Source organism: Rousettus aegyptiacus, unplaced genomic scaffold, assembly GCF_014176215.1.
Source record: "Rousettus aegyptiacus isolate mRouAeg1 unplaced genomic scaffold, mRouAeg1.p scaffold_m13_p_1, whole genome shotgun sequence".
Taxonomy (NCBI): domain Eukaryota; kingdom Metazoa; phylum Chordata; class Mammalia; order Chiroptera; family Pteropodidae; genus Rousettus; species Rousettus aegyptiacus.
In genome coordinates, this window is record NW_023416284.1 from 156,216,955 (window position 1) to 156,460,747 (window position 243,793).

The 243,793-nt window shown below is 36.8% G+C and overlaps 2 protein-coding genes and 2 non-coding genes across 14 annotated transcripts; 3 read left to right on the forward strand and 1 right to left on the reverse strand.

Moving 5' to 3' along the window:
• Window positions 1-87,337: 87,337 nt before the first annotated feature.
• Window positions 87,338-101,230, forward strand: HEY2 (hes related family bHLH transcription factor with YRPW motif 2). 2 transcript variants are annotated; one of them, XM_016161353.2, is made up of 5 exons: window positions 87,338-87,580; window positions 89,525-89,603; window positions 89,729-89,812; window positions 92,094-92,175; window positions 96,058-96,881. In XM_016161353.2, the coding sequence occupies exons 1-5, from the start codon at window positions 87,498-87,500 to the stop codon at window positions 96,741-96,743; spliced, it is 1,014 nt and encodes a 337-aa protein (XP_016016839.1). In that variant the 5' UTR covers window positions 87,338-87,497; the 3' UTR covers window positions 96,744-96,881. The 2 variants fall into 2 exon arrangements, with proteins under 2 accessions (XP_016016839.1, XP_016016838.1); XM_016161352.2 differs by having other exon boundaries at window positions 87,369-87,580; window positions 96,028-101,230.
• An 11,099-nt stretch (window positions 101,231-112,329) lies between these two features.
• TRNAE-CUC lies at window positions 112,330-112,401 on the reverse strand. The gene has a single exon. It is a non-coding gene; the product is annotated as a tRNA-Glu (tRNA).
• A 7,744-nt stretch (window positions 112,402-120,145) lies between these two features.
• Window positions 120,146-243,033, forward strand: NCOA7 (nuclear receptor coactivator 7). Of its 10 annotated transcripts, none has more exons than XM_016161327.2 (16): window positions 120,146-120,319; window positions 140,998-141,108; window positions 174,143-174,363; window positions 189,311-189,390; window positions 192,570-192,677; window positions 196,513-196,626; window positions 197,210-197,335; window positions 198,837-199,021; window positions 203,187-204,232; window positions 204,877-205,045; window positions 225,743-225,890; window positions 233,850-233,975; window positions 235,284-235,436; window positions 239,856-239,951; window positions 240,379-240,452; window positions 240,835-241,429. In XM_016161327.2, exons 2-16 carry the CDS (start codon window positions 141,059-141,061, stop codon window positions 240,968-240,970), a joined length of 2,832 nt encoding a protein of 943 aa, XP_016016813.2. In that variant the 5' UTR covers window positions 120,146-120,319; window positions 140,998-141,058; the 3' UTR covers window positions 240,971-241,429. The 10 variants fall into 10 exon arrangements, with proteins under 10 accessions (XP_016016813.2, XP_016016810.2, XP_016016815.2 ...); XM_016161324.2 differs by lacking the exon at window positions 120,146-120,319 and adding an exon at window positions 120,859-121,031 and having other exon boundaries at window positions 240,835-243,033; XM_016161329.2 differs by lacking the exon at window positions 120,146-120,319 and adding an exon at window positions 120,859-121,031 and having other exon boundaries at window positions 203,220-204,232.
• On the forward strand, window positions 150,905-151,023 carry LOC118606540. Its single transcript, XR_004952504.1, has one exon. It is a non-coding gene; the product is annotated as a 5S ribosomal RNA (ribosomal RNA).
• Window positions 243,034-243,793: the final 760 nt, after the last annotated feature.

Below are 243,793 nucleotides of genomic sequence, written 5' to 3' on the forward strand. Positions count from 1 at the left end.
GAAAGAATAGCTCACTCTCTTGCTGGTCCATTACACAGTAAGAGTTCGGATTCAATGTGCCACTGCAGACCGCTTTTAAGATCGCTATGCACTGTGAAGCATGGGTTCCCGCCTAATGACTTGCTGCCAGGAAAATAAAAGTATTTGTGAAATGAGAGGGTTTGGGGGAGGCAATATTGCCTACTAGAAAGTGGACAGATTCTCTACTTGAGCATCAGTGTCTTTGTCACGTGGAAAAAGTCATAGCCCCCTCAGAGGATTAAATATGTCGCATGCACAACATGGGTAATAAATAACCTGGCCCATGAAGGGTGTTCAGGTCTGTGGTTGTGCACGGCTTTGGCCTGTGAGGCTCTGGGATTTGTGACAGCTTACTGTATTCTCATCCTTTCCTCTTACAAGGCATTATACTGTGACTATTTGATGAATTTTATGAGATTACATATGAGGGTTGTAGATTCAGGTAAAAAATAAACAAAAAGGGGAAAGAAATGAGTCTGCACAGTACCAGCACAGTGTGGGGAGCTTTGTATATTGACTTCATTCGAATTCCCTGGAAACAGATTTTGAGATGGAGAATTGCATGGAGAAGGTATATCAAGGAGTGTTCTCGAGGTTCACCTGTAAGGAAGATAGGAGGCTAGGATCATGCAGAGAGAAGCTGACCTACAAGAGGCATCAGCTGAGACTAAAGCTTATCATATGGGAAGCTTGGGAGCTGAAATACCTTCACAGTTATCCCAAACTGAGGCAAGGGGCTGGATTTTGGATGTCCACATAAGCAAGTCATAGCCAGAGATCTCCTCCTGGGAGGGAATATAACTTTGGCTGAGGTAGTTCCCTGCTGCCACAGGCAACTCCTGTAAGGGCCCAGATGTGAGCCTTCAGCAGCCAATATTCCCAGAAAAGGAGAGAGGGAGGAATATATCAGCCCTGAAAAGGGGATCTGGGCAGAACGCCACAGTGTCTACTACAGTACATCCCTTGCACCATTCAGATCCACTTGCTTCTTAAATTTCTCCCACTTAGGAAAAGCTTCTCCAGATTCTGGCTGCAGATATTCCTTTGGGAGGAGATTTAACCTTGGATGAGACAGGCCTCTGTCACTGAGACCAATTCCTAGTGAGGAGAGTAGCTTTGAGCCCTTATCAGCTATTATTTCCAGGAGCTGGAATTGGGTACAACATCCTTGAGGAGGGAATGTTGGCAGAGCTTTACAGTGTATACTACTCTATGTCATTTTAGCTACATTACAGTAATGTGCAACCAAGAGTTTCGATTCTGATTGCTTTCCCTGCCTTCAGAAGGACAGTCTTTTTTTTATTCATTACAGAAAAGGAATTGAAGCTCAGAGAAATCAAGCCTTTGCCTGAGGTCCAATGAGTTAGTCAGTGACAGAGACACCAGGATCAGGCAGGCAAGTTGGGTAGGTCACCATCAAAGGATCTGAGCTACATACAGGAAGACTCTAGAAGAGCTTCAGCATTTGAAGTCCAAAAGTCTTATGACACTCATTGCCATAGCAACAATGGAAAGACTGGCACAATTTCTCAGACACCTGCAAGAGGGCTTCTGCTTGCTTTTAAGAGGTAGAAGCTCAGACCAAGCTACCCAACCTATCCTCCCTGGAGACACCTACTGTCATTAAAGTGCCCCTGCTGGTCTCTATCTTAAACTTTCCACTGTCCATTTTCTGAAAATATTATGTTGCCTCATGGCCTACAGGGCACCAAAGGAGAGTGCCAAATATCTAGGAATCTCCAGTCTCAGACCCTACTCTGTTTTCTCATTTTCTCAGCCTTAGGCAGACATCATGGTCACTCTCAAAGTCAGTGACAACAGCCATAAACAGATAGGCAAATCTGTTTACAACGTTACTTTCTTTTTCACCACTGTCTGGTGAGATGTTCTTGGAAGAAGATCTGCCTATATTGACACAACTACTATCAGATACTCCTTTGAAGCATATAAAAAATTTAAATTAGTCCCAGAGTTTGCCAGAAATCAAGTTTCAGTGACCAGGCTCTACTTCCAAATCACTATGGTTAGTTCACTTAGTCGGTACTAATGAAGCTCAGAAGAACTGATTTTGTTGCAATGTAGACCAGTTAGCCTGTTCTCATCTTTGACTATAGGTCTTATTCCTAAATCCAGGCAGCCTGGTCCCAGATGCAGCCTGGATTGTGGCGGAACAGACAGGGCATGCCGATAGACCACAAAGGATGATCACAGCCCACAGGTCACCCTCCTGATAGCAGGCCAGCTATCCTAACCTCCATAGGGAAATAAAATCACTGTGAGGGACTATGAGTGCTTAATAATTATTTATAAAATTAATCGACAAATTCTTTAAATAGAGTAATTGTTCTACATTTCACTTGCCTGCCCATGGCTTGTCTGTGTCTGTATTGAACTAGAAATTGATGCTGAGCAGAGCTTTCCCTCTACCTCATCTACTGGCAGAAAACATATCATGTCTCAGCACCCTAGGGGATACCCGGTGACCTGCAGGTTAGCGTGAGCTGGAGTAGTTCCTGTGACAGCATGTGCCACTTTGCCTTAATAAAAATTACCAAACTGAAAACAGATGATAACCACAAATGCTGAGAAACTGAAACTTATAAACAGTCTTCTTTACTTGGTATAGTTTTTTTTCATTTGGTCAGTCTTTTTCCGACCAATTGGCATGTGTATGTGTGTTGCCTGTCTATTACTGAAGACTGTGGGAGGCTCTTGGCCCAATGCTGTGCACAAGGCTGTAGCCTGAAGAAAAAGCTCCCTGGAACACTGACCAGACTTGATTAAATGGCAGGGTGGTCCGCTCTAGAAGAATCAAATTCACACAGGGGGCCTCCTTTGATTATTTCTACTTTTGTCATCAGAAAGAAACATGGGAATTTGTTCTATTTGCCTGAATCTTCCTGTATTGTACCAGTTCCCCTGTCTTACACTCTGTTTCCCATTTAGGTCACCCTATCAGTCAACAATATTTATTAAAACTCTGTTGTAGACAGAATACCATGAAATACAAAGAAATATGCAAAAAGATCTCTGTTTTGGAGAGGCATATAGACTAGTATAAAAGAAACCACACATAAGCATTAAGCAAACTGACATCTTGTGAAAGCACTAGTATGCCACAATGTAGAATGTCATTATAAACTGCAAAGCAATAAAGTACAGGCAAAAACAGAATAACAAAACATTCATGTAAACAGGCCTCCTAGAAGAGGTAAGTTTTGAAGAATTCCTTTTTAACACCTTCATGTACTACATCTTAGGTTGCAAATAATTCAAATTATCAAGTTTCTTTGATTCTACCTTTGAGTTTCTTGTTTTCCTACTTCATCTCTAATTTCAAAACATTATAATATTCAAAGATAATTTTAAATTAAGCAATAAATGTCTGAGAAGAAAATGTGCAAAAAATATTTCGTTGTAAACAGCAGTGAACCCTTTCCAATTTGTTTTATGAAACTAGTATTATTCTGACACCGAAACCGGGCAAAGACAGGATTAAAAAAATATATACAGACCACTATATCTCAAGAATATAGACACAAAATCTTTAACAAAATGTTAACAAATAAAATTTAGGAAAATCTGAAAAGAATTGTACTCTCTGATCAAGTGGATTTATTGCAGAGACATAAGGAAGGTTTGCTAAATATCTGAAAATCAATCGATGTGGTCCACTATAGGCAAAAGAGTTTAAAAATCAGATAACCATATCTATTGATGATAGAAAAGCATTTGATAAAATTCAACACCCACTGATGGTAAAAATTCCCAGAAAACCAGGAATAGAAGAGAACTTCCTAAATATGAAAAAGAATATCTATGAAAACCTATAGCTAATATTACACTTAGAGGAAAGAATGAATCTTTTCCCTTAATATCTAGAATAAGACAAGGGTATCCACTCTTATTTAACATGGTACTAGAAGTTCTAGCCACTAAATAAAGCAACAGAAGTAAGTGAAAGGCATACAGATTAAAAAGAAAGAAATTAAACTGCCCCTACTTGCAGATGACATGATTTTCCATATAAGAAGCTCCAAGAAATCTTTAAAAATTCTTAAAACTAATAAGGATATAAGATAAATATATAAAAATTAATATTACACTCAGAAAAAAATGAGATATTTAAATGTGCATCTAACAAAACATGTATATAACTTGTATGCTGAAAACTACATTAAGCCAATGCAAGAAACCAAAGATTTAAATAAAAGGAAAGATGTTCATGGATTGAAAGACCCAATGTAGTAAAGGTGCTAATTCTCTGCCAAATTAATCTAAAGAGTTAATACAATTTCTACCAAAACCCAAGTAAGATTTTTGGTAAATATAGACAAAATTATTATAATATTTACATAGAAAGGCAAAGGAACTAGAATAGCTAAAAACAATTTTGAAAAAGAACAAATGTGAAAAATCAATCTATCTAATTTGAAGATGACTATATAGCTATTCAAGACAGTATGGTTTTGATGGAGTAATAGACACAGCACTCAATGGAACAGAATAGATAACAGAAATAGATCCACACAAGCATGTCCAACTATCTTTCTACAAAAGTGGAAAAGTAATTCAATGGAGGAAGGAATGCTTTTTTAATAAACAGTGCTGGAACAATTGGACACCCACAGGCAAAAATATGAACCTCAACCAAAACTTCATGCCTTGAGCCAAAAATATTTTAAAATTACTCAAAATGGATCACAGACCACTTTAAAATATAAAATTTAAAAACATAGGAGAAAATCTCTGGTATCTAGAGCTAGGTAAAGAGTCTTTAAACTGAACCAAAAAGCAAGATACTTAAAAGTAAAAATAGATAAATTGAACTTCATCAAAATTAAAAACTTTTGCTCTGTGAAATACCCTGTTAAGAAGACAAAAATATAAGCTACAGGATGGGTAAAAAGATTTGCTACCCACGTATCAGACAAAGGACTAGTATGTAAGATAAAGAGCCCTCAAAAATTAACATTTTTTTTAAATGGTCCAATTACAAAATGGGCAAAAGACAGATATAGATATTTTATCAAAAGAAGTTAGATGGCAAATAAGCACATGAGAAGAAGTTCAACATCACTAATCATTAAGGAAATGCAAATTAAAACCACGATGAGAAAACACACATACACATACACACACCACACACCTATCAGAATGGGTAAAGTAAAAAATAGTGACAATACCAAATATTGGTAAGGATGAAGAGAAATTGGATCACTCATATATTTCTCATGAAAATGTAAAATCGGATGGCTACCCTGGAAAACAGTTTGATAGCTTCTAAATAGAACCCAAATATATGCTTACCATATGACCCATCTATTATACTCCTAAGTATTTAACCCAGAGAAGTGAAAAGTTATGTTCACAGATAAACCTGCACAGAGATGTTCATAACAGCTTTATTTGTAATACTCCAAAACTGGAAACAATCTAGATGTTTTTCATGAACAAACAAACTGTGCTTAATCCGTACCATGGAATACTACTCAGCAATAAAGAGGCACTAACTGTTGATACATGTGACAACTTAGATAAGTCTTCAGAGATTCATGCTGAGCAGGGGAGGGGAAACACTATCAACAGATTTCATACTATATAATTTCATTCATGTAACATTCTTAAAATGACAAAATTTTAGAGAAGGAGAACAGATTTGTGGTTGCCAGGGGTTAAAGAGGGGTTGAGGGTGGGAAGGAAGTAATATGGCCATAAAAGAACAACAAGAAGCTCCTCTGTGGTGTTGGAAATACTCTACATTCAGGCTGTGTCAGTGTCCAGAGCCTGGTTGCAGTGGTGTGCTAGAATGTCGTGAATGCCTCTGCTGGAGGAGACAATAAAGGGTACAGAGATCTCTCTGTACTATCTCTTACAACTGCATGAGAATCTACAGTTATCGCAAAATTAAAAGTTTAATCGAAAAATAACAGAATTGAGAAATCATTCTAAGTATGCAGTGAAATGCCATAAAAGAAAAGATTGATAAATTTGACTTTATAAAATGTATGTATGTATGTATGTATGTATGTATGTATGTATGTATGTATGTATTTATATATCTGCATGGAGAGCATCATATAGGTATAAAGTAACAAACAAATAAAAACCTGAGGGAGTGGAATTTTGGCACAGCATATCAGTTACAACTATGCCTACCTAATATAAATTTCCTTTTAATTCCTTACTAAAGGAATCCCAGTTTTATTTGGGGCAGCCATTTGTTTCCCCAACACCCTTTGCAGCTAGAGGTGAGTATTAGACACAGTCAGGCCAATAAAATATAACCAAAGTCTCTTGGAAAGCCTCCCTCTCATAAAACAACAAAGTCTAGCAGAAAAAGTCCCTCTGCTTTCTCCCTGCCTGAAACTTGCTCTCAGCGCCTAAAGGAGCATGACCACCTTGTGATGTGAGGACAAAGGCCATTTGCTGAGATGTAAAAAGATCTCACCAGTATTTTCCTCAGTCTGTAGAAGAGAAAGAAACCATCTAAGAAGTCGTTTAGTAATCCAGTTGAAGTTACCTCAGATTTGAGGAGAGAAAAATTTTCCATTAAACATGGTGAAATGCCATAACCAGACCAAAAGCCATTTCAATTATACAGTGAGAAGTAGAATAGGCTCTTTCCAAAGGTGGAACAAGCCATGTGCGAGCAAAGCATATATTTATCTAAAACATTAAAGCCTCAACTCTGACTCATCTTTGACAGACTCGTCAAGCCATGTGATTCACAAATACTTGACTTCTTCAATTTCTTTCTTGATTTTAAAATAATTGATATATTTCTACACCGCATTACATATAAAGGCAGTCTACACATAATGGCAAGATTTAAAAGATGATATACATTATTTAAAGAAAGATTTCAAGATATACAGAAACTTTATTCTTTCTTCATTCTCAGTCACTGCTTAGCCCCTCCTTTTGGCTGCCAGCTTAAAATACTTTAATTTACCATATATTTTCTTAAACTTGCCTTAAACCAATCAAGTCTCTACTACATCTTGAGGCCCCCTAGCACATTTCCTAGTACTGAAACCTATGAGCTTTTGTTCTATGCTGGTTCTAATGGCACTGGAAAAATAACTATATATGTATTCATTTTCTCTATATTCCAAGAAAAGCCTTATGCCTTTTCTGTACACGTAGCACTCATCTAAACAATCAGTTTTTCTTCAGTTTTCTCTTTTATGGTCAGAAGCCCTAAAAGAAAGAACATAACAAGCCTTAATTAGTGTTTGCCAGCTGGCCCACCTATGCCTGCCCTTTCCCCACAGGGCACACGTCTCTCCCCATCTCTGCCTTTCTAGTACTCTCAGGGCTGATTCTGGGCTTCTCATGTGCCTGTGGAATACACATTCAGCACTTTCCTGGGCAATACAGCCCATTTTCATGTTCACATTAAAGAGATTTGGTGTTTCTAAAATATTCTAGCCAATATTCAAACTTTGATTATTTTTAGTCAACCAGAACATAATAAACTTTTAACTATAAATATGGAAAACAGATTTATAGATTTAAATCTGGAGTGAAATTAGATATAAGCTATCATTTAAAAAAGAGAAAACTAGCCTGATTAAGGTCTCTCAGAAAGTTTACAGTAGGGTCAAAAGAAAGTTTTTTAGCTACACTATTTTCTGTTGCAAACTACTAAATACTTTATATTTCCAAGGTGTGTCTTCATTTTGGAATCTTAATAGAAATACTAGGTAAGTCTTTGTAAAGCAATAACAAATCTCTTTGGTGTTGGAAACGCTCTACATTCTTGAGAAATATATTAAGTATATTTTTGATTTTTCAATTTATTTTGATTAATATTACATTAACTTTCTTTTTTAATTATCTAATTTTACAAGTATGTTATTATGTTATTTATATTGTAAAATAAAACCAAAGCTGTTTATATAGTCATGTATACCTCGCATTGGTAGTTTCTGTGTATTTCTGGTATCTTTGAGATCTAAGATTATCTATAGGAAAACATGATTTACATTGAAAATTTCATTTTCTACTCAACTCTTCAGGAAGTTTAAGAGACAGAGAGAAATACCTGTAAAAACAATCTGTAGATTAGTGTGAACTATTTTAAAAACTAAATAAATAGAAAATTCAATGTTAGCTCAAAGAACTGGATACAAATATTATAGTTCATAATCCCTCAGTTGAAATTCATCCAGCCATATGTATTTCAAAGTTCAGATTTTGGGGATTTTACAAAGGTAATACAAGACATCTGCTGCTTATTATAAAACAAGCCAGCAGAGTCTGGCACTGTTCCCTATAATCAAACACATTAATATTTCTGCAGCGAAAAGCACGAATATTCACACTTAGTGAAGTGAATGATACTATATATAGACTTACGACAGTTCTAGTCAAGTTTTCTACCACATTTGTTCAGGTCAGCTCAAGTTTTGCCATCAAATAAAGTGGGGGGGAAAAACTAGTTTTCCAACCTTTTTGTATTTCAAGATTGAGTCTAAGAGATTATGGAGCTAATATATTGCCATTAAAATTAATTTTGTCTTGAGACTGTCCATATAATTAATTTACTAAGTAACTCTATATCATAGCACCTATGAATTTCTAAGGATCTCTTTTGGGTGTCTGATTTTGTCTGTTTGCTTGATTTGGGGGTTCTTTAAAAGATTACTATATACTTCACTTTAAACAGTAAATGTGGTAGGCAAATCAAATCATATTTTCTATGTGTTTATGAGGCTGCCTGTGTAAAATAACATTGTCTGACTATTACTCAGCCATAAGAAAAGATGGAATACCGCCATTTGTAACAACATGGATGGATCTTGAGATTATCGTGCTAAGATAAATAAGACAGAAAGAGTTGAGAACCACATGATTTCACACCTATGTGTGATATAAAACTGAAAGCAACAAACAAACAAGAAAAACAAACAGAGACTTATGGACACAGACAGCAGGTTAGTGGTTACTAGAGGTAAAGGAGAAGTGAGGGAAGCGACAAAAAAAAAAAAAAAAAACTCTGTCAAAGAAATGATCATTCTAGGTTCAATATTTTATAAGTAGGGATTTTCACAGATCAGAATTTCTTAAAGTGGACCTACCTATATGGTGAAAATCAGCACACTTTGGTCTCAAGTTCTCAGACTATAACTACTATAATTATTGTTATCTCTTATGGGAGCTTCTGACACTTCTGACTTAATTTTTTAAATTCTCTTCCTTTCTCTAAGGTTTTGATAACATGCACTTCATTTGGTTTGTGTTAGCTTTATATTAATAGTTTATTCAATCACCATAGATATACATTGTTAATATTTCATATATTGGGATTTTAAAAACAATGTTATTTTCAAATAGAATGACCAAGGGCTTGAATGACAACATGAGCTAAAAATATGTATCCAAAGAGCTTCTCATCCTCTGGGGTAAAGTGCTAAAAACTAGAAGAGACTGATCTCCTTTTACTAGAAAAATCTCATAAATAATCTCTTATATTTTATAAGACTAGCCAATTTTAAAAAATTATTTCACATATATATATAACAAATTTCTAACAGTGTCATCACCACTAGAGAGATTGATTTTTATAATGTAATAACAGAAAGTACAGTTTAGAATTAGAAGGGAATCTGGAGATCAACCCCTCATTGCACAAATGAGAGAACTACAGACTACTGAGGTGGAAGACTTCCACAGTGTCTTCCCAAGGGTGAGGTGATCAGGTAATTATAAAATTTCAGGAAAACCTCTCAATTGAAAGCCTCAGACATAGGTTTAAATTTACTCTAGAAGCGTTGCTGTTAAAAAAAAGATGGAGCGTGGAGAGGCCCCTTTGCCTCTACCCAGCACAAACATCGGAGTTAACTTCAACTTCAGTGCAGGATATGGCTTGTTGTTTTCAGTCACCACAGCATTGTTCTATGGGAGAAGAAGCACTAGAATGATTCATGGAAGCTTTCGAACTTTGTGATCTGTAAAATAAAGACAAACCCCATAACTGGTTTAAGATGATCATGATGTCACCATTAAGAAGTCACTGGGCTTTGAAATGCCAGAAACTTGACATATTCTGCATCTTTTTTCCATGTCCCATTCCCGAATTAAGCTTAATATTGAATGCCAGAATATACTATCATTAACAGGCATTTTCCTTTGCCTGTCAACAGAGAAACCAGTCTTTAACAGTAACTACATGGGGTGGGGGGCGGGGGGGGGGGGAGGTGGGGCAATACCTTCTAGATTAAAACATCACTTCTAAAAATTATCTTAAATAAAGACTTGTATTGTTATTTTTTTTTAAAGTTTATCTTTTTAAAAAAAATTATTTTGATATAATTTTAATGTACCAAAAAGCTGTAAGAATAGGTAGGACAAAAACCCTTTACCCAGCTATGCTAATTTTTTTAATTGTTTGTATTTTTCCTATCTTCACCCCCCTCTCTCTCTCACCCCTCCAATTTAAGAATAAGTTGGAGAACTAATGTCTTTTACCCCTAAACTTTTCAGTGTACATTTCCTAAGAGCAAGGATATGTTCTTATATAACTATCGTACTCTTATCAAAATATGAGAATTTGACCTTGATACCATGCATTAACTAATTGTAGTCACTTTTCAAAGAATAAAATGCTAAATCTATACATGTTTTTGAAGTCTGATAATTTTAAAATGATAATGGTTTTTAAATGTGATTTTTTTAGTTGATTGGTCCTGAATGTAAGCCAGTCATTTTTCTAAACAGCATGCCTAATAAGGTATAGTTTAAGTAGGATCTAGAAGTTTGTGCATGTGTAGACTCATACATTACCATGCACTCTGAGAATGCCTTATTGATCTTGGACTAACCACTACAGCTAATATCTATTAATAGACCCCCTAATAATGGGAAGAGTTGTTCACTAATACATTGGTCAAACCTTATTAACTCACTGGAGATCTGTTGGCATGATGATATGCTTGACTTTCCTGCTCACATTTTAAGAAGTAGGTAAAATTAAATAAGGGGTGTAGAAATTAACTAATAAATGGGAAAATATGAAGAGACTGCTTTATGTCAGGAAGAGCTGAATACCAACTAAGAGATAAATTTTAATGTAGAAAGTCAACAACTTTTTCTTTCTCAAATTCTAGCATACACTGACTCCAGTTTTTGCTTCCCCACTACTGTGTTTTTAAATTATAAATTATGCATTTACCTGGGTGATCCATTTATCAAATATTTAACCCTTTAAATTATTAATTAAAATATGACTAGAATTAGGCATAAGCATAATCCTGGCAGCAATATTCTTACTTAAAACTACTTTATTTCAAAAATAGTTTATAAATGCTTAGATAAATATGTAAAATGTAACAAGAAAATATAAAATTGTTAGATAAAAAATGTGACACATTAAGATATAACCCAAAGTGAAGCTAGGACACCGCTGAAAGCTCCCTTCCCAGCCTAGCATTCAGCATATAGTAAGTACTCAATAATTATTAATTGATAATAAAAGCAAAAGTGGATTGTTCTTCATGTACTAGATCCTGTCTCCAAGGGTGTAAAAAAAAAAAAAAAAAGCATTACTTCATTTAATCCTCACATTTGCCTCTGAGGTGAGTTTGATTAGCATGCTCATTGTATAGATGCTTACATTGAACTTCAAAGAAATTAATTGTTGATAGTGGCAATGGTAGGCTACAAGCCCAGGTGATCTAAGTCCTAGAATTTTAACCACTGCACATGCAGCCTCCAAAATCGGCTCTCTAGAATCCCTGTTGGTGGAAAAGTTCATAAAAGAAAAAGAAGTCCATCTCAGCATCACCTCAGCATCCAAAACAAAAAGGAAAACATATTTAATTCTATGATTCACTGTTCCTTTCAGGAAAAAAGAAAAGCAATTTATCGGGGGAAATATAAATAGAAACTTGTAGTTTGTTCGTACGTACAAGATCAGAAGACAAAATGAAAAGCCTAATGGTGGAAATACCAACTGTATATAGAAATATAACCAATTATATAGTTTTCTTTAATTATAAAGAATTTCAAGCAAATATTAAAAGAGAATAGCATAATGAACCCAAATGAATCTATCGCTCTTCTCAACCATTTTCAACACATGGCAAATCTTGCTTCTTCTGGACTCGCCCTCATCCCCTCACTTTTCACTCCCTCTATGTGATTTGAAGCAAATTTCAGACTTCATTTCATTCATTAATATTTCATTATTAATATTTCAGACTACATTTTATTCATTAATATCTCTTAAAGAAAAGCTTTATTTTTTAACATAACTACAGTACTATATCTAAAAACAAAATAATTCCTTAATATTTACTTAATGTTTAAATTTGCAACCATCTCTTGAATCTCATTTTTTAAAAATTGTTTTTTTGCTTCTTTGTTTGATTGTTTGTTTAAATCAGAATCCAGATAAGGTCTACACATCGCAATTTATAACCACTTTCTTTTAACACAGAGAAACAAGCTGATTTCACTGCAATATGTAATTAAAAGTACATTAGTCCATGGGTAAGACCCATGTGGTAAAAGAAATATGGTTCCAGGTCCAGTTTCATCCGCTTGACCCTGAACAAGTCATAGTCTCTCTGTTCAAAATGAAGGGGATGGGAAGACAATTTTCAGAGTTTCTTTCAATGAGATAATGAATGAGAAGCTCAAGACCAGATGGTTAAATAGATCACAAACTGAAATCTACAGTAGAAAAATTAATTATTTGATATAATTCATCAACTCATTCATAAATAATATCTCAAGAATCTTCACGCAACATCCCTCAAATTACTTGGAGTCCAGCAGTTTGTGTTGTTTTTCTTTGGTGACTAATTTTACCCATAAGTTTCACAGGCTGAATTCTTTACCACCCTGGTTTTTGTGATCAGAACCAAGTTTAAAGAACTTACTACTTTGATTACTCAAATTACAAATAGTGTTTTGCTTCAGCCTTCCAATCAATCTCTTTCCCTGAAGCTAACCTATCCAGCTGAAAAAGATGGGATAAAGAGGAAAAGGTGAGAGAAATATTTATTGAGGTATTATTATTATTATTATTACTATTATTTTATTATTTTAAGGTTTGTTTAAACCCCAGGGAGGTTAGGTGAGATGGCAGAACAGGAATCTGAACTACACATCACTTCTCCAAAACCCATGCTCTATATTTGTTTAGAAAATAAAAATATTAGTCTAAAGAACAACATCATAAAGATTAAAAGAAAAAAATGTTAAGTGCTTTGTAAATCATAGAGGGTAATGCCCATAATACAGCAGAATACGTGGTCTCCTAAGGGATATTTTACTTCTAACTTTGTAATTTTCAAGATGTCCAGACTCGGATTAGCATAGAGGATATATTTGGTTGCTTCTGTGGATTTTCAAATATAGTCCTGAAAAATACATGGGGAAATCTTTAAGCATCAGTTCCTTCTTCCTTCTACACATATCTCCATCCACAAGCAGCTGTCCTGTCCTGAACCACATTTGTCTTCTCTTTACCTTCTCCAGGATGGCCCAGTGCTATAGAAAAAGAAGCCCTGCATCAATTTTTACACACAACCAGCTGAGCATATAGCATGAGACATCCAGGAAGCACTTTTCAAGACATTTGATTGCATTAAAATCATCACCCTTCTATTTTCCTATAAATTGAATTTCCTACACAGACAGAAAGCAGACTGCCATAAAACTTCAGACTTCATCTGACAAAGTCAGCGTTATGCACGGATTTTATACCATAAGAGAAGGGTATTGCCAGATTTGAACCTTCCGCAGAGAAACTGGGATACCAAACACAATTGGAGACAGGAGCAGCACATGCCGACCTGTGGTGTTCATTCTAAATGGATGACACATGAACTTCAAAGAACATTTTACAATGCACTGCATAAAAGAATTCAAGTTAGGGGTGACTGGAATTGAAAGACAAACATTTCCATTTGCTAGGTAGGGAGCGAACCAATTGCAGTGAGACCCCCACCCCTCGTTAAAATCAAGGCCTGAAGTAAAGAGTGTAGTGAACATGCAGAGCTCATTATTGTGCTTCCTAGTAAAGTGAACAAAAAGCATATTTCTGAAAAGATGTTTATTACCATATCGTGTATTCTCTTAAGAGGTGAACAGCTGCTGTCTAACCACTGTCTTAATGGAAAGCAAATTTAAGACTTTGGAAGTTTTTGGTGGTGTTGGGGACTGGGGGCCTAATTGGGAGAGAGTTTCTTTTTTTTTTTTTCTTTTTTCTTTTTCTTTTTCTCTTTCTTTCTTTTTCATTTTCTTTCTTTGTTCCTTCCTCCCTTCCTTCCTCTCTTTTTATTTCTTTCTTTACTTACTCCTTTCTTTTCTTCTGTAATTTTGCAAAGAGTCTAATACTGGATTATTGACTGAGTTAATAAACTGAGTCAGTGTGTAAGCCACAGGTATACCAAGTCTAAAAATGGCTAGAGTTTATACACAGATGAGGAATTTTACTTTGTTCAAATAACTAAATCACTAATTGCTCCAATGCATTGTCCTCAAGAAAAATGGTGTGACCATCCTAGCAGAAAGAACAAGGAATTCAATTTATTTTTGTAGAACTTCCTTAAATTCACTGAACATGGAGTTTGTAGCCTCACTTTACAAACTCACTGAAATGTGGAATCATCACTAAATAAAACTATACAGCTTATTTTCTCATCCCATTCCATAGATAGAGATGCTTCAGTCTGACAGATTCACAACGCTAACCAAAAGCAACCTGCTCAGAGTATGCAACAAAGATGCATCAACCCAAGCCAAAAATAGATATGCAGAAGTCCAAATAATGTCACAGCACACAACAGAAGACTGGTCAGGTGACAGTATGATAACCAAATAATGCTGTGCAGCTTTCAGGAAATAGCTTAAATTCTCTAAAAGGATGACTGGAGAGTAAAGAACCCCAACTCCCTTTCTGGTGATATGAAGCCACAGGGTCAATACAGGCAGAAGTGGCAGCCCAGAAGTCCCCAAAAATGTTCTTTAAGGAACAAAATTTCAATCACATCTCAATAAAGCTGGAAAATTTTTTTAATTTAAAAAAGAAATTCTAGTCCACCAACATACAGAAAAAAATTAATTAAAAAAAAAAAAAAAAAAAAAGCAAGCACAGAATTTTGATCTCTGCTCCCAGGATTAAACTTGCAATTTTTAAGCGCTGAATCTATAAACCTATAATGTAAGATAAAGAGGCAAAGAAACAGAGCAAGGAACACATGAACCTAGTGCTACCAAAAGAAAGCTCTCGGGAAAAATCAGCATTTTAACCCAGAATAATTCTTCATATTACTACAGATGAATGTGGCGGCTACCATCAAAGTGAGAGAGTGTTTGAAACTAATTAGGTGTTATTATACACTTTGGGGGAAACTAATTGAGCCTCCCCACACCGTGGAACTTTTGGATTCATCCTATTTTCTGATCCCTGATGATTGGTTCTCATCATCCAATTGCGAAAATTTGGATCATCCCTATTACATTTTGCAGTTACAAGCGGTTAACCACATCTGCAGCACAGCAGTGAACATTACAGACCTCAAAGGAAAGTCATCCACATGAGATCCATGATGTGTGTTTTCAATGTCAAATGCAATTAATTTTTAAATAGATACTTAAGTTATAGGAGCATTCGCTCAAGGCTTTCACTGGTGATTGCCTGAGTGATGATTTCAGTTCTGCTCATCGAGGGCAGCTGCCCCTTCTATCCATTCACTCCAGGAACAACCTGACACCCATCCCAATCTGCTCAGCCCATATGGACAAGGGAATCAAGTTTGCGCTTATTTATTATCATCTCCCAAAATAAGAGGTCACCAGAAAGGAGAGACTGTGTTTGTGAGAAACATCTTCCATTACTTTATACCATGATTAATATTTTCTTAATTGCCTTTTGAAATGTATAGATTTTAGGTATATTAGATATCAGAGCATAGAGTTTAGGTTTCTCTATCTTCTTTATCATTTGTTCATCTGTTGCAACAATATTTGGCATTTTGCTGAGGTTTTCATTAAGTAGAAGACTCATTTATACTGAATGCAGAAAAGTTCATTTCTACTATCATTACTTTATCATCTGAAATTCAGAAATTGTTTAGTTCCTTTCATTTCTTTGCTCCCACAGAGGTATTATTTCATTCACGTGTGAATGTGTTAAGATCACTTATATTACAGTTAAGTGGTTTTTCCCTAAAAGTAGTATAAACAGTATAAAGGTAGTATATATAGTTTATTGTCCACTTGGGATCATGTAGTCAAGATAAGAGCTTGAGTCTAAGTAGGAACCAGATTATTTGGGTATGTATGGCCAACTGATGGGGAAAGACTCTTGGAAGCCATTTTCCTGGGGCTGGGGTGCCTTCTTGGTAGCACACACAACCTCATAGGAGAGGCAAGAGTGCTGGTTAGAGGATGGTCCTCACATGTCTGTTACTCCAGTTTTCCACGAACTCAGTACTCACCCTCCCCAACTCTGAAAGCAAGAAGTTATTAGTAGGGTATGGGGAGAGTTCTTGCTCTAAAAACTCTATAAAACTTTGGATCACAGAAGAGATTGCTTTAAGACATCTCTACCCAAGTACAACAAAGCGTTCTCCACCATCACCATAAGACATTCTATACCTGGACACCTCGGGGATTCAGAGCATCCAAGACAATACCAAGCAGAACAGGATGGAACCTGGAAAGAGCTGAGGCTGGACAAATTCATGGGTAAAACTCCCAGGACCCCAATTAGCTTTATGGGAAGAAGGAGGAGATGTGCATAAGCAAGTGAAGAACAGAGCCAGCAAAATCCGAGCTGTGATGTTGTTATGACTCATCTATACCCAAGCAGTAAGTCTGGAAAAGACCAGTATAAAAAAGTGGGTAGACAATCTGTAAGGGGTCTGCCTTGTACTTGGACAATTAAAATATTAATCAGTGAAATAGGTAATTAAAGTCAACTGATTTTGAAAATCAAAATTCAGGATTAAGATTCAAAATAACCATAAGAAATTAGTGATGATCTCATTACATTAATATAGTAGTGGGTAGATAGGTTACAGGGTTCCACAGTGCTCTAAAAATATACACATGTAAATGAATTAATTATGAAGAAAATGTACAGAAAAATATACACATATGAATGAATTAATTATGAAGCAATCCTGTCCTCCAGGTGATCTTATGGTTAAGAATCTGGTTCTTAGAAGTCTTTAAAGTTCACCCTGTCATTTATTTGTTGGCTCCCAAGCCCCCATCTCCAAGTGTATTGGATAAGCCTACACTGTCATAAGTGGCTCCCAGGCTCCTGCTGTTCCAAGCCATGAGGGAGAAAGTGCAGAGCCAGGCAGGGAGCAATTCTCCAAAATCCCTGGTCTGAAATAAAGCATTAGGTATGTGACTGGTGTTGAGTTTCAAATACAAATTTTAAATGGCAAAGTAATAATAATAACAATATAATACCAAAAGGAAATGGCATGGGATTTAGAATTCCTTTATTGAAAGAAAGGAGAACTAATCTGGATTAAATAGACCTCTTCGAGTAGTGTATATAAATGGCAGTCTTATGAGAACAGAGTAAATCAGCTGACAGTTAATTCCACTGCTTTTAGAATGTGAAAGAATTTAATTCAGCTTAACACATACTGAGTGTCATGTAAAAGCCCCAAGTTAGGCTGAGACTGCTCAAGTTTATGTTACATATTCATGTTGTACAAAAAGAAGGGATTTTAGTGCATGTATGTTATTAGACAATAAAACTGATTGTGAGGGAGCAAAACGATGATGAAATATCTTTTGGTGGTGATTTTTAAGGATAAATACCCACTCATCTATAGAACATGCCTTTTTGGAAATAGGGGATTGTACCACATCACCTCTCATCTAAATCTGTTACCCATCAAACTTTTAAAAAATTCTGTCGGGACATCTCTGGATAAATGATAATTACAGTAACCTAAAACTTTAGATTTGCCTAACATATATGGTGTTATATGGTCACTTCCATCCTTTCATCAATGAAAAAAACAAAAAGCAGATTCTAGAATGAAGGAGCTCTTGTTATAAACTGTAAAGCAAGCTTCACTAGATTTGGCAGCTGAGGACCTGAATTAGCATCTTGGCTCTGCTACTTATCAGTCACATAACTACAGGCAAATTATATTTGTAATTTATATTTATGTTTGCATACATTTATATATTATATATGTTACATAATTATATGACTCTTCAATTCTCATTTTTTTCCACATGTAAAATGCAGACAGATATTGATAATAACCATCTCTCAAAAGATTATTCCGAGGATTAAATAGCTCCTAGAATATAAGCTTTCAGCACTTAGATCCATGTCTGGCACATAATATATGTTTAATAAATATTTATAATTAAAGAAATGATCTAATACATATTGCTATAATCACTAGCAAAAAATGGAAACTGACATAACCTCCTTGGTCCTAAATGCACTTCTGTATTTTTCTCAAGGATCTTATAAGAATATATAATAGGCAAGCTTCATACTGTAGCTATAATCATAGTCATTCTTATTATTCCTATCCTAAGTAGCATTTGTTGAGATTTGCTATGTGCCAAACACTGTGCTAAGTGCCTCACATCCTTAACTCATTTAGTTCTCACGGTAACGCTGGGAGGCAATGAGAATTATTTCTCTCATTTACAGATGGAGACACTAAAGCTAAAAATGGCTAAGTAAGTTATGCAAAGCCTCATAAATAGTTATTGGTGGAGCTCAAAATGAGAATGCAGACCTCTAAGTCCAGAGCCCATGCTCACTGGAAAAAGCAGAAGCTTAGAGCAAAGAAGCCTAGGTTCGAGGACAAGCACCGTCCCTTATGAATGTGACAATATTATCACAAACTTAACTTCTCCCAGCCTGAATAATCATATCTGAGAAAAATAAATCCTACCTTACAAGGTTATTGTGAGGACCAAATAAATTACTGTAGATTGATCTTTGTGAGAGTGGGACCATATCTTACTAATAATTAAATCTTGAGTACCTGGCATACAGTAGACCCTCAGGAAGTTCTGTTAGATAAACAGAATTTAATAGAAATTTAATTTCATAGGAAAGTCTGTTGTGTAAATGAAGTTCTGTTGCATAAATTAATATTGACAAGTTGTTTTGTAACTATAAATCACTACAAATTCCAATTATCATCATTATCAATAACTTTACCATGAATTGACCAAGAGCCTCCAGATTGTAGAATCTAAGCGACTCCCAAACTCTTCCCATGAATCCATACTTCCCTACAATACAAAGATGACTTTGAACATCACTGCCCATGAAATTCTGATCTAGGCCTTATAATAGAAGACAAGTAGCTGGTCACCCTAATTACCAACAGATGATTTCTGAAATGAACTTTTTTTTTTTTCAAGGAAGTAGTTGAAAAGTCATTAGAAAAACATTCAAAATGTGGTCAACAGCAGGGACCCAGCGTGAAGCTTGAAGCAAACAGTGGAATCTTTAGAAGCCTACTTTGTGTTCCCAAGGTCAGGGCAGCAGACACAAAGCACATTGCAGCAGTTAGCCACCGCAGGAGACAGAAGCGCTCCTTCGGCCATCTTGGGTTTGGCAGGAAAAAGGATTATAGTAAAAAACAAAGAAAGTGGTATTGCCAATATTATAAATATCACAACCATCAGCCATACCAGATATGGTATTTCAGCTGCTTAAAATAAGCCATTTGCAAAACATAATTTGTCAAATGTCTCTTATTCTGACATGAGAAGATTTAAGCATGGCTGGCAGGATATCCTGAGAAGTACTGGTCACCTACCTTGAGGCTGCAGTAAGTACATCACTGGGCTTTAGTTTTTTTGAGCAGTAGATATTCTGAGGGCTTGGCAAAATCTAGAAAAGACCCAGCCCCTGACCATTCTACTTATGTGAATAAATGTGCCAAACAATAAAAGGCCTAAAAAACATCAGAAGGAGTTCAAATCTTAGCTCGTGAGAGGTAATTGATATGGTTCCACTTGTAAATCCATCAGTATTAGTTAATTCACTTAAAAATATCTTATGATGACTCTGAATACAAAATAGGGTAGACTAGGAAGAAAAAATCTTTATTATGGTCAGAAATTCATTTTGACCTGAATCTGAAATACTACTTAAAAAAAAAAAAAAAAAATAATACATTTACTTCTAAATCCTTTCTTTCATAGAAATAATTTTAGTATATATCAGGAAAAGAGAGAGAGAGAGAGAGAGTCAGTGTGTGTGTGTGTGTGTGTGTGTGTGTGTGTGTGTGTGTGTGTGTGTGTCTGCATGTACGCATGTGTTAGTAGAGAGAATATCAGCCTAGGAATCAAGTCTCTGAAGTTCTGTTCCTGGCTCTAAGTCGACACTTTCAGTTTCTTCATTCAAGATCATTATCATACCATCCAAATTGGACATGTATCATGTTCCATACCCTACCAAATAGGTTACCTCATTTGCTCTCCTCATTATTATCCCTACTTTGTGAACCAAAAAAACTAATCTATCAGAAGCAAACTCTTACATGCAGAGAAAAGAGCAGAGTATGTGGGGTGAGAAGCTGGGTTGAGTCACTGCCCCATCACGTATGGCTGTTGGGTCTCTAGTTTTAACTTTTACATAAAGTGCATCTTGGTGCACCCTAAAAATATAGATTTTGTTCCCTTCTCTCCCCATGCTCAAAGACATGAAAACTCTTAAGGGTCAGAGGTAGAATTCAAATTCAGATCTGTTGGTTTAAAAGTTAATAAATAATCTTCTTTTGAGGAGAGGGTGATCAGGTCTGCCCTAGATGCAAAAGTGACTCAGAGTGTGCCAAGAACAGAAAGTAAAGAGAGCTGATGGCAGGGAACCAGCAAGAGACTGCCGCTTGCCCTGGACAGTCCTGCCCACCTCCAATGAGTGGTGGTATAACAGCATGCAAGGCACTACTTATAAAGCACATCATTTTTCACATCTTTTATTATTATTATTTTTTTTTTTTTGCTGATTCTAAAAGTCTGCCTAGTTGCTGAATATGGAACAACAGGGCTTTGCTTAGGCTTAGAATAAGGAGATTTCTCACTCTAAATTATACTCAAAACATAAATTATATAGGTTATTTCACAGAGACCATATGTCCCCAGACAATGAAACATGCCATCTCTGGAAAAAGCAAATAAAAGTAATACCCATTAATAATAGGCAAAAGGATCAGCCATCATTACACTGTCCTTAGAGAGCCACTGTTAACATTTTTGTACATTTACACACAGTCTTTTCTTGATGCATATATATTCTCTTTTCCATAGAGTACATATACATATATGTATGTGTGTGTGTGTGTATGTGTGTGTGTGTAGAAACTGGGATTACACTGTGTATACAGCTTTCTACTCTGCTCTTCTAAATTAACTTAAATTATTTGTTAATGAAAATTTCTAGATCTTGATACCTTGTTGTTGGGCATGTTGATTGTTTCCATTTTTTTTTTTAACCATTATAATCAATACTGCAATAAACATCCTGGGACATAAATTTGGCAAAGTCTTTTTTAACTCGCAGAAAGGTGTTCTAGGTAAACTTAGGGCCTGTTATGAGTGTTTACTAAATGCTAAACACTGCTATACTTTAGGATCAGTACGTTAATCTTCACCAAAATCTTATGAGATAATCTTTGATTATAAATACTTCCTTTTACAGATGAGAAAACTGAGTAGAGAGCGATTAGGTAACTTGCCCAAGCTTACACAGAAGTAACAAAGCCATGATCCAAATACATCCAGTCTGCCTCCAGACTTCCAGTGAGAATGTTGACAGATTTGCTATATTTTCTAACATTCTTCCTTCTTGAAAGATTTCCCTCCACATCAGACATAGTGTACATGACTTGATGAATTAGAGAGTCCATCTTGGCATATGGACTCAGAAATCTGGAATTGCCCTTGGTTGCTCTGGGCTCAAGGTATCATCAACATGTAACCACCCAGCCTGTTAGATACAGCAAACAGCCCCTGAATCCATCCTGCTAGCAACAGAAAGGACGTATCCTGCAAGGTCCCTGACAATATACAACCTAATAAAAGCACACTGTGGACAATTCTACAGGCTCTTCCCGTAAAGCTGACTTTTGTCTTGTTCAAGATCATCTTTCCTTATTAAGGTTATCTTCCTTCTGTTACTGCATACATGAATTTGTTGCTGTCAAGTGTATTACCAAATTGACCTGTGAAGATTAAGCCTATTAAAGAAACACACATACGCTTAAAAAATAAATTTTTGGAGGAAAAAGGAATTACTAACATTACAAAAACAAATTTTTAATAACACCTCACTTTATTGTGAAAAGTAGACTTCTGTGCTCACATATGAGGAGAGATACAAACAAAGTATGGTAGCAAGAATCCAAAAAAATCGACCTTGCAGTCTCCAGAACCGAGGATAGAATGTGTAAAGGTGAACGAACAGCATGAAAGGGGGTTTAATAGATGGAGTCACGAAGGCGGGAAACAGCATGCAGCCCAGAGAGGGAGGCTTGGTACAAAGGCAGTGCCTGGCAGTAATGGGATACAGCTGAAGAAGGAAAAACTCAAGATGAATATCAGAGAAGACTTCCTGGCAGTGAGAACCGCTGAGTTTGAGAATGGCCTCCCCAGGGAAGGGCGGGAAGCTCTCTCACTCAAGACACTGGAAACCAGACAGAGCCAAACAGTAACGGCCATGCTGATGGAAGAAACCCTGCACCTAACAGAGGATAAACCGGATAACCTGCAAGGCCTTTTCTATCTGGAGTTACTTTGATTACAGTAATATAATCCTTCAGGGATGTAGGAAAGGTTGTAGGGGGTGGGGCGCTTTAAATTTTTGAGTGAACTTAATTCTGATGGAAGGTGCTGGACTGACATCCTAAGAAACAAAAGCTCTCTATTCATCCATACAACATTGACAGAGATATGTTTCCCCACTGGGCTTTACCAAATGTGTCCCAAGTCTAGGCATTAAAGGAGAAGGAAAGCTGTGTCCCTTCACCCCTTGACTCCTGGCTTCTCCTCATAGCTTCACAAAAACAAAGGGATTGTTAGTTTTAAACATTGGCCCTGAGACCGAATCCCTCGCTTCCCCACTCCACTCTAACAACCAAAGTGTTACATTTTGAAGGGACCACATAGAATTTTTTAAAGCATTCATCTGGGAAGCATTCAAATAAGAAAACCACTTGCAAAGGATGGTGTGTGACAGCAAGCATTGGTCTCCCTTATTCTCTTTCTTTCATGGACAGATGATCGGAATGGTAGATGGGTTGGGGTACAATTCCTACATACCCTCTACTTCAAAGTCTTGAACGAGAGCTTTGAATATAGCTTTCTGTTCCTTTCCCATTCTCTTTACCTTCCATCTCTTTCCACACTTTTTCCTTTCCAAAGAAAAATTTTTGTCCTTTAAATTTATTTGGAATGTGCCAGAATAAGGGATCTCAGCCATAGGAACTTGAAGCATAGACCTTCACCTACCAGATACTAAGCCAATCGATTCAGATCTCTTGAGTTCTCTCATGCATTCTCCTGAGTTGCTGCTTCCTTATTTTCTTTATTTGAATTTTTGAATAAGTAATCTCAAAGTACTGGCAAGTTTTTGCACATAAACCAAATAGCAACATTCATCTGAGACCCAGCTCTTCGATCTTCTCTGCAAAATAAGTCTAAATTTGGGTGTTTTGTACTCTATATCTCTCTTCCACCTGAGCCAGACATCATTAGCATATCCATGTAGTTACCCATCCTCCTATTATATGAAGCCTTGGTCTCACCATATCTCAATACAGATGTTGTATCTGTTTTTATAGAGAATGTGAAAGCTAAATGCCGTTTCATCGTGCACCATGTAGACCTGACCAACTATGTCTCCCATCCATGTAGATGTAAACCTCAGAGAACCACACTTGCAACTCAAGCAATAGTGTAGGAGGTATGATCAAGCTTGCCCTGGGTTTCAGCACTGATCTTTTGGATATTAAACATAAAATTCCAGTTTTGATTGCCCCCCATTTTGTGCAGTGATTGTTAACAAAATCCCCTACATGTTCTGACAAGGACATATTCAATTACTAATTTCCTATAGAAAGTTTATCTTACACTTGAATGGACTCGGGTGAAAACAAAGCTTCACAAGTGTCCCCAAGGGGTTCAGATGGTGTCCTAGCTCAGGCTTGCACACAGGGGTTGGAACTTGTTTTTATCCTCTGTTTAAATAATCAAATGAACGTCTACTCAATAAGAAAAAGAGATGAATTTGTCAGGAAGCAGTTGTTACCTTTGATTTCCTGCTCCTTCATTGCAGACAAAAGCCTGCTATATAGTTACCTCCAATTTGCGTACGGTGTACATTGCAGACCACAATGTAGGTGAGTAATGAATCCTGTAAGAATCTGAGTGAACTGACCCAAGACCCTACTTTCAAATGGGTAGACAACCTGGAGCCTGTAAAAACACTGTCTTCAAGTCAGTGAAAACCGTTTTTAAAATACAAAAATCACAGAAAAATAGAACACAGTGACTCTCCAATGACAAGTGATTATTTTCATGGCTAATAAGAAGCAAGTGATTCAATACACACAATGCCCAAGCGTAAGGCATGATCAAATATAAGAAATGCACCTCAGTGGATAATTACCTTCTTGTATCCACTTACTGCCCAAATGTCTCCTGCTTCAGCACTTGTGTATCTCCACACCTGAACCAGCTAGCAAGAGACAATTTCCTTGAAAAACTACCTGACGTAAACTTGTAATATAGTAAAGCTGTGATAACCTCTCCATGACCCCTGGAATAAATGTATCACTCTATCTGCAGACACTCAGCACATTGACTCTCTTGTACTTCCAACATTGCAGCCGAATTATCGCTTGGTTAGTCCTTCAGCCCTTAAACAGGAATGCAGTTTGCCAAGAGTGCCTCTTCTAAAGTACAGGACCACAGCCTTTCCAGGGTGTAGCAAAGCTAGTGCAGTCTGTGCACTGCAGGCTAACAAGATCTAGCACACATAGCAGGGGCCACGGCCTTGCATGGCTTTGTCTAGTCCACTGGCCATGGCATGGCTGAGGTAGTGTCCTAAGTCTTTTACACAAAGACCAGGCTCTTGGCCAAAAAGACCTGATGCCTTTCTTCATACTCAATCATTGTCATGTGGGTTTTACTTTTATTTATTTTAACTCCCTCATAAGGAGACCTTTCATTTAGCTGTATCTTCTACGTAGTAAAGAAACTCTTATTCTGAACAAATAAATACGTCACAGGCTAGTAGTTTGTTTATTACCTCAGAGCCCCTTTGGGTCCATATACTGAACCCACATCAACATAAACCCATTTCAATATAACTTGGAATGCCAGGGCCAATTCTGAGCTTGAAGGAGTTCTCAATGTTTCTCTCAAAGCCTTCTTGATTTGAACTATAAGAGGATCCATGAGCCTTCCAAGACACCACCTGTCCCATGCCTTAATTAAAAATTTCTTCCCACAGGAGCCCAAGTATAACCAGAAGGTCATGGTCAAAATGTTTGTAGCTAGCTAAGCAACCATTTACTTGTCCTCTCCCATTAGTGCTTGACTTAACCATTCCCTCACTCCTATGCATAATTTTCTATATTATTTTACAGAAATAGCTTTAAAACTTGTTTTCTACAACACTTCTCTCACACACACACACACACACACACACACACACACACACACACACACGAGTCTTCCCTTCCTCTTAAAGCCACGTTAGAGACTTAAAACAACCACTGTATTTTGCTCATAGTTTTGTGGGAAGAGCTTGGCCGGGTGGTTCATCTCTGATTCTCATGGCATCTTCATGGGGTAGCTGGGAATTGAGACTCTTATGATGATTTCTTACTCAAATGTCTGGTGCCTCAACGTTTCTTGGCCTCCTTCCGTATGGTCTTGAGATGAATTTTTTACATAATAGCTTACAGTTGCAAGAAAGAGCCTTCCAAAGGACCCAAATGGAAGATGCAAGGCTTCTTATGACCAAGCCTCAGAAATCCCTGAATATCACTTCTGCCACATTCTATTAATCAAACAAGTCAGTAGGCACAGTCTTATTTCAAGGGAATGAGAGAAGTAAACTCCATCTCTTGACATGATAATGACATATAGGAAGGGAAGGGATCAATGGTGGCTGTTTTGGATATAAAATACCACAGAGAGAATGCCACCCTTCTTTCATGAGTGTCACATTTTTAACACGAAGGTGTGAAAATTGTGCTGTTTGTCCCTCAATTTCCTGCAAAGTTTTATTTAAAAACATCTTTTTTTCCCACATATAGCTCCACTTATTCATAGACTTCAGGTGTAAATCCATGAGAGACTAAACTTGGAAATCTATATATGAGTGACAAACATTATGCTTCACCTAGAAACTCCTCCATGCTAATAATGTGTTATAAAGCCAAATTGTCTGTTGAACTTGTGCTTCCCTCAGAATAAGTTCTCTTCCAGGATGCTCCTCAGTTACCTCAAACTTCTGGAAGTTCCATTTGTCAGGCCACCAAACATACCTAGATGTTCTAGACTCTAAATGGCGACTATAGTCTACACTCAAGCTGGGACTCCTGCTACACAAGTTAGCCCAGCACAGATTCTGGCACATAGGCTATGCTCAATAAGTGTTTCAACCTCCTTCCCCTCTCTGACTATGTACTAAGATATGTTATATATAGAATTCTGATTCTCACTTATGGATGATAAAACCAAGGCTCAGTAAAGTGGTCTATACAAGTTATATAACCAACATGTAATGGAGTTGAAATTTGAGCTCAAGTCTTCTGATGCTTAGTCTAGAGTTTTTTCAGCTCCACCAAAGTTTATCAGAGTACGCTTATGCATTGAATTCAAAGATATAGAACAGAGAACAGATTCTTCAATGGAAGGGAATATAGCAGTAAGAAGAATGGGGTGCCAGGGTTGGTGGAGATGGGCACTGGAATAGAAGTAGTGTACTGTAAAATCACACCACACTCATTTACCAGTTCTGTCTAAAGCCAAATTTATCATGTTCCCTAAAAATACTATCCCAGAGGATTTACTTTTGCAAGTATATACAAAGGGTGCTCTTTTTGTATTCAGGAAAAAATATCAGTGACTCCAGTAGATAATTTTTAGCCTTGTGCTGCCCACTCCAACTCCTTTTTAATCCCTCACATCCTGCTTGCAGTTAATGGAATGCAAAATTCCATTTAGCCCTGTTCTGCAGATCTCCCAACAAGACGTCATTGCTGTGTATCAGTTACTAGGTGTGGGTTTCCTTTTGCACCAGCTTGTCTGCCTTCCCAGGGATGAAATGAAGATTTCCCCAAGGAGAGAACCCAACATTATTGCCTTTTGCCTGGTCAGCTTCCATGGAACGCAAGTGGCAACCTTTGCTTCCAGCAACAACAGGCTGCGTATCCATAACAAAGGCGGCAGGAGGCTGTGATCTGGCTGTCTTCAGCTCTGTCCTTTAGCCAAGATGGTTTCCAGAGCCTTACCCCAGAGCCCTAAGCCTCTGGTCTTTGGTGGCCTACCACCTGGCGCACGCTATGGGTCAGCAGACGAGATGAGCCTAGGTTCCCCTTTCTTTGACTCACCAGGTCCCTGTGACTATGCTAAATAAAGTTACTTCCTTTACTGAAATAGCCATAGGACATCTGCCAAAAGGGTAAGTGACAATACGCCACAACCATATATATCACTTCAGGGGGCAAAATGTATAAATACTGGCCAGAATCAGGGCATTATTATACTATCCTGGAGAAAGAAATAAGTGCTTTAAGTTCTGTGATGAATTTATTTTAATTTATAAAATAAAGTATACTATACTCATTAAAGTATACCATACATATTAAAATATACATGTTGAAATTCTGGAGAGATGTGTGAGAATTCTGTCCTTAAATTAACTGTTCTTTCCCAGGGAAATATACCTAGCAGGATATGGTGTAATAATAAAAGTAGATCCAACTCTGCAAACAACATAGTTAACATTACTGTCACCAAAGCAGGGACAGGTAAAAGGAGAACAAACATACTATGTCCACCTATTTAAAATAGACTGTAAAACATCAGTTGCATTTAATCCATTTTATTAACTTTAAATATTATAAAAGTTATCTATAGTCATTATAAAATGTTTTAAATAACCAAATAAAAAAGAGAAAAATAAAAATAATCTATAGTTATACTACTTTGACATAACCATTGTAAATGTCTTGGGAATGTATCCTTCTAGACCTTGCTCTGTGTGTGTGTGTGTGTGTGTGTGTGTGTGTGTGTGTGTGTAAAACCTTTTAAACAAAACTGATTCTTTCAGTTCATAATTTTTTATCTATACTTAACAAATAGAGCATGAACATCTTTCCAGATTGATAAGCATACATCTAAACTTCAAAATACCAGCCCCCTTTAATTACAAAAGGAGAAATATGACTTTAAAATAAAGGCACTTACTAGTCAAGCTTGGCTTTGCCAACACTGCGATTGCCTGATATTGTGTGCCTCCTAATACGATGTAGTGGGAGGTACATACATCATCTATAAAGAGTTCTTGCCTGAAATATTTAACCTGTATCTAATGATGAAGAAACACATTAATCTCGAATGTGCGGCATTCTGTAAGAAAGATTCAATGTCATGGAAAGACAAGGGAACAGTGTCTAGATTGAGAGGAACAAAAGATATATAATGATCACTGTCATGCATGAAACTTCATTGAAATTTGGGTCAGAAAAAAAGGAACAATAAAGAATTTTTAGGACAATTTAAGTATGTTTGTGAATGATGTTACTGAATTGATGATGATTTTCTTAGGTGTGATAATGGTATTGTGAAAGAGAATACTCTCACTCTTGGGAGAAGCATGCTAAATGAAATATTAAGAGGTGAAATGCCATGATATTGGTAGCCTACTTACACAAGGGTTAGCAAAATGGCATGCACATATATAGAAAGAGAGAGAGAGGGAGAGGGTATAGCAAGTAACAGATATTCAACATACCATTCTTTCAATTTTTCTGTGGGCTTAAAATGTTTCAAACATATATATATTTACATTTATGTATAAATATATTTACATGTATTATATATAATACACATATTTCATCCCATCATATTTAATGACTAAATGTGATTCTATTTTATGGGTTTACAATAATTATTTAAGAAATTCTTGATTTGAACACCTTATTTATTCTAATTTTTAACTAATAAGTTTCAAAGGTTATTTGTTTGTACATATTTTTTATTATTTATTTAGGATAAATTCCTAGAAGCAATTGTTCCACCAAGTTTATGAACTTGTTTAAGTTTTTGATATTCCTACCTACAACACAATTACTTGATCCAGCCCTAAAAATTGTCTGTAGCCCTCAACCCCTAGGACATAATAATTCTCTTTAAAATGATTAAATATGTCAAATAATAAGACTTCTAATGCTGGTGTTCTTTTTCTTGAGTTATTTCTTAAAATCGGTGCTCTTAGTTCCAAATAACACCTAGCCATTTTTTGTTCATAACCATGGACATTTAAATCTTTACCAAAAACTGCTTTAGTTATAACCTCAAGTCACCCTGTAGAACTTAGGAATTACCAGTCACATTTCTTATGCTTTCCATCTGTTCTAATAATGTCTATTTTTATTATTGGCAGCAACACATCTTAGGTCGTTGTCCCCAACAGATGTGGCACTGCCCTGGCTCTACCAGTGGCCGAATTGACCAGCATGTGGCAGCCATCAGCACTGTGTGAGACAACCTCTCGGAAGGAGAAGGAGTCTGAGTCCTGCCATGGAGATAACACAGCGATGATGATCATCATCTCCAAGAATCCATCTTCTAACACTCACTATGTAATACACTCATCACTAAAATAATACTTTTTAAGCAGCCCAAACCAAACCCTAGCCAGTCTCAAAGCTTAGTTCCTAACATGCTTAGTCTGCTGGAAAAGCCATGCTTACCGTACAACACATTCAGATGCAGCTAATTCACTTGTTTTCTCCCTCTCCACACCCTCTCCCTAGTGCACGTGCTCGCTCTCGCGCGCTCTCTCTCTCTCTCTCTCTCTCTCTCTCTCTCTCTCTCTCTCTCTCTCTCACACACACACACACACACACACACACACACACACACACACACTTTCCCCACACTTGAGCATGTAGAGAATATTTTCCAGGACCTCACTTTGGCTGACCAAAAAGGAAAGGAAAGTTAAGAAAAATAGACATAATCCTTTTATGTAGTATATTTTCTGCCACTAGATGTAAAATCGTTCTGCCCAAGAATCCAAGTAAAGGCTGTTTTAGCTGGATCCCTTTCAAATAATAATAATCAAGAAAGCTTCAAACAACTAGAATAAAAGTTACCATTTATGGAAGTGTTGAGATAAACTCATGCCTGCTTCATGTTTCTCAAAAGTTGCAGGATCAATATTTTCTATTATTGGTTCTAATGTGGTACCCAGCCTCAATCACGTTGACTAACAACAGAGCATTCATCCAAAGAAAACAGATAATGAGTTCTCTTGAAACTCTTAAGCCCTTTCCAGAGCAATTATTTTTCTTAGGCACTCATGGGAAATCAGAGTTCCAGTCCCTCTTTGCAGTGGTTTTGGCTGTTCTTCCCACACTGAAAACACACTGGCCCTGGTTCCTCCATTGACTCATATGGGACAACACACTGCTTCCTAGATACAGAGCCATGGGGACCTTTCCTCAGGCCGAGGCAACACATCGGGAACACACAGGAAATGTGTACCCCAGAAGGGTGTGCGGGAAGCCTGGATCACCTGCGCAGGCTGCGTAACCTCAAGCATATCTCAAAACCTCTCAGATCCGCGGATTCCACCCTTATGCTCTGGCTACCATATAACTCAAATCCACAAAGCCCCTTGGTAGAGTACATAGAAAACCGTAAACCACAAAAGTTCTACAACGTTATTATTTCCATGTACATTAATTCAAGGGAGGGTATTTAGTACATTGAGATGGTTTTCTGGTCTATTTTTAGGGAAAGTTCAGATAACATGAGACCTAAGAAGAGTCTAATTTGAGGCTACCATTAAGTTATAAATTAAAACAGAAAATCTTAGTGCCAAAGAAAATTGAAAATTTCATCAACAAAAAAAAGTTTTAATAAAGTATACGCTTTTACCTATATCTTATAAAACCAAAAGATATGCACATCAGATAATTTTAAATAAACTCCGAGGGACATTTATTTTACTTATTAGGTCATTGTTCAATGGAATACATATTCTGTACCCTCTGCCAGGGGTGATGTATTATCTGGCTGTAGTCATGGGTCTGGAGTCCGGCCACAGAAGAAATAGCCCCCGGCTATTCCACTTAAAAGCTATGTGACTTTGGGCATTTACTTTACTACTCTGAGCCTGTTTCTTTATATGAATAATAGGGATAAAATTTCTTTGTGCATCCCGTGACTAATTTTTATTAGGAACTGACATTCTCGTCCCAATTTGGGATAACGCTCAAAGACTAATCTAGCTCCAGAACTCTTTGTGAGAGTAGCCAAGGCTTTTATTGCAAAAATATTATAATTCAACATCTTCTCTGGCTAAATTCTGATTTCTTTACCCCTCAAGAAATGAGGGGTTGTTACCAAGAGAACTTTCCAATACACCTGCTGTACACAAATCTCAGAGTTTCAGAGTCTGAATCTGAGGAACCCAAAGAATGATCCATGTCTTCCATACACATGGAGGAAATATCTACATCACAGAGGTTTCTGATGCTAAGTTTGTACCCTCTAGAGATCATCATACCAGGATAAACAACAAGAAAACCTTAGTGGTCTGGTTTCTAACTCTTCCGCATCTTCTACTATGGAATCTTAACTAAAGAAACAAGAAAATATGATAGCATCTGCTATCAATTGGTGGCAGTCACTCTCAAAAGCAATTTTCAGTGATTATTCTGTTCTCTAGACTTGCTTCCCTATCCCATATCACTGTCTCTTCCTTTATCTTCCAAATATGCAGACCATGCATGTGATGGGATGTTGGTGTATCCTTAACTGCAAGCATGGATTACATGCCTGGCTCTCAGCAATACTTATTCTTATTTCTCATTCAAGCTCTATATGCTGTAATCAATATGATTTCATCACTGTCTTGATTCTCAACTAAAGATCAGAGAGCTACACAACACAGAGAATGGGAAGACTTCAAGGCTGACTTGAATTGGTTCAAGGAATAAGTACTTCAAACACTGGGTATGAATTCATTTTTCAAAAGAATATCAAGAACTCTCGAGTGGCATATAGAACCCTCTATCTGGAAATGGATCCTTTAAGACTGTATGTATTTAGCCCAGGACATTATGTTCTCCCATTTTAATGCTAGCTTATGTCTATTCTCCGGAATCTGGTTCTATCAGCTATCCAAGAAAATTATGGAAATGTCTCACAAATGCTGCTAAAATCCACCTTCGCCATTGTTTCTACATTCCTAAAGATTCCAAGTGCCTCAATTAGGTGATAGCAGATGTTAACCATCTAGACTCTCTCTGCCTCAGCTGCTGACTTGTTGCAACCCAACCAAGGTTCTCCAGATAAAAGTAAAAAACAAGGGTAAAGATGAAGGAATGCCCCCTCAGCAGTGCTCACCTTGGCAGAATAGGGCCTCAGCAACTGCGTGTTCCTGGCCGAACTCTCAAATTGTGAAATTCAATGACAGCACAGACAAAATGCTGACAAATTCAATTTATTTTTAAAAGAGCTTAGAATATATAAACTTTTAAATAAATGTCATTAAAGTATGATCTTCATTTCTGAAGTACCTTTGTGAACATTGACTTATTTGTTCCTCTTTTCTTGCTACACCAAAAGTGAGTTGTCCTGCTGAACTCACTTCATGACTGAGTTGGGTCCACTCAAGGAACGATACTTACAACCATCTTATTGTATGTTTTCCCTTGTGACTTTAAACAAAGAAATTCCAATATCTCTAGTTTCTTTTTTTTTCTTATTTGAATTAGTCTCTCTTTCTCAATAAATTTCTTAGGAAGTCAAAATTTATTATTACTCTTAATCAATAACAAAAGAAACCTAAGTGTACTTAAGTGAACAAGATATTAATTTTTATGTTGTGTACAAGTCATGGCACCTCTTTAATGAAAGTAAATACTTTCTGCCTCTATATGTGGCTCATTTTCCTAATCTGTCAGTATTATAAGATATTAAGTAATCAAGCAAAAAAATAATTACTTGAGTATAGTTTGAATAAAACTAAGGGGCCATTATTACTGTTTAAAATCACCTTGTGATCAAGAATCGAAACTGGCTTATGATTAATTAATGAGCTAACAGAAGTTTAACAAGCTGAATTTGTATCAGTAATGGGTTTAAACTGTATCTGACTCTCCTAAATTTAAATAGAACCTAACACCAAATGGACATTCCTAAATGTTTCAGTTACGATTTGCTTCTGGTTTGGCCACAAAACTTTTCCTTGATTCCTCTCCAAATCCTCTCTATGTAATTCAGAAAGTATTAAAAATTAAATAAAGATATAGCTCTGACTCTTATGAACATGACTTGAATGCATGTACAAGGTTTACATTTCCTTTTCCTAATATCTTTTAATGTTACTTTGATATTTTTAAATAATAAGTATTGTATTGTTGAATGAAATTTTGTGTCTTTATTTTTAATTAGGAAGAAACTAGAGGGGAAAAAAGTTTAAAATCTTTATCCTTCTAAGAGCTCCTATAATTGCAAGTTTACAATTATAACAAAATATTCTTAGAAATCAACATGGGTAAATCTTGGAGAGTTATAAAAATCTTTCACAATTTTTTGAAATGCAAATAATAATTAATTTAAAGTAAATGTTTGTTTCCTCATGCCTGTGTTTAAAGTATTTCTCTGTGGACAGAGCTATGGGGAAAAAAAAATAGGTTCACAAAGTTTAAAATAGCTCATGTAGGTAATTATAAAACCATTTTAAAATATTACCTATAACTAGAATTTAGTATTGTTTAATTCTGCATCTAGGATATAAGCTACCACAGTGGTGACTAAGAGAGGCAATATGGTATATCAGAAAGAGCAATAGAACAGGAGTCAGGGACGTGGGAACATGACAAGAGACTTGCCTGGAACAAGTTATGAAAGCCGGCTAAGTCGCTTAACTGCTCTGGGCCTTGTTTTCCCAGATTGCCAAGGTCTGCTCCTGATCCAGCATTCCTCAATTCAAACCTTACTGTGAGTCTATTAAATGTAAATTTGTTTTGTAGAGATAATTTTTTACACTGCCCTTTCTTAATATGGTCCCAAATATTACATGCTTATATAACACTTCCTTTTTATACATCATCTCCTTTAATCCTCAAAATAGCTCTATTCAGATAGACAGAGCAAGCATCATCAAGCTCAATTTTAAGTGAGTAAACTGAGCCACAGAACAACAAAATGACTTACCCAGCAACAGCATAGCTAGTAACAGAATTAATTCAAGAATTCAGGCCTCCAGAGTACAACACAATAACTTCTCTAACTGAATACTCTTCACACAAATAAAAGCACCTGGCCACATTACTGCCTTTGTTTCTTTCCCATAAAAATATCTTGCATCAGTTGTACATAGTTTTAGGAGAGCTGCTGATACTTATTTGCACAGAACTTGGGATCGGGGCTGTGGTTTGGTCCCAGCCTCTCCTCCAACATCCCAGGTAAGCTTGGACTAGTGATCCACCCACAGAATAAAGATCTACATACTTGCATATATTCTTGGCATTAGTCTGAGTTACTACATGGGTATGTTGTGAGGGGAAATGTCTGTGGATTCATTGAACTCATTAGGGAAGAGGGGATAGAAACAATAAACTTTATAAATAGGTTCCTATCAAAGATTTTTCAAAAGAAGAACATGAGGTTTCCAATCCTTGCTTTCTCAAAGCCATTTTTTACTAACATCTCTTGGTTGTCAAGGATACAATAAGGTCATGTAGACCATCAGCATGCTTATTTCCATACTATATTCCCCAAATGGCAGAGCTAGTGTCAGATTCCTGAATCTGTTGTGGGGAGGGGAATAATAGGAGACTTGAAAATGCTTACAAAGGCACCAAAACATTCTGTGTGCTTTTCATATTTTGAAAATTTCAAAAAAAAAAGTCAAACTTTTTCTATAACAAAACATTTCAACAGGAAAATTTTTTAGACTTTAAATTCAAGCTAAGATTTATTGCCCAGAACTCAACTCATACTTTCAGCCTATTTTGATCATGTTCTTTTCATGCCCCCTTCTCTAACCCCAAGTGGGGAAACTGATCAAACGCATTCTGCACATACCACTGAGCCCACAGATTCAGGCTCCCAGCTGCAGTGCTAACCTCACAAATTCACAGACCACCCCCCATTCTCAGAAGTGGAGTGGCTTTCTTGACTAGAGGAATACTGCAGGCACACCCACCATTATCAGCGTACCTAACTTTTGCATCTTTGTCTTATAATCACTGACACCATTCTTCTGCTGAATCAGACTCTTGGATAAAAAAGAATTCCCTTTCATACTAATAGAAAACTTTCCTTCACCACTCTTCCATCTCCCTCCCCACATCACAATTTCACCTTTATTATTACACTACAACAGAGAAATCAGGCGATTTCTCTATCAAGGTCTTAACAGTGATAAAGTGCCAGGACATAATCAGGTTTTCAGCTGAAATAAACATTGGCTTTATGGAGTCTGTATGTGAAGAGTTTGGCAAATAAAATTCAGAAATATTGCCAATGAGACAAATGTTTATTCTTGGAGAAAGCCCTTTACACAAATGTAGTTGACGCAGAGGAAAGGAAACCACAAAACAACAGGACAATAACATTAAAGACTGGTTAACACACACCAAAAGTAAAGGAAATTCAGAGCTGATTTCCATATCCCTTCTTATAATTCATCACAACAGGATGAAATATGTGGATGGTTTTTCCTCTATGAGACTTGAAAAAGAGCTCAAATTGCAAAATCAGATGAACACAAATGCAGTAAAATGTCTAGTTATTCTCTGCGCTTTGAAAGTTACTTTTCATTTAAAGTTCTCATAATACTATGCAACAATTACTCTCCTCATTTCATAGCTAGAGAAAGCAAGATCCAGGCCAATAAAGCAATTCTTCAAACACACAGAAATCAGAGACTCAAATTAAGTTGTAACTTTTTTTCACAGCTTATTATTATAAAAGTTACTTTCTTGATAGCATATTTTTCCCCCAAAAAACAATTGGCTTTTATTTAAAAGCATTCAATCAGTTAAATAAATCTACTATAAGGTAGATTGTTGTATAGTACTCTGAACAATATATGTTGTAAACCAAATTTTATTCCATTTGTAATAATTTGAAAATTACCTGGTGATAATTTCATTTTCTTTATCAACTCACTTTCTAGTTCCAATAGTTGATAAATTTTCAAGGCATAATCATATCTAATTACTCCAAAAATGATTTTTTACTTCATTTTTCCAAACGAATTTATTTTATTTATTTATTTTTGTTTTCACAAGTGTTTTTAATTATTTTTAAGTTTTGAGGTAACATTAGTTAATACAATTATATAATTTTCAGGTTTACATTATCATTTGACATCTGTATATTTTACTGTGTGTTTATCACCCAAAGTCCAGTTTTCTACAGCTACCATATATTTGATCCCCTTTACCCACTGCACCTTCCTCCAACACTCCTATATTTGACCCCCTCTTCCCTCCTACCCTCTGATAACCTCTAGTCTATTGTCCATGTTCCTGAGTCTCTGTCTGTCCTGTTCATTTGTTGCTTTTAGGTTTATTGTGTGATATTATATGATTTTCAACTTTTTCTGTCTTGCTTACTTTGCTTAGCATGATTATCTCGAAGTCCATCCAGGTTGTCGCAAATGGCAGTATTTTATCTCTTCTTATGGCTGAGTAATATTTCATTGTATATATGTACCACAGCTACTTTAGCCAATCATCTATCATAGGACACTTCGGTTGCTTCCATGTCCTGGCCACAGTGAATAGTGCTGCTATGAACATCAGTGTGCAAATATCTTTTTGGATATGGGTTTTCAAGTCTTTGGAGTAAATACCCAATAGAGAGATCATATGGTAGATCAATTCTTAGTTTTTTGAGAAACCTCCATACTGTTTTCCATACTGGCTGTACCAATTTGCAGTCCTACTAGCAGTGTATGAGAGTTCTTTTATCTCTGCATCCTCTCCAGTATTTGTTATTACTTGTCCTATTGATTATAGCTATTCTAATGGGTATGAGATGGTATCTCATTGTGGTTTTGATTTGCATTTCCCTAATAACTAGCAATGCTGAGCATCTTTTCATATATTTGTTGGCTATTTGTATGTCCTTTAGGGAGAAGTGTCTGTCTATTCAGGTCCTCTGCCCATTTTTTGATTGGATCATTTGTTTTTTATTATTATCAAGTCATATGAGTTCTTTGTATATTTTGGATATTAGGCCCTTATTGGAAGCATTGCTTGCAAATATATTTTCACATTTGGATGGTTGTCTCTTTACCTTGTTGATGATTTCTTTTGCTGAGCAGAAGCTTTTTAGTTTGATGTAGTCCCATTCATAAAATCCTCTTTAAGTTCAAGGTCCTTGAGTTTAGTTCCTATGTTTTCTTCGATGTATTTTTTTGTTTCAGGTCTTATATTTAGGGCTTTAATACATTTTGACTTAATTTTGGTGTGTGATGATAGACAACAGTCTAGTTTCCTTCTTTTGCAGGTGGTTTTCCAATTTTCCCACACCATTTATTGATGAGGCTTTTCTTTATCCACTGTATATTTTTGGGTTTTTTGTCAAAAATTATTTGCCCACATAAATATAAGTTTACTTCTGGACTCTCTTCCACTGGGCCATGTGTTTGTTTGCTGCCAGTACCATGCTGTTTTGATGACTGTCGCTTTGTAGTATAATTTGAAGTTGGGCAGAGTGATGTCTCCAGTATCGTTCATTTTTCTCATGATGGCTTTGGCCATTCAGGGTCTTTTGTGCTTCCATACAAATCTGATGGTTTTTTGTTCTATTTCTTTAAGAAATGCTGATGGGCTCTTGATGTGGATTGCATTAAATCTGTATAATGTTTTAGGGAATAAGGTAATTTTAACTATGTTGATTCTTCCAATCCAAGAACATAGAATATCTTTCCATTTCTTTGTATCTTCTTCGACTTCTTTTAATAAGGTCTTGTAGTTTTCATTATATAGGTCCTTCACATGCTTCATTAAATTTATTCCTAGGTATTTTATTCTTTTTGTTGCAATAGCAAAAGGAATTATTTTTTCCACTTCTTTTTCTGACGCTTCATTATTAGAGTTTAGGAATGCTATGGATTTTTGAATGTCAATTTTGTGTCCAGAGACTTTACTATATTTGCTTATTGTTTCTAATAGTATTCTTGTAGAGTCTTTATGGTTTTCTGTATAGAGAATCATGTCATCTGCAAATATTGACAGTTTGACTTCTTCACTTCCTATTTGGATGCCTTTTATATCTTTCTCTTGCCTGATTGTACTTGCTAGGACCTCCAATGTTATATTGAATAACAGTGGCAGTAATTTTTTACTTCTTTTTAGTGAGACAAAATCACAAAACATTACCCTGAACCCCTAATACAGAAAAACAGCTAAAGTATTAGATAAAATTCATATCCATTTAAACAAGTTTTTCTATAAATACATTGAGACTTTTATTTAGTTCAAAGTAATGTTTAAATATTTATCTTGATACACTATGAAGAAGCATCCCTTGTTTATCCCAAGATCATTTTTGTCCCTTTTTCCCTTTTTCTATTAAATGTGTCATCACCAGAATCTGAATTTTCTGAATCAACCCACCAAAGATTATACCCATAGAAATTGTCCTGAAGTCAGAGCATCCAGGATCCAAACCTAACATGGAGAGAGATCTATCCAGAATATCTAGCTAGATGCAGCATAGCTAGAAGAGAACTTAGATAATAATCAAGGAAGGAGTCAAGAGTTTAGCCAAGAAATTGTGCCAAGTCTGGTCTAAAGGTGCAAAGCAAGACTACTAAAGAGGAAATGTGAAATGAGGTCAAAGGCAAAAGGAAGAGAAGAACAAGAAAGCCTAGAAGATCAGGAGTGAACCCTCCATATGGAACAGGGCAAGCCAGGGAAGGAAGAAGAATGATTGTGGGACTGTTGAAAAGATGCTGAAATTCCCATTTCAGTGGAGCCAGATGGCTGAAATGTGGCACAAAAGAACCAGTCATGCAGGGCCAAATAGTTCCTAACAAATAACACCGAAAGTCAGGTGTAGGTCAATAAGTGTTCACACGAAAATTTAAAAATGAAATATTACTGCTGATTCTCAATGCAGAATAAAGATAAAATAAAAACTTTTAAAAGTAGTAAGAAGAAAACTAAAAGAGTTCGCCACTGGCAGACATACATAGAAAGAATTCTAAAGAGTGTTTTTTTAGGCAAAAGGAACTGGTTCCTTCCAGATGGAAAGATGAAGATGCAGGAAGGGAAGAGCATCAAAAAATGGTGCATGTTGGTTAACCTATGTGACTATTGACTATATAAAAGAATAATGATAGTGGTAGAATTAAGTTCAAGCTAAAAAAACAAGATGCAGGAAACAAGATAAAATTGAAGGAATTCTCAAAAAGAATGGTAAAAGGAGATCCAAGGAGGATAGCCATACTGGAAGGAGAAAGTAATTAAGGTTGGAAGGATGTGATTCAAGATACAGGCCCATGTTGGGTATTTCACAGTCACATCTCTTTTTCATCATAAGTTGAGAATGACGGACTGAGCCAGCACAGGCTTTTATCTGTACTTGGCTTCTCTTGACTACCTGCTGAGTAAGTTACCGCTCTCCACTTTGTGCCTTACAACTAGATCAGCTGAGGACATTCATTTCACCCCACAGAAGTGTTCTGCATTGATCTGGTCCTGAGAGATGAAGGTAAACTTAGTAGCTTATAGCAGTGTTTAGCTTAAAGGCGAAAATAAAGTGCAACTTACTCTCTTACCATTTTCCTACTAGATATTTAGAAACTATCTTATCATACAGTCCTGCTTGCTGGCCCAACTTCAGTATGCCAGTCCAGTGTTTCCCAAGATTCACTCAAGATCTTGCCCAAAGAATTCTCCAAGTGAGGGGCCTTATAAATGTTCAAGGAAGCTGAAACCAGATTGTGACCATACAGTTCTGTTCATTCATCTTATTCTGGAAGCCTCTATCATACAGTGGGCAGTATTATCCCGTTTCTACACATTTGGATTAGTACTTGCTACAGAGTTTTCTAAAACTAAGCAATATATTGTGTAGGAATACATATATCACAGGTAAATATAAAGAAGTATAAGAGGATAATCAAAACTATGCAGGATTATTGATTACCCCTGGGAGGCAGGGGGAAAAAATGTATTGGGGTGGGGATCACAAGGCTTTTAAGGTACTGGCAATATTTTTATTTCTTAACCTGCGATGAATAGTCAAGTGTTCATTTTAGTATAAATCTTTACATTGTTCCTATAATCAAAAATAAAAGTAAGAAAAATGACATGGTTGCTGTATACTTCCATTTCCCTCTCATCATCCCAAACTAACAGTATTTAGTATTTTCCTGCCCTTCTCTAGAACCCTGCTACCATCATGGTCCAATCAGTATTCTCCCTTGTACGGAATATTAAATGGTTGCCAAATTTGTCTCTCTGCTTCTAGCCATACCCCTTACATTGTGTTTTTCACACAAAAGCCAGAGTGATTCTTGTAAAGTTTACAGTGGATCTTGTCACTGCCTTGCTGAAGACTCCCAAGGCTTCCACCAGACTCAAAGAAAACTGAGAGTTCTTGCCATGAGCTGCAAGACTCTAAATGGCCTGGTGCTGTTACCTCTTTGCTTTCACCTGCTGGTTCACTTCTTCCATCACCAGCCATACGGGCTTCTTCGTTGCTCCTTGAATCCACCCCAACACACTCCTACCTCAAAGACTTGCTTTTTCATCTCAAAATATCTATATAGTTCACTTTTTACTTTGTTCACAATTCAAATCAATGATTCCTTACCAGAAAGACCTTACCTAACTGTATATTCTGTTTAAATATTATACCCCTGGACTATTTTATTTTCTTTCTTAGATGTTATTAACACAAGATATGCATATTTATTTGCTTACTTCTTTATTATCTTTCCCCTTAATTGGAATGAAATTTCCATAAAACTAGAAATTTTGTCATTTTTGTTCAGTGTTGAGTGGTGCCTGGCAACACAGTAGGAGTCCTTTTAATATTTGTTGAACAAATGAAGAATAATACTTAATTTATTCTTCACCTTTACTCTCAGCCAAATTCCCCAAGTAGTCTTAAGTTTATGGGGCTTTCTTATTCCTCACTCAGGTTCTTACAAATGATCGCCATAAGTAAAACAATGGCATGTCAGTAAGTCACTTGGACAAAAAAATTGTGAGACACAAAAGCAAGACATTGGTAAACTTTAAAAAACCCAAATCTGGATTATGTCCTTAAGAATAAAAATAAGCAGAGTATAACAAATATAATTGGAAAAAATAAATACAGCTATGAGTCAAGCATGAAAAGTGTGACCGACTTCAGTTTAATTTCACATCTCTAGAGAAAGAGGCCATTTAACTTATAGAATTTGAGAAACAGCTCAAGGCTGCTACTGGGCTCTAGTAGAGATGAGTGTCTGTTTTTGAGTCAGGAAACCTCAATTCTATTTCCGTGTGTAGCAATAACTAGTAGCTTTATCACTTTTGAAAGTCACATAATTTTTGTGTAACTTAGTTTTTTTCTCATCTGTAAGAGGGCTCAATGAGGACTAAGGTGGGCTACAGCTTTTAAACTATATGAGTCCATATATAGTTGTTTTATCTGGCATGAACTGATACATTCCTAATCTGAATTTGTACAATTATAAGTAGATATGCCCCTAACAACAGAGCACCATAATATATGGAGCAAACCTACCATAAATGAAGGGGAAAATTAAACAATAACAATTGGAGAGGTCAATACTCCACTTTCAAAAATGGATAAAACAACTAAACAGAAGATCAGCAAGGAAATAGAAGGCTTGAACAATACTATAGACCAACTCAACCTGTAAGTGCTTACATTAAAATTTTTTTTCAAATCAGTAACTTATACTTCTATCTTAAAAAAATTAGAAAAAGAAGAGAAAATTAAACCTAGAGCAAGATGAAGAAAATAATAAATATGAGCACGGAAATAAAATAGAGAATTAAAAAATAGTAGGAAAAAAATCAGTGAAACCAAAAGTTGGTTCTTTGAACAGATCAACAAAATTAGTAAACTTTTAAGTGGAGTGAACCTAGAAAAAAGAGAAAAGACCCAAATTATTGAATCAGAAATGATAGAGAGCATATTATTATCAGTCTTACAGAAATAAAAAAGATTATAAAGGAATTCTATGAATAACTATATGTCGACAAATTTATAACCTAGAAGAAATGGACAAATTTCTAAAGAACACAGTCTACCTAAACCAAGGCAAGAAGAAATAGAAAATCTACATGGACCTATAACAAATCAAGATATTGAATTAACAATCAAAAAACTTCCCACCAAAAAAAAAAAAAAAAAACACACAGAACCAAATGACTTCGTTGAAGAATTCTACCAACTGTTTAAAGAGAATTAATGTAAATTCTTTGCAAACTGTTCCAAAGAAATATAAAGGAGAGAACACTTCCCAAATCATTCTATGAGGCCAGTATTAACATGATACCAAAATCAGACAAAGATATCATAAGAAAAGAAAACTACAGACCAATATCTACTCTTATAAATATAGATGCAAAATACTCAACAAGATTCTAGCAAACTGAACTCAACAATATATAAAAATGATAATATACCATGACCAAGTGAGATTTATCTGAGGTATGTAAGATTGGTTCAACATATCAAAACTAATCAACATAATATACTGTATTAGTAAATGAGGGACAAAAAACATATAATCACTCAATAGACACAGAAAAGCATCTGACAAAATCTAACATCCTTTCATAATAAAAAATAAAATAAAAAAATAAAAAAACCTAAGCAAGCTAGGAGTAAAAAGGAACTTCCTCAACATGATAAAGGCTATCTATGAAAACCCACAGTTATTCTCACACTTAATGGTAAAAGACTGAAAGCTTTCCCCTAAAGCAGCAGTCTCCAACTATTTTGGCACCAGGGACCAGTGATTCTATGAGAATCTAATAATGCCTGATGACATAAGGTGGAAATGAGGCAGTGATGCTAGCAATGGAAAGCAGCTACAAATGCAGATGAAACTTCATTCACTCACCTGCCACTCAGCTCTTGCTGTGAGGCCTGGTTCCTAATAGGACATGAACCAGTACAGGTCCACGGTTCTAGGGTTGGCGACCCTTACCCCAAAGTCAAGAATAAACAAACAAGTTCACTCTTGCCACTTCTTTCGACATAGTATTGGAGATACAGACCAGGACAATCAGACAAGAAAAAGAAATATGATGCATCCAGATTGAAAAGGAAGGAGTAAAACTATCTGTATTTGTAGACTGCATGATTTTGTATATAGAAAATCCTAAATAATTCACACACACATATACACACATATACACACACACAGAGAGAAAAAAACTATTAATGCTGATAAGTGAGTTCAGCATGTTTGTAGGATACAAGATCAATATTTTAAAAAAATGTATTTCTCTACACTTGTAATAAACAATTCAAAAATAAAATTAAGGAAACAATTTCATTTAGAAAGGCATCAGAAAGAATAAAATATTTAGAAAAGATAAAAGAATCGTAAGACATCCATATTGAAAAATAAAAACATCAAATAAATTAAAGAATACTTAAATAAATGGAAAGACATTGAATGTTTATGGATTAAAAGACTTAATATTGTTAAGATAGCAATGAACCTCATGCTAATCTAGATTCAACATAATCATTATCTAAATCGCACTTGCCCTTTTTTGCAGAAACTGACAAGCTGATCCCAAAATTCATATGGAAATTCAAGAGACTCATAATAACCAAACAATCTTGAAAAAAATGTTTAAAAAGTTAGAAGACTCGCACTTCCTAATTTCAGCCTGCAGTACTTGCCACAATGCTACAGTAACAAAGACAGCGTGGTACTGCCATAACGATAACATACAGATCAACAGAGTAGTACAGAGAACTCAGAAATAAACCTATACATTTATGATCAGTTGATTTTTGACAAGAGTACCAGGTCATTTAATGGGAGAAAGAATAGGCTTTTCAAGAAATGGTGCTGAGACATCTGGATATCCACATTAAAAATAATGAAATTGAACCATATCTTATAACATAGAGAAAAAGTAACTCAAACTGGATCAAAGACTTAAATATAAGGGTAAAACCTATCAGATTCTTAGACTAAAACATGGGACTAAATCTTCATGACCTTGAATTAAGTAATTATTTCCTAGATATGACACCAAAAGCACAAACAACCAAAGGAAAAAATAAATAAAGTGGAGTTCATCAAAATGAAAATATTTTAACATCAAAGAACATTATCAAAAAGTATAAAGATAAACTACAAGATGGGAGAAAATATTTACAAATTATACAGCTGAAAGGCTCCAAAATACATAAAAAATTCTTACAATTCAACAATAAAAGACAAACCAATTAATAAACGAGCAAAGAATTTATGTAAATTCTTTGTATACATTTCTCCAAAGAATGTATACAAATGTCCAATAGGTACATGAAAAAATGCCTAATATTTAGTCATAATGGAAATACAAATCAAAACTGCAATGAGATACCACTTCATAACCATTAGATGGTTATAATAAAAAAAAGACAAATGATAACAAGTGTTGGCAAAGGATGCGAAGAAATTGGAAAATTCATACACTACTAGTGGGAATGTATAGTGGTGCAGCCACTTTAGAAAACAATTTGGCAGTTCCTCAAAAAGTTAAGAGTTATAGCGTTACCATATGACCCTGCAATTTTCCTCCTAGGCATACATACCCAAGAGAACTGAAAACATATGTTCACACAAAAACATATACATGAATATTTACAATGGCATTATTTATAATAGCCAAAAAGTATAAACAATATAAATGTCCATCAACTAGTGAAAGGCTAAACAAAATACGACCTATCTATACAGTGGATTATTATTCAGTCATAAAAAGGAATAAATTACTGACACATTCAAAAATATTGATGAGCTTTTAAAGAAGCCAGTCACAAAAGGCCACAGATATATAATTCCATTTATATGAAATGTCCAGAACAGGTAAACTCATAGTGACAGAAAGTAGATTAGCTACCATTTTGGCTGAGGAAAGAGAGAAAATGGGGAGTAATAGCTAATGGGTATGGGGTTTCTTTCTGGAATAACGAAAATGTGGAATTAGTGATGATAGCACAACCTTCGGAATATATTACAAATGACTTAATTGTACACCTTAAAAGGGTAAATTTCATGATAAGTGAATTAAATCTCAACTTTAAAAAAATCTGAATCTGGGGAGTAACATTGTATAAATTGAACTATATTCTGGAGTGTAGTCATGTGCTACACACAGAGTGACAATAAAATGAAATAGGACAGGTGGAGGTATATTGGTAGGAAAATTAAGAAAATCAACATATTTTTCCCCTTAGGGCACAAATACTCTTAGTGACTATTTCCAGAACTGATGAAGACTGTAGAAAATGAGATGCTGAGTGCATAGACATATCATTTATGGTTTAAGACCAACAAATGTAAGGTGTTTCAATTCCTAGATCATGCTTCTTTATTAAGCAAACAAAAGTCATGGGATACCTATAATTTAATTTAAAATCAATGCCCCTCTGCAATCAGGCCCTCTAGCCAAAGATGTGCTCTGACATTTTCCCCTGTCCTAGTTAGCGTAGTCTTTTTCACTGGCAAAGAGAAAGCAAAAATAACACTATATTTGAAAAGTCTCTACTTTAGTTTTTTAAAAATAAAACTTCCAATAATTTTATACATTTACTAAAGAGAAATCACAGAAAAGTACATTTTAGGATAGTAGTTACCTACAAAGAGGAAGAGAGGGAGAAGCAGTGGGGAAAGGGAAGAGTGGATGGGGGTCTCTATCTTTAACATTATGTTTTTATAAAGACAGAGGGATAAAGAAGTATTTATACTTGTTTAATTTTAGTAATAGATATAGTAGCATCTGTTATTTTAGTTCCTGAACTTTTCAATATATTTGAAATATCTCAAAATTTAAAAATTATTTTAAATTATTTGATATTTAAAATATAATATATTTGTCACTGAATAATATTTGTTCAACATGAACACATTTTATACTTTATTTTTTAAAAAGTTTCTGGTTGTAGTTAATAAGCACTGTTATCAGCTGAAAAAATTCCTTAAAAATGCAATTAGTCATGAAACATTTATTCAGAACCTAACATGGTACCATGTGCCAAGTGCTATGAAAGGTGCTCACTCATGAGACAAAGATATATAAGATGCAGTCTCTGTCCTCAAAAAGCTTTTATCCTACTGGGTAATTCAGACCACTGAATAGATAATCCCAATACAATTTAGTAAGTGCTATGAGAGAGACATTCAGGAAGTATGAGCTCAGAAAAAGGAGTGGAAAGAAAATCAGTCACATGTACTCCCTTATTCTCCCTGAGGAATTAAAAAAACACTGAATACATTAACCCAGGAAGGAGGCAGGGTGCAAAAGACAACAAAAGAGTATTTATTTTATTTAGCATGGGTACACAGGGGCGCAACCATTAAATAGAGGTCACAGAACTATAATTTTTCTCTCTGTAATTTTTAAAGCTTTAATTTTATACAGTTGTTTTAGTCAAATGCATGTAGCCAACTATGTAATTTCTGTATACTCCTGCTAGGGAAACTTTTATAACTAAAATTTATGGAAGTCATTGGGCATAGCTTATTTCATTAAATCTTCATCATATCTCTAGAAGATAGGTGCTATTATTATCCCCTTTTTACAGATGAGAAGACAGTTGTAGAGTAACTAGAAAATTTGTCTGAGCTTGAAATTTCTGTTAAACAGAGCCCTTAACCCTCTGTTCGTGCTACATCAATGTCAGTTACATAAGGGAAAAAAAATTAAAAATTCATAGCTCCATTAGCACACACACAAAAAAAATTTTACCATGATGTCTCGAATTCCATACAATTTTTAAGATAAAAAAAGTCTTTGAAATTATTTGGCTTATCATATCTTTGTAACAGAATGCTTGTATGTTTAATCTTTAACTCTGCAATGTGTGAAAAGTAAAACTAGTCTAAAGCATTCATTTTCATGATTGAACAACTGGATTTGGTTCTGGTCAATTAAAATGTTCTGACCAGGATTCTCAGCATAAGGTGGTTTATGTTAAGAGTCCTTATTGAGACTTATTAGCTGTTTTATAAAAAAAACTCAATGAGGATCCAATCCTTTAGTACTGTTTGTACTAGGGAGACATGGTGCCATTGGCAACCAACAGGGTGCTAGGGAAAAAAAAAGAAAAGAAAAGGAATGTATTATTTAATAGAGTTCAGCTGCTAAAAAGACATTTACCAGAACCCCTTTGCGCCCAAGTCGCAGAGGATTTGCTACAGATTCACCAAACAACAATCCAAGCAGTATTATACAGATGAAAAATACATCAGAAGCCCAGGAGACTGGAGATAGAACCACCTGTGAGAGAGAGTGCAGAGGACAAGTGTCCCAACAACTATCCAGCGTGAGATGCCAGATCTTGGGACAACAGGGGCAGAAGCTTTAGGGCTGCCAAGAGACACAGAACAGTTGCCTTTTCAATGAAGCCTGAAAGAAAGGGCCGTATTGCTGTATTTTTATTGTTTTAATAGGTTTTAGCTCAGGTCTGGACTAAGTGGGCTCCAGTGATTATCAGCACCACAGCCACCTGACAGATCACACACCTATGTGGACCCTCCCTATCCCAGCAAGTATGAGAACAAATTTGATTAATTCTCCTCCACAGAGATCTTGGCAATCACACAGCCTGTTGTGCCTCCCACACAAAAGTGTTTCCTTTTATTCCGATGACCTTTGCTTCCATCCCTTGCTTCTACCTCTGCTTGAGTTCCTCAGACACTGTGTTATATGTGACATTGCTTTGTGGACTTGCAGAACTCTTCCATTCTTTACTATTTGCTCAAGGCTATGGGTCACAATAATGACAGTGACAGTCCTTAAAGAGGCCAAGGCTGAGGGGCCATCCAACTTCCTGGCAATTTGTTTTGTTGGGACACTACAGAAAGTAGAGATTCTAACTGGGTGTCCTGGCTTTGAAGCTTACTTAGCTGCTCTCTTTTCCTGCTTTTAAAAATACAAATTAAACAGAAGCCTAATTTTGCTAGAGTTTCAGAAAGGAACGCTCAAATGGTAAGTTACATAAACAAAGTGACATATTTATTCATTGGGACAATAAGCGAGCGCTCTTATATGAAAAAGTATATAACATTATAAGTTTAAAAATTGAACTAAATATTTAGTTTACATTCTCTAAAATTCTGAAATCTACCAGGAATAACTAAGGACAGAATTTTAGTTTTTAGTTTACATGATAAGGCCACAATTCAGAAAATGATGCTTTGTATGTTCAGTAATCTCAGAGAAAATGGGGCCCCCAAGTTTGAGGTTTCTTACAGACATCTCTTCTGTAATGGCTTAGGATTCCATGTGGTTGTGATATTTCCAGAATGAAGAACTAAATCAATCCTGATGAGATTTTGAAAGATGCCACCAAGTCTAAATGTTTCAAAGCCAACACTTCAACTGTTAAATCATTCCCTCTGTTTTAAAGGACTGGTTGCTGGCAACAGGGGTGGAGAGAAATCCTTCACCAGTAATGCATATGGACACATCATCTCCATGATTACATATGAAAGAGAATGGGATCTGGGGAAAACCTCCTGATTCATTCAGACACACAAATCATCCAAAGGAGGAGGCTACCCCATTTTTCTCTTGAACTCTAGTAGGAAATTTCCCATGCCATAATTGTATTTGTTATAGTGCAATGATCAAAGTCAACAAATTCCTCCATCTATCCTCATTCAGGGAAACCATATGGCATTACTAGGAGAGTCACATGTAAAGCTGATTTGTCATATATGTGATTAAATACCCATGGGGAACACTGGGGAGAGCAAAAGCATTTAAAAGAAGAGACTAAAAGCATGAATTCCAAGAGACACGTGGATGTGTATTCTACTTCTGTAAGATCTAGAATGGTAGGTCTACACAGAAAACATACTGTGATGTGATTAGGAAAGGAAAAGAGGACCAATTCCTAAAAATAATAGGTAATTTTGCTCAGCAGCTGTGCACACAGAACCAGTTAGGTCTTCATCAGAAGTTAGGGGTTCTGGGAGGCAGCTATGTTCATTCTGAAGTCTACTAATTATCAGACAGCCCTATTACCCTCTGTTTGGTCATAAGGAAAATCATTAATAAAAAACAAGGAGGTAGTATTTTCTTCCCTTTCAGGCTGACAAAGATTAGAAAGTTTGAACTGGTGTGGATACAAGGAAATAGTAAGATTTTGGAAATGCTCGTTTGACTATATTCATTTAAAAAATATATATTTACATAAATAATAACCCCATGATTACAGGCCTAGGGATTTATCTTACAGAACAGGCACAAGATACAAAAACTTATGCCCGTGAATATCTATTGTAACATTTTTTATTCTAGCAAAACATGGAAAAAAATCTGAATATCTAGCTGTAGAGAAACAACTAAATGAATTAGAGTAATCCATTCAATAGAAGAATATGCATCCAATAAGAAGAAAGAATAAAATAAATCTACCTATTTCAGTGTCTAAGATTATTTTTTATCACAGAATACGAGTCTCCTAGTATAAAAGAAGGAAGGAAGGAAGGAACGAAGGAAGGAAGGAAGGAAGGAAGGAAGGAAGGAAGGAAGGAAGGAAGGAAGGAAGGAAGGAAGGAAGGAAGGAAAGAAGGAAGGAAAGAAGGAAAATTTTAAAGCATAGGCACATCTGACAAGTGTTTATTTATAACAAAGTAGAAATAACAGAAAATTTCTGGAAATTTACATAAGAAACTGTGCTTAGGAATACGTCCCAAATGTAAGAATTTGAAGAAAACTTTTACCTTTCATTTTATTTTATACCCTTTAGTTCTGTTCAATTTTCTTAAACAAGCATGCAAACATATAATTTATAAAAGCTAACTAGTAAACCATCATGCATGGTTCAAAGTTTTATTTTTTTAATCAATTTTTAAGTACAACGAAATTCACTGACTTTAAGTGAATGATTCAATCAATTATGATAAATGTATATAGTCATGTAACCATCATCATAATTATAATACAGAATACTTCCATTACCCCTAAAATCTGCTTCTACCCCTATCTCGTAACCCTATCCTTGGGTCCTGGAAACCACTGATCTGCTTCGTATCACTAGTTTTGCTTTTTCTAAAATTTTATATAGTTGACTCTTACTTACTTTTATCCAATATAACAATCTTCAACTTTTAATTGGAGTGTTTATACCTACAACTGTACAATATGGTAGCCACTGGCCATGTGTGGCTATTGAGCACTTGAAATATGGCTACTATAAATTGAGATGTGCTTTAATTGCAAAACAAGATTTTGAAGACTCAGCTCATTTGAAAACAAGGTAGAAAATGTCACAATGATATTTATCAGATTGCATATTTCAATGATATTATTTTAGATATTTTGGATTAAATAAAATACATTATCAAAATTATTTTCACATATTTTATTTTTATTTGACTTTTAGAAAAGTTTAAATTATATCCGTGGCCTATATTTCTATTTTAAAAGGCTAGTCTAGATAATTAACATTTAATATTGTCAATGTGGTTGGGTCTAAATCTATTCTATTAATTGTTTTAAGACTGTATATTTTTAGAGCAGTTTTAAATTCACAGTAAAATTGAGGGGAAGTTACAGAGATTTCCATTATATCCCTTGCCCTCAAATATGCATATGTAGAGACTCCTCCATTATCACCATTACTCATGAGGGGGTTACTTTTCTTACAATTGATAAACCTACATTGACACATCATAATCACTCAAAGTCCTTAGTTTACCTTAGGATTTACACTTGGTGTAGTTCTATGGGTTTGGACAAAAATATGACTCTATCAATTATTATATTATCACACAGAGTATTTTCACTGTCCTAAAAACTTTCTGTGCTCTCCCTATTCACCCCTCTTCACCCCACCTCTAGACACTACTGATCTTTTTACTGTCTCCATTGTTGTGCCTTTTCCAGGATCTCATATAGTTGGAATTTTAGAATATGTAGACTTCTTACATTGCCTTCTTTCACATATATATTTAAGGTTCCTCCATGTCTTTTCATGGATTGATAATTCATTTCTTTTTAAAGTGAAATAATATTCCATTGTCTAGATGTACCACAGTTTATTTATCCACTCACCTTTTACAAATGTTTCTTTTGGGAATATTTTCTGCCAGTCTGTTACTTGTTTTCGCATTCTCTTGACATTGTCTTTCACAGGGCAGATTTTAATTTTAATGAAGTCTAGTTTATCAACTATTTATTTCATGGATCATGCCTTTGGTGTTGCATCTAAAGAGCCACCATCATACCCAAAGTTATGTAGGTTTTCTGCTATGTTATATTCTAAGATAGTTTGCATTTTACCTGTAGATCTATATCCATTTTAATTTTTGCATGGGGTATAAACTCTGTGTCTAGATTTAATTTTATGTATTAAGATGTCCAAGTCTTTAAACACTGTGTTGAAGAAACTGTCTTTTCTTCATTGCATTGCTCCTTAGTCAAAGATCAGTTGACTATACTTATGTGGACCTGTTTCTTGGCTCTCTACTGTATTCCACTGATCTGTCTATTTCACTAATTCTTCACTGCCTTCATTACTCTAGCTTTATAGTAAGTCTTGAAGTTCTCTAACTTTATTCTTCTCCTTTTATATTGTGTTGGTTATTCAGAAAATTTTGCCTATCTATATAAACTTTAGAATCAATTTTTCAATATCGAAAAATTAATTTTCTGGGATTTTGATTGAGATTGCATTGAATCTATAGATCAATTTGTAAAGAACTGACATCTTGACAATATTGAATCTTTCCATTCATGAGCATGGAATATCTCTCCATTTATTAGTTCTTTGATTTTGTTCATCAGGGCTTTGTAATTTTTTAATATAGATCTTGTGCATATTTCGTTGAATTTATACTTGAATTTCATTTTAGGGGATATTAATATAAATGATATTGTGCTTTTAATATCAAATTCTACTTGTTCATTGCTGGTGCAAATGAAAGTGATTGACTTTTATATATTGACTTTATATCCTGCAATTATACTAGGATCACTTATTAGTTCCAGATTTTTTTGTTCATTCTTTTGGATTTTCCATGTAGATGATATGTCATTTGTGAACAGTTTTATTTCTTTCTTCCCACTATGTATAGCTTTTCTTTTCTTTTCTTTATTACATTAACAGTGATTTTCAGTACATCGTTGAAAAGGAGTGGTAAGAGGAGACATCCTTGCCTTGTACCTGATCTTAATAAGAAGTTTATAATTTATCCCTTTAAAGTATGAAATTAGCTCTAGAGTTTTTGTATATATTCTTTATCATGTTGAGAAAGTTTCACTCTATTCTTAGTTTACTGAGAGTTTGTATCATGAATGGTTACTATACTGATATATTTTTCTTTTGTCTCATCTGGTTTTTATTTTTTTTTCTTTGTCTTTCATTGCCTCCCTTTGGGTCCACTAGAGAATATTTTATTTCATTTTATATCCACTGTTGGTTATTAACTAAACCTCTTTATTTCTTTAGCGACTACTCCAGAGTTTGCAATATACACCTTTAATTTACCATAATATACCTTCGAATAATATTAATCATTTTATGCATATTGTAAGAAACTTACAAACATATACTTCCATTTACCTTCTCTTGATCATTATACTATTTCATAGTTTTACTTCTATTTAGTATAAATCCCAAAATAAATTATTTTTGCTTTAAACAGTTTATTATGTTTTAATATCCATATCCCTTTTTCAGTATAATCTATCTTAGAGATTTAATTAAAAATGTATTCAAAAGATATTCAATAGAGCAGTATTTATTAGAGCGAAAATATGATAACAATCTAAATGATTCATACTAAGGAAATTGTTAATTTATTGTATATCTTTATGTTGGATTATTAGGCAGCTATTAAAGATTATGTATAAAGACAGAAAAAAATGTTTATGATCTAATGTTAGATGTAAGAAAGAAATATGAATATTCTCAAGTGTCATTGAAGCTCTTTATATTCGAGAGAGAGAGAGAAGAGAAAGAGAGAATTATGCAAAGATACCACAAAATGCTTATCTATAAGAGCTCAAGTAATCTTTATTTCTTAAATTTTTTCCTAATCCATTTGCTTATAAAATTTTCTAATCTAATATTTATTATTGAATTAAAGAAATATCTTTCCACTAATACATATTATGTAATTTCCGAAAACGCTACTAAATTTTAATTTTATTTTTTTCTGGGCAAAGTTTAGTTTCTATATAGTTGTGCTTGCAGTTTTTTCTTAGTTCTTAGCATCTCCAAGATAGATTTTGGCATCTCTATCCCTCTACTCATAAAAGTCTATTATCTTTTAAAGAACTTTAAATTAAATAAAAATTGTCAATTTTTTAACACATCTCCAGAGCTCTTTATTCCTTTGTGCAGATCCATATTTCTATATAGTATCATTTTCCTTCTGTCTGAAAGACTTCCTTTAATATTTCTAGAAGTGTAGATATGCTATTAATGAACTCTCAGTTTTTGTAGGCTAGGAAAAGCTTTATTTCACCTTTGTTTTTAAATGCTCTTTTCACTGGGCAAGGAATTCTAGGTTGACAGTTTTTTCTTTCAAACAAGTTAAAGGTGTGCCATTATTATTGTTTCCAATGACAAATCAGCTGTCACCTTTATCTTTATTCCTCTGTAGTATTTAAAGATTTTTTTCCCACTATCTACGTTTAATAATTCCTCTTCATTGCTGATTTTTAATAATTTTAATATTATAGTCTGCCTGCTCTGCTGTATTTTCTTCATATTTCTTCTGCTTGTGGTTCATATGGCTTCTTGGATCCATGAATTTTTTAGTTTTCATAAAATTTAGAAATTTTTTCAATGATTATTACTTTAAATATTTTTCTGATATTTTCCTTTTGGGGAGTCCAATTGCACCTATGTTAAATGTCTTGATATTGTCTCACTCTATGTCTCACAAATAATTAATGCATTGTGCACTTTTTCTTAGTCATTTTTCATTCTATATTTCATTTTTAATAGAATTTATTATTACATATTCGAGTACATTAATCTTCACTTCTGTGAAGATTAACATGGCGTCAATTATTACCATTGCATTTTCATTTTAGATTTTGCATTTTTCAACTCTAGATGATCCATTTTGCCTTTTTTTCCTTTCCTCTTTTCATTGTGTTCATATTTTTTTTTATCATTTTAAATGTATAAGAGTATATTTATATGTAGTGGTGTTTTACCATCTTTATCTGCTAAGTCTAACTTCTGGATCATTTCTGAGTTTATTTTAGTGATCGAATTTTCTCCTCCTAATGGGTCTTATTTTTCTATTTCTTTGAATGTCTGATAATCTTTTTATTTGTATGATAGACCTTGCAAATATTATGTTTTAGTCTGCTGGATTTTGTTGTACCCTTTCAATATTGTGAAATTTTTGAGGGAGAATTCATTTAGTTGCTAGTAATCAGTTTGATTCTATTGAAGTTTGTTTTAAAGTGTGCTAGGGTAAGTCCAGAGCAGACTTTAGTCTACATCTAGTTTGCTCCTTTCTAAAGATTCTATGTAATGTTCTATGTATTAGGAAATCTTTCTACTCTAGCTGATGAAAACCTAAACTATTCCCAGCCTGTCTACGCTCCAAGGATTGTTCTCCCTACTCCTTTACAATGGTTATTTCTTCAGCCTGAATAATTTTCTCATATGCACATTCATATATTCAAACAAGTATTTAGTCAAAGACTTGAAGAAACCCTTCAGTAAATCTCTGGAATCCTTTCTCACTCTGTAATTTTCTCCTTCCTGGTATTTTACTCTGCAAATTCTAGCCATGTCGACCTTCCTATGCTACAAACTCTGGTCTTCTTAATTCACCCATGCTTTCTCTGTGTTTCCTTCCCTGGGTTGCAGTCTGGAAAATGTCCCAAGCTATAAGTCGTGGAAAGCATAGAGCTGTCCTAACTGTTTCCCTTCTCTCAGGAGCCACCCTCTTGAGCCGCTTGTTGAATATGTCTGAAAATCATTGTTTCAAATAGTTTCTCTGTTTTTCTAATTGTTTACTCTATAGTGGCCTACACAAAGATTTATAATTAGTAAATAATAGGAATGCAAAATACAGATAACATAAAACTTCCTGAATATATTTTACTTTTTATGAGACTTCAGAATCTTAGATTGCCTCCTATTCATCTAAGAATCAGCTATCATATATTATAGTTCTGCAGGATGACATCAAATATACATAAACTCCTAGGAGAGAATATTACATCTCCACTTCATATCTCAGTATTATCCTTGATGAAGCCAATATTTACAGACAACTACTGCAACTCTATTTTCACAATTCTTTAAAGTGCTGATTATATTCTGCTTGCCAGTCAGATTCATCTTTTATGCTTTTCTGCTGCTTTCTGCCTTCTGATTAGGTTTAACTAATGGAAGGCCCTGGCATGACATCCACAGGTAGGAAGAGACAGTGATAACATCCTTATATGTCTTTTTCCAGGCAAGGTTTTGGCAATAGCTGCACTTATTTAGTTGTAGTAAGAGCTCCTAGGAGTGATACCTCTCTCATAGCTACACCACCAGCCAAGTTCCAATCATACTACTCTCTCACTCTCCTTAATTCTTCAGGCCTAGGGATAAAAATGGCTTGGCTTTCTAGTACTGCTAGTTCCTAAATTTATTACCATCTCTTGTTTTTGCTTTTTGTTTTACCTGCTCATACCTGTGTAAACAGTCCCTTTGTTAAACTCTCTCCAGTTAATCCTTTAGTGAGTTATTTGTTTCCTATTGGGGCCTCCACAACTCCAGCCGCACTATTAATGCTCTGCCTCTGAAATCATAAACTCAACAACATACCAGTCTCTGACCACAACTTCCTATCCTTTCATTTCTCTATTTCCATGACTCTGCATTTGTCTGTTCTTCCTCCAAATATGCCTGATCCCTTTCTCTCCTGCTTCTCTTAATTGGTCAGCCTCTTTCTGGCTTTCTTTTCTTTCCAATCCAGACTAGTTTCAATAATCTTTCATGTCACCCACTCTTATGTTCCTCTTTTTTAATGATTCTTTCCATTTCTAAGAGTTCTGACTCCTCAGCTTGGTGGTCAAATTTTTAAAATACAGTAAGTCTTTATTTAATGTAATCAATAGGTTCTGCAACTTTAAGGAACACAACGTATAGTGAAATCAATTATACCACAGGCTAATTGATTTAAACAAGAGTTACGTTTCTACATCTCATTAATGTTATAATGAAACATTATTTGAGGACCTGCTAGATTCAGAATCTTTTTCTATAAAAATAAAGAGTTAGATAACATAATCTAAGTAGAATAATTATTGTCCAACCATGTCACTTTTGATGGTAAAAGAGGGAGCTATTAATTATTACGCCAGGACAACAGAACAGTTCCAACAAAACCGGGCATGTGACAATAATCTCTACAGCCTGTTCCAACTCTGGAATGCTATAATTATATTATATACATTAAAACCAGAAAATGGATATCGGCTTTTTTGTTAGAGTCATGAGATCACAGCTCACAATATGTTCTGTTTAGTGAACACAACAAAACATTTGGAAAAAGTAAAGATAAGATTAAAAAATCAAAGGCATAAAGGTGAGGACTGTGAAGTGTGAAGACAGGGCAAGAAGAAAAGATCCACAAGTAAATATTTCCTTTCAAACCTCTGGCTCATCAGACAGTAGCCCTCAAGGAAAGGTCCTGCTTTTTCTAATAAGTTAAGAGGAACTAACCCTGCAGAATAATCTACCCACTTGGGGATAAATGGAAAAGCTAATGCCCTCTTGCCTGCTTGTCTCTTCTCTTCCATTTTCAGTTTTGTTTCAAACTCCACAGAAGCTGATGCTCTGTCCTGTGTGCTGCCTACTATTCCACAACAAAAAGACTCTTCCAACTGAATAGGCATGGTCACCATGGCAGCTGGGGGTCATAAACTTCTGAGCTGTCGGTCTTGGCACAATTCCATGCATTATCTGCATCCCAGTGCAAATCAGTCCCTTTATCTAATTAGTAGACGTACAAATAGCCACCTGCCCCAGAGCTTAACCATTAAAGATGCAATATTGCTGAATAGCTTGAGACAAGGGGTGAGGATAACAGAAAACTGAAAGCTGATATTAGCGAGGCCCTTCTCTCCTGACTACAGACACCTGCAAGCCCTGGCCCACCCACATAGCAGGAGTTCAAAAGGAGACTGAGAACAAATTGCTTCTGTCCTCTTTCCATAGCTCACCTTGAATCTCTCCTGATCTGTTAGCCTCCCAGAAGCCAGGCCTGCTGCCCTCTGCCTACATGGAGGACCTGCTTGACCATTCCTGCTCAGGGTCCAGCTGTTTCCTGCCTCAAACGTTCCTACCTAAAATAACCGACTCTAGTTCTAGAACTTGATCAATTTTCCTGGCCTACCATAGTTCACATCCTGGTCTGGGTACTTCAGAGCTACCTTCTGATTCACTTGAAATACTGGATTTTCTCTAATTTGTTTAAATGCTAAAATATCATTTACTAATAAGACTATATTCCAGATTCCTAATATCTGGATATTTGTCAGGTTCATCTCTCTCTCTTTTTTTTTTCTAGTAAGTAATTCTAAGAACAAAAAATAAAATAACTTTTATTCAGTATATAAAATTACTTTTATATAGAAGCAAATATCTTCTTACATTATTTTACATAAAATCATAAATCTAAACCCTTAAAAAGTTGAAACCAATGCATTCTGAAGGTGTGCAGTGTGGTGAATCTGCCTTTTCATCCAGGGCTGAACAGCAGAAATGATAGCAAGTGCTAGAGATGGATGGGAATAGGGGGATAGCACAGGAATCCAGCTACAATTTTATAGTTGGTGTTGTGTGCCATCTTTGAATGTTTTTGTTTATTCCGAAAGCAAAAGAGGACTCCAGCGCAATATATCCACCACAAACCTCTGGAATTAAAACAGACTTAAAGCTCATCCAATATATATATTTTATTCTAGGGAATAAAGGGCAAGTACATCTCTCACTTTAATTTTATTGTCATGTAATGATTTTGAAATTTCCTGCTTTAATTATTGTACTATGTGTTTCTGAGATTATATATCCAATAGAAATCTATTTAACTAGGAAATGATTATCCTTACTACGTTGGTAATGATCAAGTATGAAAACGAGAGGTAGAAAATCTTTACTAAGTCTTTTCATCTATTCTTTTGTCAGTGCAAGCTATGATTTCTTTTATCTTATTATCAGATTAGTCACTCCAGTCTGAAATGGAATCAAGCAGGAGGGTTTCTCATACTTTCCTAAGCATGCTATTTCAGAAGCTAGCAGATATGAATGATATAGGCTTCTTGATATTCAGATATAGTTTCTTTTCTTGAAGTTACTAATTGTTCTTACTTATTAATTTATATCTTTAAATAAAATATCTTCAGGGTCTCTGAAAAGAAGTCACTGTTTTGAATCTGTGCAAGCAAAAACAAAGCCAGGCAGACATTTGCTCCCTGCCCATTGTGATTCCCTGGGCCAGTCCCAAAGTGACTAGACTAAACAGCTGTGCTCTGGTCCAGAGCCTAAAGGCCATTTTTAGGTTTCTTTTTGAGTAAGGGAAAAACAACAAACTCGGAGACAAGAGCTAATTTTTACTTTTCTTCTCCAATCCTCTTAAGTAAGGATTGCCAGTCAATCATCACTTCATTCAAAATAGATTGAAATACTCCTGTGTGCATTTATCATTTTGGTCACATTCAACAATTCTTACCTGGTATTCAATTGTATTTTGTTTAATTTTATTAAACGACTACGTTGAGTATTTAAGGAGACACATGTCTTCTTAATACATAATTGTTCAATGTCTGATTTCTCTCTAGACTTTAAATTTTATGAGGACAGGGATGGTTCATTTCTTAATCACCACTCCATTCCTGTGAATGAATGTTATTGTAATAAGGACAAAGTGTGAAATGAGCTCTTCCTTGTTTAGGAAGTATGAAGAAGAGTAAGTTAAAATTCTATGACTTTTAAGAATTACAAAGTAGCATTTACATTCCTAGTAATCTCTTAATAATATAAATCATGTTTTCATTAATTAAGGAGTGAAACCTGTGTTTAGGCTTCAAAAAACAATGGAAAACTCTGACTCTACAATGATGAATCTGTGACTCTAAAAATTAAAGAAAATCAACATTTCCCAACCATTACATTGAAAGGATATCCAACTTGAAACTTGAGTTATTCGAAAAAAGTATTAGCCTAAAATGTTTTGTTCAGAAACACCTGAGATAATCTGCAATTTCTCACTTACGTAGTCTTTGAGATACAGCTTTTGACTTAAAGATAACCTTCCAAAATTGACAAATTTAATCATTGTAATTAATAAATACAGAATCTTTTGTTTCCCCCAAACTGTCTCATTCTCATATGCAAATCTCACAGAGAAAACAACAGAGAGGGCAAGAAAGCAAAGGAAGTATGTTGTTTGGAAATGGCCCAAACAAACTGAACTGTTCTGAACATATCTTAAACTGTCAGCGAAGAGCACCAGTACCCAGAGTTTGAAAAAAGGGAAAATCCCACAGTCCCCTGGAGTCACTGGTTTCTGTGAGTTGTTTTAAGAAGAAGGCAAACAACCAGGGATTATTCATAGGATTAAAATGAGTCCATCCAAGACTTGGTAAAACTACCACATGAGCAGACAACTGGAATTATTTCCCCTTCTCTATCCCAGGTTAAGTGTACATTTCCCTGAGCAGGTCAGGTTTGAGAGCCCTTACTGGACCTATAAATCTCCACGTGTCCTCCAAGGCTCAGTATAGGGTTCTGCCCTCATCCTAAAAAAAGATCCTAGGAATCTGACATCTGAAATCTGAGATTGCAATATGTTTTGAACCTGAAAGCAAGCAATTGGCCCCAATTCTTCCTGAATGATTGCCTTATAGAAGCATCTAGCTAGTAGCGTAGGATCCCTGGCAAAAGCATGGGAACAGGGGAAAAGGAAAGATGGAGACAAAGACAGCCTCTTGCTTAAGACCATCCCATCTCCCCGTATTCTAAGGTGACTAATTGGGAAAACAGAAGATAGATGAGAACAGTCTACCCTTACGTGTTTATTAAGCTCTTAAAGAATAATTCCCTGGTGACAATATTGATTAAGTTTCATGCAACTTAATGAGACTTAAGATGACATGATTAACACAGGGAATAAAGAGCAGACAAGAACATAAAGTTAAACAATTTTAATCACCAGGGTTCTAGTGTCTGCTTAACTAGCTGTGTGAATATGAACAGCTTAATCATCTTCTGTAGGAACAATTTCTTTGTCTTCTAAATGAGGCAGATGAGGCCAAAAGTGTTTAAGATTACTTCTGGCTTTACAATTATATGGTTATTTATGTGAATACTATATGTAAACCAAAGAGAAAAAAATATACTATAGGATATTCAATAGTAATAAAGCAAGCATCATGAGGGACATGTGTCAGCAAGAATCTGGGGCTCTTTTTCAGTCATCCTGGATGAATTTATGAATGAATAGGATGTTTTAATGTGTAAGAATGTTTGCTGAGCTAAAGGATACAGGCTTCCTAGACATGTGTTATAGCACGAGAAATGAAACTTAAGGATGAAGAAGCATTAAGAAAATTTTTCTAGAAATAAATATAAGCATCAGGAGTAGAAAAAATGGACAGAAGTAAACTCATAAAAAGCAGAGAACTAAAGATCTTTGAAATAGAATGTGAAGATCCAGACATTTTTGAGAAGATATGTCATGGACAAAACAAATGACAGAAAAGATGAGTCAAGCCTACTGTGATGAATATATAGTGAAGGCCAATAGTAATAACCAGGAATCCATTAGGATAAGGAGGGTAATAAGAATAGATGTCATTTATTGAGCACTTGCTGAGTATTAGAACTCTTTGTGGAGAAATTTATAAATATCTGGTCTAATTTCTAGAACTCTCTCCAAGGATATTTGTAATACTCATCTGGAAAGCCCCTTCTCTAGGGGTTTGGGCAATCAAAATTGTTAAGAAAAGTAATTGGATATAACCATTGATAGATGAAACTATTTCTCCTTGAACAAAGAAACCGTCTTCTTTACCTACTTGTTCCCTGAACTTAGCCCAGGGTCTTGCACCCTATAGTAGACACAGAGATGTGCCACCCACCCAGATGCCCCTTCAGATGAGAATTCTCGCCCAGCTTCTGAGAATTCGGTCAGCCTCCAGCTGTTGGCTTCATCATTGTTGGCCTCAACCATAGATAGGGAATTGTTTCACCTGAAGTCATACCCTTATCAAGAAGCCTGCATCCAGTAACCATGCAAGGAGAGGGAAGTGGTATTGGAGAATGAAAGCCTGAAGCTGATCCAGGGCAGCTCTGATGGGAAGTTCCGATTCCAGAGCTCCCTGCCAAATGGGCCGAGAGTTTTTTCAGCCTTGCTTTGCAATTTGACTTTTCCCTTGGCCAAGTTTTGCTTCTGCCCCCTCTTTTCACATGTGTTATTCCATAATAAACATCTTGGACTCTAAATACCATCTCAGCAGCTACTTCCAGAGAACACAACCTGCAACATACCCATTTTATACTCAATTTTGATAAACAAATGAATGGATAAAGTGGTATGAGTTAAAGAGCGCTTTTAAAGATGCCTTTCCCCTCAAAATATGTTCCCATTAGCTGGTGACCAAGATTCTAAAATTATATATTTATTCCTTTGTCTTAGTGCTCTGCTCTTATAAATACTCATGAGGCAAATAACATGTTAAACTTTTTAGACCCTTATACCCTAGTGTCAAGAAAGTCCTAAAAACAGATGCTGAGAGAAAGAGGAGAAGGACTATGAGAGCACCGATGAAAGAGCATGAAGAACTAAGTGCCTAGATTTAATTCTTGTGCTACCACTTGCTAGTTGTGTATATTTGGACAAATCAATTAACCTTTCTGAGCCTCAATTTCAGTATCTACAAAATGGGAACAATAACTGTAACTACCTCAGAGGGTTGTTGTGAGAATTAAGTGAGTTAAAATATAAAAATATTTTTGACTAGTGAAAGGCATGAAGTAGAGCACTCAATAACCATTAACTATTTGAATTACTAAGTTCATACTTTACCTATTTGGCAGGCTAACTATGTCTAGACATTAAATATTGAGTTGGAAAAGATGGGAGAAGACAAGAAAAAGTGAGTAAAACAGAATTATATAAATAGTATTAATAATACAGTCAGATTTATCTAATATTTTTCCATCAGGTTCACCTCTAATCCAGCCTGGGAAATGGGTTTCTATAATCTCTTGGATGTATTTCCATCACTTGAATTACCACATTGCTTTAAAATTACCTGTTTTTATGTTTATTACCACCCTCACTCTACCATTGTGAGATCCTCAAGGGTAAGATTCTCCATCTTATTCATCTTTGTATTTCCTTTGTATCTATTTATTCATTTTCTTCATTCATTAAACAAATATTAAATATATATCATGTGTGAGCCACTGTTTCTTGGTAATAAAACAATAAACAAAGGTCCTGGTCTCCTGCAGCTTGCATGATAGTGGTTTACATGCGCAATGATAAAATAAATAAATACTCACTACACTGTTCAATGAAAGGTTCTATAAAGAATTACCTAGTGCTAAGCTCAGAGTTTTTATAGGTTTTCTATAAAGGTTTGTTGGATTAATGAATTTATAAAAGAAAAAAAATAGAGTCAAGAGGTGAATAAAATGCATTTTTATTGCTGTTACTGCTCAATTCAGAATGGAAGAGCTATGTAGGGCACAAATGGATGGAATAGAGGATATTTATTTTACCTTCAGCCATTTGGAAGTTGAGCAAAAGGAAGCCAACAGTGAAGGGTAAGGAACCATGAGGTCATTTAAAGGGGAACATTATTTCTTTACTTATGCTACCTTAGTGCTGCTTGCACATGGATTTTCATCCCTGTGGTGAAAGAAAGATTCCATCATACCAGCAGAAAAAGAAACTCAAGCTTTCCAGTGGGTCTTACTATTTATTATCATCATCATCTTCATTATCATTATAACAGGGAAACATTATATGCTCATTTTAAGTCACCATAGGGTCAGGGTCATACTGTCATTCTCCAGGCCTACTTCTCCTTTGAATATCATCAGTATTTTGAGTATGTCTTTAAGATGAAATGAAAATGGCACATCTACTTTCATATACAATGATTTACAAACTCAACCTTTTCTTGGTCAACTGAAGGAAAATTGTCTTCTACAACCAAATAGCTAAATAACATTATGTTGCTTCAAGATATTTTGCCTCTTCTTATAAATACCTTGATCTATAGAAGCTTCTCAATTCTCCCTTAATGTTTTTCTCCTAAATATGGCCTTAAAATAAGAATATATTTTTTAAATGCAGTATGTTTATTTCTATTTAGAAAATTTTACAGTTTTTACACTAAATTGTCATATCCAAAGTAATTTTTAATATGTATATTCAAAGCAGATGAAATTGAAAGAGGGAAAAATTACTCTAAGGATTTTGCACACTCCCCATAACTGCTTTGTTCCTCACATTAGAACATTGGCTGGTGATATTTTCTGTCATCTTATTCGTCCTTAAAATCCTGCGCAACTCCCTGAATTCATCCTCTGCCACTATCCCCATCCTTGCCATTCCCTATCTAGCCAATATTCCTTTCTATCAATGTACATTTTTGCTTCCCTTTCTGATATCAGGTTTTGAAAGGATAAAAAAAAAAATTTTTATTTCCTAACTCTCTACTCTTTTTAAAATTACCTTCCTTTTTCCCCTGTTCTCACCCACTTACCACATCTCCAGCTCACCTCTGACCCCCCACACCTCCCCAGCCATTTCATCACCAACTTGGCCTGAGTCAGAGGAATGACTCATGGAATCATAAAAGCAAGGGTGGAAGAGACCTTAAAGGTCAGCTAATTCAACCACCCAATTAAGTGGAAAAACCAGCTCTTATTTTTATTCTTTCTTCACTGACTTCCCAAACTCTACTGCAAACATAAGAATAGTGTCTCTAGTTGTTATGGAACTTCCTGCTTTGAATCTATTTTTATCCAAGGTTGATAACCATCTCTCTGAGATAGCTTAGATAGAGTCCTGTCATTGGTATACAATGGATTACAGATGAGAACACCTACAATCCTCTGAATGAAGAGTTGGTCACTCTTTCAAAAAATATTTAAAGGTAAGCATATTTATTTTACTTATTCTATTTATTCCATGGGACAACTAAATATTGTTCCCAGAAAATATAGACAATTTATTTTAAAAATATAAAAATAGCCCATAAACATATAAAATATACCAACCTCATTAGTAATAAGATATATAAATGTCAGTAAAAATTACAATAAGATAATATTTCTTATCTGTCATATGGCAGAAATTTAAAACAGGCACTTTCATATATTGCTGGTCAATGTGTACAAAACCTTTATGGACAGGGATTTGCAATAGCCAACAAAATTTCATGTGTGTCTATCTTTTGACCTATCAATCTCACTTCTAGAAATTTACCCTAAAAATACATTCAAAAATATAAAAATATATCTATACAATTATTTAGATTATTTATTACTATATTGTTTATAATGTTTAATACTTTAAACAACCTAATGCCCATTTATAGGAGAACAGTTGAATAAACTGTGGTGTATCCCCATGATGGAGTACTATGCAGCTATAAAAAAGAATAAGTAAGAGACTGAACCAATATGTAGTGCTCTCCAGGATATACAGTTAAATTAAAACATCTACAGAAAGTTATTTTTGTGTAAGTAAGAAGAGAAATTTAGAAAATACACATTTATCTACTCATTTGTACATAAGGAAACGCAGGCAGGGTAAAATTGAAACTAATGAGATTGATAAAGAGAATAAAAGGAATGGTTAGAAATTACACTACTTTTTATATAATTCTGACTTGTGGAACCATGCGAAGGCTTCATATACACAAGAAAACAAAGATGGCAAGGGAGGTGGGACTAGAAAATGAAAAACAAACAGAAATAAACAAATGAACCAAATCGAGGGGAGAACTAACTCAAATAACTTTTAAATGAAATAGTTGGACTATATACCTTCAGACAAATACAAGTGTTAACAATTATTAAAGTCCAATCAGTGAGGTTTTTTGTTTCCTCACTGACTTATAGGTTAGCAATTCTGAAACTACTTCCTATTCACTTTAGGATGAAGCAAATAAGTAAATGTGTTGTGGTCAGTGGGAGCCAAATTGCCCACTGACAAAGAAAGAGAGAATACAAGTGTGGGAAAGAGGAAGGTCTGAATGATCCCTGTGGCTTTTCCCAGCTCTGTCTGCTAAAAGGCCTGGAAGCAATGACACCCGTTCTCCACTTACAAAACAAAACACATCTGAGGCAGGGAAAGTGCAGCTTGAGTCTGAAATATCTTTTTGTGGCAGAAATAATGAAGTACTCAAATAATGATGGGGATTTATCAAAAGGACAAAAGAAGCCAGCTTGAAGGGCTTCCCATTAGTCAAATCTTAGAAATTTGAGCATCAAAATAATATGACAACTTATTATAACCCATTGAAAAAATAAGTGTCCATGGGTCTATAGTGGTATACATACATACATACATATATACATACATAATACATACTTACATACATACATACATACATACATACAAAAAACTCTTCTTTACAGTACAGAACCAATCAATAAATAAAAATGATGAACTTGGAAAGTCACCATTTAGCAACCATTATTGATTTAGGCAAGAATCATTAATGAATTCTAAACTAGTATATACAGATTTGATGATAACAGGATATCTACATGGTCTCAAAGTCTTTCCTATAAGGCATTTATTAATTACAGTTGAAAAAAATAGTAACTTTTCAGTGGAGAGTTTGGCAGACACCATCAGTTAAATGATCAAAGATCATCAATAATGGGCAATATCCATATCCCATGCCTCCTGGTATGATGTACTGAGAAGGACAAAGCATCTCTTCTGTGAAATGTTTGCCAAAATGTGTAACCTGAATCCAATCATAAGGAAACATAAGAAAAATTCAAATTGGGGAACATCCTGTTATATAACTGATCATACACTTCAAAAGTATCAGTGCTATAAAATATGTAGCAAGATTAAAGAATATCCCAGGTTAAAGGAGACTAAACTAAATGCAATGTGAGATTGGCAGGGTTTGTTGTTGTTGTTATTATTGTTGGTGTTGTTGTTTGTTTGTTTTCTGTTAGGGAATCATCTCTACAAAGGTGCACAGTTTGAAAACTCTATCTGCATATTAGATGATGGTTATGTATCAGTTAATTTCCTTATTTTAATGATTACACCTGATTACATAAAAAGAAAGTCCTTGATTTTAGTATATGCACTTGAAATATTTAGGGGGAAGTGGCATCATGTCTGCAATTTTCAATTTTTATCTTTTTGAGAAGCTAAGTGAAAGGTATATGGAATCCTTTGAAATCTTGCAACTTTTCTGTCAGTCTGAAATTATGTCAAAATAAAAACATATAAGAAAAAAACTATTATCTTCACGTGGTTGCTCCTTCTATTATTTATTGTGTGTGTATCACATGTTCTTTACTTTATTTCGTGCTCTATTCTATCGGGCCTTCTACTCACTCACCCTGCTTTGGGGGAAAAAAAAAGAGTTTGAGTAGAGTAGACAGCCTTTTGATTCACCTAACTCTCAAATGTAAAAAGCAGACGTATTTCCATTTTTGTTTAACATTTATCAAATCTATCCTTCACACACAATAGCAGTTGTTATAGGTACATGTGCTGCTCTCATTATGTCATCTACCAAAGGTGGCTGTAAGAATATGATGTGGGACATTTGGGCCAATTCCAAACCTTTTCTATAAGCATATTCTAAACAAGAACACTTAGACACCTATATAGTAAGTCCAAAAAAGACTTAGGAAAAACTAAAATAGGTACAGTTGTACTTTTTAAAAGTCTCTATATATTTGAAGATGAGCTTTGGTGCACTATATTTATTATACAAATATGTGTGACCCATTCATTCATTCATTCATTCGGAAGGCCTTCATGGAAAAACTAGTACTTGCCAGGTTTTATGGGTAAGCTGTGTAGATTTCAAAGCTAAAGAAAATATTCCTCTTCTGGAAAAGTATTTTCAAGAAAGAACAATGTAGTAACTGATGTAATCGAATTGTGTACTAGATATTAAGGAAACGCAAAGGAGAACACAACTAACCTCACACCAGTCAATGTTACATCACAGAAGCAAGAGTCAAAACACCATAAAAGACACTGAAGATAACTGCCTTTGCCAGACTGACATCCTAAATCTTATCTGTGACATTTCTAACCAGCGAGCATGGGGAGGGATGTAATGTCAGCCCCATGCCTTAGAACTGACTCAGAAAAAAAGTTTGGGTCGGGGGGGGAGGGAAAGTCAGGGCACTGAAGAGGGAGAGAGTGAACTAGAGCAGATCTTTTAAACTTCTACCTCCAGCTTTCACTTTATTTCTTTAAAATACAAACTTGTCACATAACAATATTTTATTTGATAAGAAGGTATTAGCGCTAAAAATATTGAACTGGACATGAATTTTAGCACATGATTTTTCAAATTAATATGTGTATGTGTTTCCATCTGGAATGTAATTCTCTCAATTCCTGGGACCTAGATACACAAAAAGATTGTTCAAAGAGGCTGTGCTAATAACAATTGGTTTATGTAAAAGGGTAATTATTACTGCAGTATTCATAAGAGTGATATGACTTCAATATCTAGCAAATGGTTCGATAAATGCTACACTGAGTCATTGGCTTTGTTTTCTATCAGTAGTAGTGTCCTAGAATCTACTCTCAGTCTGTCTGTCACCCATCTTAGGATCATGTGAGTTATCTATAACCTCCTCTTCTCAAGTCTGGCTCTCCCAGCTACTTCCCAAGAGTCATTTCATTTGTGGTAGGCTATAGGAAATTCTGAGAGACTAAGATCCAGTTGTCTAGACACATCCCAGTGCCATTTCTTCTGCTCCTGGTGCCTCGCCACCACCACTGTCTAAGGGTCTACCAGGAAAGCAGGCACAACTCTTCTACTTTCAAATTCCCTAAACCTTGCTTGAGTCCTATCTCTCCACTGCCAAGTTCATCTGAGTTAGAGAGTCAGGAGGCAGGACCTTCTTTCTTAGGAATGCCCAGCGAAGGATGCCTCATTCAGTTGTGTGGTTTAAATACTGCACAAAGATACTTGCTTATGCACGAAAAGTGCTGAAATCTAAAAAGTTGAGACCCTTGGGACAGGACTGAGGCTGCTGGAAAAACATGGGGCCTTTGTCTTTGTACAGAGGTGATGTCAGCTATCTAAGCCACAGTCCTCGGAAGGATCCACTCCACAAGGCACCATATGCATTCACCAAAATGTGGCCTTTTTCTAATTTTCAAAGAGAAACAGCATAAGCTGCCAAAGATCCTTTCTTCTTCTCTGAATCTCTCTCTTCTCCCAAAAACTGAATTTTTTTTTTAAATATAGTCTTGAAAGCTCTAAAATGTCTTCTGATTTATTATATATTCTTCCAAATCTCTTTTCATTCCCACAAGGGCTAGAAACGAAAATTTGACACTCAAAAGTTGCTGACTTTTTTTTTTTTTTAATGCATTCAGTTGGGTCACCTTTTCCCTGAAGCAATGAATGCAGAATGTGCTAGCTGATGGAATGGGTGAAAGGCCAGGACCACCAGGAAATACAGTGTGCCGGGGAAAATCTAAGTTAATATTTCAAAATGTTATCCTGCCATTGTGTGTGCATAGACTAGCCCTGGAAGGCTCCATACTTGTCTAAACTTGGCAATAATTCCCCCAAGGAGTGAAATTTGGAGATGAGACTTCCATTTCTTTGCTATATAAATTTTTGAATTTGAATTGTTTTTACAAAGAGCTTAGGTGACTTTTGCAAATTTCTTGAAAAACAATCTACTTTAAAACTGGAAAAAATTTCTCCATTTTACTTTCAGTAGTGATATTCAGAATAACTCGTTCTCCCTTCTCATGAGTGTTTTGTGGTATACCTCTCTATGGTAGAGTTAACTATTTTTAAGTTCCTGCTTATTGTTTAAATGATGAATAATGTGAGTTATGGAAATGGTAGCATTAACTAGTGAAAATAATAAGGACCTAAATGTACATAATTTGCATAATATAATGTAATTTCCCTCCCAGGTGGGGCCACAGATATCGCGAGATTTCATCACAGACTGGCGCATATTTTACAACTTAAAATTGTTTATTTCTGAAATTTTCCATTTAATATTTTCAGACCACAGTTGACCTTGGGTAATGGAAATTGTGGAAAGTGAAACTGCTTTATGGATAAGGGGTACTACTGTATTTGTATGGTTGACAGTTACTTACGGAAAAGTTACTGCCTCTATCCCAGTGAAGGTGTAGGTTCCCAAAGTCCCCTTAACCGCTTACCGTGTCAACGTTCCTGGTCTGCGCAAAAGTGCACAGCCAGAGGCTGATTCCTATGTCACTCAGCTCTGATAGCATGTGGTGGCACAAAGATGAGGTTGAAACGTATGGAGCCAGGAGCTAAACTGTAGAATATTAGTTCACTCATCAAGTGTGTAAAATTTTCACAGAGGATTTGGTTCTCATCAAGAACTAATCAAAACAGATGTTTGCTCCCATTAGGCATATATTTGAGAATGCAGTAGTTTTTGCAATTATAAAAGCTCCATATTTTTCACAGTTTCTGATAACTGGGTGACACAGAATTTATCAGAACAAACCTGTAACTACTAAACACAGAGAGCAGGTCTCTATCTGTTCAACAGCATAAGATATAGCAACAGCTATAAAAATTTCTGACATTACTGATAATGATGATGCTAAAATTTTAGAACTGTCAACTTTTTAAAAAATATTCAATCAATACTGAGTAGTTATCTTTCTAGTCTCTCTATAGACCATAAAATTTATTGTTAAGAAAGGAGCGATCAAAGAGTACACAGCCAAAACAGTATTTTTTTAAAAAAGCATTATAGAGACGTGGCAGACAATTTAAAAATTACTCTTTCTGGGATTTTTTGGACTTTATGACTTGGTGAGCTTTCATAAATGTGTAATTCGTGTGGCCTTTTTGTATCTAATTTTGCATTCTTCTTTTAAAAGAGGGCTCCTCAACTTACATAAGCTTCGGGAAGGCATTAAACTCAGATTCGCCCTTACTGATGGTGTAGTTTTAGCTTTTCTTTTGATGCTTGCCTCTAGCAGCTACATTTAATACCTGCATTTTACCAAATTCCCATCCCACTGACCCCTACTTCTTTGCTTCCTCATTCTTGAAGGTAACATAACAGAAACCTTCCCAATATACCCAGTCATAATTAATGATTCTTTTTTTCAATTTCCATAGTTGCCGGTGTTTACTTCAGTTAGAATACTCATCAGAGTCTGCCCTGTATTAAATTATTTATCAAGTATGTATTCAGCACCAGTTATATACTGGGTCCTGCGCTAGGTTTCAGTACCCACCTTAGGCCAAGCCTTGCCCAGGCTCCTGTATTTTAGAAGGCCATCCAGCCACGCTCCTCCAAATGGGCTGAGGGTCTGCGAGGCCAAGGGGCATGCTCATTCAGAGCCCTCCTTTCCTTCCCTAGATCACATTCTGGGTACCTGGGACTCCAAAATGCCTTGTTAAGTCCACATAGAGTCTGCTTTTTCATGATCCTCTTCCCTGATCCTTCTTCCAGAGGGCTAATTTGCTTCTGGTGTGCTCCCTCCTAAGACCACAAAGAAGCTGTTATTGCAGTGGGGGAGATAGGGTACAGAACTAGGATGTAAAGCTGGAGTGCCCATGTACATGTGTGTGGCCCCACAAAAGTAGGAGTTGAACTGGGAAAAGAAAGGAGCACACTAGTAATTCCATTTGTACTCAGGCCCTGGACCATACAAATCAGTTACTGGCCTGCTAAGACTGTAGTCAGATTTCTATATCTTGTTATTATCCCAGAAATTCCTAAACTTTCTCTATAATAATTTTCATGATGTATCTAGGATGAAAGAAATGCCTAACAGTTCCATTTATTAAATAATTAGGTCCAAACAACTTAATAGGAGTTATTCTAATCACATGCTATCTGACAGAAGTCACATCGTTCCCCTCAAAATGCACAATATCCTGCAGCTACCCTGTAAATTTGCCTTAGGGTCCTGGTTCTAGAATCATGGTTGCGTCCATGAGATTATGAGCCTCCTTAGAAAAGATCATGACAAGTTGTATTTTCCGAAGATGACCACATTTCCAGTCCCACATGCTTTTCTAAAAATTTACCACTCCCTCAATCAGACATAAAATCTAATTCTCCTCTCCTTCAATTTGGAGGGACTGGTGGCTCATATGTAATCAATAGAATACAGCAGCAATGGCACTGCATGACTTTTCTTCTAGGTCATAAAAGGTAATATAGCTTCTACCTTTTTAGCTGAAACAGTTGCTCTGAGCTGTCATGGAAGAAATCCAACTGCACCACGGCTGCCCTACTGTAAGGAAGTCTACACTAGCCCACTTAGGGATATCAGATGGACACTAGACCTTGAAGCTACATGAATATAAGAGTCCTTAGCTCTTTGAGCTTTCCGCATTTCCAGCTTCAACTACTAAGTGCAACCATGTGAGATACTCCATACCATAACCACCGATCTGAGTCCTTCCTGAATTCTGGTCCCACAGAACCTATGATAATAATAAGATGATTGCTGTTATTTTAAGCCATTAGTTTTGAGGTGATTTCTCAGGCAGCAACGGTAACTGGAAAACTTTTTTTATTGCTTCGACAGCACAGTATTTTGAATACTTTTGGAAGATCAATAAATGCTCAACAAATTGAATGGAAAAATCAAAAATCTCAAAATACTAATGATTAATCTAAACTTCAGTGATGATTCAAAAGAACATTACATCTGTACGACTATTTAGGTTAGATGTGTACTGATGCCAGAGTAAACCTTGGATATTAGGGTTTGAGGTCTTTTTAGTTTTAATAAATCCCTTAGATGAGTCTATTTCCTTGCCTTTTGTTTTTGTCTCCTCACAGCAAAGAAAAGAAAAATAATTCTATATACTCATTTGCAAACTCACTACATCATGAGGTCACTGTAGGGATCATATATGCTGATCTATCAATTCCAGTTAATTGAGGATTTTAATTAGTCAATTTGGGTTAAGCAAGGTACTACTATAATTGGCGGATTCCAAAGGCAGCCATCTGTTCCCTTTGTGAGTATTAATATTATGTCATGTAGAGTCTAGCAAGGAGAATTTTTCAAATAGAAATTCTCTTAACATTAGCAAAAGGTGAATGCGTAGGAAACAAAAGGGAAGAGCTAGGGGAGCAAACAGGCTAAAGATGGAGAAAACAAAAGAAAAAGAAAAGAAAAAGCCTAGGAAGAAAGGAAATAGTCCAATTATTTGCTATGTTAAGAGAATCAAACTGAATATAACCTTAGACATCTGTTTGTGCCTGGTGTTGTTTTTCATTGGAGTGGAGGAAGGTAATTAAAATGCCATGTAGCTGCTTGCCTTGTATGCATTTCTAAGCATAATTCAAACTCTTATGAATCTGCCCTCTGAAAGAAATAGCTGATTATAGAAACAGAACAAAACCTCTTTGATCCCTCTTGTGATACAACTAGGTCATGAGAAGTAGAATTCCAAATGTATTCTCAGTTTTGGATGACTCTTCATGGAAAATCTGACTTAAGGAGATTTTGAAATGAACAATGATGGAAACCAAGGCAGAATATAAAGTAAAACACTGGTTGGAATGAGAAAGCACCAACTCTGCAAAGGTTACCTAAATGGGACTTTTTGTTAACAAGACTAGTTTTTGTAACTTCCTTCGTGATAGGGTTTTTCCCTAACAAACAGAGCCTAAAAGGTGTGTGTAAAGATGAATGAATTGATAATGCCAAAAAGGACATCCTTCCTTTCTAAATTATGTTTTAAAAATGCAGAAATAATCAATGGGTTTGTCAAAAACAAATCAAGAAATAAAATTAGCAAGGATTTCAAATCAGGGAAATGGTTTTTGGCAGTGGTTCTGATTCATTTAGTGAATATTAATTGAGTGCCTTACATGTTCCAGGAGCTGAGCTAGGTTCTAGATACCAAGGATCTCTATTATTTTTCTACATTAATTCTGCATTGCAAAAAATAATAATAATAATTACCTATCAAAGAAACTATAAAATATTAACTTCCCCCCATTTTAAAGAGTAATCAAAGATACTTAAATTATGACAATCTAATGGTAAAAAATGACCAGTGGTGAAGCTTTGCAGATGGTTGACATTTTTGTTAGTCTATTCAGTATCATTATGCTATAGATAAATAAATATATTATTTTTGGTAGCCTAAACAGCATTATTAAAGACTTAAATAATGTGTGTGATTTCTTTTAGAATTTTATAAATCCAAACTTAGTTATTACTACTGCTGTGAATCACTAGTGATGCAAGGACCCCAGATTAGGAACAATGATCAAAATAAAACAAAATAAAAAGTGTAGATACTGATCCATAGACAGATGTGTGTGTGTGTGTGTGTGTGTGTGTGTAATATAAATCCCAAATTTCTTATTTACCATTTAATTTCCTACAGGAGTCAGATTGAGCCACCCTGACTCAATCTGAGCGCAACCTGTGGTTATTTCTACATTATATGATACTGAGCAACCCCAGACCTGAGGGTGCCACTGGGTAAGCAATATGCATAATTAACCTAAGAATTAATATCTTTAATATTCAAGTAGCTCATACCAATCACAAGTGTCTCTATAACAAAGAATAGCCTGTGTTTTATACATTAATAAAAAACCTAGCAGAAGTTTACACAGGACCAGCCAAGCACATAGCTGACTTCATATCGGCAATGAATGCATGCTAAGAACTCACATCCTACTTTTCATATTCCCATCCTGCCCCACACAGCCAAACTCCATTTAGATAATCATTTTTACTAAACACTTCACCTCCCACAAAGCAAAAGTGTGTAAGATTTATATAATTAACGTTTGTAAGGGATTGTTAGAGCCTTGTCTGAAAGATGGCTTTGAAGAGGAAAGAATTGTTGATACTATGATGTCCTGGATTTCTTATACTTATCAAGACTGCTTCTATGAGGAAAAGCGACAGAAATGATAGATGGGACCACTTTTATTCAGCACAGTTACAGGTGGCAAAACACTGCTGCAGGACTCAGGCAAGAATATGTCCCAGGCAACATCAACTATATAAACATGTATCCTGTCAATCACTAAGATGCAGGTACAATACTTTATAGACCAAGGATAATGTTAATTCCATCCTGCTTACAGTGTGCTTTGTACTAGAAAAGTTCAAGGCACTTTGCGAGAACCATAATTTAGCAAAGCATGAAATGATAGCTACACATAGGAAAAATGAGGCATTTTTTAAAAAGTTAAGACATTCTCTTTACTCAGCAATTAACCAAGAAGGTTTGATATTCAATGCTATACTTGCTTTCTACCATATAGACTACTTTTGTTGTTATTTAGGGAAGGAAGGAAAAGGAATTGACCTTTATGGAGTATATACAATGGGCTCTATGTTGCTAGGAGGCTTCACATTACTTATTTGCTCTTTAAAACAACTCAGTGAGTTATAGTTTACAGTTGATGAAACTAAAGCTTAGAGGAACAATTAACATGGCTGAGATAACATTGACTATTAAGTGACAGAACCAAAAACTTAAGCTAAGTCTGCACGATTGCAAAACCATTGCTCTTTCCACTATCCATGTTAAAAGTAAAAGAATAAACACCACCAATCAAATGGTTTCTTTCTTCTAGGAGCTCATCTTCACTTTTGCAAAGAACAGAAGAAACGTAACTTTTTCAAATGAGTTTTTCTTGCAATGTCCATGAAGTTGTCTCATACCATGCTGGCCCTCATTTACCTTGTCTATCCCTGAACTGTGGACTAGAATACACAGTTTAGCATTTGATTTTTTACAGAAAGTCTCTGTTTTAAAACAGCACCTGACTTAGTACCTACTGCCAACCAGACACACAAACGACTTCCAACACTTCCACCATCACTGGAGTCAGTAATGTTATTACTAAGGTAGAAATTCCAAAAGGAAAGAAAATTAATAGGTTCATCAGTGAAAAGAGAGAAAATACCTGACAAAACAGGAATGCTTTAAGATAGCTTGCATAGGCAGGCAAACTCAAGAAGCTAGCCCTCAACTCAAAAATACATTACCTTCCTGCAGACTAAAATTTTAAAAGATATGATGTTATACTATTGAAATTTGAAAAAATAGCAAATCATTTAAGTTCACAAACATCTTCTTCCTAAAGTACACATTTCACTAAGAGGGCTAAGAGACATCTAACATTCACAACTTAAGGTCAATTCAGATTGTTTCCCAATATCTCTACGAGATCAACTACACTGAGAATCTGCTCATTTTTATTAGGAAAATGAAGATGGAAGTAGCTAATTTTGAAGGAAGGAAAGTTTCAAGGATCAGGGTACAATGCTGGACTTGAGCCAGTATGAAGATGTTAAGCACTAGTAACCTGGGGAGATAGGATTAACAGAATGAAAGGTAGATAGAAAGGGACCTGAGAGGATATCAAGAAGACATCAGAGGATTTGGGGGAAGTAATTGACAAAATGGTTCTAAAGTTCTTCCAGAAGTATAAATATAAGGGACACCACCAACAGGTGAATGAACACACAAAATGTGGTATTACATACAATGGAATATTTGCAGCCACAAAAAAGAATGAAGTTCTGACACATGCTAGAACATGGATGAGCCTTGAAAATTTTACGCTAAGTGAAATAAGCCATATGTGAAAGCACAAATATATGATTCCACTTATATGAAATGTCTACGATAGGAAAATTCATTGAGAGAGAAAGTAGATTAGAAGTTACCACAGGCTAGAGAGAGGAGGTTATGAGAAGCTAATGCTTATTGGGTACAGAGTTTCTGTTTGAGGTGATAAGAAATTTTAGAAAGATATAGTGATAATAGGTACACAATATTGTGAATATAATTAATGTCACTGAATTGTACACTTAAAAGTAGTTAAAATGGCAAATTTTATTTTGCATTGTACACTTTATTTCACAATTAAAAATAGTAAAAAATAAATAAAGAGACAAGTCAAGAAAAAAAAAGCAAGAGAAGTAAAATAAGTTTTTGCCTTACTATTCAATAAAATGCATGATTTTAAAATTATAATTACAACAGTGAGATAGTGGCACAGAAACAGAGAAACAAATAAATGGATCAAATGGAAAGTCTATAGGCAGACTTTATTATATACAAGGTTTGACATGTCATGAAGAAGGAATTTAAGTCAATGAAAAAGTAATGCGTGAACATCAACAAGTGTTTCTGAGACAACTAAAGAGCCATTTGAAAAAGCTGCCTTTTGGGGGCAGGAATTCTGACTGCATTGTGTGCCATTCATTCCCCAAGCAAAAACATGATACCTGATATATTTTAGGCATGCAGTTAATGTTTGTTGAGTGAACTGAAGTTAATTCGTATGTAACAAAATATGCCAAAATAAATTCTAGATTTAACTTTTAAAAATTTAACTGGGAAAAAAACATTAAATACTGATAAACTTGAAAAAGTATAAACTTCTACACATACACATCAGAAGGTACATAAATAATATTTTAAAAGAAAATGACAAACTGAAATATATATATATATTTGTAATACATGAGACCAGTATTAAGAGCCTTGATTTATAAGAAGCACTTTTAACTCAATAATAAAAAGACAACTACCTCAATAGAAATATAAAATATATTACAAATAGCCAATTACAAAAAATTACAAAAAATTACAAAAATTACAAATAGTTACAAAAAATTACAGATAGCCAATTAGACTATGAAAAAATGTTAACATCATTAATAATAACAAACAGCTATAGATTCATTAAGTGTTAGTGATGATTCAGGGAAATGATTATTCTTATATATTGTCAGCATGGATATAAATTGTCCAACTGTTATGAAAGGTAATTTGGCAGGAAACATCAAAAGTGTTTAAAATGTTAATACTGTTTGGTCACCTGATTCTACTTCTAATAATTTAGATTTAAAATAATTTAAAATATGCACACTTTTTTTTACCTACAAGGTTATTTCAGCATTGTTCACAGTAGGAAAAAAAAATCTAACTTAAATATCGCTTAATAAGGACTAGCTAAGTAAGTTTATGATACATCTATAACAAAGAATGCTACACTATCAGAAAAAAAAGATTGGATAGATTATTTAATGAAATGTGGTGATTGTTTGTGATATGTATTTAGGTTCAAAAAGCAGTTTACCAAATAATAGTAGGCAAAAACTGGAAGGATAATCATCAAAATGATTATCAAAAAAATCAATTACAGTTGATTGTCTCTGTCGCATTAAATAACAATTAGAATGTTGTTACAGCTAATGCAACTTAATAAATATCTGCAATGAACATGCATTGCTACTATAATATAAAAACCACAGAAAACAATTTTAATAAAGAAACAAAAAAGTAACAGGGTAGTTGGTCCCCTGTTCTCAGGACCTATGATTAGTTAATCAGCTATAATATGTGTCCCTTTACATGTGTCAAGCATGTTACTTAGTACTTGACACCCATTATTCTATTTGGTCCTTACTTTTTTATTAAGTATCATTAACCCCATGGATGAGGTCCTGGGTTCAGAAAAAGGGGCATGCTCAAGGCCATGCAGCTAGTGACAAAACTGGGAATGTCCCCCACCCACCCCTGCCCCACTATCTAATGCCAAAATTTGTGTTCGTAACCACACATTTTCCTGGGGTCTGTTGTGGAATAATTAGGCTTTTGTGAGTAGACCCAAAAAACTAACCACCACATACTGCGCATATTCTAAACAGTGTACATACAAATGGCCTTTGCCAAACAAATTTTCCTAAACTGTATATCCGTTCTACCTGTTTACACCATCCGTGTCTGTGTCACATGCATCCTTCCTGAAGGCAATATGCAGTCGTCAGTAAGAGCAGTGGCCCAGAACTAGATTTTGTGGGTCAAGCCTAAGTCTATCCCTTAAAACCCATAAGACCTTGGGCAGTGATTTAACTTCACTGGGTCTGATTCCTCATCAGTAAAATAAAGATTTGTCCTACCTCTAGGAGTTCCAGTGAGGATTAAATAAACTAATCCACACAGTGCTTCGTTAGCTAAGTGCATTACACATAGCAAGCATTTGATATAGGGCAGCTATTCAATCGTTAAAGTATTTTCTGGACAGTAAATTCCCCAAGGGCAAAAATCACATTACATTGCTTTTGAATTCCCTCAAGAGCTCACTTAGTGATTGATCAATGGATTGAAGCTGGACATAAAGTAATACCTGATGGGATGTCTCAGCATTGCAAGTTTTCCACTCTGATTCAAGAGCCCTAGCCTTGTTAACCTTTGTTCACTAATAGGAGCCTTGTTTTATTCTTATCACCCATGCAGTGACTAAAAGGAAATCACTATTTTAGGGCTGTCTTGCACATCTTTATTAATCATTACAGTTCTTTACTGATTGCATATGCAATATTTAAATGCAAGTTACTTTCATTTCAATAGGCCTTTCAGGGAAAGATGTAACTTTACCAGTCTAAAAATAGTTAAATTGAAACATCCTTGAATGTTTATTTATGGCAGCCTGTAGAAAAGTAACTGTAACTTATTTCCTCTTTTAGTAAGAAAGTAGCATGAAAGAATCATGGCTCAATCTTTCACCGAAAGTATTTAATCTGGATGAATTCGGGATAGCTAGCTAGGAGTGTCCATGTACTATGTGTTACCTTTGAAGTCAGTGAAGCTGAAAATCTCACTTTAGAAAGTTCTTTTAATCCTTGAGTGTATAACAGTGTGCTGATTTTAATTACATGGCAGATTTTAAAACAAATGTGTAAATATTGATGTGCAAGTCCTGGCATAATTCTATGAATATGCCAGAAAACAGGCAGTGAGCATGTACTTTCATCTAATTCAGGTCACACTAAATAAACCCAAGGAACCCAATTAAAAGCTGAGTCTCCCAAGGGCTGAGACAACAGTCCTACTTAACAATGATCTTCTACTGGCTAAATGACTTATACTAAGAAATAAAGAATATCAAAAGTTCCATTTATGAAGGAAAACTGTCCTGGAAGATTTTTTCTGCTATAATGTTTTCAATTCAAATTAGTGGTGACAACTGAAACAACGAAGAAACTTGATTAGATCAACCTAATGAATTGTAGCACTAAACACGTCATTTCTCTTAAAAATTTCCAGCGACTCTCAAATAACTTCAAGAAAACACCCAGCTTGGCATCCAAGCTCCACCAGGATTTAGCTATAGTTAAATTCATTTTCCCAAGACAACTCTCTCCCTTCTACCCATATCCTTCATTCTAGTTAAGGATCACCCATCTTTTCCTAAGAATCACCTATACTCTTTAGCTTCAGTATTCTTACAAATACTGATCCCACTCTAATAGAGCATTTTTAAAATTGTAGCCATTCTGGATATCTGGCTTTGCTCAAATGCCACTTTTCCCCTTAATATTGTGATTGCACCGAAAAATAAATGAGAAATTAGACCTCCCATTCTCATAATATTTAACAGCAGTAAAAAGACATCACAATAAACCATAGTATGTAAGTTAAAATGGTGTCCTTGTCATATAGATTAAAAAATGAAAATTCCTGAGCTACCCCCACCCTTCCAACTGGATTGTTACCTCTAATCCTGTATATATTAAAAAAAAAAAAAAAATGGAGCTACCACTGATAAAATCTCCCTTGAAAAATGAATCTTCTTTCTCTTCGTGCCCACAGAATGCAGTTTTCCTTTTACTTTTGCTCGTGTGTAGACTCCTATAATATTTCCCCCACTATTTCCTGAGAGTAGGAATTGAGATGTATTCACCAGGTATCACCTACACTACTTAACAGGGAGCAGTGCTCAAAACAGATGTAGCCCAGAAATGAGAAAAGACAAATTAAGAGAGAGCCACAGTCTGAAAAATAAGGCCCTGATTAATGAGAGTTTTACTTTTAAGTACACACACTAAGAGTTCTGTCAGTGATCTCTGTCTATAACCTTTTTGGTTTCATTTTTAAATCATTTTTCCCCAGAGTTCTGTTTATCTGGTTCTTACCGTGATGTTCCTAACACATCAGTTCTCAAACTACATTTTTCAGTGAGAATAAAGTATTTCATTATTAAAATTAAAATATGGCCATTCTTCTTCCAATTCACACTCAAAACAAATTTATGGTTAGAATTTTTTAGTTTTAAATTTTGCTCAACCCTTTGTTATCTCAACTAGAATTTATGCACCCAAGTATATAGTTAACTTATCAATATTTCATGGGTTTATGGGGGGGGGGGAACTCCATGATTTTTCAGGTGTTCCAGTTGAACACCAGAGTCACTCTTCCAACCTTCAACATAACAATCTCATTCTCATTTCACCAAGATGTAGAAAATATTAAAGTCTGCTTTCTAAGGGTCGACATTTTAAAAACTGCATAAAGAAACTAATGTAAAATGTAAATATAGAATAGACAAAAGGTAAGGTATTTCAGTACCTAAAATAAAATAAACTGAAACTCAGTGACTCTAATTTTCAAAAATAGAGAAAATGCACATAAAAATATAAATTTTGTAAATTCCATTTTATAAATGCTGGTTTAATTACAAAATGTAGCATTTTTCTGACTTCAGCTATTGCCCCGTGCCAGATATAACAATAGACTTTTATATGCTAACAATCAAGTCATGTCAATTCGAAAACCTTTAATTAATTTGCTTTTCATATCTACCCATATATTGATACTTTCATTTGTAGATAGATAGATATACACATCCCTATCCACATTTGTCATTTATATTGTTTTTTTTTTCATTTTCTAGTCATATTGTGGTCTTCTATTTTCAGACTTTATTAATGTTCCTGTTGAGATAGTTATTCGAGCAAAATCCTGACAGCCAGCCATGACAAGTAAATTCATAATTCGGTCATGCCCTAGGATTCTCAAATTAAAAGTGCTATGGAAATGTACACTGCATTTCTTACATATTCAAAGCACAATACACAACCCTTCTCCATGCCACAACTGAGCTTAGTGGCTCTCTGTTAAACACCATGATATTTTGTTTCCGAAGAGATTTCATTGCCCTGATAAATATTACAATTCCCCAAATAATTATTATTATTTTTTAAATATTCACTTCCTAGAAATGGAAAGGACTATTAAAACCAAATCTTTAAGATTTTAGTCCAATGTTCCCAATACAATATTATATTATTAAGTTATTATGAAGACTAAAGCCAGAAAAAACAATTTTCTGTGCTGTGCCTTTCAACCAAGAATGTTAAACTCTTATCTGCTAAAAACAAAATGGTCCTGTCTAGGAAAGGAAAGTTAGCCTTTTTTCTATGTTTCTCATAAAGTACATACTTCAATAGGTTTGCAAAGCAAGAATGTTCAATAATAGCCTGTATTTTTTCCAGAGAAAAGCTAAAATTAGAAATATTTTTTAATCTATGAGGGGTCTTTAGAAAGTCATCTATCAATTTAAAAATAAGCAGATACAGGCATAAATATGCACTTATCTAATAAAAAGTTATAATAAAAGTGTTAAGAAAATAGAGATATTTATTAAAATTTTCCATAGCACTTGATAGTTCAGAAACCTATAAAGCCTCTCTCTTTTCACTTTCATCAAGTAATGCCAACCAATCAGATCCAGGTATGCTTGATTTAAATTTTTTTTCTGAAATGCAAAGCAAAAACTTTTTTAGGAAGAACCCACATTTTTATAGTTCTGTGAGGCACTATCCTATTAATGTCAATTAATTAATCTTGAGAGCTTAGCAGATGGCTTATTCAACTGTCAGGAGATAAACTACTCTTTTCATTTCTGCATAATATGTGCAATTGTTCATGTAATAATACAGATACTTGGAGAATTTTAGATAAAGAAAATATTTGCTTTAAATAAAAATTTTTAAGTCTGTGAATAAAGCAGTAGTTCTTTTGGAATTCAGTGACCAAATAAAGTTTCCCCTTTTTAAAAGCAATATGCTTCATCTTTTCTGATTACAAGAATTAGAAAACTCACTATGTTTCTTTCTTACTTGGCTGTTAGGAGCTCAGCGCTGAACAAAGGGCCTATTCACAATAAATGCTTTCCTGCTCATATTTAAGCATATTATCTTCTATTTTTCATGTTTTTTAGTTCATGGTTGTTTATTTCTATTTTATTATTCCAGTGTATCTAAATTCTATATATACAGAAAGAGGCAGAGAGTTCATTGATTTCAACAGGAATTCATTCCAAATCATTTATTGTGCATCTACTATGTCATTCTAGTCTAGAAGATAGGGATGTATTGGTTTTAAAAGATGAGTTTCATAAGGGAAGTGGATATATCTGATTGTATCCTTAAGACAGAAGGAAAAAAAGCTGTTAGTCAACCAAAGAAAATGGAAGTTTAAAAAGAATTCCCTTAAAAGAAAATTCTGCCAACATCGATTTAACCCTCACAAAGCAGAAGTTAATAGTGAGTGTAGTTATCTTCTAACTGTTGCTCACAGAGGTGTGGAAAACTGGTTACTTAATTATACAATCCTCTTCTCAAGGTTCCTACAATAAAACCATCCTTCATCCTTGGGCATATGCTAAGCTCTAATAACACCACTCATGAAATAAAAGCTTTTAAATAAATTACCCCTCAACAGAGATCAGTTTAAGCATTCTGAATTCCAAGAAAGGTGGCTTTGAGTATTAGATTTTCTTCCTTGGAGCTTCTGATGTAACAAGTAGCACCTACTGGAGTAAGCCAAGAAATGCAATGCAGTTTGTGTGGTTAACCAGCCAGGAATAATTGTTAACTGGAAAAGCAGGTCTCTTTTATAGATGACTTCAAGGTTGGTGGGCCTAAATTTGCTCTTGCTTTCAGCTTTGTTTGGCTTTACTGGCTTGCAAACATGTGTCACATGGTGACCGTAAGTTGGCCCGACTGCTGCCAGCATGTTGCTGAGAAAGGTATTGAAATTTACAAGGATTTTGCCCCTGGCCTCCACCATCTAGGTACAGTATTCTCACACACACTTTAAAGCGTTGTCAGTTCACAATAGCCTAGTAGTTAGGTATGCACATGCATGTCACCTGTCCCGGTACTTGCAAATAGACTAGAAGTTCTCAGGGCAACCTGCTTGCCTTGCCTTTACATGAGAAACTGTAAACAATTATAGTATTTCAGATAGGGCAAAACATTGAACTTATTTGAACTATGTGCTTCTCAGACTAACAGAGTTCTTTAACAGAACTTCCTGTATTTCACTGAGAAACTAAGTGAAAACATTTTTTAAAAGTGTTGTCATGCCTTATTGACTTTCTAAGAGAACCCAAACATTGACGTGGCTGACAAATTGTAAGTAATTGGAAGCAGCACCTCAGAAGACTCAGAGAAGCCACAAATAAAGTGTGACAATTGATCTTGAAAAATCAGAGTGAGAAATCATTAGTGAAGGAAAAAAGCAGAACAAGAAGAATAAAAAAAGATCCAGATCCCTTCCCAAAATGCTGCAAGGGAGATTTTAGAACTGTGGCAAAATAAACACTTCATTAATTTGTACAACAAAACTCAAATTTGATAGGACAAGACTAGTTCAAGATTGCCATATAAGATTGCATCTTATAAGTGCAAAAACTGTAACTTAATATTAAACGGGTTGAAGGAAAGTTGGGGACAAGGATCAGGACTACTGAGTCTGTTTCTAGATCTCGACATTGAACATCTCATTCTTACACCTTTAAGCGAATTAAATCCCATAAGCACAATAAGAGGGCAAGACGACCAGCTTCAGGAAGGAGCCTGATTCTCCCGTCTATTCCCTTTAGCTTGGTCGTCCTGGGCTTTGTTTCCTAACGGCATTTCGTTTCTAGGAAAATCTCTCGTATCTTTCTAATTATCTCACTGTACAAAATTCTGAAAAGGAAAGAACTGGGGTTTTCTCTACGCGGGCATCTTTTCTTCTGTTCTGTCTCTTAAGAAGCCTTCAACCAACTTTGGCTGAAAAGGATGTCGCGACGAGGCTTGAAATCCCCAGGTTCTCTCATCTTGTCTATGCCACCCCTACACGCCCCACCCCCAACAATCCACGAACGTTTTTATGTACTCTGGGGCGTTTTAAAGAATTTTCTCCGTTTTTCCCTCTGACCCAAGAGGAACCTTTAGTGGAAGACTGGGCATGCAAGGCGCCTAACCGGGGGGTCGGCAAATAGAACACTTGAGAACAAAAGACCTAATAGATAAATCTCATGCTGCCTAATTGCCGTTAAGTGATAAGTGAGCATATTAATCTTTTCATGGTGTTCAAAACGCCGAGGTCTTTTGCCTTATGCATTGTTTATTAAACAGACTTCCGCACCGCTTACTATGTACCGGCATTGTTTTGAATGCTTGTAGAATATGACCTTCCTTGCTTAAAAATATATTTTAATGAACATTAAATCCACGTGTGCTTTTCTAATGTCCCTACTGTATTTTTCTTTATAACGCGGTACAACGGTTAAGTCTTCAAAGAAAACTATGGAGAAACTATCCAGGTACTACTTCATCGCAAGCAAATCGTTTCCCTCTTTGCGATTTTTCACAATTGTTGTAATCATTTACACCAGTATAGTGAGAAAGAACTCTTAATTTTTTTTTCAATGACGATCTCAAGTTTTGCCCTGGTGTTTGGAAGCGCCCGCTAATTTGCTCTCTTGGCAAATGTTAATTGCACCTGTAGGTGTTCCCTTAACGTTGTGAAGGTCGAGTTCGCGCCAGGCAAGCATTGGCGCGTTCCCCTGTGGCCTGTGCAGACTGGCCATTGGCGCATCTTCCCACCAGACGCGGTGGCCGACCTGAGAGCGTGCGGTTCACGGTTCGCCGAGCGGCAGGGACAGGGAGCCGAGTTGCGTAGTAGGAGGTCGGAGCTGGTGTGGTGCCAGCCGGCTCGGCTCCGCGCAGCGCACTCAGGACGCCGGTGCTACAGCCAAGCAGAGGCCAGGAGACCCGCACGGGCTGAAGACCCAGGCTGGGGACCCGCCCTGAAGCCGACAGCCGAGCTGGAGGGAATCACCGCTCCTGGCAGCACCACCGTCCTGAGCTGACCCGCTTCAGCCCCGCCAGGCCCCGCCTGGCCCCCACCGTCTGTGTGCTTTGCCCCGGATTAAGTTTCAAAAGTCAGGATGGAACGTTTCGGGTTTCTGTTCACACGGTTATTGAAGGCACCGCGGTGGGGACTGTACAAAAGAGACGAGGGCGTGTGGGGAAGGGGTTTTGTGTTTTAATGAGGGCTTAACAAGCTGGCTGTAAGTCCTTCCCGCTCTCCTGCCCAGCCCCCGCCCGGGCCCGGTCTTTCACGTCGCATGCTTTCCTCTTCTCCCCGCCCCGCGTGGGTCTGTATGGGAAGAGAAAGGAGTGTCCAAAGAACACCCTGCGCAGATCCCCCGAAAAATATGAATCGGTCCGTGGCGAAGAGTGATGGTGATTGGCAGACGCCCCTTTCTCAAAGGCTTTTCTCCACTAAGCACGGAGCTGTCCCGGTGCAACGACTGGCGTCTCCGGCTGGACATCGACCAAACCCACCGCCCACCTCCCGGTACCACGGCGCCCGAGAGAGCAAAGCGACCGCCGCGGCCCTCGCCGAGGCACATCGGCGTAGCGGGTTCAAAAATACCAGAGCACGGAGAGAAAGAGGAAGCTCGAAAACATGTTTTGAAAGCACATCTAGACTTTTTACAATCCACTTTGTCCAGTGCACTAAAAGGTGGACACGAATTCGAACTTTAGAAAACAAATTCAATTTCCAAGAGTGATCTTTTTCACGTTTGGGATTCTAATTAAATCTAGTGCAGTGACTGCAAACACCAGGGAGAGTAGGAAATTGAAATTATCTGGATTATCCAAGCCCGAAAAACTCGAAAAACTGCTAATATTGTGTCCTGAATTATCCGTATTATTGCTCTAGACCTTCCTGCCACCAGAATAGACACAACTCCAGCCCAGCAGGATCAGCTGTCCAAACCCCAGTGGCCATATGGTAATAACTGATTTAGAGCAAATCGAAAATCGTGTGGGGGCCAACCTCTCAGACCCTCCGACCGCCAGCGGTTAGGTACCTGGTCGGGGAAACTCACGTCCTTATCTGTTCACAGCCCAGAGGCCGCGGGAGTAGCCTCGAGAGCTGCCAGGTAGAAAAGTAACTTTGATTTAAAGTTTTCAAAAACCCCAGAGGGCAAATGTGACCGCCAGGGTCAACCAGTCAGCAGTTTTGGTCCAGACAAAGGACAGCCGAGTGGGGAGGCTCGGTTTCGCCACGGCGCCTCCCGACGTCACAGACGCTCGCTCACATTCAGCCACGCGCTTGGGGTTATTCTTTAAACACAGGACTGAAACTTTACCCGCAGACGGCGGGATGCGAAGGACAGCCAAAACCCAAGGCCTAACAGCCCGCCCCGCGCCGGCCCGCCCTCGCCGCGCCCGCGCCCTGGTCTGCCGACTCCCTAGCTAGAGATAGCCTCGCGCTCACGCTCGCGGCTGCGGATCCCCGCCCGCGCCGAGCTCCCAGGCCCCAGGTGTGAGGCCGGGTTCCCACGCCTCGGCTGGAGCCTCGCGGCGGGTTCGGCGAGCGCGGCCCCGCCCCTTCGCCCCAGCCAATCGCGGGCCACGCTGGCCCCGAGGAGGCGGTGCCCGCCGGGGCGGTGGGGGCCAGCGCGCGGGAGGCGGATGAAGTGACCCCGCCCGCGCAGGGGGGCGTGGCCGGCGCCTGCTCTTGCGGCGGAGCTGGGCTGCGGCGTGGGAAAGAGCCGCGAGGAGCCGACCGCGCCGCCGCCGGAGCCGCGCCTGCCTGGGCCGTGCAGTGAGGGAGGGAGGAGGCAGACAGGGTGGGCGCTGCGCGCCTCTCGGAGTCCGTGGCTCTGGCCCGGCTGCGACCCGCGCCGTCTTTGCCGCGATGAAGCGCCCATGCGAGGAGACGACCTCTGAGAGCGATATGGACGAGACCATCGACGTGGGAAGCGAGAACAATTACTCGGGGTGAGCGCGGGCTCGGCGGGAGCTGCCCGGAGCCTAAGGCATTGGGGAGCTTTGTGCACGAGCGGCTCCTTGGAAATCCCGAGGTTCCCCTCCGCGGCGTCCTAACGGAGTTCGGAAAGTTTTGCCCGAGAAACTTTGAGTAGTGGGGTGCTCGTGGAGAGTTCGTTGGGTGGGGCGAGGGATGGTTTTTACTTTAGGGGTGGGGCGCAGAGGACCAGGGACGCGACTGAAAAGTGTGCAGAAGTTGGCGAGGGAGGGTCCCCGGCTGTCAGCGTGGGGCGCGCGGACAACCACGTCCGGGCGAAGGGCGACGCCCCCGCCATCGAAACTGTATTTGGGAGCACTTTCAAAATGGGCCAGGCGAAAAGAAAAATAAATTGATATTTTATTTTTTAAAAGACTAAAAAGAAAACCTCCTTTCTGGGGAGCTTAAAGCAGTTTGCGATGTCAAGACTAAGTAGGTTGAGCTTTCCAGGTTGACCGTGTGTGACTTGGCTGATGGGAGAGTGAGTGACAGATGTAAGGATCCTTTCGGGCATCATCTCTTTGACTGCTTGTTCTTAAGTCTGGAAAAGATCTAGGTCGTGATCACAGAAGCCAGACCTCCACTTTCCAGTGACAGAGGGAGATTACCGAGGCATTTTAGTGCCAAGGCAGGTCAAATGATAATTGCTTCTAATTGGCATCCCCACAAGCACCTTAATTATTTATCTGCAGCTGTCACTCAAAGAGCAAAATTCTTCCTACCTTTAAAAAACTTTCAGTAGTTTTTTTCTTTTAATACTATTATTTTAATATGTACAAACCAAAGTCTGAATTCAGCAAGAGCAAAGATATTTACAGGAAACATTATTTGCAAAGTACCTTCTAATTAAAAGGTTGTGTCATCTTTAAAAAATGAGATCAGAAAAACAGAAGATGTTATGTGAAAGGCGAAACCAGTTGAGAAGGGGTGGGAATGAGGGAGACAGTTAATTCAGAAATAAGATCCAGAAGTGAGAAGGTGAGGTAATAAGAACCTGGTGTTTGAAACATTTCTAAAATGAAAGAACAAATAACAGGAACCCGGGGAATTTGAGAACATAAAGAAGCATAGAATCCATGAATTATGAAGAGTAACAGATACAAACTAGAAAGAATGGTAAAAATTCAAAGTGACAAAATAATGATTTGATTGAACTTTCAACATAAAATATCTTTTCATTAGGAAACTCAAGATGAGTTGCAGCTCCTAGAGGTTTAAGTTTATATTGAGGACACAAAGATACCCACATTTCATTGTCAAAGCAAAACGTTTGTTTACCTAGAAGTTGATCTAATTTGAATTTTTCTATCAGTGACATTATGGGGGCATTTTTAGATTAGTATACAAAACATTAAATTTGTCTTTTTTCAGTTGTAGATATGACTAGTTGAAGTTTTGAAATAGTAAAATAACTTCTATTTATTTTAAAGATTGCATCTAGTGACAGCAGTTTGACATGTGATGGTTGTGAATCTGTTTGATAGTGGTGCTAAACATGGCTTTTATTTTAAAATAACTTTGCTTTGTTCAGAGTATCTGACTGGACTGAGGAGGATGATGCTATTAGATATTAGCTGACTTTTAAGAAACATTTATGAGTGGAACTAAGAAGTACTAATAATCTAACTTTTCACGCTACCCATAATTATTTCACTGGGAATAAAAGTTTAGGGATGTTTTCGTCAGTGGATTTGGCATCTGGATTACTCCTTAAAAATTTTTTAAAAGGTATAATTCTTACCTAAAAAGAGATATAAGGGCTAAAAGCAAATTATGTTAAGAGTAAAGCAAGAATTAAGAATAAAATAACAAACCTGAACTGTGCAACTACTCTGAATATTTAATAGGTACCATTAAGTACCCAGAAGAAATAATTGTTATGTTAATATAGCACCTGACATACTCTTTTTATTTTATAGGCAAAGTACTAGCTCTGTGATTAGATCAAATTCTCCAACAACAACATCTCAGATTATGGCAAGGAAGAAAAGGAGAGGGGTATGTGATTTTTTTCTTTTTATTTCATATAATCCAGCCTAATGTATAACAGTTTTGTTTTTCTACTTCGAATAATTTTATTAATGTATTAGTAAACTTTTGTTGCTTTGCTTTCTTTGGGATAGATAATAGAGAAAAGACGTCGAGATCGGATAAACAACAGTTTATCTGAGTTAAGACGACTGGTGCCAACTGCTTTTGAAAAACAAGTAAGCTACCCTCACCCCTGACCACCCCACTAAAAAGCTCAAAAAATCTGATTCTCTCATCTGGGAATGTGGGTTCTTATTAAACTTCATTAAAATAATGGCGTATGTGCCCTGATCTGGCATAGAGCAGTGATTTCAATAAAATGCTTTGTTGTGGCAAAACTATTAAAACCATAATCCATCGTGAAGTTGAAAAACATTTCCTTTCTTGAGCTTATTTTCCCCTTAAGGGTAACAGTGCTCATGCTTTCTCTGTTCTTTCTATGAAGACCAGTAGTGGTTTTGTTTAAAACCGAGCTGTATATGGTATTCTTTAAAAAAAAAAAAAAAAAAAAAAAAAAAGATAATATATGTGAAATTTCATTTTTGTCTCAAACAGTAAAAAAAGAAAAAAAAGAAAGTAACCTTTTCATTTTAAAAATGACCAAAGTCTAGGAAGTAACATCTCTAACTTTGTTTTCTAAATAATAGTACTAAAAAATTTATTTACCAAGCCACTTGGTTTCATTTTTAATCTCTGAGTTAACAGAATGATGTTCAATTTACAGTATGTTTTTGGAAGTTCGGTAAAAATCAAACTACCTATATGCCCCATTTCAGAATTCAACTATTCCTTTACAAAAAAAAAAAAAAAAAAAAAATCTGCATACTTTTAAAAGAGTAGGAAACCAAATATCTAAATAAGTCGTTTTGGAAAAGTTGTTTCTCCTCCTGCTGCCATGGCTAATGGCACAGATTTCTAAGAGCATCCTTCAAAGAATATGGCATCATACCCTTGTTGAAAATACTTTCAATTTAATTCAAATAGAACATAAGAAGCAGTTGTTTGTTTATTTCATTTTGTTGTTTATTTCATGAACCACTAACATTATAAAGCAAGCCCTACAAAGCCCTTGGAAATTATCCAGGCTGCAGTTTTGTTATTAGTCACTTTCACTGAAGCTACTGTTTCTTCATGGAAAAATAGAACATTGACAAAAGTACAAGATGTAATGCGTTATTGATTATACATTTTTAAGAGAAAAAAAGCCACCCATTCTATTAGTTGAAACTCTTTGATGAGATAAGTATAATATGGAAGTTATTGTTTTGATTAGTAGCATTTTCGATGATAATAGACTGAAAATGAAAATACCAGTAATCAATGATGTTTTACTTTGAGTCCTGAAATATCTACAGTTTTAAGGAAAAATCAGTTTGGTGATTTTTTTTTTCTTAGTATGTTAGATTTTTTTCTTAAATGTAGACTTAAAAGCAAAAGTCGGTTGTTTGGCATTTAGTTACCATAAACACAGACTTTCTCATTTGCCGAGCTTGGCTACAAACCCTTAGTGAGCTGGCCCTGTCACAATATGATTAGAAGGGCGTTCTTTCCAGCAGTTTAAATAACTGGCATTCTCACCATGTACTGGTGCTGATAATTTTCACAAAACAAGTAAAGCATAGGAACCTGAAGTAAACTTCAAAAAAACATATTGATTTAATTATTTAGCTCTTTCAGGAAATTAAAAGACACCAACAGCACTCTGAGATAGTTCAAGGTGGCACATTTTTATTTCAGTTTGTTTCTAGAGGTTGCCTTGTTTTAAAAAGGGGACACATAATATATTTTCAAGGCAGTTTTTTTAAGAACTATTTTAAAGGATTCAACTATCCTTAAGCATTTCTGATGCTTACTAGATAAATAGTAAATTATGCCTTCTTGTTTATGATCTTGGAATTCACAGTGACACCTGCTGGTAATTATTGGGAAAAAAAAACATTAAAAGTCCCCTTTTTTTATTTTTGGTTTTGCTTACTTAAAGACTTATTAGAATTTTCTATTTTTAAAAAATCTACTTTCAGCAGTAATTTGCTAAGATCTTATCTCTTTTTTCCTTCAGAGTTATATTCTAGACCAGCGCTATATAGGACTGTTGTATGTCCTACATAATTAGGTAATAAAGTATATTATTAACCAGAGTACTGATTGGATGCAAAATTTAAGATTTTCTCAATCGTAATATTTTTGGTGGAGTGATCTTGGGAGCATAGTTATTCTTATAATTAAAAATTTGTGTATTATGTCTTTTAGTTTTTAAAAGTTAAGAAGGGAAATATCTGTCATTTGGCGCTACATAGTAATTTGTGCTTTCATGTAAAATTCAGACAGAATTCAGATTTTTATGTGAAAAAATTAAACTTACAATATTTTAATGAGAGGGAAAATTGAAAATTCAGTATAAAATGTTTCAAATTAGTTTCCATAGGACTTACAAGACTTTATTATTTGTTTATGCAGGGATCCGCAAAGTTAGAAAAAGCTGAAATATTGCAAATGACAGTTGATCATTTGAAGATGCTTCAGGCAACTGGGGGTAAAGGTAAGTAGGTGACTTCATTTTTTTTCTCCCTTTTTCATCTTTCTGTTTTTCATTTTTTCCCTCCAGGATTATAAGGAAGTCATAGTTGAACAGTTCTTTAACAAGCTAAGATAGGAGGTCTCAGATTAAAGCCATGGAAATCAATGCTAATGGCAGGATTGAACTCGTGGGAAAGAACTTCTGGAACAAAAGAAGCACTTGACCCTGGGCTTGTGTTTGCTTTCATAATACTGTGGGAGTAAAGCTTCATTTACAGCAGCCTGGTCAGAGATTTGTTTGGGACTTTAGAAGCACATGCTGGAATCTGTACAGAAAGACAAACACACAAACATCCAAACATAAACAAGAGGTTAGAGGCAATCTTTTTCTTCTTTCCCTTCTCCCTAACCCCCCATTAAACCAGATCTAAAACTCACTCTAATGCAGCTATCCCAAAAGAAGTAACTTTAGAATTACTTTCATGGCTGTTTTCAGATTTTGGTTTGTTTTGGACTTAGACTAGACAGAACATTTGAAGTACAGATAGTGAATCTCTATTGGAAACTGTTAACAGAGTAGTCATTCCTGCAAAGAGAAGACTGGAGCAAACAGGTGCCCTGGGCCCAGTGACCTGGAGAGATGTCCTCTATACCAGATACTGATTCAGGGAACAATTGTCCAGGAGATCTGGGCAGACTCTCACTTAATGCTAAAAACAGAGTCAAGCTCCTGAAAACTATAATATTTATTCAGATTTCACTGTTCTGTTTCTCACACATCACTCAGACTGGATTTTGCCCTTTTGTATCTTTTTCACCCTCAGGCAAGCCTTTACTATTCATCTTACCGAAGGGTGTTATTTAATATATTTGACAGCTGGGAAAGGACAGAGTATCACAAGTTGCTAAGTGCTGCTTCACCTACCCACTGAAGGCTTCTCTGTGCTCAGCGTCAGCCTTTTACTACGTAATGTCACAGTTTGTCATAGATCAAGGCAGAAAGAGGGCATTGGAGGGAAGTAGCTAGTTCCCAACTGGTAATGGAAGTATTTCAGTATTTAACTCTTCTATGGCCATACTGCTGAGGACATGTGAAACACAGCCCTAATCATCACCAATCTTTCTCTGTGTCAGATGGGGGGTGATCATCATACATTGAAGCCCACATGGTGTGAGTTACCCTTGGTTACACCTTCTCAAGGAACTTTCCTGAATGAATGGGCATAGGATGCAAACATTCTTATGTAATGGAGAAGAGGACTGGATGAAACCTTAAAAGCCAAGCATCTAACCCATCTTGGCCACTGCCTCACCTTTGATCTGAGGTAGAAGTACACCACTGCACTGCGGAGCCTGTTCTAGTGCTCTGAGGAGTAAAGGGCCCTCCAGCCCCATGATTCTGTCTCTACACCTACTACTTCAGGATTTTGGGAGACCTATTGAGTTAGCAATGGTGCAAGAGACGTTGCTTGATGATGCCGCCTCCCTTGGTATTGCTAGCCACAAGGCTAAGAATTCTTATCAGGGTTTCAAATATTTGGCATGAGCTATACTTCTAAAAGAGTAATATTGTTCTTATGCCCTGTTATAAAAACTAAGTTCCATCTCAGTTGCTATTCTTGGCTACCTGAACAACTCTGAAATTCATCCCAGAATAGTTTATGTACAGACATTTCCGAGCAAGCTCCATACAAGTAGCCTGACTGCCAGGTTGTTAGATAAATCATCGAGCAGGAGAATGTGTGGGCCTTGGGGAAGGGGGACTGGCAGTGTAGGCTCCCATTGTCCAAAATTCACAACTGCCATAGGGACCTCATAGTGTAGTGGTGAAGAGCATGGACTTTACAGTTGAGTTACCTGGTTTCCTATCCTGTCTCTGCCATGGATTAACTCTGTGACACTGAGTAAACTGCTAACCCTTTCTGAGCCCCAATTTCTTCACCTGTAAAATGAAGACTGCTAGTGTCTACTTCACAAAGTCGTTGTGAGTTTATTCACTTAAAGCTGTAGAACAGTGATGGCACAGACTATGTGGTATGGACCCATGTGCTATTATTTTTGGCCTAATATCCATTCATAAGAGACAGCTGCTCATCATTTCCCTCTGTATTCACAAACAGGATAGGAATTACATAATTTATATTCCTTAAACTACAACAGAGGACTCAGCCATATACAACAACAAATAGCTAACTACAAATTTTAGTTATTTCATGCCTGCTCATGAAAATTCTGTTTCATCCTTTACAGTAATTTCTAAAGAGGACTTAGGAGAGTAACCTAAATTTCTAAATCCCTTTGGGTTTCTGAACTCTCTCTGCTCTGATGATCACGTCCTTCCTTCTCTCATGGAAGTCAGAATCTGCAAACCCCTCACAGAGAACCCTGCAGACCCTCATATGAAATCCCTCAGTGGAGGCCGCAGCTTTAGAAAGAGTTTTTCCTCTTGATCCCAGGGACTTTGCTGATAACTAGGCCAAAGTCCTAGGATACCTATTTTTGTTGATCGTCCACATTTCATGATATTCTCTTATATCATCTTTGTGCTGTTTTGTTGCATTTTAATGGTATATCTTTTTGCCCCAAATGTCATTTTGACTTCCAAATTTCCATTGGAATTCTAGCTTTAGGATTTTGAGTATTGTGACTACTGCTTTCCAAAGTGCTTTGATTACAGAATAAGATAGTCTAATTAGTAATAGGTGATAAAGTAGGCAATGCTTTGATCTGCAAAATCATAAGAAAAGATAAATGTAAATGCCTTACATGAAAATAACCTTGTTTGAGTGTGGTATTTCTCATTTATGTTTACACACATTTCAAAAGGGAGTAGACTAAACTTATAATTCGAAAATTGTTAAAAATACTTGCAAACGAGAAAGAATCTGAGGTCATTCATTCAAAATAGTGACATTTTCCCAAATGTCTGATTATTATTATACCCTAATTTGGCACTGATAATAATCAGATATTACTGTTTCTCTATTCTAACATATTAATTTTGGATAAAAATAGATTCTCATAAATATGACCCAGCTCCAGACAGTTTTATGGTAGTAACTTTAGGCATGAATGCATATACACTGACACAGTTAACGAACATTTTTTTCTTGGGGGATGCCAAAAAAAAATTAACCAATGAAAAAAATACATTTAATCTTCAGGAAAACTATAAGTTATAATAACGTTATATCAGTAAACCAGCCTTATATTGCCTAATAGAAAAATAAGATCTTCAAACTGAGAACCCCAAAATTTTTTAATCATTTTGTTTTTGTTAAATTTTTTCATACAAAGTGATGATAAGATGTTTTTACTTTGTTGATAAAAAACCCACTATGAGTCAAGGAGCATTTTTGAATTTGTTAAGATATAATAAGTGTTGTTACAAGAAAATTCCCTGTTTTAGAAAGTCCTAAGGCTGCTAAGATTAATTTCACATCTCTGTTATAAATGCCAAGAGAGTTAGGATGTTTCAGATAAGCCCTTTAATCTCTAACTTGTATGACAGAGACAGAGAGACTGGAACTCTCTTTTACCGATAAAAAGTTTACTAGGAATTTCATTATTCACACTACAGAAAGAGAGACATCATTTTTTTTTTTCTGGAAGTGTTTGAAATGAGGATGTTCTTAATTTTTCCCCCCGCTGGTGCTATTTGGTTGCAAGAACAACTGTAGTATATGTGTGCCAGAGTTGTCACACATGTGAATTGCAAAGTACACTTTCTTAACTTCTACAAAAATTACAACCATAAATAGCTGGCCATGTTTTCAGAAAGGGTCGTCATTCTACTTAAATCTTCTGAAAGATGGAATAGAACATGGTGGTTACTCAGTAATTGGATCATTTTTTTCTCTCGCTCTCTCTCCTGGCCCCCGACTCTGCTCAAACACCCTTGTAGGCTACTTTGACGCACATGCTCTTGCCATGGACTTCATGAGCATTGGATTCCGAGAGTGCTTAACGGAAGTGGCAAGGTACCTGAGCTCGGTGGAAGGCCTGGACTCCTCGGATCCACTGCGGGTGCGACTGGTTTCTCATCTCAGCACGTGTGCCTCGCAGCGGGAGGCGGCAGCAATGACGTCTTCCCTGGCACACCACCACCACCCGCTACATCCGCACCACTGGGCGGCGGCCTTCCACCATCTCCCCGCAGCCCTGCTCCAACCTAACGGACTCCACGCCTCGGAGTCGACGCCTTGTCGCCTCTCCACAACTTCGGAAGTGCCTCCTGCCCATGGCTCTGCTCTCCTTACAGCCACCTTTGCCCACGCAGATTCTGCCCTCCGGATGCCGTCGACGGGCAGCGTTGCCCCATGCGTGCCACCCCTCTCCACTTCTCTCTTGTCCCTCTCAGCCACTGTTCATGCGGCTGCAGCAGCAGCCACCGCAGCGGCGCACAGCTTCCCACTGTCCTTCGCAGGGGCCTTCCCCATGCTCCCTCCAAACGCAGCTGCAGCCGTGGCAGCCGCCACAGCCATCAGTCCACCTTTATCGGTATCGGCCACTCCCAGTCCCCAGCAGACAAGCAGTGGAACAAACAGTAAACCTTACCGACCCTGGGGGACAGAAGTGGGCGCTTTTTAAGTTTTCACTGAACTTCTTGCAATAGTAACAGAATGTCCTTCATTTCAGAGTCAGCTTAAAACCTCTCTGCACCCTGAAGGTAGCCATACAGATGTCTACAGATCCACAAAGGAACAATAAATCTATTTGAGACACAAACCTCACAACTCGGAAATGTGGTATTATCTTTTTTTTTTCCTCTTTTTAAGGCAGCTTGGTAACTGACATCAGCAACTTTTGAAAACTTCACACTTGTTTCCGTTTAGAATTTTCCTGGAAAATATGTAGACTGTACCATCCAACAGTGCATCAGTATGTCTCTGAATTAGAGAAGAAAAATGCCCTCATTGAATTCTCTTGAAACTAGATGGAAAAAAAATATATATTTGTGTTTCATAAGTGCCTGAGCTAGTAAAGTTTTTTTCCTGAACATATGACACTACACAAATAAAGAAGAGCATAGTGGTTAGATTAAGAAAGGAAAGGGGCAGAAGTGTCCTGTTAGGCGGCAGATGTACAATTCCAGACAAAAGTACTCATTTGAAACTAACAGGATTTTATTGGCCAAAAGGATTGCTGAAAATAATTTTCAAATCGAAAGACCTAATTTTATCTTAATTTGCTTTCTTTTTACAGACTTGCCAAGTGGTGACATTCAGTAATGCATTGGTATAAGCAATTATTTCATCAGTGCTCAGATTAACAAGTATTTCTGCCCTGTCTGTAAACCCCCAGGCACTTTTTTTTTTCATGGCTCAAAACATGGTGCTTCTTTATATAAACTGCACATTTAGAGAGTGCACCTAGGAACACTTGCCCACAGAGGCTGTTTGATTCATGCCAACCTGAAAACTCCAGTTTGTAAAAGATTAATATATTCAGTTTTATTTGGACTGTTTTACATATGTATCCTCTTCATTTTGTCCTGATAATGAGTACTGTCTATTCTTGTCACCTTTTTGGAAGAAATTCCATTTCTGGAGGTAATGAGACAGGGAGAGAGCATTGGGAAGAGAAGAACCACGGTTTTTAAAAGCTCTTTGTAAAGCTCACAATTGCCTTTGACCCCAAATCAAGATGAATGTATGCAATGGGATGTATATAAGTTATTTTTGTCCATGCCTAGACTAGTGCTACATAAAGGTGTTTTGATTTTGTTTTGTTATTTTGTTTAATGACAAAATAATCTCTTAATACGTTGAAATTAAGCACGGAGATTTTGTTTGAAAGATAATGACACAGCATGTATTGTTATGCACTTCATTTCTCTGCTGTGTGGAGAAAGCAATAAACATGAAAATGTTAAACATTATGGAAAATTATACCTTTAAATATTTGTTTTAAAATTACTGTACCTAGTCTTTTTTGCATTATTTTGTAACCTTTTCTATGCAAAAGTCTACATATCGCTAATTAAATGAAGTCCTTCTTGACTATTTTTATGTGGATGAGTTGCTTTGCAGAATGGAAAGTTGTTATGCATTTCAAGCAAGACCTTCCTTCACTAACAAGTTTAGCCATGGCTTTTCTTTTTCTCTTTCAAAGTCATTTGATGTAATTCACAGCTGGCTTGAAAATAGCATTTATCTAAGCTTATAAATCAACTAAGCATAGGTAGATATGACATTATTTGGAGGCAGGAAGTGATCAGTTTCCTCTGCCTTTATTCTTAACCATGGTTCTTGGAAAAGTGCAAATACAGGATATCTAAATAATAGTATACTGAACATAGGCTAATAAGCAAGAATGTGCCATATATTTTGTAACTCAAATATCTGTAGAGTGTTTTTAAAGGTAACATAATCTATATATATATATATATATCACACCTCCTGATGATAAATTCTCTGTACCTACCTCAATGAAAATTTATTTTGAAACTGTACAGATTACACAGATATCACTCCTTCAGTGAAGGCTGAAAGAAGCTATTTCACAGTTCCTGGAGCTAATGGGCCAAACATATGAAAAGAATAAAAGTGAATATTTTTATTACGCATATAAATTATGCTCAAAGGTAAAACTGGGAAGCTTCTTAAATTAGTTTTGAAAAATCAAGCATATAGTTTATTTAATTTGTTCTGTCTGGAAGTGGGTAAAAAAAAAATGAACAAAAATATCACCTTGTTCCTCCTTTCTGAAGCTCTGTGGTTATTATATCTGTTAGCTCTGATGGAATTAGGTAGCAAATAAGAAAATGGATTAATAGTATTTGAAGTTTGCTTTTTAATCATGATTCGTGGTCAATTGGCATAGCAATCATTTTTATTTAGGATCTAATAGCTGATTCTGTGCCTATTATAATGTCAGCATTTAACAAACTTCTTTTTTGGAATGTAAACCATTTTACAGATCAGAATTTTTTTTAATTTTAATTCAATATTAAGATAATACACCTTCTTTCCTCCTTTTCTCTCTTTTTCCCCCTGACATTTTTCTTCTTCCCAGGTACACATGTGGTATTATTTTTCAGTTTAATTGATTAAAATATTTACAAACCAACTTGCCACATAGTTGTTAGGGGTTGTCAGTGTTCCTAAATATAATCATTGTCAGTAATTTTAGTCATTTAAAATTAATTGATCCTCAGTCAATGTTTCACATTATCAACTTTTAACATTACATTTCATTTGTTCTGTTAACTTTACCATTGAGTTTTCCATCTCTGTCAAATGTTTTGTGAAAGTGGTGTTCTACCTTTAGGTGTGGTGATTTTCATATTGCTACCAACATGGCAAAACAATTTGTTTTTTATATTTCAAGGGAAAATGAATGTTAGGATTTGATTTATTGGTGGTTTTTATATGTGTAAAAGTTAGTTGCAAAATTAACTCAGGATTTTGGGTAGAGGAAAAAAGGATGGGGAGAGAAAAAGAGAAATTTTTAGAAATTCAATCTTCCCCAAATGTTAAAAGCTATATGTATGCCTCATTAGTACAGTTTTGTATTTCACATTCGTGAGCCATGAGGTATGTATTGAGTAATAGCTGTGTACCCAGCACTGTGCTGTATATGTCACGTTTCAAATGGTATGTAGTAACACATGAAAGTGTGATCCTACCACCTGACAGTGAAAGGTATAGCTGACACCTTACCTTTCCCAGGGACCCTCAGAAGAGATCCATGCCCCAAAGGTGAGGAAAGGGGTTTTGAGAACTGTTTGATAGGCTTTTTGATCTTGAACTCTGCAGGGCTTTTAAAGTGGTGTTGAAACATGAAAATGTCCAAATAGTAATGTGAGTGACAGCTCTATGATCCACATGTACATCTGTATTAATCATAATGAAGCTTTCTGAATTCTCTTCTTTATATATTCAACTTGCTCCTTTTGCCATTAATTAAGTTAGCAATATAAGAGTAATCACCTTAGGTGACATCAACACAAAGCAAGATGATTTTAGAATTCCATGTTTTTATAAGTCTAGGATTCCATCAATTGCAAGATGTACTATTGGTTTAAGGTCAGTTTTTATGAAAAAAAAAAAAAAAACCACAATGTGACTTTACACATTGATCATAAGATATCCCAATTTCCAGAATGTAAATGAAAAAAAAAAAAAGTATCTTGGATTTGAGAATACTATAACATAATCTTGTATTCTTGAATGTGATTTTTAAAATCCATAGCTAGAGATGTACATAGATTGAAATGTGGCTGATTTAGCTTACTTTAAAAATATCTCATCAGGATAGAGTCCTAGTCAAATCAGAATCTGGATTGACTTTATAAGTTTAATGATATAAATATAAATGTATTTTTTAAGATTTTAATGTTTTTATTGCCCAGTGGGACTAATCTTAGCTGATCTTTCACTGAAGAATGGGATTTGACTTTCCTTGTAATTCTTTTAAGATCTAAGCAATAACTGAGGTTGTGAATGTTTCAGCAGCTACGACAAAGCATTATTGCCAATATGACATCATAAACTGTGACTATAGATCATATTTTTGAAAGGATAAGTTTTTGAACTCAGAAGGTCTTTAAAAGAAGACAAGCTCTCTAGCTTCCATAGACAATCTTGTATGAGGGATCAGAGTCATATGAGAAATGGTTCCCTAGGTAACCAGGTGGCACTTTCTCCTTCACTTCTAACTTCACAGGGATGGGGTTGGTCAGGGAATCGGGTCATCCTGTTTAACTGACAAAACCAGCACCCACTGTAAGTTACAGATCCAAAAAGTAAAATAAAATGTAATACTAACAGCTAATACTGTCCCATTGTTCTCTATGCTAAGTGTTCGAAATACGGTGTCTCATTTAAGCCTCATAACTCATATAGAATACATAGTATCATCATCTTTACATATTAGGAATTGGAGAATAAGAGGTTAATTGTCCAAGGTTACACATAACAGGTTGAGCTATTATGTAACCCTGGCCTGTCCGATTCTTAAACCCATACTTTGACCTCTAGGCTATGGCTTTAGATAGTGCTATTTTGGTGTAAGGCTCATTTAGACTAACCAAGAATATTTCAATCTGGGATCACTTTGAACTAATAACAAGGGTAAATCTATCTGTAGTATTAGTATAAAATCCTCTACCAAATCACCCTTTTAATATAGGATGAAAAAAGAACAACTCTACTTTATTTTACAACATAAAAAAAATTAAAAATTATTTTGACAATTATCTAATTTTAACCTTCAACTTTCAAGCAGGTCATAGCTACCTTATCTAATCTGTGAACCAAAATGGTGAAGTATTAAGACTAGATATTTGAGTAAATTGAGCTTGAAAAAAAATCTCAGTCTTCCATTGGATATAAAAGATAGATTTTTTTTTTTTGAGGGGAGACTGCTGGATTATATTGAATGCTTATACATTCCTGGTCCATCATGTCATAAAATAACATTCTTTATTTGGTCTATGAAGACCTGCCCAGTAACCCATTCACTTTCATAATTCTCATTCTCAGGAAGGACTTTTTAATTAACCTAAACTCCAGGCTAGAGTTAAGCATGTTTCCTATAGCAGTTAACAGTTTATATGTGTATAATTTTTCAAAAGTCTAGAGACATTTAAATGTGTCTTAATTCTTAGTCTTCTGAGAGCTGAATTTTCTGTTTCCTCAACCTTTTGTCATTCTCTTAGTCTGTGGGAATTAAGAGATGCATGCATATGAAATGGTATATGCATGTAATAGAATACTTTATAAACTTTTCTTTAAGGGATAGAAAGAGGTTGAGTATCTTTGGCAAGCTAACCTAAAGTTTCTTTCATTAAGTTTGCACCATAATAAGTTTGTGTTTTTATTGGGTGAAAACAGAGTCACATTTTCTCATATGGAAGAAAAAGTATTTTGCAAAGAATGTTTATTATTCATAATGTTTCACTTAAACAAATGGGGTGATAAATTTAAAATTGCTAGTAAATTGAGTAATTGAGTTAACCCCTTCTTTCCCAGTTGTAGCTATCAAACTGAATATTATTTACCATAGTGTAAAACTCAGCTTCCTAGATCTTTCTTCACTTCTTTTTAAACTTTTTCCTTAATTATAGGGAACCTAAAAAAAATTTTTTCCCCCACAAACAATAATGCTGGAGCTTCATGTAACTAAGTTTGTGTAGACATTCTCTTGGACTAGCAATGGCTGGCCTCTTCCCATGTCCTAGCCAGTCTGTCCCAGCATAGCTGCTTTAAATAGCCTTCCTTTGGCATCTGGCAAGATGATAGAGCTGTGTTTTCAATCAGGAGGGCAAAACAGAGGGGCACGTAGACTATATTTTACTCTTGTCATATATGTCACAGTCACAAGCCACCTCCTAAACAGGAACTAAGCCAGTCAGTTTTTGTCTCACAATCAGCCATTGTTAAGTTTATTTTATTATTTTGACATATTTCTAAGAGCAGAAATACATGCATAACATAGTACACAGATAGTGGGGTGTGGTAACATCATCAAAACCCACATACAGACTGGTGGCCGTCAGATGAAGATACTGCCAAGCTCAGTGCTCAAGTGTTGCCTATGGTAACAAATATCCTTTACAGCTCTAGTAAAGGAGGCTCGATGGGCCATTGTGCCCCCTTTCAAAGGTAAGTAAAAGAAATCTATGAGTTCATTATTGCTGAATCATTAGCAGACTGAAGGCATATGTGCTGCCCAAAGAGAACAGACTTAAACACCATGTGCCTCCCAACCATAACTATCATGGGAACGGGGCTCAGTAGTAAATCCATGAATTATCTGACCTACTCTGACCAGTTCTCACAACAGAGCTGCTTCTTTGATGTGACCATCAAACCCATAGCATGCCCAAGAGCAGGAGCCACAGACAAAACAACACAGGAGCCATAACTCAATATAGATACATTTAGCCATTTCTTCAAATACCAAAGTCCGGCAGGCAGCTTCCTTGCTCTGGGTATCAGGAGCTTGAAAAAAAAAGGAGAAACGAAGTTCACCAGTTTGTCTTCAGGATATGACACAGTGACAGAAGTGGTGAAAGTCTTTTGTGTAATTATTCTTTTTAACTATATAGCTTAGAAGTTAGAATTCTGTAAGAGTATTAAAGGGGATCAAATTTTTGCTACAACAAAACTGTGGCTTTTGGGATATTGATTTTAAGTTGGTTGTTAAGAAATAAAAAGACCCCAAAAGAATCTTTAACTCTCCCACTTTCCTGCCTAACTGATTCAAATGGAAAGGCCTGCTCCAGAAAGGGAAACTTAATGTATTCACCTTAGAGTGTTAGATGATTCCAGGCAGGAGTCCAGTAGCTAGATCTACTCCCCCCACAGTGTCCCATTGTTTCTGGGTTGCCCAGTAATAATTTGCCTGCCATGTATGTTCTGCTCTTTCTCAGCTACCTGTAAATTGCCTATTTCCTTCTAAATCTCAGACCTATGTCCCCTTTCTCCTTTGTTCATAATGGCGTATAAACAAACCTCAACTGCTCACTGTGTTTCGGGTCTCATAGCTTATGACACCCCCAGCATGTATGTCCATAATAAACTGTACAATCCTCCTTTCATGTTTCTGTTAATCTGATTATTAGCCCAGCTAGAAGAACTTAAAAGGTGAGAGGAAAAGAATCTTTTTTAGCCCCCTCAGTATTCTCTACTGATGCAGTAAAGTCATATTAATATGGAGGTTTACTTACTGATAGTGCAACTTCATGGCCATATCCAAGATTATGCATGTTTAATTAGTCAAGTCTGTTAAGCAGTTTTGTTTAAGAAGCAAGAGCTTATTGAAATTCTTGATACTTATTCAACAGACCACTTAGAAAAAACTTAAAATCCATATTTATAATCCTAGTGAATTTATTTCTACTCTATTTAATATACAAGCCATTTTTTAAAAAATCTCAATTCTTCAGTGAATATAGTAAATACAATAATGACTGAAAGAACGAGTTCTGAAATCAGATATATCTGTATACAACTTAAGATGTATTAACGTTCGACTTTGGACAAATTACTGAATCTGTATAAGCTTTGTTTTTCCAATTAGTAAAATAAGATTAAAAAACAACATCTGTGTCTGTAAAATATAAGTACTATTTGAATGATTGTATAAATAGTTCATTGAGTTAATGTGGAATAATTGATCGATTTATCCTTTTGTTGAAATTTAGTTTACAACTTTTACTATTAAAGATAAGTTTTAATGAAAAAAAGAACACCTATCTCATGAGGATTTTCTGAGGATTAAATGAGATAATCTTCAAAAGACTTGGCACATATGACACTATTAATAAATAATAATGTAGCTTATTCCAATCTAGTTCACTGAAAATGTTTTAAGATCCAAAATAAGTCTCATTGTTTTATTCACCTTTATTCAAGTATGTACCAAGGTAGTCCCCCAACACCTGCTCTCGTTACATTAAATCAGTTGCATGACATGTTTTCAATGAATCTATTTACAGATTCATGGAATTTCAGAGTTAGAAGAACATAGCCTAAACCAATGGTTCATTTTGTAGATGAAAAAAACCGAGGCCCAGCTAAGTTAGATAATCTTTCCTGTAATCATGGAACCAGATCACCTAACGTTTGTGGTTCTTTCTAAGATGTGACCATAGAATAAACATTTTCTTTCATGCCTTTTATATTTTAGGTGCCAAAAGCCTTTATTTTGTTATAGATGAGCTAAATAAATCTTTCCCTCTTTTTGTTTTTGTTTTATTTAGGATAGCATGCTTTGTTTCTGGTCTTCATGAGCAATGGTTTGTAGTCTGATCCAAAATATATACGATGGAGTCATATTTCTTTAAAAGGAAAAAACTTAATCTAATGAATATGGCTGAGATTGAAATTATAACACTATCTTTAAATGATGCCCTTCATTATCAAAAAGCCCCACACATAGGCAAACAGAGTTATGATCCAAAATAAGATCGAGCACTTAAAGCAGAATCTTTCATATATACTGATAAAACTGCTGACTCACCAATGGCTGGGCATAGACTCCAGCTGCGGCTGTGCCCACCCTCCTTTCTGTGGCTCCCCGAAGCTCTTAATATGAAAGCAAAATTCTTCACCTCAAGCTACAAGGCCATGCATGATCTGTCCCCTGCCTACCTTGTAGGCATCTCTTCACCTTCCTCTGCTATCTCTGACTTGCCATCCAGCCATCCTGCTTTCCTTCGACCCCTGGCATTCTCCTAACTCTCTAATGCTACAAAGCCTTTGCCCGTATTCCTTCTACTACAGATGTTCTTTTTTTTCCCTTTTCCCTACGCGACACATCTTCATTTTTCAGATCTCAATATATATGACATTTCCAACTGGTTCAAACCTTATTATGGAACTTTGTGAACCACATGCTTCTCCTTCACAGAATTTGTCAGTTGCAATTCACATTGGTGATTACATGATTGCCATCTGATGTCTCCTTCACTACACTGAAAGAAAAGCAAATGATAGTGACTAGGTTCTGCTCACCAGTAAGTCTCCAAGGCCTCTTTGCCCTGTTTTATACAGAAGGGAAGCTCAGCAAATATTAGTGGACATTCATTAAATGAATACATGAATGTGTGACTGGATGAGGAATGAATGAATAAATGTCGCATGCTGGACCTGCGTACTTGTTGTATTGAATTTATTTGAATTGCTTCCCCCAAACTTTAATCTAATAGCAGAGTATACATCAAGTCAAAGTAAGCATAACTGATAAAATGAGGGGAAGCTAAAAAAAAAATCATCTGCCATTCCCTATAAATACAAAAAACTCTAGATTTTAATTATACTCAACATTTCCCAGGTAAGTATGGGTTGCTTAGATTAAATGTGTTCAAATGAGACACATGAGACTAGGATGCCACCTTGTGGTTTATTTTCACATTTATCATTTTCAATCTGCTTAGAACTTTCCCATTTTAGAAAAGCACCATTATAAGCTATGCAATGGAGAAGAGGGGAATTTTCCTCAGCTAAATATTGTTTGCATGCCATGATCCCAAAGAGTTTATTCAAATATTATCATTTATTTCTTTCTGTTTTTTATTTTAATTAAATATTGAATTGGTACAGAAATTATATAATATATGTATAAGTTATAAATTATCAAATCGAATTAACACCCGTGTACCCACCACCCAGGTTAGCACTACCAGTACTTTAAAAGACTCCTTCAGGCTTCTTGCAAATCCTTTCTCCATGTTCTCTATTAACCAGCAATAACCACTACCTTGCTTTTACTCGCAGTTTACCATCTATGTATATATCAATGAATAATATTTTAATTTAGCATTTTAAAACCGTATAAAATGGGATAGTTCTGTATTCAACTTTTTAAATTAAAATTTGTTTGATTCATCATGTTGATGAAAGGAGCTGTGATCCGTTTATTTTCACTACTCTGCAGTATTTCATTGTATGACTATACCACAATATATTTCACTACTCTAATCTTGGTGGCCATTTGGGTGGCTTCCAGTTGGGTATATTATGATAATGTTGCTTTGAATATTCTTAATCTCACAGTTCTCACATAAAGGGTTTCCCAGGGTTTAAATTGCTACTATGTGCCAAGTACTGTCATAGCCTAGTGTGTACAAAGATGAATGAGATATAGGCTCTGCCCTCACGGGACTCTTGGCATACTATCACCTAATTGCCTTCAAAGATCATGCTAATCATCTAGACCAAAAAACAGGAACAATTTTTTAAAATTTTTATCTGTTAATTACAGTTGACATTCAATATTATATTAGTTTCAGGTGTACAACATAATGGTTAGACATTTATACAATTTAAAAGTGATCCTTCCCATAAGTCTAGTACCTATCTGGAACCACACACAGTTATTACAATATTATTAACTATATTCCCTATGCTGTACTTTACATCCCCATGAATATTCTAACTACCAGATTTGTACTTCTTAATCCCCTCACTTTGTTCACCCAGCCCCACCAAAACCCCTCCCATCTGATAACCATCAGTTTGTTCTCTGTATCCATGAGTCAAACAGCAAAACTTGACCACCAATTATATGATTATTACTTTGCAAAACAAGAGAAATATATTTTATAAACTCTGACTTTTTGTAAACTCAAATTAAAAAACAGAACACACAAGACAATAGCAAATTCTTTAAAGTACTATATGTTGTAGATATTCAGAGGATGTAATAAGCAGAAAAAAGCAAATTAATCAAGTAGGCCTATGGTATAAATTTAAATTGCTTTTCTTTTATGTAACTAAAGTACAAATATTTTTTCTACAGCCTACTCATTAAAGGAGAAAGATTTTAAAATGAAGCATTTTTAAGTCATAAAATAATGATGAACAAGGAGATGTGGTAAAGATTATTTTTAAATACATAAAAATTGTACTTAAGAATAAAACACTTTCACAAATCAATATGCTTACTCATAAACACAAGTACACTATGTTTACTGTTAAATTTATTTCTATTTTATATACATATATAGTGATATATATATATATATTTTTTTAAAGCCTACAGGACCAGTCTTCCTAGGTGGTCTCCCATTACAAGTACTAAGCATGCCCAACCCTGCTTAGCTTCTGAGAAGAGGCACATTCAGGGTGGCATGGCCATAGACTAAATTTGTCTCTTAACTTAGATTTTCCATCTTTCTATGGAATCTGGTAACCCCCCCCCCAAAAAAAAAAAATTAGTTGCTAAGATCGACTTTCACCAAATTCAATTATATATTTGAAAGAGAACATGAAATGTCATTTAATTCCTCTTTACTTCTATGTGACATTCTCCATGAACCCTATATATAAAGACTGCTCTAAAGAAAATACTGTAGGGTCACCTGAAAATTTGTAGTGTGGGAAGTCTTAAAGAATACAGGACTTAGGCTGGGCAAATCCAGGATGGAATCCTGGTTCTCCCACATACTTATGTGACCATAAATAAGTTATATAAGCTTTCTGAGTGTACGTTTTGGAAGGGGACCAAAGTTTTGCTATTATAAAATATGCCTTTTGGGATATTGATTTTAAACTGATTATTAAGAAGCAAAAGACTCAGAAAGAATATTTGACCTTCTCCCCTTACCTGCCTAAAAAATTTCATATAGAAAAATCTACTTAAAGAAAAGGAGCACCACCTTGGCAACATAATATAAACTAAATACGGTAGACAGGGAGCAATCTAGCAAGGCCTCTTTTTTGGATTTCCCTCTGTGTCTCGTTGTTTCTGGGTGGCCCAGAAAGAATTTTTTTACGTGTTTGCTTTTTCTCATCTACCTGTAAATTGCCTGCTTTTCTTTTGAAATCCCAGACCCCTGCCTCCCTCCCCTTTGTCTAGAATACAAGCCTCAACTGTCCAATGCCTCCTTGGGTCTCATATTCTTATTTCATTCCCTCATATACATTCATAATAAATTGTGGACACTTTCTCCTATTAATCTGTCTCATGTTAATTTGATTATTAGCCCATCTAGAAGAACTTAGAAAAGTGAGAGGAAAATTTTGGATTTTTTTTTTGACCTCCACATTTTCTAAACTACAAAACAAGGACAACTATTGTAAGGATTGATTTGATTATTGTGCATAAAGTGCTCAGTTCAGTGTTCAGCATCTAAAAGAACTCAATGGATGATAGACATTATTCAAAATGACTCGCCTTAGTTCTTCTTACACTTGTTCTTGTCTCTGAAAATATTGAGCTGTGGTTTATACAAAAATAGCATCGGGAGGGGCTTAATATGTTTATGACTGTTTTCAAGTGAAGTTCTAGCAATCCCCTTTTTGGTTTAACTGATGATGTAATCCATTCATTCAGCACCAACCGTATGTTAAACACTGTAGTGGCTACTGGTGAAAGTCCTTCACTCCCTTTCTTTCTACTTTTGGTTATTCTCAGGCATCCTTATAATTCTAGTATGCATCAGCCCAACTCAACGTTCACTGTAGTAGCCCAACCCTGGATGAATGATTATTTTTTATTTAAAATAAAATAATCTGACAAATTTAGAAAAATGTTTTTGTTATACAGCAAATAATCCTTGCTTTCTTTTAAATAATTGCTACTCCTTTACCTTTAAAGAACCACTTCATATGTGGAGTATTTCTGCAATCAGTTCTTTAGCATTTCCCCATTCTTCACGAGCACAGAATTGAGCACAATATTTTGACTGTACAAAGCAGCAACTTCATGCTTTGTGTAGGTGATGTGACCTATTGCTGTGTCTAACAATATTATGTAGAAAAAGTATACTTCTTTGACTAAAAATAGCAAATGAATAATTAAAACATCACAAAATGATACTAAAACCAAGTAAAATAAAACTCTATTAACAAATTAACCTAACAAGAGAAATATGTATGCTATATGTTATTAATGACTAAATTGCAATCTCCAGACTCTTTTTTCTTGACTTCCTTGACTCTGACTTGTCCTGACTCTCCTTCAGATTTTCCTCCTTTCACATCCTCTAGATCAACTCATGCCTGCTAGCCTTGGTTCTTCTTTGTGCTGCATATAATCTCTTGGTAAGTATTTCCACCCTTGAAGCTTCAGTTCTCACCTCAGAGCTGAATCGCCTCCAAATTTATCATCCTTAGTCAAAAATTTTAACCTATGTACAGAACAGCTTCACTCGGATAACCTCTCTTCAGTCCACACCTAAATGCGACATGACTTCCTGCTTTGCTTCATTTCCAATAAGCACCCTTTTCAAATTAATGGGCCATAATAAAAACCTTAATTATTTTCTCCTTTGATTCATATTCACCAGTGATAAACAGTCTTATCGCACTTTCTTACCGGTGCCTATAACAGGGACTGACATGGAGTAAGAATTCCATGAGTGTTTGCTAACTTGGTGAATAAACAAATGAATGAATGACAGTAACTCTGTGACGCATTCATGGCAGGTATTATCATTGCCATTGTACAAAGATCTAGAGACTCAGAGAATTTGAGTCACTCGTCCAGGATAACCCAGCTGATAGTGTCAATTAGGATTAATTCAGTCTTTGGCTCCTGAACAAGAGTGTTTTCTTAGCTTTCCTAAGACCTCTTTTTCTTCTCCTTATTTGGTCTTCTGTAATATCTAGCTGTTGGTAGGTTTGCTGTCTCCTCTCAGTAGTTTAGACTCTCAGTTCCATGAATCATGTTTATAGTAATGACCTCTTAGACTTGTTCACTGTGATCTGTTCCTCCATGAGTCTATTCTGCACTCAACAGTTGTTGTCTCACCACTCATCTTTGTTTAATCTTCTTCATTTTCTTGACCTTTTTTTTTTTTTTTTACAATATTCTATCCTCTTCATTGCAACTTTGTCCTTGAATCTCTCTCATCTTGCTATGACCTCTCTTACTGCTCCTTTACTATTTCTTTTTTAGTTATTCTACTTCTCATTCTCTTATACTGTATTCCCATTTGGGTTTATTTCTTGATATTCTGTTCTTTTTATAGGTTCTTCTTTTTAGAGAGCTCAAATCTTCTCAAACTTTTAAACTAATGTCTCCAAAATCTATATCTTCAACCCTAAATTCCATCCTGTAGATCTAACCACCATTTGGCTGTGCGGCCTCTGTGGGGATCTAGTTAGCTTAAGTTCTCTCCCCAGTCTATGTTCCCATCTCAAGCTCTCTATTACTTTTTATGCCATCCCAACTTTACTAACCACACAAAATACAAATTGTGGAGTCATTTCTTATTGTTCTTTATTCTTAAACCTTTATACTCTATCAGACACCAAAGCTACTGGAGTTCCCTTTGCAACTCCTTACCTTGTTTTAAGGTCCTCTATAATCTGGCTTCAGCAACTTTTTTGACCTCGTAGTGCACCGTTCCGCAGGAAAGGTCTCCTTCTATAGCCAGACTAACATAGTGATCCTAGGTACAGAGCAGGCTTTGATCATCCTGGATCCCCTTAGATGATATGTCAGTCTTTCCAGATCCTACTAGCCTTTAGTTTGGCTTGGGAACCTGTTTTCAAGTTCTATTTTGATTCTCGTACCCATTTCCTTCTCCTTACCTTCATCATAATTATTTGAAGTGCCTATCACATAGCAAAAAGTCAATGAATGATGCCTATTATTTTGTTAATGGCAATAATGACAAATATACTTCTGTCATTTTTTCACTGTGAGTTTCTTTAAATGCTAGGATCACAACTTCTTTTTTTAGTCCCCTGTGTCATTAATAAATATTCACGTTTTTCCTCTTCCAAACCATTCTCAACATAGCTAAAAGTAAAATCAAGCATTAGTCCATTTCTATGACATTGTGAAATTTCAGATTTAAAATAAATGTCAAGATAAAAAACTGAATAGCTCAAAAAGTTACAAAGGTTAGAATGTTTTTGAAACTGCAGAATTTAAAAAAAATAATTGATGTCTATAGGGCACCATTTTTCTTCTCTTTGACTCCAACATTTCAGAATTTTTGAGGCCATGGGCAGGCAGGTGTGATTCCCAGAGTCTCACTTTGTCCTGAATGTAAGAATTCTCAATTATACTTAATTTCATTTTTTGAGAAGCCTATATAATATTTACATACTTGGAATTGACACATTGGATGAAAGAAATTTGTCATATTTGTGTAAATATTAGAGAAAATTTAAAACATAGATAAAAGAACTAAAATGAGTTAGGCTTATTAAGAGAAAGTATAATGAACCAGCTATTTGGTAACTAACCAACAACCTCTCATGAAAAAAGATCTTAGATTTATAAAGTAAAACAGGATAGGAACAACTCTGATATACATAAATAATCTACAAAGCACATAATCTTGAAAATATTGAACTTGTCTCTAAGCATGATGCAAAATAGATATAATCCCTCTTTTTGGTAGTAAAAGCTCAAGATTAAACAAAGACTTAAAGAAATTATTGCTTCTATACATAACCAAATTATCTCCAAAACCTAGAAAATGCAATTTTAGAAGTGACTTAAATTTTTGAACAAATATATTTAGAGTATTTTAGAATCAGGGATCTTTATGTTGTTTATTTGAATGTAAATAATATATGTAAATAGGTACGGGACATTTTAAATCTTAGATAAAAAAGAGAAAAACACACACAGAAAAGTACATCTCAGATTAGATAATATTTAAAAACCAATGGAATTTTTATGATTGATAAAAACAACAAGCACCACCCAAGAACGATTTTTCGGCAGCCGGAGAAGAAAAAAAAAAAAAAGGCTAAGCCTGTTCCCTGACCGGGAATCGAACCCGGGCCGCGGCGGTGAGAGCGCCGAATCCTAACCACTAGACCACCAGGGAACCTTGTGGAGCTGTTTCCTCAGCACTATTTGTTGCTTTGCAAATCGCCACATAAACCTGGCCAGTACAAAACAAGATGGTTGTCTCTAAACTCCACCCACTCGTTCCTGGTCTGGGTTTCAGTCTCTTAAACTGGGGCAAATTCACAGCGTCCCCAGCCAAGCTCCCCCGAAGCTCCTAAAGAAAAAGCTCCACCCTCTAAATTCATATGTCTTTTGATGCCGGAAAAGACGTTCTGAAATTGCATTACAATTACATAATTACGTAGACAAATGTTAAATTACCGCCCAGCACCCTGTAATTTGATTTATAATTTTTCTAATCATCTTGCTGCTCTTCCTAAATCTAACCTCAGTCTCCCTTTATGTCGTTCCCTCTAATACAGATGTTAAGTTCCATTAAACATTTTACTAAATCTAACGAAAGACTGCAACTGGCGGGGCGCATTTCACGTAGTGGAGCTGGGTGCGACACCGCACATGTCTTTGGAATATATATATTTCTAATAATGATTACTTATTTGGAAGTCAGGCCGACAAAACTGAGAGTTGTGAGTGATGCCTACTGAACCAGGGAATCTGCAACCGGATCCAAACAAACCCTCAGACCCACTGTGCTTCCATTATCCTCATATTTTTCCAACAGTTATTATTTGGGCAATTGCTTCACCTCACATCATGTGGTATGATACATTGCCAAGAAATGATGCAATTACCAAATGAGTCAAGAAACCTTACAGCCCAGCCTCAATTCAGAAACGCTCATGAAATACTAGCAGAAGGCGATAGAATGTAACTCAGCTTTGAAAGTGCCAACCATTACAGTCTAACAAATGTAACCCGAGAGACCCTGCTTCTCTGCAAAATGGAAGGAGGCTTAAGTAAAACAGATATAAATTCGTAATGAACTTGTTCGAAACATCCGGCACCACTGTAAATTACTGCTGTCACCCATCGCCATAGAATTTAGGTGAGCTTTGCTTGCATATTTGTTTTCAGCAACTCAGTAGTATTTAGATTATTGATAAAATTTACCTGAATTTATTTAATAACATACAAACGGGAGTGTTAATAAGACTTACTAAGACTAATAAATAAAGATGGGAAAACCACCAGGAGAAATTTCTAAACTTAATTTTTATATTTTAGATGAGACACACATCTTTTTCCTACAATCAGGGAATTTTTAGGACATCAAGTTCAGTAGGTGGAGCTCTTACCTCTCAATTGGGGGTTCCCAGAGCTTAGTATTAGAGTACTTGGTTTTGAATAAAAAGATAAAGCAGATACTATTTTAGAATAATTTTAAGTTTTAATAAGTTTAGTCACATATTGTACAAAAGGTACAAAAGGGTGCGACGAAATTCACCATTTCTCTCTGATCATTCCTCATTTCTTCTTCCCAAAGGTATCTAGTGTTAAGTTTCTTCTGTATCCTCCTAGAAATAGTCTATGCATATACAAACTACTATTTATTTATCCCCCACCTCCAACTTTTTATCTTGAAACATTACAAACCTACAGAAAATTGCAAGCATAGGACAATGAACACGCATATACCCTTCATCTAGACCTGTGCTACCCGATTTAGTATCACCAGCAACATGTGGCTACTGTGCATTGAAACGTGGCTTGCACAAATTTAGATGTTCTGTGAGTGCTGAATGAAAGAAAAGAATGTAAAATATCTCAATAATTTTTATACTGATTACATTTTTAAATGATAATTGAATAAACTGTCAAAATATTAAAATTAATTCCTTTTTTTACTTTTTAAAATGTAGTTACTATAGAATACAGCATTTAAGATTATATATATGGTTTGCATTACATCTCTATTTTACAATACTGATTTATTGTTACTACTTTGCCATGTTTTTTTCTCTTGATCTTTTTTTCTGAACCATTTGAGGTTAGTTGCAGACATCATGATACTTCTAAATACTTTATCATATATTTCCTAAGAACAAACAATACAATTTTATAATTTTTTTTAATGCAGCATTCATTTAAGGATTACACATTGCATTTAGCTGTCACATTTGTAGTCTCTTTTACTCTAGAATAATTCCCCAATCTTTTTTTTTTTTTTTTTTTTTTTACAACATTGGCCTTTTTGAATAGTGGAAGACAGTTGTTTCAGAAAGTTCCTCAATTTAGATACATACTTCTTTTAGTAGGAAAACTACCTTAAAGTGATGTGTCTTTCTCAGTGCATTACATCAGAATGTGCATAATGCTGATGTATTGCATTATCTGTAATGGAAATGTGATAGGCAGAATAATGGTCCCCATAGAGATGTTCTTGTCGTAATCTCCAGAACCATGAATTTTGCTTCACCTGGTAATGGGAACTTTGCAGAGGTGATTAAACTAAGGATTTTGAGATAGAAGAGATTATCGTGGATTATCTAGGTGGGTCCAAAATCATCACAAATGTCCCCATAAGGAAGGAGGCAGGAGAGTCAGTGTCCCAGTGATTTGTGATCAGAGGAAGACTCAACAGGCTTTAGTTGGCTTTGAGGGCCGGAGGGAGGGAGGGAGCCATGGGCCAAGGAATACAGGTAGCCTTTGGAAACTGGAAAAGGCAAGGAAACAGACTCTCCCCTAGAGCCTCCAGAAAGAAACTTGCCCTGCCAACACCAAGATTTTAGCCTGGTGAAATGGGTGTCAGTCAGACTTCTGGGCTGCAGAACTGGAAGATAATACATTTGTGTTATTTTAAGCCATAAGTTTGTGGTAATTTTCCACAGCAGCAATAGGAAACTAATACAGTACATTTTGATCATCTGGTTAAGGTGGCTGCCATATTTCTCCATTGTAAAGGTACGTGTTACCATTGTAATTAACAAATATTGAAAAAAAGCAAATATTGCTCATGGAAGTAATATTTTGAGACTGTGTGAATATTTTCTGTTCAGCAAACCCAATGGTTTCCATTCGTTGATATTTGCCTGAATCTATTACTATGGTGACTACAAAAATGGTGCTATTTTATTTTTTTTCATTCTCACGTAAAGAACTTTCCTTTCACCCCTCCCTATTTTCATTTTCTATTTAATTTTTAAATATCAGTTTGAACTCAGTCTTATTATGTTTTTGTGTTTTTATTCGATGTGTCATAATCCGTTGCTGTTATTATTCATTTAATACTTAAATTATCCCAAATGTGGCCAGAAGGAGTCTCTTTAAGCTGGCTCCTGTATTCTTTGGACATCTCTATAAATTTTTGAGCACTTCTTTATTTTCTGGCACAAGATGGTCCAAGTATACTAGGTAGTTTATAGATTTACTTAGAGACAATTAATATCTTAATGCATAGATCTGTTTAAAAATTTTACACAGGGGCATATTCTTCTGTAACTCTTTAATATCTTTTGAAGGATGCTCATTATTTACATGGAGTTTTTTCATTATTTTTGATAACTGCATGGTATTCCACTGTAATTTTATTTAAGTGGTTTCATATCATTGGTCATTTAGATTGTCTCTAATCTTTTGCTGTTACTAAAGTACTCCAACAAATAACATTGGCCCAACATACTTTAGCATTAATTTTTATCAGTTTATCCCACAAGTGGTTCATCTTATAGAGTGCCAATATCTGATTTGAAAATGTTGTTATATATGTTAGAAGAAAAAATCATAGCACCCAATTTAAATTCAATTATAGTTTTAATTTAGTGACAATTTTATTTTTCAATTTGATTTCAATCTGACTCAGCTATTTTTTTTTCTGTTCATTAATTTGTTAATTCACCAAACAAATATTTATCGACCATCTATGTTAGGCATCAAAGGCATCGAAGTGAACAAAACAGGATCGCTAACTTTGAAACTTAGTCTGATGGGGTTCAAGTAAACAAGCAATTACAATATGGTAGGGTAGTGGATAGTAAAAGAAATATATGGCTAAACTTTAATAAAGTTTATTTAATAGATTAAAAACTCATCATTCATCCTGTATACTTTGTTGATGGGAACGTAAATGGTACAGCCATTCTTGAAAATAGTTTGGCAGTTTCTTATAAAACTAAACATGTACTTACCATACAACCCAGCAATTGTACTCTTGGGCACTTATCCCAGAGAAATGAAACTTGTGTTCACACAAAATCTACACATGAATGTTTATAGTAGATTTATTCATAATACCTCCAAACTGGAAACAATCAAAATGTCCTTCAGTGGGTAATACACTGTGGTACATCCATACCATGGATGAAATATTTATTAAAAAAAAAAAAAGGAAAAAGCTATTGAAACATATAGCGACTTGGATAGATTCCAAGGGAATTATGCTGAGTGGGGGAAAAAAAGCCAATTCAAAAGGTTACCTACTGTATGATTCCATTTACATAGCATAGCATTTTAACAATTATTAATGATTAACTGAGTGTACCAACAATCAATTTTCTGGTTTTGATATTATAATGTAATGATATAAGATGTTACCATTGAGGAACAAGTATGGAGGAGAAACCTGGGACTTCCCTGTATATTTTTTGAAACTTTTTGTGAATCTAGAATTATTTCCTTCTCTTCAGTTTATTGCACTGTAAATTTTTTACAATCCAAATAACCACCATCAGTTAATTTTACTTTGAATTTAGGGATTCATTTCAGAATTTTACATTATATCTTAGCACCAGTGTCAGCCCTAGTTTACTTGAATAAGTGTTTCAGAGAATGTAAAAAATATATAATGAATTCTCAAGTTATTGAAGGTACTATTTTTAGCAGAAATCAGACAGCAGAAATTAACTATCCAAGAGCGGATATTTTAAAATTAACTGTGAATAAAAGAAAAGGGTAAATCAGTTGTGCTTAGTCTATATAATTAGCCATACGTTCTATGCTCTGACAGGTACCTAGACAGCAATCTATTTCTATATACATCAGTATTTCTTTCTTAATACACTCTGGTTGGCTCTTCATTTCAAATGATAAGATTTCTACCTCCTCCTTAGACTTTATAACAAGCCAATAGAAGCGCTGAACCTAGGCAAATCCACAAAAGGACCTATTTACATTCTACTGGAAACTCAGGTTACTATCTATCATGTGCTGGACAAAGGATTCCAGTCGTGAAAATGAGTCACTGCCTTCAATACTATTAAATAGTGAACTCCATTCTACCTCTTTAGGTGCAGGATGGCTACTCACAGACCTCCACAGATGTATCTGTATTGACCTCCTCTGGAACTCTTATGTCAACCAGCCCAAGTCAGGTGTGCGAAAGGAGGTATTTCTCTGTGCTAGAAAAGGAGAGGTTCAACCACTGAAGAGTGAACTTTCTTGGTATTAGTAGACCGAACACATCATCTAATGTACAAATCTCCTCTTCAACACCTTTACAGAGAAGACTTCCAAAAAAATTTCTTCACTTTCAGTGGTTGTGAGCTCATTACTTATCCAGGAAGCCTTTCATTTTGGCCAAGTGTTAGAGCAGCATTTACCAGTCTCCTTCTATTTGCCAGGTATAATGACAGGTACTAGAGACACAATTTTTTTTAAAAAAGAAAGCCTTTATTATAATTATGTATATTGTTATGGTAATAGCTAACTTTTCTTGAAGGTCACATTCTAGACTTTCGTCTAAGTGTCATTCATGGATTATTTCATTTGACCCTTATGTCTATCCTGTAAAGTCGATACTATTATCACCCCCATTTTACAGATAAAGCAACAGGGGTTAGGCAATTTACCCAAGGTCAGCCAGTGGTAGTGCTGTAGTCTGAAGCTAGAGCCTGAATTCTTGGAGATTACCATGTTCTTAAGAAGTACACATTCTAATGAGGTTTGATCTGTAGCATACTAAGATTTTCCAAATTATTTTATGCATTATATCTTATCTCCTCAAATATCACCTTCTATTTAGAGCGGCTTTTCTTTTAGAAAAGTTTTCTGCAATAATAGAAATGTTCTATTTTTTGCTATCCAAAAGAACAGTCACTAACCATGTGTGGCTCTTCAGCAACTGAAGTGTGGCTAGTGGAATAATTTAAATTTAATTTAAATTTAGAGGATAAGGAAATGGTTTTATTTCTTCTGATTTCTCTATAAAGACAAGGCTTAGGCAAATCAATAAATGCTGAGTTAATGAAATAGTATGAATGAAGAATCTTTAAGGGGGAATTCCCCCTTCTTTAAACTGGGAAGCAGACTTCTTTATTATACTGGGACTCCTATTAATAAAACATTGCAATAAGCATATGATACAGCATGCAGTCCTAAAAGAGTTAATGAAGATAGTAAAGAGGATCTTGAAATTACACGCAATATTTTCGAAAGGCTGACATTTTATAACCGATGGTTACTACTTTTGAAATACATACTCAGTTATATCTTTGGCTAATAAAAAAGAATTATCCTGAATTTGGGGTAAAATATTATGAATAAGTATCTTTTGAAAGTAAACTAGAACTCTAGATCTATTGGAGTCCTTGGAAATAGCCAAGTGGTGGGCTTCTGTTTCCTGAACCCAGTGCAGTGAGGCTCCTCCCCTGCTCTGTACTGGCCCACCACTTTGCTTAAAGGAATTCATTTCAAAAAGCCTCAGCGATTTTATCACATTTTGTACTGCTTTGGAACATGTTTTTTCTTATGCCTGGTTAATTTTTAATTTTTATTTAAAAAAAAAAAACTGGCCACAGTAAATTCATCATTCTGTCCTTTCCGCGTTGCGTTTCGCGGGGGTCCCACCAACTCTTCCCACTCCTGCTCCAATCGCCGTGCGGCATCTCGCATGCTGCCAAACTGCAATCATTACAGCGAAAGGAACGCAGCAATTAGGCCCTCCAGGCTGACTCTTGGTAGAGACCTGAAAAGAGCCTGGGCTGGGAATATTTGCATCAGCAGCCAGGCATTGCCTGAGCTTCTCATCTCCTATGACCAGCAGCACGGAAAGATGACTAGGAGGATTTGGCTGTGAGGTTTACACTCACCTACAGGAAGAAAACTAACAACAAACAAAAAACAACACAAAAACTCAAGGCAGATAAACAAACAACAACAAAAACTCAGTGCAGACTCTGCTGCTGGTCTGATAACACAGGTGTGTCAGAGTTCACACACAGGCACACCAGATAGTGGCCTCTGGGTTATTAACGTTGCTCACGTCGTAAGAGCCTCTCACAGAAGTCACGGAAGTCGGAGCAAAGCAATCAACAGTGCTAGCTTTAGGATTTCAGTTGCAAGTGGTCATGTTATACTATCTTGTCAAGTATGAAATAATCGCCCAATTCTGCACTGAGCATGTATAAAACTGGCCCTCAGGTTTTGATCTTTATGGTTACAATGAGAAAAAAAAGTAGGTGTTTTTCTTTTTTATATATTGTGTTATTTGCAAATTACTTTCAAGGGAAAATTAGGCTCCTAGAATACAAAGAGCTGATTTCATTGAATCAGAAGAACATGGTTTTAGATGTCCAGAGAAACTGATTTGCTCCCACAGTTCTTTGATGAGTGCTTTTATGATTGTAAAATCTAAATCATCTTGCAGTGCTGGTCTTGGGTCCGTATTGGGGACAGCACCCAAGTGCGGATGGGAAGCTCACAGGCAATGCCTGACTACTGATGCAGATCTTCCCAGCCCAAACTCCCTCCGTCTCTGCCAAGAGTCGGCCTGGAAGGCCTAATTGCTATGTCCCCATTGCTGTAAAGATTGCAGTTTGGCAGCATCAGGGATGCTGTACAGGGGACTGGGGCAGGAGGGGGAGGAGATGGTGGGCCCCTTTGCGAAACGCAACGCCGGAAAGGACAGAAGAATAAATTTACTGGTCCCGGAGCTGGAAGTAAACTCAAGGCTTTAAAGCTTAAGGAGACGCTCTAACTCCAGCTCTACTCTTAACGCCTTACTTCCCACGAAGAGTGGTGGCCCCGACGGAACAGCTGTAAGGGATGCAGCCCGGGGCGAGGTAAGATTCTCCCAGGTTCCGCCGCCAAGCTTCCAGCCGCCGGGACAGCAAAGAGCTGGCTCTTGGGAGGCGTCACAATGGGCCGAGGCCTGCGGAGGCCGCGCGCGCAGCAATCCGAGGCGGGGCCACCAGGCCGCTGCTGGGGCTGTGCGGAGGCAGCGGAGGCTGAAACAGCCGGGGGCGGCTGAAGTGCCTAGGCTCCAGCTCCGAGGTCGCGGTGGGGAAGAGGATGCCGCAGCTGCAGTCCAAACCGCCGAGCCCGGCCTCGGAGCCCCCCGGCCTCCGCCGCTGCGGAGGGGTGCAGAGCGTGGCGCGAGCCGGGCGGAGCTAGAGGCGGGCATTTGCACCGCGTCGCGCCATCGGTAGTTCCCCGCCTCCGGCCGGGCCCGTGAGCCTGTGGCGGCGGATACCCAGACCGCGGGCTCAGCTGCAGGGCTGGCGAGCTGCCGCCGCTCGTGGGGAGAGGCCTGGGGGAGTCCCGGCGGCGGCCTGTCCACCAGTTCCCGACGCCGGGCCCCAAGGGTGCGCGCCTCGGCGTTGCTTCCTGCTGGCCTTGCTCCTCCTCGGCGCCCAGTCCCCCCGCGACCCCTCCTTCTACCCACCCTAGAGGATGCGCTCTCCCGCGCCGAGCAGCAGAGGCCACCGCTCCCAGAAATGCATGCGCCGGAACCCCTTCTCCCGGACGCGAGGAGCCAGCGCCCCCACCCTGTAGGTAGGTGGGTAAGGCGGGGACCAGCCCTAGCTGCAGCCCGCAGCTGATGCTGCTGCTGGGGAGAGGCGGGGGTCAGGGACTGGGACCCACAAAACTTGCCTCCCGCCGGGGGTCGGTGGAGCGTTCGCAGGTGTGCTAATGGCGCTGGGCGCAGCCCGGGGTTAACCCGACAACCTCTTCTAGAGCGGGGGTGGCCGAGCGGTGGCGGAGGAGAGCTTGACCCTTCCCCGCCCATCTCCAGGGCCCCAGGGTGATGTGGTTGGGGATGAGGAGGCCAAATTAGCGTGTAGCTTATTTATTTGGGGGGTGGGGGGTGTAGGGCAGTGGATTTTCCGCAGCTCAGGTAGAAATGTCACGGTATTTATTTCGGCTGCATGAGCAGATGCTTTCTTCTTGTTTTAGCCAAACGTGTAGACACGGAAAGCGTTATTTTAGCGGCATGCAGAAGTCGCTGTGGATTTTTGTTTATTTCAGAGCTGACTGGGTGGTATATAAAATTGATGACTCAGACCCTTACAGTCAACATTTTAGGGCCAGTTAGAGAAGGTCCTTCTAGAGGTCAAATTATGCCAGAGATACATGAGGTTGGAGTATTGTACTGCCTGCTTGGGAGCCTCCTGCTTATGTGAAAAGGATGTGTTTACGAGTGGCAAGTTTGATACAGGTGTAGAGAGTTGAGAATCTGCTGGACGGATGCAACGAGTTGGCCAGCAGAGGCAGCCTTGGGCACAACCTAGCTTCCAACTAGGAGTTAAGGTTTGTGTTTCTGAGAAACTGGTTATGAATTCTTTCTTTTCCCCCAAGCATAAAGTTCATACATCAGAGCTTTTGGCAAGATTATCTCTTTACAGGTTATCATTTTCTATTTTATATTTCAAGCAATAAGGTTTAGAATTTTGGAAAGTAGATGTTTGTAAGTTCTAATTTTATATTAACTTATTAAGATTTAGAGCTTTGGAAAATTAACCAGTGTAAACTCCAAGAGGACAGAGCCTTCATCTTGTTCAATCTTGTAATTTTCTACGTCTGGAATGAACTCGGTGCTTATTAGTTTTTGTTGAGTCATCTAAAGACAGTTTACTGTTAAAATACATTTGTTTTGTGGCCGTTGATGGTTTTACTTGATTTGAAAAATTGCTTATTTGTGTAGTCAAATTGCTTATCTTAACATCCGAGTTTGAATTTTGACATTTAAAGGACTGTATGGTATCCTTCTCTAATGTGTTATTAAAAAGTAATTCTCTCCTCCTGATATGTTTATTTCATGGCCAAGCTTGCAAATTTTCCAGTCTTAGTGGTTATCAAACTTATTTCAATTAAACTCAAACGCAATTAGAAAAAGTACAATTCATGTCTAAAGAAAATTCTGTTACTCCAGAAGTAACAGTGATTTGGTTAATATGTGACATATTAACTTGTTTTAGAGTTGAGTTGTTGTAGTTGATCTAATTATAATATTTTATTACAGGTAAAGGTAAAAACAAAGCATGTAGAAATATCTGATTCCTAAATGATTCAAAATATATAGCACAGATGTACATTTTTGACAGTCAGGCTAGTTGTGAAATCAGGGGTTTAGATGATTCAGTGCCTTTAAATTTTATGTTATCTTGAAAAAAACAAGGATGACTGCATCAAACATTATTTGCTTTATTTTTTGCACTGTGACATTTCCTGTTTTGATTTTGTTTTTATTTTCCTGTTATGTAAGTTTCATGAGTCAGTATTAACCTCTTTTCAATCACTTGTACAAAATTATCTGGGTGTGATCCAATCATTTATTTTCTTTCCTTTTTTTAATTTTAATACCTCTTTACCATCCTCATGCATATTACCCAAAAGACTAATTTTCACAAAATATGGTAATCCACAGTTTATTCTTACTGCTTTTCCTGCCTGCTTGACTTTTTCTAGATGGTGAGGCAATAACAGCTATGTGAAAGGTGGTAAGATTGAGGGAACCAACAGTGGGAGGGCACTTAAGAAAAATATGTTATGGTTCATTGGAACAAAGGAAATTCCCTTATGAAATAAAGATAATTGCATTTTACACATGTTAAATTTGTAGTCAAGGATATTGAACAATTAATTTATATTGCTTTTCCTTGCTCATTTTAAACTTCTCAAAAGAGCTCTCCCCTGTGGTTACAGTAAACTCTTTTTACTTTGTTGCAGATAATAAACACTTATTTGTTCATTTGACAAATGGAAATTGAGCAGTTAAACCATGCTGGTGCACTTGGCCTTGAAATCTGTGGAGTAAGAGTGGGTTCCTAATCTCAGAATAGACGATGCATTTTTCTGTGTGTCCTGCATTTAAATGTGCGATGCCTCTGCTATTGAATGGCTCACTACCTGGATCCTATTGGGTGAGATCCTAGCACCCCACCTCCATATGCACCACTGAAATGCAATTCTAAGACCCAGATTTACTCTTTCTGTATTTTTCCTAAGGTTTTATTACCCCTACCTCTTCCTCGCTAAATGTTGTTTACTGTCCTTTATCCTGACATAATTTTTTATCACAACACTTTTTCACCCCAGCCCAAATATTTCTTGTTTTTGTTCACATCTAATAGAATCTATGTAATTCACATATGTTAGAACCAAAATTGTTATAGTTTCCAAAAAAGTATAGAAAAAAAATTTGTATAACCTCGAATTTCAAATACAGGGAACTGGTGATTGCAGAATAATTGTTGTGTACTTATCTCCCCTCAACAGTAGTATAGAATGCCTTGTTTCTGCACATATCAGAGAACCTGAGTTATCTGCTCACAAATTTGATCAGAGCTTAATTGAGAGAAATGATGTTTACAGAGAATTGGCTGAATGAAGGCCATGACATCCACCAGTTCCCCTCTAATTCTAGATAATAGACCAGGAGTCTAGCCAGATCTTCAGAAACCATATACTTTGATTACCTTGTTTTGTATCTTTTGCAACCCACCCACCTTGTGCTCACACTGAGGTATTTTACTCATAAAGTCACAAGAAACTTACTGTTATGTGACTTAAGAAATGTGGTTATTAAGATCAGGGTCTCTTCTATAGCTACTGAAAACTCATGGAAGAAATTCCATTCAGTTCTAAATGCCAAAGAAAAGCTTTACTTCCTCTGAGCAATTATTGTGTCTTTTTTTCATCATACAAAACTAGACTCAGATAATTGATTATATTGCCCTTTCTGATCTGGCAGTGAAGAAGTGCAGAGTCAAATTTGCAACTCAATTATAATAACCCTATAAAAACCTGTGACTTTATGTTAATGTTCTCACTTTTCCTTTGGTCTTGAGCATCTGTTCTGCTTTATTTTTCTTGATTCTGATTTTTATCTAATTACATTTTCCCATTTATTGTGTTTATTATTTTAAGCTGACTCACATCCTTTGTGAAACAAGGCAAAATACAAAACATAAAACCAAATAAATGAAAACATTTGCAAAATCGATCTTTGAACACAGAATGTTTTTGATTAACAAGTTTAATCGGTTCCATTAGATACGTTTTGAACAAGTATTGCAAGTTTAATATATTTGAGGTTATAGAGACAAGTGGAAAACAATGTAACATAGTTTTATAAAACTAAATTACACTTATTTTTTTAGCTATTAAATTTATGTCTACTTATCACTAATTTAAAATTGGTAAAATCATTCAATTTAAGTCAATGCTTTATATACTGTATTAGGGTGAACGGAAGATTTATTCCATACAATAATAATAAAAAAAATCATTTTTAGCCAAAGGGCTGGCCTAAACTCACTTTGCACTCAGTACTGGACCTTATATCTGAGCTCTTTGACATCAATGATTTATATGACTCATCTGCATTTTAATAAATCAAATATAGATTCTTTTTTGAGCCTCTTTTATTAATCATAAAATTAAAAAAATTAAGCTCCCTGGTTAATTGTCCAGACTTTCTTCATTCTGATGTTTTGACAACTACTTGTTATGTTGATTGAATCCGACTAGGTAAATAGTTGTTTACACCTATATGTTGCCAAGTTTAGTTTGATACATTTATCATCCAGGTCAAAAGAGAGATTTTTCAAAAGGGTCAGTCATTGATACAGTCCAGGAGCCTTAGGTGTAAAAATAATCTGAATTCAAAAGCGCAGCTCAAAACAGTGAAGAGGATTTGGAGAGAGATGTGAGCAAATTTTTACATAGAGGCATTCATAACCTCCATGTCTTTAACCTCCATGTTCTGATAGCCTCCATATTTTTTAAAAATTATTTTTACAGCAGGTAATATCTTCATGTGATTCAAAACATACAGATGGATATACAGTGAAAAGATTCCTTCTCATCTTCTTACTCTAGGTACCTGTTTTCCCTATCCACTGGCAACCAGTATAATCAGTTAATTGAGAATCCTCCAGTGACATTTTATGCATATACAAGCAAACATAAACATTCAGCTTGCTGTTTTATCTCCTAACCATTCTCTAACCCTCTCTTCTCCATTCCCACCACTCTTGTTTGTCTCCTCACATGCTTTGGACTGTTGCCTACATTTTGCTTTCCTGCACATTTCAGCCAGTTTTCTTTCTAAACTGTCCTCTTCAAACCTTCTAAAGGTTTCATACTACACAGGAAGGAGTTCACTATGAATCTTGGTGGGAAGAAAGTTCTTGGGCCCAGAGGATTTCATTTCTTGCCCCCTTCCTTTCCTGCCATGCATTTGGCCCACAGTTGTTCTGAACTAACTGGTCACCTGCCCCTCCCCCACCTCCAACCAGCCAAATCATGGATCTTTTAAAAAAACTTAAAGTTCATGGTCTTATCACACACTATACACACCTTTTTGCTTACATGTCCTTATTTATGAACCCCGAGTTAATATTTTAGTGATATAAAAACTGATTGTCACTTCCTACACATGAATGGCATATGATTTTTCTTCTCCATTCTGTTCTTTCTACTCGGTGCACTCTGTCTCATTTTCATTAGCAAGCCACTCTTAGTACCAGTGTCATCTCTAGGGGCCATTCTTAGTTGAGATTCCATAAAGTCATGGAGCCTTGCACATGTAATTTAGTGTCCCATATAGGCATTTCTCATGAACAGTGAAATGGGCTTTCTAGTAAAAAGTAGCTCTAATTTTGGATAGCACACTAAAATTGGTAAAAAAAAAAAAAAAAAAGGGGGGGGGGGCCCAAAGTTGAAGCTTATATTAACCATTCATTTCTCTTCTGTGCCCCCACCTCAGTAGAATACATGTCTGTATCATTTTCTTTAGCATCCATTCCTTACTGTATAAATTCTCTCACTATATTAATAGTCATTAAAAATATCTTTTATATTTATTATGGCCCTCATCTGGGACAGAGTCTTTTATGCCTCATCCCTGGGTTTGCCTCTTTAGTTGATACACAAAGGGGCAAAAGCCTCCAAATGGGGTACCACTAAAGTTTAGGGGTCTGATGGGAGACAGGCTTACTCTTGAGAAATACAAACTATGAAATATTGATCTTGATCGATGACATGAATCATCTAGAGAGAGTGGTCCTTCCGAAAAATGACTCCTAAATATCTAATGAGGTATTTTTAATTCCAACTCAAGTAACAAGAGGGTGTCCAAGATGCTAGACTGGGTAGCTTATAAACAGCAGAAATTTGTTGCTTACAGTTCTGGAGGCTGGAAGTTTGAGATGAGGATGCCAGCCTGGTTGAGTTGTGGTGAAGGTACTTTTCTGGATTGTAGACTGCTGACTTCATCGCGGCTTCACATGGCAGAAGGAGCTAGGGATCTCTTTGGGGCCTCTTTTATGAGGGCACTAATCCCATTAATGAAGGCTCTGCCCTCATGAACTAATCCCCTCCCAAAGGCTTCCTGTAATACCATAACATTGAGCATTAAGTTTTCAATATATGAAGGGGCGAGTGGGGGTGGGAGGTGGTGGTAATGCACAAACATTTAATCTATAGCAGGAATAAAAAATTCACAAAATGGGAACTCTAGATGGCCAAAACATAAAACAGTTTTCAACCTAATTGCATCAAAGATATTGTTATTATAATCAGATTTTAAAAGTCTAGCACTGGTAAGGTTGAGGTTGTGTCACATTCTCTTTTTGAAAATGGTGAGAGGGTTAGGTTGGTATACTTTAGATAGAGAGTAGTGTAGCTCATAGCATCCCTTGGTACCAGTGAGTCTATTCTAAGAGTCTATTTTAAGGAAATCAGAGATGAGGCTTCATTTCATGATGAGTACATTGTTTTGGAGAGGCAGGTGGTATGGTAGAGGGGTTAAGAGCAGGGATGATGGAGCCAGTTGCCTGGCTTGGAGTCCTTTTTTTACCCTTTACCAGCTACATGAATTTAGGCAAGTTAATTTGTCCTTGATTTTCTCATCTGTAAAATGAAGATCATAGTATCAACCTTCCACATTGTGTCGAGAGTTAGCTAAATATATGTAAAGTACTTGGAAACCTGTCTGTCACAGAGTAAGCAACTATGTATTAGTTATTATCAAGGGCAATACTGTGAACATTTGAGACAAATCCAACAATGGAGTTTTTTTAAGTGATAGTATACCTAACTATATATACAAAAAGATCCTGATTTGATTTTAAAATGCATCTGTATAGAGAAAGACAGGTAAGTAAAAAAATATGAAAGCTTTTTTCCCCATTGATGGGATCACAGAAATGATGGCATTTTTATATTTTACATTTTTATTTGTTATGCATAAATATTACGGTGATACTTGTTAGAAATTATTAAAATAAATATAAGATTCTTACATTCTCGACTTTATCAAGTGTATATTCATTTTGACGTATTTTACTTTTTCTCCTTTCAAGGCTACTCATATTTCAGTTCCCCATCATCTTCACCCACATGCCATCTGCCTAGTATTTTCTTGCATTTTGATCTCTTGCTCTGTGTATAGATCAGCCCCAAGGCTAATTCCTGAAGAAAAGTAGACCGAGTGATATGATGCATGAGGTTTTATGGGTGGTGGCTCTCTCTTAAACAGAGAATGCTGTTTATGTGATAATGGAACTGTACCCTCTTCACATTTCAGGCACTCAGCTTTGTCTTCCACTCCCCACCTGAATGAACTCAGCACTCCGTAGGGCCAGAATCCTCAGTACCCCTCACACTGGGGGAATGGGAGTGGTGTGCTATGTGTGTGTGTGTGTGTTGGGGGAGAGTGGAGGAGGGCAGAATTCCTGCCTCCAGGCTCTCTGTCTGAAATTGCCTGGCACATTTCTTCCTTGAAAGCCATTATTCTGCATCAGATTGATTCTCAATCCCATGAACACTTTCCAAGACATCTACCCCTAATTTCAGTTCCTTTGGCTCTTAACTACCTGTGCTACAAATTCAATATTGGTTTGCTTTATCCCTTAGTCGCTCTTACAGTAAGTCAATGGTGTTGGAGGGGCGGGGTGGTGGTGGTGGTGGTGGTGGTTTATATTACTCTACACCCTTTAGTTTTCTAATGCAGCGTATCCACGTTCATGCACATGGAACACAAGTAGATTGGATGTTGTGTTGAAAACATTCTTAAGAGATAATTTATGAGTTTTCCATTCCATTTTCCCCTTTGTTCATCCTGCTCTTTTATTTTCAAGATCAGAATTTTATTTAATTTGGTTCTCTCAGTCTTACAGAAGTTTGCCTGGAAATATGATAATAGATTTTCATTTCTAAAGTCAGAAAAGTAAAGGGTTCAAGGTGCAGAGACCCCCACAGTTAGCAAATGAATTTACACAGGGGATCTACCACTATACCAGCTCATCCTAGTTTCTGGGATAACTCTGTCATCAACTCTAAAATATTAATTGCTTGATCGAGACTATTATATGACTCTGCCAGATAATGTGTTTAAAGTTCATAAATATGTTAGTTTCTTATAGATCTTGCATTTCTTGGAAGATCATGGGAAATGTTTTCACATATCTGCTCTCCTGGTCTGTTTCCAAACTAAGCTTCATGCATCCCATGAGGGAATGGGAAGAAATTGTTGGAATGTCTATTATCTTTTCAGAACTTCTGTTTTTGTTATGTTTTATAATTCATATATTAGTGCAGAAGACATGTTTTTATAAATAAAAAGTATACATAACAGGACTTTGTGCTCAGGTACTTTTATTGATGTAGAATATAAGCTTTAAAAATGGAGACCAGTAATTTAAATATAAGGTAAGTTTTCATTACTTTGTTCCATAAGCCAAAGTCAGTTTCTGTTAAGTATTTAGCCATAACAAATAAATAATCAACATATTAAACACAAATCCTGCATTTAGCCTACACTAGGAGTTATAATATGTGTGTTTATGTGTTTCTGTGCTCTCACACATGTGCTCACACATGTATAATAAGACACATTTCCTTAGGGAGCTTACAGTCTAGAAAGAATGTGGGCATGAGGCACAATTAGAAAAGAATAAAAGATAGCATAAGTGTACATGAGAAACATGGCAGTATGAGTTTGTTAGACTACAATCACTAAAGTGTGATGAGTGTCATAATACACGGTGATGCTCCTCTCAGAATATTTCAAACCCCCTTTTATGTAAAGATTGTTTCTTAATCAGTTCTTTAGTCCACCTATTCAAATAAGTTATGCTTGAATTATCTCCTGGGTACAGATGTTAACTGTGTGAGCTTTCTGCTCTAATATTCAAAATAATATTTACCAATGCTGTTAATTACATGCCTACATTTTCTTTAAATTATAAGAGAAAGTGACAAAATAGACATGATGGGAAAGTAATACCATTTTTGCTGCAGTAATACCTTTTGAAGCTGATAGTGTATAAAATTTTTAAAACGCAAATTAGTTTCCTAGGGCTGCTCTTACAAAGTGCTACAAACTCTGGGTATTTTAAAAACAATAAAAATTCATTGTCTTTCAATTGTGAAGGCTAGAAGTCTAAAATCAAGTGTGTCGGCAAGGCAGTGGTCTCTCTGAAACCTATAGTGGAGTTCCTCCTGGCCTCTTCTGTTTTCTGGTGATTCGCTGGCTGTCCTTGGCATTTTTTTTGGCTTACAGCTACATAACTCAGATCTCTGCTTCTGTCCACACGTGGTGTTCTCCCTGTGTGTCTCTAACTTCATATGGTCATCTTTTTAGAAGGACATCAGTCATATTGGATTAGAGACCCACCATACTCTAGTTTGACCTCATCTGTAATGACACTCTTTCCAAATAAGGTCATATTCTGGGGTACTGCAGATAAGACTTCAACATTTGGTGGGGAGGGTACACAATTCAAACATAATAAAAAGTAATGTAAAAGTATATAGATGAACATACCAAAATATGCAGAAGTCATCCTTGGTGTCAGATGATACCTTCTTATGAGTCTTTAAAAGAAAAAGTACTTGAATTTCCATAACCATGCACATTGGTTATAGGTAAATAACAACTGGAAGGAAAGGAAAGCTCCTTGGCTATTTGTATTAATTGGTTGCTTCTGTCTCTAGGCTTTGCTATTCCAGGCCTTGGTAGAATTATTCACATAGACAGAAATACGTACTATGCAGGTTTGATCTTCCTGGTAAAAATCCACAAAGTAATTTGTGCATCAAGATATTTCTGAGGGTATATTGGGTTTTTCGTTGTGATAATGTTACATAACAGCCTCAAAATCTTAGTGGTTTAGAACCACAAATACTTACTTCACATTCATGAATCTGCACGGTGACAGTGGTTTGGCTGCTCTTGGCTAGATTGGGCAGGGCTGGGCTGGACTCCAAATTTGAGGTTGGAGTTCAGGTCTGTGGCACATGTCTTGGTCCTGGAACTGATGCTGGAGAAGGAAAAGCAGCTACCTGGAGCATACCCTTCTGGATTGAAGAGATCAATTATATAAGTATGTGACAAGGCATCATTTTGGAGTTAGTGTAAATTGTTTATTACTACCTGTATTCAACATGTAAATGAATATGCTGAAAGTACAACTTCAGAAGTGGTAATTCAATTATTTTTTATTTTGCATTTTTGCAAGTATGAGTCTATGCCAATGTGTTTTGAAATTGCATTGAATTTCAGATACCATCCTTGAGAACAAAGCGGCACATCTTTTACTTAGTGAATTGGCAATTTAAAAGGTAGAGTGAAATTTGTCTCTTGATAGTATCAAAGGACACACAAATTTAATTCTTGAAAACCAGTGTTTGCAACACGTATACTGTTGTGTTCTTTGGAAGGGCATTCCATTATTACATCTTTATGCATAAATTTAATTGGTTTTGTTTGCACCAATTAACTCTAATTCAGATCCATCAAATAGACACTTCCCACCAAATGGTAATGATAATGGTAATAAATAATTAGTAGTAGAAACCACTGCTCACAGTTATTTTTCTCCTAAAGTTAAAGGATTTGGGGTCTGGTGCAAGATCAGGACCCATGAAGTAGAGATGGCACTTGCTATGAGCCCAGGAAGCTGACACAGTAATTCACATTGCCACCTGTTCCCCTGCAAGGCCTTAGTGAATGAATGAACTTGAGTTCTGTACCAGCAGAAAAACTCCAGAATAGTATGGAGCTTCTTCCTTTTGAGCCGGGACCAGAAGATGTCTGCAAAAAAAACAAAAAAGCAGACTAGAGGTCCTAGGATTTTAGCAGTGGGTCTGTCTGATAATACTGAAATGCATTTCAGAAGTAACTGAAGACAGACTTTTCTTTCTATGTCACCTGTTTCACTCTTGATGCTATTTGGAGCCTACCACTTTTAGATTCATCTCAGAGACCGTCTGAAGGTCATCTTATAGTGCTGCAGTGATAGCAGGGGGTGTTCCCCAGAAACCACATCTGTAGGTGATGCAGGCATCAGGTTTTCCCCAACTCTTGTCAGGGACAATCATACACATGTAGCAGATACCCAATAGACAGTGGCTAGTGGTGAGAAAGAGGAAGTTTTATCTTATGGTTGAGAAATGATATCAGCAGAGTAGATTCTGTTCTGTTTTCACCGCCTCCAATAACTTTCTGTATGACTTTCTGCATATTTCCCCCCTCTAATCTTGTTTTTGTGTACAGGTATAAAACTGTTCAAAACTGAATTCTTATTGTATTAATGAGAGAATGTATCTAATATATTTAAAAAACTGTGGCAGAATTTTTATAGAATCATAACTTTTAGTTTTAAAAAGTACCTATAATTTTAGTGCTGGGAAAAAAGGGACTTTTTAACTTAAAATCAATAAAGAAATCTTTTTTAAAAAGGTCAAAATTCTATTTTCTGATTTGGATTCTCCGTATTTACCAATTTTGTTTTCAATGAGGAAATCATCATATTAGCAGAAGATTACAAATTAACAGAAACCAAAAAATTGCCAAATGCTAAGAGAAATATTTCAGGCATACTCAAAGTTCTCTCATTACTTCTGTGCTTAAAACTTAAGATGTAATAATTAATTTGGTGAATTAAAGGAATGTGTTTCTGACGGCTTCTTTAAAAATCTAATTTGGTGTAGAAATATTTATTGAATGAATGGACATGTTCACTGAAGTACATTTATTAACAAATAGTAATGACTAATCTTAATACAATTCAGGAAGGTGGTACTTACCCTCTTGTTCTTTCCAACAGTGGGTAAATTCAGGAAGAACTAGGAAGTTGAAGTGAAAGTGCTGTAGTGATACAGCTTTAGCATCAGAGGTTGTTAGTGGTTCTGATTTTGGCATCAGACAAAGCTGATCATTCTGGCTCTGAGTCCTGGCTGTTCAACCTTGAATACGTTATTTAACCTTTCTAAACTTCCAATTTTTTATCTGAAAAGAATGAAAAACACTGTATTAACTCCCTCATACAGTCATGAAGATTAAACAGTGTGTTAACATCATTGAACAAAAAATTCGTTGCTTATGGTTAATGTTCAATAAATGTTTAACTGTATCTGCTTGCTGACATTTTTATATTCAGTAGAGCTGCCTAGCTTGAGTTAGTTCACTGTGTGATTTTAATATACAATGTAGCAGACACCCAATAAATAGTGGTTGGTAGTGGGAAAGAGGAAGTTTTATTTTATGGTTGAGAAATATTTGGGGTAAATTTGAATTAACTCTACAGGTGTTGAAGGTAGGAGTAATTTTCAAGAGCACTTGAACATTTGGGTTCATTGAAATCTCCATGGATAGAATTTCTGTTCCATGGGGCACCAGTTGAAGACACATTTAATCTCTATAACAGCCCTTTTACAGATGAGGAAACTGAGGGCTTGAGAAATTAAGTGACTTGCCCAAAGCTTCACACCTTAGAGTTAGAGATTCTGGATTCCAGGCAGAACTGTCCTGGTTTAAAGATGCTGCGCCGCCTTAATAACATGGACTAAAGGGGTTGGTCAGCTGAAGCACAATGCATCTTGAAAACAGAGAACTTCTCATGTGTAGAGTTTACAAAATCACAGCTTTGAAGGAACTTTGGAAATTGAAAATTTTTAATCGAAAAATAATTTAAAATATTAGTTTACCCATAGAGCTTGACTTTTCTCTATTTTAGTTGTTCCCAATGAGTGCATTATACCTCTAGCAGGGCAGTTTGGTTGGCACAGTTATTGGGGGGACTGCTGGCATTTAGGTGAAGGGGTGGGTGAAGCAGAGGTGCCAAATGCCCTGCAATTAGTGGGACACTTCTAGGCCGTGAAAAAGTGTCCCTTATATTTCTGAATTTCTTATCTTCTGTAGGACTTACGTGAATATTTATTGAGACATTCTAAAGAAAATCAAGATTAGTTCTAAATTACTATGCATAGAAATATCTGTTTGGTTATTATTTACAGTCCTAGCTTTTAGTCTCATGTTCATGCACCCTGGCATTACCCAGCCCTTCCAGTCCCCTTGCTTCTGCTCTTTCATTTTCTTGTACTTCTCCTTTGTAGTAAAATAGTTTCTGATCTCATTTCTCCTGTAGCTAAAGTTGTCCTATATAAGTAGGTGTAAGCAAGTATTTCATTGTGTCTTTTAGTGAGCTTATGCTTGAGTGTCCTTATTAAAATACCTATTATGAACCACTTTATTTTTGGCATTATACAGATTTTTTAAAACTTGAGAATTTACATATTGGAATATCTGTTATCAGTTACTTTCCTTTTGGGCATTGGTTTCATAAGATTAAGTGTGTAAGTAGGCTATTGTATCTGTGAACTTCATTTCAATATTATAAAAAGCGTATTATAAAATATATATTTAGATGAACGGTGTTGGTTTTGATAGGGTTGAGAACGCTAGTCTGCAGCAATCTCAAGAAGTGGTCTTTCTGCTTGTGCTCGGTCACTTTTGGAGATTCAGAAGCCACTCTAAATGGAAGCTCTTTGCATCTGTCTGTAAGACAGTTCTTCCTTATCTCGAGCCAAGGCCTCTCTCCCTACATATCTGTTGTCTGATTCTAGAGGTACCCCTTGAAGGTCTATGGGGATAAGCCTAAATCCTCTACCACATAGGATCCATGAGGTATTTGAAAATAGCTGTCATTTCAGCCCAACTCTTTTCAGGCTGGACCTGACCAGCTCCTTTGACTAATGTTCTTAAAATTTAGTTTTATGTCACTTAACCATCCTGGTTACTCCAATTTCCTTATGTTTCTCCTGTATTGAGACCCAGAGTCAATTGCAGTCATCTTGATATATTCTAATCTTCAAAAAGGATGGGACAGACTATTATAGTCTTTTTTCCTTCTGAGCTGATTGCAATAGTGTTTTTTTGGGGGGGGGGCGGAGAGGGGAGGGTGCAATGGAATCACACCATTGGGCATGTGGATCTTACTGTCGCCTAAAACTGTAAAATCATATTCACTAGTGCTAATAGTAAGCTCCATCTCTCTCATTCCTTAGCACCTTGCCCAGAGGTAGAACCTGGGATTCATATGGGGGTAAGTTCTACCTTTCTCTGAACCACTGAGGTCTGTCTAAATCTAAATGCCTTTATTCAGGATGTTATTTATCCCCCCAGAAGTCCGAGACCTCTGTTTTAATTCGAGTTAATAGTAAATTTGCTGATGAGGACAAGGCCTAAGGACAAATACTGTATTAAGTTGTTAACATCCACCCTCCAGGTGGAGGGTGGAGGTCAGCTCCCCGGCTCTGAGTTGAATCAGTTGGTCAGTACATACCTATTGATACAGTGGTTCAGTACTTTCCTTCATCTACTCATAGAAGTATCCACCCATGTCTAGCCCACATTTCTCCATCTTATCCATAAACAGATCAAGAGAAATTTATCAGATGACTTTTAAGTACAGTTACACTGTGTTTACCTCCTTTTCTTGGTGTGTTAGAATAGTAGTTATGTCCAAAAGTAAAACTAGGCCAGAATAATTTGGCCAAACCACCATTCCCTGAACTTCTGCCTCTCTACCAGCCCTGTACATCAGCCTCACCAGACCATCAGGATTCCCTGAGCACCACAAATTCCTTCGCAATGGCTTGCACATCCTCAGGCTGCCTAATGTTTCGAACTTTTTCTGCATTCATCCGGGAAACTCCTGCTGCTCCTTCATAGCCCAGTTCTAGCATTACCTGTGAAATTTCCCCAACACTTTCCTTCCTGGCAGAGTTAGTTGCTTCCCCACTGTACTCTACCGATATCAGAGCACTCACCACCTATCTTACCAGCTGATGGTTTCAGTTACTTGTTCCACCTGAGCTTCCTGACCCCTAAATACTGTCATCTTTTTATTTCCAGCAGAGTACTTGGTCCATGGTGGATGCTTCAAAAAGGGGTCCACTTGTTATTGTTCTGTTGAATGGTTAGCTTTCTATATGCATTCGAGGTCTCAGAGTTCACTGCCTCCTCTTTCTAAGTCCTTGCCAAACTGCCTTTACTGATTATTTCTAAAGTTTTGCTGGGGACTTATGTGATGTTCTCCAGTGTGTAATTTGCATAATCCTTCTTCTAACTTTTGTTGAAAATTAAAATGTATTTGCCTGTGGTCAGGTTTTTAGCACTTTCCACATCTTCAACAATTTTTGACCCTGTCAGTGACTTTTTAGAAGTGTCATTTGCACATTCTCTTCTTAGAGAGAATTTATAAAATGATCTATCTAGTGCAGAGGTGGGTCTTCATTTAGAATATCTAGTTACTTTGATGAAATCTCTTTACTCATCTTGGTAAGAGAACAGTGAAACTCAAATTTTGTTTCATTCTTTCAAGTATAATTTCAGTTCCCTCAGCAAAAAATAATGGAATACGAGTTGATGAGTTCTCCATTCATTATGCTATCCACTGGCTTCATCCCATTTTCCCAAGTAGCTCTCTATACTGGCCTGTCTTTGATCACCTTGATTCAGGCATAACTTTTTAGCTCCTTGTTGCTGTTAAATTCTGTTTTCTATTGTTTTGTTTCTGTGACACACATTTTTTTTTTTTATTTGAGGTTATTATCTCCTGAATGTTCCCCTTACATGTTTGTGGCATACCTTTGTATCCATTTCTATGTCTTTTTTTTTTTTTTTTCGGGTTTCTCATTGAACAGAATATTCAAATTTTTGACTGTGGTTAACACGTACATTTGAATATTCTTCCTTTGTATACAGTATGGCTTTGAGAAAGACTGAATGAATGCCTGTTGTATTTCTTTATAAGTGTTAGTATTTTCTAGGAGGAGATATCTACATAGAAAGGAACATTTTGGTCTATTCCTTCAATGGCCAATGTGACCAAGCATTATTTCATTTGTATAATAGGAAACATGTTTTGGGGAAAACAGTTGATGGGCATCATGAGTATACTGTGTTTTTCCAGTCTGGACTGTTTATGCATAAATGTACAAAGAGCTGCTGTGTGTTAGATGTGAAGCCAAAAGCCACCCTGGGCTGTCTGGGTCCACACTGGTTTGATATAGCAGGAAGTCTCTGATAGCTCTGTGCTTAAATTCTAAGTGGGGCTGTGGTCTCAAACAGGGAACACTTTGCAGGCAGCACAGAAAGCACTTGGCCTTCAACACAGCTCTTAACGAGGTAAGGATTTTGGATGTACCTTTTTTATTTGCATAACGAACTGAATTTAGATTTGAATTGACCATCCTGATTTAAGATCACAAAAATAAATATTTAGATAGAAGACTTTGCTCCCTCATAAAATTCTTTTTGGTCTGTAATATGTTGTAAATACAGGAGACTCTTGTAATTTGGTGTTTGGATGAGTCTAGAGTTTATTGATATGAGGAAAAGTCAGCATTAAGTGAAAGAAGAGCTTTTAAGAATCCCATTATAACCACTTATAATGGAAAATGTAGTTCCCATTAGAGATTGATTTAAGGAGCTCTGGATCTTCACTGAAGCATGAAGGCTGGTATGTGGTGCTCTGTGTAAATCATTTTTACAGCACCCTTTGCTCATCTCTTTCTGGTTAATCTGTTGGCGTGTCTAGATTGGAAAGGACAGAATCTGTCTTCTTTAAGGAATATAAAAATTCCCAGAAAATGAAAAAAAAACAAAGATTAACATTTTTTTTTTTATTTATCGAATAGAATATATTTTTTAAATATACTTCACCAGTTCTAAACAGACACAGCAGTACCAGATGTCAATTCTTGGATCATTTAATCTTTTTTTTCTTGTGTTTGTTTTTGTCAATATTTTTCCACTGGAACCAAATATTAGTTTCTGGCTCAGCTTGCAATATAAAAATTTTCCAATTAGATTGTTATGACTTCATTTTTATTCATGAGGGGAAATCTAATAAGCAGAGGTCATCACATATGGTGGTGTGTAGGAAAGGAACTTTAAAATAAACCACCTGGCACAGGGCAGGGTGGAGAGCTGGCATTCATATCCTTTCTGGAGTCTGAGAGAGGCTGGCTTGAATCTAAAGCTCCCATCCCCAAGTAATTTTTAATTCAGAAGGGATCCTTGGATTTTTATCAGTCTGCCATGTAAATGACCATACTCCAAGTTGAGATCCATTCCTTGCTTAGTTTTTATGTGGATTTCCTGTCTAGTTCTGTGGTAGCTATTTAAGGAACTATAAGGAAATTATGAATGAAACATAGTGGTTTCTGACTTGAAGGAACTTTTGGTTTGTTTGGGGCTGAAGAGGCTAAGTGAAATGGCATTGTCACCAATGTATAATTTTAAATGCCTCACAAGTAATGATAAATGCCATGTGAACTGAGATCCTAAGAAAAAAAAAGGGCACACAAGTGGCCAGGGAAAGCTTCAAAGCAAATGTGGGCCTTGTGCTAGGTCTTGTCAGATGGAGGAGGGTAGCAGAGTTATTTCAAGCTTAGAGAAAGATTAAAGATTAAGTTACAGAGTTGGGCAATTCATTAAGGCATGGCTTTCACTCTCAGTACTCTACTGATGAAGTCCTATTGGAGGTCTCGATGACCTACTCCTTCAATGGCCAGGTGCATTTTCTTAACCTGCAGAATCCATGCTGAGGCATTGGATGCTGTTGATTACAGACTACTTTTCTAGCTCACATCCAAAGGCTTTCTGGCCCCATGGTTATTGAAAGGCACTGAAGTGTACACCAAACTGGATTTGTGCTGGTCCAACAGCTGCTGTAGAACTAGGAAACTAGTATCTCTCAGCCTCATTTTCATGGAAATAAGGATACCTACTTCATAATGTGATTGTAAGGATTAAAAGAGATGACATGTAGATAATATGTTGTAATAAATAACTTATGGTAGGTAGGTAGGCATTATGGTTTGGTTTGCTTTTCCTACCTGGTAGCTACTCTGTCCTTACCTGAATGTGTTTTGCCCTTTTCATATCCATACCTGTGATCAGGTGTTCCCTCTTTCTGGAATGCTGTCTCTCCTGTTTATACCTATCGAAACCCTCACTTGCACTGAAAAATTTACTTTAACACTTCACTCAAAATTGAACTTTGTGCCTTTTGGATTCTCAGTATTATTCTTTGAGATAGCTACAAGTTACTAATCTTTCTTTTTAGTTATTTGCGCACATCTTATTTTTCCTACTGGTTGATAAACTCCTTGAAGGTGGAGCCCATGTCAGACACATGGGGATAAAACAGTAAATGGGGGACTGCGTCCCCTAGACTATGTTTCCATGCAGGGCCTTCTGCATAGTTATGGTTCCAGGGTGCTTTCATCGTTGTATTTTTTTCCCCCTTAACTATAACCATATACTGATAATTTCTAAACATTTTTCTCTAGCCCTGACTCTACTCCTGAGCTTCAGGCTTAATCACATGTCCAGTGAGTGTCTCCAGCTGACTCTCATGGGCACCTCAAAGACAACATGTCTACAACTTATCTTTTATCCGTTTCTGCTCCCCCACCTCACACATGGTCTGACCCCTTCATGTAGATCATGTCGTATTTATGGTATCACAGTCTACCCAGTCCCTGAAGCAGAAACTCGGGTGTTTGTCATTTCTTCCTGTCTCCTAAATATTTCATTCCCCCTCTTTCTGTGTTAAAAACTGCTAGTATGGGCCCTTCTCTCTCAAGTGGTTTTACTGTAAATTCTTTCTAATAGATCTACTTCATCCTGTGCTCAGTCCTCTCAGTTCATCCTCTGCACTCTGTGCACATCACACTCCCTCAAATGAAACCGTTTGATGGCTTCCTTTCATATGCACAAAAGATGAGAAAAGTGGTTTTATCTCGTGAACCAGCTCTGGTCAATTTGGTAATGTCTGCTGTGAGTACTGCTGTTGGGTTCAGTATGATTGCTTAGTAATGTCTGCAGTGAAGGGGGGCGGGGAGCAGCCCATAATGCTTAGCTAGGATTAAGTTCAAGCTCTTTAGCGTGACATAGAAGGTCTTCCATGACCTTATATCACCTAAAGTATTATACAGACTACCCATGTCTTCATCCTCAGCTCTGTTTCCCTGCTTTACATTTCATTTTGGCATATCGAGGAAATGCTATGTCTTCTTGCCTTTGTTCAAGCTGGGCCTGCTTTTCTGTACTTTTTAACTAGGAAACCCATACTCATCCTTCAAATCTTGGTGAGCATGAGGAGTGCGTAGGTGGGCTCTGCATAAAGCTGAGGGTTCTTCTTCTTCTAGGCTTTAGTGATACCTGTGCCTTCTCCATTGATCTGAAATCCTATATGTCTCCCTCACAATACTCTAAATTTCATCAGGGCAAATATCATGTCTTAATTTGTCTCTGATACTTACCACAGTACCTTTCATATAATATGTATTGTGAATTAAATTGTTTATTGAATTGAAATAAATTAGTAAATGATGAACATGCTTTGCTTTTACTTTGATACCTCTTCAGGGTGAAAAGATAGATTTTAGGAAAAGTTAATGCTCTGCAGAAAATTTAGATTAGCGAATCAGGCAGTAAGTAGACATTGGGAATTTTGAGCAGGAGTGTGGTGATGAAAGTGGTATTTAAGGAAGATTGATCTGGAGACAGCCTCTTATTATAGGTTTAAATCACTCCCGGGAAACAGGTGAAGATAGCAGGGGTGCAGAGGGAGAGGCAGAGGCAGGCATAGAAAGCCATTCTGAAGCGCAGCTTCCTTAGACTTTGTACTTTCATTTCCGCATTTGCTCAAGTGGTAGGGACTCGCAGGCATGTTTCCGAAAATAAAATAGAACACTCATGCTTTTATTTTTAAAGAAAGGACAGTCTTGTAAAACACCTAAGTTATTCATTTTTCATAATTAAGTATGAGACATATTATTAATTACCCAAAAAAGTGGTTATGAGTTGAAATTTTTTTTTTTAAATGATTAGCTTCTGCATAGCTAGCCTAAAATCTTCCGAAGTTAGTGGTTTTCATTCTAGGGCATTTTGAAAAAATGGTTAGTTATGAGGAAAATACTTCAGTTTCTTTTTCCAGCCTCCTTTCGTGTTGTAGTTTAACACCCTCACTTTAATTGTAGGTTTTCAGTCCCCCATGGGTATTTGTATTTCGTATATGACTCATGACTGTGTTTATTGGTTAAAGTTTATATTCCCTTTGTGGTTGGGCCTGTAGATCCATCTGCTTTATTCTTAATATTGGCCATTATAAGTGTCTTAATTTATAGTCACTTTGTTATTTTTATATTACAGGGTTATGACTCACTGATTAAAAAGGACATTCCCAAATACTTCGCATTTTTGATTGCATATTATGGATACCAAGGAGGAGAAGAAGGAACGGAAACAAAGTTATTTTGCTCGGTAAGCATGTGCTTTGCAAAATTTCATCAGTACTTAAAAAAAAAATATTTGAGTGGACTCTGTCCCCAAGTTTTACTTGGCATTCTGTGTCTTGTGACTATTCATAAGCAGAGCAGGTAGGCAGTGGAAGTTAAATATACTTTGTTTCCTGCTCTGTAACTTAATTGGTTGAGCTATAACTAAAAAGCTATGGCATATTTAAAACCTAATACCTTGTAAGGAATCTATTACTAAAAAGTATTTTGTAAATAGATGAAACAGATGAAATTCTCTCATTGGTGTCCATGTCACTTTTAAAGCTTATATACATTGGTTGGTATCTGGATAGAAATAATCTAGTGTATGATTGGTTACTGTTTACAAATTTTAACCTCTACATGGCAGCCAGTCACTAGTCATAATAAAATGAAATAATATGCTAAAACATTTATAAATCATTTTGATAGCTGGAATGTTTTCAAACCCAGAGTGAGAACATAGCTTAAAATGATCATTATGGGCTCCTAAATTGAAATTCTTCTTAAGGACTGATTCAGGCTCACCACAACCCCACCCAGAGTCTGTGCTCCATAAAGATACATTTCCTGTTTTCCAAATATAAGCCTTGGAAACTGACAACCAGAGTTTTTTGTTGATGTTTTTATCTAGAAATTAAGCGAAGTTTTAGATCATTAATGGGAAAAGGAAGGAAATGAATATTTAAGGAACTCTGTTATGTGCCAAGTACTTACTGTGTTATTTATCTTTACAGTAAACCTATGTCATAAGTTTTTCCCACTTTACCAATGAAGTAAAGTGTTTTGTCTGTTCCATGCTATGGAAGAGTCAGTATTCAATGGAGGTCATCTCCAAAGAGCATGCTCCAATTAACAGTAGTAAATCATGAATGGAAAGTTTTGGAAAGCAAGAATTAAACTATGAATTGTAGTGAAATGTTTTCCACTGTTAGGATTAGAGAGTAACAAGATTGTTTGGGCAAAGAAGAAATCGGGCATCTAATGGGTGAAACATTAGAAAGATAGGATACTTAGAATAAATAAAAACTATAGAGTGGTGTTTTATTTTGAGATAATAGTAGATTTACATGTAGTTTATAAGAACTAATACAAAAAGATAACCTATACCCTTCATCTTGTTTCCCACAATGGAACACCTAATATAACTATCCTATAATATCACAACTAAAATTGACATTGATACAGTGCACCAACCTTATTCAGATTTCACCAAGCTCTCTTTTGTGTTTGTGTGTGTTTTTATGTATCTTTAGGCCTATGCAGTTTTATCACAGATAGGCTTGTGCTACCACCATCACAATCAAGATGCAGAACAAATCTGTGAAAAAGATCCCATGTGCTACTTTTTTGTATTCATATTCACTTCCTTTCCTCTACATTCCACCCCTGACAACCACTACTCTGTTCTCAATCTCCATAATGTCATTTCAAAAATATTATATAAATGGAATCATACTCTATAGAATCTTTTGACATTGGATTTTTTTTTCGCTTAGTGTGATTCCCTTGATGTCTCAGTCCACTCAGACTGCTCTGACAAAATACCACAGACTGAGTGGCTTATAAACAAGAGAAATTTATTTCTCACAGCTCTGGAGACTGGATGTCTGAGAGCAGGGTGCCAGCATGGTTATGTTCTGTGTCTGGTGAGAGCCCACTTTCCGGTTCATATAAGGCAGTCAGTCCTCTTGCTGTAACCTCAACTGGTGAAAGGGGTAAGGAGCTTTTTCAGGCCTCTTTTACAAGTGTACTAATCTCATTCATGAGGGACCTACCATCATGACCTAATCACATCCCAAAGGCTCCACCTCCTATTGGGCATTAAGTTTCAACATACAAATTTGGGGGGAACACATACATTCAGATGAGAGCACTTGAGATCTGTCCAAGATGCTGTATATATTGTTTGTTCCCTTTTATTGCTAAGTAGTATTCCATGGTCAGAATGTATTACAGTTTTTTCATTGTTCATCTGTTAAAGGACATTGATTTGTTTCCATTTTGGGGCTGTTACAAATAAAGGTGCTAGGATCATTTGTGTACAAGCTTTTATGTGAATGTAAAACTTTAGTTTTACCAGAGAAATGCCTGAGAGTGATATTGCTAGGTCTAGTGATAAGTCCATGTTTAACTTTGGAAGAAACTACTGTACTCTTTTCCAGCGTGGCTGTACTGTTTCACATTCCACCCCATCAGCAATATACAAATGACTCAGCTTCTTCAAATCCTTGTCTACATTTGGTATTGTCACTCTTTATTTTAGCCTTTCTAACAGATGTACAGTGATATCTCATTGTGGTTAAATTAGCATTTCTTTAATGAACTAAAGAACTTGGACATCTTTTCATTTGTTTATTAGCCATCTATCCATCTTATTCAGCGTAATATCTTTTCATGTCTTTTGCCTACGTTGTAATTGAATTTCTTGTTGTCATAGAGGTTTGAGAGTTTTTTATGCATTCTAGATACTAGTTCTTCCATATATGGTTTGCAAATATTTTCTCCCAGTCTAGCTTTTTTCTCTTCCTCTTAATAGCGTCTCTTTTGGCAGAACAAGAGTTTTTAATTTTGTTGTGATTCAGCTTATTAGTTTTTCCTTTTATGGATTTTGCTTTTGATATCAAATCTAATAACTCTTTGCCCAGCTCTAATCTGTCTTGAATATTTTCTTTTTTTCCCCTAAAAGTCTTATAGTATTATTTTATATTTAAGTCAGTAACTAGAGTTAATATGCATATAAAATGTGAGTTTAGGTCAGGGTTTTGTTTGTTTGTTTGGTGTTATTTTGCGTTGGACGCTCTACATAGCGATTTCAAAACTATAGTGCCTGCTCAGTCCAAATCCAAACTGATTCCAGTAGTAAGAATTGACTGGTGGTTCATGAACAATCTGCTCAAAGTTAACCACTTCTTGTTCCTAAGATGTAGAGTTAGGGGAGCCCCTTAAACTGAGAATGCAAGATGAAACTTCTGAAAAAACAGCGCAGCTTTTTTAAACTCAGAAATGTCAAAGTTAACTGTCATGCTTGCTTTGACCTCGTATGAAAAGTATTCTAACAATTAAAAGAAAAACCTATCCTAAAATGAAATGTGTCCTTGGGAACATAGGGATAGCTGTATGAGGACAAAAATCAGTGGTGCTATTAACATAGTAGGTCAACATGATTGGTTACTAGGAAATGAGAGAGCTTGAGAGAGAGCTTGAGAGAGAGAGAGAGAGAGAGAAACAAAAACAAAAACAGACAAACCTGTAGTTTAGAGATTTTAATTCAGTGGCAGCCAAAAATGGTCAACCTATGATAAGCAAAAGGCAACCCCCCTGCCCCCCTACCCTTAATCCTTCCTTATCAGAAAAGAGCAAAAGTTATAAATCTTTTCAAATGCCTTCTGACTAAACTGTGGCATTCCATAAAGTGAATTACTAACAGGACCTACTTGAAAGCCAATTTCTGACAACATAGGGCTGATTTCTCTGGAGCAGTGTGAATGAGAGCAGTCCAGGCAAGATCTCCAGAGAAGAATGTGAAGTCAGGCAAAGGGTAAGACCAAAGTGACGCAGTCACACCACTGTAAACAAACCTCTAGAGTCTCAGAGGAGAGCAAAAGGAAGACTTCTCCTGATTTCTGCCTGCTACCAGAGTGTGTATCTGAAATCCTAAAAATTGCTTTTAAACTCTATTCACCCCTCCCCACACCCCCATCCCTTTTCCCTAAGAGTAGGTAAATAGCGTGTTTTCTTGGTGGGCTCCTCTACCATGTGGTTTCATAACTGTTGTGTGATTATGTTTGGTAAATAGTCCCTTATCCGCCTCCTTTGTTGCTGTCTGTTTCTCTCTCCACATCAGAGAAAGGTAAGTTTCAAAGAACCTATTTTAAGAATTTTGGATTGAAGTGAGCAATTTGAGGATTTTACCCAATACTTCCTTTTTTATAATTTCTCTTGAAATTTGCTTTTGTAACTCTAAAAGGGTGAATTAGCTTCACTAATAGGTGGATTTATTCCAAATAAGCTCTAAGGAGTTCGAGGACCTCCCACTCCTAACCCTCCTGGTTCTCAGGACCTTCAGTGTAGTTTTATAGCAGTTGCTTATTCCAGATGGAATAATTTGTGAGACCTTTTCCTGTGCTTTTGCAGAGAATTTGTATATACACATTTAGTATATTACAAATGTGTGTATTAATTCCCTGATGCTTGACAGGTTTTGAAACCAAATAAAAAATTGAATTATTATTAAAGCAAATTATACTCTCTGTACTACCGTACCCTCTGGAGTGATAGTTATTCATTATGGCCTTGTGCCCTCTTCCTTCCCCTTGCAATTAGAAGGCAGATATTTGTTCAGTAGTGCTACACAGGGCTCTCTTCCACACTCATTTTTACATTATTTGGCTTCTGTCCAATTTAGAACCCATTTCGTGATTTTGCTGTAGATCTCTTTATGTCTTCGTATGTGCGTTTGAAAATTCCTTGGGAACCTATTTTTCAGCATCCTGGGTTAAATTTAGGATATCAAAAATACATTTTTAGTTAAACCAAAGAGGTATTTTGCAGGAGATCTACTTTCCCCCTCTAATAAGATTTGAGAGGGCCCGTGAATAGATGAGTGACAGAGACCCTTCAGTAGACTGTGTGTGTTGTTTCAGTTGGTTCCTCTATACTTACTTGCTGGCTCCTCCCACTCTGTTTTGGTTGTCATGAAAAGCAGAACTGCCACCGCCACCTGTTTCCTTCTCTTGCCCACCCCCATCAGAGCCAGCAGTACATAGCAGGGAGGGGATGATGCTCTTCTGTCCACCTCACCTTCCACCCCCAAGGGTGCAGAGTATACCACACATCTTAGCTCCCATCCCATCTCACTTCTGTCTCCAGCCGTTACCCTGGCAATTCTTCAGCCTTGAACCTCTGACCCATCAGAAGAACACTAGTGTTTCAAAATAACATCGGTGTATGATCTTGGCCAACTTTCTAAACTCCCTCATACTGCATTTCTTCTGTTGTTAAATGTGGCTAATAATAACCCGTAAACAAGAAGAATTTAAAGAAGAAAGCTTTCCAACCCGAAACAGCAGCAGAAGCCCAGGTGGGGCACAGCAATGAGGACCAGAGCCGAACCAGATCTGGTCTCTTGTCCACGCTGATTGAGATTTGACCTCTTCATGATCTGGAGACTGATATTTGATCACTGGGATTTTGCTTTTTTTTTTTTTTTAAATTAAGTATACTATATAGTAAGCCGTGTAGCTGTCTTGTTCAAACAAAAAGAAACCAAGATGGCCGTGAACATTTAGGTAGCATACACCGAGTGCCAGTCACAGTGAGTACTTAATCACTCCTTTAAGAACAAATCATTACTGGCCTTAGCTTTGATGCCTACCTGCACCTTCATTTTCACCCCCAAAGAATCCTCATCTTGATACCCCACTCCTCACACATGAGCTGCTCCTGTGTTCAGATCAGGGAGACTGGAACAATTACAGCAGTGCAGAGTGGAATCATAGTTTCCCAAAGGCACGTTGTTATGAGCACAGCTAGATTCTGGAATATCATGAAGTCAAATTATACAATGCAAGTGCTTTCAGAAATCTAGGGCACCCTTTTATTTAACAGTCGGGCCTTAAGCCCATGAGGGGAAATTGTCAATGATGTGTTGTCCACACATCAGGACACTATATATACTGCTAATCAGAGCCTCACCACTGGGGTTGCTGGACACAGTCTCACGTCTCAGGTAGTCTTGCCAGAGACCGAGACCCCTCAGCCCTTGGGATGGCCAGAGACACAGGCTGGTCGCCTTTAGCGATGAGCAGCATCTACCTCAGGGAGCAGTATAAGTATTATCCTCTTATGTGTATGTTTTGATGTGATAAAGGTTGGGAGAACTGGTCTAAATTATCTTCATACCAAGCCTCTGATATATAAAATTTTTATCCTCAAACATGATTTGACTGCTGTGGAAATTTAGGCTCAAAGGGGTTGAATAACTTCAGTGAGCTTGTACAGCAGGTAAGTAAGTGAGGCAGGATTTGGGCCCAGCTCTGTACTTCTCCATCAGGAGCTTATGCTCTGTGATGCTGCCCAGAGCTGTGTGGCAAATTAGTGACAGAACGGGGCCTGTAAAACACAGGTTACCTGACTTGCTGCTGCTCACAGTGTGGGTTGAATAGATTTCTGTGGGCAGTCTTGGCAGCCTAACATCAGTTTACACCCCTGTGAATTCAATTGCAGAAATGCATCCCGGATTTTAAAGATTAATTTTTAAGTGACCTTTTCCAAAATAGCTTGTTTGTAACTTGAAGACATCCTATACTACATGTCTTGTCAACTTTACTCATTCATAACATAGTTAATTAATGTCAGAGTATTAACCAACCAAGACAGTAGGAAACATGCAGTCTGTACACCCCACTTGCCTAAGTCAGGGTTTTGCATGGCAGTGATCCACTTTACTCCCTAGGATTGCATCTTGTCTAAAAAGAGTAGTTGGCTCTAATATAAATAAATGCACAAATACATTTGGACAACTTCAGCTTGCCCTCTTGCTTAGATACAGAGTCCAAGATTCAGTGAGAAGAGTCACCTGCATGGGTGTGGCTGGTTGACATGCAGCACTGCTAAGGACACAGTGCATGGTCCCCTTCTCCAGCTCTGCAGAGGCAGCCTTTGACCCTAGGAAAGAGCTGTCTCTGTGGTACTCCTGTGCTAACAATTAATAACACCACATGGTGGAGTGTGATGTGAACTCTTGCCCTTCCTTTAATTAAGAGTCTGTAGATTGTTTTTTCCTGTTGGCCAAGGGCCATTAGAGAAGAACCTTAGTATATCCAAGATCTGAGGAGAAACATTCTTATTACCAGTTGTTGGATTCAGACATTCAGTCATATTGCAGGTTTTAACCGAGTTAATACTTGAAAAGCACATAGAACCTTTTGAAGTGCTTGGTAATTATTAACTCTATACCTTCTTAATATTTGGTTATTACTTTATCAGTTTCACTATGCCTACTAATTCTAATAAAACTTGATAATAGTATTTGTTAGTACTTTACAAAGTGCTTTCACATGCATTCTCTCACCTTATCCTCACAATGATCCTATGAGTAGATATGAATGCAGACAATGAATCTGTAGTTCAGCAGGTTAAATAACATGCCTCCAATCACTTAGCCTTCAAATGGAAGCTTTGAGCCTTTAAATGGGGAGTCTGCTTTGTTTGTATCTGATTATTTTCTTTAGTCCATATTGTCTCAGTTTAAATTGCATTAAGCATTAATTTTTACTTTGAGAGGGGAATTAGTAGGAAAAATTGTATGTGGGTGTGGAAGTAGAGTGTTTTAGTTGACTTTACTGAAAACCATATTTGATTTCAATTTCTAAGAACCATCCCAGAGAATTCTTGTTGCTGTTAGGAACATGTGCCTGTAGAGATCCACAGCACTGCCCAAGAATCTTTCCTGTGTAATCTTCATAGCTCTTGTTTGTTTGTTTATGTGTATATAGTCAGCCTCTCCCCAAATGGGCCATCCGAAGGGTGAAGATTCTGCAATAGTTTAGGGCTCCTTCCTTGTTTCTTGTTAAATAGTGGTTGGTATATAGAAGTGTTAAATATTTTTTGACTAACAGACTGAGAATATTTAAAATAGCTTCTTTAACGTAGAATATAAATGGTTTGTGAGTCTTAATTTTTATCAGTGCAAACTTCTCAGTATTCAGCAATTTTATTAATCTTAAAAAAAGATTAAGAATATTTTAAAACCATTTCCTGTGAAGAAGCTGCCTGTACATTATTTGAAAATTAATTACTAATTACCAGTTAAACTCTCGAGTTGTTAAGGCTTATGTTTCCTATTTTCTTGATTGAGTTCAGATTAAGCTGCTCTGAAGGGAACATTTACATATTGTTTGACATTCATTTATGGGAAAACACATTCACAGTCAAGTTTGGTCTGATAATGTTTTCAGGAAATAATTAACTTTTTTCTACAGATTAAAAAAGAGGCTATGGAATAAATCCATGCCTATATGCTCACTTAGTATATGACAAAGGAGGTAAGAATATACAATGGAGTAAAGATAGTCTCTTCAATAAACGGTGTTGGGAAAATTGGACAGGTACATGTAAAAAAAAGAAACTGGCCCATCTTCTTATACCATATGCAAGAATGGATTCAAAATGGATTAAATACTAAAATGTAAGACCTGAAACCATAAAACTTATAGAAGAAAATACAGGCAGTAAACTCTCTGATATTACTAACAGTAATTTCTTTTCGGATATATCTCCCTGGGCAAGAGTAACAATAGAAAAAATAAACAAATTTGACTACCCCAAACAAAAAGTTTTTTGTGCAGCAAAAGAAACCATCAACAAAATAAAAAGATAGCTGACTAAATGGGAGAAGATAATTCGCTTATGATGCATCTGATAAGAGGTTAATCTCCAAAATATATAAAGAACTCATACAATTCAACAACAACAAAAACAAACAGTCCAATTAAAAAATGGTCAGAAGACCTGAACAGATATTTCCTCCAAAGAGGAAATACAGATGGCTCATAGACATATGAAAAGATGCTCAAGGTAACTAATCATCAGAGAAATGCAAATTGAAACCACAATGAAAGATCACCTGATATGTGTCAGAATGGCTATCATCAATAAATCAAAAAACAACAAGTGTTGGCAAAGATGCAGAGAAAAGGGAACCATCACACATTGTTGGTGGGATTGGTACAGCTGCTATGGAAAACCATCTAGAGGTTTCTCAAAAAATTAAAAATGGATGTACCTTTTGACCCAGCAATTGCACCCTGGGTATTTATCCAAAGAAAACCAAAACAATAATTCATAAAGATTTATGTACCTCAGTATTCATGGCAGCACAATTTACAATAGCCAAGATATGGAAGCAACCTAAATGCCCATCAACAGACGATTGGATAAGGAAGTTATGGTTCATGTAGACAATGGAATATTACTCAGCCATTAAAAAAAAAAAAGAAATCCTACCATTTGCAATGACATGGATAGACCTAGAGGTTATTATGCTGAGTGAAATAAGTCAGACAGAGAAAGATAAATACCATATGATTTCACTTATATGTGGAATCTAAGGAACAAAAAGAACACATTAATCAAAATCAGACTCACAAATATAGTGGACAAATATAGGGGAGAGGGTGTTGGGAGCCTGAGGGAATGGGGTGAAGGGTTAAAGAAGTACAAATTAGTAGTTGAAAGATGGTCACTGAGATAGGGCGCATGGCATAGGGAATGCAGTTAGCATTAATGTATTAGCTAGGTAGAAAACCAGAGAAGAGAAAGAACAATTAGGGGAATCATTTTATAAACTATATAAATGTCTAACAAATGTACCATAAACTTGAAACTAATTAAAATAAATAAATTAAAAAAAACTTCTGGACATTTACACATTCATAGTTAGACTCATGCTTTTTGCTTGATTTTTTAATGAACAATTACTCGATTTAATTTTACGTAGAATACTGCTTTTCAATCTATAGGTTACCATCCCATTGGAGTGTCATGAAATCGATTTAGTGGATAGGAACCAGCATTTTTTTAATGGAATGAACAGAATAGATTTGTCTGTACCTATCTTATCAGATTGTTGAGGGAACTGACTGAATTAAATATATAAAGTCTTTAAAATAGGCACTAGTGAAAAAAACTCACTAAAGAATTTTAATGTAAAAAACACACTGCCTCAGTGACAAACACAAGAATAAATGAGAAAAAGTAAGAAAAAATACATGAGCACAGTCTATGGCCATGCCACCCTGAGCATGCCCGATCTCATCTGAACTCAGAAGCTAAGCAGGGTTGGGCCTGGTTAGTACTTGGATGGAAGACCACCTAGGAATACCAGGTGCTGTAGGCGTTAAAAAAGAAAAAAATAATAATACATGGGCACAAATTTTTAGAGAGTCTGTTTATCCCTTGAAACATGTTCATAAACATGCTCTAGTCACAGCCTTCAGTGAAAGACTCAAGATTCCAAGACACGGAAAAGATCAAAGCACATGAAAAGTAAATAATTTAAATTGCCCTCCTCCTTTTTAAATGTTGTTACTGATGGTTGAGGAATACTAGCTCAACTGATACCTGAATTTGGACTTAAACTTGGTACTGTTAGCTCGAGATACCTTTGTCACATGCATTTGAAACCTTTCCCTGTTGATGATGATATAGTGACTCTTCAGCCAGAGAAAATTGAGCTCTGAACCAGAAAATGCTTTGTACTCACAGCTCTAGAAACTTAATAGCTCATGATTATAATCTAGCTGTTTGGTGATTTTAGTAGAATTTTTCTCCCCCTCAAAAAAACTCATATCTGGAAATTCTAACAGTCTTCACCCCCTCTACCCTCATAAGTCAAATGCTAATTGCATATCCTCCTACTCATCTTCCCAGATTAGACTTCCTGAGCCACAGTTCAAATATGTCACTTCTGCATCCTAAACTCTTCTCTCAGACTTAAGGTCCTGGTTTATGGCTCATTCCTTCCTTTCTGTCTTTATCTCCTACTTTGATTTTCTTGCAAGCAAAGTGTAAATGTCTTGCACTTTGCTTGCTCAGAACTTTGCTTTCATTATACAAAGAACGGCTCTTCACTATCCTCCCCTTATATACCGTGATATATACCCATCACTCTAATAAACCCATTTTTAGTTGTGACACTGTTTCCTCGAGGCCTTTCCTATTTCATTTAATCCTCCACTTCCACCCTACCACCCAAAGTAGATGTGCCCTCCCCTGCCACTGGACTCAGGGCATTGCTAGGCTTCCTTATGCCTTCTCTTAGGGCCCTTAAATCAGTCTGTCTTTGGATACACCCAGTAACAACACTCTCATCTTCTCTGCATTATTTGATTGTTGTTATTTATTAATTTTTTTCTCACGTTTTTAAAATTAAGTTTATTGGGGTAACATTGTTTAATACAATTATATAATTTTCAGGTGTACATTACTATTTGACATCTGTATATCCTGTTGTGTTTACCACCCAAAGTCCAGTTTCCTTCACCTACCATATATTTGATCCCCTTTACCCTCTTCATCCTCCCCCTACTCTCCTATATTTGACTCCCTTTATCCCATCTACCTCGCATCTCATCCTCCATCTCCTACCCTCTGGTAACCACTAGTCTATAGTCCATGTCCCTGAGTCTCTGTTTGTCCTGTTCCTTTGTTGCTTTCAGGTTTATATCCCACATATAAGTGATATCATGTGATTTTCAACTTTTTCTCTCTGGCTTATTTTGCTTAGCATGATTATCTTGAGGTCCATCTAGGTTGTCGCAAATGGTAGTATTTCATCTCTTCTTATAGCTGAGTAATATCCCATTGCGTATATGTACCACAACTTCTTTAGACAATCATCTATCGTAGGACACTTCGGTTGCTTCCATATCCTGGCCACTGTGAAAAATGCTGCTATGAACATCAGTGCGCAAATATCTTTTTGGATATGGGTTTTCAAGTCTTTGGAGTAAATACCCAGTAGAGGGATTGCTAGATCATATGGTAGATCAATTCTTAGTTTTTTTTGAGGAACCACCATACTGTTTTCCGTAGTGGCTGTACCAATTTGCAGTCCCACCAGCAGTGTATGAGGGTTCCTTTTTTTCCGCATGCTCTCCAACATTTGTTATTACTTGTCCTGTTGATTATAGTTATTCTAACAGATGTGAGATGGTATCTCATTGTGGTTTTGATTTGCATTTCTCTAATAGCTAGAGATGTTGAGCATCTTTTCATATATTTTTTGGCCATTTATATGTCCTCTAGGGAGAAGGTCTGTTCAGGTTCACTGTCCATTTTTTGATTGGATCATTTGGGGTTTTTTTGTTATTGAGTCATATGAGTTCTTTGTATATTTTGGGTATTAGGCTCTTGTTGGAGGCATTGCTTGCAAATATATTTTCCCATTCGGTTGGCTGTGTTTTTACCTTGTTGACAATTTCTTTTGCTGAGCAGAAGCTTTTTAGTTTGATGTAATCCCATTTATTTATTTTAGCTTTTACTTCCATTTTGAGGTCAAATTCATAAAACCCTCTTTAAGTCCAAGGTCCTTGAGTTTAGTTCCTATGTTTTCTTCTATGCATTTTATTGTTTTAGGTCTTATATTTAGGTCCTTAATCCATTTTAAGTTAATTTTGGTGTGTGGTGATAGACCACAGTCTAGTTTCATTCTTTTGCAGGTGGCTTTCCTGTTTTCCCAGCACCATTTATTGAAGAGGCTTTCCTTTGTCCACTGTATGTTTTTGGCTTTTTTGTCAAAAATGATTTGCCCATATAAATATGGGTTTACTTCTGGACTCTTGATTCTGATCCATGTGTCTGGTTTGTTGCCAATACCATGTGATTTTTATTACCGTCACTTTGTAATATAATTTGAAGTTGGGCAGCATGATACCTCCAGCCCCGTTCTTTTTTCTCAGGATGGCTTTGGCGATTCGGGGTCTTTTGTGCTTCCATATAAATCTGATGATTTTTTTGTTCTATATCTTTAAAAAATGTCAATGAGATTTCGATGGGGATTGCATTAGTTCTTTTTCATTTTTATATTCCTCATAAGGTCTATCTTTATGCCTTGCATCTGGTAGTCATTGCTGTGAATGGTAATTAACATTTGTTGAACATTTACTGTGTGACAGAGATTTATTTGCATTCTCAAGTAATCTCATAATTACCCCCATAAAATAGATCCTGTTGTCTTAACTACAGATGAAGATGCTAAGGCTTATTATATAGGTGATATGTTATTTGCCCAGGATCACACAGCTTTGTAGTGGCAGATCCAGGTCTCAACTCCAGTGTGCCTGACTGTTGAGTTGAATTTTATAGAACTTTATCAGTAATCCATACAAGTGAGACTCACCGATCTAAATGATTAAACGTATTTAAGTAGTAAACATGATTGTCAGTGCACAGGTATTCTTAGGAACTTCAGAACACATTAGGGAATCGCTGTGTTTTGAAGGAAACTTTGAAAGTCTACATACTAACAAAAATGTCAGCAATCTCCTCACCTTCCTCTATATTTTTGGGGATGTGGCAAGAATTCCTCTATTATTTTCTCACTAGATTTGGAGTTGGAGGCTCTCAAAGCTGAAATTCTTCTAGCTTGGGCACTTCCCTTTTCTTTCCTTTACCATTTCAAATAAAATTTGCATAAACAAATGATTAACATCCCATTTTATTCTGTTGTCTGAAAGTAAAGCAGCCTACTCGTTTTAGCTTTTTGCTTCTCACACACAAATGAAAATGATAGTGAAAAGGATAACAGGCCAGGTTTGAGGAGACCAAGCAAGACATACCATGGTCTATGATTTGCAAATGTGATTCAGCATCAACTAATGAGACTGATGTGTCAGTACATAGAGCATGAATCTGAGTGTCCTGGGGACAAGAAGGGAAGATGAGTAAGTTGGTTTTGGGGGACTGCCTGGGTCGCTTCCCAAAGCATGACAGGATCTGCTGAGGCACACAGAAGGTGGTGGAGAGTAAGAAGGAGGTCTTTTCTCAATAATTTTGTTATTAGAGTCATGTAACAGATTTCTCTGAAGAAGAATAAAGACCACTTTGAGGTGGGGATATCATAGACTGAGATGAGAAAAGTAGCTTGATGGTTGTGAGCCAAGAATTGTTTAGATATAAATGGAGATGATAAAGTAAATTTAAAGAAAGAATATGGATTATGGATTATATCACAATTTTAAAATGATATATGTAGGAAACAGTTAAATTAGAGGCCTGTTATTCATCCTTTAAATATTCTTTTCTATATGGAAAAAAAAAAGAAACCTAATTATATTTTTAAATCACTCTATGGCATTTGAAAATGAAGCTTGCACATATCCTTTCAAGAATACATCTGTTGTACAAAACAGAATAGAATCAAAATTGATTGATCACACTTTTGAATAGATGGAATGATTTAAATCATATCACTGTTGTGGCTGGTTTGAGCTAAGTCATCAATCATTCCATTAATTTATTTCTGTGTATGTGAGAATATGTTACTGTTTATTATGACAACCGTGGTGCATGTTCTTCACACTTCAGAGCTGGAAGAGCTTTTGGTTTTAGAAGTTATATAATATATAATTTAAAGCAAATCAAATTTGATATTTCAGATTAATTTTGTTAGCACAGCAGAAAGCTGAATAGTAATTTGGTTATTTCATTTTCAGAAGGTAATTGAAGCAGATGCTGGATATTGGTGGTGAGGTCATTGCAGACTGAGCTATGGCTCCATCTCTTTTTTTTTAAGTGGGTGTATTTCCATTTACTCTGCTATTCTACCGCTTTCATTACATAATGAGAGAAATTTAATTATTTTTCATCATGATTTGGGGATTTTTTTTACAAGAGTAGATATGTTTTAAATGTAAAAATGAGTTATAGATACCTATATTTGCAAATACTTAATTTTTCTTTTATAAGAGTATATGGATTTTTAAAATATAAAAATTAGTTATAAACACAGACACATCTTTAAGTGCAATTTGCCCTCTTAACAGCTCACTGAAAACTTAAAATTATAAAATTTGGGGGTATGAACTAATATGTATGTTTAGCATCTTCCTGTTTATTTTTAATGCATAGGAAAACCTTTCTCTAATTCCATATAAATGACCGCTTTGGTTTTATGTTGCCCGATGCAAGTAGATGCTTAAGATGTCATCAGTTCTTTGACTTAGTCAAATATAAGGCTATTAGAGTCATAATAATGTTTATCCTTGGCTTTGAAATATATCATTGTGTTAAGGGAGAAACTTTTGCATTGCTAATCTCTCAGACAAACCTTATGTGCCTGCGCTTGTTAAGCCCAGAGAGTAGAGAGCTGAACACAATAAATGTGGGCCTTGCTCTTACGGAGATTACTTTGCACAGGACATTAAACAAGAAAACACATGAATGCATATATCATTAGAAACTGCAGCATTTTCTATGAAGGAAAATAACAGGATGTTATTAAATAATTGCAAGGGCATTATCCACTTTAGACAGGTGTGGTGTTCAAGGAAGACCTCTGGGGAAGGAGATTGCCAGATGATCTATGTGTTTAAGAGAAGACTTGGACTAGAGAAAAAGGAAGGGGGGACTGTTCTAACTAAGGAGAACACTTAGACTCAAAGATGTTAAGGTGAGAAGAAACTTGACAGGTTCTTGGATCTGCAAGAAAGCCAGTGTAGCTACAAAAGACTGCTTTTTGAGAGGATAGCACAAAAAGGGTGGAGGGGTCAGCTGGGGCAGGCATGCATTGCCTTGTTGGATTAAGCAACTAGAGGGATGGAGATGCCATTAAATGAAATGGGAAAACTAGAAGATAACAGTTTTGAGAGGGAATCTCAAGGATTTAAGTTGGGATGTGTTGAGATGACAATGAGGCATCCCAGTGGAACCACTAAATGCACAATTGGGTATGTGAATCTGGAATGAAAATGAGATGGTCTGGGCTGAAACAGAAATTGAAGAGTTGTTGGGCCTAGCTGTAGAAATGGATGAGATCACATACAGAGAAAGTGTACAGTGAAAAGAAAACAGAATGAAAGTATGGGTAGCAGAATTGTGCAACTCCAGTATTTAATAGTCTAGTAGAGTGAAATCCAGTAGAGGCGGGATCATGGCAGCCAGGAGAAGAGAGCATTTCAAGGAGAGAACAATTAGCAATTTTGAATGCAGTGAGAAGTAAATGAAGAAAAGGACCGAAAGGTATCCATTAGGTTTGACCACTTGGAAGTTACTGATGATTGAATAATAAGAGCAGTTTCAGCGCAGTGGTGGGAGAAGCTAATTTATGTAAATGGATGGAAAGAAGTGGAGACAGAGCTTCTAGGCAGTTCTGGGAATTTGGCTGGGAAGGGAAGCCAAAAATTAGGGTCATGGAAGGAAAATGTGGAGGTCAAGGAAAGGTAAATTTTTAAAAGACGAAAGAGGAAGAGGAGTTATTAGAGCATGTTTCTCAGCTGACGCACAAGATCTATCAGAGATGGTCCCTCAGAGAGGCCAGCTTAAAGACTGGCCTTTACGTAAAGTCAAGAGGACATTAGCAAGGTGATGAAGCAACAGATGAGCCCCATCAGGTTTCCTGTTCCCTGCCCACCAGGGCAGAGAACAAGTTGTAAAGCGTAGAGTGTTACTTGTATCAATTGGTGGTACCATGCTCTTTCTTTGATTGCTCACTGTGTCAGGTGTTTACAAATTTGATCTCATTTAATCCTCAGAACAAGATAGGCTGTGGTATTTTCTTTGTTGTGACAGGCAAGGAAACAGACTTGCTTGGAGTAATTTAGTTAACTTCCCAGGTTACACAGCTAGCAAGTCACAGTGCCAGGATTTCTTCCTATTTATGTCCAACTCCCAAGCCTTCATGCTTAACTACCTCCACAGTACCCTCAAAGTATATATACAAATAATTCGAATAAACCTGTTCCATAACATAAATTTCAATGAATTTCAGTTAATTTCATTAATATCTTTAATGAAAACACTATAGAATTTCTTTAATATTTTTTTATAACAGTAAAAAAATTATAACGTGCCCTCTTTGTAATACACGTCAGAAGGTAGCTGGAGAATTCCTAAGTGTGTAAGTTTACTGAGTAGAACTTTTGAATGTTATTTTAAGAAATAAATGTAAAATGCTAGGAATTGAGTAACCTGGTGGCATTAACTATTTTCCTTACTGATATGAATTTTTAAAATAAACTAAGTGACTGAATTTTTTTTGAGATATAATTGACATATAACATGTTAGATTCAGCATAATGATTTAATATATGTATAGATTATGTAATATCAGTGATTTGCTAGCTGTTCTAGCAATTAATTGAGCCCAAGGAGGGGGATGTGGGAAACTCTGATTTACAGCTAGAGATATGGGTAACAATTTGGACCGGCAATTGGCCTTCTGAGTTGGAGGAGGTCATTGGAACCTCCAGTCTGCAGTCAGTCGATCAGAAGCACAGGTAACTGGGCTTGTGTCTGCCTCTGAAACGTGTGTGTGGGAGAGAAGGGAGGGTTTCTTGAATAATTGTAGGAAAAAAATCTCAAAGAGTAGGTATGACATTAAGAATGGTGGACTTGGGGTTCATGTGCTCACTCTTTCTCTTGACTCTGTTTCCCTTTCATTCTCAGGTCCCCACAGCGAGCCCCTGGGGTGGCTCTAAATCCTTATTATGTGGGGAAAAGAAGACTGCCACAGCTCCAGTCTCTTATCTTCCTGGGTAGGAAAGAGCAAGAGTGTTTTGCGTAGCTCATTCAGTCCGACTCAGAGTTGCTCTAGTTGGACTGAAGTGAAAACTGTCCCTTGGCAAAGGGAGCACAGAGAAGCACACCCTGGCCAGTGGTCCTGCACTTACAGGATCTGGCTGAACAGGCCCAGCAGGTTCTCCCAGCTCTGGCCTTGGAGTGAGTTCCCTGGTCAGCTTTGTAGCAGCCACCAGTTCTGCTTAGAGTGGCTCGCTCTTGTCCACTGTCCTGGCAATATTGAGGAAGAGCTCTTCAGGGAGCTGGACTTTTCTAGCAGCCAATTTTTCAGTGGCCTAGATTTAGGGACCTAGGGATTACCTTCGGAGTTGAGCAATTACAAGTCCATTTTGTTTGACAAATCAGAGATTTCTCTGGCAATACCATCTCCGTTAAAAATTTAGCAGGTTTTCTTTCTGTTTTCATTGGTCAACACCATGGACTCATAACAAGAACCATAGATTTGGCTGAGTCTTGGTTTCCGAATGGAGCAGGATTTTAGTCTCTCTGCAGCGAACTGTCCGTGTGCGGCCCGTCTCCCCATCTTTCAGAGTAGTGTGACCCTTGAGTGTCTGCTTCAGGGCAGTGAGAACTGGTGCCCTGAGCTGGGGAGGCACCGCTTATTTGCACTTTGGAGCCCAGGACTGTACTGTGTCAGCATCAGTGCAGTGGTGCCATCATTCTGTGTCCGGCAGAAGGAATAACTGGTGGTGCCTGAGAAAGCTCAGCTTCACACAGATTCTCATCTCAGTACAGTGAAGTCCCATACTTCGCTTGCACTCACTTTAGTTTGGAGCAGATAATTTGGCTTTCCCACCTCTGCATGACTCCAGGTCACCAGTCTCTCAGCTGTTCCAAGCTACAGACCAAGATTTTCTTTCAGCAGAATTGTATTTTCATGTGGCTCTCCTTTCAGCAGGTCACTTACAACCCCAAGCTTGTTTCTTTCTTGTAAGACCTTATGGAAGGTTTAAAGAAATGGACAGTTTACTCCAGAATCCTAAAATTCTCTTAAGCCCCCTAATTATACGGTATTGATAGACATGAGATCTAGTTTAAAGATACAGAAGTAATCCATTTATTGTCACGTGATGAGGACAGCCAACTTCCCAGCTGCCACCCAAGGCCAGTTTAGCCAGTTCACATTTGGGGGTCATTCACGTGTACATTTCCATGCTAGTCAGGATTCTTTCCCCTTTGGGAAGATGCCAAGAAACAAGATCAAACTAGCTTAGGGAAAAAGGAGTTAGGGGATTTAGTCACACATGTAAGTTAAAAGTCTTGGGCTAGTTTGCAGATTTGACTTCAGGAATGCCTTGATATGGGGCCCAAATAATGTCATCATGACTCACTTTCTCTATCTAAGCTCTCCCATTCTTTTGTCTTCTTTCTGCCAACTTAGGCTCTCCCTTGTGCAACAGCAGGTAAAGCGAGTGTGTTGGCCAGTAGTTCGTACAAATCCTGAGGTTCACCCTCATTGGCCCAGCCTAGAACACGTGCCAGTTCCTGGCATAATCACCACAGTTGGGCAGCGGTCCAGAGGGGCCTCAGTGGTTTGATTGGACAGGTCTGGGTCAAGTATTTCATCCCTGCAGCTGAGGTGGAGCTCTACCCAGATATGATATTAAAAGTGGGGGAAGGATATTTTTGTTGAAAATTGGTCTTGGTGTCAAAACAAGGAGGAAAAAGATTGTAAATCAATAGAAGCCTACCCAACTAAAGTGTGTCAGACACTGAACTAGGTGCTGAGTTAACATTTAAACAAAAAGAGAATGGTATATGTTGAGTCTCATTGAGTTTCTAGGCACTGGCATGTTTTGAAAGAATCTGCAACTATATTAGTTAATTCCATCATTGGCTGGTTTGATGAGATAACTTTTAAGGAGCTTTATACCTGAGATTTTATGATTTATGCTTCTTGGAAAACGAAATGGAAAAGATAGTATATTACCTTAGGTCATTATTTTATCATTTTAAATTACTATTTTACCATTTCAGAATTTTTGATACTGTGACAGCTTTATGTAGAATTCTGAAAACTCAGTGCTTTCTTTAGCATCACAAGTCTGCTAAAACAGTATCTGAATACAGAATAATTAATATATTGATAAAGACTACCTTAGTTTTGTGTGTATAGTAAGTCTTACTAAGGATATAATAGTTGATAAATGCTGATTTTTAGCTTTTGCCTATGCCACTGTGAGATTGAAATGTATACATGGGTTAAATTTTGGGCCTTGCTTTTTATTGACTGGAGCTTCTTTACCCTGACCTAGGTAACCAGCACTGACAATTTCCTTTATTTGACTTTCATTTGAACTAGGGCTAATACACCCCCTGCAGAGAGTCTCAGTAATAGTTAAAAACATATTTATTTTTCCCCATCTTATGAAATATTGTTATCATTACATTTGGTTTTCTTTAGAAGCCTTCTTTAATCTCAGCCAAAATAAAGTCCTGCTGAGCTTTCTAAAAGCTTAATGCAGGAACATGGAAATCCACGGGAGATTTGGATGATTGTTATTCCAATATTGTAAAGGTTTAAAAAAGTCGTACAATGTGTATTAAAATTAAAAGGAATTCCTGAGAGCAGAGCATTTAAAACTATGTAAATATTTATGAGAAATTACCTTGCCTTTTATCAACAACTATTAAAACATCACAAAGAAAATATAATAAAGTCTAAGTGCAAGTTTCTTGGTAAAGATTGCTATTGGAGAGGATGTTTTATTTATCCAGTTTATGACGTATAAAGTATGTTGTTTAACCTCGGAGTGCCAGGTGATATATTAGATACGAAGAAGAGTTTATGAAAGGAAAGTCCAGTTCTCTTTTTCCGGAGTATGTGGGCAAGTGTTTAAGTGCTGAGGGAATTGTGAAATTTGACATAGATAACTCAGCTTATAATTAGCCTGCTTTATCATTCCAGCACTGAAGTTTTTCATGTCTTGTTTATCTGTTCATTCCTTCATTCATTTATTCATGCCCCACCTATTTCACAAAGATTAAAGGCACTTTTAAAAACCACACATATGTAACCCATGTGTAACCAGTCTTGTTTTGGTCCAGCCCCAGCATTAAGTCACATTCAGAGAAATAAGTGTGACAGAAAAAATAACTGCAAATAATTCAAGTGTATACTTTACCTCTTAGAAGACATCTAAGAGGAGAACAAATGTGTTACATATAATAGAACTTTAAAAAAATCATCTTTTCCTATCTCTTACCTTTTTACATGCTATCAGCTATGTCCCTAAACTCACCCTCTTTCTCCTGGAAACCTACACAAAAGCTCTCTCCAGATCCAGTCCTTCTCTTTCCCTCTTCTTTTTTAGATATCTTTATTCTGTTTCCTCTCTCACTTATGTCCTTTTCCACTTCTCCCCCTAATTCATTTCTCACATTTGTGTTAATAAGCCCAGATGGAGGGAAAGCAAAAAAAAGTTGAGAATCCAAACCCAGAATTTCCCTTAGATCACACAGGAAGGAGGCTGCAGTTATCCATATGTTACTATATCTCTTTGTTGCCCTTAAATCGTAAAGTGCTAATTAAAAATTGAAAGTCTGGACCAGGGAACATATAAATTGGGATGAAAAATAGGCCACCAAACTGCATGCCATTAGCTGTGTGGTTCACTCAGAATGACTTCACAATCAGTGATAAAAAGGACATCTCTCCATAGTTCTCCCTATTCATGAGTAGAGCACAAGCCAGTTTCCCCGGTGACAAAGCCCTTTCTAGCTCTTAACTCTAAAATTTTATAGGAGTCAATGTCTTTTGTAAAAGGAACATTAAAAAATGTAGTGGTAATGTCCTTAACATCAATAACAGCAATTTATTGCAGTGACTGCAGGTAAAAATATAGGGCGCTATGCCAGTGTATGACTCAGTAAAAGACATTCTGCAGTTGACCAACGCAATATGGTCCGAGACTGCAGCTTTCTGATCATCTGAACTGATCCAAGAATAAAACTATACTGTGTGGAACAAAAAATGCAAACATCGACCTTGGGAACCAAAGCGGTGATGTAAATGAGTAGGTGATAAGTCACAACTCCCAGCTGCAGGTGCTGGACCAGTGTAGGGAAGGGTTCCTTAGAGTCTGGTAAGTGGACCACACAGAGGAGGGAACTTGTTTTAGCTCATCTCCATCCTGCTTTGCCATGAGGGGTTCTAGATGAGTGCTACTATGTCTTCTAATTCTTCAAGGTGAGCCTAAAGTCCATATTTTTATGTGAAACGTCTCCATTTAAATGTTCATCATTCATTTATTTGGATCTTTAAAAAGTACTCATGGACCAGGCAGAACATTCCAGCACGCATTTAGTCGTCCATATCTGATCAGAGAAAAAGGATAGCCTGCATGCTTTTTGTAAAAGTCTTTATCAGTCTCAGTTCCATCTCTGCTGTACTCAAGATTGGTCTTCTGGCAAAGTCTAGAATCTGATGTTCTCTGAGTCTCCTAAATAAATGGATTTCCAACCATTCAATTCAATTCTGACACAAACTGCCTCAAATTAGTGTCAGATTCCACAGACTTTAGAGACTGAGTCATTTAGAACCGTCCTCACTTCAAATGCTAGTCATTAAGTTCTGGACCCCCAGTCAACCCATATTGCTGTCTGACTTGAATACAAATTTGGAAGTTCCCACAATTCCCTCCTCAGGTTCAGATTCAATAGAATGACTTGCAGGATTCAGGAAAACACTTTACTTATGTATACCCGTTCATTATAAAGGTTATAACTCAGGAACAGCCCAATGGAAGAAATACATAGAACAAAGTGTAGGGGTGGGAGTGTACAGAGCTTCCATTACCTCTCTGGGCATTTTAACCTCCTGTAGATGAGTGCACCAACTCCGAGCCTTGTCACACATTGGTTTTTATGGAGGTTTCATTGTGCAGGTACGACTGATTAAATCATTGGCGATTGATGACTGAACTCAACCTCCAGCTCCTCTCCCCTTTGGTGGTCTGGAAGTGGGGCTGAAAGTTCTAAGCCTCTAGTCAAGGTTTGGTGTTTCTGGTAATCAGACTCTATCCCCAAGTTATCCGGGATCCTTCTCCCCTGCACTGCCCACTTCCCACACACACCAGGAGTATCTCTTCATCATACAAAAGACATCCTTATAACTTAGGATATTCCAGGTGTTCTAGAAACTCTATGCTGGGAACCAGGGAGGGACAAATATATATATTTTTTATTATACCACAGATGTTCTTTTTGGTTGATTAGGAGTAAACTAGTATACTTGAAAGTTGACCACTGATGAGGTTTTTTGAAGAGCCTGACCAAGGCCGCCATGTGGTTGGATGATCATCACCCTAGAAATGGGCCTTGAGATAATATAAAAACAAGGCCAGGATTTTTCTTCAAAAATCTGTTTTTGGTTTACCCTTACACATGAATGAATTACCTCAGAATTCTGTACTAATTTTAGAAGGGAAAAGTTTCAGAGTGGGTGGTACTAGTCTCCTACCCCTGAATCCTGTTTTTGAGCAATGTCATTCCCCAATGATATGGCTAGTATATATCAATTGGAAAAATACCTCTAAGAAATTGAATGGACATATTGGATTTAAACCAAGTAAATTGTGGGCATCTGCCAAAAAATTTTATACCTAATATTCAATTATTCTTTCCGAAAGTACCTATAATGGCAGGATGAGTTATGAGGCCACTTTTAGTTTATGACATTGAAATAACATATCATAAAAGTATGAGTATATGTATATGCCTAATATTGTTCAAAAGCAGTTACAAATTATTAGAATATATTTTCAAAGTTCGAAGGAGGGAGATAAGTTGAGTTAGAGCATACTCTAATTTTACACCACTCTTAATTTTTGTCAGCAGGCCATTTATGGTGATCATAATTATTATATTCTACTAGGCTTTCAGGAAAGCATTAATTTACCTATTAAACTGATATTTTTTAGAATTTTATTTTATTTTTTTAGCCTTTATTTTCTTTCATTCTGCTATAGTTTAAACAGTTAACAGGGAATTAGGTTAAAATCTGAGGGAAAAATCCCTGGAATCATCGTATTTCTGCTTGAAAAATTTTAAGGTAGCTATGCTTTAGTTTGCTGAAATGGGTTCAAGAAATCAAAATTTCTTCATTTCTCCAGAAGAATTGTGTCCCTGAAATATATTTCCATGTTAATGTTAGTTGTCATTGAATGTTAAAGTCATTGAAGCGTATCCTAAAACTATTTTCTGTCATTGGGGAGTCTGAACATGTGATTCATTTTGAGTAAAAAATATTAAAAAAAAAAATTTCTGAGTTCACTAAGGAGCTCTAAGAAAAGAAAAAAAAAATTTGGAAAACTTCCTCAGCTGCCTAAGTGATGATTAACAGTGAATAATGGATGTAAGGGAAGAATTTAGTAATTAGATATAAAAATGAGTTTTAACCTTTTAGAAATCCTGTTAAAAATTTTCTTCTAGTATCCCCACCTCCAATAAGTGGTTTTGGAGTCACCCCACATAAAACCAAAGCTCAATATCTGTTAATATTTTCATTGCACCTTGAGATTTCAGGATAGTCCTGAATAAACTTCTCTATTTTTCTTTAGAAATATGTGCTTATTGCTAGTCACTGCCAGCAGTGAACTTTTTTAAGTAACATAGACAATGCATTGTGTAAACAGAATAATGATTTGGACATGGAAAACTAAGATCCTACAGTGATATGATGCTCAGTTTATAGTTGTTTATAACACAAAAGCTAATCTACTCAGCTCCGTAGACTGAGTAATGGGCTCCAAAGATATCCAATCCAGGTCCTAATTCCTGGACCTGTGAATCTTACCTTATATGGCAAAAGAGACCTTGAAGACATTATTGAGTTAAGGATTTTGAGATTATCCTGGATTTTCTGGATGGGCTTCTAATGCAGTCTCTGGCCACTTGAAGACGGGAGATTCCACTACAGAGAAATCAGTATGACACTGAAGACAGATACTATGCTGCTGGCTTTTAAGATGGAGGAAGGGACCACAAGAAATGCAGTTCTAGAGGCTAGAAAAGGCAAGAAAAGAGCCCGAGCGGGTATTGTATCCCTGTAACTGATTTCAGGCTTCTGACCTTACAACTAAGAGAATAAATGTTGTGCTGTTTTAAGCCACCAAATTTGTGGTAATTCGTTACAGCAGCCCTAGGAAACTAATACAGCTAGTTAGTTTTAACTATATTAAGTTAATAAACCACAAATGGACTATCATAGTAAAGCAAAAGAGAAAAAAACAACTTTCAAATACTTTATACTTCTTAACATTTCTATTTGCATATTTTGATTAACTTCTGTGTTGCTTTGTTTTTCAGCTTATTCTTGGTTAATAAACAGTAAAATTCCTTAATACTTAAATGCCATATTTATAAGACTTGGCTGATTCTTCTTAGCACAACACAATTTTCTTATCATCTGGAGAAAGTCACCATTTCTGTTCCCTTCCTCAATCTACAGCTGAGATCTATGTTACCATTGTCTGTGCCATATAGACTTTTCAGGCTGTGACTCAGCATTCTGACTTTTAGGAAAGGGACTCAGACTCCCACACGAGCAATCTGTATATGCCTCAAAAGCCTGTCTTGTTCCATAGACACGAGGCAAACATTCTCCACAGTATGCATCCATTTTGTAGCAGTGCCATTGTCATCCTGGTTCTGGGGGTAGCATTCCAGGTTCTCTGAAATGTCCCTTATGAACCCACCCAAGACTCCTCTAAAAGTGTGACAGTTTGCCTCTATTCCTGACACCTGCCCTTTGATAATACAGTTACCTAAGATCTGCCGACCTCATCACTGTTTCAAGAGCACAAGGTTTTTATGGTTTGTCTCTGATGGGCATTTTATTTACTAGTCTTTTTAGAAGGCAGTTGTTTGTTGAGGTTGAAGGTATTTCCCTTATGTGTACCTGTGTTCTCATGTATTGATATATCACTAGTTATTGAACTCAAAGCCAAAGGATCTCTTATTCTAACTTCATTGGTTTTTTGGAACCAAAGTATTTCCATTTTAACTGACTAATTCTCTTGGGGGGAAAATCTCATGATCAGAATTAGACAAAATGAAAAAAAGAATGCATGTATCAAAGGGTAACATTAGAATCAAGTACATCTACAGATTTTTCAGTAATTGCTCCTAAACTTTTTTGTTTTATTTGATCATAATTCCAAGAAAGAATTTTCATCAATTAATTTTTAAAAAACTTTTTCCCCTCCTCTGGCTTTAAGTTTGATTTTATTTGACATGTCACAACTGGGAATTTGCAGTGGAAACTGAAAACTGACCTTCTGTTTGTGAAATCACAAAATGAAATGGAATACCAGAAGTGATGTTCTCTTATAAATAAATAGCTTTGTACTGCTGACTTAATTCATAGCAGAATTAAATATAATTAATATTTTATTAATTGAGAAAACATGAACACAATTATATAGAATTTATTGAATACCTTCTTTGTAGTGTTATACTGTTTTATATGTTACCTTATTTACTTGGATCTTGAGAAATCCCCAAGTAACACAACAGCTACAGCACAACAAAGTAGTCACTTCTGTTTATTGCACTCTTATGTGAACTAGACACAAATTGTCTTTAATAGTAAAAGTAAGCTTCTGTGTGCTATTTAGTTTAATCGTCACACACACACACACAAAAATTATTTGTCTTCAAGGACTAAAGAACCTGAGGCCCAAGGATGCATTTCTAAGAAGGAACAATGAGGCTTCAAATGCAGATAATTCTGGCCCTAAGGCCAAGCTCTTCCCAAGGCTATATGTACCCCCTTTGCCTCATTCTGGAAATGGCAGGAGTCAGGTTTAGGCAACCAGGAAAAAACAGCCTAGATTCTAAAGGTCAGAACGGTACAATGAGGAGTGGAGCAGCCAAGAACAAGAACCAAGAAAAGGTCTCCTGAGAGTGACAAGCCAGCTCTGTTCCATAAGGAAGGGAGTGGAGCTACAGTGCGTGAATTCACTGTGATAGCTGGACTCAGGAGAAAGAACAAACACTGAGTTTACAGAAATGTTGCCATAGCTACAGATATTTAACTTTTACAAATTTTTTGGCATTACAGTGGTTAAAGCAATATATGCTTGCGGTACAAAGAATTCAACAGTACCAAATTATATAAATGTACAATTCCCCCTCTTTTCTCTTCTTCCCTATTGGCCAACCAACCATTTTTCTATAACTATATATCTAAACATGCACATATATATCTAAATGGAATAGTCGTTAGTCTTGGAGGGTTCTGCTTTATTTTTTGTTTTATGCCACAAATGTAAGGACATACTATAATACTGTTCTCTAACTTTTTTCATGAAATAATATTACATCTACATATTTTATGTCAGCACTCTTATCTTTTTAAACAAAATTCAACTGGTCTTTCTGGCTTTATTCAGTGATATGCGAATTGGGCAGCATCTCATCTAGTAGATAGAAAGGATCTCCAAGGAACTGAACAAAATGAAAGACTTCTACAGGCAGAAGGGAGCAGTAACAGGGAAGTTATACTAGGCAAAAGAGCAGATTGGTTATGGAAAGGTTACTTTTTTTTAGGGTATGGCAGGGGTCTATCGGGCAGTTTACCTAACTAGAGTTGATCAGGGGATTCCTGATAGACTGGGTTAGGTAGTCACTTCTGGGAGAGTAGAAGCTATAATTAAGTTATTTATCCAGTCTCAGTTTGGTGACGTGGGGCTTAGCATAGATGACTCCATTGAGGTCTGTTATCTTGTTTTTAACACCCTACAGAGGCAATCTTATGGAGAAAGATTTGTATTAAAGAAGACTATATTGAGGGTGGGTAAAATGAGTGGAGATGGTTAAAAGGTACAAAATTCCACTTTAGTGGAATCTTGAAATAAATAAGTCATGGGTATGTAAATGGATAGCATGAAGACTCTAGTTAGTAACACTGCATTGTATATTTGAAAATTACTAAAAGTATATCTTAAAAGTTCTCATCACAAGAAAAAATGTGTAACTTTATGTGATGATGGATGTTAACTAGACTTATTGTGGTCATTTCACAACATATAGAAATATCAATCCTGTTATACATCTGAAACTAATAATTTCAATAGAAAACATGCAAGGCTATTGCATGGGGTTTTGGGGATCAGAACTTTGATCTGACCCGCTCAAATGCGTCTAGTGATGTACAGTTCACTGTTCTCTGAAGTAGACAATTCCATTATTGGATTGCTCTGTTAGGAAGTTATACTGGACTAAAGTGTATTCCTCTGATTTCCTCTCATTTATTAATATGTTCTCTGGAGTTCCACAGATCAAACCTCCTCCCCTCTTCACCTGTGCCTGGATGAAATGAGACACCAAGGGGAGTGGGTATGCTTAAGGAAATTAAAACAAAAAACTAAACAAACAAAAAACTATATTGCCCTTATGGTTGGTCAGTTTTGACATTTTCTACTTTTCTTTGTGGAGCTATTAGCTCAAAACCTTAGAGCAGTGCTTTTTTGCCTTTTTTTAATTCCCTTAACATCCTTTGTATATGAATGCTGTCCTGTCTTGGCCTCTTCAGGGCTGGGAGCTCTGCAGTGGAAAATGTAATCAGACGTGAGGGAGCACAGGGAAGTGCAGACTCTTGGGAAGGTTCAGTTTTGATTTAAAAGATTTTTTTTTAACCTTAAAACAGTTTTTGCACATTTCCTAATCTTAGCCTGTTAGTGCCAGATAGGACCTTGGAAATCATGCCAGCCTTTTGCTTTTGTTTACTCTAGAAGTCCTGGAGAGTTTATCTTTTTTCCAAAAAGGGTCACAGCTGATACACAGACAGCTACTCCCAGAACCTAAATCTTTCCTTCCTGTGAGTGTGCTCTCCATTGGAGCCAACTTGATTGCCAGGTTGTCCTCCCCTAAGTAGTTCATAGAATTTCCAAAGTCCAGTGGATTTTATTTTAAAGTCAAGATATACATATATACCATAGGACACTTTTACGAGAGGTCCTGGAAGGCCCGGCGGCCTTGGGTCAAACCTTGTATTGTGAATTCCTGTTCCACAACTTAATTATGCCCTGTGACTTTAGGAAGTGGCCCTAATTTTTTCTCAGACTTCCTTTTCATTTTATCTGTAACATGGAGATAAGGATGCTTTACCTTGTTGGGTTTTTGTGAGGATAGGATAATATTGTCAAATACATAGCATAGCTCCTCATTCCTTAGCCAACATAATAGTTGTAGCTGTTTAGAAGAACGCTCTTCCAAACTTTTTATAATAATCTTTTTAGAAAAGTAAAAGTCAGTTTTTAAAATTTGACAATATTTAAGTGTTAAATTATTATAGTAGGAGAGAGACTTCAAAGACAAAATACTTAACAAAATTTTTATTTTACTATAATTCATGGTATATAATCCAAAAGATACAAGAGAGAACAAAATGAAAAGTAATTTTTTCTTATTCTCTTTCCTCACAGTTACTAATTTGATTTTACTGGAAATAGTTTTTGTGTACCCTTATAGACATAGTCTATGTGTATACTCAATAAGTTTTAAATATTAAATGACTTCTATCTTCAACCTCCTCTGTAGTCTCTTGCCAGGAGGGCTAACTGTTGAATCAGTAGCTGTAGCTCAGTAGTGTACAATCTTCCCTGTGATAGTAGAAGTGCTTTATGCGTATGTTGTCCAATAAAGTACTCACCAGGACATGAGTCTGTTGAGCTCTTGAAATGTGTAGCTCTTGCAATTGAAGAATTGAGTTTTAAATTTTTATTGAATTTTAGTTAAATTTAATAACCATAGGTCACATGTTGATGGCTACCAGATTGGACAATGCCATGATAGATATTTATATCTATGGCACTTTTTACAAAAACACATAACGTCAAATTGTGGATTTAATGAAAGAATCATATAGAACCACTAATTTAATATTAATTAAAGAAGTCTATAGGTTAATATATTTTAAATTACATGTGGCTAATATATTTTCTTTTTAAATCAAGTAAATAAAGATAATTTGATATTTGAGAACATGCTGCTAATCAGAGAAAGGTGTGAAATGGCATTTTTGTAGGAGAGCACTGGGTAGGAGAGCAGATCTCAATCAAATTAGAGCATAGGCTCATTTACTGTTCACTCAGGTGCCTAATATGTACCATGCACAGGCTTTAGGAGTACAGCATGTAACAAAACCTAGACAAATCCCTACCTTCCTGAAGTTTTCACTCTTTGCTAATGAATGCTTTCTCTCATTATTTGGTGCCTTTTTTTTGTGTTGTTTCACGGGATATCAGCAAGCACAGAAGAGACCTCTGCAGAGACAAAGAAAGGAACTGGCTCATGGCTTTGGCTTTGATTGCTACTGGTACCCTGAACTTCCTTTGGTAAAGGAAAAAGCTTCAGAGGAAAGCAGTTCATTGAGCTACTAAAAATTCTTTATTTAGCAGTATCAACTTATTTATTTCTTCAGTCAGCCAACTCTGGTTTGGGATACTAGTAGGGGAAAAAAATGAGGTTTGCATGTGTCTTATAAGTACACACAATTTTAATGTGAAAAAGCCAAGAGATTCCAGAATAAGCCTTTTAATATTCTTTTACTGGAAGCTCAGAATCTTGATGATCAATTACTTCCTCATCTTTCTGCCCTTGGGAAAGGTCTGACGTGTAATTTCTCTATCTTTCAGGCTTTTACATGAACTCCCCCAAGGAGTGATTAACATTTTAGTTAGTCTTAGCATTTTATTTTATTTATTTTATTCTTTTTACTCTTCTACATTTTCAAACTTTTCTAAGTTTGAAACGTATTATGTTTATAATAAAAACAAAGAATAATAAATTATATTGTAAAAAATCAAACAGTAGACAGGTGACAAAAGCCTGAAATGATTCAACAGGAGCAGAGCTCAAGAAGAGAAAGTGAATTTGAGAGAGAGATATTTAGGAAGTAGAGCTGACTGGGTTTTGTTTACAATAGTGAAAGGAGATTGAATAAGAAACACTTGTTTTATGTAATTGTGACCTTCTTAAAAGAAAGATAAATGTAGCATAACAAAATAAAGGTGAGTTTTTTTCATTTGTATTTACAACAATCAAATGTGAAATATGTCTCATTACTTTCAGTAACTCATCTGTTTAAGATGATGTGCCAAGTATTTTTTTAGTCCACAATAAAAATGAGTGTACATTTTGAGTCATTAAAAAAGCTTGCCCGAAATAAGGAGTTTATTTTCTTTATAAACTTTTGTTTTTGATTTACCTAATGTAGTGATAACAAAACCCAATTGTGAGAATATCTTACCATGTTAGATATTGAACTTGACGAACAAAAGAGAAGGCCTAAAAGATAAAAGCCCGTAAAATGGATGTTTGAAGAGCATGAACTATATACCACATTCACCAGATGGGCAGTCATTCTCCCTTAGAAAAGGTATTAAAAATGTATGTCCATGCTTTGAAGGAAAGATTTTACAGGGGGCTTCTAGAACTCACCTCTAATGTCCACTTACAGGATCAGAATGTTCCAGTCATGCTGATAACCTCCAGAGAAGCAAATTCTCATGAGTACTCCAGTCAAAACAAAATATGTAGCTGATTGTAAAATTAGTGAAGTATTAAATTGTACTCTGATTTCTGTTAAACAAGTTTAGTATTGCTATTTTCTAGCATTTTTTTTTTCATAGATAACTATGTATGGCTATATGCATTGACAATACTGGTCTGTGTGGAAAAGGGGGAAAATGAATAAAACAATGTATCCCATTTTGTTATTTCCATGTGTGAAAACCAATCCCTAATGAGATGTCCCCAAACAGTACTGCCGTTCATCAAAACATGTGACCTAGATCTGAGTGAGTTTAATTATCGTAGGGACAGTAAAATGAGGACATTCAAATCAATCTAAAGTACAGAAATTCAGGTTAAGAAGTAACGTATCTCAGGTTGCAAAGAACTCATTTTTTTTTTTATGTCTCTTTTCTTCCTTAGAAGAAATAATTTTTGGAAGTGGGCAGTAAGGTTCATCTCAAGTGTGTTTTTGATAAGCCAGTATATCAGAATAAGATCAGCACCTCTTTTTGGATACACAGATCTTTCTAAGCAGAGGACTGATCTCTTTGTGATATCTAGGTTACTGCATATTAATTTTAGCCGCATACATTAATCTTGATCGAGACAGAAACTATTTTATGAGGAGCATTATCTGACTCAACTTTGCAAAGAGCCACCTACTCTTTTAGCAGAAAATAAAGTTTAAAATCTGAGGATAGAAAATGTGTTTACTGAATATAATTCTATTGTATGAGTCTCTAATTTGCCTTGATTTGTTGTTTTGTTCATTTTGTTTTTTAACAAGTAAACATAAAATGATAGCTAAACTAAGAGATGAGTATATTCATCTATGATTTTTTTTTAGCTATCTCATCTTTTAGGCCATATCTCATTTATTAGCCAATGAAAGTCTGAGAACATGGCTGCTCAGTTCAATGAGTAACAGCCTAGTTGAAATATTTTGTTAGAGAATGGGACCTTTATCTCAAAAGCTGAATGTGTTACATTTCTTACTATGCTTTATTCTCATGTCATTATATGATTGCATTAGGGAATGTTTTATTTCTGTTTGTTTGTGTTGTATGTTGACACATACTATCTTAACTGATCTTAATAAAAGACCCTGTTAGATAGCTAAGCCTCAACAAGAGGCCTCTCCAGACTGTTAAATTGACTTGTCCAACATCACAGGGCAAGGCAGCATAAAATCGAACCTTAGTTCCTAAATTATCCTACAGTTATTTTTCTCCTCAAACATTTCCTTTTCCATGTCCAACATCAAATTGCATAGATGCTCAAGAGAGCAAAAGAAATAGACATGTGTAAGAGAAAGCTGACTGCGCCTGGGTAGAAAGGGAGAAAAAGGTCCTAATTAATAAATATTTACTTATGAGCAGACTGCAACTTATAGTAGAGGCCAAGACCTTTGTTCTTTACATTCTGGAAAGGTTAAAATATTCTTTAAGACTAGTAAATACAGAGCGACAGATCATTTAATTAGAGTGGTATCTCAATTGGAAAATATTTTGAGTTATTGAATTTCAGTGAATTATGATAAGCTTCATTTTTTATACATCTTTGACTTGAGTATAGAATTGAAAACAAAATATGTTAACTAATGCATTAACTATTAGTAATCATAAATTGTCATTATGGCATTTTCTATCTCAGAAAATGCAGGTCTTTCTTCAGTTCTACTGTCATATGGATAAAGGAAAAGAATTGCTTAGACCTAAACCAGTTCGTTCCTTTCCAAACCTTTATACTCAGCATGTAAACCAATTGTAAAGGATTTCTTTTAAAAAAATGTGCTTGCCTATTAGTCTAAAGATACCATTGAACACCAGAAACACTTAAAAAAATGTAACACTCCAAACATAACAATATATTTAGGTAACTATATCTTGTAAAAAATACTCAACATTAGTGGCCTATAGAATAATCTAACTTTAACTCAGGTCTAGAGCACTTCCTATTAATATTCTGAGATATTAATATTGAAAATATAAAATTGAGGAAAGGCCATAGGTCTCTATATAAGAAATTTTAAGTAATTAGGAAAGAAAAATGTAACATGAAAATGTAACTAACTACTAGTAACATACAAAATTTTCTACATCAATTTGTTTCTTAAAGTCCAACAGCATGAAATTAATGTAAGCCCTCCTAGCAAATCATTTCTCCAATGTTTTTCCCTTTTTTCTTCTCATTCCTAGATTGAAAAAGAAAAAACAAGCCAAACAAAATGTAGAGACAGCCTCAGCTATAACTGCAAAGACTCATACTGGAAAAGAAGATGTTAATACAGTCATTTTAGAACAAGACAAGTGCAACAATGCTGTGGAAGAGGAATATATTACTGATGAGAAAAAAAAGAGAAAAAATAATCAGTTAAAGGAAACCAGATGTACAGAACTAAAAAGATATTATAATATTGGTGAGTATTGGCAATATTGCAGAATTTTTATTTTAAAAATCTGTAGTAATTTTTAAGGCTATAATTTGTAACTGAGCATAATAATAGTAAATTTATTGAGAAGCTACTATGTGTCAATGGCCCATGCTATGTACATAATCTTGTTTAAAGGGACGAAAATGAAAATAATGTTGGTATGTCTCATTTAACTTTGGGTTCCCAGTTTCTCACACAGTGTCTAGCAGATAGTGTGTGCTAATAAATACTTATCAAATGAATGATCACTATCTTAATGTATATAGACATATCCATAAAACTGTTGATAGAAATGCCCACACCTTTTGGCATCAGCTAGGCAATCGAAAATAGATGGAGACGTGGCCTAGCATCTGTCAGTTATAAAGAAAAATGATGTAGCATTTTAGTTAAGGGGGTCTTAAAATGAGTGTATTCTATAGTTTTTGAGAATAGCCATTGCATCCAAAACCGCATCAGCAAAAGTGGCCTAACTAACATGATGAAAGTGGTAATCCTGCTTTACTTGAATCATCCATCTCACACCTACTGCTCCTGTCACGTACAGGTCTGGAGTAGGTTGGAAAGAGAATGCAAAGAAAGGGAACCAGGAGAACCTGATTTGGCATACAGGTTAGAGTATACTCAGGATTGCTAGGCAGAGAAAGAAAAGACTGAGGGGTCTCCGAGAACACACTACAATTCAGTATATGAAATGTCATCTTGTAGCAGAGACTTGTTCCGGAGGGCCGCAAACTTGGTTAATGCCAAAGTTACCAAGAAACAGATTATGTCTCCATGTTTAATATAACTTTCTAACGGTGCACATAAAAGATAAAATGGGCTGCCACTGGGGTGGTAATAAGTTCTGTTTTGCTGACATCGCTCCAGCAGAGGTAGATGAGGTATCTGTAGCAGAAAGGGTGTGGTTTCTAGCATTTGCACAGGCTAATGTCATTAGATCACATAGTGCATAGTGTAATGTATGCTCTTAATCTCAAGCCATTCAGTATTTTGTAAAAAGCTGTAACTGTCAACCTATTGAAAGACACTTCATGCGATTAATAAACTTCCTCTTAAAATTTAAAGTGTTGAGTATTATCCCTTATTTTCAAAAAGAGGAAGAGGATTTAGAAAAAATTGCATGTCACATCTTCTTTTACATGATTTATATACATTGGACATTTGAAAATGGGTGGTTTTTGTAGTTTAAAATATTGTCCTTCTCCTTACTTTAAATGCTGTTGCTTAAGATGTATTTTAAAGTGGAGACATTTAGCTCTGTAGAGTTTCTCTGAAGGAGGCTGATGGTCCTGTTCATTGAGGTTTCTTTTTAGCGGTGCTGCTACACTAAATGGATGCGGCATTTAGATTGCTTTTTAATGTGGTGCCTTCTGTTGCATATATAATGCTTTCGGTCTGAAACAGTACCTTTCACTCTGCTCTTTATCTAATTCTTGACTTCACAAAATCAGCTCAGTCATCATTTCTTCCAGGAAGCCCTTCCCTGATCCTGTCCATCTTAGAGTTCCCTTCTGCACTGTAATCATGGATTTATTTATCTGCTTCCCTATTTATAGGTTGTTGTGACTTGGACATACATACATACATACATACATACATACATACGTACATACATACGTACATACATATATATACATATGTATATTTGTTAGTATAATAGTTGGGTCAGAATTATCCTGTGATTTTATTTGGTAGCAATAAGTAAAGAGATGCCATTATAACTCTTCAATTTCTGTCAAGAATGGCAATGATGACAAATGATGGAAGACTTGGGGCATGTTCTTCGGAGAACCCAGTGCTTAGATAAAACTACTAGAGGGCCTTTGGATTCCGGGATTCCTTTGTTCCTTTTCACATCTCACTCTAGCTGACAAACCCATCCTGGCAGGTTTGCCACATATCACAGGGCTGACATGCATTTCCCCTAGATTCCTATTCCAAATGTTCTTCTGTACCACTAGGTGGAGCATGAGACCTCAAGTGAAGGGTAATCCCAGTTCCACCTCACTGCTTTCAATGGCTCTCGTCTGGGGAGAAGTCACTGAAATGGTAGGATCTTGTCTGCTGCAATAAGGGTCTGGACTTGATCCTGTAGTCATTGGGGGAACCCTATTAACTCTTTGTTTTAGGATGACAAATCTAAGGACAGTGGGTGGAAGGGAGCCAACCAGGCTGCGGGTTGGAGATGAGAGCAGATGAGTTAAGGCATCCCGAGGAGAGATTTTGCTCTTAGAAATAGCAGTATTTGGTGACTTATGTATAGTGTGTGAGGGAGAAAAAGAACAGTCACAAACTTGCAAACTAGAAAACTCAGGAAAGAGGAAAGAACATAATAAATTTGTGCTAAGAAATGTTTTCAAGGTGCTAAGTGGATTAGGTTATTAGATTAGATTTCAGATGAAAGGCCTAGAAATTGCTACACAGAAGTATGAGGTAAATCTATAAGTGTAAAAGAAGTCATCAGGCAACACAGAGAGTCAAAACATTAATGGATAACAGATGATAATAAATTTATAGGAAAAAACTAGAAGGCTCTATAACAGTATGTTGATAATTGTTTTCTCTGGGTATAGAAATTGCAAGGGAGTTTGTTTTTTTGCATGTTACACGTTTTATAGTAAGTGTTAACATTAATCAGGAAATATGAAAAACTGAATAATAGAGTAAACCCAAAGGCTTTGCAAAAATAATGTTAGACAAATGTTAAGTTCTATAATCAATATAAAGGAAAATACTTTGTGTAGCGATCTGTTTTCACATCTATAATATTACTACCTGATCTAAAGAAGCATACTTTGACAAAATAATTTTTACTTGTTAAATTAGATTTATCTGTGCCTCATGTAAGCCTTGAGTGATAATTCGTTGCTGTTTCCTAACACTTAGAAGGGCACAACAGTTAAGATACCGATAAAAGATGGCGTAGAAAGATGTAGTCACAAGAATTGCCTTATTGTAACAAAATGGTACCATATTAAGAATTCATAACCAACTGACTGTAAATCAGAGGTTTCTATACCCCACTCCTTGCGTTTGATTAATTTGCTAGACTGGATCATGGCACTGAGAGAATAGTGTTACTGAACTAGATCGTCAGTTTATTGTAAAAGGAACAGCCATTTGGAAGAGGTGCATAGGGCAAGGTAGGCAGAGCTTCCATTCCCTCTCTAGGCCACCACTCTCCCTATATCTTCATGTGTTCACCAATCTGGAAGCTCTCTGAACTCCATCCTCTTGGGGTTTATGGAAGCTTCATTACATAGTCATGACTGATTAAATCATTGGCCATTGGGGGATTAATTCAACCTCCAGCTCCTCTCTCCTCCCTGGAGGTCAGGAGTTGGGACTGAAAATTCCAACCCACTAATCACCTGGTTGGTTTCATTAGCCACCAGCTGCCATCCTTAGGCGCTTTCCAAAATTCACCTCATTAACATAACAAAAGACACTTTTTAGCATTTTCAACATAGGAAATTCTCAGGGTTTTGGGAGGTGTGAATCAGAAATTGTGGATAAAGTCTAACTATATATGAGAAATATATTTCAGTCAATTTAGTGATCAAATATATATTTATTATAAGTCACAATATTGCAATTTCCTGTCATTTTTTTTTGTTTCACATAACAAGTTCAGAAAACCAAAGTAATGTTATTTTGATAAATAAATTCTCAAATATAAAAGTAGGTCAAGCCAGAAACATATAATAGTCATGTTCTTCTATTAAAAAATAACAATCCTTGTACTTTAGAGCGCAAATGACAAAATAAGTATTAAAATGGACTTTCATATGGAAGGAGAATATCAAAAATCTAATGATTACATTGTTAAATCAAACAGAATATAAAGACTTGAGGGACTTGGGTAAAAAGTAAATTGAAATTATTAGGATGAAAATGATTAGATTTGTGCTTCTTCGGGCCATCCAGGAAGTCAGAATAATATGTAAGTATAGTCATACCATGAAAACTAATTGGTGAACAGGACATAGCGAACCCCTCAAAATGTACAGGAATTTTGCAGAAGACTACAAGTATAAGAGAGAAGATGACGGATATGGGAAGCTTAAATGAGGAGTTTAAGAATCAAAGGTGTTCTTTGTGAAGAGGTCAGAACAGTGGGAATGGAAGCACTAATCAAACATAATAAAGATGATTTCTTGAGCTGAAGCTCATACCTGACTTTAGAAATCAAAAGAACTCACCATATGTAGACAGAATTAAGGGGAAAACGCAACATTTAGATAAACTGTGACAAATGTTTACAAGTCATGAATAAATGGTGAAAAAACGATTTACCTACAAAGGAGCAAAGAAGAGAATCTGGCATAGATTTTTCCATAGCAGTGAACCCAGAGGAATTAAATATTTTTTAGAGTTGTGAAGTGAAGGTTGTTTTTTATACTCAAAGACATCAGAACATTCTCAGACATACAAGGTCTCAGGAAATATACCTTTAGTGGAATACTTTTCCTGAAACAAAGTTACTGAGAAAGAGATGTTCCTTTCTGAGACATGTCAAAATCCAGTCCTCAAGAAAGAAAATCATTTTATAAAAGAATTGGTAAGCATTGCAATTAATTTAACAGAATTTAAAATACATAGCCAATGGTAAACACGGTTATAAGCATCAATATAAAAAGTCATCATAATTATTTTTTCTAGCCTCATTGAGATATAATTGACACAACATTGTGTAAGTTTAAGGTTTATAGTATGTTGATTTGATGCACACACACGTGCATGTGTGTGTCTGTGTGTGTTTATTGCAAAGTGATTACCACCATAGCTTTAGCTAACACCTTCATCAGGTCACATAATTACTTTGTGTGTGTGTGTGTGTGTGTGTGTGTGTGTGTGTGTGTGGTAAGAACATCTAAGAGCTACTCTCCTAGCAACTTTGAAGTGTATGTATTACAGTATAATTAAATTAAATATGTTCACCATGCTGTACATTAGATCCTCAGAACTTTTTCATCTTATAACACTGACCATCTAATCTGTTGTCTTTCCCTCAGCCCAAATCACATTTGGTCATTTTTTTACAGTAGATTTCTCATAATAGTTTGAACTCTGTGACAAGTATCTCCCCATTTCTTCCACCTCTAGCCCCTGCTAATCTGCTTACGATGACCCTGGCTTTCAATTAAGGGACACTTTTCCCCTTTTCCCTCGTAACTCCAGCACTCTCATTAACAAAGTATATTGTACTTGATTGTTGTCATTGTTGGAACAAAAAGTACAGTCACTGAACCAAGCAGCTATGTTTTCAAAAACCTGTTGTACTATGAATTTGAGCTCACAGTTCAGTCCCATTATAATTATAGTCATCTACATAATGCAAATCTTGTTCCCTAATTAATCTGTCAGGTTAATTCCCAGTTGTATTATGAGAAATCTACTGTAAAAAAATGACCAAATGTGATTTGGGCTGAGGGAAAGACAACAGATTAGATGGTCAGTGGTCTTCCAGCTTAAGCAATTTTGAAAAATCAAATTAGAAGTGAATTGAGGAAGGTGCATAAAAAAACACTCTAATACACTGATGGTGGGAGAATAATGTCAAATTTTTTGGAGGCACTTTGGCTATTGTTATCAAGAGCCTTACTTTTTGTATACCCTTTGCCCCAACAATTCTGTTTGCAGAAATTCAGCCTAAGAAAATGATCATGAGCATGTTAGAAGATTTAACTACAGTGATTATCATTGCATTGTTTAAAATAGTGGGAAAATAAAAATAACGGAAATGACATAAAGTGAAATGCTATGTGATGTAGAAAAACAATGACAGGAAATTTTCACAAAATGTTATAGTAGGCTAGCAATATGATTTCATTTTTTGTTTAAAAAATAACTCACCAACATACATTTAAATAGGGTGATGAATTGCTGCTGGAAGTGTTTTTACCAGAATGCAAAACATTGGTTTTCTCCGAGTAGGGGTAATACGGTGATTTGTATTTTCTTTTGTTCAGTTGTATTTTTCAATGATGATATATTGTTTTGATTCACATGGAATTGGTTTTTATATTTTCTGTATTTTTTTCTTAATATTTAAATTTACCCAACTAAGTCCTCTATCCATTTATAAAATGAAAAAGGCCATTTTGAATGAGCTTTGAGACTAGGAAAGAGGGTAAGAAGAAGAGAAACACCATCAAGTCTGAGGAAGAATAAGCAAGAACCATTTTTGTATGAGTGTCTCCGATGGGCTAGATGCTTTATTTTATTATTTAATTTAGTACTCCTCATAATCTATTGAAGTGGTATAGCCTATTTTACAAATGAAGAAACCTAGAAGCTGAGTGACTCAGGAAGGTCCCACTGCAGACCACCGTGATGCAGGGATTCTGGCCCAGCTCTCTGGTACCAGATCCTGAGTGAAGCCTTCATACATCATTTTGCTTCCCCGGAATCATCTCAGAGAAAAGTAGGTAAATGTTAAATAAAATTTTAGTGTGTTCTGCACTGCCCTAAGAACATTGCTGTTTCTTAATAAGGAAGAGAAAGTTGACCATACATGGAGTTGCATTTTCCTTGAGCTTTAATTTGAATGGTGATAAGGTTAAAATTTCTCTCTTAGGCGTTTTTTCTTTGTCTTAGGTTTTTGTCTTTGCTTTCTCTAGGCTTTGTTTTTCTCCTTCTTTAATAACTTTCCTTAGACCCTTAAAAAAAAAAAAACTCTCTTGGCTTAACTACTTAGCTTGCTCATATATGTAGTTACATTCAAAATACGCATTGGTTTTTTGGCTCATGTGAGTCAAAGGCTGACAGAACAACTGAAATAATCTGTTTCCTCAGATACAGAGTGAGAAGAGTTCTTTCATTTCACAAATACTTGAGGGCCTGCTCAGTGCTGACGGAGGGACTGGGCTCTGAGGTAAAGTGGTCTGTGATAGACACCTCCCCTGCGCTTCTTGCATTCTAGATTTTGCTTTAATGTCTCTCGTTTTAGTTAAGGACTGTCTCACCTGTGATGTGCTTGAAGGAAGGAAAATAATACCTACTGCATGATGTTTTCCTTTGTGGCAACAGATGACAAAACATGGAGTTCATATTGAGTACAGAGTTAATTCTCCCCTGTGTCCCCACCTTCTCTATGCTCAGTAGATGAAGGTTCTTTGTGACACACTTAAAAAAAAATTATCATAACAGTTTACAATTCCAGTATTCCAGATGTTTCCCTTAATGCTAAATAACAATACTGAATATTTTAATCGCACACTTGACAGAGTCAGGCCCGTAATTTGAGATGTATGCATCACTGATAGAAAAGGCATTTTTTTAAAGCAAATACAAGTTACATATTTTCTCGTTTAAAAAATGGGAGTCCATTTTACACACTGGAAAAATGTTTTTGAATAAGTAACTATACTTGTCCAAGGTCACTCAGTGAGCTAGGGGTAGACCAGGACTTCCGTTCAATCTGTCTGGTGCCAGAGCTTCCCCTCAAACACGAAGTTACATGACACTTATGGGAAAAGCCAGTCTTTTCCTACTGGGTTATCAAGGCCTTTCTTTTTACACTAAATTTCTTCAGTTCTGATTTTTAGTTATTTCACCACAAGGCTTTAATTGCTCTGCCTCCATAATCATATGTTTTAACATCAATACAGTGTTGCTAACCTCATTTCTCTTTAAAAAATAATTTTGGATAGTCTTATGTATTTATGTTTCTAGATAAACCTGATTATCAATTTGGCATGTTTCTCGTCTCTAAATTAAAAAAAAAATTATTTCAATTGCATTTAATTTAAACATTAATTTGAAGAGAAAGTGAAATATTTACAAAATTAAATTTCCTATTTAGGAATATTATATGTACCTCTCTTTATTCAAGCTTCTATTTATGTGCTTCAGTAAATCTGTTAAATTTTCTTTATATATATCTTGCCATTATCTTGCTGTATCTCTTCCTAGATATTTTCTAGTTCAATAATACTGTGCCTGGGACTTTTTCTAATGCATTTCTATCATAAGTGTAAAAGATTATAATATCAAGCCACCTTACTGAACAATGTGATGATTTCTGGATTTTTTTTATGACATTTGTTCTTTAAGAAGACAAGTTATCTGCTAGTAATCAAATTTTCATTTCTTTTCAGCATTTAAAACTCTTCTGTTGCTTTGACTAGAGATTCTAGAACCAAGTTGAATATATACTATAGTGATAGGAATTCTTATATTTATATTGGTTAGTGTTTTAATATTTGCTTTTGGTTTCTGATAGAAGGACTCATCTAAGTTTATACAGGTATGCTTTAGGAGAATTTAAATAGTGCTTAATTCCCTGAACAAGCCCAATCCCATCTGATCTCGGAAGCTAAGCAGGGTCGGGCCTGGTTAGTACTTGGATGGGAGACTACCTAGGTAGACCAGGTGCTGTAGGTGTAAAACATAAAAAATAAGGGATTATAAGATGACAAGTTCCTTGCAATCTGTGAGGTCAACCAAAGGTTGCCTCACTAAATAAGTAAATAAATAAACAAACAAGCAAATAAAATTAGTGCTTAATTTCTAAAGAGACCACTAATGAACAAGTGAGCACTTGGAGTACATTCTGCACAGGTGTTGCCTTGCTGTGCTGTGAAAGGCAACCTCCAATGAATGGCTGGGATTCCCTCTTCATATTCGGATTTTCCAAACTGTCTGCATTATGTTTGCAGTGTTTCTGCTTTCATCCACACTACAAAGTTTATTTTTATGACCTTAAATACTTGTGGGTTAGCCTTGCATCACATCAGAGTAGTCTCTTTGTTGTAATTTAGTGGAGTGGTTGGTCTTATGCCCAGAAGCCTTGAAAGCTTTGCTGGAATTGCTCTCAGGCACTTGTCTTTCACAGAACCACAGGAAAAAAAAAGGATTGGGGTGGAGCTCGTAGTACCTATGGGTGTGTCTCCTATTGCACACCCTGGAATCTTTCTTCTGTAAAGTTGGGATGGGGGCCACACTAGTACCTTAATTCAGGCTGCATTTAGGTAATTAATGAGCTACTGTGCCCCTAGAAGTGACATGAGGTTATTCAGTTTTCATTCTCATAGAAATTGCTTTTGATATACCCCTTCAGGGTTCCATTACTTTTTCAGAAGCATATTTCTAATGAATAGCAAAGGGTAACTAAAAATTATTTATTGTGTTAAGGATGTTCACTCCTATTCTTAGTTGTCTAACAGTGGATTATTTTTTATTTTGTTCCTTTAAAAACTATTATGGCTGTTTAATTTCATCAAATGCTTTGTTTTTTTTCCTTTAAACAATTTATAATCATCTATCATATTAATATTATATCACTCGTATTTTTGGAATGAAACCTTTTTGCTTATGGTATATAATTCTTTTAGCACCCTACTCTGTTCGAATTGCTAGTTACTTATTCTGACATTATTAGTAATGATAATAGTATTTGTTAAGCACTTACTCTGTGCCAGGCTCTAAAATAAACTGTATCCATCATGTCATTTAATCTTTTGAATATTATGAGATAGTTTTTCATTTTACAGATAAGGAAATGGAAGCATAAAGATTTCAGGTAACTTGCTTAACATCACACAGCTATGAGACTGTGTCAGGATTGCTAATTGGACTCAGCTCATTTGACCCCAAAATCAAATTGTAATCAGAATGACATTTGGTGACATAAGGGAGATGGCACAGGACCTGATTTTATAGTTAATGTCATCAAACTATCATAGCCAAATGCATCAGTTTTCAATATAGGGATATGCCTTTTATTGGAAACAGATTCTCCTGTTTATAAATCAGGATCCCCCTTTCTTAGATCTAAAGAAACAGACTATTTTTCCTCTCTGGATCCCCCTCATTTAGATGCCAAGGATATATCATCCTCCCTTTTAGACAGTGCCGAGGGCCTTGTGCTGTCAGTCTCACGTACCCTATTCACATGGTCTTATGATAGAGATGGAAGGGGGGAAGAGAATTGATTATTCAAGAGTAGTAAGAGGAAAAGGGGACACACTCCCACATCAGGTAAATGTAAGGCCAGTGCAGAATTGGTCCTGATATAATTTGAAAACCTGATAATTTTCAAAGTTTGTGCTTGTTCAGGTAATTGATAACAAAGAAAGGCTACATACTGCCTTTTCTGTTCTTCTCATATATATGTAGAGATTTTAGAGTCAAGATCCAGGGAATTCACAGTGTCTCTTTTGTTTCTGTTTTCAAGTACATGATAAATATTGTCCATTGTCCTGACTTCACCTGGTTCCCAGGAGTCTGTGACAGGCATCAGATGCTCAGGTTTGAACAGCATTGTTATTGTCTCATTCTTGCCAGTTTTATCAGAACCAGAACATCTAACCAGTGCTGCATTCCTTAACGCCACCTACCCCAACACTCACATCCAGGATGACGACTTGAATTCTCAAAAATTCCTTTGAATCCGAACTGCTCATCTTCCTACACACCTGTTCTTTGTCTGTGGTAGGCAGCATAATGTCCCACACACCCCCCCCCCCCCGGCAAAAAAATAAATAAATAAAAGGCAAATTAAGGGCGTAAATGGAATTAAGATTGCTTATCTACTGGTCTTAAGGAGAGCATCCTGGGTTATCGAGGTGTGCCCAATGTAAACACAAGGGTCCTTAAAATTGAAAGAGAGCAGTGGAAAAGAGAACTAGAGAAATAGCTGCATGAGAGGACTCGACTTGGTGTTGCCAGCTTTGCAGATGGAGGAAAGGAGCCAAGGAAAGCGGCCTACTTCTAGGAGTTGGAGAAGGAAACCAATCTTCTCCTAGAGCCTGCAAAAGCGGCTCCTGCTGGCACCATAATTTCAGCTCAGAGAGACCCATGCCACACTTAGAGTCTACAGAAATGGAAGATCATAAATTTGTGTTTGTTTTTCATTTTGACCACTAAATTTGTAGTAATTTGTTGCAGAAGCAATAGGAAACCAATGCATTCTCCTACTTCCAGTATCACAGTGCCCCTTACCCACCACTGCCCTAGTACAGCTGCCCCGCTTGTGAGTCATAAACCCCACAGGTGACCATTACCAGAGGGTCTTTGCTTACTCCTTATATGCTCTGTCATTCTGGTGTTGAGACCCCATCCCTGGGTGAACCCTTCTTGCTTCATTCAGTATCCACATTGAAACCTTATCTTTGCTTTAGTAACTCAAATTTCACAACTCCTTAACCTCCCCACCCCCAGCCTGTCTTTACCCCATTACATCTTAGCAAACGACTTATCCCACCTTTACTGTTAGGGTTAACACCATCTATCTTAAGGTCTCTCTGTTTTTGACCTCAGGAATTCTGTGAACTCCCAGGTATCCAATTCCAAGTTTCTATGTCTCATCCTCTATGCAGCATTTGACAACATGAATACAGCTTTAACTTTAACTTTTTTTCTACAGCCTCTGTAACATTACATTCATTTTCCTATCAATGTCACCACCTCCCCCAGCCAGTTTTTTCACTCATATATAAGCATTCCTTAGGTTCAGTTCTCAAATCTCAGATCTTAAAATGTATTCCCTTGGCAGTTGTAACCTCATCCAAGACTTCACAGATCACCACTGCAGAGGATTCCTTCACGTCCAGCCTTCACGCCCCTCCAGGCCCCAGACATACACATGAACATCCACTTCTTTTAACCCCAGTGCACCAAGAGAAAGGAGTCTTCTTTCAGTAAACTTTCATCTAAGACTCAGATGAAGGAGCCAAGAACCTTATGTTCCAGACATTCTTGGTCCTCTTCTGGAGTAGGAAGGGAGGAGGCAGGATTTGTGGGCAGGGCACCAGATCACCTGGGTTAAGGTTAACATAGGTCTCTCCATTTCAGCCCCTACCTTCAGGATTTATGAGAAATGAGACAGGCTAGGGCCTATATTTAATTTGCATATATAAGCATTTCTGGCCTACTCACCTAATTCCTCCAGGGGATTTGTCATTTTTGTCACAGTTACTTCCTTATTGGACTGGGAAAAACTGGTTCTGAAGACTTCAGAGGTGGGGCAAGTAGGAGGTTCAGTTGCTTTGCTTTCAATGGCTTCTGAGGAATACCTAGCCAACTTTTCCCTCTGCCAGTAGATACTTTACATTATTTGCTTCATGTTCCCGTAAGCAGCGGGGAGGGTTAGAATTTGAACAGGTATAAAGGGTCTGAGAAGGCCAGAAGCTGGAAGTGGAGGTATTGACATCATTGGGAGGTAGTTTCATCCTGGGGCAGTTATGGGTTCTCTAGTTCCATCCCCGGGGGCGGGGCAGTCATAGGTCCTCGTCTGAAATACCGGACCTCCATCCTGAAGTGCCACAGAGTAGCCCTTCCCCGAGGCAGCTCGGGTCTCCCCTCTGCCCTCTCCAGCATTCTGTGGGCTGTGTGCTGCAGAGTCCAGCTAGGTAAGTTCTACAGAACTTCACTTATTGAGACATGTAGTTCACTATCTTTAAAATTTACTGCAAAACAAATATTTAGGAAAGAGTATGAAACCATACCTTGTGCTATAATGATATCAAGACAAATTAGGTCCTTAAAATGTGCCAGTTACTTTTCTTCTTTTTATATTGAGTCAGCTGTAAAATTACAGTGCTTTGTTTGTGGCTTCGATAAGTTCATAAGATTTTCTTGATGTGATGTTCTTTCAGTGAAAATGTTGCCCACAATCAAACTTGTCAGACACATTGATATACATTGGGAATTCATTCAAGCACATATATATACCAGGTATCATATTAAGCAGCAGACATTCAAAGATGGGTACGTCATGGTCCTTAGCTCAAGAATTTCAAAATCTTAGACTCTGGGGGGAAGACTTTTAGTTGTATGACCACGTTTGACATTTTTCTAGCCTACTCAACTCTGCCAAAAGAAAGTAATTTTTGTACTAATTCAGGTATATATAGTTAAGTTTATTCTGAAAAGTTCAGCCAGCACCTGTTTTTCGTTTGTTTGTTTGTTTGTTTTGTGCAGCTGAGCAATATGGAAACTCATAATTTGGTGGGTTATAACAGTGCTCCCGTTGGGACCAGAGATAATTGTGCACAGCTTATGGAAGGGTACATACCTGAAGCTGCCACAGATGGGAGAAAGCTTAGGCTCTAGAAATAGGAAGCACATACAAAAGGATGTGAGGAGACTGCTATGAAAGAAAGAGGACTGAAAGTGACAGTTGTTTATGGTAACAATGAGAGGAGCAGGAATGTGGGACGAAGAGAATGGAGCTGAGATATTAATGAGCAACATTTAGATCATAAGGTTTGTAAAATACCATGATTGCGTCTTTAAATAGTCTGTAGAATTTCCTGATCTACAGAATCTGGAGATCTGGAAATCTAAACACAGACAGTAGTCTCATCTTCCTGAAGTCGTTTAGATGTGGCTACCTGAAAGTAGGGAGGTCATTTTTTTATCGTCTAGAGCAGCGATCCCCAAACTTTCTGGTACCAGGGACCGGTGCTCCCACGAGAATCTAATACCTGATGATCTGAGGTGAAGCTGAGGCGGTAATGCTAGCCCTGGGGAGTGGCTGCAAATATAGTCAAAGCTTCACTCATGCTGGTCCACTGCTCAGCTCCTGCTGTGCGGCCCGGTTCCTAATGGGCCACAGATGGGTGTGACAAATACCGGTTTGGGACCCCTGGTCTAGAGGGATTTTCAGGGTCTCTTTAGTTGTCTGAATGGATCTGATTGAACATGCAAATGACTAATAAAGGGCACTAATGGCAGCATCTATTACTTTTTTCCCTTAGTTTTTAATTTTAAATAATAAAAAAAATACTTAAAAGGGAAATAAATTCCATGTGAATTAACTGTTTTTATGTTTCCGTTACCTTCCAGTTCTCAGCCGGTACATCTCTGTTATGTAGATGAAATGATAACGCTGCCCCTGTGTGCCCCTATGTGTGGGGCACAGGGCGTGGGGAAGTTGTAGGATCTCAGTTTAGGGCCCTGAGTTAATCATGCACACTTCTCAGTTCTTGCTTCACCACCGATGGTCAAAATGGGCTCCTTGTTACTTATTCATTAATTCCTTTGTGTCCTCATCCCCACTCTCACTTCTTTCCCCACTCCACACCATTCCATTGTATTGAGTGTGCATAGGCTTTTATTTGGATGTGACCTTGAACAATATGTGTAGTTTCGTGTGCATCTACTTTAAATATACAATCATCCATATTTCTGATTTTTGCCATGATAATGGGTATAAAATTATACCTTAATTTGCATTTTTCTGATCACATATGAGTTAGAGTATCTTTTCATAGTTAATTCAATTTTATATACTTTATGTCACTTAAATTTTTATCCAATGTAATACATCTCTCTGGTTTTCGATATCTTGGTTGATTATATTTAGGTGTATTTAACCATAAAAATTAGGTTCATTCATATGCAGCTGCCAAATTAAGATGACCAGTTTTGACCTATAAAACAGAAAAATGAATGGTGCAACTTAATACATTGTTGGACATATATATTTCCAAATTTTCATTATTATAAGTAATATTTGCAGTAACTATATGCTGTGATATATAGCATTGTTCTGCTTTTGAAATTTTCCTTAGTATAAATTCCTAAGGATTACTGACAAAGAATGAACATTTTTATGGTATTACATTTTGACAAATCTCTTTCTAAAAGAGGTGTACTGATTTACATTATACATCATTCATATGACTGTACTAGCTTTAACTTTATCATTAGACATTGTCATTTAAACTATTTCTTTAATAACTTAAGCATTTCCTCACCATTATTTGTACTATTTGATTATAGTTATTAATTATTTATTCAAGTGTTCATCGATGAATGGTATGTTTTTTTAGGAGTATTGTCTATCTGTGCCCTTGGTCTGTTCTTCTATTAGAGTCTTTTTTTAGTCAGCTTGACAATGGGTTTTAATATATGGTAGAATACCCTATCCTCAATTCCTGAAAGTGAAATTATTCATGAAATACATTTTATTCTTCAGATGACAATCAAAACAAAACACATGATAAAAAAGAGAAGAAGATGGTGGTTCAGAAGCCCCATGGTACTATGGAATACACTGTAAGTATAAATAGGAAGTCTAAATGTTTCTTAATATTACTAAATTTACCTAACGTTTCTCCCTGACACATCCTGCCCCTTGGCTGCATCCCTCTTGTGTACCCATTAAGTAATGAAGCTTCTTAAGATCTGTTCTAGTTCATTTCTCTTCCCTCCATGTTTTCTCCCTGGGCAATCTCATGGAAACCTGTGACTTGAATTACCTGCAATATGCCAATGATAACCAATTTTAGGTCCCAGACATGCTTTCTGAATTGCCTACTCAACATATCCACTTAGACCCATATGCGTGGTCTTTTTTCAGGAAGCAGTAGCTCCATCATCCATACTTTTCTACAAGCCAGAACCCTATCTCTTTTCATCTTCTTCCCATAACTCTCCATGTTCATTCTTACCTTTTGTGACCATCAAGCAAGTCTAGGCCAGATCTTTCCTATTCTCTCACAGAATCGTGTTCCTTTACTTAATTTATCTCAGTTTAATATTATTGATTCACTCGAGTTATTATTTTAATGTCTATCTTCTGCTTTAATTCATATACTCATGGGGAGACTAGACCCCTTTCTGGTCACCACTGTACTGCTGGTGCTTGCAGTGGGTAGACCTCCACATTATTGAATCAGTAGGCGAATAATGCTCTGCTTGTGTCCGTTACGGCATCTCCACATTATGTGGCATGTGCTCATCTCTCTCACTTCACCATGAGCTCCTGGAAACTGGGAGCTGTGTCTGTTTATCCCAGGCCTGGCACAAAGTGGGCCACTCAGTCATAGATCTGTTTTAATTCACGTTGAAATAACATTGTCGAGGAGTGTTCTCTGACTTCTAAGAAGAAATTAAGTGCTGTTGCCATTGCCTGGTTGTGTTCTCCTCGTGTATACTTTTCCACTGATTGTTTATGTGCCATGCCAGTCTCTATATAAGGCAGGCAATAAGACCCAGTTCCTCCCCGACGTTTCTTTTGGAGTAGTAAACCTTCTCCAAGTCTCTGTGGAGTCACAGGGAAGAGCCCGGGCACAGCCATTTCATGCACAGTGCTCTGTGAACATCTCTAAACATCTGTGGTCTATAGGCTTAGTTCTTTACAGAAAGGATTTGGGGTGATTGTATATCTCACATTACCATTGTCTCTTAAAGTGTTGTCGATTCCGTAACACTCAGCACAGTGCCTTACCTCATAGTAGATACTCAAAAAATGTGGTGGTGCTTGTCATTAATAACAATATTCTAAAGCTGTGTATGCATTTAGTAGTAGTATTCACAGGCCCCTTCAAAGAAATGAGAGGTTTTGTTTGCTAGATGCTTCACATAGCATATATTAAGCAATGCAGTGAGAATAAAAATCGACTCCCTAATAAATTCCTATAAACAGGTGGTCACATTGGTAAAGCAAGTATGCTTCCCTGTTTAATTTATGTTGTAGAGATTAGTTTTACTTGGTAAGTTATTTTGTGGACTTCATTGGGAATAAAAGGTGATTCCTAACTTTGTGTTTAGAGAACCATACTAGCACCTACCAGACTGCTTATATTGCTCCTGAGCTGTAGATATTCAAGCATTCTATTTAGTTTCAAACATTTAATGATGCCAGAATCCCTCCCAAAGTCTGTGACCTGGTTCTGGATGTATGTCTTACCCTTATGTCCAAAGTCCAGGTTGACTTTCTTCTTTCCTTAACTCCCCATACACTGTATCTTCTGTAAGTTTTTTCATAAAAAATATGAAGTGAATTTATCAATCACTTGCCGTGAATTAACTGCTGTAAAGCAGAAATTACAATTATCTCTATTTGATAGATGAAGAAACCGAAACCCAGAGAAGTTAATCACATGACCCAAGGTCACACAGCTAGCAAGTGTCGGATCTGAATTCAGAGCCAACAGTCCGGCAGTAGTCTGTGTTGAGAAATCTGTCTCATACTGATTCTAAATTTTGAAAACCCTTGCATTTGAAAATATTATGTAAATATCTAATATTAAAAATACATATTTTAACACTTTTTTATTTTTAGTAGAGATAATTTTGTTCAGGGTAGAGATTGGAGCATATTTTGTTGTTTTCAATGATTTTAAAAAAATACATGTATTTATATCCTAATCTGTTCTCCAAATTGTTTAAAGTAATGTTAGTATAACCTGTACTTATGAAGTTAGTTAGCCGAGAAAGTTCATGTAGCTGGGTTTTTGATATTGAGGGTACTGAGGAGGTTCATTCTATATCTCTTTCACCAGTCCACAATCTCCTGCAGCTACCTCAAATCTCCACTTACTTCAAGGCTCACCTGGTGGAGCCAGTTCTGTCTATAGAGACAGCCACCAGTCTTGACCCAGGGCCGTTAAGTGGCAACTTTTCAGTGACATTCACTAGCATGAGCTCCCACCAACAAGTTCCATCCAGTGACCTTGGATAGGGAGTCTCTTGGGGTATTGACCTGACCAGAGGCAGCAGATTTTGTTTTTTTTTGGGAGGGGAGTGCTTTTTTACTGTGAATTTTCACATCTTCTCACTTCCTTCTTTATTCCTTGTCCCTCTGTATTAGAGAGAAAAGAAAAGTATATACCTGGGACATATATCACAAATTTTATAAATACATAAAACTTATTTGGCCGACCATGGGAAATTGTCATTTTAATTACAGTAAAATAACTACTGGTAGCTAATCTGAATTTCTTTCAGATTCTCTGTCTTTTACTATATTCATTCCTCAAATATTTGAGGACCTTCTATATGTCAGGCACTATGAGGGAAAATGACCATTAACATGCCACCCTCCAGTAGCCTATAGTGTAGTGAAGAGACAGGCAAGTAGACAGAAAAATGCAAAAAGAGAAAGTAAATAGTCCCATTTTCCTCTTTGGGTGATACTACGTGTATGTTTTATTTCTTCGTACAGTTTTATGTCATGTGAACCTCTACGCCATATACCTAAGCTGTGCCAAAATAAGTTTAGAAATCTATTAGTGAGCAGTGAAATTGAAAATAAAGAAGCCCAGAAATGAATAACACTTAAAATATTTTTTTTTAAAAAATTGAGAATGTATTCACTTTATTTCATAATACACCTAGATGTATGTAATACTTTTTATTCACTCATATCACAAATAGATTAATGTCTATCAAAAGGAAATTTTGTTTCATTTTGCTTTATATATTGAATCTTCTTTGTTGGATTATTCTAGGCTGGAAGCCAGGACACCCTAAACTCCATAGCACTGAAGTTTAACATCACTCCCAATAAATTAGTGGAACTGAATAAACTTTTCACACATACTATTGTTCCAGGCCAGGTAATGATTTTCTTGTTGAATAATACTTTAGAAATTTTTCATTTATCTTTTATTGACATTTTTAATGCATCACTATTAGTACCACAGGATTATCATCAGTGATAATGCGCATTGGTCCAGTCTTTCCTGTCCTTTAGATCCAATAATTCTGAAAGCATCCTCGTATTTGTGAATCGTTCAGAGATGAGTGCTTTGCAAATGATTAAGTTTACTTATCTTTAGTTGTTTATGTTGTAGATGTTTCCTAGGGCCTCAAGAGAAGTTAAATAATGTGAATTTCTCAGTAGAGTATCACACAGATATTCCTAGAATGTTTAATTTGGAATTCTAAGTTTCAGTTTAGTATGCTTCTGGGGTACATTATTGCCATCATTCTATTTTAAATTAAGCAGAATTTTTGTTTTGATATCATTTTCACAAAAATAGTTCAGCTATAGGCAGAGACATTCAGCAGGACCATCAAGAAAAGGCCACACAATTACTTTTCGGATTTTAGTATTTTATTTGTTAAACTGAATGAAATTGACAAATTTGTATAATATTACCACTCTAGGTTAATCCAGCAAAATAATTTTTAAGACCTTCTACATGATAATATACCCTTCTATTTTTACCTGGAAACTACATTTAGCCAATAAATGTAAATGACACAGTCATTGGCAGATCTTAACTGAGGTCACGTTTTCAGTCCCATTCATAGAGTTGCTTGGTTGCCATGAGCACATTCTGGTTTCATTGTTTACTTTTAAGAGCAGCTTCCTGCGTCTCTATATTACAGTGACATTTAATTCCTTCAGGATAGATACTGCTAGTTTTAAGTATAACTTCATTCAGGCAGTGGTGTTATTGTTCTCTGCATTTCTTTCAAGGGCAGCACATGAAACCAACAGGCTATAGTTGGCCAATTTGTACGATTGTGCTTTTGGTATTTATGTCCTTGTCAAAAGGAGAAATTAGGATACTGCCAGTCCCAGGTAATTGAGGGGAAATATGAATTGAAACTTTTTAAAAATTAGTAAATTTTCATCTCTAGGAAAATTAATAAATAGATTTTAATTTTTTTGGGGGGGGCCTCTTATAATCCTGCTGCATAATGTGTGCAATATTGTGATTTAAAAGAAGTACATTTTGGTAATTGAATGACCAAGTATATTTCTCATTTATATTTGGTCTTCCTCCACAATTCTGGCTCACAGCTCCTGAAACTCTTGAAATTTCCCAAATGTTGAGAGTGGTAAAGATGTCTTTTGTTATGCAAATGAGGCGACTTTGAAAAGCAATAGGGGTGGAAGCTAGTTGCCAGTAAATCCAACCAAGATATTAGAGCGTTGGAACTTTCAGTCAGTTAGTTGTTCCCCTTCCCACCTCCAGGGAGGAGAGAGGTGCTAGAGATTGAATCAGTCACCAATAGCCAATGATATAGTCAATCATGACTATGTAATGAAGTCTCCATAAAGCCCCAAGAGGATGGGGTTTAGGAGAGCCTTTAGGATGATGAACACAAGGAGATTTGGGGAGAGTGTCAAGCCTGGAAAGGCCATGGAAGCTCTACACCCTTTGCGCATACCTTGCCCAATGCATCTCTTCCATGCAACTGTTCCCAAGTCCTTTTATAATTAACCAGTGATCTGCTAAATAACATGTTTCTCTTAATTCTGTGAGTCATTCTAGCTAATTAATCGAACCCAAGGAGAGGGCTGTGAGAACCTCTGATTTATAGCCCGTTGGACAGAAGTACAAGTGACAACCTGGATTTGTGACTGGCATTGTGAGTTGAAGAGGGTAGGAATTCAGAGTTGGAGGATGTCGTTGGAACCTCCAGTTTTAGCTGTTTGGTCAGAAGCACAGGGGAGAGCCTGGACTTGAGGCTGGTGTCTGAAGTGTGTGTGTGGGGGGGGGTGTGGGGGAACAGTCTTATAGGACTAAACCTTTAACCTGTGGAATCTGATGCTATCTTGGGATAGTGTCAGAATTGAGTTGAATTCTTGGATACCCTGCTCGTGTCTGAGATTGTTTGTTAGTGTAAGGGGAGCCCTGCCCTTCATGTTGAACTGGATCCAGGAACCCTTTTCATTGTGGAACTGATGGATAGCAGAGAACCTAGGCACATGTATTTACTAATTCAAATCTGAAGATTGTAGTTACTAGAACTTAGTAAAATAATTTAGGGTGATTTCTTATTTTTTTCATAAGTCCTAAATGAAGTAATTTATCGGTACTGGATTAAGGTCCAGTAGCCAGCAGGAGGCATGACTGTCTGTATAAATGTGCCTACTGTGAGGCTAAAAATGCCAGAAATAGGTGCTTCCAAAGCTTTGTTTCTTTTGGCCTTGGAGTAGCTATTTGACTTGGGCAAGTAACTTTCTTTTTTGGACTTTGATTTCCTAATCTCCGAAATTAGGGGTTGGTCTGCATCATTTCAGATATCCTTCTAGTCTTTGTTGCACTGCCAGCCCTCATATAACTTAACAGTTATGTGCCATTAGTAATCCCAAGACCTGGCTATGTTCTTGATTTGGCTGTCAAAGATAAAGAATTGAGAAGAGTGAAAGTGATTGAGGGGCTTTCGAAAACCGTAGATGATATTTTGCTTTTGAGGATTTTTAAGTAGTCTGTCTTGGTGCTTGGAGAGATAGGTATCCCTCTCATATCAGTAGATCTGAGAAGTCAAAACTGGTTTCATCTGCTCTGGTTTCAGAATATTTGACACTCACCTTTCTAGAGACTGAGTTGATGGTCGCCTTGAGGTAGGAAAGAATACTGGTGTGGCTGGGCGAGTGAGGGACCACATATGTTGAAGGTGATTTTCAAAGGAGGTTACATAGGAGCTTACTGAACTAAAATCTGTCTCTAGACTTTTCGATGCTTCAGAGCCAGGTTTTTGGCCCACCTCTGAATGAGTGTAATTTTGGAGCACAGATTTTCAACAGTAATCAGTCCTTATTTTATTTCTCCCTGATGTTGATATTCCCACTTTTATCTTAATGTGTCCTTTGTTGTTGCCTCAATTTTTTTCTGGATTGAAGAGAGATTTAAATAAGTTAAAACAGAGGTAGGACTGGAGGGGTGGGAGACAATGAATAACAATATTGAACAGCTATTATATGGTTAGCTCTGAATTCTGCTTTAAAACATTAGAAGTCATCACTTTAAGACTGTATTTGATATATGCCAAAATGTAGCATGTCTCATTAAAAGGATCATGATAGCATAATAGAATTACAGGATCATGATAACATTTCTAGAACCAGAAAATTTTGTTGAAGGAGGCTACTTTGTACAATTTTGGGGTATTTTTATTTTTGTTTTTGGATAAACCAGATAGGGATGGAAGAGAAGGTATTGAGATCATTGATATCACCTTGTATAGTTTGTCCCTCAAGGGCCAAGTTTGGGTTTGTTTCATTTCTCCCTGGCACAGTTATGTTTAGAAACATGCCATGCTTCTCTCTCCTCTATTCCTTCATATCGTTAGTACCCTTCCCTGGAAGGCTCTTTTCTCTCTATCCAAATGCTATGTACTTTTCAAGGCTTCATTGGCACCACCCGCTTCATATGGCCTGTGCAAAATACCCATGTTGCTCTCCCCTTTTGTGAGTTTCTGTAGTGTCTACAAGTGTGTTTGGTACCCTTTGCACTGCACACATTCATATTGCTGAGTATCGTTTCATGGATTAGTCTAGAAGACCCCAAGTTGCTTATGAGTTCTGTGAAAGCCAATTAAGTCTTAGTCATGCACCTAACACGAATCTGTGCAGAGAGTAACTGCTCTTCATTTTGCTTAGTGATTTGCCTGACTCTTGGCACTCACCTAGCTTTTCTTTCTGATTCTAAGGTTCTTTTTGTGCCAGATGCCAACTTTCCTTCCAGTACCTTAAAGTTATCATCATCCAGTCCTGGTGCTACTGTCTCTCCTTCATCATCAGATGCAGAATATGATAAACTGCCTGTATGTATGTCTTTCATGCACTGAAGTTCATATTTGTCAAGAACATATTGTGTTATAGAAGTCTATATGTTATTTTTTCACAAGAGTTCATCTGAAGTTCCCCCCCTAAAGGGATGAAGTTAAGTAATTTATTATTAGTTGAGAGAATGCATTTTATCCAAAAGAAACCTGTTCACACTTAAAATCTCAAAGACAAAAACACATGCTTTATTTGCTTAAAAGCATGAAATTAAACTCTCAATGAGACTGATAATTTATTTTACTACTTTTACTCCTTTTTCTAAAGATTTGATCCATGAGCCAAATATGAATTCTTTCATTTATGTTATATTCATTTAGGTTATGAGTCAGTTAGGACATTTGATGCACCATTTTTATGAATTAATACATATCCACTTTAAAAATTTTTTCAGTTTGATTTGGATACTTAGATATGTGATATTTGTAAATGATGGAAGATATTTGCCTTTTTTATGTTCAAGTTAGAGACAGGTTACAGGGAAATTATGTGGCTTCATTTATATAAATAATCTGTATTGAAAAAATGCTTCTATTTGATTTTGGAAATTTTTACTCTCTAAAGGATGCTGACTTAGCAAGAAAGGCCATAAAACCCATTGAAAGAGTCTTATCATCCACTTCTGAAGAAGATGAGCCAGGCGTCGTAAAATTTTTAAAAATGAATTGTCGCTACTTCACCGATGGAAAGGTATGTGACAATGTAATTTGTTTCTTTTTCTTGGAATCTATAGAAAACTAAACTAGGTTCCAAATTACCAAAAGTGGACTACATTAAAATATCTTACCCCTGAAAGTTTCAGCTTGAGATCTCACAAGTGCCCATTTTGTTTTCCCTTGTTGAATACCTGGCACTTTGCTCACTAAGGGATTCTTCGTGACCCTGGATTTATCATTTTATCTTTTAGTTTTTGGTCTATAAATTGTTAGGGAGACAGTTTAGTATGTGTTTAACAGCGAATGCTGGAGTCAGACTCGCCGAATTTAAATTCCAATTCTACAACCACTAGTTCTGAGACCATGGCAAGGTATTTAAATTTCCTAAGCTTACATTTTCCTTATCTGTGAAATAGGAACAATAATAAAATTTAACTAGTAGGGTATGGTAATTAAAAGAGAGAATTCATGTAAAGAGCTTAGCACCTAACCTGGAAAACGGTAAGTTCTCAATCCATTTGCTGCTGGAGACGCTGGTATTAACAATGTCTTTTTGTAATGTGTTTAGTTTTTTGGTTGTTAGTGTTTTTTACAAAGAACAAATCCAACTTTTAATGAGCCTCTGAAGAAAGGGTTATGTTGATATAAATTGAATTCCAGTGTTCATAGTAGAGACTTCATGCCAGGTTCTAAATGATAGGCAAACACATTATTTATATATGGACTTATGACTTTTGCAACCAAGAGTAAGTGATGCCTGAGTTGCAAAACTTTTCACAAAAGATGATCAATCACTTAAGTCATTAAGAGTACAGAACAAATTATTTACCTAATGGGAGCCATTTGTATCCTACTGTTTCTGGTAGATAATATCCTTTATATTATATATTATATATCAACATACATAATATAAACTGACCAAACCTCAGACTTTTAAGTTCTCACCAAAGTGCTGGATTTTTGCTTTTAATTTACATGGGTCAGCATGTTCATTTCTAGCTGCAAAAAATTTCATGTTATTTGTTCAAATTTTGCTGGGTGGCATTCTAAACATGTTAGAAATATTATAACTGTTCTTTGGCAGCGTGACTCCAAGATAGCTGCCCCCTCAGCACAGTACTGTACCTGTTTGGACACGTAGTGAATACGTGCCGAGTGAATCGTAAAGAACCCAGTTCTTGATGGAGAAAGCACCTGGGACAGCCTCTTTCATTTTACAGACAGGGAATTAAGGAATAAGAGACATACATATGTAACCCAAGATCTCACCACAATGTGTAGTAGCAGCCACTGTGCCAGGAGCAGGCTCAGTTGATTGCCACAGTGAGGCCAGGCTGTTCTCTCTGCCTTGTGACACAGTATCCAACATTGTATTTCTTCAGCCTGTTTTTCCAGCCCTCTTAAAGGGGATGTGGTTATCATGAAAGATACTATGGTTCTCCAAAGTCAATGGAAAAGCAACAAGAGTTCATAAGAGCTGTGGTGGTTGCATTTCTGCTTGTAGTTGATTTTGTCCTGCCCATTTTTTCCTGCAGGGTGTGGTCGGAGGCGTCATGATTGTCACGCCTAACAACATCATGTTTGACCCTCACAAGTCTGACCCCCTGGTCATTGAAAATGGGTGTGAAGAGTACGGCCTCATTTGCCCCATGGAAGAGGTGGTTTCCATTGCCCTCTACAATGACATTTCCCACATGAAGATCAAAGATGCCTTGCCATCGTAAGAGACATTTTTGTTTATCAGAAAAAAAAGCGGTCTTGGAGAATTAAATGCAATTAAAAAGCGAGGGCATTGGCAGGAGCAAGAGATTGTGTAGAGGTGAATTTGAAGGTGGGAGATTTGTACACTGAATTGAAAAGAATAGAAAAATGAGAGGAAATGGAAAGACAAAGTCAATGATAGGAAAGAGTTGGACATATAAAAATGAAAAGAGAAAAGCAAACAAGCCAGCATGTAGAAATGCTATTCGTTTGGTTTATTTTTCTGAAATGAAATGGATATTCTTAATGAATTTATGAAAGAAGAAATGAAGTTTCTCTGAAAGAACTTTAGTCTGATTACCAGTCATAACGTTCTCCTCTCAGCATAATTGTTAAGCAGAATTATGGTCTTTATCCAGATTCTCAGGTCGGCAGTCCACCCAACTCATACCCTGCAGAGAGATTCGAGTGGATGCAGCGGAGGCCATGGCCCATGTAGTAGGCCAGGCTGCCTTACGTGGTGGGAAGAGGGAGTAATGCTGGTTTGTTTTGTCTCTGAAATGTAAATGAATAGTGCTTTAGTCCTGATTTTTTTTTTTTTTTTTTGCCTTATAAAACTGAGGTGTTCTTCGGCTTGTGCAGTTCGTTTTTTGGGAGTTTTATTTTTATTTTATTTTTTTGTATAAAAGAGAAGGAAGCTCCCCAGGAAAAGAAAGAGGGTTAAGAAAGCTCAGGGAATCGATTCACTTATAGGGATAATCTGATGCATACTGTCGCTTCGTCAGTGTGTCTGTTTCTGCGTGTATGCTAGCAGTAAAAATCTTGAGAAACCTTTAGTGAAGGAAGGTAGGGGCAACGTGGTAGGTCTTAACTGTGTAAATGGAAACTGGTCCTTGGGACTCATGAAACATAGGGAAGATACTTAGGGCATTAACCCAAACACAAAGTCCTTAGGGGTTTACGTCAGCATGTTCCCCTGGACTCTTCAAGTCCTTTGCATCTGATCCACTCAGTCCTTACCCAGCTCCAAGACACTGAAGCTACTATCAGAGCATGGGCACTGAGGTAGTTTCTAAATTCTATTAGAAGTATCCAAATGACAAGTTTCGGAGGCAGTCCTGCTTGGTCTTTAGGTCAGGAGCCATACTTCCTGGGTCACCTTGGCTCTGCCACTTAAAGTTTATGGCCTGCATGAGTTACTCAATCTCAAGGTTCAGTTTTCTCATTGTAAAATGGAATTAATAGTATTCTTTAGCTTATATAGGGCACTTGTAAAAACTAAGTGTATTGATATACCAAAACTCTTAGGAAACAGTCTGATGCCTAATAAGTGTAGGCTGTTATTATTTGAACCTTTAATTTGTATTTGAACTCTGTTCACTGTTTTGTGGGAATCTAGTTATTTATGCAGATTGTGACTTCAAATGCATCTTAGTTCATACCTCTTGTATAAGGCAGGATATGAAGATGAGTGGGTCTTGGCCCCTGCCCTAAAGAGCCTGCAGTCTACTGGATACAATAGGCAGGTGGACAGAAGTTGTCATTAAATGTCATTGTATGCATAAAAGTCCACACAGCATTCCATGAGAACCACTTGAGGGAGTATTCAACTGCCTTGGGTCATAGATGCAGGCAGAGAAAAGGAAATGAGGAGTTGGTTTTGGAAAAAGGGAATGAACATCGTGTTCCCCATGCCCAGAGGGAAGAAGAAAAGAATAGATAAAGATATAGTTGAGTTTGGAAATGGACAGCCAAGCAGATAAGGGCATTTCTTGCCCAATGATAACTTCTAATGGAGTAAATCTATTAGACATCTTCAGTTTAGGTTGTTAAGTATCCTTTTTAATAATAGAAAGGGAAGGTACATTTTTACAGAAAGATTTCTCTCATAGCGAGATTGTGTTTAATGATCCAGGATACAGGGCTCAGCCATAGCTAAGGAGAGAGAAGAGTTAAGAATTGGCTCCTAATATGTTAAAATTATTTCGCAGTCATGCACTGATGCCTGCCATGGATGCAGGTATATAATGACTTCCAATCTAATGAGCAATATGTGCATCAATGAGCAAAATAGGTTATGTGAATGGAATCAGTGCGAAATGAACTTAGTATTGACTTCAGAATGCCATCAATTGTTTAAAAGTTTAAAACAGCTTAAAATTTTATTATTACTGAAAGCCGTATGGTAAAACAAGAAATACAAATTATCTAGCTGCAGTTTGCAAATTGTGTGTGTGTGTGTGTGTGTGTGTGTGTGTGTGTGTGTGTGTGAAGTCTCTCTATCCTCACCTTCCTGCTTTGTATTTTCTGTGTAGGACATTTTGTTACTTCAGCTGCCACAGAAATGGGAAGGGAACAACTGAAAGGATTATTGATCATCATTAGGTGCCTGGCTCAGTCTCGAAAACATTAAGCAGCAGCAGAGCCGTTGACACCACTGTGTACTTTGCCCCAGCAGTGCTTGGCAGCTGCAGTGCAGAAAGGGCAGTTGACGAAATTAATCTCGGCATGGATTAGGCAGAAGAACAAGAAAGGAGGGGTGGAGAAGAAAGTAGTACAGGAAGCTGGTTAGAGTGTTGTGGGGATCAAGCTAGGTAGATAAGGAAGAGATGAGAAAGGGGTTGGATATTAACGGAAGAAAGTTTTGCTTATTAACCAAGTACGTGAAGAGCTGGGTTTCTTCATTGCAGGACTTCTATAACCTTTAATATGCCAAATTAAATTTTGGGTCCTGAAATGGAAATTATACTGATTTATTTATTATTACACTCGCTTGTCTAGGATTGAAGCATCTCTAACATCTCATGCACGCTAGTGTCAGGCATCACTTTTTCGTGTGTGTAGGTTCCTGCAGAACAGACACTGTCACAGCTGTTTTTTAGCCTATGACATTTAGGGGCTCAGTGAATGCTCATTGAATTGAAATGAATTGTGAATTAAAGAGCCCTTTTAGAGCATTTATCAGAGCCTAACAATTATGTTGCCTTTTATTTTCTATTGGAAAAAGCATAGATGTTCCATGCAAGTGCTTTGTAAGATAAGTGGGGAGATAGTCTTGTAATTTGAGAACTTCTTGGTACTTTGTGGCTTTATCGTCATAATTATTTCAAAACCAGAATAATAAAGTCTTACCTGCATATAACTTGCCTTTTTAAAAAGTAAAATTATTTCTGAAATATGAAAATATTATTTTTAGAAAGGGTTTTTATACCTCTGTGTTTTAACCCAGTATAGACACTAAGGTAAGTGAAAATATGGATAACTCTAGATATTTCCAGTCATAATTTAAAATGTAGGCTTTTTGACCAATTATTGTAAACTTTTGCAAACATGTTTAATCAGTATTTTTGTGTAGCTCTGATCTGGTTAGTAAGCATTCATTATTAAGGAAAAATAATTGACTGCAGCACAGGATGGTATGTTTCAGCCGATAAACCAATTGCTCATTGCCATAAAGTGAAATATTGTTATAAAATGAAAAGTTAAGAAATTTAACCTCAGTTAAGAAATTTAAACTAAGTATTATATGTAAGAGCTTATTTGATTTCCTTTTCTAAAAAAAATGAGTGGGTGCTATATAGCCACAATCATAATGGAAGCTTCCTCTTGCATCTCCCTTGGGAGTGAAAATATGTTTGTTATTGGAAGCATTCGACCTTAAGCCATGAAACCCGAAATTAGAGTCCAGGGTCAGTCACTTTACAGAGCAGTTAAATGAGTAGCTACTGAGTCAATGAGCCATTCAAAATTAATGTTGATTTACGTACAATTTTATAAAAAGGAAAAAGTTTGAATATTTAAAGAATTTTATTCAGAGTACTAAAATATTTCCTCTCTTTTGTCCTTTTCTTCATGAAAATCAGAAATATTATTTTATCATTAAAAATCTGGTGGGCAACATCTCCATGTTCATAAATGACTTCAAAAACCATCCATGGCTTTTAGTAGTATATGTAACTCATGGTTCTTTGTTTTGTCACTTCTTATAGTTGATTTATGTTTCATTTTGAAGTCAATTTCTTGGTTTCATTTTCTTGTGAGATCATTTCAGTATTAATTTAAGTTGTGGTATATTTACATTTTGGCTTTTAGTTGGATTTTGTTTTGGTTTTTGCTTTTCCTCCGTTTTGTTTTTGGTTTTGTTTTTAACATTCCATGTGCACCCATCATTTTTTCCTCGACAGTGACCTACCTCAGGATCTTTGTCCTCTGTACAGGCCTGGAGAATGGGAAGACCTGGCTTCCGAAAAGGATATCAACCCATTTAGTAAGTTCAAATCCCTTAACAAGGAAAAACGGCAGCAGATTGGAGAGAAAACCATCACTTCAGGTCCCCAGTCAACAAGACCTTCGGAGACATCAACAGAACACACACATACAGAGCCCTCAGACAGCTCCACATCAGCGAAGTTAAAGAACCTAGAATCATCTGCAGAGGTAGCCCGTGGATCTGCCACAGTAGCTAAGGTCAGCAACGAACCTCCTGACACTCATACTACATTTGAATCTATAGCCAAAGAAAATTCTCTTTTAGGGGAAGATGATGACTTCATTGACCTGGAAGAACTTTCTTCTCAAACTGATAGGGGAATGGACAAAAGAGACACCTCAAAGGAGTGCCTTTCTCTTGATCCAGAGAAGCTCAGGAAGGCTAAGTCACAAATAATCAGCTCTGCTGCAGAAACGAAGATGCAGTCAGCCTTGAACTTTTCAAGAACAGAAAGTGATGCTGAACTGAAGGGGGCCCTAGATTTAGAAACCTGTGAGAAGCAAGATAAAATGCCAGAGGTAGACAAGCAGTCTGGTTCCCCAGAAAGCCAGGTGGAAAACACACTGGACATACATGAAGATCTAGATAAAGTCAAACTCATCGAATATTACCTTAATAAAAACAAAGAAGGGTCACAGTTATCTGATAACTCTCAGAAGGCAGAATTGAATGATGACAAAAGTATTGAGCCAGAGGGAATAGACATCACCCTTAGTAGTTCTCTTCCCCAGGCTGGTGAGTCCCAAGCTGAGGGCAATAAAGAGCTAGATAAAACCTGGGTGAAAGAGAGAGCACCCCATTCACTGCAACTGGGCCATTCTACAGAAGAAAATATGTATAAAGACTCTTTAGACTCCTCTTTGGAATCTACTCTGGACAACAGCTGTCAAGGCGCACAAATGGATAATAAATCTGAAATCCAGTTATGGCTGTTAAAGAGAATTCAGGTACCCATTGAAGGTAAGCCATGTAATATCTTTATATTCTATTGTATGGCTGCCTTTCTACAACATGCACATGCGATAGATAGCACAAGGAGTACAATCGTCTGAGAACGATGTTTTCTCAATAGAGTATATCTTTACTGATGGATTTGTAGTTGGGAAAAAAATAGCAATAGATGCTATCTATTTTGGAACTTGAAGGATGACATAGAGTTCTATTTCAAAAGTTGTTTGCTTTAAAAAAAACTTTAACTTTTTTACCTTGAATTTCTAAATCTGAAGGAGTTTAAATGTTTTTGAAGATATTTTAGTTCTAAACTGAATTGCATGATGGTGTGATTTGGTCCTCAGTATCATTCATTAATATGTATTTGTATTCTTGTGGATTGTCATAATTCTCCACTATTTGCTATTTAGTTGGTTTTTAAGCTCATTCCCTATACATAGCATCTCATGTGATTTAGATCAACGTGAAACATCCAATACTGTTTCCTTTTGTGCTCAAGAAGGTCCCAATGTGATGACAACGCATAATATTTCTGCCATGTTTTGATTTTCCATCACTAAGAGGGGATTGGACAATATTCTTTGTAAGATGAAGGGTTTTACAGTCCCCAATATTGTCAATATTGAGGAAGATATTCTTCATGTGTAATTCAGATATACTTCCTTCAAAAGAAGAGAAAAGCAAGACTCCACCCATGTTTTTATGCATTAAAGTGGGAAAACCAATGAGAAAATCCTTTGCCACGCACACTGCAGCCATGGTCCAGCAATATGGCAAACGAAGAAAGCAGCCAGAGTACTGGTTTGCTGTTCCCCGGGAGAGGTGAGTGTGGGCTAAAATGGAAGATCACTCGATCAATTAAATTCTAATTGCATCTTGATAATTTTAAATTTAACTTTAAAGTACTTAGTTGTATTCTTAAATAAGAGATTTCTCTTAATTGTAAATTTTAGAATTTGTAGAATATTATTTGTGTAGCTTTTTGCTAAAGGGTTATTTAAGTGTAGCAAATTTGAGGTAATCATTGGTACTGCGTGTGGAACCACTTTCTACCCAGTTGAATTTTAAATGAAGGAAGATTTAGATAGTCTTAAGTGCAGTAATTAGACCTGCTCTTCTGTTGAGCAGATGTAAACTCCTCAAGTGCTATAGAGAGGCACGATTGTAATTTTTAAAGCACTTATTCAAGGGAAGTAAAGACTGATTTTGCCTTATGGAGGGAGTATCTGTGACTTAGCAGCTTCAGAAATGTGACAGGGACTCAAGGAAATGTATACCTCTAGAGAGGTTTGTATTTTGAATTGCCAAAGAAGAAATCTTACTGGTTATGTGATGGTCTTGATTAGCAGGGTTACTGGCATAGAAATGCTTCAGCAGTACATCACTGAAGACATCTTTAGGATAAAAATAGGAAACATTATTTTTAGAAAAAATTAAGTATTTTCCTTTTGTATATACGATATAATAAAATGTTTTTTAAAATGCCTTGCAAATAGTTTTCAAAATTATTAAACCCACGCATTTTTCCATTTCCTAACTATTCATCGAGTATCGTCATCTGGGCAGACATTTTGGCACACAACTGCCAAGAACATATACCTTAAGCCTGAATTGTTAATAAAGCAAAATTAAATTCTGAGCGAGGGTACTCTTTCTAGCTAATTAGTACCCAGAATAACAGTTCTCATCTGGAGTTGCTTCATTTTAATAAATTATAGTTTAATGTGAAAAATAATTAGTAGGATTTTAATTAATGAATTTGCTAATATCTTTTCCCTGTCTTAGAAATCCAAATTAACATGAACTTTAAACATAATTCATTCTGTATTCGTGTAATATACTCCTCTACTTATGCCTGCAACCCCCACAGGTATCTTATTGAAACTTTAAACTGGGGATACTGTGAAGATAAAAAAGAAAATGTGTCTTTTGTTGTTACTTATTATTTTAAACAGAAGCAACGTAAGTTTGTGAAGCCCTATTAAAATCAGAGTTAGAGAATCAAATGTCAAAGCTGGACGATACCTTAGAGATAAGCCAATTTCTGATTTTATAGGTAAGGAAAACAAAGCACTGAAACTTTCAGCCACATCGTGGGTTCTGTGGGCTTCTGGGGTCTATCAGAAAAAATACCCATTATATGTGTTGTTTTTCTCTGGGAAAATATATTGTTTATAATATAGGAAAATTGAGTGTTTTTTCAATTTTCAATTATCATCTTTAACGAGGCTGTGTGCACCAAGGACTCTTCTAGAATAATGACAGCAATGTCACATATGCAGCTAATTTTACTGTCATTCTTTAACCCAGAAGAAATCTGTGATGCTGAAATAGTACTTCTCTTTGACTTTTTATGCGAGTGGTTTTTGCAAACTTTTTAAAGTAGGTCATTTGTTGAATGCTATTTTATAGTGCCCCTGATGTATATCTGTCATTGCCTAGCAAATAATGTGGCATACTTAGTTTTCTTTCTTGAATTAACTATTAATTAACCAAAGATTTTTCTGGAAGGCATTATATCTCACTGTGTTGATGATGGGTTCTTTGTGTAGATGTTTGGAAATTTTTGTTTTAATTGCTCTTTTATGTATATTTCCATGTCTACTTACCCCAAAGGAAGGCACATTGTGATTTAAGACTGGGAAAAATGGAGAAATCCTATAGTTAATGCCTACCCAGGGTTCCAAGTGCATAGTAAGAAATAAGGAAAGTTTATTTTTATTCTCAACTTATAAAATTCTTAAGGACTTAAGGCTCAACAGAGTCTTTAGGGAGCCAAGAAGTGGCATGCAATGATTTTCTCACTCTGATGATAATTTCTGAATTCCCTTGGTGTATTAAACTGAGTGCATTTCTATTTAATGGATCCTGGCATGCATTAGAGTTTCAGCAGGCAAATGAGGAAGTTATCCTAGCAGTGGTTCCCTTTCTATCTTACAGTGTCCTCTCCTAGACCATCTAGATGTGACAACTTAATTGACAGGTCTCTGACTCACCAAAACTCCTTGTCACAGGAGAATAGTATTTTGATGTTGACATAACTTCACAATTGTGTTTCACCATGCCTCTCTATTATTCCTAACACTTTTTTGTATGATGTATTTTTTATTGGTTTTCAACCAATTATTAAGTAAACATTTATGAGTGCTACATAAGGAAGTAAAAAATACATAGATGCTAACAAAATGTAGCATTGCTTGGAACAGCAACAACAAAAAGTCGTAAGAATACAATGCGACAAGTGTTGACAGAAGTATAGTTCCTCAGAGCAACAAAGAAGCAAAATTAATGAGCTTGGATTGCTCTTCATAACAAGGATAGCCAGAAATTTTATCAATATCAATATTTTTTTCTTGTTATTACTAAGAAATTAATTCTATCAAAACATTCCTCCTTCATTTACAATGTGCTCTGTGGCTCCCTTAACTCCATTTTTGAATAGTCTACCAAGTAAGGGAATGGAGAGGACAGGAGTCTGGAGAAGCAGTAATCGGAACCTGCATACAGCCTCCATCTCCTTTGCTTTCAGTGCACTTTTGTTCCTGCAATCCTTGTTATTAAATTTTAGATACTAAAAATTAGAGATGAGAAGTGGTTTTAAACTACCTAAATACATAATATCTTTTTTTTCACTTGGTAGAAGTTGTCAGAAGATCTGAGACTGCTATAGATTCGGAAAAGCTGGCAGTTTTTTCCAACACACACACTGCTAGCTGAGATGTGTGCACGTTCACTGAGGATTAAATGCACATCAACTTTAAACCCTTCCTGTGTCTGTTGCAGCTTGCCAAGTCATGTACTTCTGTTGAATCAGCTAAAGATGACATTGGCGTGCTTGGGAGATTTGAAAAGTGTCCAGAACTTGATTTGCAAACCTGGGACATCTAATTTGTTCCTGTTCTTACTCTTGAAGCTAATTTTAAACATAAGGACCATGGATAATTACACTTTATTTTAATTGTCTAGTACAGGATTTCTCAACCTTGGTATTAGTGACATTTAGAACTGCATAATTCTTTGTTTGAGGGTATGTCCTTTACCTGCTAGATGCCAGTAGCACCTGCCGAGTTATGACAACCAAAAGTGCCTTCAGACATTTCCAGATGTCCTCTGAGGGGCAAAGTTGCTTCACTCTGAGAACCATTGGTCAAGTATTGAACTATTAGACCCCAACCAATACACCATTCTGAAAGTGATTGTGAGCCATAATAGCCAAATCATTTTGAGATTTGACTACTTAAAACTTTATTGTATTTGATTATATTCCCTGTATGTACTCATTTGCATAAACTTTGCTTCTTTACTAAACCTGATACTTTTGGCAAATTATTTTATTAAAATTTATTTTTAGATTCCTTATTAATCTATACCTTTATATCTTTAAAAACAACACTATTGCTCTTAAAAGTACATTTTATTCATAAGGTAATCCACATTGATAGAGTACTGCAGACAAAAAGGCTGTTACAAGCCTTTATTTTTGCACCTTTACATTGTACAAGCCTGTGCTAGAAGTTATCTGAAGTACAAGAAGACAGTACCATTCTCTATACTGAGAGAGGTGTGGAGTCTTCGGCTGCCCTGCTGTGGCCAGTGGAATAATGAGCCCCAGAATCAGGCAGAGATGAATGAGAATCTGTAGGAATTGTGGGCCTTTTACTCATTAGAAACAATTTCTTAACTTGAAAAATGGGTAATAGTAGGTGTTAAGTAATTGGATTATATTTGAACAGTCGTTGAGTGCATACATCCTGGCAGGCACTGGGCTAGTTGTAGAGAAATAAAACTGGGACCATACCCTGAGGAGCTTATGAAAAGCTGTTGAAAACAATTTCCTAGCACTTTCTAGAGACTTAGTATAGATTGAATTACAAATATTTTCGTCCTGTTTTATATAAAAAATAATTATTGCCTTTTTTCTTAATTCCAGGAGATTATTTCCTTTTCAAAACAAATAATTCCTTTTCAAATTAAAACTTTTCTTTCCAATTATTTGTGGCCTATTAATCTCTGAAATGTGTTATAATAATTGATTTCATGTCATCCAGATTTTAAAATAAATCAGATGGAAGTCGAAATAAATCTCAGGAATTATGTAGAATTTGCCAAGTCATGCATAAATGTGTAATCCAAGCTGAATTAATAGGTTAGTGTGATTTGTGTAATAAGTAAGCTAACAAGAGAGGAGAAGGGGGAGAGGAAGAGCCTGTGGGTATTTAAACATTTTTTTAACTTAAATAATTATAATTTTAGTAATATTTGAATATACAGATAAGCAGGGGGGAGTGGGCAGAATCTATTTTGCCATCTGCTTCCCCCTCCTGCTTAATAAGTTATGCACATTTTCCATATCAAATACTACGTGATTTTATGTATATGTACAATATAGTTAGCACTCCCATGATATTTCCCGATTGATCAAATCTGCTTTGGATACTAGGTTGTTATGAATTTTTTGCCATTATAAGCCATGCTACATTAAACGCCTTTGTAAAATCCTTCAGGTAGTCTTACCAAGTTGAAGAATATCTTTAAGGCTTTTAAATACATGTTGCACATGAAAGCATGTGGCAATTTATATACCACCAGCATAAGAGTGCTATTTTTGCCACATGCTGGAAAATCTAAGTAGTATGATTCTTTTTATCAATTTGGTAGATGAAAAAAAAGTAAATATGACTTTAATTTGTTTAATTTAATTGTCAAGTTAAGTGCTTGTTATGTAGAATTCATTTGATTTAAAGTGGTCATAGTGACCTAAGGATTTTTATTCTATGTGACTCCTTTAATAATTTATTTATACTTTGATATACAAATATATATTTAATTATGAAAAATCATCCTAAAATACCATGTTTCTCTAATCAGCTTCTAATTAAGATCAGCAAGCCCTTTGATTTATATAAGAGAGTTATATTTTATGCCTGCCCACATTTAGAATAAACTCATTATATATGTTGATTCTGTTTTAGAAATATATCACATAATATCAAAAATAATTGCAGCTCCTAAGCACTTTATTATAGTTGAGATTTTTTTTTTTTATACTTTCGAAATTAAAATGAGTAATGTCCTTATAAGCGCATGGGTATCTATCTTTTTAAAAGGTGTATCCATGTTGTCTGCGTATTTCTCAGATCTGTTTCGTGAGCAGTAATAGTGCTTACTATAGAGTATATATTCTCTCTCCAGCGTTCTCCATGGTCGCTTGGCCCAAAATGAGGAATCAAGTGTTCAAGGCCCCTCTTTTAGGAAGGGAGCCTTTTTGTTAGGTCAGCATTTCTCCCAAAGATCATTCTCATGGACAAGTAGTAGATGTTCATGGTTAACTATGTTCCATAGTTAGTTCTTAGTTCTTTTTAGAGTAGAGCTTTATGCTCATAATTGCTATTCTATTAACAGACTTCTATAGGAATTTCTTAGTTTTCTTTTCTATTCTTTACTGTTTTTTTTTTTTTTTTTCTGGGACTGGTATAATAGAATATGATTTTTTAAAAAAATTTATTTGTAAGCACATTTTAATTTTGAAATTACTTAGATATCCATATATATGCACATATAAAAATAATTTTCTACACACACACACACACAGCCTATTTTAGTCCAATCTGTTAAATTCTTTAGTAAGTACAAATTGGGATTTCTTTCTCTTTTTCACATTTCTAATAGTAGCAACCATGTGTACAAAGACCACATATGCAACCTTTTCTACATCAGAGCTATATTGCATCGTTAGGAATGCCTGGTTGATGGCAAATGCTAGTCAGGATCTACCTTTTAACTCTCTTTGTACTTCTCTTTGTCTTTAAAAGTACTCTTAGTCTTGGAATATTTAAAGTAAAACCTGAAAGTCATGAGTACTGAGCTTTTCATGATGAGCCATCTATCTGAAATCTTAATTCGTTTTAAACTATGAGTCTAAGCTGCTTTGGGCCCTGATATAATTCTAGTGCCTGTATCAGAACTTTATAAAATGTATTGGATTTTTCTGGTTGAGCACACACCTTTACAAAGATGTTTCTGTGATAGCTTCATCATCCAAAGTAGGATTGTCACTCTTAAAAACTCAAAGGAGAATATCAGAGATTAACTCACCATCTCAGCTATCAATTTCCCTGGTTCTGAGTCAGAGAGAACTAAGAGGGCACTCATTCCATGCCCTCCCTGACTCCCTGCTAGGTATGGTACTTTGGATGGTACTTTGCATGGGTTATCTCACTTAATATTCCTAATATTTCTGTGAAGCATGTGGCATTATTCCCCATTTTACAAATGCAGGAACTGGGACACACTGAGTTTTAACACCTTGCTCAAACTGGCAAATATCAGATATGAGATTTATACTCAAATCTATTTGATTATAAATCCTATTCTCAGAACCAGATACTAGGGCAGACAGTTAAAACTATATTAATTAAACTTTTTATTTAGGCTGACAGATTACTGAAATAGGGGTGAGAGAGGGATACTTCATATACTCAAAGTCATTTCCTGGCAAGTAAGGGAATGAAAATTTGCAGCATCCCCAAATTTATTGACGTCCTGGACTTTGCTAAAGTACCTTCCATGTACTAGATGTGTTTCAGTGATTGTGCCACAGTCAGAATTGACTGATATTTTATGGACAATACTCCGTGGGTGCTCATCAATTGGATAAAGGGTGGTCTAATCAGAACATTGTGTGACAATAAAGTGCTTGACTGAAATGTCCTAGCTCTGATATTAGGTGTTTTCACTAAGTTGCAGGCTGGTTCTAGCATTGGCTCATTTTTAAAATGAACTTCTATGTTCTACAGTGTTTATCTAGCCCAAAACACACAAAATTCTGTTCTCTAGAGCTTGTATCACAAGATCCAGTACCCTTATTTTACATGACTTTTACTGTGAACACAGCCCCTTATACCTAAACTCTAATTCCCTATTCTCTAGTTCCTCCACTTAAAGTCTATTTTGTACCTTTGGCCACAAAAATCTTGTAGAAAGGTGTTTTGATCTTGTCACATTACCACAGAAACTATCTTAAGCATTCAAGATTAAAGTCTAAACCCCTTGTTTGTGTTTAAAGCCCTTTGCACACTGGCCTCCCTTCTTAGCCTTTTCTTGAATCTGTAGTTATTCTGAGATTGGCCACATTATTGGTTTTGCCCAGTAAGTCTAGGACCTTTCTAGCTTGGCCTCCTTGGTAAATACTATATTTCTGAACTTGGGTGGTTCACCTCTCTCCCCTACCTGTGCAGATCCATGTTTCCCAAAACAATACACCCTATAATGATCTCTCCCCCTGACTGGTAGTTACAGTCCTTTCCCAACTTGCCCGTTGAACAACCCACAGGCACAGAGGCACTGCGGAGCAGGATTGAAGTCTGACACTTTTTCTGCTTATTGGGGCAATCAATCTCAGTCTCTAAATTCAGAAATGTTGGGGACTAAAGCTTGTGGAGGAATGCATTCTGTTTCACAGTAATGAAAGCATAGGAGTTAACAAAGAATTCATGGCTTAGATCAGTTGGTGCCAAATTTAACTTTGTAAAAAAAGTCATCTGCTTTTGGTTTTGGGTTAGAACACTAGAATCTGTTAGGCATTCTCCATATGGTAATACATAAAGGGACATTATTTTGTTCTTATTCTACTTTTAACATTCTGTAGCATTTGATACCATTGACCATCCCCCATTTGAAGCCTTCTTTCCTTCCATCACCCCTTCCCAGTCTTTGTTTCCTCATTAAATGTTACCTTTAAATGACCTCTCTTTCCCAATACATATACAATTACATTTTTTAAAAATATGCCAATCATTTTTAGCTGTCTTCAGTCTAGAACTTTCTACTGAACCCCCAACACCTATATACCTACTCATCTTCAATATTTGGATCAGCCTCACAGATCATGTCCTAAACTGGGTTTCTTATCTCCATCTTTGTCCCTACCACTGTCCCCAGAACTCTTGCCTTCTGTTTCCTTCATCATCATAACTTATAACACCAGCCATCTGTCCCCAAGGCCAGAATAGGGGCAAAGGCTTACTTCTGAGTCATTTCCCTACATCAGTTAGTCACTGTATCCAGCTTCTTTTACCTATTTAACATCTCTCTTGCTCTCATTCTGACCCTTCTGTGGATGGATAACTAGCCATGTTTCAACTTTAAGAAATGGGAATCAGACTTATTGGCTGGCTTACTTGGGATGCCTGACTTCCCCCATTTACCCACCTCACCTCAGGGCATACGTTAGTTCAAATGTCTCCTATAAGAAACTTCCTTTCTGGTTTAGATGCCCCTCTATTCTACTCCAACCTCTGTCATAGCACTTCCTACACTGTTTTTATAAATGTGAACTACTTCTGGCTTTCCTCCTGAGGGCAGGGACCAAGTCATATAACATTGTGTCTTAGAGACAGTATAGGGTCTAGTATATAATCTACTCTTAAATATTAGTTGGATGGATGCATGAGTAAATTAGCCTGTAGTCTAATAGATAAAAATGTTTAAATAACTTAGTCTTACAATGAAAATAATAGATTTTATATAATATTTAGAAAAATACAGAAAAGCAAAAAGGGAATAAAAAGTTCATAATGTTGTTACACAAAGCAAACCACAATTTATTTTTGTTTTTGTAGCCTTTTGGCTTTTTATTCTATGCATGCATTAATATAATAATTATATATAGTTCGTAAACTACTTTTACTTAAATTAGATATTTTTCTCTGCCATTATTCTATCTGCATGCATTTAGTGAGCATACATTACTTTTGTAATGAGAAGTAAAATCCTAAAAAATCTTAGAAAAGAAAATTGATTCTCCTATTAAATTTGCTTTACAATGGGAAAATGTCCACGTCCTAAGGACCCTCATGAAGACTAAGCAAAATATTCTTAAGAACATTATTCTCGGACAAAGAAGGACGACTTAAATGAATCACAAATTAGTTTTCTAGCAGGAAATCTTTAACCATAATTAATATGAAGTTTTCTAATCAAAAGTCACCTGGCTTTTAATGGGATCAGGGCTAAACTGACATTTTTAATAGCCATCATTGTCAAAAAGACCATAGTATTGAGTAATCTTTAAAATACTATATTTTCTAGAACAATTAGAGCCTACTTTTCCAAACCTAGTATATTTTATGTACAACTGATTTTTAAGTGTCACACACTATTATGTCATACTATAATCTTACACTGATGTTTTAAGGTGAGAATGGCACAAAGAAAAAAAGTAAATAGGCCTTTCAAAACAATCTCTAAAGGAATTACCTTTCTCTGTTTGTATTTAACATGTATAAGTTTGGGAAAACTACTGGACGAATATAAGTTATAGAATTATTAGTTGCTTATGTAGATATTCTCATTTTTTAATACTTTACAATGTTTTGAAGTGATATTGCTTTCATTCTTTTTCTGGTCATTTTACCTTTATTTTTTTTTTTTTCATCAACTTAAAGTTTTAGCAATTCACCAGCACGTTCCAGAAGCACCTCATCAGGCAGCCACCCTTCAGTAACTTCACTAACCAGCTCTGGCAAATGCCTTGATTTAATCAGTGACTCTATAGCCAGGTTACACGCAAGAAAAAAAATAACCCCCTTTATAAGTGAGCCCTTCGGTGTGGTGGCAGTGCTTCCCTTGGAGGAGTGAGCGCCAGCACTTTGGAGGTCGCTGGGTGCCCTTTCCAACCTGGGTGCTCCTCCCAACCTGACAGTTAATCCTTTCCAATGGGTGCTGCGCACAGTGTTTGGGAGTAAGTATGTAGAAAGAGTAACGATTGTAAACCTAAATGCCTGCAGGCGCCCGAGGGAGGAATGGAGGGAGGGAAGCTCCTTGGCCAGTGCTGAGCACCTGCTCTAGGGAACAGCCTCTGAGTGTCTCTGTGCTGCCTCCAAGTGAATGTCTCTGACTGGGAATGTGAGCCCGGTGCTGCAAGGTCCTCCCTTCTTTTTCAGAAGACGAAATATGACATATGTATGCCAAATCTCCCAGTGTTTCAGTATTAGCCACTATTTAATTTTTTTTCAAGTAGTATTCAGTCTTTAAACAAAATCATCTCCTGAGTCAAAGCAGCATTGATATTAGTATAAACTTTCAGTTTTTACTTATTTTTGAGTGATTCTTTTTATAACTGGAACTTGTTTTGATCATTGATTCTGAAAGAACTTTCCATTTTTTTTTTTTTTTGGTGAATCAGACAAAGCATATTTGGTTAGTACTTTGTAAATAAAATTTTATTTTTATATGTACACTAAGACCCTTTAAGAGTGAGTTTTAACCTGAGCGTTACTCACCATTGGTTTCATTTGGAGTGGCAGAATATTGAGTCTGGAAGGTACCTTATAGGGCAAGGAAAATGACCTTTTTCAGATGAAGACCTCGAGTCAGGCCATTGAGGTGGGTTTTAAAAGGTGACAGTTTTCTAGAAACAACCTCCGTAGTCAAGAGTGCTTTGCCCCATCGGGCTTCTGTGTCTGTATTCAGAATGGAGCCTGAGGAGGTTTTAGACTGAAGTGCATTGAAATATCTTAACTTATAACCTATAATACAAGTGAACAGTGCAACTGTTCAGTATATATATTTCAGTACTCTCCAGGTCACATTCGTTCTCTCTTCTTCCCTTTGTTTGTCTTATTATTTCCCATTCTCTGTGCCATAATATATTCTGAAGTATGTTTTTAATGTAATAGCTGTTAAATTGTCTAATGGGTCCTGCTTATAATTTTTAAATCAAGTGGGTGGTTTGGAGGGTATATCTTGCTATGCATAGACCCAATTTCTTATTAATCAAGTGGCTTTCGGTAAGACAAGAACTGCTTCTGGGTCATTGTGGTCAAGTTTATTGGTTCGAAAGATAGCAAGATTTTAGATAACTACATGCAAGGGACTTTATAAAAGGTCTGTCTGAAAATAGAATGAACTTTCTTATACATTTAATGCTCTAGAAACCTATATAGGTTATCTTATCTTCATTTTAGAAGCTTAGAGAAATTAAGGAACTTTCCCAAAGTTTCCAGCTAGTAACAAGGGGAACCAATTTGGGAGTCCAGGCCTTTAACTTAGAAATGTGTGCTTTTTTTTTGGCGGTTGGGAGGGGAGGGGGGAGGCGGGGGCGGGAAGCAACAGTAAATTAAATCCCACTGTAACTAGTAGTCTGATTTGATAAAATAGATTGTAATTATACTTAAAGCTCATATACCTACAGTATGAATAGTAGAATAATGCTTTGTTACAAGCATCAACTCAGATTTTTTTTTAAATCAGGTTTTATATATATTTCTCAACCCTACAGCTTTGTCGGTGATGGGCTTTTATTAAATAGTAAAACTAGGACAGTGGGACTGACCATAAAGGAAATGATGAAGCATATTGGTTGAGTTATGAACTGACCTGAGGTTGAGGCCAGGTTTATCGCTAACATGCCATGTGGTCTTGGGCAAGTTAATCTCTCTAAGCATCTGTTTCTTTCTCTATCAAATAGGAACTATAAGGTTTTTATGAGAAAAAATAAAAGAGCTTGTCCCTGCACTAAATGCAAGTTGCTGCTGCTGCTATGACTTCTCCCATAGTCGGCAGTGAGTGCTTCGTTGCCTCAGATAAGTCTGCTGCCTTCCAAGAACCTATTTCATTTACCGTCTTTGAATTTCTTTTTCAGAGATGACAATTTTATCTGCTAAACAAGGATTTGTAACTTGAATTTGTTTTTCCTTTGAAGTAGATTCCTAAAAGAGCCTTGTGTTGACGATAAAGACCTTTGAGGTTATGAAGAAGTCTGATTAAGTCCAAATTTGTAATTAGACAGAAAAAATCTAAACAAAGCCTGAGTGCCAGGGTTTGGTATTAATTGTTGTTGCATGGGTTGGAACTAGCTTTGTGCCTGGAGGAGAATATACAACAAACTTTTCACCATGTTCATTACAATACCTGGGCCCTGGCCTTGATCATATCTTGGCTGGATCACAGTTGTGGCCTTCTCAACAAAGCCTTTGTTTCTAGTCAGTTTATCTTTTCCTGGCCTACCCTCCTTGGCTCCATAGCAATCTTTGTAAACTACAGACATGGCCAGGCCTCTTCCCTGCCAAAGCCCTGGGTGTCACCTCCCCAGGCCTACAGCAGTGTTTCTCAAGCATCAGTCATACACACAACTTCCTTCACAGATATCCCAAATCTGTATACTATCTGTACTGCTGTTCACTTACTAGCTGTCTTTAAAAGACTTCAATCATTCTTTTTTTATTTAGTCTTTTCCTGAGCAGTGATATCTGTGAAATCAGAAGTATTAATGCTAGCTAGTTGTACTTATTACAGATACTCTGTAAATAAGTGTAAAACTATTAAAATGTGCCCTTCTATGTTCCCTCAAAAGTCACTGGAGCTGCCCCTGCCACACTGTGGGAAACAGTAGCCTTGGGATAAGGTCCAAGCATTTTATCTTATGCCCAGGACTTTCCGTGACCCAGCGACCCTCTGGCTTTTTCTTTCTTATCTTCTGCTATTCCATTAAGCAAAGAATAAATCTTGCTTTTGCATTTCTCCTATCAGGGATTCCTCCCCTCATGAGTCCTGTTCAACACAGACAATCAGCTCGGGTGCCCACTGGCGTCTGCCACATATTATTAGAGCTAAGTTAGGAGGTTTTGCCTCCTCCTCCCAACCTGAGGGCTTTGGGGCAGGACCTGAGTCTCCTGCATCTCAGCAGCCCTGTTCATATCACAGAACCCTCTGTCAGAAGTCACCAGTAACCTGACTGCGTTGTTCTTCTTTCTCTCTGCCGTGTCCAGTTTGACATCCTGCCAGCATCACCCTGCTCTTCAAACACCATGCCTTTGTGCACATTCCCTCCAGTAGAATGCCATTTCCCCTTCCTCCTGTAACTGACTCTTTCCCGTCCTTCAACTCTCAGCTTAACCATGGCCTCTGAGAAGTCTTTCCTGACCCTAGCCTTGGGATTACCTTTGTCATCACTCTTCTTAAAAATACTTATAATATAAAGAAAAAAGGTGGCAGCATGAGTACAGGGGCCAGAATGGATGCTGGAGAAAGATCCAAGAACATATGACTGAAAAAAAGTACGTTTTGGGGACAGGCACAAAACAAAGTTCTCAGACAGCCCCAAGGAGTTTGAATTTATCCTGGAACCTATCGGAAAACCTTAGAAAGATTTTACACAGCTGTGCGAAGTGCTCAGGTTTGCATCTAATAAAACTGATTCTACTTCTGTGTAATTTTTGCTTGGCTTCCTTCCAGGACCACTTCTACTGCTTCCTCCTTAAATATTAGCACTTGCCAGTGCTTGACCCAGTTCCTTGCTCGCCTATGTTACCAAACCTATTGCTTCATGATCAGTGTGACAGTGTTTACTGGTACTTGTGTTAGCTTGGCCAGAGGCTCTAGATAGTGTCCTGAGCCACCTGAGGGCACAAAAAGCGCCGTGATTCTTGGAGACCACAGGGTGAGCCGCTGAGTGAGCTCCACAAAAGCCATCGATAGGCTCTCAGAGGTCAAGACAAAATGATGCCTGCAATACTGTTTAGTTTGACGATAGGTCACTTTTGAGAAAATGAGCTTCACTAAAGTAGTAAGGGAGAGAACAAGATTTAAAAACTCTGCCTCCTTTTAGATAGTGTCTGAGGCAGGTTTAACAAAGGGCATATACTGAAAGGTTAATAACCATTAATAAAATCAGAATGGACGAATTAAGGAATGAAAAGAAGATGGAAAGGATGCTAACCCAAATGTTACCAGTATACTCTGAAGGGAAAATAAGATATGGGAAGAGAGCAGCAGAATCCAGAGGCTTTTATTTTTTAAGGGTGAGGAAATGCAAGCTGGTTTGTGGAATAAGATGGAGAAGATAAAGGGATGAAGAAGATGGAGAGGTTGGGTGGAAGTAATGGAGGAAATTCACCAAGGGGTAGGCCTGTTGAAAATACAGAGAGGCAGGTTAAAGCAAGAGAGGTGTTCTTCTGAAGAGAAATATTGCTAAGACAGACATTGGAGGGGAATGCATTATTAGAATGGCACAATGGAGAATCTTCTCTTCAGAGAGGGAGGCCAGTAGGAGAGTAAGGTCGAGAGCATGAGAAAGCAGCGATCTGGAAAAGCTGTTTGTGGAGTAAGCAGTCAAAGAAGAGAGCCAGAGGTGAGTCAGTATCCCCATGAGGGAGGGTTTTTCCGGGCCAGGTTTAGCTGCCTTTGATGTGTAGTGGATTCCTTAAACATGAATAAGCAAACCCAGCATTATTCATCATTGCAAGAGAGAGTTAGAGAGATGATTGTTTCTGTTCTGTGGGCAGGTGTTCAGAAGGGCAGGTGCCGTAGAAGACTCAAAGTGGTGCACCTCTAGGGGGCGCCGATGAGGGGGAGATGGAAAGATTGGCCTGGAAGTATGTGACGGGCTAATGGCTGGGGAAGAGGATGAGTGAGGGTCAGGGTGAGAGCTGAACTGATACAGTCTTGAGGAAGGAGCAGGTGAGGTCGGGGCAGAGAGCCAGAAGGGGAATTTTCAGACCTTGAGCCTGTTTCCAGAGGGCAGGGTTACGTTCTGGGAACTAACCACCAGGAAAACCCGGTTAGCCAAAAAGAACCATTTCAAGGATTAGGTTAAATACACTTCAGTAAACTTACAGCCACTCTAATTTGGATGGAAAAAGATGAAGTCATATCCTCTTCTTCTCTCTCCCTGGTTAATTAGTGAAAACATAAACAAAGGAGGGAAAATTTAACGAAAGTAGAGCCAGGAAGAGGGGGCACTGAGTTTTCCATTCGGTCTCTAGGGGCCTAAGAATTAAGTCATCAGTTTGGTTCCAAATGAACTCTTATTTTCTTTTGCGGAACAAGCCTTTTTAATTACTCATCCCTCCTGCTTTTCCATTAGAAGCTTGGTGTGAGGGCCCTAACTACATGGGAGAATGAGGAAATACTATAAGGGAGACTGCCATCGAGGGAAACGAGAGTGTGACAGTGTCCTGAATGTCTGAGACGAGACAAGAACATTTCCCATTGGGGTGCCTCATTGCAGAGCATGCTTTTAAGATTTCCCATCTCATCTCACCTGAGGCCTCCTCCCAAGGTGACTTTGTTGGCTGAGACAGAGCCGCCCACCTGAGAGAGGAGCAAGGCCATTCAGGGCTGCTGCCCTGCCTGCCGAAGCCAGTGGAGGCCCATTCCCATGTACACAGCTGAGGTGGGGCGGCTGCCCCAGGATGTTCCCCAAGCACTGAGCACAGTGCTAGCAGTGCTGTGGGTCTGCTCACGGGAGGTGTAGGAGGAGGAACAGAGAGTGAGCAGCATTTCCCTAAGGGCTGCCCAGGGCGTGTCACTAATACTACTTAACCTTCATGAATAAAACCCAAAGCCAAGGAAGCAGTTGATTGATACTGTGAAACCTCTGACTGCAGACAGGAACAGAAATGTACCTGTTCCCTTCGTAGTCCAGCATTCATAGACAAAGAGGCAATTAGCTTAGATTGGCTGGAACATTATCAGGGATGGGGAGTTTGGGCCCATTATTTAATCTGCTGAGCCTCAGTTTCTTTACCTTTAAACTGAGCATAGTAACTCTTGCCTTTTAGAGTTGTTGTGCAGCGTAAGGTCCCTGAGGCAGGGAATCACATCTTTTATTTTTTTAGGTAGAAGATATACTTCACCAGCATTGCTGAAAACATAAGGTCAGTTCTATGTTTAATATTAAAAGTTTTATGACTCTGAGCCTTTTTTGTGACATTTTGAGAATGTCTTTCCCCTCCTTTCTAGAGCCTTTTTTCTGTGGTAAGTCCAGTAAGCCCAGAGCTTACTCACTTTGAAGAGTTGGCCCTGGCTGCTCTTGTCCCACCACTGGCTGCTGCAGAATAGGCCAGCCACTCTGGAAATAAACCCAGGGGCTTCATTTACCACTCACTGGAAACCTAGCAATCCAAAGAGAAGAGACCTGGGAGAAGCCCCCTTACCAGGTCATCCCAGGTTCCTACACAGGCCGAGATATTTCTTCTAGAGAAAATGGCATATACAAGTTGGAATGCTTTATGCCCAAATCAATTTTTCCTCGACTCACATATATGAAATCTGTAGCCATTCCCTTCCATAGTATGCCCACTGTGGCAGGGAGCTTAGCCTAAGTTTTGTCATAAGCAGCACACCATGCCCAAATTAACCAACTTCTAAAATAATTATGGCATTCACATGACTCCCAGGTCATCAGCCTAAACCAGACCACTCCCCCCCCTTTTTTTTCCCAAGAAGCTTGGGGTGGAGGAAAGGTGTTATCCTTTCCTATAGGTTTACCTCTATTAGGACCACCTTAATTCATCAGAAATGTTCTAATAATCATGAACTTCAAAAGAGAAGGTATTAGGGACAAGATTTCTACCTCCCAGGAAATCCTTTGGATCTTATGCAAATCTTTTTGCTCTCCCATTTTCCACCCCATTCACCTTCCCAGTGGATTGTAGGAATGAGTTGTCTTCATCAGCAGAGAACGTGCAATTATATCCTCCTCCATAATAATAAGTCCTACTTACCTCCCATCTTCATAAATAAAAAGGACTGCTCACATTGTCTCCCCAGGCAACTTAATGTCTTTGTCGCCAAAAAAGGAAGTGACTGGCAATTGCTAAGAAGGTCGCTCCATAATTTCTTTATTGACCTACAGTTTTCACAATTTATATTTTCTTATAATATCTAAGAAGAAATGAAATCTTAACTCTAAATCTATGCCTCACACCTCATTCCCTTACCATTTACACAAGGGTATACGTCAGTATGAGCTTTTAGCATTTCTTGGAATACTTCTTGAATGTGTGTGCTTATGTTGCAACTTGCCCTATGCAGATAAAATGTTAGAAGACAAATGAACAGTTCTTTATGGAAAGTGGGTCCAAAAACTGATAAAAATCTGTCTTGCATCATAACCAGGAAGTGAACTTGGAAAGGATTCAGAAGTTAATGTGGAATTAAGTAGACAGCTTTATACTACAGTTGAAAGAACCCTGATTGCCACTTTATGTGATGCTGATTAGATAGCCTTCAGAGCCCTGATTCCCTTCTATTTAATGAGAGTTGGTTGGATTGAATAATATCGGGTATCTTCACCAGCTGTAACGTTGTGGAAGGTCCACAAGGGCAGGTTCACTGGCATATAATGGGTGCACAGAGTGTTGTCAAAGGAAGGAGTATCCTCTAACCAGGAACCTCCAGGAACATACCTGAGGTCAAACAGATTGGGTTGACTAGTTGTAGGGAAGGAGAGCGCACACCATAGGTCCGTGGGCTATTTCAAGAAAAGGGTGCTAGAAAAGAGATGGGATTTAGGTTCGTGTTAGGTGATATGGGGAGGGAGACTTAAGGAAGTGGGACTTTGCTCTAGAATGGATGTTATCAGGAAGCAGAGATCATTCTATGATTGGAGGTCTTCCACATCTTAGAAGGAAGACTATAGAGAGGTTTATGCTGTAATTACTCAAGAACAGGCATTCATGTAAGCCAGAGGAGAGGGATCTTTGGTCATTTTTATGTTTGGATAGCATTCCTTTTTTTGTTCGTGTTCAGATATGAGACCTCAGAGTGGTCTTGTTTTTATTATGATTCATCATAGTCATAGAGTGGCCTTGTCTGATGTTGATGTTTTATGAAATTGTTTTGTATTCAACCTGAAATTACCAAGGCCAACCTGTGAGTGACAGGCTATTATTCCCTAACAACTAGGGCCTGACTGATAGGACCAGGCGAGGTCCCAGGTATGAGACTGCTTTTCTCTTTCTCACAAGTAAACTAGCCATCAAGTAATTAGGAAACCATTTTATCCAATGTGGATATGCATGTAGTAAATGTCTCCTTTTCCAAAAGTTTGAGTGAAGTTTATTTGGTTCTCAACCACATTGCAAAATGTGGTTAAGATGGGTGAAATTTTAAGTGTTAGAAAACTAAAAGAGTTAAAATTGTATATTTATCAAACCTCTCTGGAGTAGTGATTTATTTCATTTTTTCTAAGTTAATCTTTTAACTGTTTTTACCATATAGTATAAGGAAGTTTTATACTATATGGCAAAAATAGTTAAAAGATTCTAAAAAACATATGTATTGCTGACAGGAGGACAATAATGACATCATCCCTCAAAAGGGTAACATGGTATTATATATCAAAATTGTAAGTGCATTGCTTTTTTGACAGTGCAGTCCCACTTCTGAGAATATAGCCTATACCTCTACTTGTGTGAATGACACATGCCAAGTTATTCATCATAACATTGTTTATAACAGCCTACTACTGAAAACAACCCATGTGTCCAGCTATAGGGGATGGTTGTATAAACTATAGTAAATCCACACAGTAAATGACTGTGTAGCTATAAATGAGAGAATGAGGAAGCCATCTACATACTGATGTGGAAAGATATCCAGGATATGTTACATGGAAAAAGCAAGATAGAGAGTAATACTATCTTTTGTAGAAACAGAAGACAAAAAGAACAGAACACTACAAAAACACAAGAAACTAAAAAAGCAGTCACCTACGGGGGATGAGTGAGGGTGTAGAATGTGGTGGATAGGGATGTGAGGGAGAAGGAGAAGGAAGCTTTTCATTATTTGTTCTTTTAAATATAATTTTGATGCTTGAAAAACAGTAATTCTGCAATCACAAAGAGCCAGTTCATGAAAAACAAGCCGCAGCCAGGAAGAAAACATTTAAAAAATGTTCAACCCACCAGCACTCAAAGGAATACGAAGTGAGTTGGGTAAAACTTAAATATATAGTAAACTCATTTAAAAAAAAACCAAAAACATGATCAACATCATTATGAAACTTAGGCGCAAACTGCAATGCAGAGTAGTCAGCCTTTCAAACACAGTTTGGAAGGATGAATCACAAGCTAGAAAATCATATCCTTTGGCCCAGTAATCTCTTTTTTGGGAACTAACTTTGAGAGAATAATTTAAAAGAGGGTAAAAGGCATAGATCATGAGGATGTTCATTATAATGTTATTTGTACAATCAAAGAAATGGAAAAAAAGCTCAATATCCTGAGGACATGGGAATACAGGCTAACTATGGTTTATTACTTTCATGAAATGTAGCCATTAAAAATCAATACAAAGACTAGCAACATGACATGTACATTATTTAATGTTACATATAACAATTAATTATGTCTTGGCCCTGATTACAATGAAAAGAAACTGTACATGTGGACAAGAACAGATAGGAATATGGAAACCTAAAAACAGTTCGATCCATTGGAATATCAGAATTGTGGGTGACATTTTTTGTTATTTTAGTCCTATTAATATTTGTCTTCATTTTTTTCATGCTGCTATGCTGCTATAACAGTATTATAGACTGGGTGGCTTATAAACAACGGAAATTTATTTCTCACAGTTCTAAAAGCTGGGATGTCCTCAAGTCAAAGCACTGGCAGATTCGGTGAGGGCCTGCTTTATGGTTCATAGGTGGCTGTCTTTTTACTGTGTCCTCCCGTGGTGAAAGGAGCTAGCTAGTTCTATGCAGTCTCTCTTATAAGGGCACTAATCCCAATACAAGTGCTCCACCCTCATGACCTAAGCATTTCCTAAAGGTCTTACTTCCTAATACTGTCACATTGGGGATTAGGTTTCAACATATGAATTTGGGGGTGATACAAACACTTAAGCTATAGCAATATTGTTATAATATTTGTATATAATTATAACTTTTTTAAAAATTAGCAATGAATTAAACATGGCCTCAGATAGGAAGCTTAAACTGGAATGATCATTTTATAATTAAAAAAGACTTTAAGAATCATTTGACCCTACCTGTTCTTCACTCTCTTCACTGTGATGGTTGCAGGAGTGGAATCTAAAATCAGAGAGCTTGTGCCTCTTATACCTGGGGGGATATTGCAGGTGCCTGCACTACTGAGAGCTCTCATTCTCTGCTCAGGAACTAGCCATCTCTCTGTTTCTTAAGCCTGGAGAGATGCTTCAGAATCTTCGGATATTAACTCCGTATAAGAGAACAGAGAAACTGGAAGCAAACTACATTCCCATGTCTATATAATTCACTCTGTATCTAATTAAACAAAAGCTAGTATTATTTACTTTGTAGTTATTAAAGATATTTTATTAAAATTATAATAGTGCTTCAATACATAAAGACCTATTAGAGGATTATTTATTTTTGTTCCCATCTTAAGCTTAAGGTTAATATTTTTCTGATGAATACAACTACAATAGATGAAGACTCAATGAGGAAAAAATTGCTATAAATATTTTATTGAGTTTTTCAGTTTTATGTCTCCCTGCTTCATCTTTTCCTTAGACTGAAAGTTTCCTTAGATTGAAAGTTGTCTGTGGACTTCTGCTTTCATTTCTTGGCTTATTATTCAAGTTTGGTATGCACTAGTAGAGATCATCTTCACAGTAAAACATTTCCCAATTAGCAAATATGTTTGCCAAGCAGGAAAAAGATGTGTGTGTGTGTGTGCCCAAGTCCCTACTCATGCCTACCAGGAAAGCAGATCTGGTTTTAATTCCTGCAACAAACATGTTTTTCAGGGTGGATCACTTGTACACATTCTTTGTTCAGTGGTCTCCTGACGTCTATGGGAAAGATGCCAAAGAGCAAGGCTTCGTGGTGGTGGAAAAGGAGGAGCTGAACATGATCGACAACTTCTTCAGCGAGCCAACCACCAAGAGTTGGGAGGTGAGCACTCAAGATGGGGCTTGGCTGTTGTGGTCCATAAATTACAGTATTCAGTGAAAATGTTCTCCTGTTCAGATTTCAAGAGCTTCTTGGCTGGCAAGAAGTTAGATTCCCTGTGCACCTTTGAAGTTACAGGGGAGGAAAACACTCTTCCTCTGTTTGAAGCCAGTTATGTGTGTCAGAAAGACACCACCACCACCACCCTTGGGTCAGTCATTTCACTCCCTTTAAAATTGCTGTTGTGTCTCCTTTACGTACAGAATGAAATTCAAACTCCTTAATTTGGCCTAAAAAGCCTATTGTTTTTTGAGCACATACCAAGCTTTTCCCCTTATAGAGGCACCATGAATGAGATGAGTAGAATTTACCATCAAAGAGTATAGGTAAAATCATTACAATATAATGAGATAGTTGCCATTGTAGACGAAGTACCAAGTTCTGAGGAGACTGTGGCCAGTCATCTGTATGGAACCAGAAGTGATCTGAGCTGAGATCAGAGGCAGAAATACAGGCACTTCAGGTCGGATTGGGACATGGAACATGTTCTGGCCAGAGAGAAAAGCCTATGCAGAGGAATGACCCAAGGGAGAAACAGAAAACATGGGGAATTTGATGAACTAACAAAAATTCAGTGTGGCTGAAGCATAGAGTCCAAAGCTGAAATGAAGCTGGAGAAGTAAGCAAGGGCAGATCCCAAAGGGTCTTATGAACCATAAGCAGGAGTTTGGTTATTTTCCTAAGGGCAGTAGGGAGGCGTTGATCTGTTTTGAGCCTGGAGAAGTATATGCAGATATGCATTTTGGAGAGCGCTCTCTGGCCAGCAGATGTTCAGGAGTTTGGAGCTGGACAACACATGAGACTCGAAGACTCATAGGCTCTTGCAGTAATCAGTGTTGAGAAAGTGTGAGTGCTGAAAGAATAGCAGCAAGGATAGAGAAAATTGAGTGTTTTTGAAAGATACACAGGATTTTGTGAGCAATTAATTACATGTGGAAAGTAAGATGTCAAGATTGATATCTTGAGTTTTAGAGAAGGAACCGTAGGGATAATAGTACCTGCTCTTCACCAAGGTAAGGAGCAGAACAAGAGGATTAGATTTAGTAGAAAGTGCTCTGCGTTCTGCTTTTAATCTAAATTTGAGGGACCCATAGAATGTCCAAGAAACAACTGAGAACGAAAGCCAGGGTAAAGATCTAAAGATGCACCTTTGAAAATCATTAGCAGAGCTGAAGTTATGAGTGTAGATGAGGTCATCCCAACAGAATATGACAATGGGAAGGGAGCAGGGCTCAGAACAGAATCCTTGAGGAAAGCGGCTCTAAAGGGTCAAACAGAGACAGCAGCCCACAAAGGTCACTGAGATGGAGCAGCCAGGAAAGGGAGAGGGAAACAAGAAGCCAGGGGAAGAGAATGTTTTAAGAGGCAGGTAATTGCTTAAAAATGACTAATGCTTCAGAGGAGTCACAAAATAAGAGCAAAGGGTGTCTTTTGGATTTAAAACCAAAAAGTTAGTTGGTGACTTTGACAAAAGCAGTCTTATTAAAGTGGTAGTTTCAACAGTTATATTCCATAGGTTCAAAGAATGGGTGGTGGATTGGGGATGAGTAAGTGGAGCTAGTAAAGGTGGGTAAACAACTCAAATTTGGTTTTAGAAAATGAAAATGAGATAAATATTAAGCTGGAAGAAGAGGCGAAGTTGGGGAAGAAATTTCCCTCTTGTGAGAGACACTAACCTTTTAGATGAGGTCAGTGGGAACAGCAGAGTAGAAGGTGTAAAAGTAGGGAATGAGGGGAGGAATCATCGGGAGATTGGACCCTTGAGTATCTGGAGGAATGTGGGGGTAGTCATGGGACTGGCCATAGATAGGAAGCTGGACAGTAGGAAAGAGTAGGATGTGTAAAAATAAAATGTAGATTCAATGGTGATAAGTCAGGACATTTCTCATCGAATGGTTTTTTTTTTTTTTTTTTTTTTTTTTGGAGCAGAAGGAGGGGCATCTCCTAGAAGTAAAGGAGGAGTTAGAGGAATATGGAGAAGGTATGAAATGACAACTTTGGAGACTAGGGAAAATGCTAAAGAACTGTAGCAGAATGGCAACCCGGTACTGAAGAGCTCATCAGGGTCTGCACTGTTCATTGGTAGTGGCACCAGGTTGCAGTGAGGGTGATGTTCTCCGGATACGTCAAGTGGGCAGCCGTATTTTTCTAAGGCTAGACACTTGTCAGACTGGAATGACCAAAGGTGATAAGGCTGGTCCCTTAGGTCTAATCCCTTCTGGAATGCCAGGTCCTTCCATATATGTGTTTGTAGTCACTCTTCCCTTGCTCATTCACTCCCTCCCAGCACGAATGTGTGTGTTTGCATGTGCATACACACAGCTTTCTATGCCAAACTCCTGTCATCCTTCAAAGTCAACTTATTTGTCACTTCTGTGATGCTTTTCGAAATAGTTACTCCTCCTGTCCCTCTAAGCCCATTGCTCATGACTCTATAATATGTTGCTCAGCAATTTACTTGTTCACATGTTTTCCTCCCCATAGTTTGTTTACATGCTTCTTCTTTGAGACCATTGTTTGAAGATATTTAAGCCTATCTATTAGCCTCTCCCTCCCTTGGCTTTTTGTATCAATTTTGTTTTTCCTCTCATCTTTGGCCAGTCTTTCTGAGTCTACTTTGCTTGTCTGTAGTTTTTCCTTGACTCTCTTCTCTCCTTATCTGTTACTCTTCCTTGGATGAGCTCATCACCTCTTAAGGTCTATTCTGCTGCTTCTGCCTCTTCTGCCACTAATCCCAATCTTGAATCTCCACTCTTGACAACTCCAGTGAGAGAATAGGTCACGCCTACTAGTACTAGAGGAAAAGGAGCTAAATTGGTACTCAGAGAAACATCAGCTTCAGAATCTAGAGCAGAATGAAGTAGACTGGGCAGTCTGCCCCATGCTGCCTCAGATTGAGACACTGAGAAAAATGCAAGAGGCAATCACTCTAGAATGTAGCCTCTAGACCTATAGTGAAAGAGGAAGAAATTTGTTGGTCTGATCCAGGTTCATAGTACTCTTGCTGAAACTTGGGACACAGGGAAAGAAAAGATAACTGGAGAGAGAGGTGACTAGACTGGTCAGACCACATGGAAGAAAGATTTCAAAAGTGCAACAAGGTAAAGAATGCTGGCCAAGCTCCCTTCCATGCAGAAGCCAGCCCTGCCTACCAGCATTCCCTTACAGCCAAGCCACCTTAGTGGCCTTTCCCTTACCTGTGAGTAGGGAGAAGAGACCTTCACTTCCCTGGAAGCTACAGGGATCAGATCTTCAGCATGTCCAAAGCAGCTCATGATCTTTCCCCCAAAAAACACATGCCTCTCATGTGTTTCCGTCTTAATTAGTGATGCTCCAAGCCAGAAATCAAACCAGGAAACTTCTCAGATTCTTCTCCTTTGTCGGCATATCTAGTCATTCATCTCTAGGCAGAATCTTTTTGATTCTGATCTTAACGTGGTTTAGAGACCCTGGCTCCCCTCCACCACCACCCCCACCCTAGTCAGCCTGCCTGAACCCTTCACTTGGACTCCCAAGGGCACTTCCAATCCTAACTCAACCACTGGTCCATCCTCCCATATGCAAGCTCTTTAAATTAGCTTTATTTCCTAATTTATGAAAATAATACCCGACTTTAGGGAATTTGGAAACTACAGAGAAAACTATAATGCAAAATATTTAAAAATACTATCAAACCACACAATACTTTTGTACAGTTCCTTAGACTTTTTCTTTTCTGCTTTAGGATGTTTTCTAAGAGGTTAGGGTGGGGAATAAATGTTGCTTTTTATTTTTTTCCAAAAAAGGATTATGCTCTATGTATAGTTTTGTGTCTGACTTTTCTCACCTGAAATATTGTGATAATTATCACATTAAAGATTTTTAAGCCTCATTTTTAATGGTTGCATTATATTTTTAATTTCAATTATGACTTATTTAATGTTTAAGTCTTAGTTTCCTGGAAGTGAAATTATTTGGTTTAAAGATTTAATATTTTACATAATGCCAATTTAATTCACCAGCAATGTGTAGAATACCCTTCTCACCATGCTTCTGCCAGCAGAAAATGTTATTACTATTATTTCTTTCTAAAAAGTTTTACTAATTTAGAAGCTGAGAAATGATACATTTTAACTTTTATTTCCTTTATTATTGAGTATAAAATGAATCTGTGTATGTTTATGTTTATATTATATTGTATTATATTATATTATATGATATTATATATAATTTGTGTTTTTTCTTTGTTGTGATGCCCACTAATTTTCTTTGCATGTTTTTCGAAAAGAATCTTAGTAGTTTCATCACACTCTTTGAGCTCTTTATGATTAAATATATTATTTGTCTCCTATATTTTTTTAATTTTTTAATTTTTTTCATTTTTTTATGGTGACATTGGTTAACGAAAATGTTTCCTATATTTATGACAGATTTTCTTCCTAGTTTGCTATTTGCCTTTTAATTTTATTTATGTTTTTCTTTGTGGTTTTTAACTGTAGTGTTTTTTTGTGTATAGTTGGCCCTGTAGTATCAATTTAAACTCTATTCATTCTAAAGTTGAGTTATTGATATAGTTAATATTTTAATAGTTTTTTTCCTGCACCATTTAATGATTTGCGATGTTTTCTTCATACTTAAAGGTCTTGTATATGTTCTGTGCTATCTGTTTAACTTGTTTAAATAAGGGAACAAACAGGGATCACAAGCATGATCTATATACTCTCATGCTTAAAAAACTCAGTAGCAATCATTACCCACCTGACCATCCACAAGAACCACCACCTGGCAAATTATTTTTTTTTAACTGAATCCTAGACCCTCCCCACTAGAAACATTAAGTCAGTAGGTCAGAGGGAGGAATATTGGAATCTGTATTTTTAAAAGCTCCTAGATCAGTGGTCCCCAACCTTTTTAGCACCAGGGACTAGGTCCTATGAGAATCTAATCCCTAATATTCTAAGGTGGAGCTGAGATGGTGATGAGACTGGGGAGCAGCTGCAAATACGGGTAAAGTTTGCTTGCCTGCCATTCACCTCCTGCTGTGCAGCCTAGTTCCTAACAGGCCACAGACTATGGCCCCGGGGGTTGGGAACCCCTGTCCTAGATGATTTTGAACAGCCTTGTTTTAGAAATACTGTCATATAAGTTCTAAGCCCCTTCACGGCACCGAGATTCTTCATTTTCTCCACTTCTTCTTCAACCTCATTTCTATTTCCCTTGCTCTCTATTCTCAAGCTATAACAAACTTGAATGTATCTGTGTGTTTCTGCTGCGCCCTTCACCTGGACATCCCCCCACCCCACCCTCTGCTCTCAAACTGAAGCCCCATCTCCTCTGTGAATAAGCTGTCTTAGAACCTAGCAGGCCCCAGCCTGCTTGGGGTGCTATTAACTATTAGCATTCGTATCACATGGAATGGCATTCATTTATTATAAATGTCTCTTTACTGTCCTCACCCACTCCCTCACTGACTCGAGAATAGGAACCACTTCATGTCCCTGTGCCTGGCAAAGCACCTGGCTTTCGCCATCATATAGAAAGTGCTCAGTAACTGTTAGCTGTCATGAAGTGCCAGGTACTTAAGGGAATGCCATCTCACTGGCACAAAATTCTAGTGATTTTGCCCTAGATTGTGTTCAGGCTCTGGCATTGAGAATAAGTTCTGGCTAACCTGGGACTGATCACAAAGTACCTGCCAGAGGCCTCTTTAGAACTGACCCCCAGGATGAGCTATGCAAGAGCACTTTGATCCCCTCAGCAGGACCAAAAGACCATTTGGGATCTGGAAAAGCCACAGAAAGGGTACTGAAAATCAATTCATGGTGTTCTACATTTCTTTCCAACCATCTAACATTAGATCCAGGGAGTAGAGCAAGACTCATTGTGCCTCTAAGTCATTAATATCCTGAAAAATAAAAAGATTTGTCTTTTTTCTTTTTACTTTGCCAGCTGTTTGGAAAAGCCGAATCTAAAATAATATTTTTCTCAGCTTCATAGAAACCATATGTTTTCCTATTCTTTTCAGTTTCCTCACATCCAGCAAACATGACATGGTATTGAAGTGAAATGTCATTGTTCTCAGTGTAATGAGCCTACCTCTGGTAAAGGCTCCTTTTCCTCCTCCCCTGGAGATTCAAATTGATGTCAGGGAAATTACGTAAAGTTTAAATGGAGGTTTTGGTTTCAAGTAGGTACTGGAAGAAACTGCAAAGGCAGGACTGGAAAAGCCAGCTTAGCCAGAGGACAATTAGGAAGAGAAGTATATGAAGGGAAAATAAAAAAAACACACACACGATGATGGTTGTCGTATGATTAGGAAGCCACCATTTCAAAGGTGAAAGTGTCATTTTACAGCCTCACAGCTATGCCTGACAGGAAGTATGTTTGCTGTAAATCCTAATTTGGGTGTGTTCCTGTAGAAATCTTGAACCCTCTCCAAAGGGAAACAGAAACTCAATCTTGCGGGGAATTAGATACTACAAAAAACAGTTGTAGCTCAGCGTGGCTACAAATAACAGTGGTGTGAAGGCAGACAGAGAAAAATTCTGTTCCCTGTTAGAGAGCAAGCAGACAGTTCTCACCTGGTCACGATGAGAGTCCGAAGATTGCCCTTGGACATTCAGATTTTCTATTGTGCCAGACCCGACCAAGAGCCTTTTGTGAAGGTATGTTGGAGCCCTGAGAGCTAATGAGGTGCCAGTGAATCTTCAGACTTCTGCCACTCGCTATGGTTTGAAATGCTTTCTTAATTAGAAAAGGTCGTGCTGACATTTCAACCAGAGCAGGTATTATATTAGATTCATTTTGGAGATGGGTATGGTATGGTTTGCCTCTTCTTTTTGGAGTCAAAAATCTGTATTTGTTTTTTTTTCCCTTTGTACAGCTTCATTTTGTACCTGTGTTAAATGTAGAGAGCACCAAAAAGATATGCTTTATTGAAACACATTTAAAATGCTGGATTTGTGATTGTTTGATAGTGTTTTCTTTAAATAAGTTCTCCTTGAGAAGATGGTAAAATCTATAAGCTAATTTCCTTACCTGTAAATCTGGCTTAGACAACGGCTGGTACTTTATATTAATCACTGTGCACTTTGGAAATTGCACAGTGTATTATCTGACAGCTTTGACTAAATATAATTTAAATGTTTTTCCTCTATAATGCAAAAGTTATTAATACTTGTACCCAAGAATTTTGATGAATTAGTCACTTTATATAGTTTTTCAATGTCAAAATAATTCAGTGATTTATCCAGGCTTTAGGAGGGACAAAAAATAGGTTTAAGGTGAAGTTGACTTTGGTAGTTCATAAACATAGTTGCAGTAAAATCATAAATGTTGTGTATAACATCATATTTCTCCATTTTAGAGGAAAGACTCCTTTAGTAGTATCTGAACTGTACATGAAGAATCATAACCCAGTTGTAATTTAAACTAAAACTTAGTGTTTCTTCGGGTTGTTGCTCCTGATAGCTGTTACCATTTGTCATTTATATCAGGGTTGGTTGCTATGTGCATAATCTTAAGAGCAAACATTAGGAGTCTTGATTTTTAAAAAAAGCTATCTTATCTCTATAGAAGATTTACAGAATGATCTCTGATTAGACCTGTATTTCAAAGGTACAAGTTGCTTGTGGAGCTATACATAATTCTTGTTCAATGACTGAGCAATCAACAGCAATAGTAAAAGCGGAAAACTTGAAGTTTTAATGTGTACATATTAAGTGTCTCAGCTGTACCATGTTAAAATCTGCATTTGTTCTGAAATTGAAAAATTAGCCGTTTCCCCAAAGTCCCGGTTCAAATTATGTCCTGCTGCTAAAACTCCACCTGTTACGAGCATTTGTGTACCTAAGCTTGTTTTTAGCAGCCAAAAGAAAAGCAGATACATTATTCTTCTTGGCTAATTTGTCATCTCCATTTCAGATCATCACCGTTGAGGAGGCAAAGCGTCGGAAGAGCACTTGCAGCTACTATGAAGATGACGATGAGACAGCCCTGCCTATTCTGCAGCCCCACAGTGCGCTCCTGGAGAACATGCACATCGAGCAGGTGGTCCTCCCTGGGGACTTAGGGCAGGATGTCTTCTAGCCCTTAAAAGCACTTCCCAAGCCTGACTGCTCTTCTCATTTGGGGTGAAAGATGAGCCAGGTTGTAAAAGAAGATCACCAGCAGCCTAACCAAGGCCAGAGACACATTCTCTCCTCCCTAAAGGTTATGGCAGCGTTGCCTGCCGCCTCCTTGGGGATGTGAGGATTTGGCCAGATACTGCATTCATCTACCAAACCTGAATGAAAAGCCTTTGTTTATTTGTTTTCAAAACAACTTTTAGCATATCCACCACAGTCCTAACATGCTTTATAAAGATCCAAATTTATCCTAGTGATTATTGCTAAATTCCAGTGGTTTTAATTTATCAGGCTTAATAAAAGTCATATAGCAGATACATTTTACTTACTTTATGAAAACTACCTACCACTGGGAAGAATTTTCTGTAATTCTTTGAGAACTTTGAATTTTCTGGAAATCTGTTACTTCTGTTTTATGAAATCTTATAATGTGCTTGCATTTGACCTTTTGTATGGATTTCTTCCACTTCCCCGTCATCTTAGAAACCTGAATTTCACAGACCTTAACAAATCTGGTTCAAATTCCTCAATTTACAAACGTGTCTATGAAGGCCTAAGAAAGCCAAGAGATTTGACCGCGCAGTTACAGAAATGGGGTTTATTCTGATACTAAAATGGATGTTAAGCATTCTGAAGACTTCAGCACTTCATAGCCTCCTTTGTTATTTTTTTTTTAAGAGATATGCATTATTGGTATTTATGGTAGTCAAGTTTAAGCTAACTGTTAATGTAGGTGAAAGATATAGGTATGATGAGGACAGACTATGTCAGACTACTAACATAAAACGCCATGTTTTCTTGTTCCCACTTCTGTGGAAAGCTGCAGTTGTCAGTGGCATCTCTGAGCCTGTGAGAATTAGCAAGAACAATTGGAGAACCATGAGCTGTTTGGCCAAGTTGAAGTGTAAAAGGGAGAGCATATGTCTAATTCATACTTCTTTTATCAAGCTAGGTGCTATATCTTCAAATGTCTAGGGGCATAGTGACCTACAGTCAGATCCCCAAGGTGAAAAGCATGCTCTGGGCTGCATCCCTTCCAAGCTAAACACCACCACTGATCTCTCTTCTCTTTCTTGGTTTATAGTGGCAAATATTTGCTAGAATAAAGGGGAGCAATATGTAAGTCAGTGTGATATTTTAGTTTGAGCCACAGGCACTTGATTCGTGCTACAAATTTATAAGTGACTTGTGGGTGAACTGTATGCTTACATCTCCATCTTTGGATTTGCAGCTGGCTCGATGCCTTCCGGCAAGGGTACAAGGGTATCCATGGAGACTTGCCTATAGCACATTGGAGCATGGGACCAGCTTGAAAACTCTCTATCGGAAATCAGCATCATTAGACAGTCCTGTTCTATTGGTCATCAAAGATATGGATAATCAGGTGAGACTTGTTCCTCTCATAGAAAACATTTTCTAATGAGGATTTTGAAACCTATGCAGCAGTAGAGAGACTAGTACAATGAATTTCTATCACCCAGATTCTACAGGTTAGCATGACATATTTTGCCACATATACATCATCTGTCTTGTCTCTGTTGGTTTGTCTTTGCCGAAATATTTTGAAGTAAATCCCAGTTATGTGATACTTTAGAATGCATCCCTATAAAAGAAAATCAAGCATATCTCTAAATACAGTCACATTCTAAGGAATTTTTTTGTGTATGTACTCAGCATATAATAGTAAGCTGTAATGATATTCTACAACCTAAAGTTGGAGAAGTTTGAAGAAAAAGTCAAGTCTGGATTTGGAGATAGTTGCAGAAAGAAACTCCAGTGCCATCCCAGAACTTTTTCCAGGTCACTGAAGTTGTGCCCACAAACCTCACCTGTGTGGTTGCTGAGAAGGAAAGCCAATCCAGGCCATGGTGTGTGGTACTGGAGGGCCCACTTGTTATGAAACAGCTGGGGAATGTACCGTTCGTTGCTCATTGTGCTTTCACCTGTGTTGCAGTTGGTCTCGGAGGTACTGGTGAAATCTGGAGATTACTCCCATGTACCCTACACTAGTACTTCTCACCTCAGTCAGCTTAGAGTACAAGTAGAATCTGTTCAGGATTCTTCTGTATACTACTCAGTCAGGCTCCTGCTTCACACAAAAAAGGCTTCTTCCAAGTCTGTTCTTTATTCATTTCAGTTTCGTCTGTGTTGTAGCAAGAAAAAAATTCTTTTACATTTTTAAGATGTGGATGCCATTTCTTTCTCTTTCTAGTAGTGAAGCGGGTTTTACTCAGCAACCGTTCATTCATATATTCATTCAAAAAATGTATAATGAGTACGCATGAAGTGTGGAGCACTATTAAGCATTGAAGAGCTTGCTGTGAAGCCATAAATTGGTGTCATTTTAGGGGAAATAGATCTTTGCTCTCATAATTTGCCTTGGGGAAATTTAGCAGAGAGATGGGGGTATTGAGGTGCAGTCTTTTTCAACTGCGATCTTACCTGTGATTTTATTGCAGCTTAAGAGTTGTAATGATTAGTTTAGCTATTATCATTTTTACTATTATTATTTCCTTATTGATAACATTTAATTATGATCCAAGCTGAATAATAGTTAGAGTCAAGTTAAAATTAAAATAATAATAAGAGATTTAGAGTAGAATTACTTAGAGATTTAGCGGAATGTTTGAGAAGTTGGGGAACATGTTCTAGATGAGATATGGCTAGATAGTTTTAGACCACACACAAAAATCTCCCCATTAGGATAGATTATTTCCCCTACTAATATACAAAAAGATAACAAACTTCTTGGGGAATGTGTTTGACACATAGAGCAGGTATTAATGAAGCGCATTTTCACCCAGCTTCCTGTTGGCAGTTATGTAAAGAAGGCCTATACCTGCAGTTTATACTGTTTGTCAGGGGGTGGGTCTTGCTCATCTGTTACCCTCAAGTCACTTGTGTTGTTTGAAGATACCTGAACACTAATTTCTCTTTCCCCACCCCATCTGCTTCCAAGGCAAGATTGTGGCTCTGCTGTGTTTGTGAGTGTGGTATAACAACACTTATAAATTTATCTGGAAATGAATTATGTAAAACTTTAATATAAAAATATTGCATATGCAGAACGGCAGCAGTAGGGAGTTCTGCAGATTTAATCCCCAGTGAAACAAGCACAACTATGGGTGGAAATTATAAAAACAACAGTCACTTAAAGTCTCTAGAAATTTTCTTCACTTGCATATGGGCAAGTGAAGAAACATTTATTCAAGAAAATATAGTAAATCTCAGTAATGACAGTGAGATGATTCTGTGGCACTTGAAGCACAAACTGCCCCCTCCCCTCAACTCCCAGTGCAGACTGACAGAAGCTTCACTCTGGATATATGTAGACATAAAGAGGGGGCTCCCCCCTCCCCCGCCCGCCTCCTGGGCAAGGGCTATGATATACTGCCTCTAGGGGCAGGTCCCCAGCACTTCTCAGCACCAGACAAAGGTTTCTGTTTCAAAGACTAAATTCAAGTCAAGTTGCTTAGGGGAAATGGGCTCTCTTTTCCCCTGCAGCCCTTACTCAAAGGGCAGGCGTTCTGCCTTAGGTGTGGCAGGCCTTGAGTACAGTCATCTCTACTGCTCTTGTCCCAGCTTGTAGGGCAGAAGTTCCATGCCAAGTGAGGTGTGCCAAGACCAGCTGATACCCTGCCCAGCATCCTGCTCATCAAACATGGTTATTCATCTGAGAAAAGCAGACCTCTGTCCAGCCCACAGCTCCAGAGCAGAGTCCCTAGCCCCTAGCTCCAGGGGAAGAGAGAGACCATAAGAGAGAAAGCTCTGAAGCTCTCCTCAGAGGAACTGAGTTTAATTAGAAGAGTGTGGAAGTTCAAGCCATAGGGCACTCTAGAAACAATGCAAATCTTGGTGACAAACAAGAGGAGGCTGGTAGCTCCATAAAGGCAACAAGCTAAACTGTAGACCATATAGTTTCCAGGGACCTCTAGGGAGAGCCTTCCTGGTGTCAAGATTGGGCAAAAGAACTACTCCTGCAAAGGCACCCAGATTTAATCGAATCAGACTGTGGAGTAATTTATATGACAAGGCATTGTGGAAAATGACAGAACAATTTTTATGCAGTTAATCGTCTGATTTACACAAACTTAATTCCAGTGAGGTATAGAAGTGCTGCTCCTATCTTGCACTATGGTATCGTTCTACTTTTTGAGGTAATTTGTTAGACACATTGATATACATTAAAAACCCAACAATAAATTGTTATGATTACTACTTTATATAATTTTTTATCTACTAAAGCTGAGAGAAGACAGAGCAAACACACATTTATAGATTTTGTTATTTTAATCTTCCTTTTACCACTTCTGATTGTCTTCTTTTATTCCCATGGATTCCTCTGTTCTGTCATTGCCAAATACATTAAATTTTTATTACCCCAACAATGCTATTATCTGCATATTATTTTACATAATTGTTTTCTAAAAATTTATTAGAAAAAATAAAATAGACATTTTCTTATATAACCAACATGCTATATACCTAACAAAATTAACAATAATTCCTTAGTATTATCAAATCCTCAGTTCTTAAACATTACATGATTGCTAAGAAATTTTAATGAAGAAAGAATATAATGATTTAGAATCTTGTGGAAGGCAAACGAGTATGGATGACTTTTCCTATTCATGGATCAGAAAGGAATCCACTTTCTTCCATATATGGTCATTACCCTTCTTGCTGTATTTTAGCACATGCTTTTAAAAATAGATGTCTATCTCAGTTGTATTTTAGTTCTTTTACCGAAAGATCACTAGAAGGAGGGAAATGCATTTTTTGATGTTTTTGTTACTGTTTTGTTCTTAGCAGCTCTACAACAAGGTTTGGTAGCAGGAACTGTGAAGAGCAATGGTTAGAAAGAGTTTCTAGACTTCTACTCTACCTATTTTTTACTATTTCAATGATCCAAGCACTCAGTATAGTTGTAAAGAAGAGATTCCACAGTGAATGTAATCCAGTTAAAATAATTTTGAAAATTTATGTCATTTTTCAGATAATCTCCATTTAAAGCAGTGTTTCTCAAGAGGGATTTGGAATAGAAGGTATATCAGAATTACCAAGGACATTTTCAAAATATGTATGCTCACTCTTGCCAACCCTCACCCCTGCAGGTACTAAGCAGACTCTGAGCAGGATGGGAAGCTGCGGCAGTGGGCATGCATATTCCGAAGATGCTGCTCTTTCCACCCTACAATAAGAAAAAAATAGAAGAATCTTTTATTCGAATACATCTAAGTCACCTTTAAAGCCCATAGTATTATAGAATTTTTTTTCTTCAAAGCTATTTTGAACTAAGACATATTGACTTAGTCATGTGAAGGGTACAGTTTCAATAAGCATAGTTAGAACTCATTTTTACAAATCAAAAGAGAGAAAAGATTATTTTCTCTGGGGAAATGTTCAGCTATTATTCTACTTATAAAACACATAAGAGACATGACTGTTCTCTCAGCCACTTATTTCTGTGTATAAGATGCATCTTTTTAATGTTCCCAATATGTATTCTGTATTCACTAAATGAACTTTTGTCCCTAGTGGATTTTGGAAGTATTTTAAAATTGAAATAATTATTGGCCTTTGACAAATAAGTTCTCTGAGCCACTTGGGTTCCGATTAGAATTGGAGACTTTCTGATTTATGTTTATTGGTGGTCCTTTTATCTCAGAGCTCCAATTTAATGATAATCTTTGCTAAAAGAGACATAATAAGATCTCAAAATAGGATTGTGTTAAAATATTTAAGAAAGTCTTTCAGAGGTTTAAGTTCGAAAGTAGATAACATGTCTGTTTTCTTTTGACAGATTTTCGGAGCATATGCAACTCATCCTTTCAAGTTCAGTGACCACTATTATGGCACAGGCGAAACTTTTCTCTACACATTTAGCCCAAATTTCAAGGTACCTAGATGAGAGAAATATCAGCTTTCCCAATGTCAGAGTGTCAGGGGTATGGGTGGGTTTGGAGGTAGGGAGCTGTCATTGAAACAACGGCTGTCCTATAACCTCATCCGACTCTCTCTAGCCTGGGTCAGCACTCGCTGACTATAGCAAACAGACTGCTTAGGATCCCTCCCTGGATTTGGAGGACTGTTCTTCTGCGTGATCTGGGATCCAGGAAGGGGTTGCAATTCAGAGTCAGTGTGGGCCTGAGAGGTCTCCCTGCTTTGTAACCCCTGTGGAGATGTCATCATAGTGTGGGGAAGGCCTGGCGGTCAGGACCTTTCTCAGCCAGTGGGTGGTTACAGAGGATATTATCCTGATGTTCCCTCTTTGCTAATTCTCCAGATTAAAATGTCTATATTCTGTCCTGTGTTTCTACCCTAAGGTCTTCAAGTGGAGTGGAGAAAACTCATACTTTATCAATGGAGACATAAGTTCTTTAGAACTTGGTGGTGGAGGGTAAGTTTTTTGTGATTGTTATTAATTTACCACCTGACCTGAGTGGGTCTGTTTTGACCTAGGTAACCAAAACCTTTGTGTCAGATGATTTTAGCTAGTTCACATGCTTATATTACTGAGGACAGTGGCCTAATACATGCCACTAAGAATCAAAGATAAAATGATTTATTTAATGTGTCTAAACGAGTGACTACTACCACTTGTTTGTAGGAAAGACAGGTCATTTAAATGAAATAAAAGAAATGTACCCTTTGTTTTACAAGCGGTTTAGGGTTTTTGTCTGTCTATAGCATAAAGGAAAGAAGAACAGGATGAGGGAGAACAGAAAGTGTGCCACATGAAGTTGAAATGTTTCCACCTTTTTTATTTTTCACCTTTTCAGAGGAAGATTTGGTTTATGGCTAGATGCTGATTTATACCATGGACGAAGCAACTCCTGCAGCACTTTCAATAATGATATTCTTTCCAAAAAGGAAGACTTCATAGTTCAGGACCTCGAGGTATGGACATTTGAGTGAAATTCAGACTGCCTTAAAACACAACATTAAAAGACTGGGTTTGGTCAGCCCTCCTAAAGCTGGCTGGAAGACGAAACGCCAGCCTGGACTGCCTCATCCCCCATAATGCTTTCTTTCTGCCATCATCTCAGAGCATGATCACATTGCAGAGAGATCCTGAAAGGTACATGTGGAGGGCAGACACTGACAAAAGAGATCTGAAGTCCAATTGTTGAAAGACTTTGTATTCTCACTTTCTTCAAATCTATACAGTGAGGAATCAGAGTATTTATAGATGTATGAGTTGAATGCAATTTTTATTTTTTGGTAACTGTGAAAAAAAGATACTGTGGAAATATTTACATGCCTTGTATATTTATCAACATAATTTTCATTACCAAAATGTACAGCATTCTGTTGTTTGCCATGGAAAAGTAGTCTCATTTAGAAAAATCGAAAGTGCACAGCACTTAAAGGGAATATATATATGATTTTTTAAAAAAACCTTTTATTTATTATTTCTAGTAAATTGTCTGAAGTGTGTTGCCAGTTTTTTTTTCTTTTAATGTGTCACATCTTGAAATAAAGATATGTGCTAAGTTTTGGCAACAATTCCATTTGATTTACATAGTTTTATATTGAATTTTTTTTTGCCCTGATTGTTTAGAGTGATAGGTCTTAAGCAGCATATATATATGCATAATTCTGAATTTTAAAAAACTCATCATCAATGTTCATTGATTTGACTGTTGTAGGCCGGCTTTCCATTTAGTCATTAAAAAGATACATTTTTAGTTACTTACTCTGAACGTAGTTATGTAAAGAAAAATAAGCCATTGCTCAGTCAAGTGAATATTTACAGAAACAGATACTTTTATGAACCTAGATTCAAACCTTGCTTTCGAAAAGAAAATGGTTTGCTTCTTATAAAATCTTTTGTGTTAATAACAAAAACTTTATTCTCATAATGTTTTTGTATAATGTCCCCCCAATTTTTCATGAACAAACAGGCCTGTTTTAAAGGGACTGAGTGTTTTAATTTCTGTATATTTTATGTCAAATGAAAAATATCAAATTAGCCCAATTGTTTTGGTTTCTAGACTCTCTTATTTGATTCAAAGCAATACAAAAAAATGCATTCATACCAAAATTAGAATAAAATTTTCATATCATTAAACAGTTTTATTAAATACTATAATAAAACCTTGTTAAAAATTTAACCAATATTATTGATTGTCAGACTTTTATAAAAGCCAAAGAATGCTAAAGGAAAAAAAATTTCAATTAGTAGCCTAAGCTGAAAAGCAGTCTGTCCTAAATTACATCCCTAGTGATCTTGGAAAGAAAAACTTAATAGCAAATAAGACATACACACACACAAACACACCTGCATTTAGAAAAATAAAACAGTTCTTAGAATGTTAGCCTTAAGTTGGCAGAATATTTTCTTTAGATTATTCTGTTACTTTAGATTATTTAGATATATAAAACAAGAAAATTGCCAAGTGGCCTCCTGTCAGATCAAGAGTTATCTAACTCCACTCACATTCCATGCAAGTTTAAATGAATGTTATAAAATCTTAAATCTGTAGCCTGGGTGTGCTTTCCCCAGAGTTCTACTATTGAGAACTCTCGATGAACAACATACTGGCCGCTTAACCATACTCTGCTCATTAAATAATGTGTTGGTGTGAGATATCAGGAATGTCTCATGATGATCACATTTACCATTTATGCCATTTGCAACCATATGCTATTAACAAACAACATGGTCATTTTGCATATAGTTCACTCTTACCTACTTTAGTCCATGATATTATATGTACTTGTGAGAGCATATCCAGATGTTGCGTTCTCTATTTAAAGCAGTATTGTCCAATTAGAAATGCGTGTCCCTTCATTTATGGATATTGAATATATGTAATGCAGTGCTAGCCCAATATTTTCAATAAAGGAATTTATGCATCTGTGTGATTTTCTTTCCTGATGGTTCATTCAACAGGTATTTTATGGGATGTTAAAGTTTTTATTTGTGTGAGATGATGACGAATATCCAAAATTAAATAAGGCCCAGTGCTCATGTTTTTGTTTGTTTGTTTGTTTGTCTTTATTATTGGCACCCTGGTAATTCCCTCTTCATTCCCTGTAGCCACCTTCCTCTTCTCTCATCAATTCATAAAAACTGCTCTTTTATATTTAGAACAACTCTTAGCTCAAAATCTACCAATTTTCCTCTTCTTAACCCTTCTAGCTGTTCTTTAAATAATTACCTCCTTTTAACATTTCTCTCTTGACCTACTTTGTAATTTCAATGATAGACACCTAACCCTCTGAATATGGAGACCTCAAGCAGTCTTCATTGCTTCTCACTTCCTCAGTTCATGAGTCTACATCAAAGAACTTGGGTAGGAACAGGCAAACAAATGTCTCACCAAACTACTGAAAATGATTTAGATACATCCCCATGCTACAAGCCACCAGGGACACCCTTAACTAGAATTGCCCTTCATTTGATTTTTCTTGCCTTTAAAATTTTAGAGGCATGTGAAACAGGACTAATAAAACTACTTTCCTTTTGAGAAAGTCATTGAGTATCTCTTAAACAAGAAAAGGAAGCTAAGATTTATTTTCTCAGGATGCCTAACTGATTATTATGAATGTAATCAGAGAAAGAACAGTAAAGTCAGAAGCCAAAGGAAGTTCTAGAAACTCAAGGTCAGCCACACTCACCACTTGTGAAAGTATCAAAAGTACCTTTAACCACTTCCTTCTGCTTAATCAGGTCACACAGGTCTCATTCAGGGGAAGCCCTAACCTTAGAACATCCATCCTCTGTTCCCACTC

What these genes read in the sequence shown, in the direction of transcription:
- HEY2 (XM_016161352.2), top strand. Translation starts at nt 87,498, where the DNA reads ATGAAGCGCCCATGCGAGGAGACGACCTCTGAGAGCGATATGGACGAG. An exon ending in CAAGGAAGAAAAGGAGAGGG is followed by an intron (nt 89,604 to 89,728) that starts GTATGTGATTTT and finishes TCTTTGGGATAG; the next exon opens with ATAATAGAGAAAAGACGTCG. An exon ending in TCAGGCAACTGGGGGTAAAG is followed by an intron (nt 92,176 to 96,027) that starts GTAAGTAGGTGA and finishes CTCTCTCTCCTG; the next exon opens with GCCCCCGACTCTGCTCAAAC.
- NCOA7 (XM_016161327.2), top strand. Translation starts at nt 141,059, where the DNA reads ATGGATACCAAGGAGGAGAAGAAGGAACGGAAACAAAGTTATTTTGCT. An exon ending in ATGGTACTATGGAATACACT is followed by an intron (nt 189,391 to 192,569) that starts GTAAGTATAAAT and finishes GGATTATTCTAG; the next exon opens with GCTGGAAGCCAGGACACCCT. An exon ending in TTTGCTGTTCCCCGGGAGAG is followed by an intron (nt 205,046 to 225,742) that starts GTGAGTGTGGGC and finishes CATGTTTTTCAG; the next exon opens with GGTGGATCACTTGTACACAT.